This window comes from Scyliorhinus canicula, chromosome 16 (assembly GCF_902713615.1).
Source record: "Scyliorhinus canicula chromosome 16, sScyCan1.1, whole genome shotgun sequence".
Taxonomy (NCBI): Eukaryota; Metazoa; Chordata; class Chondrichthyes; order Carcharhiniformes; family Scyliorhinidae; genus Scyliorhinus; species Scyliorhinus canicula.
Window position 1 is genome coordinate 59,321,984 of NC_052161.1, and position 268,144 is coordinate 59,590,127.

At 49.5% G+C, this 268,144-nt stretch overlaps 2 protein-coding genes across 4 annotated transcripts; one reads left to right on the forward strand and one right to left on the reverse strand.

The window, feature by feature from the left end:
• Positions 1–19,397: 19,397 nt before the first annotated feature.
• On the forward strand, positions 19,398–164,075 carry LOC119950680 (monocarboxylate transporter 12-like). Of its 3 annotated transcripts, none has more exons than XM_038773321.1 (7): positions 19,398–19,459; positions 99,820–100,078; positions 122,857–122,960; positions 129,350–129,493; positions 145,575–146,199; positions 161,790–162,049; positions 163,213–164,075. In XM_038773321.1, exons 2-7 carry the CDS (start codon positions 99,969–99,971, stop codon positions 163,407–163,409), a joined length of 1,440 nt encoding a protein of 479 aa, XP_038629249.1. In that variant the 5' UTR covers positions 19,398–19,459; positions 99,820–99,968; the 3' UTR covers positions 163,410–164,075. The 3 variants fall into 3 exon arrangements, with proteins under 3 accessions (XP_038629249.1, XP_038629248.1, XP_038629247.1); XM_038773320.1 differs by lacking the exon at positions 19,398–19,459 and adding an exon at positions 19,583–19,686; XM_038773319.1 differs by lacking the exon at positions 19,398–19,459 and adding an exon at positions 72,999–73,485.
• Positions 164,076–195,240: 31,165 nt separating this feature from the next.
• LOC119950815 (interferon-induced protein with tetratricopeptide repeats 5-like) lies at positions 195,241–236,388 on the reverse strand. The gene is made up of 3 exons (XM_038773637.1): positions 236,250–236,388; positions 210,962–211,104; positions 195,241–196,773 (listed from the first exon to the last, which is right to left on the reverse strand). The coding sequence occupies exons 2-3, from the start codon at positions 210,964–210,966 to the stop codon at positions 195,303–195,305; spliced, it is 1,476 nt and encodes a 491-aa protein (XP_038629565.1). The 5' UTR covers positions 210,967–211,104; positions 236,250–236,388; the 3' UTR covers positions 195,241–195,302.
• Between the last annotated feature and the right edge of the window lie 31,756 nt (positions 236,389–268,144).

Below are 268,144 nucleotides of genomic sequence, written 5' to 3' on the forward strand. Positions count from 1 at the left end.
CTATGCAGTGCTTCGCCCCACCCTATCTCCATCCCCAGGTCGTCCACCCATTTCCTTCTTGTTGCGTCCAGTACGGTGTCGTCCCTATCTACCAGTCGGCCATACATGTCACTACAGTTCCCTTTCTCTAGGATACTTGCGTCCAGTAGGTCTTCCAGTAGTGTCTGTCGTGGCGGTTGTGGGTACGTCCTTGTCTCCTTTCGTAGGAAGTTTTTGAGCTGCAGGTACCGTAGCTCGTTCCCCCAGCTAGCTGAAATTTCTCTGTCAGTTCGTCCAGTGTTGCGATCCTGTCGTCCGTGTATAGGTCCCTGACTGTCAGTGTCCCTCCGTCCTGTCTCCACCTTTTGAAGGTGGCGTCAGTCAGTGCTGGTTTGAACCTATGGTTGTTGCAGATGGGAGCCTTGTCCGACATTTTGTTCAGGCCAAATTGCTGCCACAGTTGGTTCCAGGATTGGAGGGTGGCTGTCACCACTGGGCTGTGGGAGTGTTTTTTGGGTGGGGATGGGAGTGCTGCCGTGGCGAGGGCCCGGAGGGAGGTCCCCATGCAGGAGGCCTCCTCCGCACGCACCCACTCGGCTTCTGGCTCCTGGATCCATCCCCTTACTCGCTCGGCTGTTGCCGCCCAGTGGTAGAATTGTAGATTCGGGAGGGCTAGCCCCCCCCCGGATTTTGTTTTCTGTAGGACCGTCTTTGGGATCCTAGCATTTTTACCCCCCCATACGAACGCCATGATAAGTTTGTCCAGCGCTATGAAGAAGGCCTTGGGGATGTAGATCGGAATGGATCTAAACAGGAAGAGGAACCTGGGCAATACGTTCATTTTGATCGTCTGGACTCTTCCTGCGAGGGAGAGTGGGAGTGTGTTCCATCTTTGCAGGTCCTTTTTTACTTCCTCCGCCAGGCTGGTGAGGTTCCATTTGTGGATCCCTTTCCAGTCATGGGCTATTTGGATCCCCAGGTAGCGGAATTTATGTCGGGCTTGTTTGAACGGCAGCCCCTTTAGTGCTGCCCCCTCCCCCCCCCCTTGCTGGTGTACTGGGAAGATCTCGCTTTTGCTCATGTTGAGTTTGTAGCCCGAGAAGGCTCCAGACTCTTTCAGGAGCGCGATGATTCCGTCCATGCTGCTTTGTGGGTCCGAGATGTAGAGGAGCAGATCGTCTGCGTAGAGTGAGACTCTGTGCTCTCTGCCTCCCCTTCGGATCCCCCTCCAATTTTTTGCTGCCCTGAGCGCAATTGCTAGCGGTTCGATTGCTAGTGCGAACAGCAGCGGGGACAGTGGGCATCCTTGTCTGGTGCCCCTGTGCAGCTGGAAGTATTGGGAGTTGGTATTGTTGGTCCGTACACTCACCATGGGGGCGTTGTAGAGGAGTTTTACTCACGCGGTGAACCCTGTTCCAAGCCCGAACTGCTCCAGTACCTCTATGAGGTATTTCCATTCGACTCTGTCGAAGGCCTTTTCTGCGTCCAGGGAGACGATCACCTCTTGTGTTCTCTCCCCGGAGGGGGTCATTATCACGTTCAGCAGGCGCCTGATGTTCGAGGTGAGCTGTCTACCTTTGACGAAGCCCGTCTGGTCCTCTGTGACCACCTCAGGTACACAGTCTTCTAGCCTTTTGGCTAGGATTTTGGCCAGTATTTTAGCGTCTGCGTTCAGCAGAGATATGGGTCTGTATGACCCACATTCCGTTGGGTCTTTGTCTTTCTTAGGTATCAGCGAGATTGAGGCCTGTGCTAACGTGGGTGGCAGTGTGCCCCTAGCTAGCGAGTCTGTGAACATCTCCCGCAGGTGCGGGGCCAGCGCTGTCGCAAATGTTTTGTAGAAGTCCGCCGGGAATCCGTCCGGTCCCGGCGCCTTCCCCGTCTGCATGGAGCTGATACTGTCCATGATCTCTCCCAGTGCTAGTGGTGCTTCCAGGTCCCGTTTCCTGCCCTCTCCCACGACTGGTATGACCAGTCCATCAAGGAACCGGTTCATCCCAGCCTTCCCCGTTGGGGACTCTGAGGTGTACAGCTCTTGGTACAAGGCCTTGAAGGTTTTGTTAATCCTCTCTGGTTCTGTTTCCAACATGCCTCTGGTACCCCTGATTTGCCCAATTTCTCTGGTGGCTGCCTGCTTTCTCAGCTGGTGTGCCAACAGGCGGCTGGCTTTGTCTCCGTGTTCGTACAGGGTCCCGCGCGCCTGGCGGAGTTGGTGCACTGCTTTCCTGGTGGAGAGCAGGTCAAAGTTCCTTTGTAGTTCTTTTCTCTCCGCCAGGAGCTCTACGGTCGGGGCCTCGGAGTATTTACGGTCTACCTCCAGTATGGAGTCGACCAGCTTCTGCCCAGCCACCCTTTCCTCCCTATCTCTTTGCGCTTTGAAGGCAATGATTTCCCCAGAATGATGACTTATTGATTGACACATGGAAGGTTAACATATAAGGCCTCATGGTAGCATGGTGGTTAGCATCAATGCTTCACAGCTCCAGGGTCCCAGGTTCGATTCCCGGCTGGGTCACTGTCTGTGTGGAGTCTGCACGTCCTCCCCGTGTGTGCGTGGGTTTCCTCCGGGTGCTCCGGTTTCCTCCCACAGTCCACAGATGTGCGGGTTAGGTGGATTGGCCATGCTAAATTGCCCGTAGTGTAAGGTTAATGGGGGGATTGTTGGGTTACGGGTATACGGGTTACGTGGGTTTAAGTAGGGTGATCATTGCTCGGCACAACATCGAGGGCCGAAGGGCCTGTTCTGTGCTGTACTGTTCTATGTTCTATGTTCTATGTTCTATATAGAATCTATACAGACTAGGTTTCACTGGAACTCCCTGATGTGCGACTGTCCTTGTGTACACCTTTCTACCAACTGTCGGTAGCCGGATGTCACATGACTGATGTCTGACACCACCTGCTGGTGGGAGGTTGCATTGCTGAGTGCATGCAATATTATTCACAGGCATATCACCACAGCTTAGTGATCCAAGTTCTGTATGGAGACTGATCCGTTCTTGTCGGGGCTCTAGTTTGGAAGCTTTAGTAACTGCCTCGCTCCCGTTCTCTCCTGTGAGATCCTGTGAGGTGTCCACCTGAGAATCTGGAAGCAGTTAGACAGCATTTTGTTAATTCATCTCCATGTTGTTGCTAGTCCCTATCTGTAGTAATAATCTCTTTGTGCTGGCAGGTTTAGATTCGACATTGAAGTCAATGGAGGGGATGGGTCTGGAGAGGTTTTGGGACTTGTTTGTGGAGGGAAAATTTGCTAGCTTCGAAGAGCTGTCAGAAAAATTTCAGCTCCCTGGAACCAATTTGTTTAGGCATTTACAGATTTGTGATTTTTTTTTGTGGAAGGCCTTGCTTTTATTTCCTGTGGCACCACCGTCCTCCCTGTGGAAAAGGATTTTAACTTTGGCCGGGTCTGGTGGGGGAAGTATTTTGGATATTTCTGGCCAGATCTTAACAGCGGAGTCGGCTCCGTTGAATGAGGTTAAATGGAAGGGTGAATAGGGTCCTCTTCTGGATAAGGAGGTGTGGAGCGAGGCTCTTCTCAAGATCAACTCTATGTCCTCCTCTCCCCGGCTTGGTTTGATCCAATTCAAGGTGGTGCACAGGGCTCACCTGACCAAGGCCACAAGAAGTAGTTTTTATTCAGGGGTGGATGACAGCTTTGAGCGGTGTTCCCGGGGGCCGGATAACCACATTCATATGTTCTGGTCTTGTCCCAAGTTGTTGAGGTTTTGGGTCTCCTTCTTCAACACCATGTCAGAAATTCTTAATGTTGAACTGGAGCCTTGTCTGTTGGTGACCACTTTTGGCTCGTCGGTGCTGCAGACGGGGGCGAAGGTGGATATCCTCATCTTTGCCTCCTTAAAAGCCCGGAGGCGAGTCCTGCTTGGGTGGAGGTCTCTTACTCCGCCCAGTGCCTTGGCTTTGTGGGGTGACCTCATGGAGTTTCTATATTTGGAGAAGGTCAAGAACACCATTCGGGGTTCGGTAGGAGAGTTCTACCTAAGGTGGCAGTCATTCATTTCCTTTTTTAAGAGTTAGTTACCATCAGGTGTTAAGGTCTTATAAAAGTTTTTGTTGTTGGGGAGGGTTAGGATTGGATGTGTTCCGGTTTGTTAATTGTACTCTTTTCATATTGATATTTGACGCATCTGTTTTATATTTTATTATTGTGATATTTTGTTCAAATTAAACCGTATCCAGTAAAATTATTTTTTAAAAACCTGAAAGGCTCAGCTGGCCAAGAGGGCTGGAGAAACTAGCCAGAGAATTGTGCACCTTCTCAGCCCACTGTCTTCCTCTGCAGTGAATATGGCAGAGACTGCCATGCCAGGGTTGCGTTCCTGATCCACACCAGACGATGCTTAACGCAACATTGACCACCAAGGGACAAGCTGCCATCTTATGAGACTATAAATTATAGTCAGTGTAAATCTCCTGGACTGGTTTTGGATTTCTATAAAGCTCGTCGAGGGATTTTCCAAATATTTTATTTCCCTTGTCTGCCCTGTGTTTTTGTCGGCCTCTCTGTGGAGATTATTTAGTTGTTGGAGTCTGCGTTGGGGTAGGAGGAAGATGGGCCCGTAAGCTAGTCTAATGGGAAAGCATTTATGCTCCTGACATTATTAATATGGTGCAAGTTTGAAACCCTTTTCTTGATCACCATATTTCATACATACATAAAACTGGCAGGCGCATCTGGTTTAGGCTCCTCCAATTCAAATTTTCGAAGTGACTCCATATCTGTGACGCTAGGAATACAATCATCTACCTGCTCTGTCCTCAGCTCACCTTGGCTTGTGGTGGCATTGTGGATAGCACAATCGCTTCACAGCTCCAGGGTCCCAGGTTCGATTCCAGCTTGGGTCACTGTCCGTGCGGAGTCTGCACATCCTCCCCGTGTGTGCGTGGGTTTCCTCCGGGTGCTCCGGTTTCCTTCCACAGTCCAAAGATGTGCAGGTTAGGTGGATTGGCCATGATAAATTTCCCTTAGTGTCCAAAATTGCCGTTAGTGTTGGGTGGGGTTACTGGGTTATGGGGATAGGGTGGAGGTGTTAACCTTGGGTAGGGTGCTCTTTCCAGGAGCCGGTGCAGACTCGATGGGCCGAATGGCCTCCTTCTGCACTGTAAATTCTATGATTATGGGCTGCATCATAACAACCCAACCATAACTAGTATAAAGGCAGCTTATGAAACCTTAAAATTAAAGTTTAAAAGCTTTGATTGTTTTCACGTTAAAGGACAGCCTTGAGATCATTCTGCTGTTCACTAATGTCAGAAACAGTGACCTATTAGCAGTGCATGTGTTCTAAGTAAGTTTAAAGTCTTAAAGAACAAGGACAATCAGATTGAAATTGACATTTAGCCAAAGAAGGGGATATGAGGGTAGTGCTCAAAGCTCGGCAGATCACTGGATAAGCACAAGAGCAGAATCCTGGCTGATTTTTTCCCTGCACTACCTAGCTCTTTCAGCTGAGGTCCACACAGTGTATCTGGATATGCCTGTTGTTTGGCTCAGTATCACACCATTTCACTACCAGTTGTGACAAGACAACTTGTCATTAAGTATAGCATATTTACACAGTATTTACAATATGCAGCCATCCAGTCACATAAAATTGCAACTTACAAAAAAATGCCAAGTATTTTGAATACAGTCCTTTTATTGGAACTGCTGTCCCAAGCCTCCAAACAACAATAACTTGTACTTATATAGTACCTTCAATGTAACATCACATTCAAAGGTGCTCTGCCAGAGCAGCAGAAAGCAAAATATGACATTGAGCTATAAAAGGAGATGCAGGGGCAGATGACCAAAAACTTGGTCAAAGATTAGATTTTTAAGGAGGAAAGTGAGGGAGGCAAGTGGAGGGTCATAGTAAGGGACTTCCAGAGGTTAGGGTCTGGGCACCTGACAGCATACACATGGCAATTGCGGAGCATTTGAAATCGGAGATGCTCAAGAGACCAAAATTATGGGAGTCTAGATCATTTGTCGGGTTGAAATTAATAAGATGAGGACTACATCTGAGATGAAGAACTCTGAACATTTCTACAATTCAGAAGTCTAGGTGACCAATGTTGTAGGAAGCCACCAAGGTTGAAAAGAGCAAGTGAGAAGATGAAACAATTAGAAAGTTAGGAATTGCTAGTTATTAAAAGACAAATGCCCATCTAGTTCACCGTCTTCCATGCCAATAGTCATATGATGCAACAGTGGAATTGTTAATTGTCATGGAAATCGATCTCGAGCAATTAGCCAACAACAGGTCTACATACAAGATGAGGAAATCCAAGTGGAGAATTTAGGAAACCCATGGGTTGGATTCTCCGTTGCCTGATGCCGATGCTCGGCGATTGGGTGGAGAATGGATTCTGACTCCGGAATCGGGGCTGGTGACCATCCCCTCCAAACCACCATCATCGTGACGCACGCTGTTTCAACGCTGTTGGCGTGCCATCAACTGGCCCAACAGTGATGCTCCGCTCCTGATGGGCCGAGTTCCCGTCGGCACGGGCCACGTGTAGTCCCAGCAGTCTGGAACCCGGCGTGCCGGCTGTGGACAGTGTCCAGCGTCGCCACACTTATCCGGGATCCGTGCCGCTGGCCAGAGGGTGGAGCCCTACTAGGGCTGGGGGTACTGGGGGGGTGGCCATGGGGTGGGCTGTTGCGTCGTGGTTGGCGGGTTGGGGTTTGAGCATGGCCGACGCCATGTTTTACGACGTGACCGGTGCAAGTCATCAGCCTTGCGTATGTGTGGCCCGAGACCCAGCCATTCTCCGGCCCTTTTCACCACGATCATGCGGCGCTGGTGCTAGCCCCTCACCGGTACCGGAATCGGTGAGGGGTTCGCGCCGATTTTCCTGTCATGAACCTCCCGCAAATTCTCCATTTGCGCCGGCAAGTAGCCTCAGAAACGGAGAACCCAGCCCCATAAGTCTAAAGTCTCATATCATGAAAGGAATGGGGGTGAAAGGTTATTGGCGGTGGATGGGATGTATGTTGAGGTTGCAGCCAGATAGGCCATAATAATATTGAATGGCTTGGCAGGCCCGAGGGGCCGAGGGGTCTCCCCTTGCTCCTCATTTGTATGTCCATATGTCACCTGTTCCTCACAAACATGATACACTTATTACATATCATGTCTCAAATTACTGATATACTGTATCCCGAAATAGTACTTTCAGAATGAGAGCCACTTCATTTCTATTTAAATGAATCTGGTCTGTCTGCTCCCAGAATCGCCATTGGGAGTCTTTTCCATGGATTTACCAATTGCTCCATAATGTTTCCCTGGATTTGTTTTGAATTTACCTTTCTTCAAGAGCAGACTGTGCCTTCTGGTTCTATTCTGGACAAGGTGAAATCGTCCCTTTAGAATCTCCATTAATCTTATCACCTCTAGTCTTTTCTTTTCCAGTGAGAACATGCCGAGTTTACATAATCCCTCCCCTTTATTGCCACAGCCATTCTGGCTGTTCTCTTCTGTACCCCTTCGATAGCTACAATATACTTTTCAAACTACGGTGACCAGACCGGTATGCAGCATTCGAAGTGCAGTCATATGATTTACCAAATGGGAGGATTACCACTCTTATTTCACCACAACATTGACATTTTAATAGATGCCAATATCTGAATGGTTTATCTGCTGTCCTGGAACATTGTTGTAACAGCTGCAATCTCTTTCAGTTTTCAGACACGCGCAGCGGAATTCTCCGTAAGGGCTGATATCGGGACTGAATCGCGAGTGTTCTATGTAGACGAAAGCAGTAACAGTCCTGGAGCGATTCTGGTCCTGTTAATGGGTTAGCACTGGCACCCCGTAGAACTTGTGCAAATCCAATGCATGCCGACCCTCATCCTAGCCATGATGATGGCAATGGTTGCGCTGGAGCACGCTGTTGATGGGATGGCTGGGACTAGAGGATACTTAGAGGGGTTGGCTTGGGGCGGAGGGAGGGGTGGCACCCATATGACCCTTGATGCCAAGTTCCAGAGGGCAGTCAGCAGTGCGTGCAGCTGCATGGTGGCCTTGCAGGCTGTGGCAATTGCGGTCTGTGCCCTGTCACCCCACACCAGGGCCCACCTCTTTGCACCCTCTGCTATTCCCCCTGGCCCTGGCAGACGCCACCCAGCCAGCGGCACAACTGTCAGCATGTTGGACACTGTGTGTATCCCTCCCACACCCTCAGCAGCTACAGCACCGGTTTCCATATATAAATACCACAAGTGAATCTGACTATCAGTAATTACTCTTGGCAGAGGTGGAGTATCGCAGAAGGCCCGGAAAATGCTAGGTCGGGCCTGTTAATGGTATGCCCATAGACTTTACTGTACAATTTGCATGTCCCTGCTGGTGTGGGCATTGAACACATTCATGCCGCTGTTGAGGTACCGTGTGAGCATGCATTCTTTTTGGCGTCCGGTGCCAACCTCAATTTTCAGCTGACGGTGAATTCTCCGCCCGATCTTATTTCACGATTCTTACGTCGCTGGATGGAGAATCCTGCCCGTTGTTTCCTTTCCAAAAAGTCATAGTCCATTTCTGGATTATTTGTTCCCATTTCTCCAAAATGAATTTCATCTGCCGCCCAATCTGCTGAATTCACAGCAAATAGTCAGGTCCTTCTATAGATCATCCAGTATGACTCCAGAGTCTACCACACACGTTAGCTTTGCGTCATCTGAAAAATGAAACACAATACTCCTCGTTCCAGTTCATTCATGAAGGTATTGATTTTAAATCTCACCACTATTCTTAGAGTTCCCCCTATACCAAAAAAGGGTCGATATTCTAAATGGTGAACAAGGATTCTCACTCCCTGGCTCCGATGCAGGCTTCAGTGGGTGCTATTCAGGTCAAAATATATTTTTAAGTTATCCCCCGGTATAACCCATACCTTCACCGAAGACTTTTACCTACTTACCCCTTAGTGGCATCGATGTCCTGGGTCCTGCATTGCAAAGTAAGTAAATTAGGCTAATAACCATTGTTTCAGGTTAAAACTTTTAAGTTATTTTATTATTAGAATTTTTCTTTTAAAAGCTGCAAACACTTTCTTTACAGAAAGGTAAAAAGATCTTGCTTCTGGATCCTTCTGATTGGTTGAAGGGACCTTCAGGCCCAACTTCACAATCTTCTTTTTAAAATCTGGTCTTCTTTAGATGTATTCGCTGGTGAACTCGGTTGCTGTGTCCTATCCTTCCCATGTACCGAGCTCTGAGAGTTGGATCTGCCGGCTGTCCCCTTTCTTCGGGTTTATATTCTCTTTCGAATAGTTACAAAGTTTTAACGACTTTATTGTAAATTAGCTTATTTCACTTTGATTGTAAAAAATATCTTTGATCTAAACATTCTAATACAACTAAGTATTCATTTTGGGCATAACCTCACCTCTCAGATCTGATTACATTGTCCTTTGTGATGTTCAAAGTTCCTTTGTGATATTCAAAAATTGCTTTGGTTTCAATCGGTGTTACTTTTAATTCCTGTCTTTCAATAGTTTAATTTTTTAATTGTCCCCAGCTCATAACCTTGCCTTTGATTTTGACTTTAAATTATGTTTCTTGTAGACAGGTTGTCTCCAATTTTCTTTAATTTACTTGATGTTAGTAGAATTTCACACTTAGAATTGACACCAAATTCAACTGAACATTCATTTCCTTTCCAGCTGTTTACTAAGAGAGTTAATTTCAATGAAGGTGTGAAACCTTTGCTTTTAACTGTATGCTAAAATTTCACTTGGTTATGACTTGAAAGACCTGCATGTTTTAGACATTCGTCACTTAATTCAATTGAAACTCGCATCCATGCTTTTCCAGATGCTTCCTAAGATAGTTACATTCAATGAAGGTGTGAACCATTGTTTTTAGCTTAATACATGAAACCTGTGTGTTTGCTAAGCCTGCTTGTGAGAAAGAATCTGCATTTTATAATCCTGCTCTTTGCAGCTGCTATTAACCTTTTGTGGGATCTTTCCCTGTATTCTCTCATGTTTCTCTCAGACCAGATATTGCCAGACTTCCATGTTTCAAATGACACATTTTTCCGTATTTTCAATTACAGTATTCAACAAAATAGGTCTCAAAGCCCACCACCCTAGCGGGAGCCACTGATAACATTTTCCAAGGTTGATGACAATCCTTGTATAATATGTTCACTGATTTTTGCTTTCTTTATTTCTATTATCGGTCTTTGGAATTGGATCACTTTACGGCCTTTTCGCTAAGCTGAGCATGAGGTCAGGTGGATCTGGATCTGGTACCTGGATCTGGTATGTCTCTCTTGTGGGGACCATGAATTGGATTCAATTTGAATTGGTGTTTGGAGCAGGCAAGGAGCTGGGTTAGGGGTTTTCCCCTATTCACACTCTGAGCTCTGGCTTTGTAACTCTGATAACGTAATGACATTAAAAAAAAAGTCTTTGGAATTGTACCAAATGTCCATGTGGTGTAGGTACACTTACCGTGCTGCTAGGGAGGGGATTTTGAGGTAGCAACATTGCAAGAATGACAATTTATTTCCAAGTCAGGATGGTAAATGGCTTGGAGGGAAACTTCCAGGTGGTGTTCCCTTGTCTTCTAGATGGCAGTGGTCGTGGGTTTGGAAGATGCCACCTAAGCAGCTTTGGTGAGTTCCTTCAGTGCACCTTGTAGATGGTACACAAGGCTGCCACTGTTCATTGGTAGTGGAGGGAGTGAATGTTTGTGGAAGGGCTGCCAATCAAGCGGGCTGTTTTATCCTAGATAGCGTTGAACTTCTCGAGTGTTGTTGGAGCTGCACTCATCCAGGCAAGTGGAGAGATTACCATCACACTCCTGACTTTTGCCTTGGAGATTGTGAACACGCTTTGGAGAGTCAAGGGGCTGGATTCTCTGATTTTGAGGCTATGTTCCCCCATGCCGGCATGGAATCGGTGGCATTTTACAACAGAATAAAATGCGTAAAACGGCCACCGATCCTCTGTTTGGTTGGGGGCTAGGTAGCGTGGAGCATCCGACTCTAGCTGCTGATACAGCCCGGAGAATTGCCAGGTCTGTGGCCGCGCGTGTGCATGGCGTCGAACTGCAGCGGCCGCGCTGTGCAACAATGCTCCGGCCGCTCGCCGACCCAGCCTGCGGAATAGTACCCCCATTTTGGCTGGCTCGCGTGCCCTGGACCACCTCTGAACAGTGCCCCCATCCCCTGGCAAAGTCCCCCCTGCCCGCGGATAGGCCCTCCCCTGACTGTGGCGGCACTGGTCTGAGTCCGTAGCAGCCATGCCAAGTTCCCGACGGATGGGACCACACGCGACCGACGCTGTTGAGAACTCGGCCGGTAGGGGGTGGAGCATCCGGGGTGGACCTCAGGCAATGTCCTGAGGCCGTCGATATGACGTGATGTGTACTCTCTGAGTACGCCTCTTTGTGTGTGGAGGGGGGGCGAAACATCGCGAAAGTAGTGCTGCCCTTGATTCGGTCGTGAACGGGGATTCTCTGGCCAATCGACGAACGAGTTTGCCGTCAGTGACCAGAGAATCCCGCCCAAGATGTGAGTTACTCACAGCAGGATTCCCTAGCCTCTGACCGCCTCTTATAGCCACAGTATTTATATAGCTAGCTCAGTTCAGTTTCTGGTCAATGGTAACATCCAGGATGTTGATAGTGGCAGATTCAGCAATGGTAATGCCATTGAATGCTAAAGGGAGATGGTTAGATATTCATGCTGGAGATGGTAATTGCCTGGCATTTGTGTAGCACAGCTGACACTTATCAGCCTAAATGTTCTGAATGTTCTCCAAGCTCTGCTGCATGTGGATAGAGACAGTGGGCGGGTTTCTCCGACCCCCCTGCCGGGTTTGAGAATCACCCGGGGCCGGCGTCAATCCCGCCCCCGCCGTGTCCCAAATTCTCCGCCCTCCCCGAGATTCGGCGGGGGTGGGAATCACGCGTGCCAGTTGGCGAGACCCCGCGCGGTCGGCCGGCACTCCGCGGCGATTCTCCGGCCCGTGATGGACCGAAGTTCCGCCGCTGACAGGCCTCTCCCGCCAGCGTGGATTAAACCACCTACCTTACCGGCGGGAGCAGGCGGCGCGGGTGGGCGCCGGGGTCCTGGGGGGCGCGCGGGGCGATCTGACCCCAGGGGGTGCCCCCATGGTGGCCTGGCCGACGATCGGGGCCCACTGATTGGCGGGCAGGCCTGTGCCATGGGGGCATTCTTTTTCTTCCGCCTTTGCCATGGTCTTCACCATGGCGGAGGCAGAAGAGACCCCCTCCCCTGCGCATGCATCGGTATGACGTCAGCAGCCGGTGACGCTCCGGCACATGCGCGGACTTACGCCGGCTGGCGTGGCACCAAAGGCAGTTTACGCCAGCCGGCGGAGTGGGAACCACTCCGGCGCGGGCCTAGCCCCTCAATGTGAGGGCTTGGCCCCTAAAGGTGTGGAGACGGCCCGACGCCGGAGTGGTTCACGCCACTCCAACGAGCTGGGACCCCCCGACCCGCCAGGTAGGGGAGAATCCCAGCCAGTATTTGAGGAGTTGTGAAAAGTGCGGAACAAGGTGCAGTCATCGTTAAACCCCCTCACTCCTGACCTTATGATGAAAGGAAGGTAGGTTAGTGGTGAAGCAGCTGAAGATGGTTGGACCTCGGATGCTACCCTGAGGAACTCCTGCAGTAATGTTTGGCACTGAGATGATTGATCTTCAGCCACCACAACCATCTTCCTTTGTGCTCGGCATGACTCCAACCAGTCGAGAGATTCCCCCACTTTGTTGACTTCCGTCTTGCTAGGGCTCCTTGATGTTGTTTGGTCAAATGCTGCCTTGTGGTCAAGGGCAGTCGCTCTCTCCTCACCTCTTGAGTTCAGCTGTTTCTCCTATTTTTGAACCAAAGCTGTAATGCGATCAGGAGCTGGGTGGGCCTGGCTGAACTCAAACTGAGCTACAGTGAGCAGATATTGCTGAGTAAGTGCTGCTTAATATCACTGTTAACGACTTCTTCCATTACTTTCCTGATGATTGTGAGTGGACTGATGGGGTGGCAATTGGCTGGGTTGGATTTGTCCTATTTCTTGTGTACAGGACACATGTGGGCAATTTTCCACATTGCCTGGTAGGTATCAGTGTTGTCGTTGTACTGAAACAACTTGGCTAGGGGTGTGGCAAGTTCTGGAGCACAAATAATGGGTGTGAAATACCTTGGAATGGCAATCAGCATTGGAACCACTCCAATTCCAGTTTCTTACCTGTAATCCTGTCTCTCCCAACTTTCTGACTCAGACCTGGCAAGATCCAGGCAGTAGAGCTTGTCACTGAGTCGAGTACAGTCCTATTGAAGGAAAGGAAGTCACAGTCCCTTTTTAATGGAGCAAGCTGCTGTAAAGCAGGTAAGCTAAAAACTCAATCAAGTTTAAAGGTACCTAATGGACCAAGGTGAAAGTTAAGTGTATTCGGGAAGTAGGAGTGATTTGGAGAGGGTGGATGGGGAGGGAGTGGATGGGGAGGGGAGAGGTGGATGGGGAGGGGTGGAAAGTAAGGGGATGGAGCATTGGGGCATGGGGACGGGAGCTTGAATCTCAGGGTGGTTGAGGGGTGATGGCGTCAGACCTCTTGGGGAGTGAGGAGGGGAGGGCTAGAGCCTTGGGCAAGTAGGAGTTGTTGGGTATCTGGGTGGATGGGGGAATGAGTGGAATCAGGCCTAGTGGAGGCTCTTAGGCCTCAGACTGGACGGATGCACTCTTGGGGAGGGTGTGAGGCCTTGTGGGTGTTCTCGGTGAGGTGGTGACTTGGTGTTGGTTAGGTTGGTGGGTGGGGGTGTGAGCAGGGTGGTAGGCGTTGTGGTGCGTTGGGTCTTCAGGGCTTCTTGGGATGTCAGGCCTTGGGGAGGGGTGCATGGTGGGGGTAAAGTTGGACCTGGTGGGGGCTGGAGGAGCAGTCCCAATGAGGGTATTGAGATGCTGGAGGTGGCGCATGGTGAATGAAGGGAGTCCCATGTTGGTGAACGAAGGAGTCCCATGGGGGAGCTGGGCAGAGTACCCTCGGCGTGGGGGTGTCATGGTTGCTGTGGGAGTCTTGTGCAGGGGTCAGTGTGGGGTTGTTAAATAGCTATCCAGGAATTATCAGTGGTTTTAATTCTTCTAACTTTTCCAGGTAACTATTGATATAACCATGTTGGAACCATCAGTGTTTATGACTTAAGTAACATCTTTAGATGGTGCCAGTGCAATGTAATTACCCAGTAGCAGTTTGGGTAATCCCCTTGCACCCCCACTTCCCCCTTCCTCTAGGACCTGACTGTGTTCAGGATAAAGGAGCCCATGGGACTATATTTCCTGATCAAGCACACGGCTAAATCGCTGGCTTTTAAAGCAGACCAAGCAGGCCAGCAGCACGGTTCGATTCCCGTACCAGCCTCCCTGGACAGGCGCCGGAATGTGGTGACTAGGGGCTTCTCACAGTAACTTCATTGAAGCCTACTCGTGACAATAAGCGATTTTCATTTTCATTTTTTCATATTAATTCCTCAACCAACATTACTCATCAATGAACACTTTGGTCATTTAGTGCTCTTGATGGGAACCTACTGTGGTCAAGGCGGCTGCTGTTTCAAACATCGTAGCAATGATGCCACTTTAAAAGCACTTTGTTGAGCACTTGAGGACGTGAAGGGTGCCATTTCAATGCAAGTTGTTTCTTTCTCCCTGTTGGAAAAAAAAGGTGAAAGCGGTATTTAGTGCTAAATGAAGCCAGATTGTTGTGGTCAGAATGATTATTTTCACTGAAGATGCTGGCCGGGGTGGGGTGGAGGCTATCAGATTGATGCACGATCAATTACACAAAGACGAGAATTGAATGCAATCGAGGCTTTAATACACTAAGATGTGTGGTCTCCTACAGCAGCTGGCGAAATGGCTGCTGTACGGGGAGCACACATATTTATACTCCACCTACTGGGTAGAGCCAGCAGGCAGGGAACTACCTCCATACCTGTAGTACAGGGCCTTACCACAAATCACCAAATATATACATCAGTAGTGACTACCACACTCACCCCCTGTTAAAATTGAGTCCGGCGGGTGTGGTGGAGAACTGTATACAAGTACATGTTTTAAAATACAGAGAGAGAAAAACATTGAGTCCAACGGGGTGGAAGAGAACTATATAGAAGGATGATGTTTCAAGAGTCCCGATCAAGTTACAGGTTCAGTCGGTCCGGAGCCTTGATCTGCCGCTGGGAGTGCCGCAGTGGTGGCGGCGATTCTGATGTTGGTCTGGTCCTCGATGACTCCGGGAGCATGCCAAAATCTTTGTCATCCTCGGGCGTGGGCACGGGGAGGACGGATTGTCCTGGGGCGGGAGTTGCGGCTGGGTTAGGGGAGGGTGGCGCCGGGCCGGAGGGGTGTATGTGTGTGGAACCTGCTGCCGCCAGGTCCCTGAGGAAAACAGTTATAATGGCGGCCGTCGGGGTACGCTACGTAGACGTACTGTGGGTTGGCGTGGAGTACCTGTATCCTTTCAACCAACGGGTCCGCCTTGTGGAGTCGTACGTGCTTACGGAGGAGTACGGGTCCTGGAGCTGCAAGCCAAGTCGGGAGCGATACCCCGGAGGTGGACTTCTTGGAGAAGGCAAAGAGATGTTCATGGGGTGTGTCATTAGTCGCAGTGCATTGGAGTGACCGAGTGGAGTGCAGTGCGACGGGGAGGACTTCCTGCCAGCGGGAGGCAGGGAGATTTCTGGACCTTAGGGCCAGCTGGATGGCCCTCCAGACCGTCCCATTCTCCCTCTCCACCTGCCCGTTTCCCCGGGGATTATAGCTGGTCGTCCTGCTCGAGGCGATACCCTTGTTGAGGATCCCCTGTCGCTGTGGACGCAGGCGGGGAAGCCGAACAGAGCGAAGATGGTGTCGAGGGCTTTGATGATGGTGGCAGATGTCATATCAGGGCATGGGATGGTGAAGGGGATTCTGGAGTACTCATCGACCACACTGAGGAAGTACGTGTTACAGTCGGTGGAGGGGAGGGGCCCTTTGAAGACAATGCTGAGGCGCTCAAAGGGGCGAGAGGACTTCACCAGGCGAGCAGGGTCTGACTGGTAGAAGTGCGGTTTGCACTCCGCACAGTCTCTGGTGATTGCCCTGACTTCCTCAACGGAGTAGGGCAGATTGCGGGCCTTCATGAAGTGGTACAAACGTGTGACTCCCGGGTGACAAAGATTGCCGTGCAGAGTCCGGAGTCGGTCCACCTGTGCGCTGGCACATGTACCTCGGGATAGGGCATCGGGTGGGGGGGCTCATTGAGCTTTACCGGGGCGATACAAAACCTTGTAGTTGTAGGTGAAGAACTCGATCCTCCACCTCAAGATTTTATCGTTTTTGATTTTTGCCCTGCTGTGTGTTGTTAAACATGAAAGCTACCGACCGTTGGTCAGTGAGGAGAGTGAATCTCCTGCCGGCCAGGTAATGCCTCCAATGCCGCACAGCTGCAACGATGGCGATGTCGGTCTTAATAAGGTTGAAGGCCTGGTGAGCTCGGAAAAAGAGTGGATTGGATGAGTGGGCGGGCCTTGTTCGTATAATTTGGGACCCACTGGGCGTAGTAAGAAAAGAACCCCAGGCAATGTTTGAGGGCCTTGGGGAAGTGGGGGAGGGGGAGTTCCATGAGGGGGCGCATGCGGTCGGGACCGGGCCCCAGATTTCCGTTCTGGACCATATAGCCGAGGAAGGCTAAGCAGTTCATACTGAACACACACTTCTCCTTGTTGTAAGTTAGGTTGAGGAGAGTAGCGGTGCGGAGAAATTTGGCACGGTTGGCGTCATGGTCCTGCTGATCGTGGCCGCAGATGGTGACATTGTCCAGGTACGGGAAGGTGGTCCGCAGCCCGTACCAGTCGACCATTCGGCCCATTTCCCGTTGGAAAACTGAGACCCCTTTGTTGACGCCGAAGGGAACCCTGAGAAAGTAGTAGAGGCAGCCATCTGCCTCGAAGGCAGTGTATGGGCAGTCAGCCTTACAGATGGGGAGCTGGTGGTAGGCGGATTTTAGGTCCACAGTTGAGAAGACCCGGTACTGTGCAATCTGATTGACCATATCAGATATGCGGGGGGGGGGGGGGGGGGGGGGGGGGTACTCGTCGGGTTGCGTGTACCTATTGATGGTCTGGCTGTAGTCCACGACCATTCTGTGTTTCTCCCCAGTTTTCAACACTACCACTTGGACTCTCCAGGGGCTGTTGCTGGCCTCAATGATGCCTTCCCGAAGCAGTCGCTGGACTTCGGACCTGATGAAGGTCCTGTCCTGGGCATTGTACCGTCTGCTCCTAGTGGCGACGGGTTTGCAATCTGGGGTTAAGTTTGCAAATAGGGAAGGTGGGTCGACCTTTAGGGTTGCGAGGCCACTCACAGTAAGGGGTGGTAGGGGCCCACCGAATTTCAATGGTAGGCTCTGGAGGTTGCACTGGAAGTCAGGCCGAGTAGTAAGACAGCACAGAGGTTGGGGAGGATGGAGAGACGGAAGCCAGTGTGGTGATATGCATCATTGTAAATACACAAGGGGTTAATGTAAATACACGTAGACTAGCTAGACACTAGAGGGAGCACCAGAGACATGACACACAGACATTCAACCAATAGGTCAGTAAGAAAGGACACGACCAATGGGCATTCACGATACACACAGTGGTGACACTACCACAGGAGGGCATTACACCAACCCATATAAAAGGACACAGCACACGTGATCTTCCTCTTTCCAGTGCAGACACTCAGTGAGTACACATGGTTGATTTGAAACACATCACACCCACCATGTGGATTGTAGCAGACTGGTTTGTCAGTCTGAGTAGCTATAGCAGGATTAACAGGAGAGTCGAATCCAAGTAGGAGAATCGTTAACAGTTTAGTAAATGTGTTAAAAGCTATCTCCAGGGAGATTCTCTGATTGGCGGGGTGGACCGCGAGGGAGCAGCGCCTTACCGTATCAGGATGAATGAAGCTCTCGGTGCTCCCGGAGTCCAACAGACAGAAGATATCGTGCCCATCGATTTTCATGTTTGTAGAGGCAGTTGCTAGGTTGTGCGGGTGAGACTGGTCAATCGTGACTGAGGCGAGACGTGCTGGTCGTCGATGGTGGCAGACGATGGGGTGCCCGAGGGTCATGGGTCCTGGTATGATGGCGGCACCCATGGACTGCACATGCCTTGGGGGAGACAGGATGGCGGCACTTGATGGTCCTGGGGAGGACAAGATGGCAGCGCCCATGGGCCGCACGTGGTGGGGGTTGAACAAGATGGCGGCACCCAAGGGCCGCACGCGGTGGGGTTTGAACAAGATGGCAGCGCCTACGGGCCGCACGGGTCCGAGGAGGAGTAGGTGGTGGCACCCACTGGCTATGTGTGGTCCGAGGAGGGAAGGTGGCGGCACCCACTGGCCATATGATAGAAGGGTCGGAACAATAGCGACGACTGAGCAGGCCTGGCACACCGCAGCAAAGTGCGCCTTCTTGCCACAGGCCTTACAAAGGGCGCTCCGGGCCGGGCAGCATTGTCGGGGGTGTTTTGGCTGCCCACAGAAGTAACGTTTGGGCCCCCCGGGATTGATTAGCGGGCGCGCGGCACAGGCGTGGGGTTGGTTGAGTGGGGTCCCTGATGGGGCGGCCGTCGGTGGAGTCCACGATGTGTAGGAGGGGGCCACACGGCCGGGGGTGTAGGCCTGGATGTTGCGCGAGGCGATCGTCAGTGAGAGCGCAAACTTTTTGGTTGCCGCGAGGTCAAGCGTGGCCCCTTCTAAAAGGCGCTGGCGGATGTAATCTGACCCCATCCCGGTAACAAAAGCGTCCCTCATAAGCAAGTTTGAGTGTTCCGTGGCTGTGATGGCCTGACAGTCACAGTCTCTGATTAGGGGGATTAGAGCATGCCTGAAATCTTCTACTGACTCACCAGGGAGTTGACTATGAGTTGACACTGAGATGTGTGGCCTCCTACAGCATCTGGCGAAATGGTTGCTGTACGGGGAGCACACATATTTATACTCCGCCTACTGGGCAGAGCCAGCAGGCAGGGAACTACCCCTGTACTTGTTATACAGGGCCTTACCATAAAGCACCTAATCTAGACATCAGTGGTGACTACCTCACAGATATAAATTAAAGACTCCTGCAACCAAGCCGGCTCAGGAATGTATTATTTATCAGGAGTTTTTGAGGAGTGATTTGATGAGCAAGATGTTGGGGAGGAAGGAGGTCGGAGGTGCTTTGCAGATGAATGCTGAACAGTAAATATCCCAGATGTCTTAAACTGGGCGTTCTGAGATACATTTATTTGTACAAAAACAGAAGGGGGTTAGTCTGCAAAGGTTCGGCAGCATCTATTACAGAGGGAAAGGGAGTTAATGTTTTGTTGTTGGGGGGGGGGGGGGGGGAGAGGTGTTTTTCTGAGACAAGCAGCAGGGAGTGGGGGTGAGGCACAGTCAGGGGCACAAGTTAGTTTGCAGCCAGACCTCTCCAAGGGTGAGTAAGTGCATTTATGCAACATGTGCTCCGGATCGCAGTTAAGAAGTTTTAAAAACAAACGAATTTTTCAAGCGAATGTTTCACTGCACGGACATGTGTGAGTGAGCGTGGCTGAGGAAACGGCCAGACGACAGTATCCTTCCCGGCGGGGTGGGGAGGCTCAGTGTGAGTTCTCTGTCTCTTGCACGGTTTCAGCTGCTCGGCGCTGCCATGACTTTTACCAGGTGAGGGTGCTTTAAACCTTTCCTTTCCGGCGTTGCCACTGTCTTCCTGGTGAAGTTTTGTGCCTGCCCAAGAAGGTACAGTCATTGCCACCGGAGGCGTGAGAGGGAACAGCCCCGAACAGATTGAATCTCGAGATGGTAATAACCACCCTGCCTGTGAATGCTGACAAACAGCACCAGCCCTGGAGCCTGAGAGCAGAGAGGGGGGGGGGGGGGTGGAGGCAAAGGCAGAGACCCCCTTTGTAAAACAGGAATCTGGGAATGCATTTTGTCTGGAGCTGTGTGATGGTTCTGCTGATTGAGGTGATGTGGCTGAGGGGCAGAGATGCGAGTTGTTCGCCTGTGAGTATTTTCCATGTTGCATTTGGTTCAATTCCACCGCGCATTCTGACTTTGATGCCGAGCGTCTGGGAAAAGGAAGCCAGTGGGGGATTCACAATTAAACTGCTGCGCCCACAGACTAGTGGGGACGTGGGACTGGCTGGCACAGGGGAGGGAGTGGTGGAAGCGAATAGTCCAGATTACTTCAATGGAAAACTGGGCAACTTTCTGAGGCAGGAAGGAAGAGCTGCTTACAACGATAGATTTAGACCAGCAAGGCTAAGAGGAGGCTGGGCTGGAACATAAAACCAACATGGACTTGTTGGGCCGACTGGCCACATATTTGATGTAATCCTACATTAAACAGCAGGGGGAGGGGAGGGGTTTGCAATTAGGAGACACTAGCCCATAAATATACTAAGTGTCGGGGGATGTGTATTCACTCAGAGCGAAATAAAATTTGCCAAACCTGCTCTCCCCCTTTTCGGAGAGAGTGCTGACTGGTGGTGATTTAACCTGAGGGTTGCCACTCCAAGAGGGGCAAGGTTGAGAAGGCAGGGCCTTCATGAATAACCTTAGCCTGTGCACATCACAGACTAGCCATCTAGCCAAATGAGCTAATCGATCCCCGGGCCACTATATGGAATATCCTTTCAGAAAAGGCAGGTACATCCTTTCAGAAGGCTGAAATAATTGAATCCCTACAGTGCAGAGGAGGCCACTCAGCCCATCGAGTCTGCACCAACCCTTCGAAGGAGCACTTAGGCCCAATCCCCACTCTAGCCCTGTATCCCCAATTTAGCATGGTCAATGCACATCTTTGGACTGTTGGAGGAAACCGGAGCACTCGGAGGAAACACTGCCGACACTGGGAGTAAGTGCAAACTTCACACATTCGCCCAAGGTCGGAATTGAACCCGGGTCCCTACCGCTGTGAGACAGCAGTGCTAGTCACTGTGCACCGTGCTGCCCCATGAATTAGCCATTGTTCAGTGGTAGCACTGTCACCACCTAAATGTTGTGGACTCTAGTGTCCACTCTAGAGATTTGTAGCGGGATTCTTGACGGTGGGATCCTCTGCTTCACCGGAAATGGTGTTTGAATTCTGTTTAATTCCCTTTTCTTCCCATGTACTGAATGATCTGTTGAGCTGCTTGCAGAAAAATACTTTTTACTGTGCCTCGGTATACGTGACAATAAACAAATCCAATCCAATCCAAATGCACTCACGCCCACGCATTTCCCCATGGCGTGGGGGTGGCCACAATGGGAATCCCCAAGGGCTGGCTGCCAGGACAGAGGATCCTGCTGTTAGCGGGGGCGGACCGCACCAGTAAACAAGTCTGGTGGGACGGAAAGTCTCGCCTAATAGCTACAATCTAATGTGACACTGAGGGAGTGCTGCATTTTGAGAGGTGCTGGCATTCAGATGATTTGGATTTGTTTATTGTCACGTGTACTGAGGCACAGTGAATAGTATTTTTCTGCAAGCAGCTCAACAGATCATTAAGTACATGGGAAGAAAAGGGAAGAAAAGAAAATACATAATAGGGCAACACAAGATATACAATGTAACTACATAAACATTGGCATCGGATGAAGCATACAGGGTGTAGTGTTAATGAGGTCAGTCCATAAGAGGGTCATTTAGGAGTCTGGTGACAGTGGGGAAGAAGCTGTTTTTGAGTTTGTTCGTGCGTGTTCTCAGACTTCTGAATCTCCTGCCCGATGGAAGAAGTTGGAAGAGTGAGCGGGTGGGAGGGGTCTTTGATTATGCTGCCCACTTTCCACAGGCAGCGGGAGGTGTAGATGGATGGGAGGCAGATTCGTGTGATGGACTGGGCGGTGTTCACGACTCTCTGAATTTTCTTGCAGTCCTGGGCCGAGCAGTTGCCATACCAGGCTGTGATGCAGCCAGATAGGATGCTTTCTATAGTGCATCTGTAAAAGTTGGTAAGGGCTAATGTGGACATGCCGAATTTCCTTAGTTTCCTGAGGAAGTATAGGCGCTGTTGTGCTTTCTTGGTGTTAGCGTCGACGTGGGTGGACCAGGACAGATTTTTGGAGATCTGCACCCCTAGGAATTTGAAACTGCTAACCATCTCCACCTCAGCCCCGTTGATGCTGACAGGGGTGTACAGTACTTTGCTTCCTGAAGTCAATGACCAGCTCTTTAGTTTTGCTGGCATTGAGGGAGAGATTGTTGTCGCTACACCACTCCATTAGGTTCTCTATCTACCACCTGTATTCTGACTCGTCGTTAATCGAGATCCAGCCCACTATGGTCGTATCGTCAGCAAATTTGTAGATGGAGTTGGAACCAAATTTTGCCACGCAGTCGTGTGTGTACAGGGAGTAGAGTAGGGGGCTAAGTACGCAGCCTTGCAGGGCCCCGGTGTTGAGGACTATTGTGGAGGAGGTGTTGTTGTTCATTCTTACTGTTTGTGGTCTGTTGGTCAGAAAATCGAGGATCCAGTTGCAGAGTGGGGAGTTTTAATGAGGCTCTGCCTACTCTCTCTGATGAATACGAAAAATCTGATGACTTTACTTTGAAGAATGGGGAGGATATTTATCTCTCAGCCGATTGCTGTTTGTGGAAGTTGCTGTGTGCAAATTGACTGCTGTGTTTCCTACCTTGGATCAGTAATTTACTTCACTCCATTGGGTTGTGCAATACTTGGTAATGTTCTGAGTTTGTGAAAGGTGTTCCATATATGTTAGTCTTTCTTCAACCAGAGGTTAGATGCTACATTGGGAAATTATGCGATCACCGGATGAATGAATTAAGGTGGGCTCAGTGGTGCATTGTAATTATTTTGTTATTTAAAAAAAAAAGACAAGTGGCTAGAGCACTGAAAAACAAGGTAAAAACTTTGTTATATCATACAGGAACTTAGGAGTAAAAGCAGGCCATTCAGCCCCTTGAGTGTGTTCCACCATTCAATAAGGTCCTGGCTTGTATTCTCAGCTCTACTTCCCTCAGAACCGTTGACATCAGGAAGTATCACTGTATGGGAATGCTCAGTCAGGGCCCTCCTAACAACATTCAGAGTGGTTTTTCTTCAATTCACCCTGTATGAGATGTATTGCATCACGGATTGAATTCTTCATAAAAGTTTTGGGTGCATTTGGTTTCTTCCTGTCTTGCTTCAGCTCATGCCTACTACAGTCTGAGGGATATCTTCAGCGGAATTCTCCACCCCACCACACCAGTTTTCTGCCCCCGCCGGCAGCTGGATTCTCTGTCCCGCCAGCCGGCCAATGAGGTTTCCCATCTTGGGCAGCCCCCCGCCACAGGGAAAGCGCTGCGGGCGCAATGGAGAATCATGACCACAGAGAATCCAGCCCTCATCTTCCATTCCCCTGTTAATCATATTCAGCAATTAACCACTATGCATGCTTGACTAACACATCTTTGCTTCTCTTGCCTCAGTGTTATCCAAGATGGGCTTAATTGACCGTGGCTATGAAACAATGCCTTGGCAGCTCTGTGGGCTAATTCACTGCTAAGGTAAAGTATAGCACCGCCAGCGACTTTATCAGGCATCTTCAAGGAGCAACATTTTCAGAAGTGCTTGTATTATCCAGGCAGGGAGTTTAGGAACTGCAAAAGTAGACATTTATGAACAGTTCCACTTCTTGAACAGAAAGAATGGAGTACCTGTAGTATTAATCATGGTGATTTGTCCTGTCCAATATTTATCCCTCAATCACAAAAGGAACATAATTCTTATCACACTGCTGGCTGTGGGATAGCTTGCTGTGTTCTAATTGGCTTCTGAGTTTCCCATATTACAACAGTGAGTACTCTTCAGAAGTAATTCATTGGCTGTAAAACACTTTGGGACATCCTATGGTCATGGAAGGTGCTATATGAATGCAAATACCGCTGTGGCAATTGCTGCCATTTGTTTTAGTGAATTAATTCATGCAATCGTTCATTATGCAATAGATGTTTTTGCTCCAAACTGCCCGCATTAATGAAAAGACTCAGTTCCTTCCATTGTGCAATCTGACACCATTCAGGAAAGTTTAGCCGGAAGATTCAAAGTTAAACTGGTGCCGTGTTGGAACTGTTAAAACATTGAAAAAAAAAGTGACAAATGATGAGGTGCCCACCAACTGTTTCACGGGAAGTGATTTTAATTGTTGTGGGGATGGGGGTACATTGAGGGTGCAATCTTTGTAAGGTAGTCATTGGAATCACGAGCTTGAGCTTCGTAAACTTTTTAAGAAATAAGGTACAAGACACAATTCAGGCTTTTCAGCAGTACTGTTTCTAGAACATTTAAACAGTGTAGTTACTGTTAGAATCTCTTTTGCTTAACATCAATCACACTGCTACCAAAAGTTGTTTCTAAGTCCAGTTTTTCTACGTCTATGTGCACATTTATTGCCAAATCAATTGTGACAGTGAGAACTACCTATAACTTCATCAGAAAACTAAAAAACATTGAACTGTTTAAAGGGGACCTGCTTTAAAAAATACAAGGAAAGACAATGACCAAAATGGCTGCCACACGTTACCTGATGCCTGAAATTGTAAACTAATCACTTGTGTGGAAGGTTCCTATATATATATTGCACTGTCTGCCTTGACCTGCATGGAATTGCACACCTGGGGTTGTCAAGGTCCACTTCAAAGAAGCACTCTTGAAAAGAAGGCATTAAAGTACAGTTCGGGAGTTCACAGAATTGTTACAGCAAAGAAGGAGGCCTTTCAGCTCATCATGTATATACTGGCTCTCCAAATGAGCATTATAACTTAGTGCCATTCCTCTGCCATTTCCCTGTACCCCTGAATACTATTTCCATTCAGATAATTATCTAATGCCCTCCTGAATGCCTTGATTGAACTTGTTTCCACCACACTTCCCAGCAGTGCATTCCAGACCTGAATGACTCCTGTGAAAACGTTATTCCTCACATCACATTTGCTTCGTTTGAAAATCTCGTTAAGCCTGTGCCCTCTCATTCTTGATCCTTAATTTATGAGTGGGAACAATTTCTCCTATCTACTCAGTCCAGTCCCCTCATGGTTTTGAACCCCTCTATAAAATCTCCTCTTAACCCTTTTCTCGCCAGGAAGAACAGTCCCAATTTCTCGAATCTAACCTCATAACTGAAGTTCCTGATCCCTGGAACCGTTCTTGTCAATGTCTGCTGTTCTCTCTCCAATACGTTCATATCCTTCCTATAGTGTGGCAACCAATACCCCAGCTGAGGTCTAACTAGGCTCTTCAATATGTTCAGCATAACCTCTAATTATCTGTAATCCTGTCAAGACAGTGTGAACCACTAAACAGCCAGATACCCAACAAATATTTGAATCCCTTTGTGGAGGAAAAATAACCCGATTTCCTGTTGATTTTACTACCTTGAAATGTGTCAAAAGTTTCTGAAACCAAAGATCAAACATATGATTACTAGTTCTGCAATAATGACTGCAAGACGTGTTATTCAAATCCCTTCTTGGACTATAAAGAGGTCTAAGAATAAGTTTTGCCAAGACAGAAACAGATAGAAAAATTAAAGTAATCTGGAAACACAGCTGAAGGGAAGGAATCTCTCTCTCTGAAGCTAAAGTTAATTCCAGAAGAATACAGTTACCTGAACTTCAATTCAACTCTAGGATTTTGAAGGAAACCAACTCACTTCAAATGGCCACGACATTCAGCAATCTCTGCCTCAAGGACAAGCAAAGAACTTCATTGTATATTTTAAAAAACTTTTATTTGGACTCCACCTTCTTATTTCTGAGATCTGTGTGTTATTTGTGACTTATATTTATTTTCCTTGGGATAAGTAGCTAATCAACTTACTCTTTATTTTACTCATGAAAATGCATTTGGATTGGAAAAGGCATTTGTGGGAGAAAATACATTTTAAAAAACCTTTGTTGTGACCAACCGAAAGGGGATAAATAAAGGTGAACCAATTCACTCATCCCCCCCCCCCCCCCCCCCCCATTCATAATAATATTATTCCTTTCTGCTGCAGTCCTTCACTCACATGGTAGGAACTCTTTCATGTGATCAATCTGATATGTAGAACGCTGAATAACCCATTGATATCAGCTGAGTAGAGTTGTTGAGACTCCAGAGGCAGCAGCATTGTGGCTCGATAAAAGACTGCCATTTGTTTACATGATGGAAAATCGCTGCCTGATGTTTTTTTGCTTATGACGTTCGATGGAAAGTCTCCCTTTTAAGGAATAATTGTAACTGGGCACTGGCTAGAAGGAAACTGATGGGCTGAATTGTCCTGTCTCATTATGTCTTTTTTCTCTTGAAGGACACAGGAATTTGTTGGCCAATAAGTTACCCAAAATCCCAGCTAGATTGACACTTGCGGGTGTACTTGACCAGAATTCAGCAATAATTTGACACAAAGCCTGGAGACAGGTATACAGTTCTGAGTCTCATGATTCCAGATATAATGACCAGCTCCCTGGTCACCTGTAATAATATCACTAAGTTTGGTTTGAGAATGGAAGGATAAGGAGTGACCCTATTAAAGGAAGGATTAGAGAGAGATAGAGAATTGAACAAAGAGCAAAGAAAAGTACAGCACAAGAACAGGCATTCGGCCCTCCAATCCTGTGCTGATGGCTTTATCACAGTAACTGCATTGCAGTGTTAATGTAAGCCTACTTGTGACAATAAAGATTATTATTATCATTATCATGGTGCCCTATCTAAAAGAAACTACCACCTGCGCTTACTCGGTCCATATCCCTCTATTTCCTCTCTATTCATGTATCCGTCCATAGAACATAGAACAGTACAGCACAGAACAGGCCCTACGGCCCTCGATGTTGTGCCGAGCAATGATCACCCCACTTAAACCCACATACCCGTAACCCAACAATCCCCCCATTAACCTTACACTACGGGCAATTTAGCATGGCCAATCCACCTAACCCGCACATCTTTGGACTGTGGGAGGAAACCGGAGCACCCGGAGGAAACCCACGCACACACGGGGAGGACGTGCAGACTCCACACAGATAGTGACCCAGCCGGGAATCGAACCTGGGACCCTGGAGCTGTGAAGCATTGATGCTAACCACCATGCTACCGTGAGGCCCCTATCGTCCAGTTGCCTCTTAAATGTTGCTCATGTTCCTGCTTCCACCATATCCTCTGACTGTGCATTCCAGGCACCCACCACTCTGTGTGAAAACTTACCCCGCACATCTCCCTTAAACTTTGCCCTGCTCACCTTGAGTCTGTGCTCCCTTGTAATTGACACTTCCACCCTTAGAAAAAGCCTCTGAACTATTCATCCTGTCTATGCCTCCCATAATTTTGTAGACGTCTATCAGGTCTCCCCTCAGCCTCCATCTTTCCAGTGAAAAAAATCCTAGTTTATTCAAACTCTCCTCGTAGCCAACATTGATACCTTGATACCAGGCAACATCCTGGTGAACCTTCTTTGCACTCTCTCCAAATGTTCCATGTCCTTCTGATAATGTGGTGACCAGAACTGCATGCAATACTCCAAATGCGGCCTAACCAAGGTTTTATATAGCTGCAACATGATTTCCCAACTCTTGTACTCAGTGTCCGGCCGAAAAACAGAGTAGCTTTAAAACGGCGTCAACCATTGATGATAGTTGACGCCGTTCAGTGTCCGGGGGCGAGTGCGGGGGGGGGGGGGGGGGGGGGGGGAGTGCGGGGGGGGGGGGGGCGAATGCGGGGGGGGGCGAATGCGGGGGGGGGGCGAGTGCGGGGGGGGGGGGCGAGTGCGGGGGGGGCGAGTGCGGGGGGGGCGAGTGCGGGGGGGGTGAGTGTGGGGGTGGTGGGGGGGTAGGGGTGGTGAGGGGGTGGGGCGTTGGAGGGGGTAGGGGTGGTGAGGGGGGGGTGGGTTGCGGTAGGGGTAGCGGCGTGCAGAGGGGCGATGGTGCGTTGGTCCCGGCCATCCGTCGCCCCCCCCTCTGCACGCCGCTGCCCCTACCTCAACCCCCCCTCACCACCCCTACCTCCTCCAACGCCGCCCCCCCTCTCTCAACGCTGGTACCCCCCCCTCTCCTCTCAACGCAGGTACCCCCCTCTCCTCTCAACGCAGGTACCCCCCCCTCTCCTCTCCTCTCCTCTCCACGCCGCACTCCCTCCCTCCCCTCTCTCCCTCCCTCCCTCTCTCCGTTACCCTCTCTCCCTCCCTCCCTCTCTCCGTTAACCCCCTCCCTCCCTCTCTCTCTCCCTCCCTCCGGCTCTCCCCCTCCCTCCCTCCCTCTCCCCCTCTCAACTCTGCAACCCCCCCCCAAACGGCGGGTCCTCTCCCTTCTCCCCCCCCCCCCCCCAATGCCGGGTCGCTCTTCTTCCCCCCCACCCCAATGCCGGGTCGCTCTTCTTCCCCCCCCCCCCCATGCCGGGTCGCTCTTCTTCCCCCCCCCCCCAATGCAGGGTCTGCTCTTCTCCCCCCCCCCCACAATGCCGGGTCGCTCTTCTCCCCCCCCCCCAATGCCGGGTCGCTCTTCTCCCCCCCCCCCCCCCCCAATGCCGGGTCGCTCTTCTCCCCCCCCCCAATGCCGGGTCGCTCTTTCTCCCCCACCCCCCAATGCCGGGTCGCTCTTCTCCCCCCCCCCCCCCCAATGCCGGGTCGCTCTTCCCCCCACCCCCAATGCCGGGTCGCTCTTATCCCCCCCCCTCCCAATGCCGGGTCGCTCTTCTCCCCCCCCCCCCAATGCCGGGTCGCTCTTCTCCCCCCCCCCCCCCCCCCAATGCCGGGTCGCTCTTCTCCCCTCCCCCCGCAATGCCGGATCGCTCTTCTTTCCCCACCCCCCCACTGGGTCTCTCTCTCTCCCCACCACACAAACGCCGGGACTCGCCACTTCCGCAGCGGGTGAAACTGACGCCTATCGCGTCAGTCCGCTGCTGGCCCTTCCGGGAACGGAGATTGCCAGCTTAAAAGAAGGCCCAGACGCCGGAGTCATGCGCACCGCTTTTTCCCGGCGGAAAATGGGCGTCACGTCGGTCCGCGGAGAATTTCGCCCCATATTTGTGCGGATTAAACTCCCACCTGCCATTTCTGTGCCAAAGTCTCTAATCTATCAATAGCCTGTTGTATCCTCTGACCATCCTCGGCACTATCAGCAACTCCGCCAATCTTTGTGTTATCCCGCAACCTTACTAATCAGACCACCCACATTTTCCTCCAGATCATTTACATATACTACAAACAACAGAGGCCCCAGCACTGATCCCTGCAGAACACCGCTAGCTACAGATCTCCATTCTGAAAAACACCTTTCCACCGCTACTCTGTCTTCTATAACCAAGCCAGTTCTGTATCCATCTCGTCAGCCCACCCCGATTCCCATATGATTTTAAGTTTTGTAGCAGTCTGCCATGTCAAACGCCTTACTAAAGTCCATAGAAAACTACATCCACAGCCTTCCGCTCATCAAGTTTCTTTGTCACCTCTTCAGAAAGCTCAATCAAGTTGGTGAGACATGACCATCCCCATACAAAACAATTCTGCCTGTGACTTAACTAGTCCATTTTCTTCCAAATGTGCATGTATCCTGTCCCTCACTATTTTTTCCAAAGGCTTCCCAACACTGATGTCAGGCTCATTGGCCTATAATTTGCCGGATTGTTCCTACTTCCTTTCTTAAACAAGGGAATAACATTGGCTATTCTCCAGTCCTCTGGAACCTCGCCTGTGGTCAAAGAGGATGTGAAGATATCTGTTACGGCCTCAACTATTTCTTCCCTTACCTTCCGCAGTAATCTGGGATAGATCTCATCCGGCCCCGGGTCTACCTTAGCACAGTGGACTATACAGCTGGCATGTAATCCCGAACAAGGCCAGCAGCACGGATTCAATTCCCGTTCCGGCCTCCCCGAACAGGTGCCGCAATGTGGCGACTAGGGGCTTTTCACAGTAACTTCATTGAAGCCTACTTGTGACAATAAGTGATTATTATTATTATTTTAAAAAATAATATTGTACAGTAGTCCCCCGTTATACCGCGCTCCGCAATACCGCGGTTCGCGATATACCGCAGGGGGGTTGATGGACCCCAACTGTCAGTTGTGTCAATTTCAGCGGCCGGCTGATTATTTCAGTGAGAGCAGCTTCCCTCTCTGGATCAAAATGAGCCGGCCGCTGAAATTGACACTGCCCGCTGCTCTCTCCCTCCAATCAGAAACATTAAAACTTAAAAGTTGGATTGGAGGGAGAGAGCAGCGGGCAGTGTCAATTTCAGCGGCCGGCTCACTTTGATCCAGAGAGGGAAGCTGCTCTCACTGAAATAATCAGCCGGCCGCTGAAATTGACACTGCCGAGGGGGGGGGGCGGGTGTTGGGGGGGAGAAGAGGGGGGGCGGGGGTTGGGGGGGGGGGGAGAAGAGGGGGGGGCGGGGGTTGGGGGGGGAGCAGAGGGGGGGGCGGGTGTTGGGGGGGGGAGAAACGAGGGGGGGCGGGTTGTGGGGGGGGGAGAAGAGGGGGGGCGGGTGTTGGGGGGGGGAGAAGAGGGGGGCGGGTGTTGGGGGGGGGAGGAGAGGAGAAGAGGGGGGCGGGTGTTGGGGGGGGGGAAGAGGGGGGGCGGGTGTTTGGGGGGGGGGGGAGGAAGAGGATCGCAAGATGGCGAGGTTTTTGCACTGAATTGATCCCTTAAGTGATGCTGTTTGGAGCTCCTTGGTCCTGATAGGGTCATCCATGACAGCAAGGTTGGTGTTGGGGGGGGGGGGGGGGAGAAGAGGGGGGGGGGGGGGTGTTGGGGGGGGGAGAGGAGGGGGCGGGTGTGGGGGAGACCCCCCTGGGGGTGTGGGGGAGAGAGGGTGGACCTGCGGGTGTTGGGGGATGAGAGGAGGGCCCTGCGGGTGTTGGGGGGGGGAGAGGAGGGGGGCGGGGTGTTGGGGGGGAGAGGAGGGGGGCGGGGTGTTGGGGGGGAGAGGAGGGGGGGGGGGTTGGGGGGGGAGAGGAGGGGGCGGGGTGTGGGGGGGAGAGGAGGGGGCGGGTGTTGGGGGGGAGAGGAGGGGGGCGGGTGTTGGGGGGGAGAGGAGGGGGCGGGTGTTGGGGGGGAGAGGAGGGGGCGGGTTGTTGGGGGGGGAGAGGAGGGGAGCGGGTGTTGTGGGGGGAGAGGAGGGGGGCGGGTGTTGGGGGGAGAGGAGGGGGGCGGGTGTTGGGGGGGGGAGAGGAGGGGGGCGGGTGTTGGGGGGGAGAGGAGGGGGGCGGGGGTTGGGGGGGGAGAGGAGGGGGGGCGGGGTGTTGGGGGGGAGAGGAGGGGAGCGGGTGTTGGGGGGGAGAGGAGGGGGGCGGGTGTTGGGGGGGACGGAGGGGGGCGGGTTGTTGGGGGGAGAGGAGGGGGGGCGGGTGTTGGGGGGGGGAGGAGGAGGGGGGCGGGTGTTGGGGGGGAGAGGAGGGGGGCGGGTGTGTGGGGAGACTCCCCCCTGTGGGTGTGGGGAGAGACCCCCCCAGGGGGTGTGGGGGAGAGAGGGGGGCCCTGCGGGTGTTGCGGGAGAGAGGGGGGTCCTGCGGGTGTTGGGGGGGTAGAGGTGGGGGGGCGTGTGTTGGGCGGGAGCGGGTGTGGGGGAGACCCCCCTGTGGGTGTGGGGAGACCCCCCTGGGGTTGTGGGGGAGAGAGGGTGGACCTGCGGGTGTTGGGGAGAGAGAGGGGGGCCCTGCGGGTGTTGGGGGACGGGGGAGGAGAGGGGGGGGGAGGAGGGGGAGGAGGAGGGGGGGAGGGGGCGAGCCGGAGGGTGTGGGGAGGGGGCGAGCCGGAGGGTGTGGGGGGACAGGGGGCAAGCTGGACGCTGTGGGGGAGAGCAGGAGGGTGTGGGGGAGAGGGGAGAGGGAGCGAGCGGAAGGTGTGGGGGGAGAGGGGCGAGCTGGACGCTGTGGGGGAGAGCAGGAGGGTGTGGGGAGAGGGAGCGAGCCGGGAGGGTGTGGGGGAGAGAGGGGAGAGGGAGCGAGCCGGAAGGTTGTGGGGGGAGAGGGGGCGAGCTAGACGTGTGGGGGGAGAGGGGGGCGAGCGGAGGGGGTGCGGAGGGGGCGAGCCGGAGGATGTGGGTGGAGAGGGGGCGAGCCGGAGGGTGTGGGGGGAGAGGGGGCGAGCCGGAGGGTGTGGGGGGAGAGGGGGGCGAGCCGGAGGGTGTTGGGATGGAGAGGGGGCGAGTCGGAGGGTGTGGGGGGAGAGGGTCTAGTTGGAGGATGTGGGGGAGAGGGGGCAAGCCGGAGGGAAAAAAAAGAAATTGATACTGCCGGCTGCTCTCTCCCTCCAATCAGAAACTTAAAACTTAAAAGTTGGATTGGAGGGACGAGAGCAGCCGGCAGTGTCAATTTCAGGGGCTGGCTGATTTCAGTGAGAGCAGCTTCCTTCTCCGGATCAAAGTGAGCCGGCCACTGAAATTTTAATTGGATCCACAATGGGGGTTTTAAATTTATTTAAAAATCTATGCTAGCGCTTCCCATTGTGAGTCTACGGGGGTCTGACCTCTCCCCCCCCCCCCCACCCCCCGTAGATCTCAATGGGAAGCGCTAGCATAGATTTTAAATAAATTTAAAACCCCCATCGTGGATATCCGCGGCTCGGTTGCAAGCGGGTGGCTGTCTTGGACCCCAACACCCGCGTTATAAAGGGGGACTACTGTATTAAGGTATTTGAAAATGTTTAGACCAGTGTGTCGACGACTGCATGCTAAAAGAAACTGGTACGTATGTTTCCCAAGGAAACCATGGCTTAATCGGAGAGATGACTCCCTACTGAAGGCCAGGCCTGAGGCGTTCCTGTTCTATGCAAGAAATCCAGGTACGACCTCCGCAAAGTCATCAGGGATGCCAAGAGACAATATCAGACCAAGCTGGAGTCACAGACTAGTGTTACAGACACGCGTCGGTTGTGGCAAGGTTTAAACAAAATTATGGCTACAAAGCGAAGCTGAGAATCTTTGCAGCAGTGCACCCCTCCCTGATGAACTCAATGCATTCTATGCTCAGTTCGAGCAGAAAACCATCAAACCACTGTTGACAGCCCCAGACACATCCACACCCACCATCACAGCTTCCGAAGTCAGATCGGCCTTCTTGAAAGTGAACCCTCGAAGGCGATGGACCCGGCTGGAGTCCCCTGGTCATGCACCTCAGATCCCTGCACGGACCAGCTGCCAGATGCGTTCACGGACATCTTCAACCTCTCCCTACTCTGTTCCAAAGTCCACACCTGCTTCAAGATAACCACCTCATACCCGGTGCCAAAGAAGAACCAGGCAACGTGCTCAATGACTATCGTCGGTGGCCTGACATTGATCGTAATGAAGGCTTCGAGAGGTGGTCATGCGGCACATCAACTCCATACTCCCAGAATGTCTAGATCCACTGCAATTCGCATACCGCCACATCGGTCCACAGCAGCCGCCATCTCCCTGGCCCCGACACTCATCTCTGGAGCATCCTCAAAACAAGGACTCCATCAGATTCCTATTATTGACTGCAGCTCCACCTCAACACCCATAATCCAGCAAGCTCATATCAAAGCTCCAAAACCTAGGACTTGACTCCTCCCTCTGCAACTAAATCCTCGATTTCCTTGACTCATAGACCACAATCACAAACTCACCTACACGTTTGCTGACGACATGACCGTAATGGGTCAGATCTCGAACAACGATGAGTCAGAATACAGGAGGGAGATAGAGAACCTCGTGGAGTGGTGTAACAACAACAATCTCTCCCTCAATGTCAGCAAAACTAAAGAACGGGAAGCGAAGTACTGTACACACTCCTGTCTGCATCAACAGGGCTGAGGTGGAGTTGGTTGACAGCTTCAAATTCCTAGGTGTGCACATCACCAAAAATCTGACCTGGTCCACCCACATCGACACTACGACCAACATTGCACAACAGCACCTATACTTCCTCAGGAAACTAAGGAAATTCGGAATGTCCACATTGACTCTTACCAACTTTTACTGGTGCACCATAGAAAGCATCCCATCTGGCTGCATCACAGGCTGCTATGGCAACTGTTCAGCCCAAGACCAGAAGAAACCACAGAGAGACGTGAACACCGTTCAGTCCATCACTCAAACCCGCCTCCCATCCATTGATTCTGTCTACACCTCCCGCTGCCTGTGCAAAGTGGGCCGCATAATCAAAGACCCCTCCCACCTGACTTACTCACTCTTCCAACTTATTCCATTTGGCAGGAGATACAAAAGTCTGAGAACACGCACTAACAGATTCAAAAACAGCTTCTTCCTCGCTCTTCCAGACTGCTAAACGACCCTCTTATGGACTGCTGGATTTATGGACTGACCGGAGCTCTTCACACATCTTCTCTACTGAGTAGTACTACACTCCCGTATGCTTCACCCGCTGCCTGTGTCTATGTATTTACATTGTGTATTTTATGTTTGCCCTATTATGTATTTTCTTTTCATATACAGAATGATCTGTTGAGCTGCACGCAGAACAATACTTTCCACTGTACCTCGGTACACGTGACAATAGACCAATCCAATCCAATTCAATGACCAGTAGATCGTGCCCACAATCTCATTCCCCTTTCCAATGCTAACCACCTTGCTGTTTATTATTTCAGTACTTGCATTTATATAGTACTTTTCATAACCATTGGACTGTCTCAAATGGGTCAGACAATCAAAATGGCAGCTTTCAGTTGAACGAAGGAGGGAGTCCTGAAGGGGACCAAGGGGAATTGGGAAGGCAGCGGTAGGCTAACATTAACACTGCAGTGAAGCTACTGTGAAATCCCCTAGTCGCCACACTCCGGCGCCTGTTCGGGTACACTGAGGGAGAATTCAGAATGTCCAATTCACAAAACAAGCACGTCTTTCGGGACTTGTGGGAGGAAACCGGAGCACCCGGAGGAAACCCACGCAGACACGGGGAGAACGTGCAGACTCCGCACAGTGACCCAAGTTGGGAATCGAACCCGGGTCCCTGGTTCTGTGAAGCAACAGTGCTAACCACTGTGCCACCATGCGCCTCATTGCAATTAGCAGGAGACAGGGAGTCTTTAATAAGGCAAAGTCAGCGCTTTTTAAAAGTGGTGTGCGGATTGGGTGTGGTGTACCTGGCTGAGGGTTATGCATAGTGCCAAGAACCAGACAGAGGAAGCAGAGGCTTACATTAAAGCTCAAGGACCTGGACTGAACTGAAGCGACTTTGCTGGTGGTTCGGACGGATTTTTATGGGGACGTTTGTTTTAACGATGTAGACCTGCTGGGTTACTGTCCGTGTGGAGTTTGCACATTCTCCCCGTGTCTACGTGGGTTTCACGCCCACAACCCAAAGATGTGCAGAGTAGATGGATTGGCCGTGCTAAATTGCCCCTTAATTTGAAAAAAATTGGATTCTCTAAATTTATTAAAAAAAGGATGTAGAGATATGTGAATTGTTCTTTCTTCACCGTGTTCCCCTCCACCTTTGTGCGGAGTTGTTGTTATTTGAAATTGGGGTGATGTATTGGGACTTTTTCTCCTGGTGATGGTTCTTTCTCCTTTTGGTGGGTATTTGTGGTCTGGAAGGAGTTTGGGGAGGGGTATGGGGTAGATTCAGGGTTTGGAGAGGGGGTGGGTGAGTTTCAGCTATTGGATGTGGTGATATGGGATTTTTATTTTGTTTCTTTCTTTCTTGGGTTGTTTATTTGTTTGACGTGGGCTCCGGTGGGGATTGCGGTGTGGGGTGGCGGGGATGGCGGTGTGGGGTAAGGGGGGTGGGTGGGTGGCGACTACCTTGCTAGCAGGCTGAGGTTGGCTAGTGAACTGGAGGCGGGGGGGGAGGTGCTTGCTGGATGTTTGGGCAGATTTCGATAAGCCTAGAAGGTGTGAATGGTGGGGGGAAGGGAATGGAGGAGTGAGGTGTTGGTTCAAGAGAAGAAGTAGTTAGGGATTTTTGGGATTGGGGTGGGGGGGGAGTAGAGTGCTGATGGTGACTGGGGATTTTTCTTTGTCCCATCAGGGGATGGGGCTGGCCGCTATCTTGGGTATGCCCTGTTATTCGAGTTATGGGGATGAAGGGGAAATTGCCTTGCGGTGGAAATGGCTGACTTGAAAGGGGTGGAGTGGGGGCCGGGGGGGGGGGGGGGGGGGGGGGCTGGTGAGAGACCTATGTTTCGATTGATTAATTGGAATGTGCGGGGGTTGGAAGGCCCAGTGAAGCGAGTGAGAGTTTTCTCATTTGAAGAGTTTGAGGGCCGATGTGGTGCTTTTGCAGGAGACTCGCCTGTGGGTGAAGGGCCAGATTAGGCTCCGTAAGGATTGGGTGAGCCAGGTGTTCCTCTAGGGTTTTGATAGCAAGGCCCCCAGGGTGGCGATACTAATTAGCAAAAGAGTTTGGTTCCAGATGGGGAAGGTGGTAGTGGACCAGAGTGTCAGTAATGTCATAGTTATGGGGACATTGGAGAGTTTTAGCGAGTGTCTACGGCCCAAACTGGGATGATGTGGAGTTCATGAAAGGATGCTGTCAGTCAGATCAGGCATGGCCGTGCACCATCTGATTTTAAAATTTTTTAGAGTACCCAATTCTTTTTTACAATTACGGGACACTTTGCATGGCCAATTCACCTACCCTGCTCATCTTTTGGTTGTGGGGGTAAGACATATGCAGATACAGGGAGAATGTGCATACTCCATACGGACAGTAACCCGGGGCCGGGATTGAACCCAGGGTTTCATCGCCGTAAGGCAGCAGTGCTTCCCATTGCGCCACCGTGCCGCCCGCAGTAGCTGATTTTAGGGGAGATTTAAATTGCATTCTCGTCCCTAAGTGGGGTCGGTCTAAGTCGAAATCATTGGCCCCTTCAGGGTTTTTGCAGATCCAGGATTTTTTCACCCTGGGGGAAAGGAATTCTCATTTTTCTCTCTGGTGCACAACCTGTACTCATGCATCAACTTTTTTGTGATGGGGAGATGTGTCTGCTGCCAAGGGTGAAGAAAGTAGATTATTCTGCGCGTGGTGGTTGTGGTTTTGGAGGTGGGGCAGGCCCAGCAGCCGGCGTGGGGCTTGTATGTGGGTTGTTAGCATATTTGGGATTTTGTGTGAAGGTGGCACGGGTGATTGATGAGTAGTGGAATTTAACAAGAATGGGGCGTTGTCATTCTTGATGCTGTTGGAGGCCCTGAGCAAACCGAACATGAGGTGCAAAGGTTCTCTTACCACCCAGCCTGGAACTGACTATTGAATCTCATCTTTCTAAATGAAAAGGGGCATGGGGTGGGGGGAAGAGGACGATATGGGCTAGTACCAGCTGCAACAGCACAATGTGTGTCTCACTGGATATGTAAATAGTTTTGCATTGTTAGCTTGTTAACTTGTATGTTCCATGATGGTCTGTACATAGTTTTCTGCTGCGCACACTGTTACATCTCATGTTAATTAACGGGGGAAGATGGAGGACTGAGTGATACATGATGACACGGTTACAAAAGAGGTCACATATCGGGAGCATGGGAGTTATCCCCGGAAGCGCAGGCAAGCACAAATGTTGAAGTAGCTGCTATGCGAGTGAATAGAATACTCTTCACTATAAGTCCTTGTTGTCCGTGATTTGGGAACTCAACAAATTTACAAGGCTTTTACTGTATGTCATTCATCAGAGGCTGGTTTAGCTCACTCAGCTAAATTGCTGGCTTTTAAAGCAGACCAAGCAGGCCAGCAGCATGGTTCGATCCCGTACCAGCCTCCCCAGACAGGCGCCGGAATGTGGAGACTAGGGGCTTTTCACAGTAACTTCATTGAAGCCTACTTTGGGTAGCACGGTAGCACAAGGTGGATAGCACTGTGGCTTCACAGCGCCAGGATCCCAGGTTCGATTCCCCGCTAGGTCACTGTCTGTGCGGAGTTTGCACGTTCTCCCCGTGTCTGCGTGGGTTTCCTCTGGGTGCCTCCGGTTTCCTCCCACGGTCCAAAGAGTGCAGGTTAGGTAGATTGGCCATTGCTAAATTGACCTTAGTGTCCAAAAAGGTTAGGAGGGGTTATTGGGTTACGGGGATCGTAGAAGTGTGGGCCTTAAGTGGGTCGGTGCAGACCTCGATGGGCCGAATGGCCTCCTTCTGCCACTGTATGTTCTATGAAAATCTACTGTGACAATAATAGCAATTTTCATTTTTTTTTCATTTTCATCCTGCTGTACTACTTCAAATGCACTATGACAAACAGGTTAAACAAGAATCTTTCACTGGGTTACTGAGAACTTCTTGACAGTTCCGTGTGATGTATCTAGGGTGTGTGTGTGAACGTATAGTGTGTGTGTCTGTGTGCATATAGAACAAAGAAAATTACAGCACAGGAACAGGCCCTTCGGCCCTCCCAGCCTGCGCCGATCCTGATCCTTTATCTAAACCTGTCTCCTAAAGAAGAAGAAAATTACAGCACAGAATAAAGAAAATTACAGCACAAAGAAAATTATAGTGTGTGTGTCTGTGTCTGCTTCCATATAGTGTGTGTGTCTGGGAATAGTGTGTGTGTGTGCACAGCATGATGTGTGTGTATAGCTTGTGCATTTGTGTGTATAGTGTGTGCATGTGGTATGTGTGCATATAGTGTGTGTGTACATATAGTGTGCATGTGTGGTATTTATAGTGTGCGTGCAGTGTGTATATAAGTGTATGCATGCATGTGTGTGTGTACTGTGTGCGTTGTTAGTGTGTGAACGTAAGTGTGTGTGCATATAGTATGTGTGTGTATAGTGTGTGCGTGTAGTGTGCATATCGATGTGCATGTGTGCATAGTGTGTGCGTGTAAATGTGTATATAATAGGTGTATTGTCTGGATAGTGTGTGTGTGCATGCATGTGTACGTGTAGTGGGTGTATAGTATTTGTGTGTGCCTGTATAGTGGGTGCATGTGTATAGTGTGTGCGTATAGTGTTGTGTATGAACTTGTGAGCATATAGTGTGTGTAGTAGTGTGCGTATTAGTATGCATTTGTGTGCATGTGAGCGCGTAGTGTATGTGCCATGTATTGTGTTGTGTGAGTACAGTGTACGTGCATGTGTGTGTAGTGTGTGTGAGAGTAGAGTGTGTGTATACTGTGCACGTGTGCACGTATAGTGTTTGTTTAGTGTGTGTGTGTGGTGTGTATGAGGGGGTGCCTGTATGTGTGTGTGCATATAGTTTGTATGTGTGCGTGTGTGTGCGCCGCGTACAGTTGGGTGTGTTTGTGTGTGCATGTATATTGTGTGTGTGAGTGTAGTGAGTGTGCGTGGTCTTGGGGAACATGCTATTTTACTTGAGCAGCTGATAAAATTTCAGCTATTAAATAAAAATCCTGAGCTGAAGATATTAAAAGGTGACATTTTCTGTGTTGCTAAAGGACACTAATGATGACCAGGGCAACAGGAGTGTATGAAGTGGTTTAATGCTGGGGGAAGACACTGGGAGAAGAGGGCAGCACGGTAGCACAGTGGTTAGCACTGTTGTTTCACAGTGTCATGGACCTGGGTTCGATTCCCGGCTTGGGTCACTGTCTGTGCGGAGTCTGCACGTTCTCCCCGAGTTTCCTCCGGGTGCTCCGGTTTCCTCCGATAAGTCCCGAAAGACGTGCTTGTTAGGTGAATTGGACATTCTGAATTCACCCTCACTGTACCCGAAACAGGCGCTGGTGTGTGGCGACTCGGGAATTTTCACAGTTACTTCATGGTTTTTTTTTTTATAAATTTAGATACCCAATTATTTTTCCAATTAAGGGGCAATTTAGCGTGGCCAATCCACCTACTCTGCACATTTTTGGGTTGTGGGGGCGAAACCCACGCAGACACGGGGAGAATGTGCAAACTCCACACGGACAGTGACCCAGAGCTGGGATCGAACCTGGGACCTCAGCGCCGTGAGGCGGTTGTGCTAACCACTAGGCCACCGTGCTGCCCAAGTTACTTCATTGTTAATGTAAGCCTACTTGTGACTCTAATAAAGAATATTATTGTTATACTGTGGCAGGAATCAATAAGTCAGGCAAGCCCAGACAATTTACACTGGGGATCTGCTGCATGGTATAAACTAATGACAACATCAGCAACAGCTAAAATGCAGCTACTGGAGAGGGAGAAAAATGCCTTGTAGATCACTGTGAAAGAAGATTTTAGGAAACGAAATGCCATAACCCGCATTGGACTTACGAAGTGGCGATGATCAAACTCCCCGTGAATATCGCTGAATACGAGGTCGTCCATTAAAGGGAACGGGAAACCCTAAACCATGTTAAGCTAAACATCTGTATAAAGTCAGCCACTTTGGGTATCCAGAAAAAGCAGAGACCCGGCTGGGATCTCTCGTGCTGTGTAAATATCATTATAGAATTTACAGTGCAGAAGGAGGTCATTCGGCCCATCGAGTCTGCACCGGCTCTTTGAAAGAGCACCCGACCCAATCCCACACCTCCACCCTACCCATAACCCAGTAACCCGACCCAACACTAAGGGCAATTTTGGACACTAAGGGCAATTTTAGCAAGACCAATCTACCTAACCTCCACATCTGTGGACTGTGGGAGGGAAACCGGAGCACCCGGAGGAAACCCATGCACACACGGGGAGAACGTGCAGACTCCGCACAGACAGTGAACCAAGCCGGGAATCAAACCTGGGACCCTGGAGCTGTGAAGCAATTGTGCTAACCACCATGCTACCGTGCTGCCGTGCAAATAATAGCTATTGTAATGAAACTTTATTTCTCTCTCCAACTCGGTGTGGACTTACAAAACAGGTGACGAGGATGGGATCAACATAGCATGGCCTTCCCTTTCATCGGTGCGAATGTGCACCACAACCAGGAACTGCAAGGGTGTTGCCTCGTTTGGCGTCGACCACCCAGACACTTTGCGCCAGGTGACGAAGTGTACATTTAAAATTTTGCAGATGGTGCCCAGTGGATCCCCGGGATTGTGATCCGCCAGGGAGGGTCAGTTTCCCACCAAGTATAAGTCCAGGGTCGGGAATTATGAAATCACTTGGATCACATTAGGTCCAGGCGACCATTCTTTGTAAAGTTCCTCGTGAACGAAACGTTATTGTCTGGCCAAATTTGATGCTTGAACGGGCAGGTCTTAAACTCCATGGGATTGATCAGTCTAATTTTAGATGGCATTGAGGAACAGAAGATGAAATGGTAACCAGACATCTGTGGTGAAGTGCAAATATTACAACCCTTTGAGTGTTGTAATTGTAATAAATTGTTGGGACAGAGTAGAAACCTTTACCCTGGGAAAAATGGATTGGGAATTATATTTGCATCTCCTGCTTTTTAAATCATACATAATTTACTTCTTGGCTGAAACTCCAAGAATTGAAAGCACATGAAAATGCATGTTAGCAATTAGTCACCGTCAACCGACCTTTTTCATTGGCGTATATGCAAATCAGATTGGGAAGAGTTCAAAATTAAATCTCATTCTTTGGGGTTACAAATGACATATTTCTATAATTGTATTGTGCTCATCGCCTGCTGATAAATAGTTTGCATAAAAGACTGGAAGATGTCAGAACAGGCCCAAGAAATCAATTTTAAAAGTGGGTTGGCAGCGGCCCCTTGGCACTGCCCCGTTCCTGCCTGCCACCCCCCGCTCCATGAGCATGCGCCTGGCACCACCCTGCCCAGCAATGTACTGTGCCACGGGCCACCCATGTCCAGCAGTGTAACCCAGGCTGACCCCCACCCCCTCATACTCCCCATCCCCCCTATGGAGTGGTGACAGCGGCCGCCAGCTCCCCCGAGTTCCATCCCCCCTACAATGGGTGGGGAAGGTGAGGCAAACACCATCTGCAGCTGGGGCAGTTGTATGTACACATATGTCTCGCATTAAAAAAAATTTGCACCCGAGAAATATGACGCCTCTGGCACTTTCTTCCGCAATGTGGATCAACCACCAATCCCTTGCCCCAGCCCCTGGGCATGGACCCCTGGATTCATTCCACCCATCCCACCCCTTCCCCGCCAGGCACACCAAGTGCAGGCCGATGGGTGTGAGCCTGCACTCAGCAGACAGGCAGGAGTCAGACGATGGCATACATTGAGAGCACCAGCGCTCAACAGGTTATCATCACCACCCTGCCTTTGGACAGTGACCCGCAGACAGTGTTGTCACAGTCTCATCACCCTGGAGTAATGTTACACAGGCCCCTGGGAGTGGTGGAATGGGGGGGAAATGGGGGACGGGATGGGGTGGAGAGGGACGGGGGAAGGGGCTGCGATTACGGATGAGGGCCACATCCTACGTGAAGTGGGTGAGAATGAGGGCACCCCTGGTCCTGAGGGGCTTGCTGGACTGTCGCTGCTGCCGCCTGTCCTCCATCCTCCGGCTGGTCCTGCTCGTTCCCCTCGGGGATGTACTCCTGCCCCCTCATGTCCGGCGCCTCCTCGTCCTCTCCTCCTCCGTGGCCTCATGTTCCTCCCACTCCACCTCTAGCATATCACCACGCTGCTGTGCCAGGTTGTGGAGGGGCACAGCAGACAACCACAAAGCAGGTGACCTTCTGGGAGGTGTACTGCTGTGTACCACCGGAGCGCAGAGCGGTCAGGCATCGGAAACCGCTTCACTGTGACACTGACTGTAAGGACACTGTTCCTAGAGTGCTTCTCTGTGATGCTGACTGTGAGGACTTTGTTCACAGACTGCTTCACTGTGATGCTGACTGCAAGGACGCCGTTCCCAGATTGCTTCACTGTGACACTGACTGTGAGGACACTGTTCCCAAACTGCTTCACTGTGACGCTGACTGTGAGGACACTGTTCCCAGACTGCTTCACTGTGACGCTGACTGTCAGGACACTGTTCCAAGACCGCTTCACTGTGACACTACTGTCAGAACACTGTTTCCAGACTTCTTCTCTGTGACGCTGACTGTCAGGACACTATTCCCATGACTACTTATTATGACGCTGGCTGCAAGGATATAGTTCTCAGACTGCTTCTCTATGATGCTGACTGCAAGGTCACTGTTCTCAGTCCGCTCACTGCAATGCTCTCTGCAAATACACCATTCCCAGACTGCTTCATTGCAATGCTGTCAGAGATGACACAGTTAACAGTTCCTGGACCACTTCTCAATAGCGCTGACCGCGAGGACAACATTCCCAGACCTCTTCACGGCAACGCTGGCTGCAAGGACGGTTTCCAGACGGTGTCGCTGAATATTTGGCCAGATTGTGAAAATTGGGAAGGGTCATGTGATACTTTCACTCTCAGGGCTGGGGGCGGTACATTCACACTGCTAGAAAGACAGAATGGAAAGGTCTATCGCATACATATCCAGGACCCTTTCGGATGCCGAGCTGAGGTACTGTCAAATTGAGAAAGAGGGCTTGGCGGTCAGGTTTGGTGTAAAAACGTTCCACCAAATCGTCTACAGTAGGGGCTTCAGAATAGTATCTGACCACGAGCCCTTATTGGAATATTTACAGAGGATAAGACAATTTCCCCTCTTGCCTCCACGTGGATACGGCATTCGGTCTTGCTACTTGCGCTTATGAATTTCTTTGAAAGCACCACCCAAGAATCTTGGTAGCTAATACCGATGCATTGAGTCGTCCCCCACTCCCCACAAACCTGGCTCCTTTACCAGTACTGGAAGAGGTCACCTTGACCATAAATGTTTTTGAAAGTTTGCAGGTGTCTGCAAGGCAAATTCAGGCCTGGACACAAACAGATCCAACCCTAATAACACTAAAGTTCATAATCCGGAATGGTGGATTCCGAGGACAACCCTCAGAAGAAATGAAACCCTTTCTGACTGAGAAAGACGAGCTCTGTGTTGAAGATGGTATCATTCTCTGGGGGTTCCCAGTAGTTGTCCCTCACCCAGCGTGGCATTCGATACTTATGGAACGAAGGAATGACCACCTTGGAGTATCAAAAATGAAAATGTTTCCCAGGAGCTACGTCTGGTGGTCCGGCCTCAACTCAAACATCACGGACTTGGTGAGATGGTGCAATCTAAAACCTCCCTCCCTACATCCATGGGAGTGGCCTGGCAGGTCATGGGTGTGGTGTGAGAGTACATGGACTTTGTCGTACTTTATGGATTCCTGAGGCTGGATTCTCCGCCCCGCTGTGTGACATTTCTGCCCCGACCTGCTGGCGGGATTCTCCGTTACGCCGGCTGGTCAATGAGGTTTCCCATTCTGGGGCAGCCCACGCCGTCGGAAACCCTGGGCGCCGGCAAAACGGAGAATCACGCCGGCGAAGAATCCCGCTCCATGTTTTCGATCTTGATAGGTGCATACTCCAAATGGTTGGAGATACACCGCATGGGCTCTATGACCTCCCAGGCTACAATCGGGAATTTACGACAGGGTTTCTGCACGCAAGGAATACCAGAATATCTTCACAGTTCCAAAACTCCATGCTATCCAGTGGCATCAGACAAGATGTGGAGGTTTGGTGGATTGGCCATGCTAACAAAAATTTGCTTATTGTGTCTAAAGATGTGTAGGTTAGGTGGGGTCGGGGATAGGACGGGGAGTGCGCCATGGTAGGATACTCTTACAGAGGCTCAGTGCAGAATCGATGGACTTTAGGAATTCTACTGGACATCAGAATAGCACCTTATCATCCATCGTCAAATGGGCTGACAGAACGGTTAATGTGATGGCGGCTTTCGTATGAGACGAAGTCCCACTATTCCCAAAGCAGCAGGGTGGAGACCCACAGGAGAAGCAGAAAATAAATTACGACTCTGCACAGAAGATTGAAAACTGGCAATCAGGTTTACATCAGGAACTCCGGAGATGGTCCCACCTGGATCCCTGGTTCACAATGGCGTAAATGGGGCCAGTTTCATAGAGAGTGAAAGTCCAGGGTAAAGTTGTAAAGAAAGAAACACCTGACCACCTCAGGAGCAGGGAGTCAGCCCCCGACAAGCCTGTTACCGGCCATGGAGATGGTCCCAGCCAGTACCGAGCAACAGCTCAAAGCCGACCCAGCACCCATCCCTCTGGATACGGGGTCACGGACCCTGAGTTGGAAGCAGAGGAAGCGGGGTTCCCTGATTGAAGAGGAATCCATGTCAGTAACACTTTGGTGCTCTCTCCAGAAACAAAAGTCTCCAATTTGGTTCACACCACCGCATCTGGTCCCACCCTCGACTGACCTCAGACCTCAGCCAGGTAGCAGAAAAGACTTTCCCACCGCGGGAATACTGGAGGAGAAACAGACTTAAGGGGGTGGAATGTAATGGTGGCCACAAAGGACATGGGGGATTATTGATCGATCTTCCCGTGGGCTTTGTTCGACATGAAATTCCCTATTGAACGGGTGGGAGTTCACCCAACAGGAAACGAGCAGCAGGAGTTTAAAACCCACTGCTTTAACCTGGGCCAATATTGGATAGGTCCAGAAGCTTGGACGTGTCTGCTACAAGCTGTGCCTGTGGCCTATTCCATTATGTAGATAAAATTATATGGTGTTGGACGACTGGCCTTGGCCAGAGCATACAGCGTCCATCTCAAATTTGCTCGGTATGAGCAGTTTGGACACCCGTCCACTCGTTCATGTGCGTTGTACAGAATTATGACTTCTCTCCTGTACGGATAAAAGCGCATTCATTATTTCACCCTTGACTTGCAACACCCTACCAGCCACAAAACATTGGAGAACTAGGTTGATGTGTCTGTCAAATGTTTAGACCACCCTTCAATGTACCCAAGGCTCATGGGTAGATCTCCCAGCCTTGGCTGGAAGAGGTGTACATGCCTTTTATAACTCTGGCTCTTACACCCTTGAGCACCATGAAGTTCGACCACCCTTCACGACACCTTGGCACTGTAGCATGCCAACTCATTACTCACTGAGCACAGAAGATCATTAAACGTTGTGCAGCATTGGATCCAAGTTCAATGCCCAGTTATCTGGTGTGGTGTTCTCTTCTTGCAATCCCTATGGCATGAAAATGGCACTCACTGTCTCCTTTGAGAGAGCTCAGGCACCAGTCTGGAAAGTGGAGGACAGAATGCCCACTGGCATTGCCCTTCTGCCGAACTTGCCCAGTGAGTGCTAAAGTTATACCTGATGTCAATTTTTGTCTTCTCTCCTGAACAGTTCTCTGAGGCTCCTCACCAAATCCTGGCAGCCTTCAGCGAGCTCTCTCTGCTGAATTGAAATCCCCCATTGGACCTGGCACCCACCACATTCCTGCACCTGCCAGAAGCACTGTGCCAATGACCAGCCGCATTTCACCCTGACCAGCGTGAAATCACATGAAATCGTGTTCAGGTCTGATTGCAGCTAGAAGTGGAAATCGTGGCTGCTTCTTGGCCTGTCAATGGTGCACACATAATCTGTGTAAAATTCTGAAATAGCCACTGCATCTCAACCTAAATTGACAGTTCACTTCAATGAGCTTTGCTTTCGTGCCCTCGTAAGTGCCCGTATTCATGTTTAAAATACTAGTCTTAGACCCACTGTCTCTCCCTCAAATTGAATTAAAAATTAATTCATGTTATGGGGCGAAATTATCCATGGGGCGTGACGCCCATTTCCGGCGGGCAAAAGCGGTGCAGATGACTCCGGCGTTGGGGCCTTCTTTTAAGCCGGTAATCTCCGTTCCCGAAAGGGCCAGCAGCGGACTGACGTGATACACGTCATTTCACCCGCTGCGAAGTGGCGCGTTGAGAGAGAGAGAGAGAGGGGACCCGGCGTTGAGAGGAGAGGAGGGGGACCCGGCGTTGAGAGGAGAGGGTGGGACCCGGCGTTGAGAGGAGAGGGGGGGGGGGGGACCCGGTGTTGAGAGGAGAGGGGGGGGGGGGACCCGGCGGTGAGAGGAGAGGGGGGGGACACAGCGTTGAGAGGAGATGGGGGGGGACACAGCGTTGAGAGGAGATGGGGGGGGACACAAGCGTTGAGAGGAGAGGGGGGGGGACCCGGCATTGAGAGGAGAGGGGGGGGGACCCGGCGTTGAGAGGATAGGGGGGGCCCAGCGTTGAGAGGAGAGGGGGGGGACCCGGCGTTGAGAGGAGAGGGGGGGGACCCTGCGTTGAGAGGAGAGGGGGGGGACCCTGCGTTGAGAGGAGAGGGGGGGACCCGGCGTTGAGAGGATACGGGGGGCCCAGCGTTGAGAGGAGAGGGGGGGACCCGGCATTGAGAGGAGAGGGGGGGGGACCCGGCGTTGAGAGGAGAGGGGGGGGACCCGGCGTTGAGAGGAGAGGGGGGGGGGACCCTGCGTTGAGAGGAGAGGGGGGGGGACCCGGCGTTGAGAGGATAGGGGGGGCCCAGCGTTGAGAGGAGAGGGGGGGACCCGGCGTTGAGAGGAGAGGGGGGGGGGGCCCTGCGTTGAGAGGAGAGGGGGGGACCCGGCGTTGAGAGGAGAGGGGGGGACCCGGCGTTGAGAGGATAGGGGGGGCCCAGCGTTGAGAGGAGAGGGGGGGACCCGGCATTGAGAGGAGAGGGGGGGACCCGGCGTTGAGAGGAGAGGGGGGGACCCGGCGTTGAGAGGAGAGGGGGGGACCCGGCGTTGAGAGGAGAGGGGGGGGGACCCGGCTTGAGAGGAGAGGGGGGGACCCGGCGTTGAGAGGAGAGGGGGGGGGGGACCCGGCGTTGAGAGAGAGGGGGGGGACCCGGCGTTGAGAGGAGAGGGGGGGACCCGGCGTTGAGAGAGAGGGGGGCCCGGCATTGAGAGGAGAGGGGGGGCCCGGCAATTGAGAGGATAGGGGGGGGGACCCGGCGTTGAGAGGAGAGGGGGGACCCCGGCTTGAGAGGAGAGGGGGGACCCGGCGTTGTGAGAGAGGGGGGGGCCCGGCATTGAGAGGAGAGGGGGGGGACCCAGGCGTTGAGAGGAGAGGGGGGGAACCCCGGGGTTGAGAGGAGAGGGGGGGGGTTGAGAGGAGAGGGGGGGGGACCCAGCGTTGAGAGGAGAGGGGGGGACCCTGCGTTGAGAGGAGAGGGGGGGGACCCGGCGTTGAGAGGAGAGAGGGGGGACCAGGCGTTGAGAGGAGAGGGGGGGGACCCAGCGTTGAGAGGAGAGGGGGGGGGACCCTGCGTTGAGAGGAGAGGGGGGGACCCGGCGTTGAGAGGAGAGGGGGGGGACCCGGCGTTGAGAGGAGAGGGGGGGACCCGGCGTTGAGAGGAGAGGGGAGTTGCGGCGTTGAGAGGGGGGGGGTTGCGGCGTTGAGGGGGGTGTTGCGGGGATGGAGGGGGGTAGGGGTGGTGGTGAGGGGGGTAGGGGTGGTGGGGAGAGGGGTAGGGGTGGTGGTGAGGGGGGGAGGGGTGGTGGGAAGGGGGGGGTAGGGGTGGTGAGTGGGTAGGGGCGTTGGAGGGGGGTAGGGGTGGTGAGGGGGTTGGCGTAGGGGCAGCGGCGTGCAGAGAGGGGGGGCGACGGATGCCCGGGGCCAACGCACCGTCGCCCCCCTCTCTCTGCACGCCGCTGCCCCCTACCCCAACCCCCCTCACCACCCCTACCCCCCTCCAACGCCCCTACCCCCTCACCACCACCCCTACCCCTCTCACCACCCCTACCCCCCTCACCACCACCCCTACCCCCCTCCCCACCACCCCTACCCCCCTCCCCACCACCCCACCCCCTCCAACGCCCCATCCCCCTCACCACCCCTACCCCCCTCCAACGCCTCTACCCCCTCACCACCCCTACCCCCTCACCACCCCTACCCCCCTCCCCACCACCCCTACCCCCTCGAACGCCCCTACCCCCTCACCACCCCTACCCCCTCCAACGCCACTACCCCCTCACCACCCCTACCCCCTCACCACCCCTACCCCCTCACCACCCCTACCCCCTTCCCACCACCCCGACCCCCTCCCCACCACCCCTACCCCCCTCCCCACCCCCCCTACCCCCCTCCAACGCCCCTACCCCCCCTAACCACCCCAACCCCCCTCCCCACCACTCCTACCCCCTCACCACCCCTACCCCCTCACCACCACCCCTACTCACCTCCCCACCACCCCTATCCCCCTCCCCACCACCCCTACCCCACGCCCCACCACCCCTACCCCCCTCCAACGCCCCTACCCCCCTCACCACCACCCCTACCCCCCTCCAACTCCGCCCCCCCTTTCTCTCATCGCCGCAACCCCCCCCCCCCCCCCCCAAACGCCGGGACACTCTCTATCACCCCCCCCCCCCCCCCCAAACGCCGGGACACTCTCTCTCCCCCCCCCCCCCCCCCCCCCAACGCCGGGACACTCTTCCCCCCCCCCCAACGCCGGGACACTCTCTCTCTCTCTCCCCCCCCCCAAACGCCGGGACACTCTCTCTCCCCCCCCAACGCCGGGACACTCTCTCTCTCTCCCCCCCCCCCCCCCCCCCAACGCCGGGACACTCTCTCTCTCTCTTTCTCTCTCCCCCCCCCCCCCCCAAACGCCGGGACACTCTCTCTCTCTCTGTCTCTCTCCCCCCCCCCCCCCCCAAACGCCGGGACACTCTCTGTCTCTCTCTCCCCCCCCCCAAACACCGGGACTCTCTCCCTTCCCCCCCCCCCCCAAACGCCGGGACACTCTCTCTTCCCCCCCCCCCTCCCCAAACGCCGGGACACTCTCTCTTCCCCCCCCCCCCCCCCAAACACCGGGACACTCTCTCTTTCCCCCCCCCCCCCCCAAACGCCGGGGACACTCTCTCTCTCTTCCCCCCCCCCCCCCCCCAAACGCCGGGACACTCTCTCTCTCCCCCCCCCCCCCCAAACTCCGGGACACTCTCCTCCCCCCCCCAAACGCCGGGACACTCTCTCTTCCCCCCCCCCCCCCCCAAACGCCGGGACACTCTCTCTTCCCCCCCCCCCCCCCAAACGCCGGGACACTCTCTTCCCCCCCCCAAACGCCGGGACACTCTCCCCCCCCCCAAACGCCGGGACACTCTCTCTCTCCCCCCCCCCCCCAAACTCCAGGACACTCTCTCTCTCTCTACCCGCCCCCCCCCCCCCCAAACACCGGGACACTCTCTCTCCCCCCCCACCCCCCCAAACGCCGGGACACTCCCCCCCCCCACCCCACCCCCCAAACACCCCCCACACAAACCGGGGACACTCTCCTCCCCCCCCCCCCCCCCCCCACACTCGCCCTAGGTCACTGAACGGCGTCAACCATCATCAATGGTTGACGCCGTTTTAAAGCTACTGCGTTTTTCGCCGACGTGACCCATGGCCACGTCGGCGGGACTTCGGCCCATCCGGCCCAGAGATTTGTTGAAAGTAAAAAATCAATGACATCCCGCCGGCGCCAGCTGTTTTCAGAGGCTGCCGGCGGGATTTGCACAGCGCCGGTTTTTGGCCGCTCGGAGAATAAAAAACCCGGCGGGAGCGGGATTAACGCCGCAGCCGGCCGATTCTCCGACCCTGCGTGGGGACGGAGAATTTCGCCCATGATAACTGTTACCTAGGAGCGCCTTCACTTTGAAGTGAAAGCGGAAATTGCTTATTGTCACAAGTAGGCTTCAATGAAGTTACTGGTGTGGTGAATGTAATATGAAATGAAATGAAAATCGCTTATTGTCACGAGTAGGCTTCAATGAAGTTACTGTGAAAAGCCCCTAGTCGCCACATTCCGGCGCCTGGTCCGGGGAGGCTGGTACGGGAATCGAACCGTGCTGCTGGACTGCTTGGTCTGCTTTAAAAGCCAGCAATATATATATAAATATAAGATAATTCACACTGTCTTTGTAAGCGCTGTAGTGCTATCCTACCACTAGGGGGAGTAGCTCTGGGAGTACTCAGGAACTTGTACTGGGCTCCACCCTTGGCTCCGCCCACGACTCCTCTCCCTAGTGCCGCTGTATAAATACCCTTGTCCAGAGTCAGCCTGAGTTCACTAAGCGTTCATCAACGGGTAACAGGCTGGCTCTGAAGTAAGTCGATTAAAGCCTAGATTCATATCAGAAATACGTGTCTGGTGAATTGATGGTTCCATCAACTGGAAAAGCCCCTAGTCGCCACATTCCAGTGCTTGTTCAGGGAGGCTGGTACAGGAATTGAACCATGCTGCTGGCCTGCCTTGGAAGCTTTAAAAGCCAGCGATTTAGCCCAGTGTGCTAATTAATTCATCATATCACATTGCCCAATACCAGATCAAGTATAGTCTGCTCCCTGGTTGTCTCCAGAATGTGCTGTTCTAAGAAACTCCTGAAAACTTTCTATGAATTCCTCAACTCCACTACTGTCGCCCATATGATTTTTCAAGTCTATATGCAGATTATAATTCCCCCTGATAATCGCCATGTGTTCCTGACAAGATCCCATTTTTTTTCTTTTGTACCCCATCCTACCATCTGGTTGCTGTTTGGGGGCCTGTACACCACTTGCACAAGTGACTTCTTGTCTTTATCATTTGCAATCTCTACCCAACCCACTTCTCAGTAGAGAAGTGTTGTTGAAATTGTATAGGATGTTGGTGAGACCACATCTGGAGTATTGTGTTCAGTTTTGGTCTCCTTATTTGAGGAAAGATGTGGCATTGGAGGCAGTTCAGAAGAGGTTCACCAGCTTGATTCCGGGGATGAAAGGGTTGACGTATGAGGAGGGATTATACAGTTTGGCCTTAAATTCACTGGAGTTTAGAAGGATGAGAGGGAATCCGATCAAGGTATATAAAATACTAAAAGAGATTGATGAAGTAAATATAGACCAAATGTTCCCCCTTATGGGGCAATCTAGAATGAGAGGTCACAGATATAGGTTGAGAGGCTGTAGATTTAGAACTGAGATGAGGAGGAACTACTTCTCGCAGAGGGTGGTGAATGTGTGGAACTCGCTGCCCCATAGTGCGGTGGAATCTGAGTCATTAAATGGTTTCAAGAAAGAAATAGACACATTCCTGATTTTTTTTAAAATGTGTTAAAGGGATATAGGGAACAGGTAGGGAGATGGATTTGAGACCAGAAAGAGATCAGCCATGATCTGATTGAATGGAGGAGCAACCTTGCGAGGCTGAATTGTCTAGTTATGCTCTTAATTCTCTGAACTTAGGTTATCCCTCTCTATTGTCCGAATACCATCATTAATTAACAGAGCCACCCCTCCACCTTTCCCTTGCTTCTTATCCTTCCAAAATGTCATGTACCCTCCAATATTCAGGCCTCAGTCTATGTCATCCTGCAGCCAAGTCTCCGCAGTGGCTATCAGATCATATTTATTTATTTCTATTTGCACCATCAATTCATCTGTTACATTTTGAATGCAATGTGCATTCACACACAGCCTTAAGTTTACCTTTTCATTATTTATGTAAACCCTAGTCTTATCTACTGATTTACTCTCAGATTTGTACTCTCTGTCCCTTCCTGTCACGGTCTGTTTAGCATTTTCCATATTAATATCTTTCCATGTTTCTACTCTTTGTTATACCACATCTTCCCAAATTTGATCCCTTGTGTCAACTATTCAGTTTAAAGCCATCTCTACTTTCCTAGTTGCACAACTCAGTAGTGCCCTGGTCCCAGCAAATGTTTGGGTACTACCCCAATGGTAGTACCCCCACTTTCCCCAGTACTGGTGCCATTGCCCCAGGAACCAGAATCCACTTCTCCCACACCAGTCTTTGAGCCAAGCATTATCTTATTTATGTCATGTGAGAGTACCTTTAAGAAATGGGTGTTTATAAATGGGTGTGTATATAAATATCTGTAGTGAGACTACTTTTAAGAAATGCTTACTACTGCAGTGATGCGAGTGCGCGCATGTAGTTTGCGGAGCCCTACAGGGGCTGGCGTGGAAGGAAGGAGTGCCCCCCACGGCACAGGCCCACCCGCAGATCGGTGGGCCCCGATCGCGGGCCAGACCACCATGGGCCCCCCCACCCCCCGGGTTGGATCCTCCCCCCCCCCCCCCCCCCAAAGGATAGCCCCAGCCGACTTACCTGCCAGGTGTGGGACCCTGTTTAACCCATGCCAGCGGGACTGGCCAGAAATGGATGGCCACTCGGCGGCCCAGGGATTCTCTGACCCGGGGGGGGGGGGGGTCGGAGTATCCCGCTTTATATGTTTCAATTAGGTCACCTCTCTTTCTACTGAACTTGAATGATTACAGGCCCAATCTACTCAACCTCTCCTCATAAGAAAATCCAGCATTAACCTACTGAACCTTCTGTGGGCTGCCTCGTGTGCCTGTATATCTTCTCTTAGATAAGGGGACTGACACTGTTCACAGTATTCCAGGTGTGGTTTAACCAGTGCCGTATATAGTTTTAGCAAAACTTCCCTATTTTTATACTCCATTCCCTTTAAAATCCATTTGCCTTCTCTCTTACCTGCTGAACTTTCATGTTCGCTTTTTGTGATTTACAGGGACCCCAAAATCCCTCTCCGCTGCAGTTTTTTTTGGAAATCTTTCTCCATTTCAATAATATTCAGCTCCTTCATTCTTCCGACCAAAGGGCATATCTTCACATTTTCCTGCATTATGTACCATCTGCCCACTCAACTAACCTGTCTATATTCCTCTGTTGACTCTTTGTGTCCTCCTCACCACATGCCTTCCCACTCGGTTTTGTGACATCTGCAAACTTGGCAATCATGTATTTACTTTCCTCGTCCAAGTCATTAATATACATTGATGGACTGCCCATGCTAAATTACCCTTAGTGTCCAAAAAGATTAAGAGGGGTTATTGGGTTACGGGGATAGGGTGGAAGTGACGGCTTAAGTGGGTCGGTGCAGACTCGATGGCCGAATGACCTCCTTCTGCACTGTATGTTCTATGAATTCTATATTGTGAATAATTGTGGCCCCAGCACTGATCACTGTGGCACTCCACTAGTTACAGTTGCCATTCTGAAAATACTCCTCTTATCCGAACTCTCTGTCTTCTATCAGTTAGCCAACTTTCTGTTCATTGTAATATATTACACCCAACATCATAGGCTCTTAACCTATTAAGTAGCCTTTTGTTGGTACCTTATCAAATGCTTTTTGAAAATCCAAGAATATCACATCTACTGGTTCTCCTTTATCTATCCTTCTTACATAGAATTTACAGTGCAGAAGGAGGCCATTCGGCCCGTCGAGTCTGCACCGGCTCCTGGAAAGAGCACCCTACCCAAGGTTAACACCTCCACCCTATCCCCATAACCCAGTAACCCCACCCAACACTAAGGGCAATTTTGGACACTAAGGGCAATTTATCATGGCCAATCCACCTAACCTGCACATCTTTGGACTGTGGGAGGAAACCGGAGCACCCGGAGGAAACCCACTCAGACACGGGGAGGATGTGCAGACTCCACACAGACAGTGACCCAAGCCGGAATGGAACCTGGGACCCTGGAGCTGTGAAATGATTGTGCTATCCACAATGCTACCGTGCTGCCCTGTTACCACCTCAAAGAATTCTAATACATTTGTCAGGCATGATTTTCCCTTCATGAAGCCATGTTGGCTCTGCTTGATTGTATTACGTAATTCAAAATTCTCTGGTACTACATCCTTTATAATGGTCTTTTGGGGGCAGCACGGCGGCGCAGTGGTTAGCACTTCTGCCTCCGGCGCTGAAGACCTGGGTTCGATTCCCGACCCTGGATCATTGTCTGTGTGGAGTTTGCACATTCTCCTCGTGTCTGCGTGGGTTTCACCCCCACAACCCAAAGATGTGCAGGTTAGGTGGATTGGTCACGCTAAATTGCCCCTTAATTGGAAAAAAATAGTTGGACACGCTAAAATAAAATAAAAAGAATAATGGACTCTCAATACTTTTTCCAATAACAGATGTTAAGCTAACTGGTCATTCCTTTGCGCTCTGCCCGCTTGAACGGCTTCCATGGTGCCATTCACCCTGCCAACCTAATTTTTGTCCACATGGGTTGTGAGCATCTCAAACCTGTTTGACAATTGCAAAGTCTGAGGCTCCTCCGCTACCGTCTGCTCGGTCCCTTCACCTGCCTCACTCATAGTCACATCTTCCTGTCCCTCACCACTGACCAAAACAGCCAACCCTATTCTTGAGTATATTTACTGACACAAGTTCATGACTCGATGTGTGTTTATGCACAAAAGAGCTCAAAAAGAATAGTAAAATTATAACATTCTTATCAGTAATAATGAGGGCAGAGTGATGAGGTCCATCTTGATGTGCTGTCAAAAGGAACAAGGGTGTCGCCTAATCTGTGATTTTTTTTTGGGAGCGTGGGTGGCTCCTTCCTTCTCTGTTGTGTCACACAAAATTCCAGAGGTTAAAAGCTCAAGCACACATGCTCTTTGTATCTTTCATTGTCCATACATGCTTGACTATAGGGAAGCTCATTGATCAGACTCCATGAGCAGATGCTGAGCAGCAGGTACATCTGAAGTATGAGTGCTGAGGGTAAGGCATTGATCTGCACTGCAGTGCTACATAATGGACTGGGCCAGGATTTCCCAAACCTTTCCAGTCACAGAACCCATTTGACCTTCCAAGAATACAGACGGAATGCCAGAAAAAATCTTCTTACGTTGAACTGTTAAACCGCAAAAAGTTGATTGTTTTTGTGAATAGGTACAAACATAAAAAACATACTTAGAAAAGTATTTTCTATTTCTGTATACATTTATCATAATTAAAATGTTCTTATATTCAATTAAGTGCATAGAACATAGAACATACAGTGAAGAAGGAGGCCATTTGGCCCATCGAGTCTGCAACAGTTAAGCCCTCACTTCCACCCTATCCCCGTAACCCAATAACCCCTCGTAACCTTTTTGGTCACTAAGGGCAATTTACTTAAAGTCTTATCTTCTTTTTGTTATCTTTAATGGGAGGAGTGAAGCTGCTTCTTTTGCTCAAAAATAAGTGCTGCTGGAAAGCTGGATTCTCATAGATTATCATAGAATTTACAGTGCAGAAGGAGGCCATTCGGCCCATCGAGTCTGCACCGGCTCTTGGAAAGAGCACCCTACCCAAGGTTAACACCTCCACCCTATCCCCATAACCCAGTAACCCCACCCAACACTAAGGGCAATTTTGGACACTAAGGACAATTTATCATGGCCAATCCACCTAACCTGCACATCTTTGGACTGTGAGAGGAAACCGGAGCACCCGGAGGAAACCCACGCACACACGGGGAGGATGTGCAGACTCCGCACAGACAGTGACCCAAGCCGGAATCGAACCTGGGACCCTGGAGCTGTGAGGCAATTGTGCTATCCACAATGCTACCGTGCTGCCCGGATTCTCACATCAGACACACTCACTCAGTCTCTCTCTTTCACATACATACTCCCCTCTCTTTCTCACTCACGCTCCCACCTCTCCCTCTCTCACACACGCACTCACATTCTCACATCTCTCCCTCTCTCTTTCACACTGACATTCTCTGTTAGATACACAAACAATCACAGACATGTTTCATACACTAACCTCTCCCTCTCTCACAATCCTACTCTCACTTCTCTCTCTTACACACACATTCTCACCTCTCCCTCTCTCTGACACACCACTAACACTCTCACCACTTTCACTCACACGCTCACCTCTCTCACACACTCACACTCTCAACTTTCCGGGCGGGTTTCTCTGACCCCCCCCTCCCCCACCCCCGCCCTGCCGGAGAATCGCCGGGGGGGGGGGGTGGAATCACGTTGTGCCGATCAAGGGCTGTTGGCAGTGGACCCCCCCCCCCCCCCCCGGCAATCCTCCGCTCCGCGATGGGCCGAGTGCCCGCCGTTTTCGGCCAGTACCGCCGGCGTAAATCAAACAAGGTCCTTACTGGCAGGACCTGGCTCTGCGGGCGGCCTGCAATGTCCTTGGAGGGGGTGGGGGGCGCGGGGGATCTGGCCCCAGGGTGGACCCCCACAGTGGCCTGGCCCGTGATCAGGTGTCACGTGTACCGAGGTACAGTGAAAAGTATTTTTCTGCAAGCAGCTCAACAGATCCTTCAGTACATGGGAAGAAAAGGGAATTAAACAAAATTTAACAAAATACAAGAAAATACATAGGGCGAAATTCTCCGCACCCGCGGAAAGTCGTAAAACCGTCGTAAAAATCGGGAGCGTTTTACGACGGTCGCGAAGGCTTCATTTCCCGACGGATTCACTTCCTGGAAATGGGCTAGCAGCGCGGCCGCGTCAATTACGTGCGTGCTGACGACGGAACGCGACGACGACACGATCACGCCCACGTGACGCCGCCCGACGCCGTAAAAAGGCGCGGGCGACCACAGAATCTGTCGGGCAGGATGTCGGAGCCGAGGAGAGCTGCTCCTCGCTTTGTAGATGCTGACGTCGAGGCGCTGCTCGATGCCGTGGAGCAGAGGAGGGGCATCATCCGCCCGCGGAGAGGGCATCGCCAACCTGCCAGCGCGGTACGCCAGGCCTGGCGTGACGTGGCTGCTGCCGTCAGTGCTGTGGGGCAGACCCCTCGCTCAGCAGAGCAATGTAGGAAGAAGCTACACGACCTCACCAGGTCTGCCAGGGTAAGTGCCATGAGGGTTCTCCCTAGTCACAACCATCCCTCCCCCTTAACTTAAGCACCCCCCCCCCCTCCCCCCCCCGGCAAGGGAGGGGGGGGGGGGGGGGATTGGGGCAGAGTTATTTGAGGGTGGTTCACAAAGTTGTCACAGACCCAGCGCTCTGGCCCCGAGGAGAGACGCAATCGTCTTATGACAACTTGCCCCCCCAAACTGTGCCAGTATCTGAACGGACTGCTGATACCTACCGTTTTGTAATGATCTACCTATGTTCCCTCCCCCAACAGGCCAAGGCCGCTCATAACCACCGTGAGCGGCACAAGACTGGAGGGGGTTCGCCCAACCTGCACCCCCTCAGCACCTTTGAACAGAGGGCCCTGGACCTTGTTGGGGGGGTCTGCCACCCGCGATATCGCGCAATGCGAGGTTGGCGGAACTGCAGCAAGTGAGACAACCCTCCCTGACAAACACTCACCCCTCCCCCATCCTCTGTCCCTTCACACACCCTGCCCACTGGGATACCTCCCCCATCCTCTGTCCCTTCACACACCCTGCCCACTGGGACACCTCCCCCATCCTCTGTCCCTTCACACACCCTGCCCACTGGGACACCTCCCCCATCCTCTGTCCCTTCACACCCTGCCCACTGGAACCGTCCAGCGGCCTGCCGAGCAAATCGAAATAACCCGTCTCATTCTCTTCCCTAGGACGTGATGCCGAACGACCAGGGCCATCTGCCTCCAGACGGAGACAGGAATCTGCCGCCACCTCACCCGGGGCCTCACAACAGAGGGTGCCCGATCAGCGGGCAGCCCTATCCGCCCCAACCCAATCTGCGGACCAGGACGCACAGAGGGTTCGAAGTCCACCACCACCGCCAGAAATGGTCAGGGACAACCCTCCTGTCGCTGAGCAGCCCCACACCCTGGAGGAGGCCCTAAACATTGAGAGCGTCGGGCTTGCGGCACTGCTTTCTCCCACCACATCCATCATCCCAGAGACACACACCCCGGCGGGCCTATTTAGTGATGAGTCTCCTGGGGCACAGTCTGGTTGGCACATCACAGCTGAGCAGGTACAGCAGGTGGAGGTCGGAGCAACAGAGGGCCCGGACTCGCGGAGGCCAGACCAGGCCCAGGATGCAGCTGGCTCCCAGACGTTTTCTGAGTTCCTGGAGTTTATCTACCCACCCGCACAGCCGATGCCTCAGGAAACCCAGGGAAACAATGGCGGGAGGAGGGCAGCCTTCCTGGCTCTGCAGACGCTGTTAGAGGAGTCGAACCGCGTCCAAGAGCAGGGAGTGGTGCCGCTCATGGCAGAGACCCAGTCCGACACCGCACGGGTGGCATCCGCGGTGGAGGCAATGGGTCAGGTTATGCAAGACGTTGGGGTTAATGTGCACGCGTCATCCTCGGCCCTGGACAGGGTTGCTCTCTCACAGGCAGCAATGTGCCAGAGCCAAAACGACATTGCCGGCGCCCTGCGGGCCATGGCCGAGTCTCAGCAGGTCATGGCCCAGTCGCAGCAGTCGGTCGCGGAGACCATCAACCGCCTGACACATGTGCTGGATGGCGTCGTGCACACGCAGGTTGAGATCGCACAGTCCCTGGCAGGAATGTCTAACTCCCTGGACTCCGTCTCTGCAAACCTTCGGATCCTGGTGGATACCGTTGCAGGCCTCCAGGACTGGCAGCGCCAGGTGTCGGTGGTGCGACGGGGCACCTCCCCGCTCGCACCTCTGTCCCAAAGTGAGGCCCGGGGGCCACCGGGCTCCCCGAGGGAGGAGGAGGTTTCGGGGCCCGTCCCATTAACTCCATCACGGGACGTCCCGGAATTCTCGGCCTCCCCCCGTCCCATCCCTGGTGCATCGGGTGGGCAGCAGGCAGAGCAGGGTGGCACAATGTCACCCGAGACGCCCGCAGAGCAGCCTGGCCCATCAAGGCCTGGTCGCCCCAGGAAACGCTTAGCCAAGGAGAAACGAGTCGAGGGGGGCGATTCGCAGCAATCCTCCTCCACTCCTGCTGTATCATCTGGGGAGTCACTTAGACGTAGTGGTAGGGCCCGTAAGGCAACTAAGATAGACACTGAGTAAGTTGGCACGGGTGAAGGGCACAGTTTAGTTGAAGGGGCTAGGGCACCTGTAAATAATTGTTAACATTAAACGCACTGTTCCACCTTACTTGTAATATCGTGTGATTGTTCCACAGCCACAGGAATCGTGATGGTGACCGAGTGTCGCTGGGGGTGACGGGTGGTGAAACTTCGGTGCCGGGTGTGCAGTCCCTGCCCCTACCCCCTCCCACAGCTAGCCCACGCGGGCACGTGATGGAGTGTCAGTGACGAACTCTGCGGCCACCAAGGTGGATGGTTCAGCTATTGCCATGGGTCAGACTCTCTCTAACGATTCTGAGCTCACAGCTCTTCGCAGAGCGGGCTGTCATCATTCCACATGGCACTGATCACACCCGCTGACACAGCCATCAATGTTGTGCCATTCCGTCTGCACCCAGTGATAAGCGTCATGTCGAAGTGGAGCAGTGTATACTGAGGGGGGGGGGGGGGGGGGGGGAGGTTGTGGTGGTGGCAGTTGTGTGGTGACCCTCTGCATGACTAGCGATGCAGGTGGTGGTTTGGTGTTCATCGGGGACGTCACATGCGATGCGTGAACCGTGCTGCCACCAGGGCGTTGCGTGCCCGCCGTCCTTGCCGGGTCCGTCGTGCCGCCTCCTGGACATCACCAGCACCTGGGTCGTGTCTGCGTTCTGCGCCCGCCACTCCGCCAGCCTCCTCCTCCTCCTCCTCCTCCTCCTCCCTCGCCTCCTCCTCCTCCCCCTCCTCCTCTGTGCTGGCACCACTGCCACTAGCTTCTCCCTCCTCCTCCTGCAACAGGTCATCTCCCCTCTGCATCGCGATGTTGTGCAGCACACAGCAGACAACTACAATGCGAGCGACCCTGTCGGCCTGGTACTGCAGGGCCCCTCCGGAGCGGTCCAGGCACCTGAATCTCATCTTCAGGAGGCCAAGGCAGCGCTCCACCACACCCCTGGTTGCTGCATGGGCCTCGTTGTATCGTGTTTCCGCATTGGTCTGAGGCCTCCGTATAGGCGTCATCAGCCAAGACCTCAGCGGATAACCCCTGTCGCCTAGCAACCAGCCCCTCAGCCGGGGGGGACGTCCCTCAAACATCGCAGGGATGAACGACTGCGCTAGTATGTAGGAGTCATGCACACTCCCTGGGAACCTTGCACAGACGTTCATGAACCTCATGTGGGGGTCGCATACCACCTGGACATTAATGGAGTATGTCCCCCTCCTGTTTGTGAACACTTCCTTGTCCACAGCAGGTGGGCGCATGGGGACGTGAACACAGTCGATTGACCCCTGAACCCTCGGTATCCCGGCCACACTGGCAAATCCACGGGCTCGTGAGTCTTGACTTGCTTGGTCCTCGGGAAAGGTGATGTAGCGGTCCGCGATGGCATAGAGGGCGTCGGTCACATCCCGGATGCACCTGTCCACCGATGACTGGGAGATCCCGGAGACGTCCCCGCTCGGAGACTGGAAGGAGCCGGTAGCATAAAAGTTCAGGGCGACCGTCACCTTGATGGCAACCGGGATCGCGTGTCCTCCCCCGTTCCACGTGGGGCGAGGTGCGACAGGAGTTGGCAGATATGTATCACCGTCTGCCTACTCAGCCGGAGTCTTCTCCTGCAGGTGATGTCCGGCATTGTTAGGAAAGAGACCCGGACACGGTACAACCTCGGCTTTGGTCGTCGCCTCTGGCGCCGTGGCTGCACCCTCACTCTCTCCTCTTCCTCTTCCTCCTCCTCCTCCCCCCCATGCTGCTCGAAGACTGGCAACTCCTCGGCCCTTCCCTCTGCTGCTGCAGCTGGCCCTGCAGCCATTGCGGGTTGTGGGTGTGGATGCTGCTGCATCTCCAAATCCAGTAGAGCGGCCCCAACCACTGCGCAGAACATCGCCGTTCTGTTCCCATACATCGTGCTAACCTACAGAAGGGTGGTGGGAGGCAGAGAAACGGGACATGTTAGACGGAGGTTAGTCGACACCTCGGCAGCCGCCAGCCATGGGATACCAGTGTGTCCCGGTGGCCTGGTCGCGCTGCTGACACGCGGTCAGCCTAACCCCTGGTCACTTTCTGCATCCAACGGCCAGTAAACTATGGCCTCCTCACGGGTGCGTCAGTGGCCTGTGTCCGGAAGCCACAGGGGGACCAGCGGCCGTGTCCTCGTCACCGGCACACCATGGCATGCTGGCAGACATATTGTTACGGGGTTGGACGGCTCACTCTCTACCTAACCCCCCCCCTCCGTCGCCCCCCACTGCCTCCCCCGTCTCCCCCACTGCCTCCCCCGTCGCCCCCCACTGCCTCCCCCGTCTCCCCCCACTGCCTCCCCCGTCGCCCACCACTGCCTCCCCCGTCGCCCCCCACTGCCTCCCCCGTCGCCCCCCACTGCCTCCCCCGTCGCCCCCCACTGCCTCCCCCGTCTCCCCCACTGCCTCCCCCGTCGCCCCACACTGCCTCCCCTGTCGCCCCCCACTGCCTCCCCCGTCACCCCCCACTGCCTCCCCCGTCGCCCCACACTGCCTCCCCCGTCGCCCCACACTCCCCCCGCTCTGGACCCCCTCCCGTTCTCAGGGATGCCTTCCCCGTTGTGGCCAGACTCGAACGGTGCGCTGAGCGGTGCGCTGAGTGGTGCCCTGACCTCCTCCAAGCTGTCGTCAGCCAGGCCGACTGGTTGACGAATTTAAAAAGCAGGTGTGTTTCACGACGTGCAAACAGGGCGCCATGACGTCGGGACTTCGGCCCATCCGGGCCGGTGAATAGCGGGGGGGGCTATCAGTGGCGATTCTGGTCGTGTCAGGGGCGGGAAGGAGGCGTTTGTCGGGAATGGCGACTCCGACATTTTGCGGGGTTTGGAGAATAGCGGGAGGGCGTCGGAACAGCGTCGCCGTAAAAATTTCCGACGCCCGCTATTCTCCGACCCGTCGTGAGTCTGGAGAATCTCGCCCATAATAGGGCAACACAAGATATACAATGTAACTACATAAGCATTGGCATCGGTTGAAGCATACAGGGTGTAGTGTTAATGAGGTCAGTCAATAAGAGGGTCATTTAGGAGTCTGGTGACAGTGGGGAAGAAGCTGTTTCTGAGTCTGTTCGTGCGTGTTCTCAGACTTCTGTATCTCCTGCCCAATGGAAGAAGTTGGAAGAGTGAGTAAGCCGGGTGGGAGGGATCCTTGATTATGCTGCCCGCTTTCCCCCGGCAGCGGGAGGTGTAGATGGAGTCCATGGATGGGAGGCAGGTTCGTGTGATGGACTGGGCGGTATTCACGACTCTCTGAAGTTCCTTGCGGTCCTGGGCTGAGCAGTTGCCATACCAGGCTGTGATGCAGCCCGATAGGGTGCTTTCTATAGTGCATCTGTAAAAGTTGGTAAGGGTTAATGTGGACATGCTGAATTTCCTTCGTTTCCTGAGGAAGTATAGGCGCTGTTGTGCTTTCTTGGTGGTAGCGTCAACGTGAGTGGACCAGGACAGATTTTTGGTGATGTGCACCCCTAAGAATCTGAAACTGCTAACCATCTCCACCTCGGCCCCGTTGATGCTGACAGGGGTGTGTACAGTACTTTGCTTCCTGAAGTCAATGACCAGCTCTTTAGTTTTGCTGGCTTTGAGGGATAGATTGTTGTATTAACATTGCACACTTCAGGTTCTCTATCTCCCTCCTGTATTCTGACTCATCGTTGTTCGAGATCCGGCCCACTATGGTCGTATCGTCAGCAAACTTGTAGATGGAGTTGGAACCAAGTTTTGCCACGCAGTCGTGTGTGTACAGCGAGTAGAGTAGGGGGCTAAGTACGCAGCCTTGTGGGGCACCGGTATTACATATTACCATTTACCATTGTATTGCCATTGCAACAGTCCACCATGGCCGGCGCGGAGAAGAATCCCCTGCGCGTGCCCTGGGATCACGCCAGAACACGCTGACACTCCCACGCATGCGCTAACTCGTGCCGACCGGCAGAGGCCCTTCGTCGCCGGTGGCGCGGCGCCAACCCCTTGCTGCCGGCTGTCATAGCGTCAACCCTGCCGGTGCCAGCCGCCAGGAGGATTCCGCACCTTCTGGGCGGCCCGACACCGGTGTGGTTCATGCCACTCTTTGGCGCCGGGACGGCCCGCCCACTGGTTTCTGGAGAATCCTGGTCCCTCTTTCACACAAACACCCAAATTCTCTCACACCTTACACACAAACTCACACACTCACGTGTCTCACACACTCTCAACTCTCTCTCACACACTCCCTCGCCCCTCTCATTCACACACACACTCTCACCCTATCATTCACACACTCACACTATCTCTTCTCCCACATGCACACACACACACCTCTGTTGCTTGCACAAACACACACAGACACTCACATCATGCGTGAGATACCTGAGCTAAATCTATTCTGCAATATACAAAACCTGTCAGCATGCATAGAGTTTTAAGTCTGAAATTCTGTCACTCTCAGCATTGTGGGCATGGTTTGAATGTAGACAAGTTGACAGCTTGGGCCCTTCATTTACAGCATTGTCATTCCTGTGAGGACGCCAAATTGTGAATGACTTATTGCCAAGTGTGTTCGTGATATGATGAGGCTCATGGTTATGATAGTGAGGGTTTCAGCTATATGAATGTGATTGAGTCAAACTCACTGATGTTTAATCTCTCCCTTGTGGAGGTGGATTGGATTTGTTTATTGTCACGTGTACCAAGGTACAGTGAAAAGTATTTTTCTGCAAGCAGCTCAACAGATCATTCAGTACATGGAAGAAACAGACATGACAAAGTCCCCCCCCCTCCAAAAGAAAATTCCAAAGGCCCCCTACCCAACCCCGAATATCTGATGGTGACCAGTTCTCTGAAATAGGAAATGAGCAGGCTGCCACCTCGAGCAGAACCCTTGGATTGCATTGGATTGGATTTGTTTATTGTCACGTGTACCGAGGTGGGCAGTCCTTTGCGTAATTCTGGACTCAATGTACACTTAGGTAGACGTATGTCACCAGGGAATGGCTGATGGCAATTGCGATTTGGAGGGAACCATTTGCGAATCTATTTTGGACAAGGGCTCGTCTAGCAATGATCCCCTCCTGTAAAGTGTCAGTCCTGGGTACATGGCCTCTGAATATAGATCATAGAACAGAACAGAATTTACAGTGCAGAGGGAGGCCATTTGGCCCATTGGGTCTGCACTGGCCCTTGTGCACCCCACTTAAGTCCACAACTCCACCCTATCCCCGTAACCAGTAACCCCAACTAACTTTTTGAACACTAAAGGGCAATTTATCACGGCCAATCCACCTAACCTACACATCTTTGGACTGAGGGAGGAAACCGAAGCACCCGGAGGAAACCCACGCAGACACTGGGAGAATGTGCAGACTCCGCACAGACAGTGAACCAAGCCAGTAATTGAACCTGAGACCCTGGAGCTGTGAAGCACCAGTGCTAACCACTGTGCTACCCAACTGTTCTGCCATTGGTGATCCCCTCATCCTTATCTATTTCAGAATCTTCTGAATGGACAGAGGTTTCCCCCTCCTCATCTTTCTCCTCCTCATCAGAGGTTGGAGCTTTGCCCATGGTCTCACTGTCATTGATTTCTAGGCCCCTGCGCTGAGCAATGTTGTGCTATTCTCGATACCCTTGCTGGGGCATATGTCCTCTTGAGTGATCGAGGTACCTGAAGCGCATCATTCATATATCAAAAACCTGCTTGATGTTACTTTGTGTGACGACATGGCTGCTATTGTGGTTGTGCTCTGGCCATGTTTGTGGGCTAGTCATTAGGCAGATTGTTAAGGGCTAGCCCTTGTCTCCTAGCAGCCAACCATGGATCTGAATTGGTGCCAGAAATAGCTGAGGGAGCTGAGTACCCCTTAGTATGAAGGAGTTGTGGCAGCCGCAAGGGAATCTTGCACACACATGAAGGAATACCTGGTTGTGATTACAATCTGCCAGTACATTGATTGAGTGGAAGGATGTCCGTTTGATAAAGGTGTCCGCATGTTGTGTTGGGGCCTTTATGGCAACTTGGATGCAATCAGTAATGCCTTGTACCAGAACAAAACCTGCTAATTAGGCAAATTGGGGAGAGGCAGTGGCATAGTGGTATTGTCACTGGACTAGTAACCCAGAGACCCAGAGTCATGCTGTGGGGACCTGGGTTTGAATCCCACCATTCGGAAATTTGAATTAATTCTGAATTCTCCCTCAGTGTACCTGAACAGGCGCATGAGTGTGGTGACTAGGGGATTTTCACAGTAACTTCATTGCAGTGTTGATGTAAGCCTACTTGTGACAATAAAGATTATTATTAGCGTAAAAATCTGGAATGAAAAGTCTAAAGATGACCATGAAACCATTGTCATTTGTTGTAAAAATCCATCACTAATATCCTTTGAGAAGGAAATCTGTTGTCCTTCCCTGGTCTGGCCTACATGCAACTCCAGATCCACAGCAATATGGCTAGCTCTTAAATGCCACCCTCAGGGATGGGCAATAAATGATGGTCCAGCTGGCGTTGCCAGCATCTCATGAATGAATAAAAAAGCACCGTTTTTCTCTGGGAAATTAAGTGATTTCCCCCTCAAGTGATTACAGCTTCATGCAGCTGTGTGTTGCTGACTGGGATACACCAGACAGGTTTCCTGATGATCCCTTGAAAGATCTTGGGGGTTAGAAGTTGAGAGCGATGGTTACCTTCACAGCCACTGGCAGGACAGGGGAATTGATGGTTTGTGGCTGGATTTGCTGGTAGACCATGTGACATGTGTCAGTCACCTCCTCCCTGCCTAGCCTCAGTCCCCTTCAACACTGGCTCTCCATCATATTGAGGTGGGATGTCCTCGGCCTGTACACAGCTACAGGGGGCAGTAGCTGCTTGTCGCCCCTTTCCTCCTCCTGGTGCACGGACAGCAGCCGCTTCCTCCTGACCTTTCGCTCTCCCTCTGGCCTTCAGCTGCTCATGGTTTCTGTCTTCTGTGACCTCTATGTGTGAGGGTACCATGTCTGTCTTCCATGTTCATCCGCACAGAGTGCTATAGCCTTTCTCCAACACAAACATCTCTCTGACACTTGGGTGCAATAGATAGTTGGGGCAAAAATAATTGTCCTATGCTAGCAGGAGCTCACACTCCTTGAGTCAGGGAAGGACTTTGAAATTGATTTTATTTATTTATTTGCTTATTTTTCAATTTAAAGTATCCAATTCATTTTTTTTCACTTAAGGGAAATTTAGAATGGCCAATCCACCTATCTTGTACATCTTTGGGTTGTGGGGGTGAGATCCACTCAGACACGGGGAGAATATGCAAACTCCACACGACTAGTGACCTGAGGCCGGGATGGAACCCAGGTCCTCAGCGCTGTGAGGCAGCAGTACCAGGGAAACACTGTACCACTGTGCCACCCGGGAATTGATTTTATGCCAACTCTGATACTCTGAACAGGGGCTATGAAGGAAGTTTAAAGCTAATTTCACAGTTGTATCCTACCTTTCCAAAGGGGACCCTGGCTATCCAAAATGCGACAGGTTAAGCCCTGTTATTACTAACATTGCACACTTCAGGTTTCATAACCCAGGGATACAAAAATCCTACTTTCATAGAGTTTTTGAGGGGGCGGAGCATCTGAAAATGGCACCGCCCTGATTTGAGCATAAAAATGGATTCTTTGGCGAATAGCTATATGAGATTCTGGCGTCGGCAATCGGAGAATCCCGCCAGTGCTGGCGCCAGGACTGAATCACGTGAGTTCTATGGCCCCAATAGTGGAGCCAGCCCTGGAGTGATTCAGGGCATCATAATTGGCTAGCACATGTGCCGCATGGAACTCGTGCAATTCCAACAAATGCTGGCGTGTGATTCACCAGGATCGGATCGGCACTGAAAAGCTTCACAAGCAAGAAGTGCATATATACACTCCACTCCACCCACACGCTTATCCCAGCCAAGAAGATGGCACTGGCTGCGCTGGAGCACGTCCATTCCATTAATGGGTTGGCTGGGACCAGAGAGTACCTAGGGGGCTGGCCTGGGGAGGCACCCATACGACCCATGGTACTAAGTTCGTAGTGGACAGTCAGCGGCGTGCACAGCCACACATGGCTGCCTTAGAGGCTGCAGAAATGGTGGTCTGTTCCCGTCCACCCTGACCCCATGGCCCACGTCCTGGGCCACCCCAGCTACTCCCCCCCCCCCCCCCCCCCCCCCCCCCCCCCCCCGGCTCTGGCGGAAGTACCCTGGCCAACAACACAACTGTCAGCAAATTATGGTGATGTTGGACACTTTTCATGCCCCCTCTCTTCCCCTCAGGAGCTGTATCTCATATACAACTATTTCCCAATTTTAAAATACCATAAGTGAACCTCGCTGTCGGTAATTCCTCCTGGCGGAGACGGAGCATCGCAGAGGGTCCGGAAAATGCGGGTTGGGCCCATTAACGAGATGCCAACGGCGTTTACTTTACTCTGTTAGCAAACCAATGGAAAAGAGAAAATCTGAGCTTTAATTGTTTCCTGAAAAAGGGCCTGAAATTCCTCTGGTTTTTATTTTAGTATCAAAGTGGCTAAGAGTTATAAATTGGTGGGATGAGGATGGGAAGAATCTCTCAGTTGTGGCCAAAATGTGGCCAAATGTACCTGGGAACCAAAGCCTGAAGTTAACAAGACTGTTTAATAGATAAGCCTCCTTAGTTCCCACTGAAGTATGGCACGGTAGCACAGCGGTTAGCACAGTTGCTTCAAAGCTCCAGGGTACCAAGTTCGATTCCCGGATTGGGTTAATGTCTGTGCAGTGTCTGCATGTTCTCCCTGTGTCTGCGTGGGTTTCCTCCGGGTGCTCCGGTTTCCTCCCACAGTCCAAAGATGTGCAGGTTAGGTGGATTGGCCATGCTAAATTGCCCTTAGTATCCAAAAAGGTCAGGTGGGGTCACTGGGTTACGGGGATAGGGTGGAGGTGTTGGCTTAAGTACGGTGCTCTTTCCAAGGGCCGGTGCAGTCTCGATGGGCCGAATGGCCTCCTTCTGCACTGTAAATACTATGATAATACTAGGTCAATGATAAAGTGTCTGAGAAACTGAATTTTGGAACAAATACGAGACACAGTAGCTTCAATGTACAACTGACAAGTTCAGTTTTAGCAATTTAATACACCCTTCTGTATTCAACCTTTTTTTAGAAGCTTATTATTTGATGCACTATAAGCTGTGGTGCTGTTCATCAGAGTCAGAAGTCATGGGTTGAAGGCCCGTTCCAGGGACTTGAGTCCAAATTCCAGACTGACACTTCAGTGGATTGCTGATGGAGTGTTGCACTGTTGGAGGTGCTGTTTCTCAGAAGAGATGGAACGCCCGGTTCCCCAGTAGATGTAAAGGATGCCATGGCACTATTTTGAAGAAACACACAGGAGTTCTCCTGCCGTTCTGGCTGATAATTATCAACGAGTCAACATCAATTACCTGGTCATTTATCTCATTGTTGTTTGTGAGGACTTGCTGCCTGAATGAAAATTAGCTGCATTACGGCAATAGCCACAGTATTTCAGTCAAGTACTTTGGGACATTGGAAACATGCGATAAAATGCAAGTTCTTTCTGCTTTATTGATTCGCCAAGCTTGGTAGCACAGATTAAAATGCAGTATCTCATTAATGAGCTGGCCTTTAGCCCATTTACTCTGTCTGGATGGCTTCCTGTTTTTCTGTCATTCAGTATTACTGCAGTGTGCTCCTTATTATAGAGCTGGGCCAAATTCAGTGCAGTGGTGACAAGGAGTGTATTGTCCACCTGGCTTTCAAATTGCTTTGGTCAAAAATCTGACCAATGCCTTGACATGCTGTGTAAATGAGCTGTTGGCTAGACAATCTGCCGTAGCTCGAGAAATATTTTGTTCCACTGCGGGCTGACTGAGGGAGGCACTTTGAATAGGATAGCTCTCCCATTATAAATTCTGTGAACAAATATTAACAAGCGGGACACACATCAGCTTCATAGCAATGGTGGCCTGCCTTCTTACCTCCCGTTTCATTATATCTTGCTAAAAGTCAAAACCAATCATCTATTCATCGTATGGTCAATTCGCCAACACTCAATCTTGTTATGGACCCTGTTTTCTTAAGTTACATTGTGAAATGTCTAGGCGTGCACTTTACGTAGGGTTGCCAACTCTTGTTATGACTTATTCCTGGAGGTTTCATCAGCCGCCAACCACATCTACTCAATCTCACAGCCTTTTCCTCCATCTGCAATATTTCTACAACTAGTAAGGAAAAGTATTCAAAACAAAAAGGAAAGGCATGCACAATTTATTTTAACACCCCTGTTATGTTCCTGCTGAGTTGCTTGCGCCACTGCCCAGAAGATTAGTCTTAAATTTCTGAACACTCCCTGTCAATCCTGGAGGGTTGGCAACATTAGCTGGACATGATTTTCTTATTGTTAAAGTTTGAAAATCATGCACAGAGCGTACGCTCCACTTTTCAACCTGCACTCACAGTGGACAGCGCTCCCTGTCAGCAGCTTCCATCATCTAAATCCGTGGAACACAGCCAAGCCCATTTTACAATATCTATAATTAATCTATTCTTGTACATCTTTAATATATATTTTTAAATGATAAGTAGAAAGAATCCCAGCTATGGCTCATCAAGTAGAAAGAATCCCAGCTATGGCTCATCAAGTAGAAAGAATCCCAGCTATGGCTCATCAAGTAGAAAGAATCCCAGCTATGGCTCAGTGGATAGCACTCTCAGTCTGGAGACAAGGCCATAATCCAGCCTGGCAGCCTAGGGGAGGACTGAGGAGGTGCTGCACTGTCAGAGATGCTGCAGTGTGGAGGAGACCCCAAACTGAGGTCTGGTGGACACAATAAATCTTGTTGTTCCAATTGAAGCACAGCCGGGGATATCGCCACAGTGCTTTGGCCAATATCCAGAGGCAGTAAAAATAGATTATGTGATCATTATCTCCCTGCTATTGTGGGATCTTGCTGTGTGCAAATTGACCGCTGCTTTTAAAAACATTTCATTAATCATGAACTGCTTTCTTTGATTAAAATGCAAGTTCTGCAGATGAATTTGAGATATGGGGCGGGTTCTCTGACCCCCCGCCACATCGGAGAATCGGCGGGGGGCGGTGTAAATCCTGATTTGGCCCCGGGGGGGTGCCCCCACGGTGGCCTGGCCCGCGATCGGGGCCCACTGATCTACGGGTGGGCCTGTGCCGTGTTGGCACTCTTTTCCTACGCGCCGCCGTGTCAGCCTCCACGATGGCCGATGCATAGGTGAACCCCCTCCTGCGCATGCGCGGAGATGACATCAGCAGCCGCTGATGCTCTCGCGCATGCGCGGACCCACGCCGACAGGCGGAATCCCTTCGGCCCTGGCTGGCGCGGCCTCAAAGTCCTTCTACGCCAGCCGGCGGGGCGCCAAACACTCCGGGGAGGGCCTATCCCCTGAAGGTGCGGATGATTCTGCACCTTTGGGGCGGCCCGACGCCAGAGTGGTTCACGCCATTCTGTCCCGCCGGGACCCCCCGCCCCACCGGGTACGGGAGAATCCGCCCATTGTGATTCATATATGAATAGGCAACATTTATTTACAGCAAGTCCTCTTCAATTCTTATGAAAAGTTCGAGCAGCATGGGGGCGCAGTAGTTAGCACTGCTGCCTCACGGCGCCGAGTACCTGGTTCGATCCCGGCCCCGGGTCACTGTCCGTGTGGAGATTTGCACATTCTCCCTGTGTCTGTATGGGTTTCATCCTACAACCCAAAGATGTGCAGGGTAGGTGGATTGTCCACGCTAAATTGCCCCAAATTGGAAAAAAATAATTGGGTCCTCTGAATTAAAAAGAAATCCTCATGAAAAGTTAAATGAAACAATACTTTCAGGGATTAAGATCAAATTACCACTGGAGCTCAAACTGACTTCCAAGAAATACCGGCCAGAATTCGCTGTTTGGGATACTGCATTCCCGCTGGGACTGAAGAGTGTGCTATTTGCACCTCCATTGGGGAAGCTATTCGGTAAGCGAGTCAGGACATGTAAATGGGCCAGCACTCTGCCGGTGCGAATTACCAGCCCACTTGACATCCTCACTGCTGGGGCCGGAATTAGCGCCAAAGAGTCTAAGAGCTGACGCTGTTGTTAAGAGCTCCACTTACCACACACTCATTACAGCCAAGAAGGTGGCTCATATAAGACCTGCCCCCGAGTTCAGGAGTCCGAAGTGGATCCATAGCTCCATGCCAGTGAGGAGAGGACCATCACGGAGCAGTGGAGCATGAAGTGTCCAAGCCATTAATGGTATTAAAATTCATGCAAATGATGGTTTTGCTTGGATCCCCCAGCGCGGGGCGCAACCTTGATATTGCCGACAGCGAGGGACCGGAACCACAGGCATTGGAAATTGCACCAGGCACAAAATGGAATTTTCCCATTTCGCGCTATTCTCTGCCCGATCATAATTCTCCCTTCTGGGGACGCGAAGAGTAGAATCCAGCTCACTGTCAAACGTAACTCTTTCCACATCTTTCATTGATGTTTTAAAAGAAGTAGACAACTTAGTGTTGTTGTTTCTATCATATGTTTACATTCCTTTTGGGTTTTCCATAGTTAGGCTGCAGAAAACAATGGGCGGGATTCTCCATTGGCTGACTCCGAAATCGGGAAATGCGATTGGGCGGTGCATAGTTTCCGACACCAAAATCGTGGCAGGCGCTGATTTGACGCCAAGTCGCAATTCTCCGTCACCTCGACAGCAGTGTCAATGCGTTCAGGAATGCAAAATAGTAAACACTGTTTGCATGTCATTAGCGGGCCTGCCCCGGTACTCTCCGGGGCCTCCGCCATTCTCCGCCTCTGATGAGCCGAGTTCCCGATGGCGCGGTTCACTTGTGCTTTTAAAAATCATGAAAGCGGCATCATGGTTGCTGAGGCAGAGAGGAGGGGTATAGAAAGTGGCCAAAACCGCCATAGTTTGTTGACAATTGTGTTGCTGGCCAGAGGGTTTTCAGCCAGGGCCGGAGGGAGTAGCAGGGGGTGGCCAGGCTGTGGGGTCGGGGTGGACAGGCACGGAGCACCATTGCCTCAGCCGGAAAGTCAGCTATACAGCTGCGCATGCTGCTGACAGCCCACTGTGAGCTTACGGCATTTGGTTACATTGGTGCGGGGCTTCTCTAAGTGCTCTCTGGCCCCAGCCGCCCCATCAGCGGGGTAGGCATGCTCCAGGACAACCAGTGCCACCTTGTTGGCTGGGATGAGTGTGCGTGAGGGGATTGGAATGTGGATGTATTTGGCTGCAGCTTGTCAGCCTCCCGAGTGTCAATCACAGACTGAGCAAATCCTGTACCGTCTTTCATTGGAATCGATTGTGTTGCACGTGGCACTGATGCTAGCCCCTCCACAGTCACTGAATTAGTCCAGTCTCGCGGTTAGTTTGCTGTCGTGGAACTCCATGAATCCTATACCGGTGTCAACACTTAGTCTCAGAAACGGCCACTCCCTCCCTCCCCTGCTCACTACTAATTTGTCCCTTGTGTGCGAACTGACAGTAAAAAAATATTGTAAATTTGGGAGCAGACTGTGTTGCAAGGAGCTGGTACAGCAAGTTAGACCTGTTCAGGAGCTGCAAAAAGATTTTGTTCTCCACTCGAGTTCTGTGGACACCTCACGGTGCACTGGTGAGGTAGAGCCAGCATGTTGGAGGTGCTTCTGAAAGGAGTATGATGGAAAGTGTGATGCTATTTGTTTTGGGAAAATACTGGGCTTGCGATAGGCAGTGCCATCCAACACATCAGGGAGCTACACTGGGATAGCTTCAACTATGCTGTTGAAATAGTTTCAGCTGTTAGAAATTCCACTTTTTCTCACTGACTTTGGCCAAAAATGATAATGATAATGTGGTCAGAATGAAGTTAGATAAACTTACCATTTTGAATATCATTTTCCCTGGTTCTAACCTACTTCGCTGCCATACAAGTCAAGGCGGAGTTGACTTTACAAGAAAAAGTTGTGGCTTGATGACATAAGACACTGTGGCATCATTGGAATAAATGCAAAGGAGAATCCAGCACTTCCTGCACTCTGCACAACCTCAGCAAGAGGAGCTAGCTGTGGGGACAGGCCAAGGTAAGGTGAAAGCAATTACTTTGGTCAAATCTCTTTCAGTGCCAGGAAGCCATGATGTGGAGATGCCGGCGTTGGACTGGGGTGAGCACAGTATGAAGTCTTACAACACCAGGTTAAAGTCCAACAGGTTTGTTTCAAACACGAGCTTTCGGAGCGCAGCTCCTTCCTCAGGTGAATGGCGAGGTATGTTCCAGAAACATTTATATAGACAAAGTAAGGGCAGCACGGTGGCCTAGTGGTTAGCACAGCTGCCTCGCGGCGCTGAGGTCCCAGGTTCGATCCCGGTTCTGGGTCACTGTCTGTGTGGAGTTTGCACATTCTCCCTGTGTCTGCGTGGGTTTCGCCCCCACAACCCAAAAATGTGTAGAGTAGGTGGATTGGCCACGCTAAATTGCCCCCTAATTGGAAAAAATAATTGGGTAATCTAAATTTTAAAAAAATATATATAGACAAAGTCAGAGATGCTGGACAATGCTTGGAATGCGAGCATTTGCAGGTAATCAAATCATTACAGATCCAGGGAGAGGGATAATCACAGGTTAAAGAGGTGTGAATTGTCTCAAGCCAGAACAGTTGGTGGGATTTTGCAAGTCCAGGCCAGATGGCGGGGGGGTGGATGTAATGCGACATGAATACAAGATCCCTGTTGAGGCCGCACTCATGCGTGCGGAACTTAGCTATAAGTTTTTGCTCGGCAATTCTGCGTTGTCGCGTGTCCTGAAGACCGCCTTGGAGAACGCTTACCCGGAGATCAGAGGCTGAATGCCCTTGACTGCTGAAGTGTTCCCCGACTGGAAGGGAACATTCCTGCCTGGTGATTGTCGCACGCATTGTCCAGCATCTCTGATTTTGTCTATATAAATGTTTCTGGAACATACCTCGCCTTTCACCTGAGGAAGGAGCTGCGCTCCGAAAGCTCGTGTTTGAAACAAACCTGTTGGACTTTAACCTGGTGTTGTAAGACTCCATACAGTGCCAGGAAGAGCAGAGAGGTATATTTTCAGCAGGCTTGCATTCAATCCCTGGTCCAGCATCTCACCCCCCCCCCCCCCCACCCCCTCCCATGCAGCTTATCCTGTAATTGTTTTAGAGTGCATGGGCAATTTGGTTAAGTGTGCAGCTCCTTTAAATTTTCTGTACCCTTAAAGGGGCCAACTTGTGTGCAGCCGGCCCAGGATCTGTGAGGCGGCTGTGCTTTGAGGGAACATTGGGCAGGATTCTCAGTCGGCTGACAACGGAATCGGGAAAGGTGGTTGGGCGGAGGATTGGCTTTGATGCCGAAAGCGTGGCGGGTGCTGGTTCCGTGCCAAATCGCAATTCTCCGGTGCCTCGATAGCGGTGTAATTGTGTTCCACTCCGCCCGTACAGTAAATCCCATTTGCATATCATAAGCGAGTCTGACCCGGTATTCTCCGGGGCCTCCGCGATTCTCCGTCTCTACTGGGGGAAATTCCGACGGCGAGGGTCCCTTGTGCTTTTAAAAATTGAGAAACTGGCACCGTGGCTGCTGAGGGAGAGAGAGGAGGCAGGACACAGAGAGGTGAGACAGTGGACTGCTGGTCCTGACACTGGGCTGGGGTGGGGTGGAAAGACGGAGGGGGGTGACGTGGGGCTTGGGTAACCTCCACGGGATTGGGCTGGTGTCCAGGCACGGACCCTTATTGCCGCAGCCTGCAAGTCAGCCATCTTGCTGCCCGCCCCACTGACCACCCACATTGCCCCTGGTTCTGTAGAGTGCTACTGGCCGTATGGGTGCCCCCTCCCACTATAATAATAATAATAATAATCTTTATTGTCACAAGTAGGCTTACTGGAACACTGCAGTGAAGTTACTGTGAAAATCCCCTAGTCGCCACACTCCGGCACCTGTTCGGCTATACAGAGGGAGAATTCAGAATGTCCAATCACCTTACAGCACGTCCTTTGGGACTTGGAGGAAACTGGAGCACCCGGAGGAAACCCACGCAGACACGTGGAGAACGTGCAGACTCCGCACAGAGAGTGACCCAAGCCGGGAATCAAACCTGGGACCCTGGACCTGTGAAGTAACAGTGCTAACCACTGTGCTCCCACTACCTCTACCCCCAGTTCCCACCCTCCACCCAACCACCCCTGCACCTCACCCTCCTCAATAACACCCTCCAACCGCCACCACCCAATAATGGGGCATCACATGGCCTGCCCAGAGGCAACGCTTACAGTAGCCCCTAGAGGGGGGCACCTGACGGGGGAAGGGGACCATATCGTTGGCATGGGCAGCGCCAGCCGACGGTACCTCTGGAAGCAAGGACGAGTGCCAGGCCACCTTCGGGATGCCCTGGGTCCAAGGGATGATCGACGGGATGCATGTCGCCCGATGAGCACCTGCAGATCACTGGCTCTCTCCAAACCGAAAGAGGTTCTACTCGATAAACGTGCAACTGGTGGGTGATCATCAGATGTGCATCATGCACATCTGTGTCTAAAACCTGGGCAGTGTGTATGACACCTTCATCCTGGCACACACGATGGTTCCTGGCCTCTTCCAAACTACCCCCCCCCCCTCCCCTCCACCGGGGTGACAGGGGTGGTCTGTTGTGGCCGTGGCTGATGACACCTATCCAGAGGCCACAGACCAATGTCACGACCAGGGGCGTGATCCAGTGGTGCTTCGGCATCCTGAAGATGTGGTTTGGGTGCCTGCATCGCTCTGGAGGGACCCTCCAGTATAGCGTTGGGAGGGTCGCCCGCTTCGTGGCGGCCTGCTGCTTTCTCCACAGCATTGTGCAGCAGCGGGGAGACGTGCTGGAGGAGGAGGATATACATCAGTCCTCGTACGACGAGGTGGATGCGGGGCAGGGCTAGGATGGGCAGGACATGGGGCTGGGGTTGGTTCCGGGGCGGACACCAGCAGGGCACGCCTCTTCACCAGCAGCTCCTACAAGACACAAGACAAAATGTATGATTTTGTTGCGGACCAGGGGATGGTGGGGGTGTTCTGGGGTGATTGGGGGGGGGGGGGGGGGGGGGGGGGTCAGGGTGATGGTGGTGGTGAAGTGGGGTTGTGGGGGTGGTGTTGGTGTGTGGGGTGGCATTGGGTATGATTGGATTGGATTTGTTTATTTCACGTGTACCGAGGTACAGTGAAAAGTATTTCAATGAGGTCAGTCCATAAGAGGGTCGTTTAGGAGTCTGGTGATAGTGGGGAAGAAGCTGTTTTTGAGCCTGTTCATGCGTGTTCTCAGACTTCTGTATCTCGTGTCCGATGGAAGAAGTTGGAAGAGTGAGTAAGCCGGGTAGGAGGGATCTTTGATTATGCAGCCCGCTTTCCCCAGGCAGCAGGAGGTGTAGATGGAGTCAATGGATGGGAGGCAGGTTCCTGTGATGGACCGGGGGGGTGTTCACGACTCTCTGAAGTTTCTTGCGGTCCTGGGCCGAGCAGTTACCAAACCTGGTTGTGATGCAGCCCGATAGGATGCTTTCTATGGTGCATCTGTAATTGTTGGTAAGGGTTAATGTGGACGTGCTGAATTTCCTTAGTTTCCCGAGGAAGTATAGGCGCTGTTGTGCTTTCTTGGTGGTAGCGTCGACATAGGTGGACCAGGACAGATTTTTGGAGATGTGCACCCCTAGGAATTTGAAACTGCTCACCATCTCCACCTTGGCCCCATTGATGCTGACAGGGGTGTGCGAATAATTCAGGAACTTTTATGGTCATGTGTTCTTGTCATTTGCTTTGGACATTCTAGGCACTGTGTAAAATGCCCACCTTGGGCTTGGCATACAGTGTGTGAGTGTGTGTGTGTAAACATGGATAGTTAGGCAGTAACAATCAACACAAATATAGTACGTAGGAGGAAGAAAGGCGTGATGGTGTGCGAGAGGTTGTATGATCTTTCCCCCCCCCCCCCTTAGAATGAACTACTTAACTACTTATTTAATCTAATAACATTCTTTGTTAAGGTAAAGCGAAAGAAATGGAACTCATGGCCATACGTTTTACTGCTGTAACATCAATGATCTACCTCCTACTTCCACATCAACATTTGCTGCATTCAAACTGGGTTGGAAATGCTTTGAAGACCACATTGGGTTAAGTGACTTTCAGTCATTCAGGCTCTCCCCTGAAAAAGGTGTTGGCTCACTTAAATATTCAACTTGGGTGGACTTGGAAAGATTTCAAAGGTAAAATTCTGGTACAAATGGGTGGAGCTTTGCACTGCACAAATTCAGCCGAGTTACAACAGCTTTTGACCAGCCTAACTGGCAATCTTTAAAGGTCCAAGAAATTTGCAATTAAAAAAAAAATATTTTTGTTCTCAACATTTTCATCAAATAAACAACAAAATAAAAACAAATGCAAATCAAACATGGGAACAATCCCCCAGAAACGACACCCAATACATCAATTTGTCCATTCCAGGTAAACGTTAGCAACAAAACAATGAAACAGTAAACCCAACACCCTCTCTTCACCCGACCCCCCCCCCCCCCCCCCCCCCCGCATGATCAGTGGCAACCAGTTCCTGAAAGTACATAATAAATGGTCCCCACGAATTGTAGAACCCCTCCTTCATCCCTCTTAGCTCAAATTCTACCTTGTCAAGAGTCAGAAAATCCAGTCGATCCCTCCACCAAGCCGAGGCACAGGGTGGAGAAGCTGACCTCCACCCTGATGTGTTGGGTAAGCTGGGTCTGCGAGGACTGCGTTTACTGCAGCAGTGAGAGAGAGACAGGCTTCCAACACTTAAAGAAATGCAACTCTATTTTATTGAACTCTTAACTATTAAACATACTTTAACTGTGGGTTGACACTATGCTGAGTTGACTGGAGACCTGAGGCTAACCTGACCAGACTATCTTACTACCACATGGTGTATGTTCTAGTTGTTGCTCACGGGCTCTGACTGTCTCAGAGGCTGGATCCCAAGAGAGCGGGAAAACTAGTGCCCTCTGGCTTTATAGTGGCTGTGTCTTGTCTGGTGATTGGCTGCTGTGTTCTGTGTGTCCATTGGTCATCTTGTGTGTCAATCAATGCCTGCTGTGCACCATCATATACTTGTGTGTATATTATGACACACCCCAACAGGGCCTGCCTCCGGGCAATCAGCGAGGTGAAGGCTAAAACATCTCCCCTGCTCCCGCCTGCAGCTCGGGCCGGTTCGACACCCCAAAACTGGCCTCTGTGTAATACATGTAATACCCCGAGATGATACTGAAAACCTCCCTCCAATACCTCTCCAGCTTCGGGCAGGACAACACATATGTACATGGTTTGCGGGGCTCCTCCCACATTGCTCACAAACATCCTCCACTCCCTTAAAGAGTCGACTCATCCTCGCCCTTGTGAGATGTGTCCTATACACAACTTTCAGTTGTATCAGCCCCAACGTCGCACATGAGGTTGAGATGTTCACTCTTTGTAGCACCTCACACCACAAACCTGTGATGATATGCATAAAGCAAGTTTGTACATAATGTTATGCATAAACTCCGACCACTAGGTGGCAATGTAAACCCACCACGTGACCCTGTTGTCTGGGAGTTGGGAGTAGGTCATGCTGGAGGATAGACGTATTTTGCAGTCGCTCTGCAACAGTTAATTAGTGTTAGTAGTTTATTATTTTATTTATCCTAATTATCTTATCACGCAGTTGTCTTTTCACAGTAACTTCATTGAAGCCTACTCATGACAATAAGTGATTTTCATTTCATTTCATTTCATTTCCATAATAAATTATTTAAACTAGATGATCTGTAGTTCATCATTCACTTCGGCCAGTCTACAGACCATGACAAAACCTTCTTACATTACCTCCCCCAACTAGCCTTCTTCCCACTTGGCCTTAATCCCTTCCATGGATACCATGTCATCCAGACTCAAAATATTAGCTCCCTTTTCTCTCCACAGATGCTGCCAGACCTGCTAAGATTGTCCAGTATTTTCTGCTTTGTTTCACATTCCAGCATTCGCAGTAATTTGCATTTATCTTTGAAGTCTAGGACTCTGATAATGCAAACATGTCAAACATGTTGGGTGGCAAGGTAGCATAGTGGTTAGCACAGTTGCTTCATAGCTCCAGAGTCCCATGTTCAATTCCCGGCTTGAGTCACTGTCTGTGTGGAGTCTGCACGTTCTCCCCGTGTCCCCGGAGCTGGAGAGGTATTGGAGGGAGGTCTTTAGTATCATCTCGGGGTATTACATGTGAATGTGGAATCACGTCCCCTAGAGGCCAGTTTCGGGATGTCGGATCGGCCCGAGCATGCAGGCAGATGCGAGGGAGATGTTTTAGCCTTCACTTCGCTGATTGCCCAGATGCAGGTCCTGTTGTGGTGGAGGTCAGCTTCTCCACCCTGTGCCTCGGCTTTGCGGGGGGATCTACTGGAATTTCTGACTCTTGACAACGTGGTCTCCATTTATTTGGACTCTCACAGTCCAAAGATGTGTGGGTTACGTGGATTGACCATGGTAAATTGCCCTTAGTTTAGGTGTGGTTGCTGGGTTACGGGGATAGGGTGGAGGTGTGGGCTTAAGAAGGGTGCTCTTTCCAAGAGCCGGTGTAGACTTGATGGGCCGAATCGTCTCCTTCTGCACTGTAAATTCTATGATTCTGTGATATCTTCCTCCAGACTTTTCACAGAAATCGCCAACACCACACCCTTCTCCAGTCCCCTTGCCGTCAATGTTTCTTCCAGCAAAGAGGGAGCCGGCGCTATCGGGAAGCTATAAATCTCCTTCCTTGCAAAGTCTCGGAGCTGCAGGTACCGAAACCTTTTCCCTTGCTCCAATTCATACTTCCCCCCCAACTCTTCCAACCTTGCAAAAAGTCCCCCCCAGGAACATGTCTTTTAATACTCTGTTCTCTCTCTCCTCCCATCTCTGAAGCCTCCAATCCAGCTGCCCCAGTTCAAACCTATGAATCCCCCAATTGGCATCTCCCCTGACTCAGCCCCCAGCTTAAAGTGTTGCCTCCACTGCCTTCAAATCTTCAGAGTTGTCACCACCACCGGAGTCCCGAAGTATTTGCCTGGGGCCATCGGAAGCGGCGTCATTACCAGTGCCCTCAGCCCCTACATCCTACACAGACGGTCCTCCATCCTAACCCACTGGGGCTCCCCCCCCCCCCCCCCCCCCCCAGAGCCAACTCGGCACATTTTCCGCTTCGCCGCCCAATAATAATATAGAAAATTTGGGGGGCCCAGCCAATGATAGAGGCTGGTTGTCCCACCTTGCCAAGTCCGCTTTCACCCTCCTCACCAACTAGTAAAATTGTACTCACGGAGACCCCCTCAGTCCCACGCCACCTGCACCCCCAAGTACATGAAGTGGACTGATGCCCTGCAAAATGGCAGCCCCCCCAGTCCCGCTCCCACCCCTGGCTGGGACACACAAACTACCACTCTTCAAATTTAATTTAGATCCTGAAAACAACCCAAATCTTTGGAGAAGTCCCATTATATTCCACATCGACGTAATCGGCTCTGAGACATATAACAATAAATCGTCCGCATACAAAGACACCAAATATTCCACCACCCCCCCACCCCCATCCTGCGCTATCCACTTCCACAGCCCCAAACTTCTCAAAGTAATGACCAAAGGCTCTATCACTAATGCAAATAGGAGGGGTGACATAGGACACCCCTGTCTGGTCCCCCGCTGCAGAGCAAATACCCTGAGCTCATGTTGTTTGTGCGGACACTCGCCATTGGTTCCCAATATAGTAGCTGTACCCATTCCATAAATCTCGGCTCATTCCCGAATCTCTCTAGGACCGCCATCAATTACTCCTCTCCTGGTGGCTCTGACCTATACAGCCTTTATAGGATTCCTCAAACACCTTATTAATCTGCTCCGGAGCCACCACCAATTATCCCGTACCTATACCATCTCTTTCGCAGCCGCCTCCATCTAAAGTTGGCCTGTCAGCATGAGCCCCACCTTCTCCTGGTATTCATAATCTGCTGCCTCTCCAGCCTCAGTTGCTGTACCTCCTTCCCCATAGACAACAGCTCAAAACTAGCCTGGGGCTCCCTCCTTCTGACCAAAAGAGCCGGATCTGCATCCCCTGCGTACCTTCTGTGTACCTCCAACATCTCCTCTATCAGCCTTTGATGCTCCTCTCTCTACTCTTTATCCACTTTGGCCTTAAATGATATTGGGTAAGCGGTATCCAAGGCGGCCTTCAGGATACGTGACAAGGCAGAATTGGCGAGCAGAAACTTATAGCCAAGTTCCGCACACATGAGTACAGCCTCAACCGGAACCTTGGATTCATGTCGCATTACATTCACCCCCCACGATCTGGCCTGGGCTTGCGAAATCCTAACAACTGTTCTGACTTGAGACAATTCACACCTCTTTAACCTGTGATTATCCCTCTCTCCAGTCGCACCGTCTGGACCTGGAAAGACTTAATTATCTACAAAGACTCACATTCTTGCATAATTGAATTTGGTCTATATACATGTTTTTGGAACCCACCTCTTCATTCACCTAAGGAAGAAACTGCACTCCGAAAGCTAGTGATTCGAAACAAACCTGTTGGACTTTAATCTGGTGTTGTAAGACTTCTTACTGTGCTCACCCCAGTCCAACGCTGGCATCTCCACATCATTAAATGATATAATCTCCCCCTCATTACTTTCAGGGTCTCCCACACCACTGGCTGTGATATTTCCCCTGTATCCTACATACTCCTCAACCACTTTCACAATCTTCTCACGGAAGCTTCCTTAACAACCCCGCCTCTGAGGACCTGGCCTCCACCCTGCCCTCTGAGGACCTACCCCTCTCTTGGACCACATCCACCCAGTGCGGCGCGTGGTCTGAAATCACTATCACCGATACTCTGATCCCTTAATCCCAGCCAGCAACACCTTCCCTACCACAAAATGTCTATCCTCAAATATACTTTGTGAACCGAGGAGAAGAACGAATACACCCGCTCCCTCGGGTGCAATAACCTCGAAGGGTCCACTCCTCCCAGCGGCTTCAACCCCCCCCCCCCCCCACCCCAACTGGGCAAGCGAGCGCGGCTGTGACCTGTCCATCCTTGGTTCTGGCACCGTTTTCCAATCACCTCTCACTATTAGCTCGTATGAGTCCAAGTCCGGAATGGCCCCTAACACCTTCTTCACCTTCATCCCAGTTAGGTCCATACACACTTGTCAGTGCCACCAGTCACCCCTCCAATGCCCCTGTTACTATTAGATATATTCCCCCTGGTCTGCCACAACCATCTCCATCTGGAACCTCAACCGACTCTCGGTGGTTGCGGCAAGGACTAAACAACATAACGGGCTACAAAGTGAAGCCGAGCAGTATCTCTGGCAGCAGCGCACCCCTCCCCGATGAACTTAATGCATTCTATGCTCGGTTTGAGCAGGTAACCAACAATCCGCTGTCGAGTGCCCCAGCAGCCCATAATTCACCCATACCCACCATCACAGTTTCCGAAGTCAGATTGGCCTTCCTGAAAGTGAACCCATGGAAGGCGATGGGCCCGGACGGGATCCCTGGTCGTCCACTCAGAGCCTGCGCATACCAGCTGGCAGAGGTATTCACAGACATCTTTAACCTATCCCTACTCCACTCCGAGGTCCCCACCTGCTTCAAGAAGACCACCATCATACCGGTACCAAAGAAGAACCAGGCAACATGCCTCAATGACTACCGCCCGGTGGCCCTCACGTCAGTTGTAATGAAGTGCTTCGAGAGGCTGATCATGAAGCGCATCACCTCCATACTCCCGGAACGCCTTGACCCACTTCAATTCGCATACCGTCGCAACCGGTCCACATCAGACGCCATTTCCCTGGCCCTACACTCATCCCTAGAGCATCTCGAAAACAAGGACTCCTACATCAGACTCCTATGTATTGACTACAGCTCCGCTTTCAACACCATAATCCTAGCCAAGCTGATATCGAAGCTCCAAAACCTAGGACTTGGCTCTCCACTCTGCAACTGGATCCTTGACTTTCTGACCAACAGACCACAGTCAGTAAAAATGAACACCAACACCTCCTCCACAATAATCCTCAATACCGGTGCCCCGCAAGGCTGCGTACTTAGCCCCCTACTCTACTCCCTGTACACACACCACTGCATGGCAAAACTTGGTTCCAACTCCATCTACAAGTTTGCTGACGATACGACCATAGTGGGCCGGATCTCGAATAATTTTTTTTCTCTTTTTTTTTAAAAATTTAGTGTACCCAATCATTTTTCCAATTAAGGGGCAATTTAGCGTGGCCAATCCACCTAGCTTGCACGTTTTTGGGTTGTGGGGGCGAAACCCACGCAGACACGGGGAGAATGTGCAAACTCCACACGGACAGTGACCCAGAGCCGGGACCGAACCTGGGACCTCAGTGCCGTGAGGCGGTTGTGCTAAACACTAGGCCACCGTGCTGCCCGGATCTCGAATAATGCCGAGTCCGAATACAGGAGGGAGATAGAGAACCTAGTGGAGTGGTGTAACGACAACAATCTCTCCCTCAATGCCAGCAAAACTAAAGAGCTGGTCATCGACTTCAGGAAGCAAAGTACTGTACACACTCCTGTCAGCATCAACGGGGCCGAGGTGGAGATGGTTAGCAGTTTCAAATTCCTAGGGCTGCATGTGGTGAATGGGATTCACACCGAATTATAATCTGTATATACATGTGTCTATATTGTAAGTGCAGTTGCACTATCTGACCACCAGGGGGAGGAGCTCTGGGAGTGCTCGAGAGTTGTACTGGGCTTCTCCCTTGGCTCCGCCCAGGACTCCTCCCCAAGGAGCTGCTGTATAAAGATCAGTGCCACAGGGTCAGCCGGCCAGTTCACCGAAAGTTCAACGGCTAACAGGCTGGCTCTGTTGTAAGTATATTAAAACCGCTATTCTAATCCTACAAGCACGTGTCCGTAGAATTGTTGGTTCCAACAATTTAATATACTTAGGAAACAGTCGAAGAAATCATGGAAGCAGCCCTCAAGCCCCGACGCCTAGAACTCGACCCACAGGATGCAGAGGTTAAGGAAATTTTTTCCCACTGGCTGAGATGTTTTAAAGCCTACCTGGCAGAAGCCAGCACCGCCGGAACAACGGAGGAACAAAAACTCCGCCTACTGCACGCGAGGGTAAGCCGCAGAATCTCCACACAGCTAAATCCGGCTGGTTCTTACACCGCAGCGCTGGCAATATTGGACAAAATGTATGTTAGGCCCATTAACGAGGTTTATGCACGCCACTTGTTTACGACTCGCCGTCAGCGGCCTACAAAAACGCTTGCCGAGTTTGTAAGGGAATTAAACAATCTTTCCAATGACTGTAATTATCAAGCCATTACCGCGGCTGAACATAGGGAGCTTGCTGTGCGGGACGTTTTCGTAGCGGGCCTTAGGTCTAACTATGTGCGCCAAAGACTGCTAGAAAAGGGGGCCCAGGACTTAGACACTACTGTGGAGGCTGCTACCACTATGGAAGTTTCCTTCCTCAGCCTCACATCGTTTCCTGCGGACCCCGCGACCTCATCGTGGACCCCCGACCAACAGTCCCCCCCAGGCCTGTGCCGCACGGCCCCCCCAGCTACCGCGCTGCCAAAGCCAGTTACTCTGCTGCCCCAGCCAGATACTCAGCTGCCCCAGCCAGCTACTCAGCTGCCCCAGCCTGCCATTTCTGTGGCCAAAGCCAGCACCCGCGGCAGCACTTCCCAGCCCGATCCGCGACCTGCAGCATCTGCGGGAAGAAAGGCCACTATGCCAGAGTGTGCCTCGCGAAAAGGGCCCCAGTTTTTAACTCCCCTGCAGAGAGAACAAATCGCTCCCACCACCAGCGGGCCCGCGGGGCCCGAAACACTGCGGCCTATGCCCCGACTCCGCCCCCTCCCACCACATGCGATCCATGGAGGCCGCCATCTTCCTCGCCGCTCACCATTGGCGATCCACTGGCCCCATCTGCATCGGCATGCTCAGAAAGCTCATCTGAAGAATACGACTTCCCCGGGCACTCACCACGCGGCCCGCAACTCAACGCGGTCACCCTGGATCAATCCCGCCCCAAGCACCTACGAAGTTCGATGGCGGAGGTCCAGATCAACGGGTACAGCACGCCATGCCTCTTTGACTCCGGGAGCACCGAGAGCTTTATACATCCAGAGCTGGTAAGACGCTGTTCGCTTTCTATTTTTCCGGTAAGCCAAACTATCGCCCTCGCTTCGGGCTCCCACTCAGTCCAAATCCAAGGACGCACCATCGCTACGCTCACAATTCGAGGTGCTAGTTATTCTAAATTTAAACTTTATATTCTGCCCCACCTCTGCGCGCCACTCTTATTAGGCCTGGATTTCCAGTGCAACCTCAAGAGCTTCACCCTCAGCTTCGGCGGGCCCCTGCCCCCACTCACTATTTGCAGGCTAGCCACGCTGTGCATCTCCCCCCCCTCCGCTCTTCGCCAATCTCACTCCAGATTGCAAGCCAGTAGCTACTCGCAGCAGGCGATACAGCCTACAGGATAGGGTCTTTATCCGATCGGAGGTCCGACGGCTGCTCAATGAGGGATCATAGAGGCTAGTAATAGTCCCTGGAGAGCTCAGGTGGTGGTCGTCAAGACCGGGGAAAAATTTCGCATGGTAGTCGACTATCGCCAGAACATAAATCGCTTTACGTTCCTAGACGCGTATCCCCTCCCCAGAATTGCAGACATGGTTAATCAGATCGCCCAATATCGGCTATTTTCCACGGTGGATCTGAAGTCTGCATACCACCAGCTCCCAATCCACCCGGAGGACCGCCACTACACGGCGTTCGAGGTCGATGGCCGCCTCTTCCACTTCCTCTGGGTTCCGTTCGGCGTCACCAACGGGGTTTCGGTGTTCCAACGAGCAATGGACCGAATGGTAGACCAGTACGGGCTGCGGGCCACGTTTCCGTATCTGGACAATGTTACCATCTGTGTCTATGACCAGCAGGACCACGACGCCAACCTCCACCGTTTTCTCCAAACGGCACAGAAATTAAATCTCACTTATCACAAGGAGAAATACGTTTTCCGCACAAACAGACTGGCCATCCTCGGCTACGTCATGGAGAACGGAGTCCTGGGCCCAGACCCGGACCGCATGCGCCCCCTCTTAGAACTCCCCCTCCCTCATTGCCCCAAGGCCCTCAAACGGTGCTTGGGGTTCTTTTCATACTATGCCCAGTGGGTCCCTCAATATGCGGACAAAGCCCGCCCACTCTTTAAGGCCACACGATTTTCCCTGTCAGCTGAGGCACGCCAGGCCTTAAGCTGCATCAAGGAGGACATCGCTAAAGCAGCCATGCGGGCGGTGGATGAATCCACTCCCTTTCAGGTTGAGAGCGACGCCTCAGAGGTAGCTCCAGCAGCCACTTTAAATCAGGCAGGGAGGCCCGTTGCATTTCTCTCCCGTACCCTATCCGCTTCAGAACTCCGACACTCCTCAGTCGAGAAGGAAGCACAAGCCATCGTGGAGGCTGTTCGTCACTTGAGGCACTACCTCGCAGGTAGGAGGTTCACCCTCATCACCGACCAACGATCGGTTGCCTTTATGTTTGACAACTCGCAAAGGGGCAAAAGAAAATGATAAAAATCCTTCGGTGGAGGATCGAACTCTCCACCTATAGTTACGATATTAAATTTCGACCGGGGAAGCTCAACGAGCCCTCGGATGCCCTATCCCGCGGGACATACGCCAGCGCGCAGATCAGCCGTCTGAAAGCCATCCACGTGGACCTCTGCCATCCAGGGGTCACCCGGCTCTCCCACTACATCAGAGCCCGAAACCTGCCTTTCTCCAACGAGGAGGTAAAAGCGGTCACCAGGGACTGCCCGATCTGTGCGGAGTGCAAACCGCACTTCTATAGACCAGACAGGGCCCACCTGGTCAAGGCTTCTAGGCCCTTTGAACGCCTTGCGATCGATTTCAAAGGGCCACTCCCCTCCACTAACAAGAACATTTATTTCCTCAACATCATCGATGAGTTCTCCCGATTCCCTTTTGCCATTCCGTGCCCCGACATGACCTCCCACACAGCCATTAGCGCCCTGCATAGTGTCTTCACCCTGTTCGGTTTCCCCAGCTACGTGCACAGCGACCGGGGTTCGCCCTTTATGAGTGACGAGCTGCGTCAGTACCTGCTCGACAAGGGCATCGCCTCGAGCAGGACTACCAGCTACAACCCCAGTGGGAACGGACAGGTGGAGAGGGAGAACGCGACGGTCTGGAAGACCGTCCTACTGACCCTCCGGTCTAGAAAACTCCAAGTCTCCCAATGGCAAGAAGTCCTCCCAGACGCGCTCCACGCTATCAGATCCCTCCTCTGTACAGCTACAAATCAAACCCCTCACGAGCGACTCTTCATTTTTTCTAGGGGCACTACCACGGGAGTCTCACTTCCGGCGTGGCTGAGTACACCAGGCCCGGTCCTCCTGAGGAAGCACGTCAGGGGGCACAAAACTGACCCCCTTGTTGAAAAGGTGCGCCTCCTCCATTCCAACCCCCAGTACGTATTTGTGGAGTTCCCGGACGGTCGCCAGGATACAGTATCCCTTCGGGACCTGGCACCCGCTGGATCCAGCCCCCCCCCACCCCCACTGAGGAACCCCTTACCCCGTTCCCTATGCTGCCGCCCCCTCGCGCCCCCGATTCAGCAAGCTCACCCCACCGGTTCCACACGCCAGAACCAGCCCGCCCCCAGCGCCCCCAGTCTCTGGTCGAGCCAGAGGTGTATAAAGTTCGGACAAGACCCGCCCTGGAGTCTGCCATCGTACCCCAGCTCTCAACACACACCCAGCCACCGCAAGAGGCTGCAACCCCGGTGCTCTGCAGATCGAAAAGAACAATTCGTCCACCGGACAGACTAACTCTGTGAGCCACCACCCCCGCTGGAGTCGATTTTTTTCACAAGGGGTGAATGTGGTGAATGTGATTCACACCGGATTATAATCTGTATATACATGTGTCTATATTGTAAGTGCAGTTGCACTATCTGACCACCAGGGGGAGTAGCTCTGGGAATGCTTGAGAGTTGTACTGGGCTTCTCCCTTGGCTCCACCCAGGACTCCTCCCCCCGGGAGCTGCTGTATAAAGATCAGTGCCACAGAGTCAGCCGGCCAGTTCACCGAAAGTTCAACGGCTAACAGGCTGGCTCTGTTGTAAGTATATTAAAACCGCTATTCTAATCCTACAAGCACGTGTCCGTAGAATTGTTGGTTCCAACAGTGCACATCACCAAAAATCTGTCCTGGTCCACTCACGTCGACGATATCACCAAGAAAGCACAACAGCGCCTATACTTCCTCAGGAAACTAAGGAAATTCGGCATGTCCACATTAACCCTTACCAACTTTTACAGATGCACTATAGAAAGCATCTTATCGGGCTGCATCACAGCCTGGTATGGCAACTGCTCGGCCCAGAACCGCAAGGAACTTCAGAGAGTCGTGAATACCGCCCAGTCCATCACACAAACCTGCCTCCTATCCATGGACTCCATCTACACCTCCCGCTGCCGGGGGAAAGCGGGCAGCATAATCAAGGATCCCTCCCACCCGGCTTACTCACTTTTCCAACTTCTTCCATCGGGCAGGAGATTCAGAAGTCTGAGAACACGCACGAACAGACTCAAAAACAGCTTCTTCCCCACTGTCACCAGACTCCTAAATGACCCTCTTATTGACTGACCTCATTAACACTACACCCTGTATGCTTCAACCGATGCCAGTGCTTATGTAGTTACATTGTATATCTTGTGTTGCCCTATTATGTATTCTCATGTATTTTATTGTCTTTTCTTGAATTTTGTTTAATTTCCTTTTCTTCCATGTACTGAATGATCTGTTGAGCTGCTTGCAGAAAAATACTTTTCACTGTACCTCGGTACACATGACAACAAACAAATCCAATCCAATCCCTCTTATCAAAAAATACCACTACCTCCTGGGCCCTACTGTCAAACCTCGAATGAAAAACTTGGCTCACCCAGCCCTTCCTGAGCCTCACCTGGTCCTACACCTTCAGGTGGGTCTCTTGTTGCATGGCAACATCGGGGGGTCTTACCCTCTCCCCTCCCCCGCCTCTCCTTCCCACCATCTGCATAACTCCGGGCCCTGCCCAATGGGCTTGGCACGCCCTGTCCCTTTGTTTCCACCGAACGCCTCCCATATTTCCCCCCATCCAATTCCTCTTGAAAACACCTCCCTCCCTCCAGGCCCATGGAAACCTGTTCGACCGGTTCTGATGACACCGGCCCCTCCCCTCGCCACACTCCCGTTCACTAGCCAACTTAAGGTTGCTAGTATGGAGGCCCCTGCCCAGGCCCCACTTACCCCCCAGTCCCCTCCCCCCTACCCAGGCCCAGAAAACAAAGAAATTCCCTTCAAACAAACAAACCCAGTGCAAACAACCAAACCCCAGAAAACCATCATTGCAAAATATCCCAACTCTTACCCTATCAAAACAGGCACTTCACACCCTTTAATCACATATACCAACATGAAATAGAAAATAAAATTTTTTAAAAAATTAAGTATAGAGTACCCAATTCCTTTTTTTCGAATTAAGAGACAATTTAGTGTGGCCAATCCACCGAACTTGCAAGTCTTTCTGGGTTGTGGGAGTGAGACACACGCAGACAAGCGGAGAATGTGTAAACTCTACACGGACAGTGAGCCGGGACCCAGATCGACCCTGGGTCCTCGGTGCTGTGAGGCAGCAGTGCTAACCACTGCGCCACCATGCTGCCCTTAGAAAAGAGAATTATATACAATCTGAAACACCCTACCCTCGGTCGAAGACCAGTCCTCAGTCGCATTTCTCATTTCTGCCCCTGTCCTTTTGCCTTCACGGAGGTCTCCACCCTTAGAATCGTTACCACTGCTGCCTCACAGCTCCAGGGTCCTGGGTTCAATTCCGGCCTTGGGTGACTGTGTGGAGTTTGCACTTTCTCCTCTTTTCTGTGTGGGTTTCCTCCGGGTGCTCCGGTTTCCTCCCACAGTCTAAAGATTTGCAGGTTAGATGAATTGGCCATGCTAAATTTCCCCTTAGTGTTCAAATGGTGAGGTGGGGTACCGGGTTACAGGATTAGGGTGGAGGCGTGGGCTTAAGTGGGGTGCTCTTTCCAAGGGCCGTGCAGACTCGATGGGCCGGATGGCCTCCTACTGCACTGTAAATTCTATGATTCTATTTTAAGTGAGAGTCTTTTGAGTTGTGGGTCACCCTCAACTTCGCTGGATATGCCATGCCAGTGCCGCCTTCCCCAGTAGCATAGTGATTTGCACTGTTGCTTCACAGCGCCAGGGTCCCATGTTCGATTCCCGGCTTGGATCACTGTCTGTGTGGAGTCTGTATGTTCTCCCTGTGTCTGCATGGGTTTCCTCCGGGTGCTCCGGTTTCCACCCACAAGTCCCGAAAGACGTGCTTGTTAGGTGAATTGGATATTCTGAATTCTCCCTCTACACCAGAATAGACGCCGGAGTGTGGCCACTAGGGGATTTTCACAGTAACTTCATTGCAGTGTTAATGTAAGCCTACTTGTGTCAATAATAAAGATTATAATTATTTGACCAAAGACTGCCTGCCTCCTTGCCAGCTCCACGGTTAAGTCCTGGTATATAGGTATACCAGTTCCTGCCCACTGCACCTCCCGCTTCTTATTTGCCCAACTCAGGGCCTTCTCCTTTACATGGCACTTGTGAAAACAAATTATTACCGCCTTTGGCGGTTCATTTGCCTTCGGTTCAGGCCTCAACGATCGATGAGCCCGATCCAGTTCTCACCGGGGGGAACCTTTCCCCTCCCCCAACAGCTCTGCTAATATCATGGCAAAGTACTCAGTCAGTTTTGGGCCCTCCACCTCTTTGTGCAGACCCACGATTCTTAAGTTCTGCCGTCTAGATCTATTTTCCAACTTCGCTCTCAGTCCTTTGTTGGCCTCCACCATCCTCTGCAGCTCCTCATCCATCGAGGTGAGTTGATCGTTATGTTGTGACAAGGTCTCCTCCACCCCCTTCAGCTTCTTACCCTGCTCCTGCACCTCGGCTGATGAATTCGACACCGCTGCCTTAATCGGGGCAGTCGCCTCCTCCATCAGCACCTTCATTTCCACCATCATTTTCTTCCTCATTACCTCCATGTGCTTAGCAAACTGTTTTTTAAAATTCCATGGTCATCACCTCGGTCATTTTCTCTACTGTGAAGGGCGCGACCTCAGTCAGCAACCTAGCCTTCACCATCTTTCTTGTTGCCAGGCTGACCCTTTCCCTTGACGGCGAACCTTCACTCACCTCCTTCTTCCCGGGGCCTTCTTCTGAGTTTTGGACATCCCCCTCCCGCCTTATGTCTTCCTGCACCTGTTTGTTTAAAAATTGCCACTTGCACCGGGCATTAAGTTCCAAACAATCGAGCCTCGAGCAGGACCTACCCGACGTGTGACTGCCTCCTACATACCACCACCGAAGTCAACCATTTGCAATTTTTATTCTTGTGGCCCCAGCATTTCTTCTGAGCCCACACACAAAAAAGCTCTGTAGCCCTGCAAACGCTGCAAATTTTAAATGCTGCCTGTTTCACCTTGAATTCTGGAGTTAGATAGGGTTTCTTTAGTGTTTGCCTGCTTACCTAAGAATGCTATCATTGCCTGTTATTTGTAAAAACCATTCTTGTTTGTTCACATTTCAGCACTCTCCACAAGTTTGTACTCCGTTCCTCTCCAGCTCTCAGTTACTTACGTGACATTGCATCATAGTTACATCAGTGGTAACATCAGTATCAGGTACTCGAGATTTTAACCTTTTACTCGACATCTCCCCCAAGTCTCTATTCCAATTATATGCGTCTTTCTATATTTCCGCCCAGAATCTCAAACTTTATGGGGTTGGTCTTTCAGATGCCTTGACCAACCTCCCTGATCTGGTCCTGATCCCATTTTGAGGATGAACTGGACTTTCTCATCCTGTGATTGGATTATCTTCCACCTGCATGGATATAGAGCTTCTATTTCTTTTTGGTTCCCTGTCTCCATTCGGATCGGAATTCGACACTTACGTTTCCATTGCTTTCCTTCCCAATGATATCAAGGCTTTTCACTTCCTTCCGTACTGCCTCAGTCCCCTTTGATGATGATTTCAGCTATGGACCTCTTTCATTACTGTGCCTTCATTCTATTGATCGCCTATCTGCACTCTCTCCCTGGCCCATAGAGCCTCTAAGTCTGGTGCTCTGTGCCTGAAGTTGAAATTAGGAGTGTGATTGTCTGTTGCTCCTCACACTTTCTAACTCTGATGATCACCTGAGGTAATGTCCGGTTGTCGGTTTTGTTGTAGAGCTGGAAGTTGTGTTCATAGATGAGTTCCCATCAATATTTCTGATGGTACGGAGCCATTTTTCAGCGGTGAGGTTCGGTAGTTAAGAATGGCTAAGTTAATATGTTTGTTCCTTTTTCATCAATTCCTTGGTTGTTCAAATTTCTCTTACTGCTTCTCCATTTGACTAAAGATATCTAGGCGATCTAGTCACATGCATGAAACCATTCATCCACTAAGTTGCAGAACAGTTTGTTAGAAACCAGAGGACTATTGTCTGACACCACAGCATTCAGAATGGCATGAATTGCGAAGATTCTTTTTAGTGATGTAATGACTGCCTCCATCGTGGTGCTATCCAGTCTGCTGACTTGAAGTCATCTGGAGTAGGAATCAATGACGATGATGAAAATTGTGCCTTTAGAGTCAAATAAATCCATTTCCAGACATTGCCATAAGCTCGAAGAGCAAGTGAAGGGTATCAGTGGTCCACTATGCTGTTGGTTATTCCCTGCACTTGCATGGCAAATTAACTCAAGATTAACTCTTCAATGGGATGACTTATGCCTGTCTCCAGAATGGTTGTTAGGCTGTAACTCAGCATTTCACCACAACCGCGTGACCTTGCTGGATTTTCTGGAGAATTTGAAGTTAAATTATTTTCGGGATGATGTGGAGATGCCGGTGTTGGACTGGGGTGAGCACAGTAAGAAGTCTTGCAACACCAGGTTAAAGTCCAACAGGTTTGTTTCGAATCACTAGCTTTCAGAGCACTGCTCCTTCCTCAGGTGAATGAAGAGTTAGGTTCCAGAAATATATATATAGATAAAGTCAAAGATGCAAGACGATACTTTGAATGCGAGTCTTTGCACCTCTTTAACCTGTGATTATCCCTCTCTCCAGTTGCTCTGTTTGGACCTGTAAAGACTTAATTACCTGCAAAGACTCACATTCAAAGTATCGTCTTGCATCTTTGAATTTGTCTATATATATGTTTCTGGAACATACCTCTTCATTCACCTGAGGAAGGAGCAGTGCTCCAAAAGCTAGTGATTCGAAACAAACCTGTTGGACTTTAACCTGGTGTTGTAAAACGTCTTACTATTTTCGGGATGATTAGTCTGTCGTTTAAAACTAAAAAATCATCAATGATTGTGAGATGTTTTCTCTGTTTGAAGTATTGGCGAAGTATTGGTTTGTTAGGAGTATACTCCAGCCATCCGTTCTGGCACTACTCTTCTATTTACTTGCATTAGTCTTGCTGCAGTTGTGGTTCTTTAATCTCTTCTTGTAATCTCGTTTCCGTGGTTGATAGGGGTTCCGTAATGAGCAAAGTTATGCTTCCACTTCCTCAATGAAATTTAAGACTTCCAGTTTGACTCCCTCCACTGGACCAGACAACAATTTACGTCAGGAAACCGGATGAGAAAGTCCAACACTTGTTCAATTTTTAGACTGTGAGGAAAGGATCCTTTACCCCCAGGAGGTGATGCCACTGACAAATAAGGATTTTAAAAATTAAAACAAACTTTATGATTGACACAGGATTATCTGTATTCACATCTGAGGAAAAAATTAACAGTTAAACAGCTCTTTAAAAAATGAAGAAGGGTCTTTGAGTTTACTTTCCCATCTACTCCTGAAGTTTTGATTGAGCAAAATCCACTTGCAGGTCAAGTGCCACTTACTAATAAAGTTAATACTTTAGTGGCTATTTCGTCACAGATTTAGTCACAAAGCCCTTGGAGAGAAGCTGTTAAAAGTCAGCCTGAGAAACACATCTCCTTTCCTCAGAACCCAGAGAAGAACACTAAAATGAAACTAAAAACAGACACAGGGCAGGACTGAAAAATGAAATTAAAACAGACCCAGCCCCTTCCATGAGTGACATCGCAGCCTGGCTAGCAGTTAACCCATTAACCACAGCTTTATCAGACATATAGAGCTGAATTCTCCGTTTGGGGGACATTGTCATCGCCTCTGATTTGTGCTCACGCTGGGAGTGAGAATCTAGAGACGATTCACTATCACTTGCCCTGCAAATTTATGCACGGCGGGGATTGCAAAGGATTCCCTCGCAAATCCCACTATTAGGCCGTCATTTTGAGTGGGCAGTCCGATAGGGAGATCCGGCAGCTGCCCCCCCCCCCCCCAACAATGCAATTCTGCTCCGCACCTCCACCGCGGATATTTTATGGTTTACCCCAGTACAATGGAAACCCAACCCTCCACCAGTGACACCCCCATTACAGAGACCCCTGTCAGAGACCCCCTATTATGGCTACCTCTGCCTGGAAACCAGACAGAGACAGTGAAAATATCACTGCTTTCAAACTCACTTCCATTTTTCTGCAGAAAGCACTTAACTGCTTCTGATGTCATTCAAGAGCTGTCAATCATAGCTAGATGTTTATAAACATTACGGTTAGTTTCACAGCTGGGTCCTTGAGATCCATTCAAGCATGAAGGGAAACAGAATTAAACAATCTAGACAGCTGGCTGTGTAAAACCAATTCCCATTGATGTGAAGAAAGCCTTGTAGATCAAAGGTCTGAGGGGATTTAAATCCAAGAGATGAGGTTTTTACTTTTTAAGAATTTACAGGTGCTGCTTCCTTGGCCTGAGCCAACAGGTGTATTGCACAGGTGAGTTTTGTAAAACACATTTAAAGTGCCAATTCATTTCTTTCCAATTAAGGGGCAATTTAGCATGACCAATCCACCTACCCTGCACATCTTTGGGTTGTGGGGTGAGACCCAAGCAGACTCGGGGAGAATATGCAAACTCCACACGGACAGTGACCTGGGGTTGGGATCGAACCCGGGTCATCAACACATTGAGACAGCAGTTCTTCCCGCTGCACCACCTTTCCACACACGGGGGAGTTTTAAAGTAATGGGGGTCTCTGGTGGGTGCCTCCTTTTGGAGGTCTCTGCTGGGAGTCTCTGTTGTGGGGGTCTGGTGAGGGTGGGATCTAGTGGGGGAGGCTGGGCAGGATTTGCATTGTGGGGTGCCCTCCCATGGTCTTTGGGGGCAACTCCCTTAAAGAGTTACCTCTTTGGCCCACCGTGAGGTCCACCGCACCAGGGCCACGCTGGGAAATACCTGCAGCAATTCCCGCTTGCATGAATCTCGACCCAGAGGACTGGGGGATCATGCGGTTTGGAGAATCCAGTGTCCAGCCTAAAGGATGCAACGGAGTCAATTTGACCCATTTGCACCCTCCCTCTGGCATGAGGCGCAAACCTTGAGACCACCCACAGCGTGTGACCGGAGCATTGGGGTGGGCACCAATCTGTTCTTTTGGACGACGTGAACACCACTATTGTCAGCGGAGAATCCAGCCCATAATTTGGATACTTAACCTAAGTTCTTTTAATATTGCCACTGCAACAGGCACATAATACAATCAATATAAAAAATTCCTACATTGATCACCATAATACATCTACTATTTTCTGGTCCTTCCCTTTTATGTAATTGATAACTCAGTCGTACCTCATGAATCTCAGTCTAAACCGCTGAAGTCTAGGCAGCACTTTTGCCATTTCCTTTAGGTTAAGAAGAGCAACCAAAGGTTTGTGGTTGGATTCAACTTTAAACCTTAATCCCACAATGCTTCTTTCTCAGTAGTTGCATACCTTTTCTCTGTACCCAGGAGAGACCTTAAAGAGTAATAAATTGCTCTTCTTTGCCCATCTTTTTGAACTTTTGAAAGCACTGTGCTCAAGTCTGTTGGCAATGAGTCCGCTGTTCCAATAATTGGAAACTCTGAATTGTAGTGTGCTAGACGTTCTAGTGAAATTAGAAGATTAGCAATCTTGTCTGAGTTATTTTGCTGGTTCACATTCCAGCACCACTGTTGACCTTTGTCTCAAAAGCTATAGTGACAGTTCATTGATTTAAGCCAAGTTTGGTTGGAACTTGCCCATTTGATTGACAATCCCAAGGAACTTGTGATGTTTTTAGGCTGTGGAAACTCGAATGACCTTGGACTTTTGCAGCTCGGCAGTGATTCATGAAATCTGCACAAAGTTCCTGAAGAATTAAAAATAAATTTAGAGTACCCAATTCACTTTTTCCAATTAAGGGGCAATTTATCATGGCCAATCCACCTACCCTGCATATCTTTGGGTTGTGGGGGTGAGCTCCACGCAAACACGGGGAGAATGTGCAAACTCCACACGGACAGTGACCCAGAGCTGGGATCAAATCTGGGACCTCGGCGTCGTGAGGCAGCAGTGCTAACCACTGTGCCGCTCTGCTGCCCAGTTCCTGAATAATTTTATCTTAGGCATTGAAAATACATATTTGTTGTTTTATGTCGACCCCATTTCTTGAAAAACTTTGAGGTCTTCTTTCGCTCAACAGTCATGCCCTTCCCTTGATGAACTGTGTACTGAATGCAGTCCGTATGACATAATACGCCTTCCATGTTTTCCAGGGTCTGAGACATTGTTCTTCGGAATGTCGCAGGTGCCGGAGAAATTCTGAATGGTTACCTGTTAAAAAATAACAACCAAATGGGGTGATAAAAGTAGTTAGCAACCTGAATTCTTTGTCCAGAAGCAACTGCGAAAAGTCCTTGTTAGCATCTAATTTTGTGAAGAAGGTACTTTTTGCTAGTTTGATGAGACTTTCATCCACTGATGTCAAAGGGGGAAATCTCATATTCTACTCCACTGTTTCATTGAGTCAAGTCCACACAGATTCTTACTGAGCCATTGTACTTAGGTACTCTGACCATTCAAGAACATCACTTTGTCTAAGAGTGGTTCAGGGACCTTCCTCGCTTTGAAGAGACATATAGGCTTAGCATCTGCCCATAGGATTCCATGATTCTTTGTCTTCAGCTTTCCTAAGCCTGAGAATAGGGATGGAAATTCCTTTCAGAATACATTACTAGACCTCTCGACAGACATTTCATCAACCTCTACTCAACTCAGCTTTAACTACAAACATGAGCCTCTGCTCAATAATGATTATTCCTGGTTCTGTATAACATACAGGAGTTTAATAATTTCTTCATCCTTGTATCTTAATCTCACTGAACGTTGGCCGATTTCTTTCCATATAGTCCTGCCCGGACGTTGCAACTGGATGGATGATTGCTCTAACGTGGTATTTCTAAGTCACTTTATTTCATCCATATATCACTGAAACACCTGCGCCAGTATCTAGTTTGAATTCTGTGGGGTGACGTTCAACCTATAATTTAACGCCTCAGTAATAATTTTCTGATTCGTTAAACTTCCCCAGAGAAGATTATTTGCTTTCTCTGTAACTCTTCCGCTTCTTGATTTGGCCTTGTTATTTTCTCTTTCTTCCTGTGAGCTACTCATCTTTTGTATTGGTAGACATTTTTAAAGTGTCCTAACTTTCCACATTTGGGCGGCAATGTGGCACAGTGGTTATCACTGCTGCCTTACGGCGCTGAGGACCCGGTTCGATCCCGGCCCCAGGTCACAGTCTGTGTGGAGTTTGCACATTCCCCCCATGTCTGCGTGAATCTCACCCCCACAAAACCAAAGGTTGTGCAGGGTAGGTGGATTGACCACACTAAATTGCTCCTTAATTGGGAAACAAAAACTGGGGGGTACTTTAAATTTATAAAAAAAACTTTCCACATTTGTGACACTCTGCTCCCCCTGCTGGACATTCTTATCGCTTGTGCAGGGTTTACCTACCACACTGAGAGCATCTCAAGATGGTGGTTGGTGCACTTATTCTTGATCCTATGGGCATTTGCTTCAATGTACCTTCAAACCTTTTTCTGACACATTAACTTTCCTCCCACAGCACAAAGATGTGCAGGTTAGGTGGATTGGTCATGATAAAATTGCCCCTTAGTGTCCAGGGATGTACAGGTTAGATGGAGTTATAGGGATAGGATCGGCAAGTGGGCCTAGGTAGGATGCTCTTTCAGAGGATCGATGAAGACTCAATGAGCCAAATAGCCTCCTTCTGCATTATGAGGATTCTATGATTATATGACCCCCATTGTTGCAATTCTCCGCAACTGGTACAGGTAATTTATAAATGAATGCATTCACCCAGTTTTAGTTTTCTCTTATTATATTTTGCTTGCTCAATGATCAAATTTGTTCGAGCAATGAAGTATGCATCAAATTCCTGGAGGACTTCATCATATGAGCTTGAAACCTTGACTGCACCTGTCTCGCTGTTACGTTGTCTGCAAAAATAACCTTTACTGTATAGTACTGACCTGATCATTTTTCTCCTTCTTATACAAACCTAAAGCTTATGCAAACACTGCCTGAAGCCAAATCTGACTCTCAAACTCAGGCTGACAAACTGAACCATTGCTCCTGTTTTGGGAACAAGTTACAATTCTCAGCAAATACCAGAATCAAAGTTGTAATAGAGTGAGAGAGGGATTACATGTCAGCCATAAGCTTTTGGGAGCTGTGCACCTGTGATAGGAGTACAATTTTAAGAAGCTGTATAAAAAATGTGTTCTGATTATTTGTCTTTGATTATGAACGCCCCACAATTTGAAGGATAAAACACAGGGAAATAGTTAGGGGGAGAAAAAAGCAGTGAGCAAGGAGGTGTTGGCAGGAAAGCCAATCCCAGATTTTGTCTTGTTCATTGCTGCTTTTAAACACAAATTGCCATGGGTGAATAAACCTTATTCGTTTTAAGCTCCAGTCACAGTATCTAACTCTACTGGATGCTGGGCCTGCTTCAGCTTGTTACAAAGAATAACGTCTGGTCAGGTATTGAGAGAATAATTTGTGTATACGATACTAGCAAGGGACCATTTGCAAATTTGTGATCTTTCTTGAGTTGAATTTGTATCAAAATTAAATCAGAAAATATGGAGGGATTAAACAATCTGTTTTAAATTCCTACTTTATTACTGCACTTACTTAGGTCTTTTGATCTGGTCTTTTGAAAAGTAACATGTTAAAATCTTTTGCAGCAATACAGACATTTTAGAATTGCAATACATTTGCCTCAATTTTAATCACGCCTGTATGACTTTTGACCAACCTATCCGTTGCGTTTTATTTTTTACAGATGGTTAATGAAAATCATTGACAAGAACACATTCCAGGTCTTCATGTGCAGTCGTTCTGAACTGACCTCTGCTGGACTGAAGAACAAATTTGTCAGTCTATTTGAACCGGGGAGCAGTGCAGAGCTCAGCAGGCGGTGGTGCTATTGCGATGCCTCGACACTCAAAAGTTCCACTAATGGAAGCCCCAGATGGAGGATGGGGCTGGATGATTGTAATCAGCTGCTTCTTAGTGACCGTTTGCACAAGGGCCGTTTCCAGGTTTGTCAGTTAAACCTCTCGTGGTCATAATACTTTGCTCAGATTAAGCATCAGCTTTGTCTTGAGCTTTGAAGCCTTTACGTTGATCTCTCACCTACATTTATATTCACGACCGCATTTGTGACATTTGTTTGAACCTTAGATGTGCGTTTTAAACATTCTTCCTCTGATCCTGTCTGCACGCTGTTCCCAGTCCTGGAATAGTATAGCATACTCAGTGCTCTGAGGCATTGGCCACTGTCGCTCCTGAATGTGTTGACTCAGCATCTGCCTTTTTCTCTCTCATTGAAGCAGACAGAACCGTGTAGTCTGGTTCATTCTGAGTTCATGGTATGGGGAGCTGTCACCCAATCATTCAAAGGAGACATTCTAAGAATGTGATGGAGTTCTGGAATATTTGGTGCTGGGCTCCAGAACACTGAAAATATTGGTTAGACATTTTATGATATCATTGCTGTTTTACCTGTTTAACTCTAGGGTTACTCATTTACTTTAAAATGATGCGATCTTTTAAAACCGGAGTCTGGTCTTATAATGCTGCAGTTTATTGAAGTGCAGATGACACAATTTAGTTTTAAATCTTATTTTGGCTGATTGAGGTATCAGGAACAGTCATCACTGAATTGGAATTATTATGAGATTTATTTTTTCTTTGCTCTTCAATGTTTTGCTTCTCCTTCTCGCCTGAAGTTGGTGTCTTTATGATCACTGGCCACTCCCTTGTCATTCTGTCAAATGGCCATTATGTTGGAGCCTTAAGTATAATTGTTCAGAAAAAATTTGACCAGGGAGGGCATCATGACCAAAGTTGACTTGTCAAAAAGACCAAAGAACAAGTATGCTGTGTCACTTCTGGTGGTGGCCATGGTATGAGTGGTCGCACATTTGGTGGCTCCCGCTCGTGGCGATTTTTTCAGACCTTTTCCCCAGTTAACGGGTGGATGTGAGGAGGTAAAATGGTGCAGGAAAGCTGGCAGAAGAGAGTGACTCACTGGTGCATGGAGCTGAGGGCCAGAAGCGGTCGCAAAAGAGGGGAATAGAGTACTGGTGCGGTGTCTGCGATACACGGGGATATGGTGGAGGGCAGGGAGCGGCACTGCCGGCTCAGTGGTGAACAGAGCAACTGGTGGGCTCCTGAATGGGAAGTTCACCCAGCAACGCAAGGAGACTCTAAAGGACCTGGCCAGGGCGGTGGATTCGATTAAGGCTGTGATTGACCATGTGGAGACGAGGCTGGAGGCTCAGGGTCAGGCGATCCAGAAGATGGAGGAGATGGCGGGGGAACACGAGGAGCAGCTCGCCTCTATGGTAGCGGAGATAGAGCTTATGGGGGATCAGCAGAGGTGGATCCAGGCGAAGGTCGAAGACCTGGAGAACCGGTCACGCAGGCAGAATATTAGGATTGTGGGTCTGCCGAAGGAAAGTGAGGGAGCCGACGCTAGTGCGTATGTGGGGAGGATGCTGGAGAAGCTGCTGGGAGAGGGGGCATTCGCACGGCCTCTGGAAGTGGATCAAGCGCAGAGGGCACTACTGAGGAAGCCCCAGGGGAATGAGCTGCCGATGGCGATGGTGGTGCGGTTGCACCGTTTCCTGGACAAGGAGCGGATCTTGAGGTTAGCAAGGAAGACTGGGCACTACACCTGGAAGGGCAGTGATCTTTGAATATATCAGGACCTGGGTGCAGAGCTGGCCAAGAGGAGAGCGAGTTTCAATCAGGCCAAGGCGACCCTCTGCAAGAAGGGGGTGAAGTTTGGGATGCTGTACCCAGCAAGTTTGTGGGTGACTATGAAGGCTGGGACTCTACTTCGGGACGACGGAGGAGGCGATGGAATTTATCAGAGACAATGGACTGGCAGGAGAAGGAGGACATTGAACTTGGGTGAAGATACTTTGACGCTGTGTTTAACTTGTGTTTGGGGCCATTGTTCGGCTTCAGGTTTGTATTTGTTCTTTGTTAAGGGATGGGGGATTGATCTCTGTGATTGGGCTTGGGGAGGGATTGTTTTTGTTTGCATTAGCAGGATGGTTGAGTCCGGTGTGGGGAGGGGATGATCAGTGGGGGGGGGGGGGGGGGGGGGGGGCAGGATGGTAGGTGTCATGGTGGGGCCTGCCAGGCTAGCTGGGCGGGCTAGTTCATGGAAGTGCAGTGGGGGGTGAGCAGAAGGTTTATGTGGGGATGGGGGTAGGGGTTGCTGTTTGGGAACTTGGCACGGGGGAGGAACTTACTGCGGACAGGACAAGGGCTCCTGTCGTCCGTGTATAGGTCCCTGACTGTCAGTGTCCCCCCGTCCTGCCTCCACCTTTTGAAGGTGGCGTCAGTCAGTGCTGGTGTGAACCTATGGTTGTTGCAGATGGGAGCCTTGTCCGACATTTTGGTCAGGCCAAATTGCTGCCGCAGTTGGTTCCAGGATTGGAGGGTGGCTGTCACCACTGGGCTGCTGGAGTGTTTTTTGGGTGGGGATGGGAGTGCTGCCGTGGCGAGGGCCCGGAGGGAGGTCCCCATGCAGGAGGCCTCCTCCGCACGCACCCACTCGGCTTCTGGCTCCTGGATCCATCCCCTTACTCGCTCGGCTGTTGCCGCCCAGTGGTAGAATTGTAGATTCGGGAGGGCTAGCCCCCCCCCTGGATTTTGTTTTTTGTAGGACCTTCTTTGAGATCCTAGCACCCCCCCCCCCCCCCCCCCCCCCCATACGAACGCCATGATAAGTTTGTCCAGCACTTTGAAAAAGGCCTTGGGGATGTAGATCGGAATGGATCTAAACAGGAAGAGGAACCTGGGCAGTACGTTCATTTTGATCGTCTGGACTCTCCCCGCGAGGGAGAGTGTTCCATCTTTGCAGGGCCACAGACGTAAGACTGATGGGTCTGTAATTCTCAGGGATTTTCCTATTCCTTTCTTGAACAGGGGAACAACATTTGCCTCCCTCCAATCATCCAGTACTACTCCGGTGGAGAGTGAGGACGCAAAGATCATTGCCAACGGCGCAGCAATCTCTCCCTCGCTTCCCGCAGTAACCTTGGGTATATCCCGTCAGGCCCAGGGGACTTATCTATCCTGATGCTTTTCAAAATTTACAGCACATCCTCCTTCTTAATTTGAAATGAAATGAAATATATCCACAGACCAGGCCCCAACAGCTTTCTGTGGTAGAGAAGTCCACAAGTTCACAACTCTCTGAGAGAAGTTCTTCCTCATCTTATTCCTCAATGGCTTACTCTTACTCTTAGGTTGTAGCCTCTAGTTCTGGACATTCCCAACATCAGAAATATTCTTCCCACACCACGGCTGTCCAGTCCCATCAGGATTTTATATGTTTTTATGAGATGCCCTCTCATCCTTCTAAACTCCAGAGAGTACAAGCCTAGCTGATCCGGTCTTTCTTCACATGTCAGTCCTGCCATCCTGGGAATTAAGGTTTTTTCACAGTCACGTCATCAAAGCCTACTTGTGACAATAAGCAATTATTGTTATTAGTCTGGTGAACCTTCGCTGGACACCCTCAATAGCAAGAATGTTCTTCCTTAAACTAGGAGACCAAAACTGCACACAATACTCAAGGTGTGGCCTCACCAAGGCACTGTATAACTGCAGGAAAACATCCCTACGCCGATAATCAAATCCTCTCGCTGTGGATGCCGTTAGTTTTTCTCACCGCCTGCTGTTCCAGCATGCTAACCTTCAGCGACTGTCCCACCATGACACCCAGGTCTCGTTGCACATCCCCTTTTACGAAACTGACACCATTCAGATAATAATCTGCCTTCCTGTTTTAACCATCAAAGTGGATAACCTCCCATTTACCCACATTATATTGCATTTGCCCATGCAGCCACCCTGTCCAAGTTACCCTGCAGTCTCTTTGCATCCTCCTCACAGCACACACTGCCCCCAGCTCAGTGTAATCTGCAAATTGGGAATTATTGCACACAATTCCTTCGTCCAAATCAATAATGTATATTGTGAACAGCTGGGGTCCCAGCACTGAACCCTGAGGTACCCCACTAGTCACTGACTGCCACTCTGAAAAGGACCTGTTTATTCCCACACTCTGCTTCCTGTCTGCCAACCAGTTCTCTATCCACATCAATACATTACCCCCAATACCATGAGCTTTAGTTTTGCTCACTAATCTCTTGTGTGGGATCTTGTCAAAAGCCTTTTGAAAGTCCTGACACCCAACAGCCACTGGTTCACCCTTGTTCACTCTACTGGTCACAGTCTCAAAGAATTCCAGAAGATTTGTCAAGCATTGATTTCCTTTTAGTGAATCCATGCTGACTTGGACCGATCCTATCCCCACTTTCCAAATGCCCAGTTATTTCATCCTTAATAATTGACTCCAGCATTTTCCCCACCACCGATGTCAGGCTAACCGATCTATAATTTCTCTTTTTCTCTCTCCCTCCTTTTATAAAAAGTGGGGTTACATGAGCTACCCTCCAATCCATTTGAACTCTTTCAGAATCTATAGAATGTTGGACAATAATCACCAATGCATCCTCTATTTCTAGGGCCATTTCCTCAAATACTTTGGGATGCACAGCTTCAGGTTCTGGGGACATATTGGGTTTTAATCCTATCAATTTCCCCGATACAATTTCCTGACTAATTAGAGTTTCCTTATGTTCCTCCTTCATGCTAGAATCTCTGCCCACAAGCATTTCCGGAAGATTATTAGTGAAGACAGATCCAAAGTATTTGTTCAACTGGTCTGCCATCTCTTTGTTATCCATTATGAATTCACCTGATTCTAACTGTAAGGGACCTACATTTATCTTCACCAGTCTTTTTCTCTTAACATATCTGTAGAAGCTTCTGCAGTCAGCTTTTATGTTTTCTGCAAGCTTACTTTCGTATTTTATTTTCCCCTTCTGAATTAAACCCTTTGTCCTCCTCTGCTGAGTTTTAAATTTCTCCCTGTCCTTAGATTTGCTGCTTTTTCTGGCCAATTTATATGCCTCCTCTATGGCATTAACACTGCCCTCATTTCCATGGTGAGCCACGGTTGAGCCACCTTCCCCATCTTACTCTTGCGCCAGACAGGCATGTAGAATTGTTGAAGTTCATCCAAGTGTTCTTTAAGTATCAGCCATTCCCTATCTAGCGTTAACCCCTTAAGTATCCTTTGCCAGCTTATCCGAGCCAATGCACACTCATACCATCAAAGTTAGCTTTCTTTAAGTAGAGGACCCTAGACTCAGACATAACTGTTTCACTCTCCATCTTAATGAAGAATTCTACTGCATTATGGTTACTCTTCCCTAAAGGATCCACACCACAGCTTTGCTGATTAATCCTTTCTCATTGCACAATACGCAGTCTAGCCCGTTCTCTCATTGGTTCGTTGACATATTGTCCTATGTTTGTTCTATGTTCTTTAGTGTAGAGGGACTTTAGAGGGGTTTCACAGGACGGCGCAACATCGTGGGCCGAAGGGCCTGTACTGCGCTGTAATTATAGATTATAGATTATAGATTATAGAGAAATACAGCACAGAACAGGCCCTTCGGCCCACGATGTTGCGCCGAACTTTTGTCCTAGGTTAATCATAGAATTTTGGACAATTTGTCATGGCCAATCCACCCAACCTGCACATCTTTGGACTGTGGGAGGAAACCGGAGTACCCGGAGGAAACCCACGCAGTCACGGGGAGGATGTGCAGACTCCACACAGACAGTGACCCAAGTCGAAATCGAACTTGGGACCCTGGAGCTGTGAAGCAATTGTGCTATCCACAATGCTACCGTGCTGCCCTTAAGAAGTTAACCTACACTCCCTTATTCTACCCTAATCCAAGTACCTATCCAATAGCCGCTTGAAGGTCCATAAATTTTCCGACTCAACTACTACCACAGGCAGTGCATTCCATGCCCCCACTACTCTCTGGGTAAAGAACCTACCTCTGACATCCCCTCTATATCTTCCACCATTTATCTTAAATTTATGTCCCCTTGTAATGGTGTGTTCCACCCGGGGAAAAAGTCTCTGACTGTCTACTCTATCTATTCCCCTGATCATCTTATAAACCTCTATCAAGTCGCCCCTCATCCTTCTCCGTTCCAATGAGAAAAGGCCCAGCACCCTCAATCTTTCCTCGTATGACCTACTCTCCATTCCAGGTAACATCCTGGTAAATCTCCTCTGCACCTTTTCCAAAGCTTCCACATCCTTCCTAAAATGAGGTGACCAGAACTGCACACAGTACTCCAAATGTGGCCTGACCAAGGTTTTGTACAGCTGCATCATCACCTCACGGCTCTTAAATTCAATCCCTCTGCTAATGAACGCTAGCACACCATAGGCCTTCTTCACAGCTCTATCCACTTGAGTGGCAACTTTCAAAGAACAATGAACATAGACCCCAAGATCTCTCTGCTCCTCCACATTGCCAAGAACCCTACCATTAACCCTGTATTCCGCATTCAGATTTGTCCTTCCAAAATGGACAACCTCACACTTGTCAGGGTTAAACTCCATCTGCCACTTCTCAGCCCAGCTCTGCATTCTATCTATGTCTCTTTGAAGCCGACAACAGCCCTCCTCACTATCCACAACTCCACCAATCTTCGTATCATCTGCAAATTTACTGACCTACCCTTCAACTCCCTCATCCAAGTCGTTAATGAAAATCACAAACAGCAGAGGACCCAGAACTGATCCCTGCGGTACGCCACTGATAACTGGGCTCCAGGCTGAATATTTGCCATCCACCACAACTCTCTGTCTTCTATCGGTTAGCCAGTTTGTTATCCAACTGGCCAAATTTCCCACTATCCCATGCCTCCTTACTTTCTGCATAAGCCTACCATGGGGAACCTTATCAAATGCCTTACTAAAATCCATGTACACTACATCCACTGCTTTACCTTCATCCACATGCTTGGTCACCTCCTCAAAGAATTCAATAAGACTTGTAAGGCAAGACCTACCCCTCACAAATCCGTGCTGACTATCCCTAATCAAGCAATGCCTTTCAAATGTTCTATATTGGTCGAGAAAACCATCCCTTATACATTCCAGGAAATCCTCGTCCATCACATTGCTACCAGTTTGATTAGCCCAATCAGTATGCAGATTGAAGTCACCCATAGTAACTGCTGTGCCCTTAATACCATGCATCTCTAATTTCCTGTTTGGTGTCATCCCTAACCTCACAACCACTATGTGGTGTCTGAACATAGCTCCCACTGACGTTTTGCCCTTTGGTGTTCCGCAGCTTCACCCGTACAGATTCCACATCGTCCAGGCTAATGTTCTTCCTTCCTATTGCGTTAATCTTCTCTTTAACCAGCAAAGATACCCCACCTCCCTTTCCTTTCCATCTATCTTTCCTGAGTATTGAATACCCCTGGATGTTGAGTTCTCATCCTTAGTCACCCTCGAGCCAGGTCTCCGTGATCCAATTACATCAGATCCGTTAATGATTGTCAGCACAATCAATTAATCAAACTTATCACAAATGTTCCTCGCATTGAGACACAGAGCCTTCGGGCTTGTTTTTTTTTGGCATTTATTGCCCTTTTAGAATTACGATGTAATGTGGCCCTTTTTCATTTTTGCCTTTGGTTTCTTTGCCTTCCACTTTTCCCTTTACTGCCTTTTGTTTCTGTCCCCACCATACTTCCCTCCGACTTCCTGCATTGATTCCCACCCCCCTGCCATATTAGTTAAAATCCTCCCCAACAGCACTTGCAAACACTCCCAGTAGGATATTGGTTCTTGACTTGCCCAGGTGTAGACCATCCGGTTTGTACTGGTCCCACCTTCCCCCAGAACCAGTTCCAATGTCCCAGGAATTTGAATCCTTCCCTCTTGCACTATCCCGCAAGCCACAGATTCACCTTAGTTATCCTGCCATACCTACTCTGACTAGCACATGGCACTGGTAGCAATCCTGAGATTACTACCTTTGAGGTCCTGCTTTTTAGTTTATCCCTAACTCCCTAAATTCAGCTTGTAGGACCTCATCCCATTTTATACCTATATTGTTGATGCCTATATGTACTACGACAGCTGGCTGTTCACCCTCCCCCTCCAGAATGTCCTGCAGCCACACCGAGACATCTTTGACCCTTGTACCCGGGAGACAACACGCCATCCTGGAGTCTTGTTTGCAGCCGCAGACACGCCTAACTATTCCCCTTACAATTGAATCCCCTGTCACTATAGCTCTGCCCTCTTTTCCTGCCCTCCTGTGCAGCAGAGCCAGCCAGGATACCATGAGCCTGGCTGCTGCTGCCTTCCCCTGGTGAGCCATCTCCCCCAACAGTATCCAAAACGGTGTATCAGTTTTGTAGGGAGATGACCGCAGAAGACCCTGCATTGCCTTCCTACTCTACCTGTGGCTGGTGGTCACCCATTCTCTATCTTCCGAAGTAATTTTTATTTGTGGTGTGACCAACATACTGAACGGGTTATCCATGATTTCCTCAGCATCGCGGATGCTCTGAAGTGACTTTACCTGCATCTTCAGAGCTACAATCGGACGCACTTCCTGCATGCGAAGGAGTCAGTGACACCGGAAGTGTCCTTGAATTCCCACATTTCACAGGAGGAGCATGACACGGGTCTAGGGTCTCATACCATGGCTTAACTTTTAAGTTAACTTTACAACAAAGCCAAGATAGAATAAAAGAAAATAGAAAATAAAAATAAAAAATTAAAACTACTTATCAGTCACCAGCCAATCACTTACCTGCTAGCTGTGATATCACGGTAACTGAGTTGACTTCTGCCGCCTCTGCTGGATGATGACCTTCCTCCTGTTTGACACTGGAGGAGTTCTTCGGATACCCACAGCACAGTCGAGGTAACTGAGTTAACGTATCCCAGAATCCTCTTCTGCCGCCTCTGTTTGATATCCTTCGACTCCTTGAGGCACCAAACGATTCCCCAACTCAGCCTTCAATATATTCGGGGTGATATTTCCACAACCCTCTGGGCTGGAGAATGCTGCTGTTTCCTGTTTCTACTCTCCCTGTGGCTCTGACACTGCCCTGTCCGAGCACTGCCAACATCTGCACTATCGGACAGTTAATAGATGATGGCCACAAAATGGATCTTCATAGCAACCATGCTGCAACATTCCCGGTGTGGTTTTACCACCAAAATGGTGTACAGACCTCGCCCAACACCGGCGAGGGTACCAGACAGATATAGAATAAACAAACCATGACATCAGTCAGTGTGTAAGCCCGCCAATCGGTGGGGCCCAATCGCGGGCCAGACCCCTTCGGAGGCCCCCCCTCCCGGTGAAGGAGGCCCCCTCCCCCCCCCCCCCCCCACAGGGAGGGGGGGTGAATGCCTGGGAGGGGGGGAGAGAGCGAGTGCCAGGGAGGGGGGGTGAGTGCCGGGGAGGGTTGGAGAGTGTGAGTGCCGGGGAGGGGGTGAGTGCCGGGGAGGGGGGTGAGTGCCGGGGAGGGGGGTGAGTGCCGGGGAGGGGGGGGGGTGAGTGGTGGGGAGGGGGGTGAATGCCGGGGAGGGGGGGGAGAGAGCGAGTGCCAGGGAGGGGGGTGAGTGCCGGGGAGGGGGGAAGAGTGCCGGGGAAGGGTGGGTGAGTGCCGAGGGGGGGGGGGGCGGGTGAGTGCCGGGGAGGGGGGGAGAGTGCGAGTGCCGGGGAAGGGTGGGTGAGTGCCGAGGGGGGGGGGCGGGTGAGTGCCGGGGAAGGGGGGGAAGTGCGAGTGTCGGGGAAGGGTGGGTGAGTGCCCGGGGGGGGGGGGGGGGGGGGGGGCGGTGAGTGCCGGGGAAGGGAGGGAAGTGTGAGTGGCGGGGGGTGACTGCTGGGAGGGGGGGTGAGTGCCGGTGGGGGGGGCGAGGGCAAGGGAGGTCATCCGCCTGGTCAAGGGCCATCCTACAACAGTCGCGCCCATGCAGCCATGGCACCTGACTCTGGTAGAGGGGGGGGTTCGGGCAATTATGACGTTGTTGTTGCCCCCTCGCCACAGGCCATCATGTTTTCTGATCAGCCAGCGATGTTGGCCACCGTGGCAGCAGCCGCTATTCTACATGTTGCCCTGGAGGAGGAGGAGCGTGACAGAGAGGCGGCGCAGGCAGCCGCAGAGGAGCGTGCCGCAGAGGGGCAGGTAGGCAGCAGGCGCCCAGGTTGGAGGGCCAGCCGCCCGACAGGAGGAGGAGGGGGAGCACAAAGAGGAGCAGGAGCACGAGGAGAGGGAGGAGGACGTTGTGGCGCCACGGCGACAGAGACGCCGGAGGAGGCCCTCTGTGTACCGGGCCCGTTCGCCATACCAGGACCTCACGGACCGGGAATGCAGGATGAGACTCCGGATGAGCTCCGAAACCATGGCACACATCTGCCATCTGCTGGCACACCTGGCACCGTGTGGCACTGGGGGAGGACACCCTCTCCCCGTGTCCATCAAGGTTACTGTGGCCCTGAACATTTATGCCATGGGGTCATTCCAGGCACCGAGTGGGGACCTGTCCGGCATCTCGCAGACATCGGTGCACCGGTGCATCCGGGCAGTGACAGACGCCCTTTATGTAATTGCAGACCGCTACATCCGGTTCCCTGTGGGCCGGGCAGGCCAGGTAGCCCAGGCTGTGGGCTTCTCTGCCGTGGCCGGTTTTCCCATGGTCCATGGAGAGATCTATGGGATGTACGTCGTTGTGCGGCCTCCCGCAGACATCAGGGCCCTGTTCACCAATAGGAAGGGCACGTATTCCATGAACATCCAGGTGGTCTGCGACCACCCCATGATAATCCTGCACGTCTGCGCCCAGTACCCGGGCGGTGTTCATGATTCATACGTGTTGTCGCAGTCTTACATCCCCGGCATGTTCAAGGGACGCCACCCCTGGCTGAGGGGCTGGTTGCTGGGCGACAGGGGTTACCCGTTGCGGTGGCGGCTGATGACGCCTATACGGAGGCCACAGAGTGACGCGGATAATCGCTACAATGATGCCCATGCAGCGACAAGGGGTGTGATGGAGAGGGGCTTTGGGCTGCTGAAGATGCGTTTCAGGTGCCAGGACATCTCTGGGGGGGGGGCCTCCAGTACCCGCCAGATAGGGTTGGCCGCATCATCGTGGTCATGTTGTATAGCCCAGCAGAGGGGTGATGTGCCGCAGGCAGAGGATGGGGGAGAGGAGGAGCAGGAGGAAGAGGTGCAGACCTCCCCAGATGAGGGAGATGGGGGCAATAGTCAGGGCAGACGGGCTGGACATGGGCGGGTGGCTGCCCACCGTTACCGGCTGTGCCAGCGGGCACGGGACAGGTTGATAGCAGCCCGGTTCACTGACTGGAGGGCATGGGAATCGGCGAGTATGGCCACATACCACACACCATGGAAACATCCGACCACCCTCACCCCCCCTCACCCACCCAGCACCAACACCCTCACCTCCCCCACCCACTCAGCACCAACACCCTCACCCCCCTACCCACCCACCAACCACACCCACCCCACCCGCATGCACACCACCCCTCCATTGCACATCCACCTGCGGCACGACGAGCCGGGCTCACACGGTCGCAGTGGAAGCGTGTCTATTCCAGGCCATGGAGGATGATGACGACCCGCTCTGCGATGAGCTCCTGGCTCCACATCGTTGGACAATGTCTGACCCATGGCCACAGTACCACCTGGACCATCCCTGCATGCAGCCGTGACACTGCAGCGCACAGTTCCGTCCTCTGCCCAGGCGGATGGCGAGGGCAGCCCAGGTGGAGGGGGGGGTGCACACTCACCTGGGGCCGATGTAAGACCACCCCTCACACACACGCTGGCGCTCAACGTACATGACACCACCACATGCTTCGGACAGAGCACAAAGGCAGGTTCTGTAGGTGTGAAAGTGATTTTAATTACAAACTGTCCATACACGTGCCCTAGCCCCTAAAACTCGTCTGTGCCCTGCAACCATGCCAACTTACTCAGTGTCTAATTGTTTGGCCTCACGAGCCCTTTGACTATGCCTGGGTGGTTCCCCAGACGGTACAGCAGAACTGGAGGTGGACTCCTGCGATTCCTGCCCTCTGACTCGGGATCCCTTTGGCGTCCGTTTCCTGGGGCAGCCCGGCCTAGATGGGCCAGGCTGCGGCTCGGGCGATGGCGAGCTGCCAGCCTGTCCTGCCCGTTACCCACCAGATGCACCTGGGATGGAAGAGGGAGAGGTAGCCCGAGGTGCTGCGGTGTTCCGGGACCTCCCCTACAGGGGACCCGGGACGGGCCCCAGCACCTCCTCCTCCCTCGGGCTACCTGATGGCGCCCGGGCCTCTACATGGGTCAGGGGTGTGAATGGACCGGCCATCCGCGCCCCCCCGACACCTGGTCCTGCCAGTCCTGGAGGCCGGGCTGGTATCGACAAGGCTCTGTGGGTTTGCAGCCATGGAGCTCAGGGAGGTGGCCACCCCTGTTTGTGACCGTGCGACGCCGACTAGCACATGGGCAATGGTGCCGATGCCTTCATCGATGGCCTGCTGGGACTGCACCATGGCCTGCTGGGACTGCGCCATGGCCTGCTGAGACTGGGCCATGGCCTGCAGAGACTGGGCCATTGCCTGCTGGGACTGCGCCATGGCCTGCTGAGACTGGGCCATGGCCTGCAGAGACTGGGCCATGGCCTGCAGAGACTGGGCCATTGCCTGCTGGGACTGGGCCACGGCCTGCTGGGACTGGGCCACGGCCTGCTGGGACTGCGCCATGGCCTGCTGAGACTGGGCCATGGCCTGCTGAGACTGGGCCATGGCCTGCTGGGACTGCGCCATGGCCTGCAGGGACTGGGCCATTGCCTGCTGGGACTGGGCCATGGCCTGCTGAGACTGGGCCATGGCCTGCAGAGACTGGGCCATGGCCTGCAGAGACTGGGTCATTGCCTGCTGGGACTGGGCCATGGCCTGCAGAGACTGGGTCATTGCCTGCTGGGACTGGGCCATGGCCTGCTGAGACTGGGCCATGGCCTGCAGAGACTGGGCCATAGCCTGCAGAGACTGGGCCATGGCCTGGCGAGACTGGGCCATTGCCTGCTAGGACTGCGCCATGGCATTGAGCGCCTCTTTCATCTTCTGCTGGCTCTGGCTCATGGCCTCCTGTGAGAGGGAAGCCAAGTCCTGGGCCACACATGCCGCCCTCAGGGGAACATCATAGGCCTCGCATCCTGCTCCCCATGTCTGACACCGTCGCACCCATTGCCTCCACCGTGGACGGCACCCGTGCGGTTTCGGTCTGGATGGCATGCATGACCGGCACCACTCCCAGCTCCTGGACGCGGATGGACTCCTCCATCTGAGTTTGCAGCTGCTGCAGGCCAGCCATCATCCTCTTCCTTCGTCCCAGGTTTAGTGGCTGCATCAGGTCTATGGGTGGGTGTGGTAACTCCAGGAACCCGGGACCCGTCTGGACGGCAGCTGTTCGCTTGCGCCAGGGTGCCCTCCGACCCTCCCGGCCCCTCTGCTGCTCCTACCTCCACCTGCTGCACCGGTACGGCTGTGTTGTGCGCACCAGTGAGTGTACCAGAAGCTTCATCACTAAAGTGCCCAACCGAGGTGAGTGTCTCGGCGATGGTGGAGGGTGTTGGAGACAGCAGTGGCGTTGTGTCGTGAGCATTGTCCGACTCAGAGTCCATCGTACTCTAGGGTGGTGCCTCGTCTCCACCCGTCCACTGTGTGTCAGTCTCCTGTATTTCTGTGTCATGTGTGTCGGTGTCCTGGGTAATGGTGTCCTGGGTAGGGCTGTCCTGGGTAGTGGTGTCCTGGGGAGGGCTGGCCTGGGTAGGGCTGTCCTGGGGAGGGCTGTCCTGGGTTGGGGTGCCCTGGGTAGGGCTGTCCTGGGTAGGGCTGTCCTGGGGAGGGGTGTCCTGGGTAGGGCTGTCCTGGGTAGTGGTGTCCTGGGTAGTCCTGCGTAGGGCTGTCCTGGGTAGGGCTGTCCTGGGTAGTGTTGTATTGGGTAGTGGTGTCATGGGTAGGGCTGTCCTGGGTAGTGTTGTCCTGAGTAGGGCTGGCCTGGGTAGTGGTGTCCTGGGGAGGGGTGTCCTGGGTAGGGCTGTCCTGGGGAGGGGTGTCCTGGGGAGGGGTGTCCTGGGGAGGGCTATCCTGGGTAGGGCTGTCCTGGGGAGGGGTGTCCTGGGTAGGGCTGTCCTGGGGAGGGGTGTCCTGGGTAGGGCTGTCCTGGGGAGGGGTGTCCTGGGGAGGGCTGTCTGGGTAGGGCTGCCCTGGGTAGGGCTATCCTGGGTAGTGGTGTCCTGGGGAGGGGTGTCCTGGGTAGGGCTGTCCTGGGGAGGGGTGTCCTGGGTAGGGGTGTCCTGGGTAGTGTTGTCCTGGGTAGGGCTGTCCTGGGTTGGGGTGTCCTGGGTAGGGGTGTCCTGGGTAGTGTTGTCCTGGGTAGGGCTGTCCTGGGTAGGGCTGTCCTGGGTAGGGCTGTCCTGGGTAGTGGTATCCTGGGTAGTGGTGTCCTGGGTGGCTGTCCTGGGTAGGGCTGTCCTGGGTAGGGCTGTCCTGGGTAGTGGTGTCCTGGGTAGTGGTGTCCTGGGTAGGGGTGTCCTGGGGAGGGCTGTCCTGGGTAGGGCTGTCCTGGGTTAGGCTGTCCTGGGTAGGGCTGTCCTGGGTAGGGGTGTCCTGGGTAGTGTTGTCCTGGGTAGGGCTGTCCTGGGTTGGGGTGTCCTGGGTAGGGGTGTCCTGGGTAGTGTTGTCCTGGGTAGGGTTGTCCTGGGTAGGGCTGTCCTGGGTAGGGCTGTCCTGGGTAGGGCTGTCCTGGGTAGGGCTGTCCTGGGTAGTGGTGTCCTGGGTAGGGCTGTCCTGGGTAGTGTTGTCCTGGGTAGTGGTGTCCTGGGTAGGGCTATCCTTGGTAGGGCTGTCCTGGGAAGGGCTGTCCTGGGTAGGGCTGTCCTGGGTAGTGTTGTCCTGGGTAGTGGTGTCCTGAGTAGGGCTGGCCTGGGTAGGGCTGTCCTGGGTAGGGCTATCCTGGGTAGTGTTGTCCTGGGTAGGGCTGTCCTGGGTAGGGGTGTCCTGGGTAGTGGTGTCCTGGGTAGGGGTGTCCTGGGTAGTGGTGTCCTGGGTAGTGGTGTCCTGGGTAGGGCTGTCCTGGGTAGGGCTGTCCTGGGGAGGGGTGTCCTGGGTAGGGCTGTCCTGGGTAGTGGTGTCCTGGGTAGTCCTGGGTAGGGCTGTCCTGGGTAGGGCTGTCCTGGGTAGTGTTGTATTGGGTAGTGGTGTCCTGGGTAGGGCTGTCCTGGGTAGTGTTGTCCTGGGTAGGGCTGGCCTGGGTAGGGCTGTCCTGGGTAGTGGTGTCCTGGGTAGGGCTGTCCTGGGTAGGGCTATCCTGGGTAGGGCTGTCCTGGGTTAGGCTGTCCAGGGTAGGGCTGTCCTGGGTAGTGGTGTCCTGGGTAGGGCTGTCCTGGGTAGGGCTATCCTGGGTAGGGCTGTCCTGGGTAAGGCTGTCCTGGGTAGGGCTATCCTGGGTAGTGTTGTCCTGGGTAGGGCTGTCCTGGGTAGGGGTGTCCTGGGTAGTGGTGTCCTGGGTAGGGGTGTCCTGGGTAGTGGTGTCCTGGGTAGTGGTGTCCTGGGTAGGGCTGTCCTGGGTAGGGCTGTCCTGGGTAGGGCTGTCCTGGGGAGGGGTGTCCTGGGTAGGGCTGTCCTGGGTAGTGTTGTCCTGGGTAGTGGTGTCCTGGGTAGGGCTGTCCTGGGTAGTGTTGTCCTGGGTAGTGGTGTCCTGGCCCGGCTGCGGCGGGGGTTGTCACTTGTCGCTGAGTGTCACGCGCCTGCGTCGCTGCACCCGCACGAGACGGGGGATATAGTCTCCCTGTTGCTCCGGGTATCTCCCTCTCTCGTAGCCGCCCCGGGCATCCTGCGGGCATCGCATGCCAGAGGGGCCGGGTCTCTCCCTCTCTCGTGGCCGCCCTGGGGCGTCCTATGGGCGTCGCATGCCAGAGGGGCGGTCGCCATCCACGGGGATGGGTGCCTCGACGTTTGGTCCTGCAATACACAATACAGCAGCATGGTTAGACACGCGGGCGGAGATCGGGGGATATGGGGAGGGGGGATATGGGGGTGGGGGATATTGGGAGGGGGATATGGGGAGAGGGGATAAGGGGGAGGGGGGGATATGGGGGAGGGGGGATATGGGGAGGGGGGATATGGGGATATGGGGAGGAGGGATATGGGGGAGGGGGGATGTGGGGGATAATGGGAGGAGGGATATGGGGGAGGGGGGATATGGGGAGGGGGATATGGGGAGGAGGGATATGGGGGAGGGGGTATGTGGGAGATATGGGGGTGGGGGGTTATAGGGGAGGGGAATATGGGGAGGGGGATATGGGAGAAGGGGGATATGGGGAGGGGGATATGGGGGAGGGGGAATATGGGGAGGGGGATATGGGAGGGGATGTGGGGGAGGGGGATATGGGGAGGGGGATATGGGGGAGGGGGAAAATGGGGAGGGGGGATATGGGGGAAGAGGGATATGGAGGAGGGGGGGATATGGGGAGGGGATATGGTGGATATGGGGAGAGGGGATATGGAGGAGGGGATATGGGGAGGGCGATATGGGGGAGGGGGAATATGGGGAGGGGGATATGGGGAAGGAGATATGGGGAGGGGATATATGGAGAAGGGGATATGGGGAGAGGATATGGGGACATGGGGGAGGGAGGATATGGGGAGGGGGGATATGGGGAGAGGGGATATGGGGGATATGGGGAAGGTAGGATATGGGGAGGGGTGATGTGGGGGATATGGGGAGAGGGGATATGGGACGGTAGGTTATGGGGAGAGGGGATATGGGGAGAGAGGATATGGGGAGGGGGATTTGGGTGAGGGGGGATATGGGGAGAGGATATGGGGGAAGGGGGATATGGGGGAGGGGGATATGGGGAGGGGGAAGGGCCGTGGATGGCTCACTTGCTGGTGGGCCCCCAACCTCTGCATCGGCAACCTCCCGGGCCTCAGGTCCTCCCTCTCTCGTGGCCGCCCTGGGGCGTCCTGCGGGCGTCGCATGCCAGAGGGGCGGTCGCCATCCACGGGGACGGGTGCCTCGACGTTTGGTCCTGCAATACACAATACAGCAGCATGGTTAGACATGCGGGCGGTGATCGGGGGATAAGGGGGAGGGGGATATTGGGGAGGGAGATATGAAGAGAGGGGATATGGGGAGGGGGATATGGGGGAGGGGGAATATGGGGAGGGGGATATGGGTGAAGAGGGATATGGAGGAGGGGGATTATGGGGAGGGGAGATATGGGGAGAGGGGATATGGGGAAGGGGATATGGGGGTGGGGGTATATGGGGAAGGGGATATGGGGGGGAGGGGGATATGGTGGATATGGGGAGAGGGGATATGGAGGAGAGGGGATATGGGGAGGGGATGTGGGGAGGGGGATGTGGGGGAGGGGGAATATGGGGAGGGGGGATATGGGGGAAGAGGGATATGGAGGAGGGGGATATGGGGAGGGGATATGGTGGATATGGGGGAGAGGGGATATGGAGGATGGGGATATGGGGGAGGGGAATATGGGAGGGGGGATATGGGGAAGAGGGATATGGAGGAGCGGGGATATGGGGAGAGGGGATATGGGGAGGGGGATATGGGGGAGGGGGGATATGGGGAGAGGGGATATGGGGGAGGGGAGATATGGGGGATATGGGGAGGAGGGATATGGTGAGGGGGATATGGGGGCGGGGGGTTATAGGGGATGGGGAATATGGGGAGGGGGATATGGGGGATATGGGAGAAGGGGGATATGGGGAGGGATATGGGGAGAGGGGATATGGGGAGGGGGAATATGGGGAGGGGGATATGGGGGAAGAGGGATATGGAGGAGGGGGATTATGGGGGAGGGGAGATATGGGGAGAGGGGATATGGGGAAGGGGATATGGGGGAGGGGGTATATGGGGAAGGGGATATGGGGAGGGAGGATATGGGGGAGGGGGATATGTGGGAGGGGGATATGGGGAGAGGGGATATGGGGAAGGTAGGATATGGGGGAGGGGTGATATGGGGAGAGGGGATATGGGGAGGGGGATATGAGGAGAGGGATATGGGGAGGGGGGATATGGGCGAGGGGGATATGGGGAGAGGGGATATGGGGGTAGGGGGATATGGGGCAGGGGGATATGGGGGACGGGGAAGGGCCGTGAGTGGCTCACTTGCTGCCGGGCCCCCAACCTCTGCATCGGCAACCTCCCGGGCCTCAGGTCCACCTGCCAGTTCCAGGGCCCTTTCCTGATGGACGGAGAGTGGTCTCTCATCAGCTGGGCCCCCTCCAGTCGTCTCACGCTCCCTGTTGTTGTGTGCACGCTTCTCCTGTGGGGGGGCGGGTGGGTGGGTGGCAGGGGTAAAGGGCAACAGTGTTAGACAGGCATATGAATGCATGCCAGCGGTTGTGCGTATATTGGCAGAGGTGCGTAGCACATTAGGGTTAGGGTTGGGTTAGCGTTAGGGTTGATTGCACCTGGGGATGTGCCGCACATCGGGGGGTGGGTACACACCCTGGCTGCCCTGACGAGGTTGTTCACCTTCTTGTGGAACTGGATGCCTATCCTCGGTGTCACAGCCACAGCGCTGACGGCCTCTGCCACCTCCCTCCACAGGCACCGGCTGAGGCGTGGGGCGACCCTGCGGCCATGTCCGGGGTACAGAGCCTTCCTTCTCTCCTCTACTGCGTCCAGGAGTGCCTCGATGTCGCGCTCCTGGATCCTCGGGGCTGCGTGGCGGGCGGCCATCTTAGCGGGTATTCGGGGGGGAGGGGCCGCATCATTTGTGCTGTGACGCCGTGCGGCACGTCCACGGCGGGTGACGCCGTCACGAATAGCGTCATGCCACTGCAAGCCCATTCGGGGCCGGGGACTTTGCGCCGCTTGGGGGGTCCCAACGGCGGATTGATCCGTGCCATTTTTGGCGCCGGGTCCCGGCCATCGCGCCGATTTTCGGAGAATCCTGCCCACAGTATGAAAGTAAGCTTGCAGGGAACATAAAGATTGACACTAAGAGTACGTGAAGAGAAAGAGATTGGTGAAGGTCCCCTACAGACAGAAACGGGGAATATTTCATAGAGGGTAAAGAAATGGCTGAGCAATTGAATACATACTTTCACTCAGCTTTCAGGAAAGGGGACACAAATCAGATACCAGAGGCGAAATTCTCCGACCCCCCGCAGGGTCGGAGAATCGCCCGGGGCCGGCGAAAACCCCGCCGTGGCCGGAATTCTCCGCCACCCGGGAATTGGCGGGCATGGGAATCACGCCCCGCCGATTGGCGAGCCCCCCGCGGCGATTCTCTGGCCCGCAATGGGCCGAAGTCCCGCCGCTGAGAGGCCAATCCCGCCGCCATGGTTTCAACCACCTCTGGTGGCGGCGTGAGCGGGCCCCCGGGGTCCCGGGGGGGGGGGGGGAGCGTGGGGCGATCGGACCCTAGGGGGGGCCACCACGGTGGCCAGGCCCACGATCGGGGCCCACCGATCGGCGGGCAGGCCAGTGCCGTGGGGGCACTTTTTTCTTCCACCGCCGCCACAGCCTCCACCATGGCGGAGGTGGAAGAGAACCCCCCTACCGCGCATGCGCCGGTGGTGACTTCAGCAGCAGCTGACGCACCGGCGCATGCGCGAACCGGCGAAGGCCTTTCGGCCAGCTCCGACGCCAGCTGGCGGGCGTCAAAGGCCGTTGTCGCTGGTTTTGGCGCCAGTCGGCGTGGCGCCAACCACTCCGGTGCGGGCCTAGCCCCCAAAGGTGCGGAGAATTCCGCACCTTTGGGGAGGCCCGACGCCGGAGTGGTTGGCGCCACTCCGCTAGGCCGGGACCCCCCGCCCCGCCGGGTACGGGAGAATCCCGGCCCAGAAATGTTGGAGAATGAAAGTTTTAGTGAAAGGGAGGAATTGAGGGAGATCAGTATTAGTAGAGAAATGATGCTGGGGAAATTAATGGGATTGAAGGCTGATAAATCCCCAGGGCTTGAGAATCTACATTTCAGAGTGCTTAAGGAAGTAGCTCTGGAAATAGTGGATGCATTGGTGGTCATCTTCCAGGATTCTATAGACTCCGGAGCAGTCCCTGCTGATTGGAGGGTAGCTAATTTCACTTCAATATTCAAAAAGGGAGGTAGAGAGAAAATGGAATTATAGATCAGTGAGCCTAACATCAGTAGTGGGGAAAATTCTTGAATCCATTATCAATGACTTTATAGAGGAGCATTTAGAAAGCAGTGCCGGGATCAGTCAGAGTCAGCATGGATTTATGAAGGGGAAATAATGCTTTACAGATCTATTGGAATTCTTTGAAGATGTAACTAGTAGAGTTGACAAGGGGGAGCCCACTGTTGTGGTATATTTCGATTTTCAAAAAGCGTTTGACAAAGACCCACATAAGAGATTATTGTGCAAGATTAAAGCCCATGGGATTGAAATGAAATGAAAATCGCTTATTGTCACGAGTAGGCTTCAATGAAGTTACTGTGAAAAGCCCCTAGTCGCCACATTCCGGCACCTGTCCGGGGAGGCTGGTACGGGAATCGAACCGTGCTGCTGGCCTGCTTGGTCTGCTTTAAAAGCCAGCGATTAGCCCTGTGAGCTAAACCAGCGATTGGGGGAAGTGTATTGAGGTGGATAGAAAACTGCTTGGCTGAAAGGAAACAAAGAGTAGGAAGTAACGGGTCCTTTTCAAATTGGTAGGCAATAACTAATGGGGTGCCACTGGGATCGGTGCTGGGACACCAGCTATTCATAATGTATATTAATGATTTGGACAAGGGAACAAAATGTAACACCTCAAAGTTTGCAGATGATACCAAGATGGGTGGGAGGATGAACTGTGACAAGGATGCAGAGATCCAACAGCATGATCTGGACAGGTTGAGTGAGTGGGCAAATCAATGGCAGATGCAGTATCATTTGGATAAGTGTGAGGTTATTCACTTTGTAAGCAAAAACAGAAAGGCAGATTACTATCTGAATGGTTGTAAATTGGGAGAGGGGAGTGTGCAGCGGGACCTGGGTGTCCTTGTGTACCAGTCGTTGAAGGTAAGCATGCAGGTACAGCAGGCGGTAAAGAAGGCTAATGGTATGTTGCATTTAATTGAAGTTTTGATACAGTATTAGGGATGTGTTGTTGCAATTATATACGGCCTTGGTGAGGCCAAACCTAGAATATTGTGCGCAGTTTTGGTCTCCTTTACTGAGGAAGATGTTCCAGATCTCGAGGGTGTGCAGCGAAGGTTTACCAGGCTTATTCTGGGGATGGGGGGACTGACGTATGAGGAGAGATTGACTAGGGTAGGATTGTTTTTGCTGGAGTTCAGACGAATGAGGAGGGATCTCAAGAGACTTATAACATTCTATCAGTGCTAGACAGGCTAGATATAGAAAGGATGGCGGGTGTGTCCAGAACCAGGGGTGACAGTCAGAGGTTCGGGGTAGACCATTTAGGACAGAGAGGAGGAGACAGTTCTTCACCAAAATAGTGGTGAGCCTGTGGATCTCATTTTTTAAAATAAATTTTGAGTATCTAATTGTTTTTTTTAGAGTATCCAATCATCCGCTATCCTGACAGCAGTCATAATGCTTGAATTTTGCGACTATCCCTCAGTACTTGAGCCACCATGTCAAGCCAGTGGGCTGTCTGCTTAACCACTGACTCGTTGATTCTGCTCTGCAGCCCATTGAACATGTAGCCTGCAAGCATACTATGACAGTCAATCATGTTGCCATACGAGCCACCACCGAACAGATCCGTACAGCTTTGGAGCAATAGTTCTGCTGCCTGGACCCTGGAGGAGCCATTCAGTGCTCACCAGGGCATGGGTCCTGGCTTGTGGTAGTCTGTTGTGATAAGGAACAACCCTTGCCACTGGAGATGGGTTGAGTAACTCAGGAGGAGGAGCAAGAAGAACAGAAGGAAAGGGGGAGGTAGTTGAAACATCCAAAATCCGACTTGGCTGTCTGATCATCTCGTCAAACCACATTCCCATTGGACACAATCACAAATGACCATTGTGTAACAGTGGCATCACCCCATCGATTTTGTCCGAGCCAATATTTTTCCCTCGGTTAACTTTACAGAAAAAGATTATCTAGTCTTTATCCAAGTACGGTTTGTGGGAGATTGCAATGTGCAAATTGGCAGCTGCATTTCCCATATTTCCCATAATTGACTACACTTCAAAAAGTATTTCATGGAGTGTAAAGTCTGTCAAGATGTTCGATGGTCTCAAAAAATGCTACATAAATGCATGTCTTCATTTCCACTTCTTTCTAGTCACAATCGCAATGAGATCTTCCCAATTACTTTCAATCGGCGTCCTCTGGTTACCAACCATGCAGACACGCAGCCAGTGGAAACAATCTCCTTATTTACTCTGTCACAATCCCTCACGATTTTGTACACTTTAAACAAATCTCCCCTTAACCTTTTCTGCTTTATGGAAAACAACCTCAGCTTCTCCAGCCTCTCCACGTAACTGATGTCCCTCATCCCTGGTACTATTGTAGTAAGTCTCTTCTGCACCATCACCAAGGCCCATGTGGTGCCAGATGTCGACACAATAACCCTGTGTTTCCTGAACTTCCGGCATAACCTCCGTGCTTTTATACTCTGTCTGTCTATACTTGGAAAGCTAAGGAAGTGCTGCATCCTTTCTGAACAGGTTCAACCAGCGTAATTGTGATGGGAGGCCATTCAACGCATGCCGATGAAGGAATCGGGAAACCTGCCAATGGATCCACAAAGTGTTGATTAATCTTTCCATTTCCCAGGTGCTGTGGTATCTGTTGTGCATTTTGAACATCTTTTCTCTTTTTACCTCACCTAATTGCTTTCACGTATTGTTTTGGATTTCTAGGTGCTTATCCATATTTTTTGTGGAGTTCCAGAATTATTTTGCTCAGGATTACGCCATGACAGCATGGATACACTCCACTGTCGACTGCACCACAATGGTTTTCGGTGAGTGTGTTGAATTTATAAGTGGCACACTTCCAATGTGCAACCAGGGAAGCCTTCATCCCATGGGATCACGTATTCCTTTGAAGTTCTGTCATGAATTTTGAGCTGCAGTGCATTAACCGTTGTACTGGCATCATGAAAGTTGGGCATAATCGCTGGCAACACGATTAATGTTAGAACTGTGAATGGGTCTTAAGATTCTGTGACAAGAAAATGTTATACATAAAAAAAAGCATTGTAACTTATTTTAGTTCTTAAATCTCCTGCTTGAGCTCATCGCTTGCCAATATCAATGAATTACATTCCAAGTCTCTTTGCTTCCTGACAACACTCTGTACTTAGTGAAAATTCTTTGTGCGTATGACAGCAATGATCTATTTTAATTGAATACCCTGCTTACATTTAACTTAGGAGGTGCTGCGGCGAGTGGAGGGGGGGGGGGGGGGGAGGTGTAGATAGGGGGTTGCAGGGGGCAACCAGGAATTTGGGGAATAGGAGCACAAAGAATGGTTTGAAGGAAAGTTGATAAAAAAACCTTTATTGGAAGATTTCCTATTTGTCCTTTTGAGCCTTACGGTAGCATGGTGGTTAGCATCAATGCTTCACAGCTCCAGGGTCCCAGGTTCGATTCTCGGCTGGGTCACTGTCTGTGTGGAGTCTGCACGTCCTCCCCGTGTGCGCGTGGGTTTCCTCCGGGTGCTCCGGTTTCCTCCCACAGTCCAAAGATGTGCGGGTTAGGTGGATTGGCCATGCTAAATTGCCCGTAGTGTAAGGTTAATGGGGGGATTGTTGGGTTACGGGTTACGTGGGTTTAAGTAGGGTGATCATTGCTCGGCACAACATCGAGGGCCGAAGGGCCTGTTCTGTGCTGTACTGTTCTATGTTAACTCAACAGGTCTGGCAACAACTCTTCAGCTGTAGGCTCGAATAGAACTAAAGGCACTGCGAATCCTTTATTGCAATAAGAGCTTAGTAATGATGGCCTACTGTAATGACCTTGCACTGTCTCAGAGTGTCAAATAAGGGGCCAATCACGGTGGCACAGTGGTTAGCACTGCTGCCTCAGCGCCAGGGACCCGGGTTCAATTCCGGACTCTGTGTCGATGTGGAGTTTGTATGTTCTCCCCGTGTCAGCGTGGGTTTCCTCCGGGTGCTCCGGTTCCCAGCCACAGTCCAAAAGATGTGCGGGTTAGGTGGATTGGCCATGATTAATTGCCCCTTAATGTCCAGGGATGTGCAGGTTAGATTCTGGGATTATGGAGATAGGGTGAGATGGACATTCGGAAGTGGACAGAGTGCTTATTCGAAGGGTTGGTGCAGACTCAATGGTCCAAATGGCCTCCTTCTGCACTGCAGGGATTCTACAATTTTAAGAATCTGTCTAACTCAGCCTTGAATATTCACACGGACTCTGCTCCACAGCTCTCTGTGGAAAGGAGGTCCAAAGAATCACAACCCTCTGAGAGAAGAACTTCCTCCTCATCTTAGTCTTAAATTGGCACCCCTTCATTCTGAGACTATGCTCTCTGCTTCGAGACTCTCCCATGGGGGGGGGGGGGGGGGGGGATTATCCTCTCAGTTACCCTGTCAATCCCCTTAAAAATCTTATATGTTTCAATGAAATCACTTCTGTATCTTCTAAATTCCAGAGAGCAGAGTCTTCATCTGTTAACCTTGCTCAATCCCTCCATATCAGGAACATCCTAGTGAACTTCTTTGATCTTAAATAAGGGGCCCAAAACTGCTCAAAGTACTCCATATGCGGTCTTTGTGGTCTCAGGTATCTTGTACAGTTGCAGCAAGACATCCCTACTCTTATACTCCAACTGCCTTGAAATATGGACCAACACTCCATTGGCCTTCCTGATTATCTGCTACACCTGTGTGCTAGCTTTTTGTTTTTCGTGTACAAGTACAGGCCAAGTCCCTTTGTGTTGCAGCTGTCGGCAGTTTTATCCAATTAAATTATATTCTGTTCTTTTGTTCTCCCTTCCAAGATGAACAACTTCATATTTTCCCACTTTATACTCCATTTGCCAACTTCTTACCCACTTTCTTAACCTATTAATATTCCTTTTGCAAACTGTCCATATCCATCTCACAACTTGCCTTTCCACCTATTATTGTGACGTCTGCAAATTTGGCTACAGTACATTTGCTTCCTTCTTCCAAGTCATTAAATATACTGTAAACAGTTGCGGTCCCAGCACTGAGCACTATGGAATCCCACTGGTTACAAGTCACCAACCTAAAAACGAACCCCTTATGCCCACTCTCTGTTTCCTGTCCTTTAGCCAATTCTCTATTCATCCCAATATGCTACCTCCAACACCGCCACCATTTCCTTGTTCCCCACAACCATCTCCACAGATTCATTTTCCAAGTGGCCTCTATTTACTTTGACCACTCCCTTTTTAAATATTTAAAGAATCTCTTATTGTCAGTTTTTATATTCCTCGCTAGTTTGTCCTCGTAGTTTATTTTCTCTCTCTTTATTATCTTTTTAGTCTTCTTTTGCTGGATTCTGAACTTATCCCCTCTCTTCAGGGCTATCACTGACTTTTGCCTCCTGTGATGCATTTTCTTTCAACTTAATACTCCAGGACCTAGATGAGTACTCATGCTTATACCTCATGCGGAAGTAACTAAAAATGTTCAAACTTATGGCGTCGCTCCTCACTGTGGACCTGGCAGTTAAGCCTGGCAAGGTTGGCGTGGTTGAAGAAGAGTGGTTAGGTGGGCAAGGGGGTGGGTGGGATCCATCACTGTTCCTCTGCTCAGACCCCCAGCTTGAAATACGTTCCTGTGTTAATTATGTCATTGGAATCCAATATATATATAAAGAGACTTGTGTCAGGTCTAAATCTTCAAAATTAGAGTAGGCTGTATCTGGACAGGAGTGGGGTGAAATCTATTTTAACAGCCCCTTCCTGCCTGATATCTGGGAGGGGGTGGGGGGGGGGGGGGCGGCAGTGCGGGAGGTGGTGTTGGATGAGTAGTGAGGAGAGGGGGAATTACAATCAACCCAATGAAGATGTGAAAAACTACAAGGTAGATATTGTTGGTAAATATCTCAAAGAAGTTTTGAACTGTATGTTAGTACAAAACTAACATAAAATAAATAACAATTATGGAATAAGCTTGAACACAGTTGGAGCAGATCAGGCAGCAAAGCTAAAGATGTTTTGATCCCGTCATTTCAAGAGTTTCCACAATGATAGTCCAAAGACGTGCAGGTATGTGGATTGGCCATACTAAATTATCCCTTAGTGTCCAAACATTTAGGAGGGGTTATTGGGTTACAGGGTTGGGGTGGAAGTGAGGTCTTAAGTGGATCGGTGCAGACTCAATGGGCCGAATGGCCTCCTTCTGCACTGTATGTTCTATGTTCTATGTAATAGACTTGATTTGTGATGAATCAACACTGCCCTTGCCCTTCTAATCAGCAATGAGGTTCCTACCTGGATACAACTTATTACCATGCAGGAATGAGGTGAAGTGAAGTTTAAAATTGCAAGCAGCTGCCAAAGGAGTATTTTGTTCAAGAAGTGAAATTATCAGTAGAAATTTTAATATTTCTGGCAGTCTTTGCAACCTGGAACGACACTTGGAAAGTTAAAGCAAGACACACTGGTGATGCATCAGGCAATTATTAAGTGTTAAAGTATGTGGGTTGGCCACAAGTGAAGATGTGTTGTTACATCTGGTCAGACCATGGAATAAGCTTGAAGTTCCATTGCAGATTGCAAGGTTCTGAATTTGCTGTGCAGCACTAACCAAAACTACTGAAGGCAAAGGTCATAGTGTGCCAGTCTTTACCCACTATTCATTTGCTATCAGATTCTTATGACTAGTTCCAAAAGTGGCATTTTGTTAGCGCTCAAAATAGTGGTTATGACTTAAACAAATTATTAAATTACAGCATGTGCTGTGACGAATGAGAAAACGTTTTTGGCAGCCATTTGAAAGCATAATTGCTTACAATCTGCAGGATATTGCTGCTATCTGATATCCTTCTACTGTCTAAAAGATACTTCCAATTCTGTCCATTGGTGTGGAGCACCTAGTGACTGACCAGTCCCTCCATTTAATAAGGTATGATTTTGTAAGAGTTTATGGACATTGTTTTATTTGTGGTTTCATCAGTTGCTCTTCCAATTTGCCCCAATTATCTTCCCATTCTATTTTTCAGGGAAAGCAAAGACTCAGGACTAAAACTTTAATAGCCCCAAAACTGGGCTTGGCGATAATGGCATGCGATTAACCCACATCCGTTCAAAGTAATGCAGGCAGCAGGCAGTTTCTGTGCTACCAGCTGATTATAGTGATTGCAGCTTGTAGCCCAGTACTACTGGTGCTGCTGAGTGGCAGTAGGAGGTCGTGCAAGGCTAGTACCACTTAAAGCCAACCTGCTACTCCTTAAAGTCGACGTGGTGTAATTCATTTTGGAGGACCTTCAGTCAGACACTCGAAAGTAAAGGAAGCCGATAGTTGTCAAGCTCAGTGCCAGCAGTCCAACTTTGAGGACATGTATGTATTTTCACAAAACGTTTGATGACCTCTCACGGGTGGACCATCTCATTGAAGGCGTCTTCAGGTGCTACATCCTCACCAAGGAATTTCTAACCTTACACACGGCTCCATTCACTACACCCCATTCGCTCACCTACCAACAATCTGCATCAAGCGTGACTCGCGCCTCTGTGATAGCCTTGACCATCGAAGAAGATTTTTGAAGTGACATCTGGAGGGGAGCATAGAGGCAGGAACTGCATGTGATGAGTCACTGGATACGAGAGCTCTGCAGCCAGGAAGGAATAACTCTGGTGATGGCTCCCTGTAGGTTCAGGGCTCACCTCAGTTATGTTGCAGAGGACTGAGATAGGGAATTCAGCTGGGCAGCGAATGACACTTTGGGGGGCGTGTACGCTGAAATGCTTGGTACATTGGCAAGCCTTTCGCAGAACCTATCACCACAGCCAGGGTGGAGGGAAGAGTCAGGCACCATCTTGGCACAACCCTTATCATCACAAAGTGCCTTTCCAGGTGATTCATGAGTTCAGAGATTTCTGTTTTGTTCTATTAGATTTTTTGCATTTGCGCAGAGCTTGGAGACCATTCTTTTGAGTGTGGGAGTGGTGACCACCTTCATGAGAACACTTGTGCACACCCGATCATGATGCAGAGTCTGATGGCTGTGGTCTCAGCTTTCTTTGCAGAATAAGTAGAAACCACCCAATGTCTGAGTGCTCCAACGAAGGCTTAGACTGAAATCATCTTAAGTCCTCTGGAATCTGGACTCTGAGCCATGCAGGCTCATACTACTGCTATCACGGTAAGAGATACCAGTGCCAAAGGGGTTCTCAGGGTCTTACAGCAGTCCAGCAATTTGATCTCCAACAGATTTCTAGGATTGCTGAGGGCACCACCCCAGGGGCTGTGACAGTGCCTCCGTGGAGCCTGAACCCACTGTCCACTGATTGGTGCCCTCACTGCCACTCTGCCAGTGCCCCTAGTGTTACCTGTCAGCCACTCAGATGGTGCCAAGGTGGTGCAGTATGAAGCTGGGCATTCTAGGCCTCAAACTGCATGAGGGCATCCTGCATATCAATCCACCGTCTTCCTGACTGATAGTCTGCAGCCACAGGGGTACAGCCTAGGACTTGGAGACCAGGCAAAGACTTTCACTAAGGGACTGAACAAGGACAATTAAGTGATTTGTCTACGGAGTATTGGAAGTTTGATTGAATAAGTTTGGCATGGGATGGTTATATTCTGGTAGCTTTTATTTCAGTATCACAACCAAGAGGATGGTCCTTACCAGAGGAATGTTAAAGTGCGGGACTGTCGTACAATGGAGATTCTGAGTTCTGTTCACAGGTCCTGTGGTTCATTCAGATATTGACAGCACTGCAGAGGGGAAACTTGGAGTTAAGGATAGAATGTGCTATTTGCTTTACACAAGTTTGACAAAAATGAGAAGAGGCGTTGCAGGATTTTAAATTGTGGAGGGTATCCCTGGCTAAAACAATATATCTGGGGGGTAAACATGGAGTGTGAGAGCATTGAAAGGAGGAGTTTTGGTATCTATCCGTCAGCAGTGGGAGAAGAGGCCTGGCAGGAATAATACGTCTCTGGAATGTGGCCAAGCTAAAGCGGACATAGGTGGGATTAGACTGCACATGGATGAAGATTTAGTAGCACTAGGTGAAGATCTTAAGGTAGGATAACGATTATCACCATAAAGTGCCTTTCCAGTTGTTCCATGAGACTTAGAAATTTATGTTGAGTTTCATTTGACTTTTTGCATTTGTATAGAGGGCAAAAGCAGAGAAGGTTACAGTGCCATTTAATCTTTTTCACTATGTTTCTCCCGTTGTCCTTTTTAGCACCTGTTGGGAGTATTATTAGCAATCGGTATTCCACGAGAGTGGCAGTGATTCTTGGAGGAGTGTTAGCTTCTGCTGGCCTCATTCTCAGCTCATTCGCTACTTGCCTGGAGTATCTCTATCTATCACTGGGAGTCCTGACAGGTAAGAATTATAATTACTTTATCAATTTGGTTAACTGCTATAAAGCCTTCAGAGGCACTCGAGATTGAGAAAGGTCAGAGAGACAATGGGAACAGCACTTATAAAGTTGAAGAGCTAAAAAAGGTAGCTTCCCGCCTTGCAGCATGAGGCAAAATGGTGAATGGCACTAGAGTGTGGGTTAGATTGTCATTGAACCATTATAGTCCTGGAAGATGACTAGAATACATTTTTGTGTGGGCTGCAGCTGTAGTAGTCGGACAGATTTTGTGACATTTCACACCGGAGGAACCTTCTGGTCCCACAGACAATGACCGCTCTGCCGTGGGTTCCCTGGCAGTGACGGTACGAATAATGAGAAACTTTGCTGACAGCAGCGGGACAAGAAGATTCCACTGCTGGCTAATGGCGGGATGTCTCCACCGCCACAGGACATGCTACATGTGTGAGGTGGGGAAGGGCGGGTGGGGGGTTGCAGAGATCCCAACACTCTAAATCGGAAGGCGTACTTGTTAGGTGAATTGGACATTCTAAATTCTCCCTCAGTGAACCTGAACAGGTGCCGCAATGTGGCGACTAGAAGCTTTTCACAGTAACTTCATTGCAGTGTTAGTGTAAGCCAACTTGTGACAATAATAAAGATAATTATTAATTATGGTTAAAAACTGCAAAATATGTCTCCATGGACTCCCTATCATTATCAGGGATTGCCAAAATCTACATGCCACCTGATATTATTTGGCATTCATTGCTCGTGTTCAATGAATTGGGGTTCCAGCCAGTTGGAAATACTGACAAGTCCATTTTAATTGAACTTGCGAAAGCTAAATTCAGTGTGCTCCTTAGGGCCCATAGATATTGTAAATGAAATAGGTTTGCTCATCCTCCAATGTTAAATTGATGCGATGCTTGGGTTCGAAAACCAGCTTTAAACGTTGAGCTGCGATTCCACTTGACTGGCGATCCTATTTTATCCTGGAGATTCCTGCTGACTCTTTTATCCGGATAGATATTTTCAGATGGGATATTGGAAAAATGAGTATGACTTTCTTCAGTCGATTATTTGCTTCCTGCTTTGGGCTTTAAGTTCCTGACTTCAGAATAACATGTTGGGATACTGTATATGAGTGATTTGAGACATGGCAACTTGTATTCATAAAAAATGTTTTGTGTAACAAAGTACTGGAGCTTTGGAATGTAAAGTCTGACCCTGAGCCGCATAAGGAGATATTAGGGCAGGTGAGCAAAAGCTCAAAAAATGAGGTAGGTTTTCAGAAACTGCTAATAGAAGGAAAAACAGGTGGAGAGGTTCAGAGAGGGTATTTAAAATTAAAGGTGAGGGAATTCCTCGGAGCTCACAACAGTGGGAAATGTGGCATGTGGGTAACTTGGTAAGGTTCTTGATAAGCAAGGGAGTCAGAGATTATTAGGGGTTGACGGGAATGTGGAGTTAAGGATACAATCAGACTAGCCGTGATCTTATTGAGTGGAGGGCTAGGTCCAAGAGGCCCAGTGACCTATTCCTGCTCCTAATTTGTATGTTTGTATGACTCAATGAGGTGGGATGCAAAATTTCCATTTCCCGATAGTTGAGCTGCAGCGATAAGGTCAGTGGCCTGTTTGCAGTGTGTTGAGCTACACACTGGCCTGTGGTAAGTTTGTATTGGTAAAATATTTTCAGTCCAGGAGTGCTCATTAATGTGAAACAGTTTTCAATAAAGTCCTACCCTGAGAATAAAATCAGCAATGCATGAAAATCTCGTGGCACCTGGTTCACAATTGTGTGGAGGTGACTTGTACCAGGGGTCGTGACAAAGATAAATGGGTTTCCACGTTGATCTCTGTGGCACAAGGTAGTGAAGTGTTGGTGTTCGGGTGCAGGGAACTGCGATGGGGGGAAGAAACTAGCATCCTGGGTGTGGGTGGGGGTGGACACGCAGGGATTGAAAGATGAATAAAGGACCTACAGGGCATGATCGATACTATCAATGGCGAGGTTCTGAATTGAGGGTGTTGGGTGGGCTTGAGGGGTAATTGCATTTTTCAAGAGGCATCTCCAGAGTTGGGACCGGGCATTGGAAGGCCCCATGGGTTGGGTTACGGGAGAAAGCAACAGCATAGAGGAGGATAATAGGAAGTTTCAGGGTCAGAATGGGCATTGAGATGATCATACATGTAGGCAACGGGGGGTGGGTTGGAGAGCTGGATGTGTGGGGACATGGTAATCGGGTCCAGCAGGTTCAATGGTAACAGGGGAGAGAGGAAAGATTATGTTGGATGCGTCAAGGTTGATGGAGAAACCATGAATGTGATGGGGTGGGGAGGTTAGCATTAGGTTTTGAATGTGATTTACACCACTGTCTGTGGCTCGCTCAATACACGTGTTCAATTGCAAGGATCACAAATCAAATTGAGAGGAGGATCATTTAGGTGGCTGGAGTTCATTATGAGTACAATTGACTGTTTACAAGGACTCTACTAAATAGTTAAATAGATGAGAAGCATGAATGAGCACATATCTACCCAGTCTCACAGCGCAATTACTATTGTAACCATGGAGCTCATTCACCCAATCCCGTTATTAATCAAGAACATATCTATCGCTGTCTTAAAGACACTCAGTGATTTGGCCTCGACAGCCTTCTGCGGCAAAGAGTTCCACAGATTCATCAACCTCTGGTTGAAGGAATTCAAAAATAGTCTATATGTCTATTCTTTCTACCAAAGTGCAAAACCTCACACTTTACCACATTACATTCCATCTGCCACTTCTTTGCCCACTCTCTTAGTCTGTCCAAGTCCATCTGCAGCCTCCCTGCTTCCTCAATACTACCTGTCCCTCTACATATCTTTGTATCATCTTCAAGCTTAGCAACAATGCCCTCAGTTCCTTCTTCCAGATCATTAATGTATAGAGTGAAAAGTTGTGGTCCCAGCACAGACCCCTGTGGCACACCTCTAGTCACTGGCTGCCATCCTGAAAAATACCCCTTTCTCCCCACTTTCAATATATATAAAAGACTTGGAGGAAGTAGGCGAATGTACTGTTGCCAAATTTGTAGACGACACAAATATAGGTGAAAAGGCAAGTTGTGAGAAAGATACAGACAGTTTGCAAAGAGATATTGATAGGTTAACTAAGTAGACAAAACGTTGGCAAATGGAGTATAAGTGGGAAAATGTCAAGTTTTTCATTTTGGATGGAGAACAAAAGAACAGAGTATTATTTAAATGGAGAAAAACTGCAGAAAGCGTCAACACAAAGACACTTGGGGGTAATTGTAGGTGAAACACAGAAAGCTAGCACACAGTGTGGTGTTATGCATCACTGCAAATACACAAGGGTTTAATGTAAATACATGTAGATAGATAGACACTAGAGGGATCACCAGAGACATCATGACACAAAGTCAACCAATGGTTCAGTAAGATACGACCAATGGGCATTCAAGACACACACAGAGGTGACACTACCACAGTAGGGCATGACACCAACCCATATATAAGGACACAGCACACATGATCTTCCTCTTTCCAGTAGAGACACTTAGTGAGTACAGACAGGGTTGATTTGAAACACATCGCAACCACCACGTGGATTGTAGCAGACTGGTTCGTCAGTCTGAGTAGCTGTAGCAGGATTAACAGGAGAGTCGAATCTAAGTAGGAGAATTGTTAACAGTTTAATAAATGTATTAAAGCTATCTCCAAGTCTGAACCTTCCTTTGTCAGAGTGTACATCAAGGAAGCAGCTTATGCTACATCAAGAGCATAACAAAACATGGTAACAGTGAGTAGCTGTTTAAATCCATATAGTTACAACTCAGCAGACAGTGACTACCAGCGACGGCACCCAGGCAAATGATGTTCGAGATTCCGGTTCCACAGCAGCTCAGGTACCAAGGCAATCTCAGTGAAAACTGGCGTGCGTTCAGGCAGATAAGGACACAGCAACATGATCTTCCTCATTCCAATGGAGACACTTAGTGAGTACAGACAGGGTTGATTTGATCTACCTGGTAGCGTCCGACCTAGATGGCGTGGCGGATGCAGAGAAAATAAAGCTGCTACTCACCATTGCGGGTCCAGAAGCAGCTGAAATCTTCCAGTCCTTCAAATACTCAAAGGGGCAAAACAAGAGTGACTTCCAGGCAGTCCTGGACAAATTCCAAGAATTCAGCAAGGAAGATACAAGAAAAAAAGGTAAAAGAGGCGCCAACACTCACCATGAGGTAGGCTTGCAGCAACAAACGGCAGTTTTGATTTGCAGCCATCTTGGAAAAGGAGCCGCACATGCACAGTTGCGCGACAAGCGCACAGAACGGGAAGGCCCGTTTGTGTATGTGTGAGAAGCCGCGCATGCGCAATTGCGAAAAAGGCCCCAAATAAAGGAACAGCGATCTGCGCATGCACAATCTCTTCCTATGCTCTACGACACACACTTCATGACGTCAGAGGCCCCGGACCACGCCCACTTAAAGGGGAAATGTCCCAAAGCGCGGAAAAAAATTTTTAAGCCTCAAAACAAGATTCTTTCACCTGGAACGACAGCACAATGCCTGAAATTCGACCAGTAGCTGAAAGTAACCTCTGCAGAACCCTGCAACATGCAGTAAGGTGATATGGTCTTGGAAGACAACGACTCAGACGAAGAATTCACCTTGGGAGATGGCTACCCCATTACCAAATCCGAACCTCAACTAGAAGTGTACATTGAAGTAACCCCGACGACGAGTTCTTCGGATTGGGGAATCCTCAGCCCAGCATATATGACATCCTGACTCGTGAGTTCAGGATTATGCTGCAGCCTGACGCCAAGATACAGAGAGCGGTACAAGCCCCCAGAGAGTGGCCTGCTCCCACACAGAGTGTGGTCCACGCACCGCGAACAGTCCCCGACTCCACACAGAGAGTGGTCCACGCACCGCGAAGGGACCCAGCCTCCACACAGAGAGCAATGAAAGACTCCACAGTGAGACAACTGCACATCTCCACACAGAAAGTGACTCCAGTGACACAAGCCTCCACAGCGAGCTCGTGGGCAGACTCCATGATAGAAGAAAAGCAAGACTCCAGAGCGCAGTCCTTGCATGAACAAGAAGTGATGACAGTCTCCACAGTGAGACCAATACACGATTCCACACAGGGAACGCTGCAAGACTCCACAGAGGGAGTGACCCAAGCCTCCACAGCGAGCTCGTGGATGGACTCCATGATGGAAGGAACGCAAGACTCCAGAACGCAGTCCTTGCATGAACAAGACCATAAGTGTCTAGCAACCTCCTCTGAGCAGCCAGCAGCAGACGATGCAGGTCTGCCATGCTTAAGTGAACACCAGAACGACTATGACAGTCTGCCATGCTCAAGTGTACAGTAAGCAGACTATGACAGTCTACCACGCTCAAGTGAACAGCAAGAAGACACTGTCACTCTACCCACTGTATGTGCGCCAAGTGACGATGGCATCCCACTTCCCATACCAGATGTGCAACGTGACAGACCTCAGCTAGAATGTGTAGAGACTTTCACAGTGAGACTACTGGTGACTCCGGTGACACCACGTTACTTCAAACCTCATTCGCTTGAGCCTCTCCACAAGCAAATTAATTACTGAACGTTTTGACTCCGGACGTGGAGCATCAAGAAACCTCAGAGGCTTCAAGTGAACCTGAAATGACTCCAGACGGGGAGCATTGACAAGCCAAAACTGACTCAGGTGAAACAGACCAGACTCCAGACGGGGAGCATCGACAAGCCAAAACTGATTCAAGTAAGCCGGACATGACTCCAGATGGGGAGCGCCGCGGACTCAGTGACGGCACGCTCAAGGAGACAGCAGATGCTAGCAAGGACGCTGACACGAGTAACTGTGTGAAGGACTCGTATTATCCACAGAGTGTGGTCCTTGAGTGCAGCAAACACGACAACACAACTAACCAACACAACAACAACATCAAAGACAATAACAAGAAGCCTGCCAAAGGCAACAACATCGACAACAAGCATGACAACAACACTAATGGAACTACGACTGGTGCGACATGGTACAACTCTGTAAATGAGGGACACTGTTACTGCTCAGCTCAGTACAATGGCATACCATGGCAGGACGCTGCATCTTACCAATTCACGTTTGCTGCACTACCAACAGGCAACCTGGCTTTCAGGACTGATGCCATCCAGAATTGCTACCATAAGCATTGGAAAAAAAAGAAAAAGACTCCAAATCAGCCAATGAAGTGATTTGAACACTTGAACATCTCCTGATGACCAAACACCAGGACACTGATGGCATTCACAAAGGAATGACAACGTCACCATTGACACTTCTATACCAGATTACAACTTTTATTTTGTATTGTTTTATCTTCAAAGTCATTGCAACTATTATTTGGTCTTGTATACTATTGTATAGTCATCACAGTCATCATAACTTGTACATAGCATCACTTATCTACCTGTTTTTGTTCAATTTTCTTTAACACTGTACAGAAAATATGTAACACGAAAAAAGGGGGATGTAGTGATATGCATCACTGTAAATACATAAGGGGTTAATGTAAATATACGTAGACTAGATAGACACTAGAGGGAGCACCAGAGACATCATGACACAAAGAAAGTCAACCAATAGGTCAGTAAGATAGGGCACGACCAATGGGCATTCAAGACACGCACAGAGGTGACACTACCACAGTAGGGCATGACACAAACCCATATATAAGGACACAGAACACATGATCTTCCTCTTTCCAGTGGAGACATTTAGTGAGCACAGACAGGGTTGATTTGAAACACATCACACCCACCACCTGGATTGTAGCAGACTGGTTCGTCAGTCTGAGTAGCTGTAGCAGGATTAACAGGAGAGTCGAATCCAAGTAGGAGAATCGTTAACAGTTTAATAAATGTGTTAAAGCTATCTCCAAGTCTGAACCTTCCTTTGTCAGAGTGTACATCAAGGAAGCAGCTTATGCTACGCCAAGAGCATAACAAAACACACAGGTGTTGCCAGTAATCAGGACGGCTAATGGAATGTTGGCCCTTATTTCAATGGGGTTGGAGTATAAGAGGAGGGAAGTCTTGCTGCAACTGTACAAGGTACTGGTGAGATCACAACTGGAGTAATGTGGGCAGTTTTGGTCCCCTTATTGAAGATATTATTTCATTGCAGGCTTTCAGAGAAGGTTCACGATGATGATCCCTGGTATGGATGGATTGGCTTATGAGCAAAGGTTAAACAGGTGGGGAGTCTACTCTTTGGAATTTAGAAGAATGAGAGGTGATCTCATTGAAACATATAAGGCACAATTGTCTAGTTGCATTGTGCTCAAATGAGCGCACAACGCGGCCAGAGAATCTCAGGAGAGGACTGCAGCGAGCCTCCCGATAACCTCCACCCCTCGCGGGATTCACCGGAGTCACGCGAGATGTCGGAATCAAAACTCCGCCCCAAATGGGCGGGGCCAAACACCGCTCCCAGAAGTAGGTCGTAAATCTACTTGCGACCTAGCTGCCTGTGATCCACCTGCCTCCGTCGATTCTCCGGCCTCCCGAGGGAGGCTGCAGCCAGACGCCAATCAGTGCTGGTCCACATAAATGTGAACCAGGCGGAACAGCACAATCTCCCGGGCCATTGGGGAACCCCTGTGTGATCAGAGTAATGCAGGGTGGCTTTCTGGCCCTCCCTCTGGAATGTAGGCACTTTGACACTGCCCAGCTGGCACCGTGGCACTGCCAAGGTGTCCAGATCTCACTGCCAAGCAGGCAGGAGCCCTCCCTGGGTGCCAAGGTGGCGGTGTAAGCGTGACCAGGTGCTACGGTGGCACTGCAAAGGGCCACGGGCCAAGGGGGGGGTCATGCCCATGAAATGAGGGTGGATGGGGGGTTTGAAGGGTGTGGGAGTGCAGGGCAGGTAAGTAGGGGCCTCTGGGAGTTTGGGGGTGATGGGTGGGGGTTCTGGAAGAGAAGGGGTGCTGCAAGAGGGCTTTGGGGTATCTAGCGAGCGGGAATCCCCAGGGACCCCATGGAGGGGTGTCCTCCCTTGGGGGTGTGTGGGATAGTGCCCATCTGTGTGAGCGGTGACATTACCCATGGGTGGAGGGTGTGGGGGATCCACAAGCTCACTTCGAGATCGGGGCACCCTTTCAAAATGGCGTCCCGATCTCTGAGTTCAGCTCCCCAATGCTAAAACAAATTCTAAGTGTGGACTAAACCAGTGAGAAACTCTCCAGTGTTCAAAAAAGTGACATTAAATATCTTGTCCCAGAAAATTGTCACTGAGGCACATTGGATTTTTCTTCGAGACAGGCAGCCGTGCGGATTTGTTGGGAACCTCATACCAATGGCCCTCAAGGTTGCAGCGGCTTTCAATTTTTATGCCAGTGGTGGTTTCTAGAGTGAGACACATGACATATGTCGCATCTCAAAGGCTGCCACACATGAAGGAGGAGACCGATGCTCTCATTTTTCATGCCACAGTGGATTTTATCCACTCCGCCACTGAAGAAGACAGACAAGCTGAAAAGTTAGCGCTCAACGTCACTGCTGAGCTTTCTCGATTACAAGGTGCCATTGACTGCACTCATGTGGCCATTAAAGCTCCTTGGGAACAGTCATTTGTAAACTGTTAAGGGTGTCACTCCATGAATGTTTAACTGGCCTGTGACCACAGGAGAAGAATAATGCAGGTCTGTACCCATTTTGCAGGGAGTTGTCATGTTGCAAACATCTTGCATATCTCATGGTTCCCAGAACATTTTGAAGCCCCAGCCCAGGTTGATGGGTCGATTTACGGTGACAGAAGCTCTCCCCTAGGCTGATGATACCAGCGAGGCATTCCCAGAGTGAGGCAGAGGAGTGCTGTAATCAAACCCATGTGTCCACCAGAGCCATCATCAAGCACACCATTGAGCTTCCTGAAATGTGTTGCCACTACCTTGATCGGCCTGGAAGGGCTCTGCAATATGGACCCCAGAGGCTGTCAGTGTCATAATATACATCCAGGTATCTGATAGTGTGCAGACAGGCAGTGATTGACACACAGGATGACCAGTGAGCACACAGAACACAACAGCCAATCACCAGACAGGACACAACCACTATAAAGCCAGAGGGCACTAGTTTTCCTGCTCTCTTGGGATCCAGCCTCTGAGACAGTCAGAGCTCATGGGCAGCAACTAGAACATACACCATGTGGTAGCCAGTTAGTCTGGTCAGGTTAGCTTCATGTCTCCAGTCAACTCAGCATAGTGTCAACCCACAGTTAAGCATGTATTATAGTTAGTTGTTCAATAAAATCGAGTTGCATTTCTTCAAGTGTTGGAAGCCTGTCTCTCTCTCTACTGCAGCCAACGCAGTCCTCGTAGACCCAGCATATCTAACACATCATGGTACCAGTGAGTAATGCTGAAGTTTGATGGACCTACCTTGAGATAATCTGCCTCTGACCAGCGATCAGCCATCCGGTAACATGGACAGCGTCCGCCCTCCCCCGCAGCTCCCCATTGCCGGCAACCTCGGTGTAAGCTGGAAGATTTTCAAGCAGTGAGGGTGGGCTGCCAGCGGAATGGGGAATCCCTCCAGCAGAGAATCCCATCGACAATGTTTTGGTCTCAAATTCCACTGGCCGACCACTCTCCTAATCTCTGTTCTATCTGGTCCACCCCAGATCCTCACACTGTAACCCTTGGTTCTGGACACACCCACCATTGGGAACCATCCTTCTTGCATCTACTCTGCCTAGTCCTGTTAGAACTTTATAGGTTTCTATGAGATCCCGCCTCATTCTTCTGAACTCTAGCGAATACAATCCTAATGGATAAATCCCTCCTCATATGCCAGTCCCGCCATCCCAGGAATCAGTCTGGTAAACCTTCATGCATGCCCTTTAAAGCAAGAACATCCTTCCTCAGATAAGGAAACCAAAACTGCACACAATATTCCAGGTGTGGCCTTACCAAGGCCCTGTAGAATTGAAGCAAGACATCCTTGCGCCTGTACTCGAATCCTCTCGCAACGAAGGCCCGCATACCATTTGCCTTCTTTACTGAATTGAAATGAAATGAAAATCACTTATTGTCACAAGTAAGCTTCAAATGAAGTTACTGTGAAATCCCCTAGTCGCCACATTTCGGCGCCTGTTCGGGGAGGCTGCTAAGGGAATTGAACTGTGCTTCTGGCCTGCCTTGGTCTGCTTTCAAAGCCAGCGATTTAGCCCTGTGCTAAACTAGCCCCTGTACTAACCAGCCCCTGTGCTAAACTGCCTACTGTACCTGCCCGCTTACCTATGCGTACGAGGTCGCCCAGGTGTCGTTGCACAATGGCCATTCAGATAATAGTCTGCCTTCTCGTCTTTGCTCCCAAAGTGGATAACCTCGCATTCCTCCAAATTATACTGCATCTGGCATTAATTTGTCCACTCACTCAACTTGTCCGAATCACACTGAAGGATCTCTGCATCTTCCTCACAGCTCACCAACAACTTGGTATCATTTGCAAATTTGGAGATATTACATATTGTTTCAACATCTAAATCATTTATTGTATATTGTGAATAACAGAGGCCCTGGCACCGATCCCAGCGTGACCCCACTAGTCACTGCCTACAATTTGAAAAATCCATTAATTCCTACTTTCTTTTTCCTGTCCGCCAACTAGTTTTCTCTCCATCTCAATATACTATCCTTAATCCCATATGCTTTAATTTTACATGCTAATCTCTTATGCGTGACTTTGTCAAAAGCCAAATATACTACATCCACTGGCACCCCCTCGTCAACTCTACGAGTTATATCTATTAGTTACAGCAGGCCCTGGGACAACTGGAACATGCTCTCGCCTTGACCAGGGTCTGCATGCTCGCGGACATGGAGCACAGGGACTGGGCAGAAAGTGCACAATGTTAGGCAGTCGGACATGTGCAGCACAGGATGTGGGCAGCTGGTGGCCTTTGTGGCCAGGGCATCTGGACATCATGGGAGGTTTTGGTATTGACATGTGGTGCAGGGTGGAGAGAGTTCACATGGCCAGCAGGTGGGGTTTGGTCGTCCTCTGGGTGGGGGTGGGGGGGGGGGGGATTACAGTTGTGTGTGACGGGGGTTGGTGCCAGGGGTATGGTGCTGGTTACTCACCTTAGGAGTTTGTGCAGCTTCTTCCTGCACTGCTGTCTGGTCCTGGCAATGGGGCACATGGCGCCTGCCACCTGAGCCCAGGTCTGGTGTACGGCAGCGGGTGGCAACCTCCTTCCCACCCCTGGGCATAGGACAGCCAACCTCTCCTCCATGGCGCCCAGCAGGATCTCAAGCTTTGCGTCTCAGTGCTGCCACCTTGTGGATGGAATGAGTGTGTTTGGGGAGTGGAGTGCTTATATGCGGATGTAGGTTGCCAGTCTCTCAAGTGCCAATCCTGACTCCAGCAAATCAGACTCCATTTTCATTGGAATGAGTCGAGTTCCACATGGCGCTGGTGCTAGCCCATTAACGCATCAAGAGTTATTCTGGGACCTGTGTTAATTTAGCGAAGTCCATTCATTCAGTCCCAGCGTCGATACTTAGTTTCTGAAACTGAGAATCCCGCCCAATGGTTTCCATCTTCCCAATATTTAATTGAAGAACATTTCTGCTCATTATTAATGGATGTTAGATCAACAGTATTGGTGACAGGGAGGAGTTAAAACAGGAGGTGGAAGGGTAGAGCTGGCTACCGTCAGCATAGATGCTATTGCAACCCTGGTCAAGATTGCTAACTTTAAAAAAAAGATTTATTTCCCAGAAACCGATGGAAATGACTAAAAGTCAGGCTGTCAAGTTTTAAGAATTTTACTGTAACAAACAAACTAAACAAACAGCCAATTAATACTTCCAACTAAAGAAAAGGGGCATTCGCATTAACTAATGCAACTAGAATACATCTTAGAAAACCGCTCTGGAGTCTGGCAGAATTGCAGTATTACAGGAATAGCCCCACAGTGTGTCCAAGTTCTCCAGCAGGCTCACTTCTCCCTGCAACAGGAGGCCAAAGCTTCCAGTACCCTTCGAAAGTCGTTCCACCAAGCCTGATTTTTCTGGATTTGATCTTCACCATCAAGGCCCTTCTCAGTGATTCCCTGTTCTTTAAATGTTTAAGAACTCTGTTGACTCTGGTCCATTCTTTTCAAACAGAAGACAAATGCTCACAAGCATCTTTCTCGGTTGTTAACACAAAACACTTCTTTCCCATAGCAGTGTTTTCTTTGTCTCTTTGTGTCTCAAAAAGCAGCTGTCCTTTTCCAGTAATGTATTGTGAAAAGGTGTTAATACTGTCACCTCATAAAATTGAAAAGGTAATTGAGGAATATGTAGGTTTCTCCTGTACGGGTGAGGTGTCGAAGGCAGTTGTCTGGGAGGCTCTAAAGGCAGTGGTGAGGGGTGAGGTGATCTTGTTTGAGGCTAGAGTGGATGAAGAGGAGAGGTTGGAGCGGCAGAGGGTAATACATGAGATGTTTGAGGGAGATAGGAGTTATGGGTTGGTGTACCCGAGATTGGGGGAGGGGGACAGGGCTACATTAGAAGGAGCGATAGTGGAGCAGGAGATAAAAGACGCGATTGGGAGGATGCAGTCGGGGAAGGTGGCAGGGCCAGATGGATTTCCGGTGGAATATTCTAAAAGATTCAAGGATAAGCTGGTGCCCCTGATGGTGTGGATGATGGAAGAGGCGATAGAGAAGTGGGTGTTGCCACAAACTTTGGGGCAGGCATCAATTTCCCTGTTGCTTAAAAAAGATAAGGACCCGACGGAGTGTGGGTCGTATAGGCCCAAATCACTTTTAATCGTGGACGCAAAAGTACTGGTGAAGGTACTGGCGGGTCGGCTGAAGGAATGCCTCCCGAAGGTGATAAGTGAAGATCAGACGGGGTTTGTGAGAGGGAAGCAGCTCTTTTCAAACGTTAGAAGGGTGTTGAACGTTGTTATGGCACACCGCGGTGGAGGGGAAGGAAACAGAGGTGGTTGTGGCATTGGATGCTGAGAAGGCGTTTGACCAGGTAGAATGGGGGTACTTGATGGCAGTTCTGGAGCGGTTTAGAATTGGATCAAGATTTGTGAACTGGGTAAAGCTATTATATAAGGAGGCAAGGGCGAGTGTCCGCACAAACAATATCAGCTTGAGATACTTTTCTCTCCACTGTGGGACTAGGCAGGGATGTCCTATGTCCCCCCCCCCCCGCTGTTTGCACTCGCGATTCAGCCATTGGCCATCGCATTAAAAAGTTTGGGGGTATGGAAAGGGATTTAGGCTTCGCTGGCCAGGCCAGCATTTATTGCCCATTCCTAATTGCCTTTATTTAAAAAATAACTGTATTCGTAACGACGAGAAAACTGACTGTATTTGAAATGAAATGAAATGAAAATAGCTTATTGTCACAAGTAGGCTGAAGTTACTATGAAAAGCCTCTAGTCACCACATTCCGGCACCTGTTCGGGGAGGCTGGTACGGGAATTGAACGTGCTGCTGGCCTGCCTTGGTCTACTTTAAAAGCAAGCTCTTTAGCCCTGTGCTAAACCAGCCCCAATTTTTGGATGATATTACCAAAGGGCAGCATGTAGATAAGAAATAGGAAAGAGCCAAGGATAGAACCTTGGGGGATATCAGCATTAATAGAGCAGGAGTGGAAAGAGAAACAATTAGAGTTCATTCTCTGGCTACCATTAGATATATTGGAGAGGTATTGGATGAAGAATATGTGATCTGCCAGGTCAAAGGCTGCAGATGGGGTGAGGAGGATGAGGCGAGAGAGTTTAACTTTGTTGCAGCCACATAAGACATCACATGCGACTTTGATAAGAGCTGTTTCAGTACTGTAACTGGGGCAGAAATCTGACTGGAGGGATTCGAATAGCTTAGACTTGGGAGGTCGCAATAAGTTCAAGACGTAGTGAGGAAAGCGAGGTTGGGGCAATAGTTTGCCGGGTCCTGGTCTCCTCAACCAATGAAAACAGTTTCCATACACTCCATAGAATCCCTAAAGTGCAGAAGGACACCATTCAGTCCATCGAATCCATTCCTACCCTACCTAGGCCTACTTTCCCAACCTATCCCCGCAACTCAACCTGCACATCTTTGGACACTAAGGCGCCATTTAGCATGGCCAAGTCACCTAACATGCACACATTTGGATTGTGGGAGGACACCAGAGCACCCAGAGGGAACCCACGCAGACACGGGGAGAAAGTGCAAATTCCACACGGACAGTCACCCAAGGCTGGAATTAAACCCGGCTCCCTGGTGCTGTGAGACAGCAATGCTAATCACTGTGCCACTCTGTCTATCCTTCCTGTGCCCTTATATCTTGAAAACTTTGATCAAATCACCCCTTAACTTTCTAAATTCGAGGTAACACAACCTTAGTTTGTATAATTTCTCAGAATTTAACCCCTCCCCCAAACAATCTTTCAGATCGCCACTGCTTCCAGCTTTTCACCATTTAACAAAAATCCTTTTCAGTCCTAATTGGTGCACAATGGATGATGTCAAATTTACCTACATTGGAATAAATTAATAAATTGTACCTGAAATCATATTTTAATAGGCTATTCAATTAGTAACACTCCTTTCATCCATCCCCCTGCATTTTTTTTTACATTTTAAAATATATATCCAACCAACACAGGGGCCAGGGTTCTCCCTTCTGGGGACTAAGTCACCACGTCGGTGGGAAAACCGGCGGTAAACACTCCAGCGTCAACAGCCCCCGAAAGTAAGTAATTCTCCAAACTTTCGGGGGCTAGGTGGATGGCGGAAGGGTTTGCGCCGCTCCAGCTGAGTTCGCACATGCGCGGAACAGCCGGCGGGATCCCGTGCATGCAAGGATTGACCGGCGTATTTCCGTGCATGCGCAGACTGGCTGGCATATTTCCGCACAAGAACAGGGGTTGTCTTCTCCGCACTGCCTCCCCCCCGGTCAATATGGCGGAGCCCTACAGGGGCAGAGGAAAGAAGTGCCCCCACAGAACAAGCCCGCCCACATATCCGTGGGCCCCGATCATGGGTCAGGCCACCATAGGGGCTCCCCCGGGGTCGGATCCCCCCGCGCCCCCCCTGCGAACCGTCCCCACATACTCACCTGCCGGGTCCCGCCGTGCATGAGGTGAGTAATTTACACCAGCGGGACTGGCCAAAAATGGACGGCCACTTGGCCCATCGGGGCCGGAGAGTCGCCGGGGGAGCCGCTGTCAACGGCCCCCAACTGGCATGGTGGGAATCCCGCCACCACCCAAAAAACGGCGCCGGAAAATAGGGCAGCTGGCGTCAGGGCGGGATTCGCGCCTCCCCCTGGGGATACTCAGACCCGGAGGTGGGGGGTCAGAGAATCCCAGCCAGGGTGACTCAACGCAAGGGTAAAGAAAAGAGTTGAAATGGGGGCTCGCGCTGTCATGGCAACTTCAGGGCTGACAAACCCTGCTTTGCCCACCCCAATCCAGGTTTTAATGCCCCTGAAGCGAAGTGACAACTCCCACTTTTATTTAAGGGTTGAGTGTGTTGTGAGTGTGCACAGAATAGGACTGAATCAAAGAAAGGGACATTTATCGAGCTAAATGCTGCTGTTACTACCGTTAATAAACAGGCAAAGGAACTTGTCGACCAAGTGGAGCTGGTGTCCGGCGGTAAGAACCTGAATTGACTATGCATACAATTGTATTGCCGGACTGCTCCAATTGCCAAACAAACCAGTGGAACCCTGAGGTTTCTTGAGGACCTCTATTTGACCAGGGATCTCTATTTGAGAACGCCTGTTTAAGTTACTGGCGGTCCGAAAGATGAAAGCAAAAACAACTGGATAAAGGAGTGCGTATTGCAGATGATAAAATCATTGAATATTTATTAGTGTTCAGCTGGTGGACAGTAACTGGGGATTCAATTTGGGGATTGACTTATGCTTCTTTATATTGAAGCAATCTGAAGCCGTGGTTGCCGGGTTGGAAGGTGCAAGTTTGGCATGTGTATCTCTGTAAATCAAACCGATAAAGTGTAGCTTTATTCTTTATCATCTGGCTTTCTGTAGCAAAACATGTCTCATAATAAAAAAATAATTGTTCTCTGTTCCAGGTTGCGGATATGCTTTAGCTTATTCTCCAGCCATATCAATTGTGGGAAAGTACTTCTGTAAGAGGAAAGCTATGGCATATGGGTTGGCCATGTCAGGAAGTGGAATTGGAACTTTTGTTTTAGCCCCAGTGGTTCAGCTGCTGATTGAACAGTACTCTTGGCGTGGGGCATTATTGATCCTTGGAGGCCTTGTTGCTAATATCTGTGTCTGCGGTGCTTTGCTACGGCCCCTCACTCTTACCGAGGATCTGCCCAGTTCCACCATCAGTAATATCGCAAGAAGAAAAATTTCTGAGGAATGCAGCTATAACACACACTGTGATGACCCTCAGCTGCCCAGCCCTACTGCAGATTCAAGTTTCATCAGGAAAGAGAGATGTAACAAGCAATTCTGTAGCTGCTGCCCGTCATATAAAGAATACGCCTTCCTCCTGACACCAGACTTCCTTGTGTTTGGTGCATCGTTGCTGTTTTTAGCCTATGGCTGCAGCACTCCTTTTGTGCATCTTGTACCATATGCGGTAAGCTCTGGGGTCAGCCAACAACAAGCAGCCTTCTTAATGTCAATACTAGGCATCGTAGACATTGTTGGCAACATTTCATTTGGCTGGCTAACGGACAGAAGGTAAGCAGAAACAAGTTTCTGATGTTATTTTGCACTAGAATTGTAAGACTCATGGACCAGAGGAAAATTTGCAGTATCAGGGCCACCAGAATCATTGCCAGTAGTATGAAGAATTGGAGTTCTTAGCCCCAGAACACTGGGCAGGAATTTCTGCTCAACCTATACTGAATCCTGAGTTTGAGGCGCAGCTTCTCTGGATTAGGACAGGAATGCCTTCTGTCATCTCCTTACCACTTCCAGAACTTATCACAGTGGACGTAAACTCCACCAGCTCCCATCAGTGAGAGCATTACAAGGGCAGAAATCAGTCACCGCATCCCACCACTTCTGCCCTTCAGAAGAATTTCTGTCTCCCTTGGAAGGATTGTGTTGAAGTTTTAATTTATATCTTGAACCCATTAGCTGTAAACCACTAATGTACTGAAAATATTTTTAATATTGTACCTTAAATACTTAAATAATTAATCTCATCCCATTGGTCCATACAGCCAAATTCTGCCTCCTTTGTTAACCATTCTCAACTTTTATTTTCTACTCAGCTTATCTTTTTGATACCATGTTTGACTAATTGACACCTTTGACTAGTAGAGGTTCTTAATTCTTTGCAATTTCCACCATAAGAACATAAGAACTAGGAGCAGGTGTAGGCCATCTGGCCCCTCGAGCCTGCTCCGCCATTCAATGAGATCATGGCTGATCTTTTGTGGATTCAGCTCCACTTTCCGGCCCGAACACCATAACCCTTAATCCCTTTTTTCTTCAAAAAACTATCTATCTTTACCTTAAAAACATGTAATGAAGGAGCCTCAACTGCTTCACTGGGCAAGGAATTCCATCGATTCACAACCCTTTGGGTGAAGAAGTTCCTCCTAAACTCAGTCCTAAATCTACTTCCCCTTATTTTGAGGCTATGTCCCCTAGTTCTGCTTTCACCCGCCAGTGGAAACAACCTGCCCGCATCTATCCTATCTATTCCCTTCGTAATTTTAAATGTTTCTATAAGATCCCCCCTCATCCTTCTAAATTCCAATGAGTACAGTCCCAGTCTACTCAACCTCTCCTCATAATCCAACCCCTTCAGATCTGGGATTAACCTAGTGAATCTCCTCTGCACACCCTCCAGTGCCAGTACGTCCTTTCTCAAGTAAGGAGACCAAAACTGAACACAATACTCTAGGTGTGGCCTCACTAACACCTTATATAATTGCAACATAACCTCCCTAGTCTTAAACTCCATCCCTCTAGCAATGAAGGACAAAATTCCATTTGCCTTCTGAATCACCTGTTGCATCTGTAAACCAACCTTCTGTGACTCATGCACTAGCACACCCAAGTCTCTCTGCACAGCGGCATGCTTTAATATTTTATCGTTTAAATAATAATCCCGTTTGCTGTTATTCCTACCAAAATGGATAAGCTCACATTTGTCAACATTGTATTCCATCTGCCAGACCCTAGCCCATTCACTTAACCTATCCAAATCCCTCTGCAGACTTCCAGTATCCTCTGCACTTTTCGCTTTACTTAGTGTCATCTGCAAACTTGGACACATTGCCCTTGGTCCCCAACTCCAAATCATCTATGTAAATTGTGAACAATTGTGCGCCCAACACGGATCCCTGAGGGACACCACTAGCTACTGATTGCCAACCAGAGAAACACCCATTAATCCCCACTCTTTGCTTTCTATTAATTAACCAATCCTCTATCCATGCTACTACTTTACCCTTAATGCCATGCATCTTTATCTTATGCAGCAACCTTTTGTGTGGCACCTTGTCAAAGGCTTTCTGGAAATCCAGATATACCACATCCATTGGCTCCCCATTATCTACTGCACTGATAATGTCCTCAAAAAATTCCACTAAATTAGTTAGGCATGACCTGCCCTTTATGAACCCATGCTGCGTCTGCCCAATGGGACAATTTCTATCCAGATGCCTCGCTATTTCTTCCTTGATGATAGATTCCAGCATCTTCCCTACTACCGAAGTTAAGCTCACTGGCCTATAATTTCCTGCTTTCTGCCTACCTCCTTTTTTAAACAGTGGTGTCACGTTTGCTAATTTCCAATCCACCGGGACCACCCCAGAGTCTAGTGAATTTCGGTAAATTATCACTAGTGCATCTGCAATTTCCCTAGCCATCTCTTTTAGCACTCTGGGATGCATTCCATCAGGGCCAGGAGACTTGTCTACCTTTAGCCCCATTAGCTTGCCCATCACTACCTCCTTAGTGATAACAATCCTCTCAAGGTCCTCACCTGTCATAGCCTAATTTCTATCAGTCGCTGGCATGTTATTTGTGTCTTCCACTGTGAAGACCGGCCCAAAAAACCTGTTCAGTTCCTCAGCCATTTCCTCATTTCCCATTATTAAAACTCCCTTCTCATCCTCTAAGGGACCAATATTTACCTTAGCCACTCTTAATAGACTTAAATATGTCCCTAAAGGCTATTTCTCCAAGCTAATTGAAAGTGGATGGTTTAAAGATTGATCTGGACAAGCCAATAGATGTTGGCAGTGTCAACAGCATCAGACTGAGAAAATATGTGCACAGCACCAGGAGAATAGACAGCGTAGCAAGAGCTTTATTGTGCGAAATGAAGTCACTGGGTATCAGGAATAAAATTCCTAAGTCTAGATGTCTGTTGATCTTACACAAACCAAAGAGTTTCAAAATGTTTTGTGAATCCCCCATTTAAATGGTTGGCGAATGGTAATGATTCTGAGTGAAAATAGATTTTTTTGGGAAATTCTGTGATAACTAACTCTGAGTAATTAGCCATTGTTCACAAAGGACTGCAAAACTGAAATAAAAACAGAAAATGCTGGGACCACTCAGCAGGTCAGCACCATCTCTGGAGAGAGGCACAGATGTTTCATTACAAGGAAATTCCGACACAGAAACAGACCATTTAGCACAACCAGTCTATACTGGCATTTGTGCTTCATGCAAGCCCCCTCCCTTTTCTTCTTTATATATATTTTTTAGTCGAGTTTTATCAATATTTACAAATAATACAACAAACATTAAAATATAAACTGGTACTGTACAGCACTACTGCAGACATAAGTACAGAAAATGACAGGAGAACGCCAGAACATTGTGCAGAGCACCCTCCAGCTACCTCTCTTTCCCTACTGGAACCGCCTGGGAGGAGGGAGCGCCGGAGGCTGACCCAGTGCCTTCCACCAGGGAGAAGACAGCGATTTTCACTTCCCCCAACCCCCTCTCCTGACACTGGCACGTCTCAAGGTCAGCTGGCAGACCAGGGTGGCAAGGCAACGCCAGTGACACTGGTAAGTTTGCTGGGGCACTTCAGCTCTAGGGCCCCCAGAGGATGCCCGCCAATGTAAGATCAAAGGTCATAGGGCGTGGAAAGCAGCAGGCTTCCTCCACCTCTGAGTACATCCTGGGGACACACCTAGATGTAGCTGCAGGGCACGTAAGCTTAAGAAGATTGAGGATCATTGAGCGGGCACTGGCGGGAGTGGAGTGGGGCACCATCTGTACTGAGGGACAATGGGGTTTAGAATGTTTACTATGAAAATGTTCTATATGTGATACATGTGAATCCTCTGTCATGTTATTGCACCCCCACCTCCTGTTGGCCTCTGCTTTCCCACCCCCAGCCCCTGGCCATAGTGGTCTTCAGTAAGTGCCCCTGATGGAGGTGATGGGTATGAGCACGCTGTCAGCAGAAAGACAGGAGTCAGGCTTTGGCATAGACTGAGGAGCACCAGAGTTTACCTCACAGCGGGTAATCATCACTCTCCTGACTTATATACTGCTGGACCCTCGCTGCCACCTGTCTTCCTTCCTCTGGCTGGGTTCTCTGCGGGCTCGTCCTTCAGTCCTTCCTGGTCCAGCCCCTCCTCATCCTCCTCAGATGAGGCCTCATGTCACTCCTCCTCCTCCAGCATGTCACCCTGCTGATGTGCCAGGTTGTGAAGGGCACAGCAGACCACCACAAAGTGGGAGACCCTCTGGGGGGGTGCACGGCAGTATACCACCAGAGCAGTCCAGGCATCGGAACAGCATTTTGAGTAGTCCAATGCACCCTCAATGACAGCACGGGTGGCAACATGGGCCTCATTATCCCGGGTCTCTATATCAGTCTCCGGCCTGCGCACTGGTGTCATCAGCCAGGACCTCAGCAGGTACCCCTTATCCCCCAAGAGCCAACCTCTTATCCTAGGATGGTCCTCGAAGACGCCGAGGATCTTCACGTGCCTCAGGATGTACCTGTCATGCACGTTCCCTGGGAAGCGTGCACATATGTGCATGATCTTCATATGGTGGTTGCACACGGGTTGAACATTCAGGGAGTGGAACCTTTTCTGTTGATGTCGGGCACTCCCTGGTGCCTCAGTGTGTGCAAGGCGACTTGCGTGCCATTATTTACCCCTGGACAGCGGCAGCCCAGCGATGGTGGAGAATCCTACTGCCCGGGCACCTTGAAATGGGTTGGGCCAGCTAAACATTTGTATCGGATGAGATTCTGCCGAAGAATTTCTAAGTTCATTTGCAGCGGGCTTTCGAATTCCCCACCACCATTCAATGACACTTGGTCACTTTTTTGGGTCCATAGGAATTTCTTATCGGTTGAGCACACATTTAGGTTGGGATTTTTCATCCTCCCTGACCCGCTTTCTGGCGTGCCCCCCCCCCCAGAACCCCCTCTGTCGGCAGCGGGATCCACCCTGGCAGCCGGCCAATGGGATTCCCATTGTGGTCAACCCTGCGCCGTCAGGAAATGCGTGGGCGTGAGCACCCGGCCGACGGAGCAGAGGATCCCGCCAACGGAGAATCCCACCCGTAGAATTTATTTTTAGCATTGGGGAGCTGAACTCAGATATTGGGCCTCAATTTTGACAGGGTGCTCTAAGTGAGCTTATTAGTCCCCCACATTCCCCACCATGGGCAATGTTGTCCCCCACACACATGGATACTACCCCACACCCGCAAGTGAGGACACCCTGCTGTGGGGTCTGTTGGGGCCCCCCTCTTCAGGTCCCTCCAAGCCCTCTTACAGCACTCCCTCCCTTCCAGGATCCCCACCCATCACCCCTTTAACCTCCTAGAGGCCCCTACTTACTTACCCTACGCACACCACCCTCCTTTCATGGACATGGCCCCCCTTGGACCCTGACGCTTGGCAGTGCCACCCTGACACCCAGGCACCCTTCACTGGCATTCTGGTACCCAGGCAGTGCTCCAGCCAGCTTAGCAGTTCCACCTGGGCATTTTGGCAGTGTCAGGTGGCAACTGGGCAATGCCAAGCAGTCCATGTTCCAGGGGCGCACCCAGCACTATCCCTGACCACCCAGTGGTCTCTGATGGACTGGGAGACCTCCCGGATGCCATTCCGCCTGGTCCACGTTCGGCCCCCAGCTGCAGTCTCGCTGGAGAGGCCCGTGTATCCCAGGTAAGTAGGTCTTAAGTAGATTTAAGACATACATCTGGGAGTGCTGTTTGTTCCTGCCCCTTTTGGGCAGAGTTCCAACACCTCGCGGGACTTGAGTGAATCCCGCATGGCGCAGAGGCTGCTGGGAGACCCGCTGGAGGGCTGCGGTGATTTTCATGGTCACTGAAAGCGGATATCCTCCGCTTCCAGGCGTTGCCAAGTCTGCAAGGACATGGCACTGGTGCCGCACTGTCCCTTTGTTGAGATGGAAACTCCTGCGGGACATGTTGTCCATCATCTCCTCGAACAACCAACGACGCCTGTATACCTTTGGTTGCCGGCGTCCCCCCTCTGGGTCCCTCCTGGTCTTATGGGCGGCAGATCTGCAGGGTGTACGGCAGCCCCCTGCACCTGGGATGCCGCCTGGAGCCTGCATCGAAGCAGCTGCTGCCTTCTCCAGCGTCTGGCTGCCTGAGCTGCCACCAGCATCACAAGGGCGGCCGCTGCGTGGTCGACAACACCATCCATCTTGGTTTCTGTAAGGAAGTTGGGAAGGAGAGAGACCAACAATCAGTTAGGGCTTGTACTCTGAGATCCTCAAATCCCCCAGGCCTCCCCCACCCTTACGTGTCCCGCCTTCTCTCAGTGTGTCATCCACTGAGATGGTTGTCTTGGAGAAATTTGCCCAGCACACTCAGCCCCGGCCACATCAGGAGCCCCTGGACCCCAAACCAGTGCCGGGAGCACGAGGTGTGCTTGGGTTACTCTCCCCCGATCCACACACTCATCCTCTGGTTGCAGGTACATCTCCAGTATTGAAACCGAACACTTGGCTGTTTGATTGTTGGCTGCTGCCTCTGTCGCGTTGATGCCTCCATAGTCCAGGCAAAGTGTCCCGTCCTCAGTTTGATTGGAATGCTATGAAATAAAACCTGTCTGAGACATGGCGCGTGTATCTACAAGAATGCTCTTGAGAATATTATGTTTGTTAAACTGTCAACAGTAACAGAGATTTGAAAATCAACTGCATAACATTCCATTTATCACACAAACCATTAAACAACAAGGAAACCTCACCATTCCATATTGGTACCAATACAAAGCTATGTCAGCTCATGTTCACAGAAAAATCAAACAGACAGTATAACATCTCGCAGGTTCCTCAACAGAAACGAAAGATAAGCCTGAGAATGTTTTATCATGTCCAGAACTTTGTCGCAGGAATTAACGTATTATTTTAAACTTACTTAAGGTCAGGATGAGATCAGCCATGATAGAATGGAGGGGCAGACTCAATGGGCCAAATGGCCAAATTCTGCTCCAATATCTTATGAACGTATCAGAGCTATTCTCTGTCCAGGAGCCACAACTATTCAGGTCCTCCCAGATGGCACCATCTCTCCGGAACCAAATCCTGGCAGCCACATATTCCACTGGCGCTCAAGGTGCAGTTGAACATTCTTGATTCCCAGTGTGTTTACCCTGTGGTGGCGTGCTAGTTACATGCAGCACTCAGCACAACCGACAACAAAAGCATCCGCAATCTGCAAAAGTATTTCTTCAACTGCATCATTAGGCGGCCCATTTGGATTAATGTCACGCATGAGATCCTACAGCGTCGTCTTGATTCAAACCGGATTGCCATCTGGATCAAACGTCCCTCTGAGCCCGGTGTTCCAGGACCCAGACATCTCAGTAAAAAAATCTTATTCCCGGCTACAGAAATGGAAGTAAACTGCAACAGCAGCCTCCAGGCATCTGCAGTTACCAGCAGGAGCAAACAGCAAACCCAACCTGCGAACATTTTAGTTTATTGACAATATAAATATAAAGAATACAAGACAATGAGGACACCAATCACCTGGCACCCAGAACACACTCAACCCCCCCCCCCCCCCCCCCCCCTCCCCGTGCCCTACATCAGCGGAAAGGCACACCAGCCCAGCCGATCGGAAAAGGCCTCTCCAACATGGAACACGGTGGAGGAGAGAGAGAAAAAAACATTCCAACTCACCCAAGAGCGCATTATGAACCAAATCAAATACAGAGCAACCTGCGAAGGAGAACATAAAACAGCACAGTAGCACAGTGGTTAGCACAGTTGCTTCACAGTGCCAGGGTTCCAGGTTCGATTCCCGGCTTGGGTCACTGTCTGTGCGGAGTCGGCACGTTCTCCCCGTGTCTGCATGGGTTTCCTCCGGGTGCTCCGGTTTCCTCCCACAGTCCAAAGATGTGCAGGTTAGATGGATTGGCCATGCTAAATTGCCCTTAGTGTCCAAAAAAGGTTAGGTGGGGTTCTTGGGTTCCGGGGATAGGGTGGAGGTGTGGGGCTTAAATGGGATGCTCTTTCCAAGGGCCAGTGCAGACTCAATGGGTCGAATGGCCTCCTTCTGCACTGTAAATTCTATGTTCTAACAGGCAGGATGTCAACAATGCCACCAGCTGTAAATCAAGGACAACCCCACCATTCCCTCCCCCACAGCAGCTCTATGTTGATGGAAAGGCGCCCAATGCGTGTACAAGAATGTATGTGTGTGAACATCAGTGCATGCATATTGGTGAGAGTCTGCAAGCATAAAGAGTATATGTGTCAATGACTGCGCGTGTCCGCCTGTTAGAGTACATGTGCGTGAGGAATGAGCAGCACAGACCACCGGAAAAGAGCACGCTGATATGGGGACAGTGGAACATAGAACATTACAGTGCAGTACAGGCCCGTCGGCCCTCGATGTTGCGCCGACCTGTGAAACCCGTCTAAAGCCCATCTACACTATTCCCTTATCGTCCATATGCCTATCCAATGACAATTTGAATGCGTTTAGTGTTGGTGAGTCCACTAATGTTGCAGGCAGGGCATTCCACGGCCTTACTACTCTCTGAGTAGTCGCGGAGGAAGGAGAGAGAACACTCCACCCCTTCTCCAGCATTGGAAATTTCTAGGGGACCAAGAAGCAAGAGAGGCTGCAGCAAACAAGCACACAGCTGCCAGACAAAAAAAAAAACACCACATTGCCAACGGTGCAAATACGACTCACCCCAGCCACAGAGGAAGAAGGCGCTGCAACCAGCGAAACATACATTGCAGTTACATAGTATCCATCATACAATTCCCCCCCCACATGCAAACATACACCAAACGCAGACCAAAAGGAAACAAGGAACATCAGATGTCTCAACTGATTTGATGGCTATCATCCTCGGCCACAGGATAAAGCAGGGCATAATTCACTTCAGCTGCCTTGAGCCGTTTGTAACTTCATCAAAATCTTTATACTTCTGTTGTATCACTGCTGAGAAATCTTGGAAGGATGAGACTCTCGCCCCCTCATGGACCCAGGCCCCATCTCACCTCGCCGCCTCCAGAACTTTCTGGCGATCCAGGAAGTTATCAAAACAAATCGTTACAGGCCAGGTCGGTTGGCCCTCGGCCTCAAAGACCGGATATATTGCTGGATTCTCTGATTTTGAGGCTATGTCCGGAGAATGCGTCTAGATTTACGACAAAAAAGTTGGTGCCACCCCCTCACCAATGCTCCGACTGGTCGTCCCCGCACCGACGGGAACTCGGCCCATTAGGACGGAGCATAACCTTCAGGTAACGTCCTGGGGCCGTCCCAATGGCGTGCAGCGTACTCCTTGATGAGGCCGTCGGTGGGGGCGGAGCATCTGAAATAAGGCCCCGCCCCCGATGTGGTCGTAAACAGAGATTTACCGCTCGATCGCCGATTACGATACTGGCGTCGGGCAACGGAGAATCCTGCCCAATGTGTCCTTTCCACCTTGATATGCCCAACCTTCACATCAAGCTTCAGGAAACATAGCAGTCAGCTCTCAAAAAACCTAATCGGGATCTTACCCTCCATTCCTTCCGGCAAACCGATCACCCGGACATTTTTCTTTCAGCCTCGGTTCTCCAGATCCTCCAGGATTTCTGACATATCATGGAGCTGGTTTTCTAAGGATTGAATCCAGGCTTCAGTTGAGGAAGTAACATCTTCGACATTCAGGATTCTTTCCTCGAGTTCATTGTGCTTTTTATTAGTATTCTGCAGCTCGGTCCCATGAGCGCTAATACTCTGTGTCAGCAACTGAGCTTTTTGTCTATGTGCACAAATCTCCTGAAAAATTTCCAAGTGTGGTAGCGAGCGGGAACTGCCGCGAGCTCCCCGGTGCTCGGCCCAGCAAGGTCAGCAACACAATTCAACTTTAATTGGTCTACTTAACGAGGCCTCACGGGCTTCTCGTCACAAATGAAGGCTCACCAGCTGACTCGCCTGGGCCGTGCTCTCCAGCCCCCGCGACCAAGGTCGAGCAGCACTTAAGCTGCACTTGCTCAGCCAACCCCAGCCAGCTCACAACAATGGTGCCCTGGAATCCAGCCCCAAGATTCAGAGATGCTGACCTGGGGGGACTCCTATTTGCAATGGAGGCCAGCAAGGATGTCCTGTGCCCCCCGAGGGTCCCGGAGAGTCAGCCGCAAGGCAGCCAGTGCTGCCAGGGATGAGGTGGCGGCAGCAGTCAGCTCGGGGAGTGTGACCAGGAAGACTGGCCTCCAGTGCCGGAAAAAGGTCAACGACCTACACCGGACAGCACAAGTAGCTTTGGGCAGCACGGTAGCATTGTGGATAGCACAATCGCCTTACAGCTCCAGGGTCCCAGGTTCGATTCCGGCTTGGGTCACTGTCTGTGCGGAGTCTGCACATCCTCCACGTGTGTGCGTGGGTTTCCTCCGGGTGCTCCGGTTTCCTCCCACAGTCCAAAGATGTGCAGGTTAGGTGGATTGGCCATGATAAATTGCCCTTAGTGTCCAAAATTGCCCTTAATGTTGGGTGGGGTTACTGGGTTGTGGGGATAGAGTGGAGGTGTTAACCTTGGGTAGGGTACTCTTTCCAGGAGCCGGTGCAGACTCGATGGGCCGAATGGCCTCCTTCTGCACTGTAAATTCTATGTAAATGAAGAGACACCAAAGCCCCCTACAAGGGAGCAACCACGCACCAACTACCCAAGCAACCCCAGCCTTTCCTCCATATCTCTCCCCCTTCAAACCCCCCAACCCTCCCTCCTCATCCCCTCCCACCCATGTGGCTAATGATGCCCTCTCTGTGTCTCCTCAGGAAAAGCTCTCTCATAATCGTTGGGAAATGGCCCAGACTGGTGGAGGGGCGCGGGCATAAGAATTCTTAGAACTTAGAACTTAGAACAGTACAGCACAGAACAGGCCCTTCGGCCCTCGATGTTGTGCCGAGAAATGATCACCCTACTTAAACCCACGTAACCCAACAATCCCCCCATTAACCTTACACTACGGGCAATTTAGCATGGCCAATCCACCTAACCCGCACATCTTTGGACTGTGGGAGGAAACCGGAGCACCCGGAGGAAACCCACGCACACACAGGGAGGACGTGCAGACTCCACACAGACAGTGACCCAGCCGGGAATCGAACCTGGGACCCTGGAGCTGTGAAGCATTGATGCTAACCACCATGCTACCGTGAGGCATTCGAGGAGCATGCCCTGGAGGTGACTGGGTGGCCGAGGACAGGGCAGTCACCCACACGGAGGCTGGCGGAAGCTGCAGACGTGAGGAACCACCAGGCTCCACCCCGGGAGATCTGTCAAACGTCAGTTGTGATTGCCTTACTGACTGCCCCATCCCTCCCACTGACCACATGTCCATTCTCCCGCAGGTCCTCCAGCCGACGGAGCCGGCCCATCCTGGATGGCCCGCTATCCTGAATCCGAGGAGACCACCTCGGAGGAGAGCTTCGAGGATGCAGCTGTTATAGTCGTAGCACAACTGTCATCCCCACCCTCCACCAGCACAGATACACACACCTTGGTGGGAGATTTTAATGGTCAGGCTTCTGGGGCAATATTTGGTGAGCACCACACCACTGATGATTTACAAATGGTGGAGACAGAAACTCCCAGGCAAGACAGAAGTCGGAGGTCTGCTGGATCCCAGGATTAAGCTGGTTCCCAGCCTGATGCTGAACCTCTGGAAGTGGGTTACCCGGAACTAATGAAGACAATAGGGAGCATCCAGGATGTTCAGAGGGAGATCTTAGTATCATTCCTGCAGATCCATAGCTGCTTGGAGGAGTCCCAGAGGCTACAGGTGCAGGAGATGTCACCGGCAATGAGTGGCACTGAGGCCAACACTGGTAGGGTGGCAATGGCAGTGGAGAGCCTGGTGCCCGACGTCAACACCATGAGTGAAGGTGTCCAAGGCATTGTGCAGTCAGTGACACCCATGGCTGAGGGTCACGGTCGAATATCCAACTCGCTGGGAGACGTCACCCAGCACCAGGCCGACCTTGCTGAGGTTCTGCAGAACATGTCCCACTCTCGGATGGGCATGGCCGAGGCGCTGCAGAACTTGTCCCAGTCTCAGGCGGGCATGGCTGAGGCACTGCAGAGCATCGCCCAGGGCGTTGACACGATGGTGCGGACCAGGGCTTGCAGAGCCAGATGTTCCATGGGCAGCCGCGGCTTGAACCAGCTGCCCCTTGTCCCAAGGTGAACCCCAGGGCCCTATGGGCACCTATTGGGAAGAGGGGCGCTGGGTGCCAGGCCGGATCAGTCCCATGGAGTGGCGACGCGGCCACCAGCTCCCCCGGGGCTCCACTCCTCTGATGAGGCCGCGACTCACAGTCAGCACACTGGACAGGGCGGCACGGCTGTGCATGTGCTGCCGACAAGTGAACCGGGCCCTCCGGCCCCAGAGCCCCCATAGGATGTCCACCAGGGGCAGAGAAGGCGGACGAAGTAGAGGTACCGCCTAGTGGTAGAGCTAGGAGGGCCAGGCACGTTGAGGATCACTGAGGGCACTGGAGTAGAGAAAAGGGGTTGGGGAGGTTGGGGGGGATGGTACCATCGGAAGTGGGGTATTGTACAGCACATTAAACAACTTCTTGCACAACCAGTATGATGCCTCTGTCACTTTCTTCTGCAATGCAGGCTGACACAGGATCCTTTGCCCATCTCTCCAGTCATCCCGCCACTCCCCCATGGGGGCCCATCCCTGCGGAGCACTGGAGTTGCAATCCCAGCACCCCGGGTCTTGGCCTGTAGGCAAAGATGGCTACCCACCTCCTCGACTCCCCACAGTAGCCCTTCTGTCAGGTTCACGTTTTTAAAAAGGAGTACTAATCGGCACCAGCGCGAACACTTTCTGGGGAGGTCGCAGAATGGGGTGACTCTTGTTGATTGCATGGAAAAGGGGCTTAAGTGTTGATAATTAGTTTCTTGCCACGCGACGGCAAGATCCCGATTTTGCCTATGGGAGTGGGCCAGTTGCATTGCAACCTGTTTGGCACCCGGCACGGATCTCGTTTTTGGCCTCTATTCACGGCCTTGTTACGCTTGAGCGAGAGCCTAATGAGGCCGGAGCCCCCTAAATGTCGGCTGAAACAGTGAAAAACTCCCAGGCCCCAAAAAAATGACTAAGTGTCATTGAATAGCGATGGGAAATTTGCAAGCAGAGCCGGCGGGAAACTACCTGAAAAACCCGCCTCAAATTAACTGGGAAATGTTTTGGGAGAATCGTGCCCATAATTAATGTTTCAAGTCCTTTGAGTATTCGTCAGAACCAGAGTCTAAGGACTCGAAAAGTTTAATTCTGCTTCCCTCCTAATAGATGCTGGGAGACCTGCTGAGCCTTCCTGGTGTCCTCTATTCTTCTTTCAGATTCCAGCATCCCCGTATTTTGCATATTTTTCCATTTCATCCTGGGTGTCTGATTCGTCTGCATCTCCACGAACCTATCCAACCTGCTGAGCTCAACATTTGTTTCAAGAATTTTTAACTTCTACCTCAATTTGTCTTTGAAAAGCAGATGCTGGTAATCCATTGCAGAAGGAGGCCATTCAGCCCATGGAGTCTGCACCGACCCTCCGAACGAGCACCCTACCTAGGTCCATTCCCCCATCCCATACCCCCACCTAGCTTGCACATCTTTGGACTGTGGGAGGAAACCAGTGCAGCCGGAGGATCTGCTTTTGCCATTTTCAGCTCTTCCAGATCTTCCTTTTTCTGTGCACCATCATGCCTTTTGATATTTAATCTCTTCCTGCTCTTCGCCTCACCTTACTCTGCATCTGTACTTGCTTAAAACCTACCTTTCCTGTTTTGGTGAAAAGACATTGGGATCGGATTCTCCGATTGCCGACTCCAAAATCGTATTCGGCGATTGGCCGGAGAATCCCTTTGACGGCGAAATCAGGGGTGGCGCCTGTTTTTGGATGCTCCGCCCCTCCAAAACGGCATCATCGGTGAGTACGCCGCACGCCATTGAGATGGCCTCAGGACGCCACCTGAAGACCCTCCCCCGATACTCCAGCCCCGATGGGCCGACCTCCCGACGGGCGTGGATCACTTGTGGTCTGGGGTTTCGTCAACCTCGCGTGGCGGCTGCAGATTGTGCCCAGCAGCGCCACAGTCGGGGGCGATGGGGGTGGGGGGGGTGGGGGGGCGAGGCATTTGGCTGGCCAGGGGGTTCGGTGGTGGTGGGTGGTCCGGGCGTGGCGAGGGATGTTACAGGTGTTGTGTTGTGCTTCTTCGTGCAGCATAAGCTGCTTCCTTGATGTATGCTTTGACAAAGGAAGGTCCAGACTTTGTAATGAGTTCAATATGTTTATTGAACTATTAACACAGTTCTTAAATGAGTTTGACTCTCCTGCTAATCTAACTGTAGTAACTCAGTCTAACTAAACCAGTCTGCTCTAAGCCACGTGCTGGGTGTGATGCTGTTGATCAACCCTGATGTACTCTCTAGATGTCTGTCTGTGGAAAGAGGCAGAGCATGTGTGCCCTATCCTTTTATATGGGTTGTGAAGTGCTCCCTTGTGGTAATGCCACCTCTGGGTGTCCGGATTACCCATTGGTTGTCTCCTGTTGTAATGACCCATTGTACGGCGCCATGATATTGTGATGCCAGCAACCCACCGCCCGCCAGTGGCCCCCGAGCTGACAATGCCGCCAATTTATTGTTTTCAGAAGAGTCTGTGGCCTCTCCCTCTCTATCTCCAAAATAGGTAGCTGAGCCCACAATATGGAATCCGCTCCCTCCATCTTTACAGTTGCTTCACAGCTGAGGGGTCCCCGGTTCGATTCCCGGCTTCGGTCACTGTCTGTGCGGAGTCTGCACGTTCGCCCCGTGCCTGCGTGAGTTTCCTCCGGGTGCTCCGGTTTCCTCCCACTGTCCAAGGAGGTGCAGGTTGGGTGGCTTGACCATGCTAAATTGCCCCTTGGTGTGCAAAAAGGTTAGGTGGGGTTACTGGGTTACGGGGCTAGGGTGGAGGTGTGGACTTAGGTCGGGTGCTCTTTCCATGGGCTGGTGCAGACCCGATGGGCCGAATGGCCTCCTTCTGCACTGTAAATTCTATGATTCTATAACCCATTGGCTGTATGTCTGCATGTCATGACATCTCTGGTGCTCCCTCTAGTGGTTACTTAGTTGTAGTGTATTTACATTAACCCCTTGTGTATAGACAGTGATGCATATCACCACAACAGGGGCTCACTATCTGGTAGGCCAGGTCCATGGGCGGCTGGCGCCATGTTGTACGGTGCTACCACTGCGCATGCGTGGCCACGGACCCGGCAATTCTCCGTCCGTATCTGCAGGGAAAGCCGGGGCTTTTACGTAGCACGACTGTGAGCCCCCCCCCCCCCCCCCCCCCCACCGAGCGGAGCATCGGTGTGGGGGTGGTGCCAACTTTTTGGTCGTAACACTAGACACATCCTCCCGACATACCCTCGGAATCGGAGAATTTAGCCCAATGACCTGAAACGTTAACATTGATTCTTTCTCCACAGCTGCCGCTTGGCTCGTTGAGTATTTCCAACATGTTCTGTTTTTATTTCTAAGTGACTGGTGAACATGAGTGTAAATGAATCTGATTATTATTCTGCTATCGTGGTTCAAAGTCTTATCTCTACATAAATGGTGCTGTATTTTGTTTGAAGGGAAATGTTTACTGTTGTTTGGAGATTTGTATCAGTCAAATGTATTGTATTTAGGTTCAAATTAATGGCCGAAATCAGTTCTAAATAGGAAAGAATGGCCACTAATAGTGCTGCAATTGTCCATAGCGAGTGTATTGAAACATAGGGCATTAGGAATTTACTGAATATTAATATTTTGTTCAACAACACTCTCTCTTTAAATCTGCAGGTTTTTGAAGAAGTACCGCAAATACTGTTACATTTTGACAATTGGGCTGGATGGTCTCTGCTCTCTGTTCATTCCCATTCTGAGATCTTTCCCACTCCTTGTTCCCTATGCAGTTCTTTATGGATACTTTGATGGGGCTTATGTTGCTCTTATCCCAGTTGTAACATCAGATATAGCAGGAAATGCTTTCCTCTCCACTGCTCTGGGAATAGTTTACTTTATTCATGGGATACCTTATCTGATCGGACCACCAATAGCAGGTCAGTAATACGTTACAGAATCTATTCTTCTCCGTGGTCTTCAATTATCTGCCCAAGGCCAAGTCCTTGCTGATTATTTGCTGAACCATGGCAAAGTACTGTGCTTTTTTAACTACAGTAAGGGTGAGGAGACAGGCCCCAAGTCTACCTCAGCCGGGATGGGGATTGAATACTGTGCTGTTGCCATTAATCTTATCCATACGCTAGCCATCCTTGGCTCCCCCCAACTTAATCTCTTCAGGATTTTTTTAATTGTAAGTGTATTTTGAATTTTTCACTGATTTGCTTTGTCACATCTAGTTTCAGCTGGTGTCAGTTAAACTGCACTTTTGTAATTGGCAGCAGTTGAATTTAAAGGCTCTCATTTGAAGGTGCAATCACCCAGCCTAAGACGAGGTTTTGTGCTGAATTCTCACTCCTTAGCAGTACGTCAATAAACCCGCTGAAGAGCCTTCAGGCCAGTCAGATGTGGACAACGAGCAACATAGACAAAGAAGGCCAAATGGACCTTTCCCATGCTGTCAAACCTCCATTCTTTTTGAAGTCATATAAAAAATAATGATAATGTTACCATTAACTAATTTGATATTCTTTGCTCTAATATTTAACTTGCGTTCCAATCATTCCCTGTGCATACTACATGCAGCCCATGTTCCAGGAAGACCAAATTAATGCACTTACATTGTGAGTCTCAACCAAACCCACCATGCATCACTATCACAAGTGGTGTATGATTGGCTGCAGAGTTGGCAACAGTATTCTGAAAGGAGTGAGGGAGATTGAGTACACTTTCAATGTATCTCACCCACTGCCTCTCAAAAGTCATGGCTGGCTGGGAATTTAATAGCTGACTCATTCATGAACGATCCTACGTGATGGTTTTAACAGTAGGCGGGTTGTGTTACACATCAATAGGTTACCGCTGCCAAAACTGCTGTCCAAACTGATTTACCTGTCTGACTTAGCGCCCACCTAAGCTGGCACCAATTATGTGGTCAGCATTATTGTTGGTTCCTGCACACGTTATGTGTGTCAGACCCACTAGGTGTGACAGTACTGATGTCTGTGGGAGTGGTGGATGCTTTGTTTTTTAACTGTTTGCAATAGGGCAAGCGCTGTAGCCAAGCACTGATTTTATTCAGAAATCCTCTTTTCCTTTGCAGGTTGGTTGGTGGATACAACAGCAAGTTATACGGCAGCATTCCTCGTCAGTGGGTTGTCCATGATAGTCAGCTCCATGTTGGTGATCTCTGCTGACTGGATAAGCAAATGCAGGAGTTCAGTTGACGTTCAAACTGCCGTGATAGAGTCAGAACCCAACGTTGCAAGTTTTCAGACTGCATCACTTAATCCAATATAAAAAGATTGGATTCGCGGAACACTGCTACATTAAGAAAATACAGGCAAAGAAATTACTGGCAAATAGAAAAGTCCTCAAAACATGAAAACATTTAAAAATAGGAAATCTTTATACTTGAATAGCTATCGGTAAATATTTTATCAATTCTTTCAAGGCCAAAGTATTTTCATAAATGTATATGTACCGTTTTTTAAAAAAGCCTTTTGATCTTCTTTAGACAGTTCACAAGTTCCTATTGACTTGCCAACTGCATCTCTACTGGTCTCTAATAGTTCCTATTTTTCCATTAAAAAGGGCCCATGTGTGGACATGTGACTCCTATAAATATATCAGATTTATAAGTGATTGTATATCTGCCCAGTATCAGATTTAATTCTCATACCTCAAGTTGATGCTGGGTCAATTTACATTTTTAAGACTGTGATCAATAGATTTTTGTTAGTTAACGTTATCAGGTGATATGGGGCTAAGGTGTTTATATAGTTTGAGGCACAGATCAGTCAGGATTTAATTGAAGGGGGGGACAAGCTGGTGGGGATGAATACCCACTCCTGATCTTATGTTGAAATTTTCCGTGCATCTAAGATAAAAAGCAAATTACTGCGGATGCTGGAATCTGAAACAAAAACAGAAAACGCTGGACAATCTCAGCAGGTCTGACAGCATCTGTGGAGAGAGAAGGGAGCCAACGAGTCTGGGTGCCTCTTTGTCGAAGCAGACTTGAAACGTTAACTTTCTTCTCTCTCCACAGATGCTGTCAGACCTGCTGAGATTGTTCAGTATTATCTGTTTTTGATTGCTATTAATCCATTTGTGTTTGGCTGTTAAATTGCTTGTTGTGATTTACTTTTGGCGCGAACCTTAACTCGTTATATATCAGGTAAGCAAAATGTCATACATATGGGCTCCTCAGGCTTGGGGAAGAACCAGACAAGCATGAGAAGGGAGAGAGTGGTCCTTTTGTGTTAAGATGGTTGCAAGTTATTCCTGTAGAGTACAAGAGGATTTATTAGGTCCAAGTGAAACCTTTTTGAAATTTCGAAGAGTGTCTTTGAATCCTGAGGAGAATTTCACCTCCAGAGTGGTCTTTTGCAATGAAAGTAAGGCATCAGATAGTGCTCTGAGTAATTATCTTGCTGGTTCCTTTCAGGATGGTTCTGTTTCCACAGTACCAACTAGCACTGCCATACAAAACATTAACCATCTAGCACTGGGGATGGATTTTGGCAGACTTTCCAAGCATTTACTGTATCAATTTAATGTTTTGCATTTCAATGAAATCCAGTCGACAGGTCTTTGCAAGCCCATCCTTGAGCCATATCTGCTGATGAACTGTTAGCTGTCTGAATGTTACTACGACAGGTTTGTTTTGTATACTCCCCTGTGATTGTTTTCATTCTTCTTCAGGAATGTCTTGAGGAAATATGGCTCACAAGTATTCAACGAGAGAATCACTCTGAAGGAGAACTGTGTAGCTCACTGGTAAATAAGGGTGGGGATGGTGAATCACTGTTTTAGTATTTTAGAATTCTCTACCTCAGAAGTTTGTGGTATTATTACAGAGGTGGAGAGATGTTTGGTCTCTTAGGGGATGAAGGAAAATAGGGGGTCGGGCAGAAAGAGGAGCTGAGGCCAAATATCAACCACAATGGTATTGAATGAAGGATCAGGTTGGAGGCGCTGTCTCTTCTCCTACTTCTTATGGTTCTTAAATGCCGGTGCGAGACACCCACTTTTTTTTTCGGCGTTCCCATCAGAAAGGAGGCTCTCCTGGCGGTGGGGCCTCGTACAGCCAGCAGGATCACAGAATCACGGGTGACACACCCCTGGCTCTGCAAACCTGCAAGCTGAAATCATGGCAACCGCCTGCAGCACTAAACATGATCAAATGTACTGCATGTTGTGTATCAAATGTCAGTAACAGGCCCAATTTCGTGCCAGCAGAAAATGTCTCAAAGACAGGCGTGTACATGCAGCTTGCTACAGTGCAAACGGCAAGTCTGAAGGTAAACTGTGTGCTAGGAGATTTTGAAGAAAATATTGTACAAAACAAACAAAACTTTCGATCGGAAGGTGCATCAGCAGTTTTGTTTTAATTCATGTTTGAGATTGTATTCCAAAGAATTATTCCCTGTAAAATGTCTCGTATTTCAGAACTGGTGCAATATCATTGAATTATGATGATTTTGTTTTGTTCCAATCGTCTATGCAATACAATATTACACATGTGATGATGTCACAGTTTCTGGGTCTTGTGAGACTAGACTTACCAGCCAGTAAGGTTTCTTTTCCTCGGTGTGTGAGGTTGAAGAAAAATGAATTCACTGTTGTACTGAAAATGTAAATTGGTTCGTAACGAGACATATTCTGTGTCCTGTGCAATGAAGAATATATTCTGCCTGATGAGCGCTAGTAATAGTGTAACTAGCCTGCATTCGTTTATTCATCTCAATGCACACGTGGAGTTCAGCTGGAAGAAAAGCTTGACTTTTTGACCGTAAATAATTGTGGAAGTTCGAAGAATGCTTTCTTTTAAAAAATCAAGGTGCACAGTGTTAAATAATAAGTCTACACTGGATCTTTCTTTGCATTGGCTGCGGAACTTTCTCGAGCTGCAGCACTCTCAATGTGACGTTGTCGGAATCTGGGTAATTTGTACGTGGAATGCTGGGAGATGACGAGCATTTTGTGCTACTCGCTAGCGAGCCAATCTTATGTAATTGGGTTGTGTACATGCAAAATGCTTCCTCTAATTGTTTTCCTTGGACGTCAAAATTGGGCATAGCCGCCTTTTAGAGGTGAGAGCAACAATGGGAGAATTCAAGAGCACAATGCGATGGGCCTGAGATAGTCCTGATGTTGCCTCATTCTGCCTGCTGGTGGACTGCAAGTCTGTTGGGGTGGTTGTGGTAGTCACCACTAGTGGTATGTTATATGTATTACAGCACTGTCCATATATTAGAGGTACAAAACAAACAGCCCAGGCAGCGCTGCCCGACGCGGAGCACGACCTGCAACGGGTGCGGGAAGAAGGGACACTTAGTTTCCGTTTGCCAGGCCCGGTCGGTCGCCACGTTTTCCAGGCCCGACATTACTATACCCCGCCACGGGCGATCCAGGGGTCCCACTATCTTCCTCATCGCAAGCCACGTGTGGCCTGTGGGCGCCGCCATCTTCCACACCACAAGCCACGTGCGGCCTGTGGGCGCCGCCATCTTCCACACCACAAGCCATGTGCGGCCTGTGGACGCCACCATCTTTGATGCCACCCGCCATGTGCATTCCGTGGGCGCCGCAATCTTCGGCGCCATTTTGGACTGCGCCTCGGGACCCCTGGTCATCTGGCCGTTCATCGCCTACTGCTACCTCCGCCATCGCTGATCAGCCCGGGACCTCCCAACATCTTCCGCAGCTTGTCTCTATCACCCTGGATCAGTCTCGGCCCCGTAACCGCGACAACGACGGTGAAGATCAATGAGCACGAGACGACCTGCCTCTTTGCTCCGGGAGCACAGAGAGCTTCATCCACCCAACTACGGTAAGGCTCTGCTCCCTTCCTGTACACCCCATCACCCAGAAAATCTCCCTGGCCTCCGGATCCCATTTGGGGGTACTGTATTGCGTAGAGTTCAGCAACTTCCGGCTCTACGTCCTCCCCCACCTCTGCGCTGCCCTGTTACTCGGCCTGGATTTTCAAAGCCACCTCCAAAGCCTTACTTTATAATTCGGTGGACCCCTACACCACCTCATCATCTGCGGTCTCACGACCCTTAAGGTCGATCCACCCTCCCTGTTTGCAAACCTCACCACGGACTGCAAACCCGTCACCACTCGGAGCAGACACTTGGCCCAGGACAGGACCTTCATCAGGTCGGAGTTCCAGCGGCTGCTGCAGGAGGGGTCATTGAGGCCAGCAACAGCCCCTGGAGAGCTCAAGTAGTGGTAGTGAAGACTGGGGTGAAGCACAGGATGGTTGTTGACTACAGTCAGACCATCAATCGGTACATGCAGCTCGACGCGTAACCCCCTCCCACGCATATCTGACATGGTCAATCAGATTGCGCAGTATCGAGTCTTTTCCACAGTGGACTTGAAGTCCGCCTACCACCAGCTCCCCATCTGCCTGGAGGGCCGCCAATACACTGCGTTCGAAGCAGACGGCCATCTCTTTCACTTCTTTCGGGTTCCTTTCGGAGTCACTAATGGGGTCACGGTCTTCCAGCGAGAGATGGACCAAATGGTTGACCGGTCCGGACTGCGGACCACGTTCCCGTACCTAGAGAACGTCACCATCTGCGGCCACGAACAGCAGGACCACGACGCAAACCTCCAAAAATTCCTCCAGACCGCCAAACTCCTTAATCTCACATACAATAAGGAGAAATGCGTGTTCTGCACCAACTGCTTAGCCATCCTTGGCTATGTAGTGGAAAATGGAGTCCTAGGGCCCGACCCCGACTGTATGCGCCTCCTCCTGGAACTCCCTCTCCCCCACTGGCCCAAGGCCCTGAAACGATGCCTGGAGTTTTTCTACTACTACGCCCAGTGGGTCCCTAATCATGCGGACAAGACCCGCCCACTCATTCAGTCCACAGTTTTTCCCCTGTCGGCTGAGGCCCGCCAGGCCTTCAACAGCATCGCGGCACTGCCCGTATATTAGAGGCACAATGGTAAATCCCTGCCTGCTGGCTCCGCCCAGCAGGTGGCGTATAAAAGTGTGTGTTCTCCTGCGCTGCAGCCATTCTGGTTCCAGCTACAGGAGGTACAACTTCTTGTTCAATAAAACCTTGATTGTTCCACCATTCTCATCTTGTGGTAACTGACGGTGCATCAGTGGTCATAGATAATGTAATGTTCGGAGTGGATTTGGTCTGCAGTTAGCACGCAGTCCTCCAGAGAGCTTGACTTACCCTCTAATAACTGGAGAAAATGTCAGTGTCCAGGTACCACATGGATTTCCAGTGGCGGTCCCATGAGACCACATGCTGCTGAAGACAGGCTGGAGCTGATGTTGTCTCTCCTACCTTTGCCTGTCATTAACCCAGCGTACCTACCTCTCACTGATAAATTACACCCCCCCCACCCCTCTGCGCACACACACAGGCTGAATGAACTTGTCATGGATGGAGTGACTTCTGTGGAAGGTTGGATTGTGGTCCTCACTGGAGGGGGTGCAGTTTCATCTTTGGGGGCAAGAAGATATATCAGAAACATGGCTGAATAAGAGACCCACAAACTATTTACATAGCTTTCATCTGCAGTGGGGGTTTGCTGCAATATGTGCATCTGAGTGAGTGATCGGAATAAGAAAACAAGTAAAGAATAGTTCCAGTCGCTGTGCTGTGAGACAATCTCTAACATCACCATTGTCCACTCCCTGTGTGTTCTCAGCTCCATCATGGCTCTTTCCCTAGTCTCTGGGCCCTAAAATGATTCTGGTGAAAAGTGCAACGTTTTTCTGTTGCAAGTGCTGAAGTAACATTGGAAATTTCAGAAGCTCAAAACTACCAGTTAGTCACTCAATATTCCTCATGCGAATTAGTGGTGTGGTAAGGTTTGTCTCAAGGATTTTCAGTTTGAAATAGCAGCAATAAAATGTTCTCCAGTGCAGTGTGACTGTGGCAGATGAAAGCATTGAGAGAACAGTTGAGCAAGCATCCTCAACCAGGTTACAACCAAGTGAGAGGAGCCTGTTATTCACCTGCCTCTGTGACATCGCACAGTGCTGGACTGCCTCACCTTGGTGTACACACTGAAACCTTTTTTAACCTCATCTGCTCCACGCTCCCTGGACTCTGGAGGATGCATTGCAGCTGACAGCTCCTTGCTGCATGGTCTGGATTTCTCTTCACTAATGCCAATGAGGAGAATCCTCCTATTCCTGTGCTGCTATCACATGCAGCTCCAAAACTCCTGATTGGTGGCGAACTGCACTCTTTGTCCAGTCCTTTGGTGTGTGGAAGCTGAAGAGCCGCAGGCCCATTAAATAACAGCTGCATCTGTTCGGAGCGGCAGTCACATCTATTCCTCTGCCCTAATGTCTGGAATGTTTATTGCGCAGCTTCTGGGGAATGAAGATAACCTTTAGAGTTTGAAATAGTTGAAAATGCTTTTGTTGGGAGGTGAATGTGCATTGATGATGTGAATGATAGGGTTATATTTCAATTAATGATCAGCCATATCACACATGATATCAGTTATATCACATATAACATCACGTGATGTGTGACATCCTTCATGTCAAACTTCTACAAATGCTGCCGTTACGGGCAGCACGATAGCACAGTGGTTAGCACCGTTGCTTCACAGCGCCAGGGACCCGGGTTCGATTCCCGGCTTGGGTCACTGTCTGTGTGGAGTCTGTACGTCCTCCCAGTGTCTGCGTGGGATTCTCCAGGTGCTCTGGTTTTCTCCCACAAGTCCGGGAAGACGTGCTAGGAGGTAATTTGGATATTCTGAATTCTCCCTCAGTGTACCCGAACAGGTGGCGACGAGGAGATTTTCACAGTAACTTCATTGCAGTGTTAATGTAAGCCTACTTGTGACAATAAAGATTATTATTATTATGAAGAACTACCCAACACTTGAACGGACAAAATATTATTGAAAGAGGATTTAATGCAATTCACACAGCACTTACACAAAGACAGCATTACAAATAGCTTTTAATATTTATGAAATCATTTTAACCTAAATATTATCTAGTAATTGTGTACAGATTTCTAAGAGATTTCTAAAAGTGATCAACTGTTTTTCACCTGGAGAATAATTGCTTTGAAACCTTGTTTTTACCTTTTTTGTATATATGTCTGCTCTTTTATGAAGGAATAAATTGTCTTTTGAACGATTGGTTCTTATCCTATATTTATCTTTTATTTTTTTGAAAAATATTTTTATTGGAGTTTTAACACAATATCAAACTTTACACAAGACAGAACAAGCAGAGAAAAAAGGAAAAACAACAATTGAAACGGCCTATTATTTACAGGTTGTCACAACGTCTGTGACCCTAGTCCCCGCAGTTGCGTTCCCTTATCTACAGTGGTATACATACAGAGTATGTTTATTAACATTTATAGTGACGCGGAGAGTCATGTTGCACCCTTCATTTTCAAGGGTGCATAGACTGTACAGCACCCCCGGTTTCTGAAGGTAAGAGGGGCTTTTGTATCTCTCAGCGTAGGGCACTCTTCCCTGTACACCCCCTGTTTCATGTGCATGTTCCCCTATTTGTCAGAGGCTTGCACCTCCCCCCCCCCCCCCCCCCCCCCACCCCCCAGGCCCTCCCACCCCTCCTGCAAGCCACCAACCCGCCAGTTCCTGGCTACAAACGGGTCCTCAAAGAGTTTGACAAACATTCTCCACGTGTGGTAGAATCTCTCCTCGAACCCCATGATTGAGAATTTGATCTGTTCAAACGTTAGGAATTCAGCCAGGTCTGAGAACCACTCCGAGGTTCTGGGAGGTCCTGCTGACTTCCACCCCAGCAGAGGTCTCCGCTGGGCGATCAAAGGGGCGATGGCTAGGCTATCTGACCCCTTCCCTGTGAAGGTGCTCTGACACTCTGAAGGCCTCCACAAACGGGCATGGCTCCATCTTAACCCCCACAACACTGGACATGGCCTTGAAGACGGCTGTCCAGAACCCGTTGAGTCGGGGCAGGATCAGAACATATGGGTGTGGTTGGCTGGGCCCCCCCTGACACCGCTCGCACTTCTCTTCCACCTCCAGGAAGACTTCACTCATGCGTGACCTGGTTAGGTGCATTCTGTGCACCACCTTCAGCTGCACCAGGCTTAGCCCTGTGCACGAGGAGGGTGAGTTGACCCTGTGCAGTGCCTCGATTCAGAGTCTTCCCCCTATCTCCACACCCAGTTCCTCCCCCCATTTCCGTTGTATTTCATCCAGTGGGGTCCTGGCCTCTTCTCTGAGTCATGCGTATATGTCGCTACATTTGTCTCCACTCAGCCAGTCCAGCTACCATTTTGTCCTGAAGTATGTGTCCGGGTAACTGGGGGAACGTCTTGGACTCCTTGTGGAGAAAGTCGTGCAACTGCAAGAACAAATGTTTCCACTTCGGGAGCTGGAGCTTCTCCAACTGTCCCCCCAGGGTTGCTATCCTGCCATCCACGTACATGTCCTTCACCCTCAAGATCACTCTATCCTCCTTCCAAGCACTAAGCATGGTGTCTATCTTCACCGGAGTGAACCTATGGCTGCAGGTGAGGGCCTCCATAGAGATACCACCAAATTTGAAGAGGTGCCTGAACAGGTTCCAGGTGTTCAATGTGGCGACTACCACTGGATTCCTTGAGTGTGTGTGTGGGGGAGCCAGGAGTGAAGTGGTGGCCAGTGCCTGGAGAGGTGCCCATGGGCAGGAGGTATCCTCCATTTGGACCCATTCTGCCTCTGGCTCCTTCAGCAATCCCCTCACCCTCTGCGTTCGCTGCCCAGTGGTAGAATGGGAGGATCGGCAGGACCAGGTCTCCCACATGTCACCCCCTCTGGCAAAATGGCTTTCCGTATCCTCGGGACTTTTTCCCCACAGCCAAAGGTCATGGTTAGCTTATCAACCCTAGGGAAGAAGGATTTGGGGATGAAGATCGGGAGCGTTCTAAATATGAAGAGGAACCTGGGCAGGACGTTCATTTTGATCGCCTGTACCCTTCCTGTTAGTGAGAGTGGGAACGAATCACATATTTGTAAGCCACTCTTTAGCTCCTCCACCAGGCTGGCTGGGTTCAACTTATGGAGACTCGTACAGTTGTGAAATATCAGTCTCCCCAGGTACCTGAACTTGATCTGAGTTATCTTAAACGGTAACACCTCCAGCTCCACTCCACTCCCTCGGGGGTTCACTGGGAAGATTTTGCTCTTCCCCAGGTTTGTAATCTGCGAAACACAGCCCTTCCTTACCTGCAGTCGGTCCCTCTCGCAGATGCGTCTCCTGTAGGAAGGCTGCATCCGTCCTCAGGCTCTTGAGATGGGCAAGGACTCTGGGTCTTTTCACCGGCATGTTGAGGCCTCTCACGTTCCATGTAGCTATTGTGATGGGGGAGCTCTGCCCCCCGCTCCTGTGGGGTCAACCATATTCAACCTGTGGGACCGGCCCTGTTCGCTCGAGCCTGCCCTCGCTGTCAGGCCATTCAAAATGGCCACTGTCTGCTTCCTCTTTTTCATCACCGCCCTGTGTGACCTGTTGTAGCCAGCCTTTACCTTCCCTCTCCCCTCCCCCACCTGCTCCCCGCCTGCCCCCAGGCCCTACCCATGTGATCCCCCCTTCCCTGTCCCTCCCCCTTTTCTGTCTTTACCTTCTTCTATACACCGTAACCCGCCCCCCCCCACCCCACCCCATTTTTTTCCTTCTTACGTTTTGTTTTCCCTGAGCATCTGTTTCCCCTTCCCTCCTGCCAGGTGCTCCCTTCCAGCCAGGTGGTGCCTCTTCCTTCGCTATACTTCCATAAATCAGTCTATTCGCTAGTGGAGTGGCTCCCCTCAATGGTCAGATTCCCCAATAACTCTGTATACTTCTCTCCCACATTACCCTCCCCCCCCCTCCGCCCCCTGATGTGTGTTTGCCCCTGCCCCTCTTCGATCCCTGAGGCTTGTGCTGCATTCATTGCCCTCTACTGATATTTCCCATGTGTTTCTGTGGGGTATCAAAGTAGTAGTACTCCTTACCCTGAAAGGTGACCCAATGTTTGGTGGGGCCAAACCGGACCTTGCTTTTGTACAATGTGGATTTGGTCCGGTAAATTCTGCCCAGCGCTTTTCCAATGTCCTGGTACAAGCGGATAGAATGACCTTCCCACTTGCAGGGCTTAATGCTCTTCACCCAACTCAGGATCTGCTCCTTATCCTGGCTCTCCCACCTTGGGCCGCTGCAGATGCGACCTATGGCTGCAGTCTACCTCCGAGGGCTCACCAACCAGATTCGCATCCATACACTCCGTGGGGTTCCTCCCCTCCGTGTTCTCCGGCATCCCACGATTTGCAGGTTTTGCCGACGTGATTGGTTCTACTGGTCACCGATTTTCTCCTTCAGCCATTTCTATGTCTTGCCCAGCCTCGCAACCTCGGCTTCGAGGGCTGTGAGCCGATGCTCCTGGTCTGTGGCGCCTTTCTCGAGGTTCCATGTCATTGTCTCTTGGGCCTCAAGCCTTCGTTCCATTCTGCTCAAGATCTCCTTCATGGGGACCATCGCAGCTTCAACTGCTACCCCCACAGCAGCGATTCCTCTCTAAGCTTCTGGAGCTCGGAGGTGAAGAAACCCATCATTCTTTCCATGAGTGCCTGGATCTGTGCTGGAAAGTCTGTGGGACCGTCCGTCATCGGTTCCTGGCTGCCATGCGGGATCCCCTGCTCCAAGGCTGAGCTTTCCCTCTCCTCTCTGGAAGTTTTCCAGCTGGATTGTTGGTTCCTCGGTGCTTTGGGCGGCACTGCAGTCAGTTGGTTTGGGGAATTATCCGTTCTTTGGGTGCTCGTTTGTTTTGATCAAAGGGCCTTAACCAAGGTTTCCAGACGAGAGCCACCTTTTGTGTGACCACTCAGCTCATGGCTGCCACCAGAAGTCCGGTACTTAGCTTATATTAGCTGAAACCTGTTCTCTTTCATAAGCTTGCCCAAAATAGTTTTTTTTTAAAGATTCATACATCACTCGTGTTAGGGTGGGAAAAGTTAATTGCTGTGTGAGATTTTCCATTATTGTCCAGGAATATGAGGCAATGCAGCCTCAATGCAGTGCAGTGTTGCTGAGGAAGGCGCTCAAACCCGAGAAGGAGTAACTGCTGATTCCCTAATGTGTGTACATTAGACAGCGGAATAGCTGAGCGCAGGTTAGCGGAATCACATTCCAGGGAGATATGCTGATCCACTGGTTCCAGTGTTTTCCCAGTTTTACTTTGGATCTTGCACCAAGGTTATGGAAGTTGATTCCCTGTGCTAATAGGTAGTACACCATAGATTTCTGAATGAGGCAAGCAATGGTCCAACTGTCAGCATTGCGAAGCACTGCCGCCTCACAGCATCAAGGACCTGGGTTCAATTCCGACCTTGGGTGATTGTCTATGTGGAGTTTGCACTTTCATCCCGTTTCTGCATGGGTTTCCTCCGTGTGCTCCGGTTTCTTCCCACAGTCCAAAGATGTGCAGGTTAGGTGCATTGGCCATGCTAAACATTACCCCTTTGTGGCCAAAGATGTGAGGTTAGGTGGATTGGCCGTGCTAAAGAGTGCCCCTTAATGTCCAAAGATGTCAGGTCAGGTGGATTGGCCGTGCTAAAGAGTGCCCCTTAATGTCCAAAGATGTGCAGGTTAGGTGGAGTTCCGGTGTTATGGGGGTAGGGCAGAGGAGTGGGCCTAGGTTGTGTGCTCTTTCAGAGGGTCGGTGCAGATTCGATGGACAGAATGGCCTCCTTCTGAGGATTCTATGACTTGCCCCCTGCATCTCTTTCTGACTGAATTGACCAGAAAAAGAGCAGGGATAACCGGACATTCCCCCCCTCCCCCCTCCCCGCAACAACCACCCCCCTCTGCCCCCTCTCACCACCCCCGTCCCATAAACCAATTGAGATTTAAACTTTCAAATTTAACTTGCATTTTATTCCAGCCCATGTGTTTCTCCACTAGGGGTCACCCTGGTACTATAGATCATTTGGAAATTTCTATCCGGTTTGAACAGATAGACAGGAACAAGATGGAATTTGAAAAGGAAATTATTCCAATACAAATTGTCTCGGGAACGCAGTCAGGAACAGGACCCCTAAGTGCAAGCTGCAGTGTCCCATGGCAATCAGCAACTCCCACTGTTCTCTATACAATCCTATCTCCAGAGCTTTCAAAGTCCTGAGCTGTAAGCAGGTTCACGTCTGTGCCATCTCTTGCAGTCAAAGAAGTTGTCTTGCAGAGAAAGGTTGAGGTGGAGCATGCATACATATTGACAAACGTGTGTCCAACCTTTGACCCATCTCCAATGAAAAAGAAGCAGCAGGCTTCTTCAGCAGCAGGGAAAATGAAAAAGGGGCAGCAGGGTAGCATGGTGGTTAGCATAAATGCTTCACAGCTCCAGGGTCCCAGGTTCGATTCCCGGCTGGGTCACTGTCTGTGTGGAGTCTGCACGTCCTCCCCCTGTGTGCGTGGGTTTCCTCCGGGTGCTCCGGTTTCCTCCCACAGTCCAAAGATGTGCGGGTTAGGTGGATTGGCCATGTTAAATTGCCCGTAGTGTCCTAATAAAAGTAAGGTTAAGGGGGGGGGGGGTTGTTGGGTTACGGGTATAGGGTGGATACGTGGGTTTGAGTAGGGTGATCATGGCTCGGCACAACATTGAGGGCCGAAGGGCCTGTTCTGTGCTGTACTGTTCTATGTTCTATGTTAAGACTGAATGGAGTGCCACAGCACCATTTCCTATTTTGTATTATTGTTCAATATTCCCTGAGGTTGTGAAAGGTACCAAATAAAAAAGATCAGCAGCAAGATTTTTTACTGCAGATGAGCCAGAAATTGAGTTCATTTTCATTACAGGGAGTTCAAGGTATTTAAATTCATGAAAGAAGGAACAAATTAAATTGAAATGCTCCATATTTGACTGGAATCTAGGACAAGGGGACATTTTTGAATGTTAAATGTGAGAGATTTTGGGCAGGAGAAAGGTTTTAAAAGATTCATTGGAGGCTGTAGAATGCACCACCAGAATGGAGGCATTGTGAAGAATGGGGAAGGTGGAGATAGGATGGGAATATTACTCAAGCTGGAAATGCACGATATTGTGCAAACTCCCGCCATTGTAGTCGGTGGGTGCGACGTCAAGTTTACAGCTGCTGACTGACTTGACCGAATTCAGGAAAAATCCCAACCTTGGTGCTAGAAGATTCATTGCAAACCATGCAAAAGGTACAAACCAGAAACGGGCAATTCAACCCAATAGCCCATATTGGAAGGAGTTGTAGATGATACTCGGGTATCTTGTGCAAAGCTGCATGATATGTTTGTTACGGGAGGTGGTACCATAATTGGCATTGTCACGGATTAGTAATTCTGAGAGCCAGTATACTGCTCTGGGGTTCAAATCGCACATTGCTCTGGGGTTCAAATCCGACCACGGCAGATGGTGAAATTTGAAATCAATTTAAATCTGGAATTAAAAGTTAATGACGACCATGACATCAATGGTAATTGTCATAAAAGCCCATCTGGTTCACTAATGTCCTTTAAGGAAGGAAATCTGCCGTCCTTAACTGGTCTGGCCCACACGTGACTCCAGCCCCATTGACTCTTAAATGTGCTCAGGGATGGGCAATAAATGCTGACCCAGCCAGCGACACCCACATCACATGAATGTATAAATAGTTTTTTAAAAGATCAGCGAACATGGCAGGAATGGAAGCCTTTTTAGTTGACGTACTGGACTGCTTACTGCCAGGGAGCTTTAAGAGCCACGTTAGTGCAGTCAATTGCATCAAGTACCTGTGGGAATAGCAAAGTTTAGGTCTCTTGCGCCCTAGCTCATCTGATCACTATCGAAGCTAACAAAATATATGCTTTGGCAAAAATGCCATCTGTGACCTCCTGGATGCAGTTGTGGCTGAAGGTGAGCAAAATCTCACAAACAATCCTCAGTGGAGCGCTGGAGTTTCAGTGTGGTGGTAACTTTCACTGGCAAGCCCTCTAGGTGCAAAATCCTGCAGAAGGTGGCATATACGAGTGGCCGCACTGTGCTCCATGGGGGACTCGGGCCCTGCAGGTAGACCCACCAAGGAGACCCCCTGATCGGCCGCGCGCCGAACCCTTAAACCCCGCACATTAATTCCCCGGTCATCCATAAGGCACCCCCTGGTCTTGGATCCGCCTGCCCCTGACCAGGTGGTCGCGGACCAGCAATAACAGGTTAGTTCCACGCCGTCGGGAACTCGGCTGGTCAGGGCCGGAGGATTGCTGAGGGCCTCTGGCAATGGCCCCCCGGAGCGGCGTAGTCCCCGGTGACACCGATTTTCGGTGCCCGGAGATTCACCGAACTGGCGCTAGGCCCTGTTACAGCATCAAACTGGATTCTCCCCCCCTGCGCCGGCCGCAAATTCGCCTTTGGGGTGCAGAGAATCCAGCCCATGGTTCCCACAGAGCAGGGCCAGCACTGACATGCATCTTTTTTTATAAATGTTTTTTTTATTGAGTTTTCATATTTTATATATGACAAATTACAAGTTATTAGAGAGAGAGAAGAAAAAAAAAAGGAAAATACAAAAATTGAACATGACTATTTACAGGTAAGCATCTTCATAACAATAATTGTGGCCGCCCCCTTTAGCCAGCATACATATTTTACATTCCCCAATATGGCCGAGGCACATGTTTATAGGCATTTATTTATAGTTTGGTTTTGGGCCTTGGCTTGCCATCAAACCCCCATACCGAGCCCGTAGCCCCCCCCCCCCCCCCCCTCCCCCCGGCTACCTTCCCCCGATTCCCGTCCATTTTCCCCTGGTTCTTGGCCACCCGACTATTCTTCCTCATGTACGTTGGCCACAAACAGGTCCCGGAACAGTTGCATGAATGGCTCCCACGTTCTGTGGAAGCCGTCGTCCGACCCTCGGATGGCGAATTTGATTTTCTCCATTTGGAGAGATTCCGAGAGGTCGGACAGCCAGTCTGCAGCTCTGGGTGGTGCTGCTGACCGCCAGCCAAACAGGATTCTACGGCGGGCAATCAGGGAGGCAAAGGCAAGGGCGTCCGCCCTCCTCCCCAGGAATAGATCTGGCTGGTCTGAAACCCCGAAGACCGCCACTATCGGGCATGGCTCCACCCTCACCCCCACCACTTTGGACATAGCCTCGAAGAAGGCTGTCCAGTACTCCACAAGTCTGGGGCAAGACCAGAACATGTGGGCGTGGTTGGCCGGGCATCTTTGGCACCGCTCACATTTGTCCTCCACCTCCGGGAAGAACCTACTCATACGGTTTCTCGTTAAGTGGGCTCTATGTACCACTTTTAGTTGCGTCAGGCTGAGCCTTGCGCACGTGGAGGTGGAGTTGACCCTATGCAGTGCTTCGCTCCAGAGTCCCCACCCTATCTCCATCCCCAGGTCGTCCTCCCATTTCCTTCTTGTTGCGTCCAGTACGGTGTCGTCCCTATCTACCAGTCGGTCATACATGTCACTACAGTTCCCTTTCTCTAGGATACTTGCGTCCAGTAGGTCTTCCAGTAGTGTTTGTCGTGGCGGTTGTGGGTACGTCCTTGTCTCCTTTCGTAGGAAGTTTTTGAGCTGCAGGTACCGTAGCTCGTTCCCCCCAGCTAGCTGAAATTTACCGACATGCATCTTAATTTAAAGTGCCTCCTCAGCTGATTCCAATTGATGATTCAATCACTGGGCTGCTTGTACACTTCCCTGGATTGATGATTCAATCACTGGGCTGCTTGTACACTTCCCTGGGGAGAACAGCAACGGGACCATCACCAGGGCACTCAGGCTCATCCCCTGACATGAGTCCTCCTCCAACTGGACACAGTCTGACTTCTCTCCCCCCCCCCCCCCCCCCGCCCCCTTTTCAACCTTGCATCTGTTCGGGATTCGCTGCCCAATAATAATGCAGCAAATTTGGGACCACCATCCAGCCTCTGCCTCTGCCTCCGCAATCGGGGCCCTACTAACCCTTGGAGTCCTGTCTGCCGAAACAGCCTCCCGGGATTAGCTTGTCCACCCTCCAGAAAAAGGCCTTTGGGAGAAGAAATGTGAGGAACTGAAACACAAACCGGAATCACGGCAGTACAGACATTTTTACCACTTGTACCCTCCCTCCAGTGTCAAGTACAGGTTATCCCACCTTTTAAAATCCCCTCGAACCTCCTCCACCAAGCCCGTCAGGTTCCATTTGTGCATGGTGGCCCAATCATGCTCCACCTAAATCCCCAAATATCTAAATCTAACTCCTCCACTTAAACGGCAGGGCCCCATCCCAAAGCATTTACTGGAAAGATCTCACTTTTCCCAACCTTCAATTTATACTCTGAAAAGGCCCTAAATTTCCCCAGCAGGTCCATAATCCTCCCCATGCTCTCCAGTGGGTTTGCCACAACAACAATAAATCGTCGGCATACAATGGCACACTGTGCACCCTACATCCCCTCACAATCCCCTGCCACTCGATGGAAAGCCACAAAGCTATCACCAAGGGCTCAATCGGCAGAACAAACAGCAACGGTGACAACGGATACCCCTATTTCATCCCCCTATGTAGCCAACAATATCCCGAGTTCATCTCATTTTTCCTCACACTTGCCATGGGAGATGCGTACAATAGCTGCATCCATGCCACAACGTTTGGCCCAAACCCATAATTCGTGATCAACCCTGCCACCTTACCACAGAACTCTTTATTCGACAACAGCGCCGAATCCAACCTCCACCCTGGTCTCTGCAATCCCCCGACCTAAGCCTAACATTCAAAAGATATGGGGCGTGGTCCGAGATCATAATCCCCGCAAATTCCATCCCCACCAACCCTGACAACACCGCCTTGCCCACCACGAAAGGTCAATGTGTCAATATGCTTGATGAACATGCGACAAGAAGGAGCACTTCTCCTCTCTCGATTGCCTAAACCTCCACGGTCACACCATCCCCATCTGATCTATTAACCCTTCCAGTTCCTGTTAGCCCCATCCACCCTTTTCTCAACTGCATCTGATTCTTCATCTGCAAGTGTGTCTCTTGCAGGAAAATCACCTCTGCCGTTAAACCTTTTTAGGTAAACACCTGGGACCGTTTGACTGGAACATTCAATGCATGGACGTTCCACGTCACAAATCTTGCCTCCCCATTCCCCTAAAATCCGCCATCATCATCCAACTCGGACAGTCCCCCTTCCCCTCCCTAAACCGGACTCACCCAAGATGGCTACCCCCTCCGTCCTCACACAAATTTGTCCACTATACCAATCGTATCACACCGCCCCACCTCCTCCACTCCCACGCTAGCTAACCACTGTAGCCCCCACCCCCACTCCGCTTCCGATCACTAGCATTGCCTGCTAGCGTGGTGACTTCCACCTTGAGGCCCAAACAAGGGCCCCACCTACCCTTTCCTAGTCACCCAAACCCTGTTCTCTCAACTGCCTCCCCTCCTCTCCCAACCCCCCAGCCCATCCTGAACTCATAATCATGGGGGCGGCATGGTAGCACAGTGGTTAGCACAGCTCCGGGTCCCAAGTTCAATTCCCGTTTGGGTCACTGTCTATGTGGAGTCTGCACATTCTCCCTGTGTCTGCGTGGGTTTCCTCCGGGTGCTCCGGTTTCCTTCCACAAGTCCCAAAAGACGGCTTTTAGGTAATTTGGACATTCTGAATTCCCCCTCCGTGTACCCGAACAGGCGCCGGAGTGTGGCGACAAGGGGATTTTCACAGTGTCAATGTGAGCTTACTTTTGACAATAACGTTTATTATTATTATTAAAAATGAAGAAAACACGCCAAAGCTGTCCCCCATATAGTTAATTCTCAATTACCTCAAGGACCCACGTAAATGTGAGTTGGACCAATCATAAAGGGCGAAATTCTCCCAAAACGGGAGAAATCGTCAAACTGCCGTAAAACCCGGGCGGGTTTTACGGCATCGCGCCCCTTCCCGACGGGGGACCGATTCTGGTCCTCCGTCGGGGCTAGCAGCCCGACGTCGGAGGCTCCGACAAGTCGGGCTTAACGAAAATCGTTAAACCCGCTTGTCGGACTTAGCGCCGGCTGACGCGTCATATGACGTCAGCCGCGCATGCGCAGGTGGGAAGACTCCACCCGCGCATGCGCGTGTGACGTCATCGCGTTTTTGCGCGAAACCCGCGCATGCGCGGTCCGGGTTGCCCCTCAGCCGCCCCGCGTATTGATACTGCGGGGCGGCGGAAGGACAAATAGTGCGCGGGCATCGGGCCCGCTGCCCGCGATCGGTGGGCACCGATCGCGGGCCCATGGCACCCTTGGCACGGCCGTGGTACTGCCGTGCCAATCGGTGCCATGGTTAATTTTTTCCAGGTGGTCACGACGTTTTTACGAACGGCAGGACCAGGTGTGTTTGCCGTTCGTAAAAAGGTCGTAAAGGGCTGGGACTTCGGCCCTTCTAACAGCTGTGAATCGCTGCCGGCCGTAAAAAAACGGCGGCAGCGATTCGTGTCGGGATTTCGGCGGGGGGGGGGGGGAGAATAGCGGGAGGGCGTCAAAAAAGTCGGGAAGGCCCTCCCGCTATTCTCCCACCCGTCGTGGGGGGGGGGGAGAATTTCGCCCAAACTGTCCCAATGGCACAAAAAGTACAAAAAGATAAATAAATATTAACTGTATACACCTGGCACTGAGAGGGCTGGAATTGCACCTCAGGCGTTCTCACCAGATCTTGCCATGGACCCCTACCCCAATCAGGAGCGGAAAGTCCTGGCCCTAGAGGTGCTACTGATTATTAGTTAAAATGACATAGAGTTGGATAGCAGATTAAATGTAGATCACAGAGAGAGGTCATTGAACCCAACTGCTCCATGCTGTTGTTTATGGAGATGTGAATGTTTGTGCAGTGGGCGTCTGTTGGACAGAGTGTTTAACAAGTTGGGTGTTTTGTTACATTGAAATCTTTGCAGCTCCCAATTCTCCGCATTGTCTCCTGTCAAAATCTAAAGCGTCAATACCTTGCTGATGTCACCTGCTGCCGTCTCTGGAATTACTCCCACTTCATACTCAGCTGCAATTAATCTCATTTAAAAGCAGCATCACAAATTCCCAGACAGACGTTGATTTAAAGAGCTACAGCACATTTAAGAATGCAACACAATCCTATATTCAGATTTTATTGCAAGGTGGATTTCCTCCTTTAAAACACACTGCCATTTGCTCTTGTCTTGTCAATTTTCCCACCTCACTCTTTCCAACGGGGGCACAATGAGTTTCTGATGAGAGATTCAACCCTACCATCAGCTAAAGGTTTGAGGTTGAGCAATGACACTTTTATAATAATCTTTATTGTCACAAGTAGGCTTACATTAACACTGCACTGAAGTTACTGTGAAAATCCCCTAGTCGCCACATTCCGGCACCTGTTCAAGTACACAGAGGGAGAATTCCTCTGTCCAATTCACCTAACAGCACCGGCTGGATTCTACATCGCCTTTGGCGAATGGCCGGAGAATTCAAATTCCTGATGAAATCGAGGGTGCCGAGCCAGGACAGTTGGTATGAGAGTTGGTCCTGGCTTGGGACAATTCACACCACTTTTACCTCTCTCTCTGGATCTGTAAAGATTTAATTACCTGCAAATGCTCGCATTCAAAGCATTGTCTTGCATCTTTGACTTTATATATACATGTTTCTGGAATCTGCGTCTTCATTCACCCGAGGAAGGAGCAGTGCTCTGAAAGCTAGTGATTTGAAACAAACCTGTTGGACTTTGACCTGGTGTTGTAAGACTTCTTACTGTGCTCACCCCAGTCCAACGGCGGCATCTCCACATCGTTCCTATAATGGCTTGACATGGACGCTTCCCTACTAACAGCCCATCTCCATGTCAACATGGTCTTGTATCCAGGTAGAAATGCTCATTATCTGTGTTTTAGACCCCCAATTTCATTCCAACTTTAAATTAAATAATCAGTTTCAAGTATCGCTCAATAGCAAACTTGACATTCCTAACACTTCCCTGTGAAACATAAATCCTGACACTTTACTCACAGTCGTCACACAGGTCTTTGTCATTTGTCCACAGTTGTGAACATCTTGCACTTTCTTTCCATTAAATCAATCAGGGACTTAGTGTCCACATTGTAACCAAACAGCCAGCCTTATTGTCCAGTAAGATTTGGAGAAGGTTACAGGACCTCCTTCACTAATCCATTTTAAACTAAAATGACACTCCTAAAATATAGCAAATTTACACACTTTACATTTGTAAGACAGAACAATCCAGTCGCCTCTCCACTGCCAGAAATTTTTTTTGACCAGGATGGGAGGAGTGTGCAGATTGTCTAGCGCCACTACTTCATAGATCATACCATTAGTTTAATAATTTAATTTACTCACTAAAGTGACCAATTGTTTAATTTCGCTGCTGGTACACAGAATACTTTACCAGGTTTGTTTCAATAAACTCAAAACGATTGATTTATTATAAAACTAAAATTTTTAACAAGTTGCAAGAACTGGTTAGTACGCAATTGTAACCTAGAAGTTTCACTATTTTTCTCTTCTTGAAAAATGAAATGAAATGAAAATTGCTTATTGTTACAAGTAGGGTTCAATGAAGTTACTGTGAAAAGCCCCTAGTCGCCATATTCCGGCGACTGTCCGGGGAGGCTGGTACGGGAATCAAACCGTGCTGCTGGCCTGCTTGGTCTGCTTTAAAAGCAAGTGGTTTAGCCCAGTGAGCTAAACCAGCCCCATAAAACTTAAAACTTCCCCAGCACACAGACACAAACAAAGAAAAGACACACAAGTGACGTCTGCAAAGATGGGTAGTAAGATAAAAACTTCATAAGGAAAGGATAAGGTTTGCAGGGTTTGATGCTGCTGAGAAAGAGCTCTACCATGTTGACCCTGGTCCCAGTAGATGTCTGGAGCTACCACTAGTGGAGCTTTGGCATGAAGGAATGTATAGATCTAAATCAAGTCGATTGATCTCAATCTTGCAGATTTGCAAATGTGCACAAGTTCTACTCAGATGAAGATTCTCTGGGTACAGGTTGAGAACCATGGGCGGGATTCTCTTAGCCCAGGCCGGGCCAGAGAGTTGCCGGGACGGGCGCAAATCGTGCGATGCCGCCCCGTCGCCGGTCCGCTGATTCTCTGGGAAGCAGAGAATCGGCGCCATTGGCGCCAGCGCGGTCACACAGCGGCAGCCGGGGGCCGCTCTACGCAGCATCCCCCGACGATTCTCCACCCGGGATTGGCCGAGTGGCCACGTTAAAAACCCAACTCCCGCCTGCTCTTACCCGGCTGGACGCCGGCGTGGATCCATCCAGGGAAGGCTTGGTGCGGGAGGGGGGGGGTCTGACCCTGGGGGGGGGGGGGGGGGCCTCCACTGTGGCCTGACCCGCGATTGGCGCCCACCAAATCGGCGGGCCAGCTGAACAGCAAATTGGTGTTCCGCTGCCGATCCCCGGCGTCAGATGCACGCGCACAGATGGTCTGCGCATGTGCAGTGGGACCAGCGCCAAAGCGCGCACGGGCAGTGGCTCCCTTCTCCATGCTGGCCCCAAAGCAACATGGCGTAGGGCTACAGGGGCCCTACAGGGGCGCGCATTGGCTCCGGTCCCACTGCTCATGGGCAGACCCGCGGCATCCATCTGACGCCAGGGATCGGCAGCTGGAGCGGCGTGTGTCGCTCCAGTGCCGTGCTGGCCCCCTGTAGGGGTCAGAATCACTGCTCCTGAGGCCATATTGATGCTATCGAGAAACGCGACAGCGTTTACAACAGCGTCAACACTTAGCCTCAGGATCAGCGAATCCCGCCCCACGCATGGAATTTCATGCAAGGCTGGGAGAGAGCAAGTTAGGGCAGTCTCCTTCTCAGTTTAACCCCAAACCCACAGATTTCAAAAAGAGCAAGTTAGAACTTGAATCTTGTGTCTGTCATGTGATTTCCAATAAATCACTACTAGCCTTTGCCTTTTTTCAATTTTTATCTTCATCAATTACAGTGATTGCAGTTCAAAAAAAAGAAAACGCTCTTGCCTTTCAAACACCATGCTGGCTGGGTGATTTCTTCGAAAATACATTGTCACTCGCAGTCGATAGGGGAACTTAATGCAATGCCTTTCTGAATTTTAAAAGAAAAATCGACTTTGTGAAGTTTGAGTTATAGAACATAGAACATAGAACGATACAGCGCAGTACAGGCCCTTCGGCCCTCGATGTTGCACCGACATGGGAAGTCCAAAAACTAAATGCCATCTAACCTACACTATCCCATTATCATCCATATGCTTATCCAATAAACTTTTAAATGCCCTCAATGTTGGCGAGTTCACTACTGTTGCAGGTAGGGCATTCCACATCCTCACCACTCTTTGCGTAAAAAACCCACCTCTGACCTCTGTACTATATCTATTACCCCTCAATTTAAGGCTATGTCCCCTCGTGCTAGCCACCTCCATCCGCGAGAGAAGGTTCTCACTGTCCACCCTATCTAACCTTCTGATCATTTTGTATGTCTCTATTAAGTCACCTCTTAACCTTCTTCTCTCTAACGAAAACAACCTCACGTCCATCAGCCTTTCCTCATAAGATTTTCCCTCCATACCAGGCAACATCCTGGTAAATCTCCTCTGCACCCGCTCCAAAGCTTCCACGTCCTTCCTATAATGAGGCGACCAGAACTGGACGCAATACTCCAAATGCGGCCGTACAAGAGTTTTGTACAGCTGCAACATGACCTCATGGCTCCAGAACTCAATCCCTCTACCAATAAAGGCCAACACACCATAGGCCTTCTTCACAACCCTATCAACCTGGGTGGCAACTTTCAGGGATCTATGTACATGGACACCGAGATCCCTCTGCTCATCCACACTACCAAGAATTTTACCATTAGCCAAATATTCCGCATTCCTGTTATTCTTTCCAAAGTGAATCACCTCACACTTCTCCACATTAAACTCCATTTGCCACCTCTCAGCCCAGCTCTGCAGCTTATCTATGTCCCTCTGTAACCTGCAACATCCTTCCGCACTGTCTACAACTCCACCGACTTTAGTGTCGTCTGCAAATTTACTCACCCATCCTTCTGTGCCCTCCTCTAGGTCATTTATAAAAATGACAAACAGCAACGGCCCCAGAACAGATCCTTGTGGTACGCCACTCGTAACTGAACTCCATTCTGAACATTTCCCATCGACCACCACTCTCTGTCTTCTTTCAACTAGCCAATTTCTGATCCACATCTCTAAATCACCCTCAATCCCCAGCCTCCGTATTTTCTGCAATAGCCGACTGTGGGAAACTTATCAAACGCTTTACTGAAATCCATATACACCACATCAACTGCTCTACCCTCGTCTACCTGTTCAGTCACCTTCTCAAAGAACTCGATAAGGTTTGTGAGGCATGACCTACCCTTCACAAAACCATGCTGACTATCCTTAATCATATTATTCCTATCTAGATGATTATAAATCGTATCTTTTATAATCCTCTCCAAGACTTTACCCACAACAGACGTTAGGCTCACCGGCCTATAGTTACCGGGGTTAACTGTACTCCCCTTCTTGAACAAAAGGACCACATTTTCTATCCTCCAGTCCTCTGGCACTAATCCTGTAGCCAATGATGACATAAAAATCAAAGCCAAAGGCTCTGCAATCTCTTCCCTGGCTTCCCAGAGAATCCTAGGATAAATCCCATCAGGCCCCGGGGACTTATCTATTTTCACCTTGTCCAGAATTGCCAACACGTCTTCCCTACGCACCTCAATGCCATCTATTCTAATAGCCTGGGTCTCAGCATTCTCCTCCACAACATCATCGTTTTCCTGAGTGAATACTGACGAAAAGTATTCATTTAGTATCTCGCTTATCTCCTGAGCCTCCACACACAACTTCCCACCACTGTCCTTGACTGGCCCTACTCTTACCCTAGTCATTCTTTTATTCCTGACATACCTATAGAAAGCTTTTGGGTTTTCCTTGATCCTACCTGCCAAAGACTTCTCATGTCCCCTCCTTGCTCGTCTTAGCTCTCTCTTTAGATCCTTCCTCGCTTCCCTGTAACTATCAAGCGCCCCAACTGAAACGTCACGCTTCATCTTCACATAGGCCTCCTTTTTCCTCTTAACAAGAGATTCCACTTCTTTGGTAAACCACGGTTCCCTCGCTCGACCCCTTCCTCCCTGCCTGACTGGTACGTACTGATCAAGAACACGCAGTAGCTGGTGCTTGAACAAGCTCCACATATCCAGTGTGCCCAACCCTTGCAGCCTACTTCTCCAACCTACACATCCTAAGTCATGTCTAATGGCATCATAATTGCCCTTCCCCCAGCTATAACTCTTGCCCTGCGGGGTATACTTATCCCTTTCCATCACTAATGTAAAGGTCACCGAATTGTGGTCACTGTCTCCAAAGTGTTCACCTACCTCCAGATCTAACACCTGGCCTGGTTCATTACCCAAAACCAAATCCAATGTGGCCTCACCTCTTGTTGGCCTGTCAACATATTGTGTCAGGAAACCCTCCTGCACACATTGTACAAAGAACGACCCATCTAATGTACTCAAACTATATATTTTCCAGTCAATATTTGGAAAGTTAAAGTCTCCCATAACAACTACCTTGTTACTTTCGCTCTTTTCCAGAATCATCTTCGCCATCCTTTCCTCTACATCTCTAGAACTATTAGGTGGCCTATAGAAAACTCCCAGCAGGGTGACCTCTCCTTTCCTGTTTCTAACCTCAGCCCATACTACCTCGGAAGAAGAGTCCCCATCTAGCATCCTTTCTGCCACCGTAATACTGTCCTTGACTAGCAGCGCCACACCTCCCCCTCTTTTGCCCCCCTCTCTGACCTTACTAAAACACCTGAACCCCGGAACCTGCAACAACCATTCCTGTCCCTGCTCTATCCATGTCTCTGAAATGGCCACAACATCGAAGTCCCAGGTACCAACCCATGCTGCCAGTTCCCCTACCTTATTTCGTATACTCCTGGCATTGAAGTGGACACACTTCAAACCACCTACCTGAACACTGGCACCCTCCTGCGAAGTCAAATCTGTGCTCCTGACCTCTATACTCTCAATCTCCCGTACCCCAAAACTACAATCCAGGTTCCCATGCCCCTGCTGAATTAGTTTAAACCCCCCCAAAGAGCACTAACAAATCTCCCCCCCCAGGATATTGGTGCCTCTCAGGTTCAGATGTAGACCATCCTGTCTATAGAGGTCCCACCTTCCCCAGAAAGAGCCCCAGTTATCCAGAAATCTGAATCCCTCCCGCCTGTACCATCCCTGTAGCCACGTGTTTAATTGCTCTCTCTCCCTATTCCTCATCTCACTATCACGTGGCACGGGCAACAACCCAGAGATAACAACTCTGTTTGTTCTCACTCTGAGCTTCCATCCTAGCTCCCTAAAGGCCTGCCTGACATCCTTGTCCCCTTTCCTACCTATGTCGTTAGTGCCAATGTGGACTACGACTTGGGGCTGCTCCCCTTCCCCCTTAAGGACCCGAAAAACACGATCCGAGACATCATGTACCCTTGCACCTGGGAGGCAACATACCAAACGTGAGTCTCTCTCGCTCCCACAAAATCTCCTATCTGTGCCCCTGACTATTGAGTCCCCAATTACTAATGCTCTGCTCCTATCCCCCCTTCCCTTCTGAGCAACAGGGACAGACTCCGTGCCAGAGGCCCGTACCCCATGGCTTTCCCCTGGTAAGCCCCCCCCCCCCCCCACAAGTATCCAAAACGGTATACTTGTTACTCAGGGGAATGACCGCAGGGGGTCCCTGCACTGACTGCTTCTTCCCAGTCCCTCTTACAGTTACCCATCTATCTCCAGTCTTTGGTGTAACTACTGAAGCTCCTATCTATGACCCCCTCTGCCTCCCGAATGATCCGAAGTTCATCCAACTCCAGCTCTAGTACCATAACTCAGTCTTGTAGGAGCTGGAGATGGCTGCACTTCCTGCAGGTAAAATCAGCAGGGACACTAACGGCATCCCTCACCTCAAACATCCTGCAGGAGGAACATTGCACTGCCTTCCCTGCCATCCCTCTTAGTTCCAACCAAGTTCTGGTAAACAAATATAAAATAAATTTAAAAAATAATATAATATAGCACTTACCTGCTCACACCAAAGGGTCTTATTATTAGGTTAGAGGAGGAGGGCGGATGGGAGACACTATACGTGTAGTGTCTCGGGTTTCCTCTACGCCAGAATTTATTGGCTTGGGGAAAATCCTTCCCAGAAGTCCGCGGGTCGTACTTCCGGTTCCCGCCTTATATTATCTTTGCTCCCACTGGCACCCCGCCGCTCTCCGGCTCTCAATGTGTCCCCTCGTGCTCTTTCGCGCTTATTACAACAAAATACATAAATTGAACTATCCGGAAGAATGGGGAGACCGCGATCTCCATAGCAATATCATAGCGATTCAGAGTTGACTTCTCACCCAATTGGCACATCTTTTGTCCAGTAGTAGAAATTATGGTGATTGCTTGAAATTCGGCATTCCTGACTGGATTCTCCGCTTCATGTCACCGGAATTGTGAATCGCGATTGGGTGGTCAATCGGTGGTCAGCCGAAAATTGAGTTTGGCGCCGGGCACCAAACCGACCACCATGATCTGATGCCTCGTTAGCGGCATCAACATGCTCCATGCCCCACGCTGGCACTGGTCCACAAAACCTGCATTTTCATGCATTAACATATCATTACTGGGTTTTGTCTGGAATTCTCAGGGCCTCCAAGATGCTCTGCCGTTTCCAAGCGGAAGGGACTATAGCCTGGTTCATTTGTCATATTGAAAAATGGGGACGGGGCGCGATGGCTGCTGAGGGAGAGGGCGGAGTTAATAAAAGTTTCCAGAATCACAATACTGTGCTGACAATTGTGCCGCTGGCTGAGAGACTTCTGCCAGGGCCGTGGTGAGTAACGGAGACCGACTCGGAGGCCGGCCATGGGTTCAAGTGTCCTGCCGGGACTGGGGTGGCCTAGCACGGATGCCATGACCGCAGCCTGAAAGGCAGCCATTTGGCTCAGCACTCTGCCAACTGCCCTCTGTGTCCTGTAAAGATGGAGAGTGCCACCGGTCATTTGGGTGCCCCCCCCCAGGCCACCCCCCCTGGGAACCCTCAGACTCCAGCTGATGTGCTTGGCCATGGGCACCCAGTGGCACTCCTCAGTTCACTCCCTCCCCAAAGGTCCCACATCCTCTCTCTCCCAACAAGTCCTGGCAGCCCCTCTGTCATCACAGGCTCCAGCACACACTCTTTTTGTCACCCTCCATTTCTGTAATCTTCTCTCTGGCCTCATCAATGCCAGTTTTCATGCTTAGCCAATCAATGTCTATTTCTCTCTCAAATTTTCTTTCGATAGGCTCACTAGTCTACCAGCAGCAAATGCAGGAGATGGGTAGCCTGTGCTTAGAAGAGCACCCTTTTGCAAATCTTCAACTTCATTTATCCATCTAACCGGCATATTGAACAGTGGCAATGGGGCCACATAGAATGGTATCCTGTGCCACATTTGGCCTGGGGACAGCAGGTTGAACTAGCCTGCTTTATACTATCAACATCAGAAATTCAAGCACTTGTAACATGTTAACCTATGTAACTAAACATTGTGCAGCTGACAGCATTGATTATAGGGGCAGAGTTATACATCAAGCAACATTTTCTCAGGGGCTCAGATGTTTTATTATTCTAATGGATGTTTGGATGAAAGAAGGTTGGCTGAGAGCCCAAAAATCCATGAGCCTGTCTAGGTTCCAGGAATCAATTACCTTTTTAAAATAAATTTAGAGTGCCCAATTCATTTTTTCTAATTAAGGGGCAAGTTAGCATGGCCAAGCCACCCACCTTGCACATCTTTGTGTTATGGGAGCGAAACCCATGCAAACACGTGGAGAATGTGCAAAGAGCGGGGATCGAATCTGGGACGTTGGCGCCGTGAGGCTGCAGTGCTACCCACTGCACCACTGTTCTGCCCCCCAGGAATCAATTACCATCAACTTCTATCACTTTATCACTTCTTGATAAAATTTGTGCCCATATTCACAAGATTTTAATTATTTTGAACTTCCTTATATCCTCTTCACATTCCTCCCTCTAAAGTGTCTTCATTTAGCCGAGATAGCAAGGATCTCCATCAAATGGATTGACAGCTGGTGTTAAAGTTGCTCTGTGCTTAACAGAATGAAATATGTGGAATGTTATTCAGAAAAATGTTTGGCACTGGCGGTAAACATTACCGATCATCTGAAATTATCCTGCAAATTTTATCACTGCAATATTTTGCATCTTATTAGCTGTTACACACAAATCAACAACACAAACAAAATCTTAGCCACAGTTTTATTTCTTGGAATTTTAACATTCACATTCTGATCCATTATGTAGTGATCTGCATATCTGTGTATATACACAAGGGTCATTGTAAATGCAATACAACTAAGCAATCACTAGAGGGAGCATGGGAGATGTATAGATACAGACAGACAGGAAGTCAGAGGCACTCTTCACAGCAACGGCAGCTGGTGAGCAGGACACAGACAAGCAGCTCATATGTAACCTAGTATAAGTACTGGAGAGAGAACAAACTCATACAAATAAAGCATCTTCTTCAACTGTAAGACTACGAGCTTTATTCAGACACAAGGAATAACACTCAATACAATTTAAATCACTGTTTAGAAAATCAGTATCGGCAGCCGTTATATTTTATTCTCTTTCGTGCTTTGCTCATGAGCAGTAGGAGTGAGCTAATTCGCATCCAGAGTGAAACACAGCCAGAGTGCGAATCGGGAATTTGGAGCAGAGTGGGATTTGAATTGGTAAGTTGTTCTCTTTCATTTTTCTAAGTTCAGTAGTCTAGAGAAATTTTGAATAAGGAACTGCCCATCTGGCTGAGTGGCAGTTAACTGTCAATCTCCTGAAATCTAATAAGATCTCAATAAGTATTGATTACTTTTGAAAGTTAACCGGTGTGTGTCATCTCAGCTCTATTTAAGAGAGGTGCTTAAAAGTACACTCACCGCACGCTTTGCGCCTGAGCAGTGGGAGAGAGCTTATCTGGAGTGAGACACAATCAGAATGAATGTGGGTATCGAGAATTTAGTGCACAAGGGGAAGAGGTGCTTTTTCTGCTTGTTTGCTAACTTTTAAATCTTCAGAGAGCAGTCTTGCCCTGCTGCAGCATGAGGGGCTACAAGGGAGAGAGCTGACTGGTAAGTAATAGGTGAAGTCAGGTAAACTTATAGTTTGAGAGGTCTTTTTGTGGTTTATAGTTTGTAAGGGTTATATTCAGTGGTAACGGGGACCAGGAAAGAAGGCCCCAGACAATAGGAATAATCTGATATCAAACCTTTTCCAAAGGTTCATTTAATGAGGTAAAAAAGTATACTGCAGGGATCAGTGCTGGGGCACCAACTATTCATAATATACGTATATATCAATAATTTTGATGAGGAGACTTAAGGTATTATCTCCAAATTTGCATGTGACACAAAGCTGGGTGGGAGGGTGAGTTGTGAGGAGGATCCTTCAGTGTGATTTGGACAAGTTGAGTGAGTGGGAAATGCAAGGCAGATGAAGTATAATTTGGATAAATGTGGGGTTATCCACGTCGGTAGCAAAAGCAGGAAGGCATTTTATTATCTGAATGGCCATAAATTAGGGGAGAGATATGCAATGAGACCTGGGCGTCCCTGTACACCAGTTGTTGAAGGTAAGAATGCAGGTGGAGTGGGCAGAAAAGAAGGTAAATGGTATGTTGGCCTTCATAGCGAGAGGATTCAAGGGCATGAGCAGGAACGTCTTACAGCAATTATGCAAAACCTTGGTGAGGCCAGACTTGGAATATAGTGTGCAGTTTTGGTCTCCTTAACTGAGGAGATATAAGGAAGTGCAGTGAAGGTTTACCTGATTGATTCCTGGGATAGTTGGACAAATATATGAGGAGAGATCAAGTCAGCTAAGATTGTATTCGCTGGAGTTCAGAAGAATGGGGGGACCTCATAGAAACCTATAAAATTCTAATATGACGAGAGAGGGTAGATGTAGGAAGGATGTTCCTGATAGTGGGTGTGTCAGGGAGCAGGAGTCACAGTCTGAGGATACTGAGGATAATTGAGATAAAGAGAAATTCTTCACCCAGATATTGGTGAGCCTGTGGAATTCACAACCACAGGAAGTAGTTGAGTCCAAAACATTGTATGTTTTTAAGAATTAGTTAGATATAGTACATGGGACAAAGGGGTTATAAGGATGTGGAGGGGGATCAGGCTATTGAGTTGGATGATCTGCCATGATCAGAATGAATGGCGGAGCACATTCGAAGAGACAAATGTCCTTCTCCCACTGTTCTTATTTTCTGTTTCTATATCTTCACTCATTTTGACCCATTTTTATATCCTTTAGCCTTCCCCCAGTTACTGCTTTCCCCCTCAGATGATGATGCCAGTCTTTGAAAATGGTCTTTCCCCGGTACTGTCCAGGCTGCTCTGTGTTGGCCAATGAGGGACTCGGATGGTTTGATGAAGAGTTGGTGAAGCTGACAAGTTACAGGACATCGAGACTCCCAGTGACAGAGGCTGAGATCTGAATGAACGCTCTGGATGGGAGTCCGATCGTCTGTCAGCAAATCCTCACAGCAACAGAATCAAGCTGTTGATTTATCTGAAGAGTCTGCAGTGATTGTTGGCCCTTTCTCCGCTGTCACAGATGGAAAGCCTTTCACCCAATGGGGAACGTTTCTGTGAAGAGGCAGCAAGTGAAAGATAGGGTGGCAGAGTGGATTTATTATACCCTCTGTGGCTGGATTGGATATTGTTATTACACCTTTATTATCATAAAAACACCATCAACTACACACTCATAGTACACTGCCATTTATTGTGTCATGTGTCATGTGCTGTAGGCTGGTAGGTGTAAATGATGCACTACAGAACATCTAGTTCTTGACTAGCTTGAAATGATTTATTATGAAGCAACTGCATAGTAAAGATAACTGGAATAAATAAATAACAAACTAACACTAGCTAACTATACTAGAAGTGCTGCAAAATACGTCTATCCACCAACACGACTTACTCCCAACTCCCCTAGGCACAGAGTCACGGGGTAGGTTTAAACTGCCACAAGGTGGTCAGACGTCGTGTACCTTATTATGTACAAGATTGCTTATGCATATCATCACACATTGGAACAGTTGTTATAATGTCTTTCCATTACAATCACTGAACAGATGACGATCCAAATAAAACATATGACATCAGTTTACATCTAGCTCCCAGTTATCTAGGTGACATTAGAATTTGATGGAGGTGATTTTAAATCTATCCACTTGGTGAAACTGGGTTAAACCTCTTACCCAAAGTGGTGTGATGTTCTCTGTTTTCTTTGTCTGGATGTGTTGAATGTATCGTTTTGAACAAAGAACATCAAGCTAAGTAAATTAATAAAGCTGATGAATTAACACTACTTAAGTAAGATTCAAATGTATTCCTAAGTATAAGGTTGCTAAAATAAACTTTGCTTTCTATAACTACAGAGCGGTCAAATACACAATTGCTCTATCTCACGCCTAAACACCTTCTGCCCGAATCAGGGGTCGTCACGTGATATATATGTGACTGCTCTTGATCACCATCTCGTGGTAAGAAGTATTTATATTAAATTGTTAACCTTTATCTCCCATACAATATGCATATGCAGGCGGGGACCTCATTAACATACAGTGACTGGGTTCTGGTAACATCATTGGGCACCGACTGTGCTGCCAACTCTGTCCTGAACCCAGAGCCAGAATCTGCAGAAACCAGTGAGTTTCCAAATCCCCTCAGCACCCACCCAAAACCCATCTGGAGTTACAATCAGACCCATGTTAAGTTTGTGTAAGTCATAAAGAATTATTGTGATTGCCCAATTGGTTCAAGTATCTCTAATTCCCCAAATCCTTTAATATTTTGTTCCTTTTCACTTTCAGTAAAAGCTTAAAGGATACAGAAATACATGCTATTTGATTAGTTTACCAGTATGGTTAACATTCTTGAATGAAGCACAGAGATTTAGAATAATTACAATAAGATAATTATTGTTTGAAAATTAAACACACATGAATAAAATGCTCATTTGAAAGAAGGTGAAAATAGAGTATAAATGAAAATGTAGCCGATTAAACCTGTTTAATGATCAAGGGATATCATACACTTTTCTAAATGTGTTTAGTTTTAATTGGGAACGTCATTGATGGAAAGACGTAATTCACAAAGAGCACTGAGATATTCTTCATTGCCAGGATCGAACTCCAAGGCCTTTTCAAAGCATTTAATAGCTTCACATCTCTCACCATCCAGCTGGTGCAGGAACCCAAAAACACCAAGGGCCTTGCTTTCCCTAGGATTCCTGCGAAGCCGTCTTCCTGCTATCTTCTCCAAGTTTTCTCGACATCTTTTCCATTGTATTGAATCATAATTGACTTTGATTCCTTCCAGAAAATGGCTGATGGCATTTGATTCTGAGTTCTTGTGATTTAGTTCAAATAACCCAGCCTGCAAACATATTGCCTGCTTATTCTCTGGACGTATACCTTCCAATGTCAGGAGATGTTTGTAAATCTCATTTGCTTTGCGATATTCTTCATCTATTGCCCAGATTTCTGCCAAATCCAGGTGTGACTTGATTGATGTTAGGGATCGCTTCCCTATTGCTTTTTGAAAATGAAACTTGCATTGATCGATCAATTCTTTTCGTTGCCGAAAAGCAGGATTGTGGGGATCTCTGCTACTTGGATGTTTGATCAATGGATTCAGTTTGGTTTTGTAACACTGAGCTATTTGATGGTGTAAGAAGGCAGAGTGTGGGGTAATTTCCAATCCTTTCTTCAACAGCTCCACAGCTTTATCCACATCTCTTTGAAATCTGTAAAATCTTGCTGCGTAACGAAGCACATATGGCTGGTCAGGGGACTTCTGCAACGCAACTTCAACTAATTTAACTCCTTCCTCGTCATTCTTATGTTTGAACTGTAGTTTTAGAGCTAACTGTACCATGGCTACAGAGTCATCTGGATCAAGCTCCAGCACACGTCTCCACTGCCTCACTGATTCACTGGGCCCTTGATTCTCTGGAGTACCAGAAAAATCCTCCAGACGAGACAGGGCAGTCGCATACCCGACATTCCATTCAATGTTATCCGGATCTTCCTCCAGAGCCTTTTTAAAACATTCCTTTGCTTCTTCATAATATTGAGCTGCAGAACTCAACAGAGACCAACCCTTCTCCCCGTATACTTCAGGTATCATTGCTGTGTACCGAGAGGCATCAGGAAATTGTTTACAGATCTTCTCCAGTTTGTCGAGGTAGGACTGAGCCTCTGTCAGTTGTTCCATGTGATAATATATCCAGGCATAGTTTCCATAGGTGATGATGATTCTTGTATAAAATTCATCGTCATGATTTTCCCTCAGAATCTTTTCAGCTTCCTTTAAGTTTTGAATCGCCTCCTCACAGTTTCTTTGCAGACAGTTTATAAAGGCGAGATGGTTGTAAGACCTCTCTTGATATTTCACACCAGTTTGGATTGAATCTTCTAATCTTTGCTTCATGTCATCCAGGTCAATGTTTTCTCTCTGTGGAGCCCACGTGAAGTGACATTGAAGCTGTTCAAGATCCACTTTCAACAAATCCTCCTGTGCGTTACTGTAAAACACAATAAGTCAAGATCTGTAACAGTGCGAGTTATTATTGAGGTTTTTTCTTATATAAGAAAGAGGTTTATTGGAAACCACAATGAGGTTCCACTATATACAGGCACAGAGGTATATCATAGCGATCTTTATTCTTTAGCTGCCTGATCCACACTGCCTGTGCCCCTGCTCCCCCATTCTTTCCCATTGGCCAGGGTTCCTGTGATAGGCCCTGAGTGGGCCACCTGGCCCACGATAGATCACCCCTTAAATGGGCCATGCTACTACTTTACTCCCCACTTAAACCTCATAACAATATACATCACAGGTTAGTAACTGTGAACTGTGTACAACGAGGGCTGAAATATAAGGCCAGTAGTATAATACAGTACTTCACAAAGTCAATCGATCAGGGGGTTTCTTCGGCCTGGTGGAACATCTCAGTTTCCTACCTGATTCCTCCATCAATGAGATAGCGTCTTCATCAACAGCAGGAGGCTGCTTCGAGGTTTTGTAGGATGTGTTGGGAGCCCCCCCCCCCCCCCCCCCCCCCCCTCCACTCCCCTCAGGAGGATTTGAAAGAGCATCTCCTGAACTCCCCGGTTCCCTTGTATCAGTCAATACCGAAGGTAGAGCCCACTGGATCTCCCTGTTCAGTCATTGGGGCTGTAGCCTCTCTGCTCCTTATGTGGTCCCCGTGCTTCCCAGCTTGTCTCCCTTGTAAGGCCACCAGGTATAAGGCAGGATCATATTTTGCCACAATTTTCCCCAGTATCTGCGATGGATCAGATGCAGAATTCCTTCCAAAAACCTGGCTGCCGGTTGCTTTTCACTGTGTCATGAAACTTTTTTTGGAGGCTTGCCTCGCCTCTCCCCTCCCTGGCAAATACCAGGTAAAACCAAGTACAAAGGCGAGGATCCATTAATAGCTCTGCTGTTGTGACTCCAGTCGTGATGTGAGGTGTGGTATTGTCTGAGAGGAGGAAAATAGTCAATTTGAGATACAATGGCCTATCTGGGTGTTTTTTCATTGCCGGGGCCGTTTGGATTCCGTTAGTCTGCACAAAATGTTGGAACGCCTCCCCCATAAAAGCTACGCCATTATCAGGAACCAATACCTCTGGAAGGCCATGAATGGTGAAAATGCACCTCAGGGTTTCGGTGGTGGCCGCTGAGGTTGTCAAACCCACTTCCTGGATGTCCAGCTACTTGGAGTGGCCATCCACAAGTATCAAGAATTTTCTTCCCGGACGTCCGGTGTCGGCCATGGTGTAAGTGGTCACACACAGGGCAGCTCCTGCTTGAAGGCACAGAAAATAGCTCTTTTTACCCGATACTGGGTGGAATTTTGATGAAAAGTTGAAGGTGAAGGTCGGAGGAGTAGTTTCCCCTTGGAGTGGTATGTCTGCTGGTTACCAAACCCAGCAGAAGACGGTGAGAGACCTGGCTAAAGAGTCAGAGGAAACTTGTGCTGCAGAAGCCAGTGTAAGGATGGCTGCAGGGGAAGCGCCATTGCAAGGTGGAAGGCCCCCGATGGAGCAGCTGATGGATTTCATTAAGGAGTAATTCCGCCAACAGAGGAAGGAAATGTGGGAGGACCGCTCGAAGGCCATCGAAGGAGCTATGGCACCCCTGAAGAGTTCATTGGAATGGGTGGAGGAGTGTTTGGAGGTCGAGGGGTCACAGATTCGGGAGATGGAAGGAGTGATCTCGGACCACAGTGATCGTGTTGTGGGTCTGGAGGTGGAGGTGGGGCTCCGAGGAGACCTTTGTAAATTGATGAGGGCAAAGATGGAGGAGCAGGGGAATGCCTCGAAAAGGCAGAACCTGCGAATAGTGGGCCTGCCTGAAGGAGTGGAAGATGTGAGTGCCACGGGGTACGTCTCTAAGATGCTGGTGGGGCTGGCGAAAGGGGTGCTAGATAAGGTGCCTGAAGTGGACCGAGCGCATAAGTCCCTGAGGCAGAAGCCGAGAGCTGGGGAGTGGCCACGGGCGGTGATTGTGAGGCTCCACAAATTTGTGGAGAAAGAGAAGATTTTGCGTTGCATCAGGGACAGGCATACCTACGACTGGGAGGGGAACAAGGTCTGAATTTATCAGGACATTGGAGTCGAGTTGGGAAAGCGGTTGGCTTGGTTCAACAAGGCCAAGGTGGTGCTGTACCGACGGCGTATCAGGTTTGGGGGGCTCTATCCGGTGAAATTATGGGTGACGTTCGGAGGCCGGGTGTATTACTTTTAGACCCCAGAGGTGGCCGAAGATTTCATTAAGGAGCATAAACTGGGGAAGAACTGAGCGGACAATGCTGGGTAACTGGGGTGTTGGCACTTCGTAATGTTTGGAAGCATGTTTGAAGTGGGGGTAGGGATTGGGGGATTTTCATTCCCTCTGGTTTGGAGGGGGTCTCCTTTTTTGGGGGTTTGCTGTTTACTGTTGTAGGGGTGAAAAGTTTATGTGGCCTTGGATGTTCCCATCCTCCCCTTCTGTTTTATGGGACTGTTTGTGTTTAACATTTGTTTCTTTGCTTTTGGGGTAGGTGGCCTGGAATCAGGGGAAGTCTTTGTTTGGGTGGGGCTGAGGACTGGATGGGGTGGGGAGTGGGGGGGGGGGGGGGAGGTTGTTGAAACGTGGCAGGCGGTGAGAGATGACATGATCAGGGGCGGAGCAGGGAGCCATCTGGGATGGGCTAGGTACAGGTGGAATTAAGGGGCCGGGTGTTAAGTGTGGAAAATCACGGAGGGTAGAGGGGATTGGAAGCATAAGCATAAGGCTGGTAACATGAAACGTCCAGGGACTGAATGGCCCGGGTAAAAGGTCACAGATGTTCGTGCACCTCAGGAACTTGAGAGCGAAGGTGGTCTTTCTGCAGGAGATGCACCTCCGTGTGAAGGACCAGGTTAGGTTAAGGAAGGAGTGGCTCTGGCAGGTTTTTCCACTCAGGGTTTGATTCGAAATCAAGGGGAGTGGCAATTTTTATGAACAAAAAAATGGGATTTGGGTGATTGTGAGTGGGGTATTGGAAGGGGCACCGGTGGTGTTGGTGAAGGTGTGTGCCCCAAATTGGGATGATGTGGGTTTTTTGAGGGGGTTCCTAGCAGCAATCCTGGTTTCGGCCACGCACCAGTTGATCATGGGAGGAGATTTTATCTTTGTCCTGGAGTCGAGGGTGGATAGGTCGAGCCCCAGGTCGATGGGTAGGGTACGAATGGCAAGGGAGCTGGGATGGTTTATGGAGAGGATGGGTATGGGGGGTCCATGACACTTTCAGAACCCAGGGGGAAGGGAGTATTCCTTCTTTTCACACGTCTATAAGGTGTATTTGAGGATTGATTACTTTGTAGTGAGTCGGGAGATTTATGTTGGGGTGGAGGGGGCAGAGTATGCGGGGATAGTTATCTCGGACCATGCTTCCCACTGACTGGAGATTTGGTTTAGATCAGGGCAAGAGCAGAGGCCAGGGTGGAGGTTTGATTCGGGGTTGTTGGCGTATGGAGGTTGTCATAATATACACCAGTATATCATGGTGCGGACATGTACTGATGGAGATACACTAGGGCCAATCAACATGCACAAACACCGCAGCCAATCACCAGTTAGAACACACGCACTATAAAGGCAGAGGGCATCATTTTTCCCCCTAATTCTGGATGCTGCCTCTCAGAAGCACAAGAGCTCATCAAGTACAGTACAGATTCACACCACGTGCTGAGTGATTCAACTGGTTCGGACAGGCACAGGGCTCTAGTTAAACTAGCATCGTTTAAACCCACAGTTATAGTATGTCTATTATTTTATAAGAGTTAATAAAATAGTGTTGAAGCTTCTTCAGTGTTGGTGGCATCTATCTGCTTCACAAGTCCACAGTGCCGAACTCTTCAGAGGTTTTGTAATATGATGTGCGTGGTGATTAAGGGTATGCGGAGCTAAATCAGAATGGGGAGGTGTCGGCGGCCATTTTTTGGAAAGCACTGAAGGCAGTGGTCGGGGGGGGGGGGGGGGAATGATTTTGTTTGAAGTGCGTGCGGATAGGGAAAGGAGGGAGGAACAACCATCTAGTGAGCGAGATAGTGGAGGTAGTCAGGGAATATTCGAGGCTGCCCACTGCGGAGGGATTGGCGAGGAGGAAAATGTTGCAGGGGCAGTTTGGCAGGCTGACAACGGGGAGGGTAGTTGGGCAACTGCGTAGGGCAAGAGGGGTGCAATATGAGTTTGGGGAGAAGGCGAATTGCATGCTGGTGCACCAGCTGCGGTAGCAGGCTGCATCCAGGGAAATATTAAAGATACGGACTGGAGCTGGGGATGTGGTGTCGGAGCCGGGGAAGATAAACGAGGCATTTAAGGAGTAGCAGGCAATTTATGAGGCGGACCCAGGAGGAGAGGCGGGGGACATGGGACGGTTTCTGGATGAGTTGGAATTTCCCCAGGTGGAGAAAGCAAAGAGACAGGCATTGGAGGAGCCCCTGGGGCTGAGGGAGGTTCTGGATAGTATCGGGGATATGAAGTCGGAGAAGGCCCCAGGGCCGGATAGGAACTCGGTGGAATTTTATAAGGAATTTGCGGCCGACCTGGCACCACATCTGTTGGGGGCGTTTACTGAAGCGCTGGAGAAGGGGGAGTTGCTGGAGACGATGACGCAGGCAGTAATCACACTAAGCCCGAAAAAGGGGAAGGACCCGGTGGAATGTGGGTCGTATAGGTCTATACCACTATTGAACACAGATGTGAAAGTATTGGCTAAGTTGTTGGTAGGGAGGATGGAGGAGGATTGTGTCCCGTGGGTGGTCGCAGAAGATCAAACAGGCTTCCTGAAGTGCAGGCAGCTCGCAAGTAATATAAGATGGCTGTTGAATGTAGTGATGAATCCGTCGAGGGCTCTGGTACCAGAGGTGATGGTGTCCATGGATGGGGAGAAGGCATTTGATTGAGTGGAGTGGCGGTACTTGTTCAAAGTTTTGGATTTGGGCCGCGATTTGTGGCATGGGTGCGGTTGCTGTATGTGGCACCAAGGATGAGTGTGAGAACGAATAATATGAGTTTGTGAAGCTTTGGTTTACACAGGGTACAAGGAGGGGTACCCACTGTCGCCATTGCTATTTGCGCTGTCCATAGAGCTGTTGGCGATGGCTCTTGGGTGATTGGCGGAGTGGCAAGGGATTATGAGGGGACAGAGGGAGCACCGGGTGTCACTCTATGTCGATAACCTCTTGCTGTATATTTCGGATCTGTTGGAGAGTATGGGAAGGATTATGGGCCTGCTGGGGAGGTTTGGAGGGTTCTCTGGATACAAACTGAATGGAGGGAAATGCAAGGTTTTCACAGTGAATGAGCTGGGACAGCGGGCTAATTAATAGGGGATGCCACTTATGGTAGCGAGGGATAGGTTTAGGTATTTGGGGATTCAGGTAGTGTGGGAGTGGACGGGGCTCCATTAGTGGAACTTAATGAAGCTGATGGAGGAAGCCAGGGAAGACCTTAAGAGGTGGGACACTGCGTTTGACGTTGGCGGGGAGTGTCAAAGTGGTGAAAATGAATATTCTGCCGAGGTTCTTGTTTATTTTTCAGGCTCTCCCAATCTTTATACAAAAGGCCTTTTTTTCGGAAATTGGACATGATCGTTTCAGACTTTGTATGAGCGGGGAAGGTGCCGAGGGTGGGGAGGACACTGCTACAGAGGCAGAGGCAACAGGGTGGGTTGGCGTTGCTGAACCTGCTTTATTATTACTGGCCGGCGAATGTGGACAAAGTGCGGCGGTAGTGGGGAGTAGAAGGGGTCGAGAGGGTTAGGATGGAGAGGGAATCTTGTAAGGGTTCTAGTTTGAGGGCTATGGTGGCAGCAGCATTGCCAGTGGCTCCGAGTAGGTATTCAGGGAGCCCGGTGGTGCAGTCCATGGTGAAGATATGGAATTAGTTGAGGAAGCAGTTTAGGATGGAAGGGACGCCTGTGTTACTGCCACTGTACAATAATCATGGATTTGAGCCGGGAGGGATGGATAGTGTATACAGGAGGTGGAGGGAAATGGGGCTGGCCAAGATGGAGACCTGTATTTGGAGGAAGGGTTCGCCAGTCTGGAGGAGCTAAGGGAGAGAGCTGCCGAGGGGGAGTGAGTTCAGGCACCTGCAGGTTAGGGATTTTGCATGAAAGGTTTGGAGGGGGCTCCCTCGACTGCCAGGTACACCCTGATGGAGGGACTGCTGCTTCTCGATGTGGAAGAGGAGGGAAAAATTGGGGATATATACAAGTAGCTGGGGAGCAGGGAGGTGAGCGGGTGGTGAAAATCAAGGGGAAATGGGAAGGGGCGTTGGAAAGGCAGATCAATTGGGGAGTATGGAGTGCGGCACTGCGTAGGGTAAACAAAACCTCCTCTTATACAAGGATGAGCCTGATACAGTTTAAGGTGGTGCACAGGGTGCATATGACTCAGGCGAGAATGAGTGGGTTCTTTCAGGGGGTTGCAGATGAGTGTGAGTGGTGGGTGGGGGCCGGTAAATCACATACACATGTTTTGGGGTTGCTCATGGCGAGGAGGAAGGCCGATTCCGTGGCCTTCGCCTCTCTGATTGCACCGCAGTGAATTTTACTGGAGTGTCGGTTTGGCATCGGCACCAGGGGTAGCGGCTTGGTCAGGTGGCCTGCATGACTTCTGCAGTTGGAGAAGATAAAGTATGAGTTAAGGGGCTCTTCACGGGGGTTTGAGAAAAGATGGGGGACGTTTGTGACCATGTTTGAGGAGCTGTTCGTCACGCGGAGGGGGGGAGCAGTGAAAAAGAGAAAACATTTGTACAGACTGTATAGTTGATTGCTGGGAAGTATGTTTCCTGGGGTGCTTATTTGCTGTAACCTGTTTTGATACATGTTGTAATAAAATACATTAAAAGAAAATATCCTCAGGCACTTCCAAAAAAAGAATATTATTCCTGGGAAGGGACCAGCGAAATCAATATGTAAGCTTGCCCATGGACAGCCTGGCCATTCCCATGAATGCAGATGAGCCACAGGCAGTAAAGGTCACTGTGACTGACAGAAAGTCACACTGAATGATATACCAGCAATTCACAGCGAGACCATATGAACAAGTGAACAAAGGCTTTAATACACCAAGAACTAGCCTGCCAGCGACTTCTGTACAAATGAGCGCCACCCACTGGGCGCAGGACTACATACCGTCCCGGGGTGGCGGAGCCAGAGGCGGAGCCCACCGGGGTTCCAGCTCAATCCTTAAAGGTTAAAGGTTACACAGGCACCACATCTCCTGGTGAATGCATTCACCACACTGACGAACCAGGTTCTCAATATCTTTGTCAATACCTTCTCACCAGACGTAGCTCCTGGCCAACATTTTCACATTAGTCTGTCTGGGATGCGCACTGTGCAACTCGAGACCTTGGTGTCCTCGTGCATCCATCGCTGAAAGTAAATGCGTAGGTACAGCAAGCAGTGAAGAAGGCAAACAGTATGTTGGCCTTCATAGTGAGAGGATTTGAGTATAGGAATAGAGATGTTTTACTGCAACTGTATAGAACATTAGTGAGGCCACACCTGGAGTATTGTGAGCAGTTTTGGTGTCCCTATCTGAGGAAGGATGTTCTTGCAATGGAAGCAGTGCAGCGAAGGTTTACCAGGCTGATTCCTGGGATGGCACGAATGTCATATGAGGAGAGTCTGTTGGGATTATATTCAGTGGAGTTTAGAGTGAGAGGGGATCTCATAGAAACTTATAATATTCTAACAGGATTAGACAGGGTAGATTCAGAAAGAGGGGGCAGGATTCCCCGACCCTGCGCCTGGTCGGAGAATCGGCTAGGGGGGGCGCAAATCACGCAAATCAGATGCCGGATTGCCGATTCTGCGGCAACCGGAGAATCGGCGCGGTCACCGCACATCCCCCCCACCCCGGCGATTCTCCCCACTCGATGGGCTGAGTAGCCGCCGAGTTCAGCCGAGTCCTGCCGGCGTCATTCACGTGTGGTCCTACCTGGCAGGAACTCGGCATTCATGCTGCAGGGGCCATCCTGGTGTGGGGGAGGGGGGGGGGGGGGGGGGGCCTCCACGGTGGGCAGGCCCGTGATTGGGACCTACTGATCGGCAGGCGGGCTAATTGCAGGGGGGGCGGGGGGCTATGTTCCTCTGCTCCGGGGCCCTGTAGGGCTCCGCCATGTTGCCCAGGGTCCGACGCGGAAAAGGCACATGTGTGGATTCGCGCCGGCCGCGCGCGCATGTGCGGACCCGCGACGGCCATGCTGGGGCCTGTATCGGCAGGTGGAGCTGCGTCAAGTGGCCATGCTGGTCCATTGTGGCTGGGAGGATCGCTGCTCCTAGGTGTCAACACTTAGCCCCAGAATCGGAAAATCCCGCCCAATGTTTCCGATGGTGGGGTTGTCCAGAACTACAGGTCATAGTTTGAGGTAAAGGGATAAACCTTTCTGGACTGAGGTGAGGAGAAATTCACAGTGGTGAATCTGTGGAATTCACTACCACAAAGTAGTCGAGGCCAAAATATGTAATTTCAAGAAGGAAGTAGATGTAGCTCTTGAAGCTAAAGGGATCAACGGATATGGGGGGAAGGCGGGATCAGGGTATTGAACTTGATGATCAGCCATGATCATAATATGCTAGATAGGTTCGAAAGGCCAAATGGCCTCCTCCTTCTTCTATTTTCTACGTTTTTATGTTTCAAAAACAAAGAGGTTTATTGGAAAATGCAATGAAGTTTAACTATACAAGCTCCTTCTCCCAGAATCCTTCACTTTTCCCTCATTGGTTGGAGTTCATGCGCTCTCACGAGATAGACTCTGAGTCGTTCACGTGGCCCATGAAAGATTGCCACTTAACGTCCATCTCAGACTAACTGAAACGTATTCTTCTCCCTTCTTCTAGTTTCTTTAGCTAGGGACTGCTCCTGACTCCTGGTCTCAATGATCATGAATCTCTAGTCACAGAAAGATGATCTCTCCATACAAGAGTTACAAAAGGAAATGGTAGTTGCATTGAATGATCAATTCAGCTTTCTCTTGAAATGGAGGTTTGTGAGGATCTTGGCTTCCTGTATAATGCATATTGTTTCAGTTAGGTTCTGTACCATTGACCTATTTGATGGTGTAAGACGGTACAGCCTGGGTTAACTTCTAATCCTTTTTCCAACAGCTGCACAGGTTTTTCCTCACCATCTTCTGTTCTGTATAGTTTTATTGCCAAACAAAGCACATCCGGTAAATCAGGAAACTTTGGCAATGCTTGTTCAACTAATCCAACTACTTCTTCCTGTTGACTACAAAAGTACTAGAAAACCTTATCTCAACTTCCATCAGTTCATAAGGTCATAAGATATAGGAGCAGAATTAGGCCATTTGGCCCATCGAGTCTGCTCCGTCATTTTATCACGGCTGATATGTTCCTCATCTGCTACCTACAATGTTACAGACCAAGAGCTGGATTGCAAAATCAGCCAGAGCCTCGCCTCCCTAGAACACATGACCTAGGAGCAGGAGCAGGCAATTTAGTTTCTCGAGACTAACATCCTCAATGTGATCATGGCAGATCCCATCCTGGCCTCAACTCCACCGTCCTGCCCGTTCTCCATACCTCTTCAACCCATTACTAATTAAAAATCTATCTAACTCCTCCTTAAATTTACTCACTATCGATGCATCCAACTCACACTGGGGTAGCAAAGTCCACAGATTTGCAATCCTTTGGGAGAAGTAGTTTTTCTTGTATACCTCAATTAGATCTCTCCTCATTCTTTTAAACTTTAGAAAGTATAGGCCTAAACGATTCAATCTCTTCTCATTAGACAAACGCCTCATCTCTGGAATCAATCTAGTGAACCTCCTCTGTACTGCCTCCAATGCCACTACATCTTTCCTCAAATAAGGGAACCAAAACTGTGCACAATACTCCAGGTGCGATCTTACCTAACACCTTGTGTAGTTGCAACAACATTTCTTTACCTTTATACTCAATTCCTTTTGCTATAAATGCCAACATTCCATTTGCTTTCTTATTATCTGCTGTACCTGCATGCTTGTTTTCTGTGACTCATGCACAAGGACACCCAGATCCCTCTGCATCGGAGCACCCCGAAGTCTCTCCCCATTTAGATAATAAGCTGCCTTTCCACTTTTTCGAACAAAATGAATGACCTCACACTTATCGAGGACCTCAGCATTGAACTCCATCTGCCACTTTTTGGCCCCCTCTTCCTATCTATCTATATCCATTTGTAAGGTTCTTATTTCCTCATTGCAACTTACTGTCCCACCTGTTTTTCTGTTATCTGCAAATTTGGCTATAGATCCTTCTATCCCTGGATCCAAGTCATTAATAGAGATTGTAAATAGCTGGAGCCCAAGGACCGAATTCTGTGGCAGCCCATTTGTTACATCTTGACATCCATGAAAAAGTGCCATTTATCCCGACTCTCTGTCTCCTGTCTGTTAGCCAGTCTTCTATCCAAGATAATAAATTACCCTAATTCCAAGTGATCTCACCTTATGAATTAACCTTCTGTGCGGCACCTTATCAAACATTTTCCAAAAGTCCAGATATACGACATCTACAGGAACCCATTATCCACTCTGCTTGTTACATCTTCAAAGAACTCAAGCAAGTTAGCCAAACATGACTTCCCTTCATAAAACCATGCTGACTCTGATGGATAGTGCTTTGGCTTTCCAAATGTCCTGATATTATGTCCTTGATAATAGATTTTAACAATTTTCCAACAACAGATGTTAAGCTAATTGGTCTGTAATTTTCCACATTCTGCCTCCCTCCCTTTCTGAATGAGGGTATTATGTTAGCATTTTCCCAATCCACTGGAACCTTTCCGTGTCCATGGAATTTTGGAATATCATAACCAATGGATCCACTATCTCTGCTGCCACTTCCCTTAACACCCTATGATGTAGACATCAGGCCCTGAGAATTGTCTGTCCTCAATCCCAATAGTTGTTGAATACCGTTTCTCAATTGATGCAGATTGTTAGTTCCATCTTTTCTATTACCTCTGAATTGCCCATTCGTATAGTATTGGTTCTTGTGTCCTCCACCGTGAAAACTGAGGCAACGTATCAATTTAGCATCTGTGCCATTTCTGTGTTCCACACGATTAACTCACCTATATCATCTTCCAAGGGGCCAACATTTTTCTAACATGTGTGGTAAGAACATATATATCCTTGAAGCAGGAAAGAAGACCCGTCACTAAGGTAACCTAAAGAACCATGCATTAAAATTTAATCATGTGACTGAGCAGGATTAATTTTGTGTTGGTGGTGTGCCCTGAAAGCACAGGAAATCCAAAGTCAGGATTTTCCCTCATGTCATGGTGTTATATGTCAAAAGCATGTATGCTACATCGCTAATCAGATTCCTGACTGGCTGTTGTCATGTGAGAGTACCTTTAAGAAATGGGTGTTTATTAAAATATCTGTAATGGATGTACCTTTAAGAAATGTGTGTTTATCAGTGATGTCAGAGTGTGGGTGGAACTGGGTTGTCCGTCTGCTTTTATTTTCGCTTTGGGCTGTCTGCTGCAGGGTGTGTTCAGTTTCGTTTTAGATTTGGAGAAGCTGCAGTCACAGCAAGATGTGTATGAATCTCCGCAAGCTTATGAATGTTCATTTGGTGATTTCAAAGTGGCAACTGTTCTCAGTAGTGAAGTTAAACCTGATATTTTTCTGATGTTGCAAGGAAAAATTAAGAGTTACTTAGAGAGTACTGTATTCCTTGGGGGATTTATTGGTATTGATAGTTGTTAAGATGTTTACTGTGGGTTTATAAAATGTTAACTGGTTTTGTAAATAAACAGTGTTTTAATTTAAAAGTACTGTAGATTTCTGTTGCATTACACTTGCAGAGTAGGGCCGTGTGCTCCCCATAACCACAATCTATTAAAAATTGTGGGTCAGATGAACTCCACGATACACTTTGGGGCTCTCTAAAGGCATACCCATAACACTGTCTTGTCTTATAGTTGGGAAGGGAACTGCACTATGAGGCCAAAGGACAAGAAGAGTCTGTGTTGGTGTGGAGCAGGGGCATGGTGAGCAGTGTGGTCAATCACAGGGGGATAGGAGACTCAGGCAAATAAGCTGGATTGTTGGGGGAATCAAATTCCTCAAAGGCAGGATTACAAAGGTGAACTCTTGAAAACAATAATGGTATATTGAATGAAAGTGCAGGTACAGATAAGCAATGCAATTCGGGGTGAATTTCTGGCCTTTATTAACTGTGTATTGTAATCTGACAATATTTCTGTTGTCAGTAATGAGTTTTCCTTTTGATAATACTTAACAATAAAACAGATTTGGAGGAGTCTGTTTCATCAAAATGTAAACTTTAAAACAAGTATTGGTAACATTTCATGACGATAATTTAATATAAACAAGAAATGGGGATTATAAATAACCTCAACCTTATTGACATCATAAAAAAATTATAAAAAATTGTCTGGATTATTTGCCCCACATCAGAATTTGTAAATATTTTGCCATGTCTAGTAGAACTGTTGAAGTTTAAGTGTCTGTTTCTCTAACTTTATGATGGATCTTGCTCATCATTTATTGAACAAATCTGCTTCAGAAAATGTGGTTCGTAATCAGAATTTCTATCCTTGCACTTCTGAAAAATTGAATTGATGATGAGGATTGCTGTCCTCAACAAGGACTTACAATTTGAGTTGTGAGGTCAATCCAGGGGGTCGAAAGGTCAAGTGTCATCCATCGTTGACCTTTCCTTCACCAAAAGGTCATATGTGGGTGTGTTCTCAGATGATTGCACAGTGTTTAGTTAGATTTGAAACTCCTCAGGTAATGAAGCAGTCCATGCTCACATTCAACAAGATCTGGACAACATCCTTGCTTGGGCTAATTAATATTTGCATCACTCAAGTGCCAGGTTGATGATCACCTTCGACAAGAGAGGACCTAAGCATTTCTCTTTGACAATTCAAAGATGTTATCATCACTGAATTTCCCACCATAAAAGTCCTGGTGGTTATCATTGACTAGCCACATAGATACTGTCAATTACAAGAGCAGGTCAGAGAACAACTCATCTGCAGTGAGTAACCCTGCTTCTGATTTCCCCAAACCTGTCCACCATCTACAAAGCACAAGTGAGGAGTCTGATGGAATACTCCCAACCTGACTGGTTGAATGCAACTCCAACAACACTCACCAGAGGAAGGAGCAGTGCTCTGAAGGCTAGTGATTTGAAACAAACCTGTTGGACTTTTACCTGGTGTTGCAACACTCAAACAGCTCAACACCAGCTAAGACCATGCAGCAAACATGATCAGTAACCCATTCAGCATCTGAAACATTCAGTTCCTCCTCCGTTGATGCACAGGAAAAATGAAGGGCCGGATTCTCCGTCCCAGCAGCCCCGTTTTCCAGTGTGGCACACTCCCCACCGGCAGCGGGATTCTGCGAGCCCGCAGCCAGCCAATGGGGTTTACCATTGTGGCCACCCCACACCGTCGGGAAATCCGCAGGCGTGGGTGCGCTGCCGGAGAAACAAAGGATCCTGCCTACGGAGAATCCCGCAGCATAGCTTTCCAAGGCTCCTCACTCAGTTCATACTGACGTCCCACCCTTTGCTACCCAGTTCAAACTACGGTGCCTGTCTTTACGTCCCAGTTTATGTGAGTTTTCTTATCCTCCACTGTCATTTTCAATTTCAGCAAACCCTTTTCCTTCTCTTCCCGATTTGAAGCTGGAACTCCTCATCTATATTCCATAATACATTCCCTATTAAATTCACTCCTGTCCAACCCAGCCCATGCTGTACTCTCACTCCGATTGCTTTCATTTATACATACGTAAGTGCTGAAAATCACCATTATACATTAGTAAACCCTATTTAGCCCACCTTGGACTGGAAAGTATTTCTTTGTCATCAGACTGCAAACGGCTAGAGGGCTTTGTGAGATACAAACATAAAATGTGATTTGTACATTCATGGAGGTCAAATAGAAACATTTGAATTTGAATGATTAATTAATATAAAAAAATGAAAACAATTTGTTTCCTGACCATCGCTAATCATGGCCAGCCTCATCCCTTTTCATTATTAAGAAGTAAATCCAGCTCCACACACATTTTAATTGCTTCGTCATGTATGCTAATTTCTTTAACAAGTTCCTTGTTCAATAGTCTGACGCAACTTTCAATATGAAAGAAATTCCGATGGTGGTTACCTCATAATGCTGATCTGATGGGCAATGTGTTGGATCCTTGCTTCAGCTTCAAATCTCCTTGGAATGGTGAGTTAACCGAGAAGAGTGTTTGTTATTTTTCAGCTTATTTATCGGTCCTGTGATGAATAGTTTGACATCATTTCCTGAATGTGAGCAGAAATTCAACCGGAAATTAAACTCAAAAAACAATGTTTCCATCCAAAAAACAGTGATGCCTACGCAGTGACCATTGTGTGTTCTCGCCGGATTCCATGGAGCTAATTGGAAACTATCACGTGACTCAAACAGCCCAAGCATTTTTGTTGATCTCAACTTGACCTCCTCTGGCAGTCAGCTCCAGTTATTTTTTTGATCAGACTTATATTATGCTCTTCAATGTAATATCATGCTGATGTGGCATGTGCATCTGGGATATTCATCATTAATTTGATTTGCTGGTGATAATATATATTGAACTTCTTTAAAAGGACTTTTCCAAGCAAGCAAAGGCATTGACTTAACATTGCTGCCACAGGTTAATTGGAACTTCTGGTAAGTTGATCAGTTGCTGGAAGTTTCCACTGTGGTTACGGCATGCCAAGATAAACTTTCTATGAAATTTAATACCTTGTGATATCAAGGATTACTTCAAAAATGAACTGAAACATACGACTGGCTCTTGTCATTTACATTTGTATAAAACTTCCTTCAAAGCAGAGACAGAAAACCTACTGAATAATGGTTATATCGAAGATATTGGTATGTTCTCTCCTCAGTTCATCTCAGGGGAGAATAGACTATACAGAAGGTGTGACTGGGACATCAAACAAATTAATCACTTAAGCCATAACTAGTCAAGGTCTTTCCAGGCATGAGCTAATCAGTTATTTCCTGTGGACTAGTCATTGTTGAGAGAGAGGTCACAGGCCTTTCATTACCACAGTAAGAAGTCTTACAACACCAGGTTAAAGTCCAACAGGTTTGATTCAAACACGAGCTTTCGGAGCGCAGCTCCTTCCTCAGGTGAACCTTTAACCTGGTGTTGTAAGACTTCTTACTGTGCTCACCCCAGTCCAACGCCGGCATCTCCACATCATTTTCATTACCACATTCTGTTTGTTTTTGGCAGTTCAGAAGAAGAAATCTGCAAGTTGACAAGCAACACCATCTTCTCTTTTTTCCCCTCAAGTTTGAAGCCCCATCTCTGTTGTATTTTGGAATCCTCCACAGAGATAGAAATGTTCAATTGAAAGGAACCTAAGCAACATCAGCACCAACCTTTAGAAATGGCAAATTATTGTTTAATAGAGACTGTCTCCAGAAATTCCAGTTTACATCAGTTTTAACCTCACTTGAATTTCAAAACCACCATGCTTCACCCAGGGACACCAGCAATGGACTCCTAAACAGTGAACTCTACTTTTTCCACGTCTTATCGTTGAATCTTAATTTGGCGGAAAGATAGCATCCTCTATTTTATAACCTATAATTTTGCATGCTTGTGTTTATGTTGCGAAAGTCCACACATGGGTTTATCTTTTAAAATCGCTTTATATTTTTTACTTGGGAGGGTGTTTAGCCGAATAAAGATGAACCCCTTTGTGTTTAAATTCAGATAGCCTGTCGGATTAAATTCTTTGCAATCATCCTGTAAATCATTAAGTACAGACATTGAATTAACTCCTTCATCCTTATAAATTACAGAAAATCTCTGTTACAATCAATGGAGAAGTGGGAGAGAAAGGCTGGCATGTGTCCTCACCCGCTTGTAACAGAGAGAGATTTGATGTGACATTGGCGCAGTGCCCCGTAAAATCATCCCATTCATACTTGAGAGGGACTGCTCTATTCTTGCTGAAAGCACTTAGCTCAGTGCTTTTGGAAAGCTTGTTGCTGCATCTTATGCTGTCTGCTGCTCCTCAATGATTTACTTTATCCATCAACAGCTCTAGAGTTACTTGATGATTTGGAGACTACTTCCCAATGAATTATTGATTACAGCAGTCTTAACCTCCCATCCCACCCCCTCCCAGCCCATGGACTCCTCCATGTTAAAATTCCTTTTTTGTGCCTGCAAATGTGAAGTTCCAAAAAAAATGACCCATTTTAACCATTTTTCGATCTTTTAGCCTCCTTCCCCCTTCTGAGTTGCCCTTCACTGAGGGAATGATGATCTTTAGGAAACAGACTTTCCTGGGTATCGTCCAACCTGCTCTGTGTTGGCCCTTGAGGGACTCAGAGGAGCTGCTGAAGTTGTCTGTTAACCTCACTGCTTCCAATTGAGCACAACATGCTGGAAATACTCAACAGCATATGTGGACAGAGCAATGGAGTTAACATTGTAGGTCGATGGGCAGGATTTTTGAAACTAAGTGCGGTGCTGGGTGGATTCCGCAGTGTGTTTCTCACTGGGTGGCATATTGGGAACTGATTTTGCGCTCATTTGCTCATCAATTATGCATAGATGAGTTTCTCTCGTAATTATTTGGCAGGTTGTGAATTGAATTGTCTGTCCCCCTGTCACCCAATAGGCTCCGAGGTCCATGAGACATATTTAAATGCCACCCTCGCTCTCTCCAGCTCAGCTTTTAGAAGAAGGCGTGTGGATATGGCAGAGGCAAAAAAGAAGGTTGCTCCATGGTTTTGCAATAATTCTCTGGCGGCTCTGATAAATGGTGTGTGGAAACACAGAGATACTCTCAAACCCATGGAAAGCTCCAGGAGCTGTTAGGGGAGGTATTGTCATGGGATACACAGATACACAGGGTAATTTGCTGATGGTATGGGTTCAAATCCCACCATGGCAAATGGTGAAATTTCAATCAATAAAAAAATTTGGAAATAAAACGATGACCTGGAAACCATTGTTAATTGTCATAAAAACCCATCTGGTTTAATAACATCCTTTTAAGGAAGGAAATCTGGTATCCTTAGCTTTGTGGTCTTTTTGTGCTGCTAGATCCACAGCAATGTGGGTGACTTAAGTTCAAGGGCAATTAGAGATGGACAATAAATGCTGGCCTGCCAGCAACACTCACACCCCATAATGAATTCTAAAAAAGGTCACCTCAGGCGAGGAAGCTGAGGATTCTGTTGAGAAAGACCCATCACTACATTCACCTGGCCGCTCCACCAGCTCAGCGGCACATGTACCTCGCTGGGTCCCAGTTGTAGAGTAGCCTCAGGGTCACATTCTGGAGAATACCTCACAGAAAGCATCCAGAGGAGGTTCACAAGAATGATCCCTGGAATGAAAAGCTTGGCACATGAGGAGCGGTTGAGGACTCTGAGTCTGTACTCGTTGGAGTTTGGAAGGATGAGGGGGAAGCTTGCTGAAATTTACAGGACACTGAGAAACTTGGATTGAGTGGACATAGCGAAGATGCTTCCACTGGTAGGGAAAACTAGAACCCAAGGGCAAAGCCTCAGACTGAAGGGACGACCCTTTAAAACAGAGATGAGGAGGAATTCCTTCAGCCAGAGGGTGGTGAATCTGTGGAACTCTTTGCCGCAGAAGGCTGTGGAGGCCAAATCACTGAGTGTCTTTAAGACAGAGATAGATAGGCTCTTAATCAACAAAGGGATCAGGGTTATGGGGAGAAGGCAAGAATGGGGATGAGAAACGTATCAGCCATGATTGAATGGCGGAGCAGACTCGATGTGCTGAATGGTCTAATTCTGCTCCTCTGTCAGAATCAGTGACAGCCCAGGTCCCTGGCACTTGGAAGACTGTTGGAGATCGGACACCTGCTGAGTCCAATTTTAATGATGCGCCTCTGGACACGACCCAGTCAAACATGCTTGAGATGCATAAAAACAGTGGAAGATCAGGCAGAGTTGCGAGAGGCAGTCAGCAGATGATAACGAAGGATAGAGAATCCCAACGGCATTCTGCTGTGGCGCCGATATGCAAGGGCTGTGAGGTTACCATAGGGAGGGTGGCGATTGCATTGGAGGCCTTCGTCCAACAGATCCTGCGGAATTTACACTCGGAACTATACTCCATTGTCATAAGTATTAGTGGGATCCATCAATGATGAGGCAGGAACATGGCAGGGCATCTTGACCTCCCATCAGGTTCTCCTTCTTTTCAGAAAGTCAGGCAGGGGCCCTCAGGCAACCACAGGGAGGCGCACCAGCAGATGGACAGCCAACGGCCATCCACCTAAGTGACTGTGAGAGTGTCCAGCCGATCCTAATCCCCATCACCTTTGGCTGTACACCTACCCAACAGCAGGATGTCTTGATGTGCAGACACACACATAATGATATACAGACAAGCAGCTAATGGACACAGAGATCAAGACATGACCAATAAGCAGGCAGGGAACTCAGGGGTGGGATCTGACTATAAAAGACACAAGGCACTCACACTTCGCCTCTTTCCACTGATGAACATCTAGAGAGTCAGTCAAGGGTGTTGTTACAATCTCACACCTCCACCACGTGGCTAAGAGCTAGTCTGGTTCAGTCAGACAGAGTAACCACACTTAAGTTAGCAGAGAGTCGAACTCATAGAGAACTGTGCTAACTGTGCTATGAGTTCAATAAACCTGATTGAATTAACTTCAAGGTCTGGAGTATCTTTCTGATCTAAGTTGCATCCAGTTGCAGCCAGTGTTAGACCAGTGTACCTAACACGACATGATACCAGGTGACTACTAATTTAAGGTGGCTTACCTCAGTCTGTTCCGTGATGACCAGCAAATGTATCCAGGCACCATGGAGAAGATTCAGGCTCCTCACTGGCTCAGGGCCTCCGGTAATCTCAGTGCCAACTGGCAGATATTCAAGCAAAAGTTTCTGCTGTACATCGAAGCCTCAGACCTCGAGGGTGCGTCTGATGCAAGAAAAATCGCGCTTCTCCTCTCAACAGCGGGGAAGCCATCGAACTCTTCAACTCGTTTAACCTCACTGAAGGCCAGTCCAAGACAAAGTTTCAGACCATCCTGGACAAGTACGATAGTCACTGTGAAGTGGACACCAATGAAATCTTCGAGCGCTACATATTCAAACAACGTCTTCAAGATAAAGATGAATCTTTCAATGCCTTCTTAACTAGCCTCCACCTGCTAGTGCTGTCCTGCAACTTTGGTGACATTGCTGATCCATGATCAGAGACCAAATCGTGTTTGGAGTTCACTCTGATCCTCTGAGAGAACATCTCATAAACATCAAGCATATGACCCTGCCAGTCGCGATTGAAACATGCACAGTGCATGAACGCACAAAAAATCGATATTGCCAATACAAATCGGCTGAAAAAGAGAAACTTGCCTCCCACGAGGCAGTGAGTGTGCAGGCCATTTCCTGGATGCAGTGCCTCAGCATTGAAGACAGCGGCCATTTCACGCACTTTTCCCGGAGCCCCACGCATGCGCGATGCGAACGGGATAACGAAGCGGCCGACACCCACACTGCGCAGGTGCAGATGTCTACCGAATGCACTGCGCATGTGCTACGACATATACCGCGTCACAACGCCGATGTCATGACCTGCCCGAACTGTGGCAATGTCCACTTAAAGGGACACTGCCCTGCAAGAGACAGGTGATGTTTAAACTGCAGGAAGCCTGGACACTATGCAGTCTTGTGCAGGTCTGCACCACCAGTCAGAGGCCAGTGCTTCCAATTCCAATGACGGCGCGTCCAGAATGTGCAACGACGATGGCACGATTCTGATCCTGGCAGTACAACGGATCCAGAGGACAAGTCCCTGGAGTCCCCCTACCAAGTGGGCATCATTACCACACGTGAACATGTCACATCTAACTCATCTCACATTTAGTCCACCCTCGCTGTGGATTCGGAGGACAAATGGCATGCGGTGATGCAGGTCAACCACTGCTCCATCCAGTTAAAGCTGGACACAGGTGCTTCTGCCAATCCCCTCTCACTGGCAGACTTCAAACTCATCATGAAGCCCCCCAAGGTCCTTCCAGCAGCCTGCCAGCTCCTGGACTCTAACGGTAATGCCATCATGGCACTGGGGTCCTCCCATCTACTCGTCTCCAACCGGAGTACCCATGCACGGCTAAGGTTTGTAATTGTCAAGCTGGACAGGGCATCCCTACTGGGCCCGCATGCCTGCAAAAAGCTCAACCTGGTGCAGCGGGTTTATTCAACGACATCCTGCAACGTGGATCTTCAAACTGGCATTGACGACATCCTCGCTCAGTATCCAGATGTGTTTGATGGGAAGGGAACTTTGCCATATCGGTACAAGATCCTACTGCGACCTGATGCCAAGCCAGTGGTCCATGCACCACGCCGGGTCCTGGCTCCGCTGAAGGAGCGCCTGAAGGAACAGCTCAAGGAGCTGCAGCAGCAGGGGATCATTTCCAGGGTAGCCAAACCGACTGACTGGGTCAGATCGATGGTGGTGGTTAAAAAACCCTCTGGAGATCTGCGCATCTGCATTGATCCCAAGGATTTCAACCAAAATATAATGCGTGAACACTACCTCATCCCGAAGCGGGAGGAACTCACCAGTGAGATGGCACCTGCACGGTTTTTCACGAAGTTAGATTGTCACATGGATTCTGGCAAATCTAGCTGGATGAGACTGGCAGAAGGCTCTGCACCTTCAACACACCGGTTGGCAGGTACTGCTATAACCGTATGCTGTTCGGCATCGTCTCGGCATCGGAGATATTTCATCGCATCATGAAGCAGATGATGGAGGGTATCGAAGGGGTTTGTGTGTACGTGGACGATGTCATCATATGGTCCACGACCCCTGAAAGTATGTTTCCTGTCTCCAGCAGGTAATCCGCCGTGTCCATGCCAATGGCCTGAAGCTGAACAGGGCCAAATATTGCTTTGGCATGTCGACACTCAAGTTCCTAGGAGACCAGATCTCTCAGCAGGGCGTGTGCCCCGACACAGACAAGGTCAAGGCCATCGCAGCCATGAAGGTCCCGGAAGACAAGAAGGCGGTATTGCGCTTCCTGGGCATGGTCAATTTTCTGGGCAAGTTCATCCCAAACATGGCCTCACACATCACGGCCCTACGAAACCTTGTGAAGAAGTCCACTGCCTTCGAGTGGAAGGCGGCCCATCAGGCAGAGTGGTTGGAGCTGAAAGCGAAACTCACCACTGCACCCGTATTGGCATTTTTCGACCCAGACAGGGAAATGAAAATCGCAACAGATGCGAGCCAGGATGGCATCGGTGCGGTCCTGCTGCAACACACTGACACTTCATCCTGGGCACCAGTTGCCTCCACATCAAGGGCAATGACGCCCACTGAACGAAGGTATGCACAAATCGAGAAGGAATGCCTGCGCCTTCTCACTGGCATTCTCAAGTTTCACGACTATGTCTATGGCCTGCCGACATTCACAGTCGAGACGGATCACAGGCCCCTGGCCCACATTATCCACAAGGACCTTAATGACATGACGCCTCAGTTGCAGCGCATCCTCCTCAAACTCAGAAGGTGCGACTTTGACCTGGTCTACACGCCTGGCAAGGAGCTCATCATTGCTGATACACTGTCCCGCTCCATCATCGTGCCGAGTGAACCACCGAACGTCATCCGGAAAATTGAGTCACAGGTTGAGTCACAGGTGCAGCTGTGTGCGAGCACCCTCCCGGCATCAGATGAGAAGGTGATTTGTATTCGAGAGAAGACAACCAAAGAATCCCTCTTGCAGCGTGTTATGCAACACCGAGACAATGGCTGGCAAAAAGGGCAGTGCCCGCAGTTTTTCAATGTAAAGGACAACCTGACAGAGGTTGATGGTATTCTCCTCAAACTGTACCGGATTGTAATTCCACACAGTCTCCAGAGCTTGGTGCTCCATCAAATCCACGAGGGCCACCTGGGTGTGAAAAAGTGCAGACGCAGAGCCAGGCAGGCTGTCTACTGGCCCGGGATCAGCCAGGACATCGCGAACATGGTCCTTAACTGTGCGAGATGCTGCTTAAATGAGACATTTCAGCAGCATGAAATCGAAACCTCTCCGTGGTCCAAGGTTGGCATCGACCTTGTTCATGCAAATGGTCGTGATTACGTGTTAATCATTGATTACTTTTCCAATTACCCTGAAGTCGAGAAGCTCTCAGACCTCACATCTCGGACCATCATCAAGGCCTGTAAGGAGACGTTCTCCAGGCATGGTATCCCACTCACTGTCATGAATGACAATGGCCCGTGCTTCAGCAGCCATGAATGGTCTCTGTTTGCCCAGTCATATCAGTTCAAACACGTCACTTCCAGCCCACACTATCTGCAGTCAAACGGAAAAGTTGAGAAAGGGGTGCACATGAGGAAGTGAACAAATGAATATGATGGACAATAGGACCCTGAGGGTAATGAGTTCACAGACAGAGAACAAAGGGATGAGCACAGCATGGCTAGGAAGGGGGAGGGGAGCTTTGCCTCATGGAGAGAATAGTGAAAAGGATGCTGAGTAACAAGCGGCCAGGATTGGGAAAATGTGAAGTGAGCCAATCAGGATATATGGCCAGGTCAGAAGGTGTATAAAATGACCAATGGGAAGTTTGTATGCGAATTTTGATGTAATTTGAAGTATATCTCCAGTGTTCCTTTGTCCTGAGGTTCTCTTTATCCTGGGCTCTCAGAAGACAGTGTGTGTGTCCTGAGGTCCCACGGATTGAGTCAGCCTTGCAAGTTAGTTATTATTAAATGATATGATACCTGCAAATCCATCTCAGATTTTATTGAGTCCAGACCGGCCACAAAGATTCAGGAATTAACATTTGGTGCCGAAATCGGGGATTTCTCTAGACGCTTGCCTTTCATTTGCGAAATCAGAATTGGACAGCTCTCGGAAGGGGAAAAAGGAAATGGGCCCATGGTATGTGTAGATACAACTCGCCATATCGATTTTCCTCTGTCTCGTATTCTGCTAACAGTCTAATCACTCGCATTTGATCAGGTAAGATGTCTCAACGAAATTAAAGGTCAGTCTGGTGGATTAGAAGAAATGATTTCAGTCAATGCAAGTACGGCTGAGGGTTGGAATGAGGTAACAATTCAGTTGGTGACTGAGGGAATGTTGCCTGGTCAGTCAGTTGCATGTGAGTAGAAAATTAAAAATTGTTTCTATTAAATTACACTTTAATTCGGTTAAGGTCTTTAACGGATTGATGTGATGTCGCAGAACAGTTCAGTAAAAGACCGCTGATGGAATGTTTGCGGACAGTTCAATTCCGTACAATTCAAATTGGCTGAAATTGGTTAAGGTCTTTATCGGGTTGATGTGATGTCGCAGAGCAGTTCAGTAAAAGACCGCTGATGGAACGTTTGCGGACAGTTCAATTCGGTACAAATATAATTGGTTACGCTAACATTTATTATGGGAAGATATGGGCTGTTTGAATGAAACAGAATTGGGAGATGAATGGCCACTAGGGGGAACCAGAGACAAACTTGTGTGTTGATAAATGAATGTATAATGATTTGAATTATTTTGGTTGAATGGAGATCTCCAATGAATGAATGAATCTGTTTAATAAGAATGTGATATCCTCTGTTCCTAGTTTTGTGAAATGTTGTGTTTTAGTAGGTATTAAAGTGAGATTTAAAACAAAGTATTTGAAAGTTCTTTAGAAACTTAGTAATAATGATTAACATTGTGGGAGTTAATTAGAATATAATTCTCAGGAAATAAACACAAAGTGAAATCAAAATGTATAAATTAGGATTTGTAAATGATTAGTTGTAACTCGGCATAGTCTTGGCTGCTAAAAAAAAAAATAAATACATAAAATAGTTTCACATCAATTAGAAGTTATAAATGGCAGGCAAGAAATGTGATCAATAGCACTAAATTGGTCTTCGCATAAACACAAAGAGAAGTTATACTCCCAAGCAGTCAGAGCTCTGTGCAGGAAATTACTTTGAAACTAACCGGTTGAAATTGACACGGCACAGCTCCACCAGGGTCCTAGTGCCCTATGCATCGCTAGAAAGTTACTAGCAGAAGAAATGAAGTTTAGAGGGTTAAATACATTGTCGAAGGAGCTTTAAGGAATAAAGATATTAGACCAGAAGTTAGAGATTACATTATAGAGGGGGTATTAGGCAATAGAAACGTTAGACCTGAAGTTAGATTAGGAGAATTACTTTCAGTATCAGGAAATAAGAATCTGATGACAGGGAAAGATTTAATAAAATTAAGATGATGCAGGAAAAATTAGGATATTACAACCAATTGATGACAGAGAGGAAGTGTGGGTGAAACTGCCGAATAAAACCACAGAAGTAATCATAAAAAAATTTGGGTGAACATACAATTGTATTAGAGAACCATGACATCTGGAGCAAAAGAAATTGTGTCAGAATTTTTAAAAATATGGTCAAATTGAACAATAACAGAGGAATTATGATACTCCATCGGCAGCCTATCGTCAATGATCGTAGGAATGTAATCAGTAAAGATTGAAATGTATGGAATGATAGATCAAGGGCGGTGATTAATGGCCCTCAGTTTAAAATGGTTCACAGTGAGCATCAGGAAACAGCATGTCAGGACTGTGGGGCATTCTGTAGCCGGATTGTTTGGACTGGTAGTAGCCACATGAAACCCAAGAGACGGTCAGATACTGGGTATTCAGGAGAATTGATAATGCATTTGCAAAGTCAGCGATGGGATGCTGCAGCCCCCAGGGAGATTTGGGGCATTCAGTTTTGCCATGATTGTTTTGTGAAATATCAGGCAACTTTAATGATTGAGGTTTGAGACCACAGGGGGGATTTTGAATCCAAGAAGTGTCAGTGTAAGTGGGATGGTAGATTAATGACAACGTGCAATTACTGCAAGGATAATTTGGCCGACAACAATGTGATTCTAAAAGGCTGTGCAAGCTTGTAGACAAGTGACAGACTTGTGGTATTGATTCGTGAGGAAGTACGTAGCTTATGCTGTTGGGATGACCTGGGGACGTAAGATTAGCCTAACAGTGTTAGAGACTGTATCACTGCAATGATGCCGTGCCATAGGATAGATCATATCCCCATATCCTGCTCAGACAAGAGAAAAATGAATGTTTGGGTGTGGGTGTCAGGATGCCAGTGAACTGAAACCTGTTAGCAGCATCAATAGGACAGATGATACAGTGAAAATATTATGTCCGGAACTTATCCTGTCACAATCAGAATTAAAAACATTGAAGTAGACGCAGTAGCAATATCCAAAATGTATCAGGGAAAGTTTCGACCTGATTGAATCACTGAGTTAGAAAAAGAGGAATGGTGGCAATGGAAATCCGGAAGTCCTGGAGATGGTACTTCTGGAATACCCAAGCAAGGATAGGAAGATACAAATCAAGAAATAGGGCCCTCTCCGCCTTTGACCTGTTCATTTCAGTTTCAGATGAAGCAACAATAATACAGATGAAGAACCTGAACAACACTCTGCAGAAGAATGTTTCAGACAGTATGGGAAAAAAACTAATGATACAATTGGCTACATGTTTGAGGGAATTAAATGATAGAGCCCGGAAGAAAAACCTTACGTGTTAGCAACAAATCAAAATATCAAATTATTACTGAATACTGAAAGCTCCGGTTAGACATCTCTAACGGGATGTTAGCTGATGGGTGATCTGTGGTCTCCAGGAGGGACGTATTACGCGGTAGAGTTATTAAGGGTCTCTGCAGACAGCAGCGACTGATGAGGAACCCCCGTATTTTAAATTCCAATAGTTTAAGATTATTGGCAGCTTGTTGCCGCGAGGGGAATTGTAACCAATGCAGCAACCAATATAGCATTGGAGAGTATAACAGTTATTACAGATGAAATGTCCTGTAAATTGTTAGGGACTGTTATGTATAAATTCAATTGGGTTGTAACCACAAAAAGTTAACTGTACTAAGTGTGTGAGTGGTGTTCAAGAAAAAAAACAAATAATGGCAATTATACACTCCATGCTGTAAGGAAAATGATAACAGACAACAGGGGTTTGAAGAAAACTGAGCTATTGTCTCAAGTAAGCCAGGGCTGGCAGGCTACATGGTTTAGTACAATGTTCGACGTCAGAGTCAGGAAGTCAGGAATAGAAACAGGATTGGTTGAAGCTCCTGCAATTCATACAGCAAGATAATCAGTGCATGATACATGATATCATAATTTACCATTCCTATGGGAAACGGAAAGCACTTCCTACAAAAAAAAACCCCAGTGAGGGATAAGGACCTTTTGGTCGCTGATGGACTGAGTTGTGTGCTGTTTCTAAGGGACATGAGGAAGCTTTTTACGGTGCTGCTACCCCGAGGTAGTCAGATGCCTTGGAGGTAGTGGAACAACCGAAATGGCTATTGTGTTACCTTCCTGAGCGGCGCCAGCTATGGTTCACGGTGATTGGACTTGAGGAAAGCACATCACAAAGGGCCTATCAACACTGGTCTGCGAGATGGATGCATTTACCATTGATTTCCTTGCACAGTTTACAAATCATGACATGTACATACGAATGACAAGACTGAGGGATAGTTGCTAGTCAGTACAACTATAAGAAGGATATAAATCCTAAGGGCAACACGGTAGCATTGAGGATGGCTATCTATCTAGTCGGATTCAGCTGTGTTCTCTCATAGCTTGGTCATGGGGTTTTACCTGATGCATGGATTGATAATACTTGTTATTATAATTGTATACTGTATAATATTTGGATGCCTTAATATGTGTTGTAAGCTGGCTATGGCTCGGGTGCTGCCGATAGGCTTGGCCCATCATTATTCACCAAAGATGACATCTCGTTACTGGTGACCATCACACCAGATGGAAGAGGACGGAGAGCCAGAGGATGTAAAAATGTGATGAGGTGTTTATGTACGGAATACTGGCTCAGTGAAGTTCTGATAACGGGCCTCATTTTATTGGACAGATTAACAAGGAGTTCTGCTCCCAGTTGGGCATACGCCAGCAGTTACACTGTGTGTACACACCGCAGGCGGCCGGGTTGGTTGAGAGACACAATCAGACCCTCAAAACTAAATTGGCTAAATTAAGAGCGGACACGGGACTGACATGGCTTAAGTTGCTCCCCGTTGCCCTCTTTCAGCTGTGGGTCACACCTGCAGGATCGGCCTGGCTCTCTCCTGCTGAGATCTTTTACGGCAGGCCCATTAGAACTCCCTGGAACCTGCCTGTTCCCAGATTGGTCCAGTTTCACCATCTGACTAAAGAAAGGACTAACTATGTTCTAGCCATCACTAACATCCTCAAGGAGCTCCATGGCCAGGTCCGCGCAGCTCACCCGTCACCGTCCCTATCACATAGCTTGCTCTCAGTGCAGCCTGGTAGTTATGTCATGGTCAAAAATTGGACTCGGAAAGGGTCAGAGCCACGATGGGAGGGGCCCTTCCAAGTTCTCCTTACCACTCCCACTGCAGTTAAAGTGGAGGGGTGGAGTGCTTGCGTCCATGTCCACCACTGCCCAATGGTCGGTCACTAACCTGCCTCCTTTCCCCAGCGCTGTTTTACAGATGTGGAGCATGACGGATTGTGCTGTCTTCGGCTTCGCCTCACTTGGAACACCGTCAGTGCCTGTAATCCCGACCAAACTACAAGGACATTTCACATTTGCAGAGGTGACGTTCTCCGATGCCCCCATGTACGAGGGCACAGTTTCGACTCATGGAAGGTTATCAAGTTAAAGGGCAATGAAGAGCTCATGAAACACTTATATCAGTCCCGGCGTTGGGATGGGAACATTGCATGGACATTGCCTTGTTTTTGGAGTAAATGTACATTTGATTTTGGATGTGTTAACCTTGGTGCCTTACAGGTAAAATCAGACTGTGAGGAGGGGGTAGGAAGAGGTTGTGAGAGAAGAGAGGAATAGCAAGAGGACGGAACGAGTAAGAAGGGAGGCACGGCCAGAACGCAGGTTATCAAGAGGTATACTTACTTCACTTAGGACCCAGAACGAAGGGAACCTGGGCAGCATGAATCTCTTCTACCAAATCTACCACTGCATGTATGGCCAGGAGCCAGTTGTCTGCTACCTGAACCCCGCATTGGTGTCTAGGTTATTTTCTGTTTCACTGCTTTGGGGCACTCCCCAAACTGTGGTTCATTGTCAGCGTTCCGAGGCACCACCCGAGCAAGTCACTCTTCCTTACGATCCGGGTTTGGCCCCACCAGCTATTTGCCTTCCCCTTCCTCGGGATAATTCCCACTCACAGTATGATAGTCTGCAATGGTGGAGGGCTTATGTACCTAACCTCCTTCACTCCCAATAGAGACTCCCGGTCGTGCGAGAATTATTTTAGCAGTGAGGGGTACGCTGTTTGCTGGTAGAGACGAAAATGAATATAACATGTCTGTTCTCCACTTGTACTGATTTAAAGTGTTGCATAACCCTGACATCAGGTCAATGCGCCTGTTACATTGCCACTTGTGTCCCGCTCACGCCAGGCATCCAACTCCTTTGTGGCTGGGCAAATGTTTCTAATATCACTGTTGGAACTAGGGCTTTCCGCATTGCTAGGAGGCCTAAATGGGCGATCCGAAGCTGGAAGAACTGGGCTACTGGGGAATCCCTACTTCACCAATATACTGATTGTGATGCTAGCCTGTACATGGAGCGACAAACTATTTTTAATGGCACAGCGACCAATATTTTGTCACCCCATTTCCCCACCAAATTGCTATCGGGACTCTAGTCCCTAGTACGGTCCCCTGCCCCTCTGCGTGGATACTGCACCACCAGTTGGCACGCTGGGCAGGTTCAGTTATTTGTGGCCTTACAATCCTGGGCAACGAAACCTTGGGGGCCCTCGGGGCAATAACCAAGGAATTATCTCAACTCAGGTTGTTTGCCATGCAGAACCGGTATGCTCTTGCCTATCTCGCCTGCATCTTTGTGGGCCTGGCCATCCTTAAATGCGTGATGGGTGAAATGTAGGGTACGCTGGAACGGATAGCCGCCCCGAGAGTCTTGACTGTTAGGATCCACGAGGGTGCAGCGGCCGATGGGGTGCTGCAATAGGATTTAGAAATGCAGCAACGAGTTTTCTTAGTTGAGGGGCCATAACTACAGCTTGGACCGATGGGTTATCATGAAATGATAAAAGGAGGGAATGAGGAAGTGAACAAACGAATATGATGGACAGTAGGACCCTGAGGGTAATGAGTTCACAGACAGAGAACAAAGGGATGAGCACAGCATGGCTGGAAGAATTTGGCAAAGTGTGAGGCTCAGACTGAAAACTGGCATGTCACACTCCGGTTTTACAGCCCATAGAGAAGAGGGGCAGAGAAGAATCCAGACATGTGGGGCGGGATTTTCTGTTGCCCGGTGCCGATATCTTAATTGGTGACTGGGCGGAGAATCCCTTCCGATGCCCAAATCGGGGGCAGCGCCACTTTGACATCGTTTTTTGAGTCTCCACACTCTCCACAAATGGCATCATCATGTTGCATGCTGCACGCCGTTAGAACAGTGTTGGCACGTCATTGGAAGGCCCTCTGCTGATGCTCCGCCTCCGATGGGCCGAGTTCCAAACCGCGCGGTTGACGTGTGCTCTGAGCAGTTGGGAATCCGGTATGGCAGCCGCGGACTGTGCCCAGCGCCGCCACAGTCGGACAGGAACCGTGCTGCTGGCCGGGGAGGGGATGGGAGGGGATTCTGCAAGGCTGGAGGGACTGGTGGGGGGTTGGCCAGGGTTTGTCCTGTGGGGCCGTATTTAGAAGGCTGGGTTGGCGCACGGCCGGCGGCATGTTGTGCGGCGCGATCGCTGCAAGTCCTTGCCGTGCCCATGCGCGGCCACGGACCCGGCCATTCTCCGGCCATTTTTGTCATGGGAGCCGGGGAGGTTTACCCGGCGCCGGTGCTAGCCCCACACTGGTCCCGGAATCGGTGAGTGTTCGGCACTGCTTTTGGCATCATAAAACACCACGGAGGCGATTCTCCGCACTCACGACGGTGCAGAGAATAGCGGGGGTTGTAAATTTTTACGGCCATGCTAGTCTGACGCCCTCCCGTTATTCTCCCCCCCCACGCCCGCCTCCCGACACGAATAGCTGCCCTCCGTTTTTTTACGGCGAGCAGCGATTCTCAGCTGGCCGATGGGCCGAAGTCCAAGCCCTTTACGACCGTTTTTAGGAACGTCAAACACACCGGGCGTGATTCTCCAAAACCGGGAGAAATCGTGAGGCTGGCATCAAAAACGGGCGGGGCTAGCATGCTGCGGCCGTGAACTCCGGCATCGCGGGCTTAACGAATTTCGTTAAGCCCGCTTGCCAGAGTTTGCAACGGCTGACGCGTCACATGACATCAGCCGCGCATGCGCGGATTGGAAGACTCCAACCCGCGCATGCACAGATGACGTCATCGCGCATTTGCGCGAAACCCGCGCATGCTTGGGCCGGGATGCCCCTCAGCCACCATGCGAATGAATACAGCGGGGCAGCGGAAGGACAAAGAGTGCGTGGGGTAAGTACCCGTTGCCCGCGATCGGTGCCCACCGATCGCAGGCCCATGGCATCCTTGGCACGGCCGTGGTACTGCCGTGCCATTCTGTGCCATGGTTCCCAAGATCACAACTTTACGGCCGTTTTTATGAACGGTCAGACCAGGTGTGTTTGACGTTCCTAAAAACGGTCGTAAAGGGCTTGGACTTCGGCCCATCGGCCAGCTGAGAATCGCTGCTCGCCGTAAAAAAACGGCGGGCAGCGATTCATGTCGGGAGGCGGGTGTGGGGGGGGGGGAATAGCGGGAGGGCGTCAGACCAGCGTGGCCGTAAAAATTTACGACCCCCGCTATTCTCCGCACCATCGTGAGTGCGGAGAATCGCCCCCACCTGGTCTGACCGTTCGTGAAAACGGCCGTAAATTTGGGATCTTGGGAACCATGGCACCGATTGGCACGGCAGTACCACGGCCGTGCCAAGGGTGCCATGGGCCCGCGATCGGTGCCCACCGATCGCGGGCAGCGGGTACTTACCCCGCGCACTCTTTGTCCTTCCGCCGCCCTGCTGTATCCATTCGCGGGGCGGCTGAGGGGATTCCCGGCCCGCGCATGCGCGGGTTTCACGCAAACGCGCGATGACGTCATCCGTGCATGCGTGGATTGGAGTCTTCCAATCCGCGCATGCGCGGCTGACGTCATGTGACGCGTCAGCCGTCGCAAACTCTGGCAAGCGGGCTTAACGAAATTCGTTAAGCCCGCAATGCCGGAGTTCACGGCCGCGGCATGCTAGCCCCGACCGGGGACCAGAATCGGTTCCCGGTCGGGGGGGCGGAGGCCCTCGTCAAACCCGCCCATTTTTGACGCCAGCCTCACGATTTCTCCAGGTTTCGGAGAATCACGCCCACCAGTTCCCATCAGCACTTAGCCGAAACGGAGAATCCAGTCCGTGATCTCTCCAGAAACAATTGTGTTTCTCGACTCTCTCCGGAGTTTAAACTCATGTCCCCATCCCCTCAGATGGTGACCGCTGGGTGAAAACTGACCCCCTCACTCTGGGCGTGATTCTCCGAACCGGGGAGAAATCGTGAGGCTGGCGTCAAAAACGGGCGGGTTTGACGCCAGCCTCCGCCCCCCCGACCGGGAACCGATTCTGGTCCCCGGTCGGGGCTAGCATCCCACGGCCGTGAACTCCGGCATCGCGGGCTTAACGAATTTCGTTAAGCCCGCTTGCCAGAGTTTGCGACGGCTGACGTATCACATGACGTCAGCCACGCATGCGCGGATTGGAAGACTCCAACCTGCGCATGCGCGGATGACGTCATCACGCATTTGCGTGAAACCCGCGCATGCGCGGGCCGGTATGCCCCTCAGCCGTCCCGCGAATGGATACAGCGGGCGGCGGAAGGATAAAGAGTGCGTGGGTAAGTACCCACTGCCCGCCATCGGTGCCCACCGATCGTGGGCCCATGGCACCCTTGGCACGGCCGTGGTACTGCCATGCCAATCGGTGCCATGGTTCCCCAGATCGCGACTTTACGGCTGTTTTTACGAACGGTCAGACCAGGTGTGTTTGACGCTCCTACAAACGGTCGTAAAGGGCTTGGAATTCGGCCCATCGGCCAGCTGAGAATTGCTGCTCGCTGTAAAAAAACGGCGGGCAGCGATTCGTGTCGGGAGGCGGGCGTGGGGGGGAGAATAGTGGGAGGGCGTCAGACCAGCGTGGCCGTAAAAATCTACGACCCCCGCTATTCTCCGCACCGCCGTGAGTGCGGAGAATCGCCCACTATGTGAGCCTCGAATTTGCGTGATGTGTAGCTGACTCATGACAGTTACTCTTTTTTGAAGGGCGTGGCTAAATGCGCTCGCAAACACACTCCTTACAAGCCAGCATGGAGTTTGGCATCCTCACACGCTATGCAGGGATAGATATAAATGCCTCTACAATGGGCAAAGCTTCCTTCATTCTCTAAGTTGCCAGTTACATATGGGACCATCCCTCTGATTAAAGTTTATTTGTTACTTTACTTACTTCTTGCGAAGACAAAAGGTTTTATGATACCTTCTGTGCCCATTTGTTCAGGCTGGGGGAAATATACTGTCATGCCCCAACGATTGATATTTTCACCTCATCATCTCAAATTATGTTGATGTTAGATCTGATCCCTATCAGTGACCTTAGGGCAGAATTCCCTGGCCTCTCCGTGGTGTATTTCTTGGCGGCGCACGTTCACCGCAGGATATTCTGGCACACCCGTTGTCAATGAGATTTCCCATTGACTGTACCCTATGCCTTCAGGAAACTCGCAGCGGGGATGCATCGTCAGTGGGATCGGGAGATCCCGCCAACGCGAACGGCTGGGCAATTCCAGCCTTAATGCTTTTAAAGGCCATTTGAAGATTGATGTTATTTCTCTTTGTGTCCACTTAGAACAAGTTTTTACTTTGAAAAGCAAGGATAGAGTGGTAAAGTTGTTTGAAACCATAATATTGAAAAGAAGTTTACAAAGCACTAATACAAAACATTATTTATTGTAATAAGTGAAAATGTTTTTGATGTCTGCTTTTACTTGAGATAAGACAGCATGCGATGTCTGGGAACATGGATTCATCCAAGTGCACCAATGTCAGACTTCACTACCATGATGTGGAGATGCCGGCGTTGGACTGGGGTGAGCACAGTAAGAAGTCTTACAACACCAGGTTAAAGTCCAACAGGTTTGTTTCAAACACGAGCTTTCGGAGCACGGCTCCTTCTTCAGGTGAATGGCTGCCATTCACCTGAAGAAGGAGCCGTGCTCCGAAAGCTCGTGTTTGAAACAAACCTGTTGGACTTTAACCTGGTGTTGTAAGACTTCTTACAGACTTCACTACAGCAGAGGCTTATTAATGTGTTTTTGCTGAGACAACTGCTTTGCGTTTCCTCTGAGCTTCGGCAACGCCCAGAACCTGTGGACGTGGTTTCGTTGTATCTGTCAGTGCAAGTCTATTAAACTTACAGAATAGTTTTGTAAAACTTAAAAATTACAACAATTACGTAGAGTCTATATAAAATACATGTTGCTGGAGTTTCACAGCTATTCGACTATCGTGTTCCTCACTCCCCAACTGTCCAGATGACACTTAATCGATCATCCGCTGGCGAGGAGCTGAGTTGAGAGGATGGGGGAAGCGAGTGAGGAGGGGGAGGGGAGAGAGCGAGAGAGGAGGCCGTGGGCAGTGGGGGGGCTGGGAGCAAGTTGGCGAGCAGTTGTGTGTAGGAAGGAAGGTTTTAGATTTCTGGACAATTGGGACCCTTTCTGGGGAAGGTCGGACCTGTACAAACGGGATGGTCTACATCTAAGATCCTTGCTGGCAGATTTGCTAGAGCTGTTGGAAGGAACTCGGCAGGAACACAGACTTTTAGAAGAATAGGGACACTGCATAAAACTGAAAAGCAATCAAGTCAGAAGCAATACTGTGGTAGTAAGTTTGAGGAGAGTAAGACAAGGCTGAATGGCCTCTACTTTAATGTCCCGAGTATTGCAGGTAAAACGGATGAGTTAAGGGGCGAGGGTTGACACGTGGAATTATGATATAGTAGCCATCACAGACATGTGGTTGAGGGAGAGGCAGGATTGAAAGCTTAACATCATGGGATACAGAATATTCAGGAGGGGCAGAGGAGGGGGAAAAGGGGGGGGAGGCATTGCATTATTAGTTAAGGATTCAATTACTGCAATAAGGAGAGATGATATCTTGGGGATGGCGTTAAATGAAGATTTGTGGGTAGCGCTTAGGAATATAAAAGGGACAGCTACATTGCTCGGTGTTTATCATAGAACCCCAGATAGTCAGTGGGAAATTGAGGAGCAAATATGTGCACAATTTGCAGTAGTGTGTAAAAATAATAACAAGGTAATTATAGTGGCCGATTTCAACTTTCCCAACATTAACTGGGATAGTCATTGTGCTAAGGGTTTAGATTGAGCAGAGTTTGTAAAATATATACAAGAGAACTTTTTAGCTCAACATGTGGAAGATCCAACAAGAGACAGTGCAGTACTAGGCCTAATTCGGGGGAGTGAAGCCAGACAGGTGGTTGATAGTGATAGTGACCACCACATCCTGCAATTTGAGATTGTTACAGCCAAGGAAATAGACAAATTGCAGAAAAAGTTCTTGGATTGGGGGAGAGCAGACTTTAGTAAAGTAAGGCAGGATCTGGCCAAGGTAGATTGGATCAAGTTGCTGGTGGGGAGATCTACAGAAGAGAAGTGGGGGAGTGTTCAAAGAGGAAATGGGGAGGGTACAGACCTAACATGTTTCTTCGAGGGTAATAGGAATGAATAAAAATCCCAGAGAACCATGGATGACCAGAGATATTCAGGTTATAATGAGAAGGAAGAGCGAGGCTTTTAATAAGTACAAGGGGACCAAATCAGCAGAGGCATCAGTGGAGTACAGAAAGTGCAGGATGGAGCTTAAGAAAACAATTAGGAGAACAAAGAGGGGATATGAGAAATCTCTTGCTGATAAAAGTAGCAATCATCCCAAGATATTCTCTAAGTATATCAATAGGAAGAGGATAACTTGAGAAAAAGTAGGGCCCATTAAGGACCAATTAGTGAGTGGAGCCAGAGGACATTGGTAGAGTGTTAAATGAATACTTCACATCTGTCTTCACCCAAAAGAATGAGGAGGCAGATATGGAACTTGGGGAGAGAGACTGTGAGGTTATTGAGCAAGTTGTCAGAGGGAGGGACAAGGTATTGGAGGTGTTGGCAGGCTTAAAAGTGGAGAAACCTCCAGTTCCGGATGAATTGTGTCCCAGGTTGCAGGGGCCCTGATCCAAATTTTTAATTCTTCACTGGCCACGGGAGAGGTGCCAGAGGACTGGAGAACCGCAAATGTAGTTCCACTACTTAAGAAAGGCTGCAGGAATAAGCCAGAGAACTACAAGCCAATGAGTCTCACGTCAGTGGTGGGGAAACTAATAGAGATAATTCTGAAGGAGAGAATCTATCTCCACTTGGAGAGGCAAGGTTTGATCAGGGATAGTTAGCATGGCTTTGCCGAACAAATTTGATTAAATTTTTTGAGCATATGACTAAGTGTGTAGTTGAGGGTCGTGCAGTTGAGGTAGTTTACATGGATTTCAACAAAGCCTTTGACAAGGTCCCACATGGGAGACTTATAAAGAAGGCAAATGTACATGGGATACAGGAGACCTTGATAAGGTGGATTTAAAGCTGGATGAGCTGGAAGAAACAGAGGGTGATGACAGATGGCTACTTTAGTGACTGGAATTCAGTGTTCAATGTTGCACCACAGGGATCTGTTCAGGGTCCCCTATTATACGTCATTCATATAAATGACTTAGATAACGATGTGGGGGGTAGGATCCGTAAGCTTGCGGATGACACAAAGATAGGCCGGGTGGTTAACAGTGAGCCTAAGAGTCTTGGGTTACAGGAAGATATAAACAGAATGGTCAAAGGGGCAGAAAGGTGGCAGATGGAATTTAATTCTGAAAATTGTGAGGTATTACACTTTAGAAGGAGCAATTTGACAAGGAAATGGTCAATGAATGGCACCACACTGGGAAGTCCTGAGGAACAAAGGGCTGAAATCGGCCGACTTTCATGACGGCCTCGAAGCCCGCTCCCTGCACCTATTCAACCCCACCCCCGCGGGGGGCTAGGAGCGGAGCTCCATTCTTCTCGGCGGCGGGGCCTTGACGCTGGCGAGAATGACGCGACGGTGGCGCATATGTGATGTCAGCCACGCATGCGGTTCCAACCCGCACATGCGCGGCTGACATCATGCCGCTGACGGCATGAACCCGCGCATGCGCGGTGGCCGTCTTTCCCCTCAGCCGCCCCGAAAGATGTGGCAGCTTGATCTTGCGGGGCGGCGGAGGGGAAATAGTGTGTCCGATTTGGACACCGGCCCGACGATTGGTGGGCACCGATCGCGGGCCTGTCCCCTCCCGAGCACAGTCACGGTGCTCTTTCTTTTCTAGGCCCCCTACAAGCCACAAACGGGCATCTCACTCCCGTTTCATGACGGCGGCGACCACGTGTGTTTGCCACCGTCGTGAAACGGTTGCGAACGGCAGGCCGCTCGGCCCATCTGGGTCGGAGAATCGCCGTTCGCTGATAAAAACGGCGAGTGCCGATTCTTCCGAGGTGGGGGGGGGGGGGGTAGAATCGCGAGGGGCACGCGAATTTTGTCGGGAGGCTCTCCCGCGATTCTCCCGCGCCACGTGGGGAGTGGAGAATCGCGCCCAAAGAGACCTTGGCATGTTTGTAAATAGATATCTGAAGGCAGAAGGGCAGGTTAATAGAGTGGTGAAAAAGGCATATGGTACACTTGCCTTTATTAATCGTGGCATAGATTACAAAAGCAAGAAAGTCATATTGGAGTTATATAGAATATTGGTGAGGCCACTGCTGGAGCACTTGTGTGCAGCTCTGAGCGCCGCATTATAAGAAGGATGTGATTGCACTGGAGGGGTTGCAGAGACGTTTCACCAGGATGTTACCTGGGATGGAACATTTTAGTTATGAAGAGAGGTCGGATAGGCATGGGTTGTTTTTGTTGGAGCAGAGAAGATTGTGGGTCAACCTGATCGAGGTGTACAAGATTATGAAGTGCATGGACAGGGTGGATAGGGAGCAATTGTTTTCCTTAGTTGAAGGGTAAGTTATGAGGGGGAACAAGTTCAAAGTGAGGGGCATGAGGTTCAGGGGGATTTGAGGAAAAATCTTCATACCCAGAGGGTTTGGAATACATTGCTTGCGAGGGTGGTAGAGGCGGGTTGCCTGTTGCTCATTCTACTGTTAGTGTGATTAACACGCCTCCAATAAAGGACATGTGCTTAACACTGGCTTGGCTCTGTATCTGTATCTATGCTCTGGAGTCACCAGGTGCCGTAAGAGACACCGTCACAAGTTATCAAGGTCAAGTTCAAAGCAATAAATCTATATACCGATCAGTAAGTCCAAACAATTAGTGTTTATTATAACAAATATAATAAATACTCATGCACACGCTAAAAGACTAACTTACTTCTACTATTAAACGACTAAATACTTATCTAGAAAGGAACAGGCAAGGTCAGAGGACAAGGCCTTCGTCCCGTTCTTGGTCTGCAACTTCTGGTTATTAAAGTCGGCAAGAGTATAGCAATGCCTGGGTCACGTAGCGATCGTTGTTTTGGCACTTACTGATAGATGGCTGATGCTCAACGGCCGGTGATGAAAGACAGGATCTGGAGGCTGGAGTCGGAGGCCGGAGTCAGGATGCAACAGCCTAGACCGGAGTCAGGATGCAACAGCCTAGGCCGGAGTCAGGATGCAACAGACCGAATCATGTGCGGGACCTTCTTTTTATAGGTCCCAGGAGGTCCAGGCCCCCTTGGGGCGGTTCCCTCATCGATTGGGTCTTTCCCGATCGATACGTTTTGAACTCCCCTATCCTGCGGTCGTTTCTCGATGGCTGGGGCGGTTCCTAGGGGTCATTGTTCTGGTTTCTCTGGCGCCATCCTGGCTGGGTAGCTATAGAAAAGTATCGATTGATACTTAAAATGTTTCTATTGTATCTGGGACTGGGCCTGTATCACCTCATTAGAATGCAGATCGCTTTCCTATTTGCACCTTTGGCTGGGTTTCTGCAACTGCCTTGAAACCGGTTTTTGTACGTGCAAAATGCTAAATGCTTCTGCAAGCTGTGTGTCCTTACTATGGCTGTTTTTCCCTGTATTCTTTGCGGTTCTCCATTTTGTAGACTGGTGTCCATCTTAGATGGCTACATGCCTCACATACCTTAAAAAGTACCTGGATGAGCACTTGGCAGGTTTTAACATTCGAGGCTATGAGCTAATTGCTGGCAAATGGGATTAGGATTGGTAGATCAGGTGCCTTTCATGTGGCGGGGCAGACTGAATAGGCCAAAGGGCCTTTTCTGCACTGTATTTTTCAGTGATTCTGGTGTCAATTTAGGGTGGGTTGACTGGAGTGGGGTAGAGTGGGTGGAGGAGGGGATGGGGGAGGGGAAGAGGGAACTGTGCTATTCCCCCACAAACTGCATTTTAAAACAATTCACTGATTGTGAAATACTTTGAGACATTCCTGTGGAGTGTGGTAAGCTGTTACATCGAAAAGAGTTCTTTCTTGTTTCCTTCCTGTTCTATACTTGTTTGTTTACTTCATCGCCTCGGACAACCCAACTCATTCTCTAATCCTCTTGTTAATGTTGCCACACTTTTCCCTTCCCCCCTCAATCCTCACTGTCAGTCTTCCCCCCTCACCAGTTTATGGTGGAGTTCTGCTTTCAATTCAAACGACTGCACCATTCTCCACCCCCCCGCCCCGCCCCACCAACTTTCCCTCACACTCAGCCTCAACTTCAGAAAATACTTTTCCTTCTCCTACCCACTTCAATCAGGAACTACTCTGATACATTTCAGATTACATTCACTCCTGTCCATCCCAGTTCAGGCTCAGCTCCCCCTTTGATGTATAATTCTAATTACTTTAGTTCATTTTGTACATGTATGCAAGTGTTGAAAATCACCATTTTACTTGAGTGGACCCCTTTTAAATTACTATGAAACAGAGCTTTCTTTCTTGGAAATCTACGCATAGCCTGAGGAGCTCAACTGGATACGATTATAAAAATTAAAACTAAAATTAGTATGTTTAACAGAGTCCGATTGGAAAATAATTTAATTATTAACCAATATAAATTTTAAAATGATCTAATGCCTTATGTTTTCTGAAAATTATGTTACATTCTCAATGTGAATAAATAATTCCAGTTCTTTGCATTTCAGCTATGTTGTAAAGTGTGCTAGTTTCTTCCTTGTTCCGTGTTCAAGTTACTTGTTCAATAGTCTACACATCGATTTCAATACTAAAGCAATTGCAATGATTTTTACCTCATAATGTTGATCAGATGGAAAATGAGATGAACTTCTGTATCAGCTGCAGTTCTACACGTAATGGTGAGTTGATCAAGAAGAAAGTTTGGTGTGTATTATTATACAGCCTATTTGTTGATCCTAGGTTAAACTAAGTGAAAGGAAAGTGGCAAAAAAAACGACTGACCGGAAAAGAAAATGAAACTGATCTCTGCTCCGCCTGCTCCAGCTGTTACCAGCCATTGTCTTTTGAATACAATACTTCTACTTGCTTCAATGGAGAGCAGTTTGGTGTGGTTCAGAGTAATGTCGTCGCTTGAGGTGGTCTGCTCCATTCTCTCCGCAATCATGCCCCGCATGCTTGGTGTGTTGTTACTCGTGTCTTAATAAAGCTCGTAGTCTCAAATGTGGAGAAGATGCTTTATTGTAAGTTCGTTCTCTCTTCAGTGCTGTTACCTATGGCTACCTTCAGTGTTCCTAGCTGGCGTGTGTCCTGCTCCAAGTTCTGCCGTCTGTGAAGTGTCCCCTCACTTCCTGTCCCCGTCTATTTATATGGCTCTCCCGTGCCCCCTCTAGTGTTTGCTCAGTTGTATTGCATCTAGTTAACTTGTGATCACCACATCCCCCTTTTTCTCTTTACATATTTTCTGTACATCGTTAAAGAAAATTGTACATCCTGTCCCGGTGTATTTATAGCTCTCCCTCTGGTGTTTGCTCAGTTGTTTTTTTTGTATCTAGTAAATCTACGATTACCACATCCCCCTTTTTCTCTTTACATATTTGCTGTACATCGTTAAAGAAAATTAGAGAAAACAGTTACTTATGATATGCGTATCTATGCAGGTGATGGTGCTATTGCATATTGTACAAAGCCAATGTAGTTATATGTCCAATCTTAATAAAAACATTTATGAGTCCAAACTTGATGAATTTGTTCAGAGCTTTTTTTTCTTTTTGTTGTTGATGACGTGGTGATATTGATATTGCAAGTCCGCTGTGAATGTTGTTGGTGTTCCTTATTATTTTAAGTACCCAATGCATCATCCCGAGGTGTTTGCATGGTCACCTCACTGATGTTGACTGGCATGGACTTTTTTTTTGTGCTTGTGGTGTTGATTTATTGTCTCATCCGCCTTGGATGCTGGTGTGCTTGCTCGTTCTGGAGCAGACGTGAGTTTGTGCGATTCGTTGTCATCCCATGACATGTTTGTAGTCTTGTCATCGTTTTGCAGTGAGCTGTGGCATTGTCCTTCCTGTGCCGAGTAGTACCATTGTGTACAAGTCGTTGTTTCATTGCTGTTGTTTCTGTCATTCCTGTTTTTGTTGTTTTCGTTGCCGTACTTGTTGCTGTTTTTGTCGTTTCTGTCTTTGGTGTTGGCACTGTCGTTGTTCCTGACTTTGTTGTTTTCGTTGCCGTTCGTGTTGCTGTTTTTGTCGTTTCTGTCTTTGGTGTTGTCGCTATCTTTGTTCCTGACTTTGTTGTTTTCGTAGCCGTTCTTGTTGTCTCTGTCTCTGTCGTTGTCGCTATCTTTGTGCCTGACTTTGTTGTTTGTCTTGTCGCGCTTCATGTTGCTTTTGTTCTTTCTGTTGTCGTTCTCGTTTCTGCTGTGCTTCTTGCTATTGTTGTTGGTCTTGTCGCGCTTCATGTTGCTTTTGTTCTTGCTGTTGTTTGTCCCGTTTCTGCTGTGCTTCTTTTGACTGTTGTTTTTCTTGTTATACTCTATTCGTGTCCCGAGTGGATAATTTGAGTCATTGAGCATTTCGTCTCGAGAGTGGTGCGAATGATCTGATGTTGCATCGGTGCAGGTGACATCAATCATTTGTGGAGAATTGGATTCCTCATCTTTGCTTTCTTGGTGCTCCTCTTCCAGAGTCAAATTCTTCTCGATTCCATTTGACGCGGTGTCTCTGGATTCTTGGCGCTCCTCTTCTGGAGTCAAAACCTCCATGATTACAATTGACGTGGTGTCTGTGGACTTCTGGCGCTCCTCTTCTGGAGTCCAAATCTGCATGATTTCAGTTGACGTGGTGTCTCCGGACTCTTGGCGCTCCTGTTCTGGAGTCCAAATCTGCATGATTTCACTTGACGTGGTCTCTCTAGACTCTTGGTGCTCCGCTTCTGGAGTTGAAATCTTCATGATTTCTGTTGATGTTGTCTCACTGGACTCCAGGTGCTCCTCTTCTGGAGTCAAAATCTGCATGGTTTCTTTTTGCTTGGTCTCTCTGGACTCCAGGTGCTCCTCTTCTGGAGTCAGAATCTGCATGGTTTCTTTCGGCGTTGTCTCTCTGGACTCCAGGTGCTCCTCTTCTGGAGTCAAAATCTGCATGTTTTTTTTCGGCTTGGTCTCTCTGGACTCCAGGTGCTCCTCTTCTGGAGTCAGAATCTGCATGGTTTCTTTCGGCGTTGTCTCTCTGGACTCCAGGTGCTCCTCTTCTGGAGTCAAAATCTGCATGTTTTCTTTCGGCATCGTCTCTCTGGACTGTTGGGTGGCCCGACTCTGTGCTTCTGTACAGACAAGCTGAGAACTGTCAGTCTCGCTGTGATCCTGTACGTCGAGTGTGATCACCTTGTCACTGTCTTCGCATGCAGTGGGTAGAGGTGCATTGTCTTCTTCTTGTTCATGTGAGCTTGTTAGACTTTCATAGTCTGCTTGTGGTTGCTCAGATATGGCAGGTTGACCTTCATGGTCTTGCGCATGCATGGTGTCAGTGGTTAGATGTACGTTGTCTTCTTCTTGTTCCTGTGAGCTTGGTAGACTTTCATAGTCTGCTTGCGGTTGCTCAGATACAGCGGGTTTACCTTCATGGTCTTGTTCATGCATGGTGTTCGCCAGGGAGTGTTTGCTTGCATCCCTTTTGGAGTCTTTCATCACTCGCACTGTGGAGCCTGTCATCGCTCGCGCTGTGGAGTCTTCCTGTGCTCTCTGTGTGGCGTCGTCTTCGTCTAGGGTATTGCTGTCATCCAATGTATCGACGAGCTGCCATGGCATCATGGTGTTGGATTCATCTACCATGAGTAGAGTCGTGTTGAGCTTTGCAACGGTGTCGCTGATGCTGTGATCAGCATGTCCAAATAACTCCTCCATGTCTGAGTAGTATTCTTTGACACCCATTTCATCTTCGTTGGCTTCTTCTACCACGAGTTGATTCGTGTTGAACTTTGCGACCGTGTCGCTGATGCTGTGATAAGCATATCCGACTGACTCAGCTGTGTCTGAGTAGTATTCTTCGAAAACCAAATCATCCTGGTTGGATTCTTCTACCACAAGTTGATTCGTGTTGAACTTTGCGACCGTGTCGCTGATGCTGTGATAAGCAGATCCGACTGACTCAGCCATGTCTGAGTAGTGTTCTTTGAAACCCAAATCATCTTGGTTGGATTCATCTACCACGAGTTGGTTCGTGTTGTGCTTTGCGACCGTGTCGCTGATGCTGTGATAAGCATATCCGACTGACTCAGCCATGTCTGAGAGGTAATCTTTGAAAAACAAATCATCTTTTGTTGTTTCGGAATTCTTTTTGTTCTCTTCACTTTGGGTGGTGCAGACTGCTTTTTTCAGGGTGTTGTGCAAGTTGTTTTTTACTGTTGGTTTAAGTTCAGGCATTTTTCTGTGTTCTGAGGCAAGAAAATTTGTGTTTACCACTTTAAGTGTCTTGTTTGCAATTTTCGGGCATTTCCCTTTTAAGTGGGCGTGGTCGGGATGCTCAGACGTCATGACGTCACGCGCAGGAATGCATTGCGCATGCGCAAATCGGCCTTCCTCCCTCACTGTGCGGTTTTGTTTCCATTGCGCATGCGCGGCGTGCGCATGCGCATTACGATCCGCGACCAAAACTTTTTTTGACTGCGCATGCGCGGCTTGCGCATGCGCATAACGATCGGCACCGCGATATTTTTTAAACTGCGCATGCGCGGCTTCCGGTTCCTGCGCATGCGCAGACGCAATTTGTAGTTCTTTGCTTACCGGAGACTGCAAAATGTGCTCCGACGCCATTTTTTCACGGATTTCAGCGATTTTTCTGTCCCATCTGGACTGGATTTCTAAAAGTTGTAAGTTACCTTCTCTTCCCGATTTGGACTGGGTTTCAGCATTGTGGCTTTGTGAGAAATTCTTGTTATTTCTTCTTTTTGATCTGTACTTTTCATTCGCGATTTCTTGTTCTTTTCGTGATTTTTAAAGTTTTGCATCACTCAGTCTCTGTGCAGTTAAGACTCTGAGCATGTCTTGCTGTTCAAATTTCTCACAGTACTCTTCAAATTTGTTTAGTAATGTTTGTAAGCTGTTTCTGTCTTCATCTTTTGAGTATTTAAATCCATTATACACTTTCCTATTTACAGGCCCTGCGGTGAGAATTGCTATTTTAATGTTGTCGGAGGCGTCTTGTACCTCATTAGCTACGAGATCCAAATCAAACATTTGTTTAAACCTTTTCCAGACACCTCTTACATTGCCAGTCAGGTCTAGCTGCTCTGGGTGTCCAAGCCACATCCTCGAATTAGCGATGTCTTCCCAAGTAAAATGTCCAGTAGGAGATTTCCATGCCATTTTGAGCTTTCTGTATCTGCCACTGAGTTGTCCTGTAGTAAGCGTCTGAAGCCACTCCTGGTACCATGTGTTGTTACTCGTGTCTTAATAAAGCTTGTAGTCTCAAATGTGGAGAAGGTGCTTTATTGTAAGTTCGTTCTCTCTTCAGTGCTGTTACCTATGGCTACCTTCAGTGTTCCTAGCTGGCGTGTGTCCTGCTCCAAGTTCTGCCGTCTGTGAAGTGTCCCCTCACTTCCTGTCCCCGTCTATTTATATGGCTCTCCCGTGCCCCCTCTAGTGTTTGCTCAGTTGTATTGCATCTAGTTAACTTGTGATCACCACACTTGGAACGTTTTTCTTGCTGGAACCAAAGTGCGTGCAACATGCGTGCCCGCTGGGCCGCTGTTTGATTGAAGTGGACCGACTGCTGGATGCCATTTAGGAGAGGAGAGAGACCCTCTTCCCCAAGGTGGGTCAGAGACTGAAGCCTGCCCTCCTTAACAGCAGGGAGGAGGTGGTAAAGGGAGTCAGTGCTGCCATTATCACCAGGAGGACCGGCATGCAATGCTGGAAGAAGATGAATGATCCCCTGAAGGCAGCTCGGGTGAGTCAACACCTCCGTGCACCTGGTAACACCGGTCTCTCGCTCCACACATCACTCCTAAATTTCCCGGAGGCCAACAACACCCCACCTGCCTGTGTCTTTTACAATGCACCCTCCACTAAACTCCAACACATGTATTGTCCTCTTTGACCAGCAGCCCTGAACACACATGCCAGAAGGTACAGACCACCCCGTAGAACTCGCCACCCAGAGCTTCACTATGTCTTTTCTGTGTCCCCTAGATTAAGGCAGCCCATAATGAACACAAGAGCCAAAAGATGGGAGTCACTGACCTTCGGGTCCACGTCCTGGCCGTGGAGAGGACCCTGCAACTCATGGGCGAGGCCGAGGAGAGGGCAGTGGCCGAGATGGAGGTTGGCACGTGGCAAACCAGTTAGAGCCCAATGCAATGTTGATATGTCTACAGCAAGTGAGTCACCGCTTGCCCACAGACCAGTGCTTCCAAGATCTCACCTCATGTTTTTTATCTTGCAAGATCACTATCAGAGAGGCTGGGCCATCCGGGGCCGCTGCCCCCCTAGCCATAACCTCAGCACACCCCAGAGTACGACTCCGGATAAGATGGCAAATTTGCAACCTGCACCCTCGACCATCATGGAAACTATCATCTCAGTGAGTAATGTTATTGCCAGTCACAGAGGGACATAGAATATACAGTGCAGAAGGAGGCCATTCAGCCCATTGAGTCTGCACCGACCCACTTAAGCCCTCATTTCCACCCTATCCCCATAACCCAATAACCTCCTAACCTTTTTGGTCACTAAGGGCAATTTATCATGATCAATCCATCTAACATGTCCCAGTCTCAGAGCACTACGACTGAGGACATTGAGAGCATGTTTCAGATGAGAGCAGCCTTCCAGGACTGACAGCACCAGGTGACGGCGGCACCTCCAGAGCTTTCTCTGGCCTGATCTCCATTGCATGGAGTAGGCAGCGTGAACCCCGAGGGTGGAGGAAGTGTCGGGATCCATACCAGTGTCTTCGCAGGGGAGGTGCTGGAACACCTCAGCCCTTCCGAATGGCCCCTACCTGACACTGGTGCATCTCATGGGTAGCAGGCAGAACAAGGTAGCACATTGTCACGTTGTGATACCCAAAGTCGGTCGGATCCATCCACACCCAGGCCCTCCAGAGGATGGCTGCCAAACGTATGACAGGTTATAGGTCAAGACACGCAGCACGCCACCTCCACTTCTGATATGCTGCCTGGGGTTACACCTAGAAGAAGTGGTTGGCCTTGTAAGATAAGGAATTTAGATGAAGCTTAAGTTGGCATGGTTGTAGAAAATAGAGGATAATTCGGGGATAGAGCTCGCCATTGTACATAGTCACCATTGAACACTTTTGCACCACCAGTCTGACCTGACGGGTCTGAAGGATTGACTGGGGCTGAGTGTGGAGCATCTGCTTGGTGGGAAGGGGAGGGAGGTGTGGAGGGTGGACTTAGACAGAGCCCCCATTACACAAGAATATCACCAGCTGGTCCCCGCTCTTCTAGGGCAGGCTTCTCTTGTGCAGGGTCCTCTCTGAGCTGACCCTACTCCTCCAGCTTAAGTGCATCCACAATGGGAGCAGTGGCCAGGTAGTTAGCAGGTATGGCTGTTTGTACTCTGAAAACCATTGGGTGATTTCTCTGCTGGTGGATTCTCTGTTCCACGAGCAGCCCCCCCCCCCCCCCCCCCCCCCTCCCAGCCCGTGGGTTTCCTGGCAGCCTGGGGTGGCTAAAATGAGAAATCCCATTGGCCAGCCGCTGTCACGGAGAATCCTGCTGCCAGCGATGGCTCATCACCGTGAAGCACTCGGCTGGTGAGGCGGAGGATCCCCCCCATATGTCTCTGCAGGGGGCTGAAACAGAGACAGAGAATTTTAGCAAGATGAGGATTCCCTTGACCATCCAAAGCCACAAGGTTACATGGTCACATTGAGTTGTACTGCTGCACCACCCTCAACATGTTCCTCCACCCCTCACCTGGCCCCTTCGATACGTTGTTGGCCATACTGCACCCCTGTTCCCATCAATGAGTGGCACCTGGCCTGTGATGTGGGGAGCGCACATGGTGCAGTAGTTAGCACTGCTGCCTCACAGCGCCAGGAATCCGGGTTCAATTCCGGCCTTGGGTGACTGTCCGTATGGAGTTTGCACTTTCTCCTCGTGTCTGCTTTGATTTCCTCCAAGTGCTCCGGTTTCCTCCCACAATCCAAAGATGTGCAGGTTAGGTGGATTAGCCAACCTATGTTGCCCCTTAGTGTCCAAAATGTTAGGTGGCGTTACGGGGATGGCGTTGGGGTGTTGACCTTGGTAGGGTTTTCTTCCCAAGAGTCAGTGCAGACTCAACGGGCCAAATGGCCTCCTTCTGCACTGTAGGACTTCTGTCATTCTATGAGCCTCTATCCTCACCACCCATCACTGTCAACAGGGGTACCGATGGCTGCTGTAACCTCTGTCAATGCGGACTCTGCCCTGTTACCCCCTGTGGGATCTACTGTGGATCTCCTCAATGGGTGGACCATTTGTTATTCCACCAGCAGAATGGCAACTGGTTATGTCATGCAGACAGTTAATGTGCGTTCCCAGTCGCCTCCATGCTAAGAGGCTTGTGTACGGGCAGGTCCTACAGATGGACTGAGTGAGGGAAGTGTGTATTTGCTGGGAGCTTAGTGGCGGTGCCTGGGGTTAACACACAGGTTGTGGCAGAGAGCTGGTCAGGCTTCCTGGCTGGGGGCAGGATGGATGGGATCAGGTGCACGGCGGACAGGCAGGGTTTGGAAACAGTTGGTGTCCTGAGGAATGGGCTACCTGATAGTGTCGCTGGTGAGACCTCTACTCTGAGAGGGGTGGTGCACCAGGGAGAATGCCAAAGGCCACATTGTATGTGCCCTTTGTGTGGGGTGAGATCTGCTAATCTCCTGCTTCCTGTGGGGCAGCGCTTCTGAGGAGTGCACTGAGGAGGTGCCAATACCTGGTGGTGCAGTGATTGAGCATGGCCACACCCATCCCTTTGTTGATACCGCTGGGGTATGAAGGATCCCGGGGGGCTGACCAGAGACTCTCTGAGCATTTACAGGATGCAGTCAGCAGTCAGCAGTGTGAACAGCCAGGGGGATATAAGTGCACCAAAAGGGTGCTTTTAAATAACATACCGCAGCAATGAGGTCTGAGCCATTCCACACCGATTGCGAAAGGGCCACTCCGAGTGCACGCACTTGGCACCAAATCATTCCCTTCTACTCCCTGGATAGAGACAGGTACCCCCCCCCCCAGCAAGGCCCAAACATTTTGAGAATTTTCTTAGCTTCTTCCTCCCCGTCAACTGCCATGGCACCCAGGCCCCGTTCGTAAATACTTGCACAAATTCACTACCGAATGATTCCCACCTGAGAGGGCTGGAGCATTGTGGTGGGGTGGAGCATGCAGTGTCCTGCCCACTCATCGCTGTCAAATCCATGCAAATAATGGATTTGCATGGGACCAGCGGCGCGGGGCACAAACCTCACTGCCACCACCAGCGAGGGTCCAGAGTATCGAGTCAGAATCGGCGCCAGGCGCAAATCCCGATTTTTACCCCACCCAACATTCTCCACCCAATTGCGATTCTCATTACTGATATCAGGCAGTGGAGAATCCAGACCAATATATCGCATTGCACAATCACCACTGCTGCTCCAAATACACACATATTTTCTAATTAAGGGGCAATTTAGTGTGGCCAATCCACCAACCCTGCACAACTTTGGATTGTGGAGGTGAAAGCCAGGCAAAACACGGGAAGAATGTGCAAACTCCCCAGAGACAGTGACCAGGGCCAGGATCGCACCTACTCCATAAATTTAAACCTTTGTTCCATCACCCCCAGAATTTTGAAAAGGGTGCAAAGCGGGAGAGTGAAAGAAAGGCAGGTAGCTAAGATAAGGAATAGATAGCTGGGAAAGCTCCAAGATTTGCGCCTCAGACCAGGAAGGAAGACACCGAGGGCCGAGGTGAGACTTAAAGGCCTAGGTGTTATCATTGCAGTTAAGTGGGACACGTTCGTTCAGCATTTTGGAGGTTGCAAGGAAAGCCCATGAATCTTGATGAGGTTCATAGGGATCATTCTGAAAAGGGAATAAAAGTGGAGAATACTACAAGGCAGACTTTAGCTCTAAATGGACCTGAGATAAATTCTGCTGTGGGAGCAGGTGTGATGAATGAGGTAGATTAAATTTATGCAGGGTTTTTGTCCAAGGGGAAGATCACACTATTTTCATCAAATTATGTTGCCAAACCCATGACTATTTTAAGGGGCACAGGTGCTACACAAACTCTCTTCACAGAATTACGGAATTTACAGTGCAGAAGGAAGCCATTTGGCCCATCGAGTCTGCATTGGCCCTTGGAAAGAGCACCCTATTTAAGCCCGCACCTCCACTCTTTCCCCGTAACCCAGTAACCCTATCTAGCCTTTTTTGGACACTAAGAGCAATTTAGCATGGCCCCTGCAGATCTTTGGACTGTGGTGGGCAGCAGTGGATTAGCCCTGTAGCCTCACGGCGCCGAGGTCCCAGGCTCGATCCCGGCTCTGGGTCACCGTCCGTGTGGAGTTGGCACATTTTCCCCCGTATTTGCGTGGGTTTCACCCCATAACCCAAAGATGTGCAGAATAGGCCACACTAAATTGTCCCTCAGTTGGAAAAATGAATTGGGTACTCTAAAATTTTTTTATTTTTTATTCTTTGGACTGTGGGAAGAAACTGGAGCACCCGGAGGGAACCCACGCAGACATGGAGAAAATGTGCAGACTCCGCACAGACAGTGACCCAAGCCGCGAAGCGAACCTGTGACCCTGGAGCTGTGAGCAACTGTGCTAACCACTGTGCTACCATGCCGCCCCTTACTGAAGAGGGATTTTGTTTTCCCTCTAGATAGTTTAATGGAAGCTAAGGTTTTAGCGAAGAGGAGAAGTGGAAATTATATCCCAGTTCCATTGTATGAAGTACAATTGGAGTGTGATTTATTGTCAGGTCCAGTAGTTATCGAAGTGGTTAAGAAGTTACCAGTGGACAGAGTAAACTTACTTTTAGGGAAGGATTTGGCAGAAGTGAAAGTTGTACCTTCACCCATGATTACAGAAAGTCAGAGGGAAGATAAGGAGACACAACAGTTGTCGGAACAATTTCCAGATATTTTTCCATCGTGTGTGGTGACCAGGTCAATGGTTAAACAAAGTCCATCACCAGAGATTAATATCACGCCACAATCAGATGGTAGAGAGGCCAACACTATCCTTGAGAAAGAGTATAATTGCGAGGAAGAGTTTGGTAGTACTTCATGAATTGAGGCCCAGATGGCAGAACCAGAGTTACATAGATTAGCACAGTCAGCTCTCACAGAGGTTGAGGCTGATGGGATTTCAGAGTGCTATAACATTAAGAATGGAGTTCTGATGAGGAAGTGGAGACATCTTCATAGATAGTGGTTCTGCTCAAATGCCGTAGGGAGGTACTGTGGATAGCACATGAGATACCAATGGCTGGATATGTGGGAATTCGGAAAACTCGGGCATCAGTCAACAGGCATTTTTCTTGGCCAGGACTGCAAAAGAATGTATTGCAATTCTGCAGAATCCATCATATCTGTCAGGTAAGGGCAGCACGGTGGCGCAGTGGGTTAGCACTGCAGCCTCATGGCGCCGAGGTCCCAGGTTCGATCCCGGCTCTGGGTCACTGTCCGTGTGGAGTTTGCACATTCTCCCCGTGTTTGCATGGGTTCAGCCCCCACAACCCAAAAGATGTGCAAGCTAGGTGGATTGAACACGCTAAATTGCCCCTTAATTGAAAAAATTAATTGGTTACTCTAAATTTAAAAACAAATCTGTCAGGTAATAGGTAAGTCACAAAATGGGATTAAACCAGCACCTTTAATACCCATACCCGTGTTTGAAAAACCATTTAGTCAGGTATTAGTAGACTGTGGAGGACTATTGCCTAAAAAAAAGGCAGGGTATCAGTAAATTTTTGCGCTCGTGGATATGACCACCTGATTTCCAGAAGCTTTGAGAACAATTACAGCTAAGGTAGTGGTTTAAAAGTTGACTCTGTTTTTCACATGCTATGGTCTACCCGTAGAAGTACAATCTGACCAGGGTTCTAACTTTATGTCTAAAATTTTCCAAGACATAATTTGTAGTTTAGGAATCAACAATTAAAATCAACCACCTATCACCCACAGTCGTAGAGCTTTGGAGAGGTATCATTAGACTCTGAAAACACTGATTAGGGCCCATTGCCGTAAATATCCAAGAGATTGGGACAGGAGATTGGATTTTTCACTATTCGCCACCAGAGATTCTCCAAACGAATCTACTGGGTTTAGCACATTTGAATTAGTTTATGGCCATGAAATACGCGGTGCATTAAAATAGATGAAGAGAAATTTCTATGCCACATAAATATGTTGAAAAAGTACCACTGTTGGGAACAGGATAGGTCACTTGTGTCAGGTGGTAGAAGAAATGGAAGACGACAGAGATGGGAAGAGTAAGATAGGTGAAGAGGTCAGCAGTTCACGGTGACTCTCCTGTAGTACGACTAACACAAAGAACGCATTGCCATTCTTCTACTTATCCCAGGGATGTCAGGGATTAATTTACAGATTTTATCCTCCATCTTATCCTGAACCTCACAAACCATTGACGTTCATTGAAATCAGCAGCACAAATTAAATGTGTTGGCCAATGAGGGTCTCGGATGGTTTGATGAAGAGTTGGTGAAGCTGACAAGTTACAGGACAGCGAGACTCCCAGTGACAGAGGCTGAGATCTGAATGAACGCTCTGGATGGGAGTCCGATCGTCTGTCAGCAAATCCTCACAGCAACAGAATCAAGCTGTTGATTTATCTGAGGAGTCTGCAGTGATTGTTGGCCCTTTCTCCGCTGTCACTAAACCTCTTTATAGATCAGGGGGCATCAATACACTTTTCATAAATATGTTTAGGTTTAGTTGAGAAAGTAATTGTCGGACTAGATGGAAAGGGGTAATTCACAAAGAGCATTTAGAGAAAGCAGCAGTGGGATACTGAAGTTGCATGATCAGTTATGATCATATTGAATGGTGGTGCAGGCTCGAAGGGCCGAATGGCTTACTCCTGCACCTATTTTCTATGTTTCTAATAAGTGCATAGTCACAAACCATCCTGGCTTGGAACTGTTGTTGCTCCATTGTCACTGGGCCAAAATCTCGAAGTTTTTTACCTTAGATCACAGCACCCAGGAGTGAACCAGCACCAATTGGTTCAAAAGGCTACTGATGTCCACATGCCAAAAGTCACAAATGAATTATACCGCATTTCTCCCTTTAGTTAACTGAGTAAAATGGAAAAACAATCGAGAGGGAGAGGTAGAGGAAATGGGTGCTGAATGCTGCAGGATCAAATAAGCCAATCACAATCTGGGGCGGTGGGTGGGACCTGAGTGGGTGGTAGGGTGTCAATTTGGGAGAATTGATTAGAGTGAAGAGTGAGTGGGGTAGGAAGAGGGAACTGTGCTATTCCCCACAAACTGCATTTGAAAATAATTCACTGATTGTGAAACATTTTGGGACATTCGTGTGATTTATGGTTCTGCTTGCTTTACTTTATACATAAGTTAGTGCCAAAAATCACAATTTTACTTTTGTAAACTACTTCTAGATTACTATGAAACAGAACCTTCCTTCTTGAAAGTCTACATATAACTTAAGGAAGTTTGCTGAATGCAATTATAAAAATTTTAATGTAACTTTTTATGTTTAAACAACTCCGATTGGAAATTAAATGTAATTTGAGTTTGAATTATTAACCAGTATAAATATTAAAATATCTACCATTGTCCCACTCATCTCAGTCAGCATCAAACCTCTGTGAATATACAATTCCAGCTATTTGCATTTTAACTGCTTTGTAAAGTATGCGAGTTGCTCCCTGAAAACAAGTCCATTGTTTAATAATCAACACATCCCAAAGCAATTCCGATGGTCTTTACCTCATACTGCCGGTCAGATGGAAAATGGGTAGAATTCCTGTTTCAGCTCGAACTCTTTTAGAAATGTTTTAAGTATTTCTTGACTCTGTCATGAACTGTGTCATGAATGTGAATTGAAACTAAACCGATTAAATCAACATTGAAACCGAACACCGTTGTTTCTACTCATGAAGAGTGACATTAATTTTGTTTTGACAATGATCTCCATGGAGCGACTTAAGTTTCTGGCTCAATGGCCCCACCCACTTTATTGATTTTAATTCTGCCTCCTTTGTTAGTGACCCCCTGTGGTCTTTTGAACGCATTCATTCCATTTGCTTCAATGTGATGTGTTGGTTAAGCTGGGTCGATGAGGACTGTGTTTACTGCAGTAATGAGAGAGACAGGCTTCCAACACTTGAAGAAATGCAACTCGATTTTATTGAACACTTAAACTATAATACATGCTTTAACTGTGGGTTGACACTATGCTGACTTGACTGGAGACCTGAGGCTAACCTGACCAGACTATCTTACTACCACATGGTGTTTGTTCTAATTGCTGCTCACGAGCTCTGACTGTCTCAGACGCTGGATCCCGAGAGAACAGGAAAACTAGTGCCCTCTGGCTTTATAGTGGTCGTGTCTTGTCTGGTGATTGGCTGCTGTGTTCTGTGTGCTCACTGGTCATCCTATGTGTCAATCACTGCCTGTCTGCACTCCATCATATACATGGATGTATATTATGACACAATGGAGAGCACGCTAGCGTGGATCAGAGCAACACCGTCGCAATGCCCTTTGACACCACCCCACTCATGCTTGAGGTGATCAGCTCCATTCTCTCCGTAATCTGGTTCCATGTGCTTGGAACGTTTGTATATCCCATTGCACATTCTCTGCCCCAAGTCAGTGATGAGCTTCCTCACTGATCGCTCCAGGGTCTCTTGGCAACAGGGAAGCATCGGGTTGATATAGTTTTTATCACAACTAGAAAACGTTTGAGATGTAACAGGTTTTGAGCAATGGCAGAGGCAAGGAAAGAGGTATTAAGTATCAGAGGCTGGTGTCATGTCACTTGTTACGCAATGATGTAAGCAGAGCATTCCGCGGGCTTGTGGGAAGTTCACCATTGTACCTTGAGGGAAAATATCTTGCACACGGTAGCACAGTGGTTAGCACTGTTGCTTCACAGCTTCAGGGTCCCAGGTTCGATTCCCGGCTTGGGTCACTGTCTGTGCGGAGTCTGCTTGTTCTCCCTATGTCTGCAATCACAGACTGGGGTTCCGAAGAACTAACGTTGGCTTCCAGGCTGAATCACCGAGAAGGTTGTTGCAAGTAAGAACAGACAAAAACATCATTAAGATTGAAGAGGGGCGTCGCCGTTAGTAGTGTAGCCACCTGGGGTGGCCACTGCCCAACACAAAATGGAAGATTACAAGGAATGCAGGGAAAAGGGACATGTTGCAAAAGCAAGCAGCTTGCAAAAGCGCTTGTGTATTCTGACTGCTGCAGAAACCAATTCTGACTGCTGCAGAAACCAGACAGCACTGTGAAAGAAAACAAGTTAGCATACTAATGAGGCGATACCGGGCGATTCCCAGGTACAATGGAAACAAATTAACTCAAATCGATACATTGAATGGAAGGCAAGACTTCTCGGCGCCAAAAGAAGTCCAAAACAATAAGTCCCAAGAACCGCCAAGTGATCAAGGAACTGCCCCGTTATTGGGGAATTCAAATCAATCGATTGGGAAGAGACCCAATCGATTGCGAGTGTATAGAGGGTCCGCCCAGGTGGGCGTGAGACCCTGAGAGAGGTATAAGACAGAGACCCCGATCCTAGCTCTCTCTCTGCCAGCCTCTCCTTGACCAGCCAGCCCTCCCAGCAGAACACCATTGCAGCAGAAGAACCTTGAGGAGGAGAGGCCTGGACAGTAGCCGCCATCACGTAAGTGTCATACAATGCACGCTACGAGAGTAGACACTCCTGACCCCCTTTCGTCCATAACTACTGGAAGCCTGCGGACCCAGGACAAAGCTAGAGGCCGTTGTTCCCTTATCCGGAAGTCCCCTTATCCAGATAAGTATTTGGCCTATTAGTGGTAGGATTAGCCTAGTCTTATAGTTTTATATGCATGATTAGTAGATTACTGTATTACAATAAGCGTGTCTTGTTTGAACTTACTAACTGGTGTATGGAGTTATTGGTTTGAACTTGAACTTGAAACTTGTGGCGGTATCTTAACAATACCTGGTGACTTCACAGCTAAGGAATGAAACAGAGCCAAATTGAGTGTAAATCACACTCAATAACCGGACAAGAGTGAGTTACTGAAGGCAGATTTGAAAAATAAATCAAAGTTCAGTCGTACTTACTGTTTGTAGTGGGTGGAGCTGTGGAAACCGCACACGCGGCACTGTAAACAGGCCTGGAGGCGAGGAACCCAGAAGGTTGCTGATTCTGCAACCTGCTGCCCGGGAGCCTGTAGCCCAGGCACGGAAAACAATTCAGTTGCTGGTGGGCTGCGAGATTGCAAGCTTCTGTACTGAACGGGAGGGAGAAAGACTTAATGGCTGAGAAGCACAGAGCAGGGAGCTGAGATCTGTAAAAAAAGTGGCAGGAGGCAAATGTGCCCTGGACACGTTTGATGTGTAGGAGACATGGAATTTTCAGGAGGAAAGCTTCCCATTCTACCTGCAAGCTAATCAAACACTGAAATGTGCAACATTTCTCAGCACGGTTGGTCAAAAAACATTCATAAAATAAAATAGAATCCCATCAGCACAGAAGGAGGCCATTCAGCCTATCGAGTCTGCCCCAACCTTCGGAAAGAGCATCTCACCTGGGCCCACTGCCCCGCCCTATCTACATAACCCATTGACCATGGACAATCCACCTAACCTGCACACCTTTGCATGTTATGTTGTTACAAAATCTATTCCACCCAGCTGAACCTGGAGACAAGTCTGAGGAAGAGTTAATGGCCGCCTTAAAAGGACAATTCTCCCCCGTCCACTATTAATAGCTGAAAGATTCCCTTTCCATCGTCATGCACAGGAGGAAGGAAAAACATTTCACAATATGTTGCAAAACTGTGCAGATTGGGCAAGTACTGTCAATTTAGTCAAATATTCAATGATACACTTGACGACAGATTTGTTTTTGATCTCAGAAATGAAGCGACTCAAACAAATCTGTTGATTGAAGCTGCATTAACCTTGAAATCTGATTTGGAAATCGCTTTTTCCGTGGAACTGGCAGCAAAAGAAGTCTCGTTGGTTGGAGCTCAAGCAAAAGATCATAGAATGGAGACTGCGAGAAGCAGTTTCGCAAAAAAAACTACAATGACATTGTTGCAATCAAGTGGGACATTTGGCAAGAGAATGTTGTAGTCAGGAGAATAAATGCAAAAATTGTGGTAAAGTTTTTCACCCTGCCAAGGCATGTTAGTCACACAAACCTTCATCAGCACAAAAGAAGTGTACCAAGAAGAATACAAATAGGGGTGGGAGCTTTGGAGCATGTTTAGTGAGGTGCTTCTTGGCGCCTTTTTTTTGGGCCTAGGCGCGGAATGCCCATCGAGGCCACACTTACATCATTTCCTGCACTGATGAACTCAGCGCGCCAGTGCAGGAAAACTACTCACGGATCAGGTGCCATTTTTAAAGGCAGCACTGATCTTTCGACCCCACCGTGGCTTTTGGACCCCCCTCCCCCACTACACTCAATGTACCTCTTCCGGAGTACTCAGGACCCCCCTCCCCACTCCACCTTTTAAGGGAAAGGCACACCGGGTCCGACCCCTGTCATGAGCAACCTGACACATGACACTTCAGCGCCAGGGTGCCCAGGTGACTGTGCCAAGGTGCCAAGCTGGAAGTGCCATGGTGCCTGTGTGCCAGCAGGATTGTGAAGGTACCACCCTGCCCAAAGCCTGACCACTTTAGGGTCTCCAATAGCCTGGGAGCCTCCCTCAGGTGCTTCATGTGGACCAGTACTAAATGGCGCCCGGTAAAGGCCTTGCTGAGGAGACCATTAGTTCCCAGGCCACGGGGAAATGTGGCACAGATATATTTAAATGAGCCGAATAGCTCCAGATTGTAACGTTTGGTTGAATCTTGGGAGACACCTCAAGTGTTGCAAATCTCACGAGAGGCCTCTCACCAGATTCAATGGCACTAAGTTAAGGCCGATAAATCCCACCCCAGGTCTACTGGCCGAGGTTTCCAGTTAGGTAATCAAACTGAAGGCTCACTAGGGAACATGATGGCAAGTCAGCTTAAATTATTTAAGCTTGATGTATTATCAGTACAAGGACATCAGCAATATTTGTCGGTTTATCCAAAACCCAATAGGAAAACTATCAAGATGGAAGTGGATACAGGCACTGCAGTACAACTCATACCTGAAACATTATCTCGACAGAAACTTAAACATCTCCGGTCAGTGGCCGGGATGGCTGGGGTGAACAAAGAACAAAGAAAATTACAGCACAGGAACAGGCCCTTCGGCCCTCCCAGCCTGCGCCGATCCAGATCCTTTATCTAAACCTGTTGCCTATTTTCCAAGGATCTACTTCTCTCTGTTCCCTGCCCGTTCATATATCTGTCCAGATGCATCTTAAATGATGCTATCGTGCCTGCCTCTAACACCTCTGCTGGCAAAGCGTTCCAGGCACCTACCACCCTCTGCGTAAAAAGCTTTCCACGCACATCTCCCTTAAACTTTCACCCTCTCACCTTGAAATCGTGACCCCTTGTAATTGACACCCCCACTCTTGGAAAAAGCTTGTTGCTATCCACCCTGTCCATACCTCTCATAATTTTGTAGACCTCAATCAGGTCCCCCCTCAACCTTCGTCTTTCCAACGAAAACAATCCTAATCTACTCAAGCTTTCTTCATAGCTAGCACCCTCCATACCAGGCAAAATCCTGGTGAACCTCCTCTGCACCCTCTCCAAAGCATCCACATCCTTCTGGTAATGTGGCGACCAGAACTGCACGCAGTATTCCAAATGTGGCCTAACCAAAGTCCTATACAACTGTAACATGACCTGCCGACTCTTGTACTCAATACCCCGTCCGATGAAGGCAAGCATGCTGAATGCCTTCTTGACCACTTTATCGACCTGCGTTGCCACCTTCAGGGTACAATGGACCTGAACTCCCAGATCTCTCTGTACATCAATTTTCCCCAGAACTCTTCCATTGACCATATAGTCTGCTCTTGAGTTAGATCTTCCAAAATGCACCACCTCGCATTTGCCTGGATTGAACTCCATCTGCCATTTCTCTGCCCAACTCTCCAATCAATCTATATTTTGCTGTATTCTCTGACAGTCCTCCTCGCTATCTGCAACTCCACCAATCTTAGTATCATCTGCAAACTTGCTCATCAGACCACTTATACCTTTGTCCAGATCATTTATGTATATCACAAACAACAGAGGTCCGAGCACGGATCCCTGTGGAACACCACTAGTTACCTTTCTCCATTTTGAGACACTCCCTTCCACCACTACTCTCTGTCTCCTGTTGCCCAGCCAGTTCTTTATCCATCTAGCTAGTACACCCTGAACCCCATACGACTTCCCTTTTTCCATCAACCTGCCATGGGAAACTTTATCAAACGCCTTACTGAAGTCCATGTATATGACATCTACAGCCCTTCCCTCATCAATTAACTTTGTCACTTCCTCAAAGAATTCTATTAGGTTTGTAAGACATGATCTCCCCTTCACAAAACCATGCTTCTTATCATTGATAAGTCTATTTTCTTCCAAATGTGAATAGATCCGAATCCCTCAGTATCTTCTCCAATAGTTTGCCTACCACTGACGTCAAGCTCACAGGTCTATAATTCCCTGGATTATCCCTGCTACCCTTCTTAAACAAAGAGACAAAATTAGCAATTCTCCAGTCCTCCGGGACCTCACCCATGCTCAAGGATGCCGCAAAGATATCTGTTAAAGCCCCAGCTATTTGGTCCCTCGCTTCCCTCAGTAACCTGGGATAGATTCCATCCGGTCTTGGGGACTTGTCCACCTTAATGCCTTTTAGAATACCCAAAACCTCCCCCTTCCTTATGCCGGCATGACCTAGAGTATTTAAACATCCATCCCTAGCCTCAACCACCGTCATGTCCCTCTCCTTGGTGAATACCGATGCAAAGTACTCAATAAGAATCTCTCTGATTTCCTCTGACTCCACGTATAAATTCCCTCCTTTGTCTTTGAGTGGGCCAATCCTTTCTCTAGTTACCCTCTTGCTCCTTATATACGAATAAAAGGCTTTGGGATTTTCCTTAACCCTGTTAGCCAAAGATATTTCATGACCCCTTTTAGCCCTCTTTATTGCGCGTTTGAGGTTTGTCCTACTTTCCCGATATTCCTCCAAAGCTTTATCAGTTTTGAGTCGCCTCGATCTTATGTATGCTTCCTTTTTCATCTTAGCTAGTCTCACAATTCCACCCGTCATCCATGGTTCCCTAATCTTGCCATTTCTATCTCTCATTTTCACAGGGACATGTCTGTCCTGCACTCTAATCAACCTTTCCTTCAAAGACTCCCACATTTCAAATGTGGATTTACCCTTAAACAGCTGCTTCCAATCCACATTCCCGAGCTCCTGCCGAAATTTGTTATAGTTGGCCTTTCCCCAATTTAGCACTCTTCCTTTAGGACCACTCTCGTCTTTGTCCCTGGAGTCCCCCTACCAAGTGGGCATCATTACCACACGTGAACATGTCACATCTAACTCATCTCACATTTAGTCCATCCTCGCTGTGGATTCGGAGGACAAATGGCATGCGGTGATGCAGGTCAACCACTGCTCCATCCAGTTAAAGCTGGACACAGGTGCTTCTGCCAATCCCCTCTCACAGGCAGACTTCAAACTCATCATGAAGCCCCCCAAGGTCCTTCCAGCAGCCTGCCAGCTCCTGGACTCTAACGGTAATGCCATCATGGCACTGGGGTCCTCCCATCTACTCGTCTCCAACCGGAGTACCCATGCACGGCTAAGGTTTGTAATTGTCAAGCTGGACAGGGCACCCCTACTGGGCCCGCATGCCTGCAAAAAGCTCAACCTGGTGCAGCGGGTTTATTCAACGACATCCTGCAACGTGGATCTTCAAGCTGGCATTGACGACATCCTCTCTCAGTATCCAGATGTGTTTGATGGGAAGGGAACTTTGCCATATCGGTACAAGATCCTACTGCGACCTGATGCCAAGCCAGTGGTCATGCACCACGCCGGGTCCTGGCTCCGCTGAAGGAGCGCCTGAAGGAACAGCTCAAGGAGCTGCAGCAGCAGGGGATCATTTCCAGGGTAGCCAAACCGGCTGACTGGGTCAGATCGATGGTGGTGGTTAAAAAACCCTCTGGAGATCTGCGCATCTGCATTGATCCCAAGGATTTCAACCAAAATATAATGCGTGAACACTACCTCATCCCGAAGCGGGAGGAACTCACCAGTGAGATGGCACCTGCACGGTTTTTCACGAAGTTAGATTGTCACATGGATTCTGGCAAATCTAGCTGGATGAGACTGGCAGAAGGCTCTGCACCTTCAACACACCGGTTGGCAGGTACTGCTATAACCGTATGCTGTTCGGCATCGTCTCGGCATCGGAGATATTTCATCGCATCATGAAGCAGATGATGGAGGGTATCGAAGGGGTTTGTGTGTACGTGGACGATGTCATCATATGGTCCACGACCCCTGAAAGTATGTTTCCTGTCTCCAGCAGGTAATCCGCCGTGTCCATGCCAATGGCCTGAAGCTGAACAGGGCCAAATATTGCTTTGGCATGTCGACACTCAAGTTCCTAGGAGACCAGATCTCTCAGCAGGGCGTGTGCCCCGACACAGACAAGGTCAAGGCCATCGCAGCCATGAAGGTCCCGGAAGACAAGAAGGCGGTATTGCGCTTCCTGGGCATGGTCAATTTTCTGGGCAAGTTCATCCCAAACATGGCCTCACACATCACGGCCCTACGAAACCTTGTGAAGAAGTCCACTGCCTTCGAGTGGAAGGCGGCCCATCAGGCAGAGTGGTTGGAGCTGAAAGCGAAACTCACCACTGCACCCGTATTGGCATTTTTCGACCCAGACAGGGAAATGAAAATCGCAACAGATGCGAGCCAGGATGGCATCGGTGCGGTCCTGCTGCAACACACTGACACTTCATCCTGGGCACCAGTTGCCTCCACATCAAGGGCAATGACGCCCACTGAACGAAGGTATGCACAAATCGAGAAGGAATGCCTGCGCCTTCTCACTGGCATTCTCAAGTTTCACGACTATGTCTATGGCCTGCCGACATTCACAGTCGAGACGGATCACAGGCCCCTGGCCCACATTATCCACAAGGACCTTAATGACATGACGCCTCAGTTGCAGCGCATCCTCCTCAAACTCAGAAGGTGCGACTTTGACCTGGTCTACACGCCTGGCAAGGAGCTCATCATTGCCGATACACTGTCTCGCTCCATCACCATCATTGCCGATACACTGTCCCACTCCATCACCATCATTGCCGATACACTGTCCCGCTCCATCACCATCATTGCCGATACACTGTCCCGCTCCATCACCATCATTGCCGATACACTGTCCCGCTCCATCACCATCATTGCCGATACACTGTCCCGCTCCATCACCATCATTGCCGATACACTGTCCCGCTCCATCACCATCATTGCCGATACACTGTCCCGCTCCATCACCTTCATTGCCGATACACTGTCCCACTCCATCACCATCATTGCCGATACACTGTCCCGCTCCATCACCATCATTGCCGATACACTGTCCCGCTCCATCACCATCATTGCCGATACACTGTCCCGCTCCATCACCATCATTGCCGATACACTGTCCCGCTCCATCACCATCATTGCCGATACACTGTCCCGCTCCATCACCATCATTGCCGATACACTGTCCCGCTCCATCACCATCATTGCCGATACACTGTCCGGCTCCATCACCATCATTGCCGATACACTGTCCGGCTCCATCACCATCATTGCCGATACACTGTCCCGCTCCATCATCGTGCCTAGTGAACCACCGAACGTCATCCAGCAAATTGAGTCACAGGTTGAGTCACAGGTGCAGCTGTGTGCGAGCACCCTCCCGGCATCAGATGAGAAGGTGATTCGTATTCGAGAGAAGACAGCCAAAGAATCCCTCTTGCAGCGTGTTATGCAACACCGAGACAATGGCTGGCAAAAAGGGCAGTGCCCGCAGTTTTTCAATGTAAAGGACAACCTGACAGAGGTTGATGGTATTCTCCTCAAACTGTACCGGATTGTAATTCCACACAGTCTCCAGAGCTTGGTGCTCCATCAAATCCACGAGGGCCACCTGGGTGTGGAAAAGTGCAGACGCAGAGCCAGGCAGGCTGTCTACTGGCCCGGGATCAGCCAGGACATCGCGAACATGGTCCTTAACTGTGCGAGATGCTGCTTAAATGAGACATTTCAGCAGCATGAAATCGAAACCTCTCCGTGGTCCAAGGTTGGCATCGACCTTGTTCATGCAAATGGTCGTGATTACGTGTTAATCATTGATTACTTTTCCAATTACCCTGAAGTCGATAAGCTCTCAGACCTCACATCTCGGACCATCATCAAGGCCTGTAAGGAGACGTTCTCCAGGCATGGTATCCCACTCGCTGTCATGAATGACAATGGCCCGTGCTTCAGCAGCCATGAATGGTCTCTGTTTGCCCAGTCATATCAGTTCAAACACGTCACTTCCAGCCCACACTATCCGCAGTCAAACGGAAAAGTTGAGAAAGGGGTGCACATGAGGAAGTGAACAAATGAATATGATGGACAATAGGACCCTGAGGGTAATGAGTTCACAGACAGAGAACAAAGGGATGAGCACAGCATGGCTAGGAAGGGGGAGGGGAGCTTTGCCTCATGGAGAGAATAGTGAAAAGGATGCTGAGTAACAAGCGGCCAGGATTGGGAAAATGTGAAGTGAGCCAATCAGGATATATGGCCAGGTCAGAAGGTGTATAAAATGACCAATGGGAAGTTTGTATGCGAATCTTGATGTAATTTGAAGTATATCTCCAGTGTTCCTTTGTCCTGAGGTTCTCTTTATCCTGGGCTCTCAGAAGACAGTGTGTGTGTCCTGAGGTCCCACGGATTGAGTCAGCCTTGCAAGTTAGTTATTATTAAATGATATGATACCTGCAAATCCATCTCAGATTTTATTGAGTCCAGACCGGCCACAAAGATTCAGGAATTAACATTTGGTGCCGAAATCGGGGATTTCTCTAGACGCTTGCCTTTCATTTGCGAAATCAGAATTGGACAGCTCTCGGAAGGGGAAAAAGGAAATGGGCCCATGGTATGTGTAGATACAACTCGCCATATCGATTTTCCTCTGTCTCGTATTCTGCTAACAGTCTAATCACTCGCATTTGATCAGGTAAGATGTCTCGACGAAATTGAAGGTCAGTCTGGTGGATTAGAAGAAATGATTTCAGTCAATGCAAGTACGGCTGAGGGTTGGAATGAGGTAACAATTCAGTTGGTGACTGAGGGAATGTTGCCTGGTCAGTCAGTTGCATGGGAGTAGAAAATTAAAAATTGGTTCTATTAAATTACACTTTAATTCGGTGAAGGTCTTTAACGGATTGATGTGATGTCGCAGAACAGTTCAGTAAAAGACCGCTGATGGAATGTTTGCGGACAGTTCAATTCTGTACAATTCGAATTGGCTGAAATTGGTTAAGGTCTTTATCGTGTTGATGTGGTGTCGCAGAGCAGTTCAGTAAAAGACCGCTGATGGAACGTTTGCGGACAGTTCAATTCGGTACAAATATAATTGGTTACGCTAACATTTATTATGGGAAGATATGGGTTGTTTGAATGAAACAGAATTGGGAGATGAATGGCCACTAGGGGGAACCAGAGACAAACTTGTGTGTTGATGGATGAATGTATAATGATTTGAATTATTTTGGTTGAATGGAGATCTCCAATGAATGAATGAATCTGTTTAATAAGAATGTGATATCCTCTGTTCCTAGTTTTGTGAAATGTTGTGTTTTAGTAGGTATTAAAGTGAGATTTAAAACAAAGTATTTGAAAGTTCTTTAGAAACTTAGTAATAATGATTAACATTGTGGGAGTTAATTAGAATATAATTCTCAGGAAATAAACACAAAGTGAAATCAAAATGTATAAATTAGGATTTGTAAATGATTAGTTGTAACTCGGCATAGTCTTGGCTGCTAAAAAAATAAATAAATAAATACATAAAATAGTTTCACATCAATTAGAAGTTATAAATGGCAGGCAAGAAATGTGATCAATAGCACTAAATTGGTCTTCGCATAAACACAAAGAGAAGTTATACTCCCAAGCAGTCAGAGCTCTGTGCAGGAAATTACTTTGAAACTAACCGGTTGAAATTGACAAGGCACAGCTCCACCAGGGTCCTAGTGCCCTATACATCCTAGAAGGTTACTAGCAGAAGAAATGAAGTTTAGAGGGTTAAATACATTGTAGAAGGAGCTTTAAGGAATAAAGACATTAGACCAGAAGTTAGAGATTACATTATAGAGGGGGTATTAGGCAATAGAAACGTTAGACCTGAAGTTAGATTAGGAGAATTACTTGCAGTATCAGGAAATAAGAATCTGATGACAGGGAAAGATTTAATAAAATTAAGATGATGCAGGAAAAATTAGGATATTACAACATATTGATGACAGAGAGGAAGTGTGGGTGAAACTGCCGAATAAAACCACAGGAGAAGTAATCATAAAAAAATTTGGGTGAACATACAATTGTATTAGAGAACCATGGCGTCTGGAGCAAAAGAAATTGTGTCAGAATTTTTAAAAATATGGTCAAATTGAACAATAACAGAGGAATTATGATACTCCATCGGCAGCCTATCGTCAATGATCGTAGGAATGTAATCAGTAAAGATTGAAATGTATGGAATGATAGATCAAGGGCGGTGATTAATGGCCCTCAGTTTAAAATGGTTCACAGTGAGCATCAGGAAACAGCATGTCAGGACTGTGGGGCATTCTGTAGCCGGATTGTTTGGACTGGTAGTAGCCACATGAAACCCAGGAGACGGTCAGATACTGGGTATTCAGGAGAATTGATAATGCATTTGCAAAGTCAGCGATGGGATGCTGCAGCCCCCAGGGAGATTTGGGGCATTCAGTTTTGCCATGATTGTTTTGTGAAATATCAGGCAACTTTAATGATTGAGGTTTGAGACCACAGGGGGGATTTTGAATCCAAGAAGTGTCAGTGTAAGTGGGATGGTAGATTAATGACAACGTGCAATTACTGCAAGGATAATTTGGCCGACAACAATGTGACTCTAAAAGGCTGTGCAAGCTTGTGGACAAGTGACAGACTTGTGGTATCGATTCGTGAGGAAGTAAGTAGCTTATGCTGTTGGGATGACCTGGGGACGTAAGATTAGCCTAACAGTGTTAGAGACTGTATCACTGCAATGATGCCGTGCCATAGGATAGATCATATCCCCATATCCTGCTCAGACAAGAGAAAAATGAATGTTTGGGTGTGGGTGTCAGGATGCCAGTGAACTGAAACCTGTTAGCAGCATCAATAGGACAGGTGATACAGTGAAAATATTATGTCCGGAACTTATCCTGTCACAATCAGAATTAAAAACATTGAAGTAGACGCAGTAGCAATATCCAAAATGTATCAGGGAAAGTTTCGACCTGATTGAATCACTGAGTTAGAAAAAGAGGAATGGTGGCAATGGAAATCCGGAAGTCCTGGAGATGGTACTTCTGGAATACCCAAGCAAGGATAGGAAGATACAAATCAAGAAATAGGGCCCTCTCCGCCTTTGACCTGTTCATTTCAGTTTCAGATGAAGCAACAATAATACAGATGAAGAACCTGAACAACACTCTGCAGAAGAATGTTTCAGACAGTATGGGAAAAAAACTAATGATACAATTGGCTACATGTTTGAGGGAATTAAATGATAGAGCCCGGAAGAAAAACCTTACGGGTTAGCAACAAATCAAAATATCAAATTATTACTGAATACTGAAAGCTCCGGTTAGACATCTCTAACGGGATGTTAGCTGATGGGTGATCTGTGGTCTCCAGGAGGGACGTATTACGCGGTAGAGTTATTAAGGGTCTCTGCAGACAGCAGCGACTGATGAGGAACCCCCGTATTTTAAATTCCAATAGTTTAAGATTATTGGCAGCTTGTTGCCGCGAGGGGAATTGTAACCAATGCAGCAACCAATATAGCATTGGAGAATATAACAGTTATTACAGATGAAATGTCCTGTAAATTGTTAGGGACTGTTATGTATAAATTCAATTGGGTTGTAACCACAAAAAGTTAACTGTACTAAGTGTGTGAGTGGTGTTTAAGAAAAAAAACAAATAATGGCAATTATACACTCCATGCTGTAAGGAAAATGATAACAGACAACAGGGGTTTGAAGAAAACTGAGCTATTGTCTCAAGTAAGCCAGGGCTGGCAGGCTACATGGTTTAGTACAATGTTCGACGTCAGAGTCAGGAAGTCAGGAATAGAAACAGGATTGGTTGAAGCTCCTGCAATTCATACAGCAAGATAATCAGTGCATGATACATGATATCATAATTTACCATTCCTATGGGAAACGGAAAGCACTTCCTACAAAAAAAAACCCCAGTGAGGGATAAGGACCTTTTGGTCGCTGATGGACTGAGTTGTGTGCTGTTTCTAAGGGACATGAGGAAGCTTTTTACGGTGCTGCTACCCCGAGGTAGTCAGATGCCTTGGAGGTAGTGGAACAACCGAAATGGCTATTGTGTTACCTTCCTGAGCGGCGCCAGCTATGGTTCACGGTGATTGGACTTGAGGAAAGCACATCACAAAGGGCCTATCAACACTGGTCTGCGAGATGGATGCATTTACCATTGATTTCCTTGCACAGTTTACAAATCATGACATGTACATACGAATGACAAGGCTGAGGGATAGTTGCTCGTCAGTACAACTATAAGAAGGATATAAATCCTAAGGGCAACACGGTAGCATTGAGGATGGCTATCTATCTAGTCGGATTCAGCTGTGTTCTCTCATAGCTTGGTCATGGGGTTTTACCTGATGCATGGATTGATAATACTTGTTATTATAATTGTATACTGTATAATATTTGGATGCCTTAATATGTGTTGTAAGCTGGCTATGGCTCGGGTGCTGCCGATAGGCTTGGCCCATCATTATTCACCAAAGATGACATCTCGTTACTGGTGACCATCACACCAGATGGAAGAGGACGGAGAGCCAGAGGATGTAAAAATGTGATGAGGTGTTTATGTACGGAATACTGGCTCAGTGATGTTCTGATAACGGGCCTCATTTTATTGGACAGATTAACAAGGAGTTCTGCTCCCAGTTGGGCATACGCCAGCAGTTACACTGTGTGTACAGACCGCAGGCGGCCGGGTTGGTTGAGAGACACAATCAGACCCTCAAAACTAAATTGGCTAAATTAAGAGCGGACACGGGACTGACATGGCTTAAGTTGCTCCCCGTTGCCCTCTTTCAGCTGTGGGTCACACCTGCAGGATCGGCCTGGCTCTCTCCTGCTGAGATCTTTTACGGCAGGCCCATTAGAACTCCCTGGAACCTGCCTGTTCCCAGATTGGTCCAGTTTCACCATCTGACTAAAGAAAGGACTAACTGTGTTCTAGCCATCACTAACATCCTCAAGGAGCTCCATGGCCAGGTCCGCGCAGCTCACCCGTCACCGTCCCTATCACATAGCTTGCTCTCAGTGCAGCCTGGTAGTTATGTCATGGTCAAAAATTGGACTCGGAAAGGGTCAGAGCCACGATGGGAGGGGCCCTTCCAAGTTCTCCTTACCACTCCCACTGCAGTTAAAGTGGAGGGGTGGAGTGCTTGCGTCCATGTCCACCACTGCCCAATGGTCGGTCACTAACCTGCCTCCTTTCCCCAGCGCTGTTTTACAGATGTGGAGCATGACGGATTGTGCTGTCTTCGGCTTCGCCTCACTTGGAACACCGTCAGTGCCTGTAATCCCGACCAAACTACAAGGACATTTCACTTTTGCAGAGGTGACGTTCTCCGATGCCCCCATGTACGAGGGCACAGTTTCGACTCATGGAAGGTTATCAAGTTAAAGGGCAATGAAGAGCTCATGAAACACTTATATCAGTCCCGGCGTTGGGATGGGAACATTGCATGGACATTGCCTTGTTTTTGGAGTAAATGTACATTTGATTTTGGATGTGTTAACCTTGGTGCCTTACAGGTAAAATCAGACTGTGAGGAGGGGGTAGGAAGAGGTTGTGAGAGAAGAGAGGAATAGCAAGAGGACGGAACGAGTAAGAAGGGAGGCACGGCCAGAACGCAGGTTATCAAGAGGTATACTTACTTCACTTAGGACCCAGAACGAAGGGAACCTGGGCAGCATGAATCTCTTCTACCAAATCTACCACTGCATGTATGGCCAGGAGCCAGTTGTCTGCTACCTGAACCCCGCATTGGTGTCTAGGTTATTTTCTGTTTCACTGCTTTGGGGCACTCCCCAAACTGTGGTTCATTGTCAGCGTTCCGAGCCACCACCCGAGCAAGTCACTCTTCCTTACGATCCGGGTTTGGCCCCACCAGCTATTTGCCTTCCCCTTCCTCGGGATAATTCCCACTCACAGTATGATAGTCTGCAATGGTGGAGGGCTTATGTACCTAGCCTCCTTCACTCCCAATAGAGACTCCCGGTCGTGCGAGAATTGTTTCAGCAGTGAGGGGTACGCTGTTTGCTGGTAGAGACGAAAATGAATATAACATGTCTGTTCTCCACTTGTACTGATCTAAAGTGTTGCATAACCCTGACATCAGGTCAATGCGCCTGTTACATTGCCACTTGTGTCCCGCTCACACCAGGCATCCAACTCCTTTGTGGCTGGGCAAATGTCTCTCATATCACTGTTGGAACTAGGGCTTTCCGCATTGCTAGGAGGCCTAAATGGGCGTTCCAAAGCTGGAAGAACTGGGCTACTGGGGAATCCCTACTTCACCAATATACTGATTGTGATGCTAGCCTGTACATGGAGCGACAAACTATTTTTAATGGCACAGCGACCAATGTTTTGTCACCCCCATTTCCCCACCAAATTGCTATCGGGTCTCTAGTCCCTATTACGGTCCCCTGCCCCTCTGCGTGGATACTGCACCACCAGTTGGCACGCTGGGCAGGTTCAGTTATTTGTGGCCTTACAATCCTGGGCAACAAAACCTTGGGGGCCCTCGGGGCAATAACCAAGGAATTATCTCAACTCAGGTTGTTTGCCATGCAGAACCGGTACGCTCTTGCCTATCTCGCCTGCATCTTTGTGGGCCTGGCCATCCTTAAATGCGTGATGGGTAAAATGTAGGGTACGCTGGAATGGATAGCCACCCCTAGAGTCTTGACTGTTAGGATCCACGAGCGTGCAGCGGCCGATGGGGTGCTGCAATAGGATTTAGAAATGCAGCAACGAGTTTTCTTAGTTGAGGGGCCATAACTACAGCTTGGACCGATGGGTTATCATGAAATGATAAAAGGAGGGAATGAGAAAGTGAACAAACGAATATGATGGACAGTAGGACCCTGAGGGTAATGATTTCACAGACAGAGAACAAAGGGATGAGCACAGCATGGCTAGAAGAATTTGGCAAAGTGTGAGGCTCAGACTGAAAACTGGCATGTCACACTCCGGTTTTACAGCCCATAGAGAAGAGGGGCAGAGAAGAATCCAGACACGTGGGGTGGGATTTTCTGTTGCCCGGTGCCGATATCTTAATTGGTGACTGGGCGGAGAATCCCTTCCGATGCCCAAATCGGGGGCAGCGCCACTTTGACATCGTTGATTGAGTCTCCACACTCTCCACAAATGGCATCATGATGTCGCATGCTGCACGCCGTTAGAACAGTGTTGGCACGTCATTGGAAGGCCCTCTGCTGATGCTCCGCCTCCGATGGGCCGAGTTCCTAACCGCGCGGTTGATGTGTGCTCTGAGCGGTTGGAAATCCGGTATGGCAGCCGTGGACTGTGCCCAGCGCCACCACAGTCGGACAGGAACCGTGCTGCTGGCTGGGGAGGGGATGGGGGGGGATTCTGCGAGGGCTGGAGGGACTGGTGGGGGGTTGGCCAGGGTTTGTCCTGTGGGGCCGTATTTGGAAGGCTGGGTTGGCGCACGGCCGGCGGCATGTTGTGCGGCGCGATCGCTGCAAGTCCTTGCCATGCCCATACGCGGCCACGGACCCGGCCATTCTCCGTCCATTTTTGTCATGGGAGCCGGGGAGTTTTACCCGGCGCCGGTGCTAGCCCCACACCGGTCCCGGAATCGGTGAGTGTTCGGCACTGCTTTTGGCATCATAAAACACCACGGGGGCGATTCTCCGCACTCACGACGGTGCAGAGAATAGCGGGGGTCATAAATTTTTACGGCCACTCTAGTCTGACGCCCTCCCGCTATTCTCCCCCACCACGCCCGCCTCCCAACACGAATCGCTGCCCGCCGTTTTTTTACGGCGAGCAGCGATTCTCAGCTGGCCGATGGGCCGAAGTCCAAGCCCTTTACGACCGTTTTTAGGAACGTCAAACACACCAGGCGTGATTCTCCGAAACCGGGAGAAATCGAGAGGCTGGCATCAAAAACGGGCGGGATTGACGCCAGCCTCCGCCCCCCCGACCGGGAACCGATTCTGGTCCCCGGTCGGGGCTAGCATGCCGCGGCCGTGAACTCCGGCATCGCAGGCTTAACGAATTTCGTTAAGCCCGCTTGCCAGAGTTTGCGACGGCTGATGCGTCACATGACATCAGCCGCGCATGCGCGGATTGGAAGACTCCAACCCGCGCATGTGACGTCATCGCGCATTTGCGTGAAACCCGCGCATGCGCGGGCCGGGATGCCCCTCAGCCACCCCGCGAATGAATACAGCAGGGCGGCGGAAGGACAAAGAGTGCGCGGGGCAAGTACCCGCTGCCCGCGATCGGTGCCCACCGATCGCGGGCCCATGGCACCCTTGGCACGGCCGTGGTACTGCCGTGCCAATCGGTGCCATGGTTCCCAAGATCACAATTTTACGGCCGTTTTTACGAACGGTCAGAACAGGTGTGTTTGACGTTCCTAAAAACGGTCGTAAAGGGCTTGGACTTCGGCCCATCGGCCAGCTGAGAATCGCTGCTCGCCGTAAAAAAACGGCGGGCTGTGATTCATGTCGGGAGGCGGGCGTGGGGGGGGGGGGAGAATAGCGGGAGGGCGTCAGACCAGCTTGGCCGTAAAAATTTACGACCCCCGCTATTCTCCGCACCGTCGTGAGTGCGGAGAATCGCCCCCACCTGGTCTGACCGTTCGTGAAAACGGCCGTAAAGTTGGGATCTTGGGAACCATGGCACCGATTGGCACGGCAGTACCACGGGTGCCATGGGCCCGCGATCGGTGCCCACCGATCGCGGGCAGCGGGTACTTACACCAGGCACTCTTTGTCCTTCCGCCGCCCCGCTGTATCCATTCGCGGGGCGGCTGAGGGGCATCCCGGCCCGCTCATGTGCGGGTTTCACGCAAATGCGCGATGACGTCATCCGCGCATGCGTGGGTTGTAGTCTTCCAATCCGCGCATGCGCGGCTGACGTCATGTGACGCGTCAGCTGTCGCAAACTCTGGCAAGCGGGCTTAACGAAATTCGTTAAGCCCGCAATGCCGGAGTTCACGGCCGCGGCATGCTAGCCCCGACCG

Bases quoted from the DNA above. Each gene is read 5' to 3' on its own strand.
- LOC119950680 (XM_038773321.1), top strand. From the start codon at position 99,969: ATGCCTCGACACTCAAAAGTTCCACTAATGGAAGCCCCAGATGGAGGA. The intron at 100,079-122,856 runs GTTTGTCAGTTA...TTGGATTTCTAG, and splicing joins TGCACAAGGGCCGTTTCCAG to GTGCTTATCCATATTTTTTG. The intron at 122,961-129,349 runs GTGAGTGTGTTG...TGTCCTTTTTAG, and splicing joins CTGCACCACAATGGTTTTCG to CACCTGTTGGGAGTATTATT.